The 275711-nt window shown below is 44.2% G+C and overlaps 24 protein-coding genes and 2 long non-coding RNA genes across 34 annotated transcripts; 16 read left to right on the top strand and 10 right to left on the bottom strand.

Moving 5' to 3' along the window:
• Positions 1 to 9876: 9876 nt before the first annotated feature.
• On the top strand, positions 9877 to 57895 carry LOC6612932 (5-hydroxytryptamine receptor 1). 2 transcript variants are annotated; one of them, XM_032721936.1, is made up of 3 exons: positions 9877 to 10508; positions 24744 to 24753; positions 54160 to 57895. In XM_032721936.1, exon 3 carries the CDS (start codon positions 54529 to 54531, stop codon positions 56203 to 56205), a length of 1677 nt encoding a protein of 558 aa, XP_032577827.1. In that variant the 5' UTR covers positions 9877 to 10508; positions 24744 to 24753; positions 54160 to 54528; the 3' UTR covers positions 56206 to 57895. The 2 variants fall into 2 exon arrangements, with proteins under 2 accessions (XP_032577827.1, XP_002037424.1); XM_002037388.2 differs by lacking the exon at positions 24744 to 24753.
• Positions 33705 to 34463, top strand: LOC6612935 (coiled-coil-helix-coiled-coil-helix domain-containing protein 2). The gene has a single exon (XM_002037391.2). The coding sequence runs from the start codon at positions 33790 to 33792 to the stop codon at positions 34318 to 34320; it is 531 nt and encodes a 176-aa protein (XP_002037427.2). The 5' UTR covers positions 33705 to 33789; the 3' UTR covers positions 34321 to 34463.
• On the top strand, positions 36206 to 36783 carry LOC6612934 (coiled-coil-helix-coiled-coil-helix domain-containing protein 10, mitochondrial). Its single transcript, XM_002037390.2, has one exon. It carries the CDS (start codon positions 36340 to 36342, stop codon positions 36682 to 36684), a length of 345 nt encoding a protein of 114 aa, XP_002037426.1. The 5' UTR covers positions 36206 to 36339; the 3' UTR covers positions 36685 to 36783.
• A 3896-nt stretch (positions 57896 to 61791) lies between the features above and the next one.
• Positions 61792 to 62766, top strand: LOC6612931 (high affinity copper uptake protein 1). Its single transcript, XM_032721925.1, has one exon. It carries the CDS (start codon positions 61844 to 61846, stop codon positions 62654 to 62656), a length of 813 nt encoding a protein of 270 aa, XP_032577816.1. The 5' UTR covers positions 61792 to 61843; the 3' UTR covers positions 62657 to 62766.
• A 1019-nt stretch (positions 62767 to 63785) lies between these two features.
• LOC6612930 lies at positions 63786 to 66383 on the bottom strand. Its single transcript, XM_032723046.1, has one exon. It carries the CDS (start codon positions 66299 to 66301, stop codon positions 63851 to 63853), a length of 2451 nt encoding a protein of 816 aa, XP_032578937.1. The 5' UTR covers positions 66302 to 66383; the 3' UTR covers positions 63786 to 63850.
• Positions 66384 to 88056: 21673 nt separating this feature from the next.
• Positions 88057 to 88495, top strand: LOC6612929. The gene has a single exon (XM_002037385.2). It carries the CDS (start codon positions 88057 to 88059, stop codon positions 88477 to 88479), a length of 423 nt encoding a protein of 140 aa, XP_002037421.1. The 3' UTR covers positions 88480 to 88495.
• Positions 88496 to 88597: 102 nt separating this feature from the next.
• LOC6612928 lies at positions 88598 to 89739 on the top strand. Its single transcript, XM_002037384.2, has one exon. It carries the CDS (start codon positions 88701 to 88703, stop codon positions 89112 to 89114), a length of 414 nt encoding a protein of 137 aa, XP_002037420.1. The 5' UTR covers positions 88598 to 88700; the 3' UTR covers positions 89115 to 89739.
• Positions 89740 to 94429: 4690 nt separating this feature from the next.
• On the bottom strand, positions 94430 to 112276 carry LOC6612927 (pituitary homeobox homolog Ptx1). 3 transcript variants are annotated; one of them, XM_032721847.1, is made up of 5 exons: positions 111469 to 112276; positions 108310 to 109091; positions 101570 to 101725; positions 100581 to 100834; positions 94430 to 95979 (listed from the first exon to the last, which is right to left on the bottom strand). In XM_032721847.1, exons 2-5 carry the CDS (start codon positions 108839 to 108841, stop codon positions 95377 to 95379), a joined length of 1545 nt encoding a protein of 514 aa, XP_032577738.1. In that variant the 5' UTR covers positions 108842 to 109091; positions 111469 to 112276; the 3' UTR covers positions 94430 to 95376. The 3 variants fall into 3 exon arrangements, with proteins under 3 accessions (XP_032577738.1, XP_032577739.1, XP_032577740.1); XM_032721848.1 differs by having other exon boundaries at positions 101570 to 101710; XM_032721849.1 differs by lacking the exon at positions 101570 to 101725.
• A 10622-nt stretch (positions 112277 to 122898) lies between these two features.
• LOC6612926 lies at positions 122899 to 123721 on the top strand. The gene is made up of 4 exons (XM_032722151.1): positions 122899 to 123054; positions 123104 to 123259; positions 123308 to 123475; positions 123539 to 123721. Exons 1-4 carry the CDS (start codon positions 123001 to 123003, stop codon positions 123692 to 123694), a joined length of 534 nt encoding a protein of 177 aa, XP_032578042.1. The 5' UTR covers positions 122899 to 123000; the 3' UTR covers positions 123695 to 123721.
• A 322-nt stretch (positions 123722 to 124043) lies between these two features.
• LOC6612925 lies at positions 124044 to 124810 on the top strand. The gene is made up of 4 exons (XM_002037381.2): positions 124044 to 124156; positions 124210 to 124362; positions 124424 to 124591; positions 124655 to 124810. Exons 1-4 carry the CDS (start codon positions 124097 to 124099, stop codon positions 124808 to 124810), a joined length of 537 nt encoding a protein of 178 aa, XP_002037417.1. The 5' UTR covers positions 124044 to 124096.
• LOC6612924 (cytochrome P450 4c3) lies at positions 124793 to 131379 on the bottom strand. Its single transcript, XM_002037380.2, has 8 exons — positions 131018 to 131379; positions 127847 to 127962; positions 127668 to 127784; positions 127442 to 127601; positions 127283 to 127352; positions 125719 to 126007; positions 125382 to 125661; positions 124793 to 125325 (listed from the first exon to the last, which is right to left on the bottom strand). Exons 1-8 carry the CDS (start codon positions 131250 to 131252, stop codon positions 124985 to 124987), a joined length of 1608 nt encoding a protein of 535 aa, XP_002037416.1. The 5' UTR covers positions 131253 to 131379; the 3' UTR covers positions 124793 to 124984.
• A 4945-nt stretch (positions 131380 to 136324) lies between these two features.
• Positions 136325 to 141985, top strand: LOC6612922 (prosaposin). Its single transcript, XM_002037378.2, has 7 exons — positions 136325 to 136530; positions 136666 to 136744; positions 138551 to 138833; positions 138903 to 140727; positions 140797 to 141269; positions 141327 to 141468; positions 141527 to 141985. The coding sequence occupies exons 1-7, from the start codon at positions 136482 to 136484 to the stop codon at positions 141529 to 141531; spliced, it is 2856 nt and encodes a 951-aa protein (XP_002037414.1). The 5' UTR covers positions 136325 to 136481; the 3' UTR covers positions 141532 to 141985.
• Positions 141953 to 143951, top strand: LOC6612921. Its single transcript, XM_002037377.2, has 3 exons — positions 141953 to 142320; positions 142376 to 142464; positions 142520 to 143951. Exons 1-3 carry the CDS (start codon positions 142049 to 142051, stop codon positions 143329 to 143331), a joined length of 1173 nt encoding a protein of 390 aa, XP_002037413.1. The 5' UTR covers positions 141953 to 142048; the 3' UTR covers positions 143332 to 143951.
• Positions 143952 to 144200: 249 nt separating this feature from the next.
• LOC6612920 (putative uncharacterized protein DDB_G0271606) lies at positions 144201 to 148351 on the top strand. 2 transcript variants are annotated; one of them, XM_032723553.1, is made up of 6 exons: positions 144218 to 144664; positions 145572 to 146115; positions 146225 to 146334; positions 146411 to 146773; positions 146893 to 147318; positions 147463 to 148351. In XM_032723553.1, exons 2-6 carry the CDS (start codon positions 145587 to 145589, stop codon positions 147760 to 147762), a joined length of 1728 nt encoding a protein of 575 aa, XP_032579444.1. In that variant the 5' UTR covers positions 144218 to 144664; positions 145572 to 145586; the 3' UTR covers positions 147763 to 148351. The 2 variants fall into 2 exon arrangements, with proteins under 2 accessions (XP_002037412.2, XP_032579444.1); XM_002037376.2 differs by lacking the exon at positions 147463 to 148351 and having other exon boundaries at positions 144201 to 144664; positions 146884 to 146917.
• An 811-nt stretch (positions 148352 to 149162) lies between these two features.
• Positions 149163 to 151150, top strand: LOC6612919. Its single transcript, XM_002037375.2, has 2 exons — positions 149163 to 150544; positions 150617 to 151150. The coding sequence occupies exon 1, from the start codon at positions 149234 to 149236 to the stop codon at positions 150449 to 150451; it is 1218 nt and encodes a 405-aa protein (XP_002037411.2). The 5' UTR covers positions 149163 to 149233; the 3' UTR covers positions 150452 to 150544; positions 150617 to 151150.
• A 1616-nt stretch (positions 151151 to 152766) lies between these two features.
• LOC6612918 lies at positions 152767 to 154352 on the top strand. The gene is made up of 3 exons (XM_002037374.2): positions 152767 to 153053; positions 153116 to 153361; positions 153419 to 154352. The coding sequence occupies exons 1-3, from the start codon at positions 153036 to 153038 to the stop codon at positions 154238 to 154240; spliced, it is 1086 nt and encodes a 361-aa protein (XP_002037410.1). The 5' UTR covers positions 152767 to 153035; the 3' UTR covers positions 154241 to 154352.
• Positions 154353 to 156184: 1832 nt separating this feature from the next.
• On the bottom strand, positions 156185 to 157784 carry LOC6612917 (DNA translocase FtsK). The gene is made up of 3 exons (XM_002037373.2): positions 157618 to 157784; positions 157128 to 157375; positions 156185 to 157061 (listed from the first exon to the last, which is right to left on the bottom strand). The coding sequence occupies exons 1-3, from the start codon at positions 157627 to 157629 to the stop codon at positions 156596 to 156598; spliced, it is 726 nt and encodes a 241-aa protein (XP_002037409.1). The 5' UTR covers positions 157630 to 157784; the 3' UTR covers positions 156185 to 156595.
• Positions 157785 to 160242: 2458 nt separating this feature from the next.
• LOC116801520 lies at positions 160243 to 160941 on the bottom strand. Its single transcript, XR_004362069.1, has 2 exons — positions 160899 to 160941; positions 160243 to 160567 (listed from the first exon to the last, which is right to left on the bottom strand). It is a non-coding gene; the product is annotated as an uncharacterized LOC116801520 (long non-coding RNA).
• Positions 160942 to 171132: 10191 nt separating this feature from the next.
• LOC6612916 (protein tailless) lies at positions 171133 to 173168 on the bottom strand. The gene is made up of 2 exons (XM_032722846.1): positions 172867 to 173168; positions 171133 to 172747 (listed from the first exon to the last, which is right to left on the bottom strand). Exons 1-2 carry the CDS (start codon positions 172940 to 172942, stop codon positions 171468 to 171470), a joined length of 1356 nt encoding a protein of 451 aa, XP_032578737.1. The 5' UTR covers positions 172943 to 173168; the 3' UTR covers positions 171133 to 171467.
• A 10125-nt stretch (positions 173169 to 183293) lies between these two features.
• Positions 183294 to 197433, bottom strand: LOC116801570 (nuclear pore complex protein DDB_G0274915). 3 transcript variants are annotated; one of them, XM_032722001.1, is made up of 5 exons: positions 197380 to 197416; positions 196769 to 197325; positions 191493 to 191714; positions 185264 to 187010; positions 183294 to 184879 (listed from the first exon to the last, which is right to left on the bottom strand). In XM_032722001.1, the coding sequence occupies exons 3-5, from the start codon at positions 191535 to 191537 to the stop codon at positions 184110 to 184112; spliced, it is 2562 nt and encodes an 853-aa protein (XP_032577892.1). In that variant the 5' UTR covers positions 191538 to 191714; positions 196769 to 197325; positions 197380 to 197416; the 3' UTR covers positions 183294 to 184109. The 3 variants fall into 3 exon arrangements, with proteins under 3 accessions (XP_032577892.1, XP_032577890.1, XP_032577891.1); XM_032721999.1 differs by having other exon boundaries at positions 196769 to 197433; XM_032722000.1 differs by having other exon boundaries at positions 196784 to 197433.
• Positions 197434 to 198722: 1289 nt separating this feature from the next.
• On the bottom strand, positions 198723 to 215707 carry LOC6612915 (E3 ubiquitin-protein ligase SH3RF2). Its single transcript, XM_032721007.1, has 6 exons — positions 215037 to 215707; positions 206642 to 206891; positions 206457 to 206568; positions 205566 to 206136; positions 200427 to 201035; positions 198723 to 200340 (listed from the first exon to the last, which is right to left on the bottom strand). Exons 1-6 carry the CDS (start codon positions 215047 to 215049, stop codon positions 199250 to 199252), a joined length of 2646 nt encoding a protein of 881 aa, XP_032576898.1. The 5' UTR covers positions 215050 to 215707; the 3' UTR covers positions 198723 to 199249.
• Positions 215708 to 216365: 658 nt separating this feature from the next.
• Positions 216366 to 217208, bottom strand: LOC6612914 (protein dj-1beta). Its single transcript, XM_002037370.2, has 3 exons — positions 217064 to 217208; positions 216681 to 217000; positions 216366 to 216613 (listed from the first exon to the last, which is right to left on the bottom strand). Exons 1-3 carry the CDS (start codon positions 217202 to 217204, stop codon positions 216457 to 216459), a joined length of 618 nt encoding a protein of 205 aa, XP_002037406.2. The 5' UTR covers positions 217205 to 217208; the 3' UTR covers positions 216366 to 216456.
• Positions 217209 to 217744: 536 nt separating this feature from the next.
• On the top strand, positions 217745 to 243102 carry LOC6612913 (serine/threonine-protein kinase Warts). The gene is made up of 8 exons (XM_002037369.2): positions 217745 to 218069; positions 223265 to 224168; positions 238283 to 240536; positions 240596 to 240716; positions 240786 to 240901; positions 240965 to 241043; positions 241105 to 241300; positions 241364 to 243102. The coding sequence occupies exons 2-8, from the start codon at positions 224046 to 224048 to the stop codon at positions 241763 to 241765; spliced, it is 3291 nt and encodes a 1096-aa protein (XP_002037405.1). The 5' UTR covers positions 217745 to 218069; positions 223265 to 224045; the 3' UTR covers positions 241766 to 243102.
• Positions 226685 to 233405, top strand: LOC116801683. Its single transcript, XM_032722741.1, has 2 exons — positions 226685 to 231624; positions 233063 to 233405. The coding sequence occupies exons 1-2, from the start codon at positions 226755 to 226757 to the stop codon at positions 233302 to 233304; spliced, it is 5112 nt and encodes a 1703-aa protein (XP_032578632.1). The 5' UTR covers positions 226685 to 226754; the 3' UTR covers positions 233305 to 233405.
• Positions 243103 to 243527: 425 nt separating the features above from the next.
• LOC6612910 (zinc finger protein 1) lies at positions 243528 to 266398 on the bottom strand. 2 transcript variants are annotated; one of them, XM_002037366.2, is made up of 5 exons: positions 265970 to 266398; positions 258867 to 259018; positions 257837 to 258571; positions 246638 to 248633; positions 243528 to 246569 (listed from the first exon to the last, which is right to left on the bottom strand). In XM_002037366.2, the coding sequence occupies exons 1-5, from the start codon at positions 266064 to 266066 to the stop codon at positions 246376 to 246378; spliced, it is 3174 nt and encodes a 1057-aa protein (XP_002037402.2). In that variant the 5' UTR covers positions 266067 to 266398; the 3' UTR covers positions 243528 to 246375. The 2 variants fall into 2 exon arrangements, with proteins under 2 accessions (XP_002037402.2, XP_032578633.1); XM_032722742.1 differs by lacking the exons at positions 257837 to 258571; positions 258867 to 259018; positions 265970 to 266398 and adding an exon at positions 248929 to 249119.
• LOC116801684 lies at positions 249338 to 251328 on the top strand. Of its 2 annotated transcripts, none has more exons than XR_004362166.1 (3): positions 249338 to 249420; positions 250835 to 251110; positions 251169 to 251328. It is a non-coding gene; the product is annotated as an uncharacterized LOC116801684 (long non-coding RNA). The 2 variants fall into 2 exon arrangements; XR_004362167.1 differs by lacking the exon at positions 249338 to 249420 and adding an exon at positions 250379 to 250495.
• Positions 266399 to 275711: the final 9313 nt, after the last annotated feature.

Genomic DNA, 275711 nt, shown 5'->3' with positions numbered 1-275711 from the left:
TAAAACTTTTCGCAGCCCACAAACCTCAAGTTACCTTCTCCGGAATGCCGACTCCCCCGCAGGAATTCCCGAAAGTAGGCAACAAAATTAATTGGAAATCACAATCATGGCAGACTGTTTCACACCTACACGTGTGCGTTTATGACATTGATTGCCCGCACGCACACTTAGGCGCACTCCAGCCGAAGCCGAAACCCAAGGATTAATTAAATAATTTATATGGGCTTTTGTTTGGCCGTAAGTTGATTAAGCCGTGCCGGTCCACTCAAAAGCGCATAAGGGACGTGTGTGCGTGTGACAGCTCCTATAGGGCCGAATTGCACAAATTGTCGAGCAGTTAATGATAGACAAACGTTTGGGCCACGTTCGACTTGACTCCAGTTGACTTGGCCAAATGTCAGTGACACCGCACAAAGGCAAACCTCGGGGATGGCGGGCCTTTGATTAGCCGTTGATATCCGAGGGGCGCAGACACGCGATAACACGTGCCAATTAGAGCTGCGAAACACCTGATCTAAACCCTGCTGAGACCTCATTGTCAGATAATTGCGCCAAATTCCATCATTCCCAAGTTGGCTAGCAGCTAAATTTAGACAAATCTTCGTGGACCTTTCAGCGCCGTCGCCATTTAAATTTAAATTAATAGCATTTAATTAACATGCTGGGCGATTGGCCTGATTGGAGTGCTGATTGTGTGCTAATGCTTTCGCATTTGCACCTAATTGTTGTCACCATCCGCCCAAGCAAGCATTTCGAATTAATAAGCAAATATTTGACCAATCAAATGGGAAACCGAACCATTTTATATTTATTAATATGACAGTGTAAACGCTGCGACCTTTGAGGAACGTGGCCTGCAGGATGGACTTTATTGAACTTTATTTCTACATTCTATTTAAATTAAATTCCGCGAGCGGCTCGCAACTGTTAATAAAGAGGATATAGCCCCAAAGTTTGAGTTGCCAAAGTGGCAGAACTTTCTATCACTACTGACGCATTAGTGAAATCTGGTGCCAATGAAATTTTAATCAACTCGAAGGGGCGGCTTCAAAGGCTCAATTAGGCCCGAAAAGAGTCCGAGTCAGTGGCACTTCCGCAGTCGGAGGACTTTCGGCGGCTTTTGGCGGCTGACTGTGTTTAAGTGCGACAAGCGGATATCCGGTCGCCGTTCAATGGAAACACCATTCAAGTGAGCGATAACAAGCAGGGCCAAACAAAACGGAATAAAACAAAACGAAACGAAACAGCCGCAGACAGCTGAATGGAAAATGACAAAACACGACTTGAAATTTGACGTGCACGGAAAGTCAGGGGTGCCTTTAGCTCGCCATTTTGCGGCTCTCCCCCGCTTTCACTTCCCCTTTCCCATCTCGCTCCCATTTATTCATTTTCCCAGCAGCAGCAGAAGCAGAAGGAAGCCCGCCGAGAGCAGCAACATTGTTTTTAATATCCGCTAAAATTGTTGTTTATACAATGTCGCTGCGAATGAGCCGCATAGTTGTCCCACGCCCTCGTTCTTCTGCGCTATTGTGGCAATGGTTGTTGCAAGTTTTTGTTGCTGCTGCTGCAAGTATTTGCGGTCGGCTTCGGGGCTTTTGGGGCAGCTCTGTTGGCGGCATCCGCGTGGAGCTGCAATAATGCAAATTGTAGTTGATTGCCCCGCCCGCAATGCCACACCAAATTGTAACTTAAGGCATTTGCATTTTGTCTTTTCCGGCGAATATTTCAGCTCAAAAAGTTCAGCGCGAAGCGAAGGAAGAAGCAAAATGGGATTTAAGTTCCAGGAAGGAAGAGGTCATAAGTTTGCCCATTTAACACCATTGTATTGTACAGGAAATCGTTTCCTTTTAAACAAAACTATACAAGCTTTGGGCTCCGAAGTATTAAAGTAACCGGTGGTTTTAGTAAAAATGTTTTACAAAACCACGTCTCTCTAACTCCCCAACCTTACTTCTTTGACCTCATTTTTCAAGCAGCCCTTCAAATTTGAACACAAAGCTAAAATAAAAATATCGTGGCCATGTCTGTAATGCAACTTTAATGTCCTACCAGCCGCAGCACGAGGGAATGCTTAAATGCTGACTGAGTTTAGTTTCCACTCGGTGACCCTTGACCCCTTCTCCCTTTCCAACCGGAAAAGTTGGCTCAACAGCTGCAACTTGTAAAACTTTTGACTTTCGGTTTCACTCCGTTGGGGATTTTGTATGCAGGTTTTTCAGTAATTGAGTATAATGGTGCATTAATTATTTACAATTGTTTCGAATTGGTGAAACAAAAGTTATAAATACTTTCAAGATTAATTAATACATTTGTTCGCTTTCTTGGCAACTTATAGAGATATTCGACTTTCTACTGCCAGATGGCTCCCCGAAATTGAAAAGTTTTTGTTCGTAACTCAAATGATTTTCATTTAAGTTGTGCGAAACCATTCATTCAATTTTGTGAGCTCCCTCATTTGTTATTCGGCTTATTTTGATTACTTATTACTTCATCTTAGTTTAATAGATAGATCTAGTAATGTATCCTCATAATAAGGAGTGGATCCCCTTTTTCTAAAGAACTACGTGTTTGTTTAGTAGAACTTTGTATTTAGATAACTTTACACATGCTTAAGTTAACAGAAATTCCAATTAAGTACAAAAAACAAGCACACAAACGAGGGTGGTGCATGCCTAAATAGCCAAACTTCAGGCATTCGACTGAGTACATACGAAAATTCTTTTAAATGTAATTTGCATGTGGAGCCGGAGCAAGTGTTTTGGCCGTATTTAACTTGAAATATTTACTGGACGACCTACCACCGGATAGCCAAAAAAGCGTCTGGCAAATTATGCAAAGTCAGCAGAAACTAAACGAATGCTAAATTGTGTAGGCCTCAGTGCGTATACTTAATTAACTACAAGCTGGACACGTGCCACAAAAAAGCTAGAGGAGAGCCGACCAATTTTTGGGAGGGAAAGGAAAACTAAGGTCTGGGGTTGGGACCTAAAGACTGATTTTTGTAAATATTTAGTTAGGCCAGAGAACTTTCATTGCGAAACTAATTAAATATGAAGTTTGATTTCGGGCGGAAGGTTCGGGTTTACAGTAAAGTTGTGCAAATATAGGCCTAGGTCCCATGAATGCAATTTTAAGGCAGGGCCTTTATTATTTGCGCAAAAGCGCAATGCACACAAAAGTGGGTGAATAGAAGGATTCACCAGGATTTCGGTTGAAAGTGGAAGCCCTAGTGCAAACATTGAGCTTCAGCCACAAAGTAATCAAATTTTACTGCTGGAATGGGAGGGGAGCTTCGATTTGTCACTTGGCAGCCAAGTTTGCTCTTCTGGTTTCTGGGCCAACACGTCGTATACGCAGCATTCCTATTTATATTTCCATTTCCATTTGCATGTTGCATTGGCAAGCAAATATAAACGACTATTTATTGCATTCGAATTGATTTGCCATGTAGCCTAGCAATTTCAATTTGTGTGTCAGTCTTATTTTCTATCCGTGTCCAAGTCCCTTTGGGTATCTTTTAATTAAGGCAAACGATTCGCTGGAAAGGTCACTTAATTAATATTGATTACAATGGTCTTTGAATAGACTTTTATCCCAGTTATGCATCCTGCATTCATCGCCCTTAATTGACTGGGGATTATCATCCTCTAACCGCTTTTCCACAGCTCATGCTCGTTCCACATTTCATTCATGGCTAATAAAGCTTGCTTCAGCATCTCGTAGCTGGAAAAACACCATTTAAAATGGAATTTTTTCGTTTGCATGAGCGGGAAATTCTTCCATCCCTTCGATGTCGAGGATTCCAGCGAAAATTCTAAACCCACAAAATCCTTACTCATGTTCGGCTTCCCTTGCAAATGCGTTTGTCATTTTCCATGATTTAGCTCTGCCTCTGAGCTGGGAAATTGAACCAAAAATTATGCTGCTGCTCGCAAATCATTTTGATTTTGATTTTTCCCCTTTTCAATTATGTGAACTTCCCTTGGTTTTTTCAGGCCCTGGCATTCGAATGTCTTGCCTGGAAATCTCTTTGATTCCAGTTCCAGCAATATGGGGGCTAATTAAGCTGTTGATTGGAGGCATAGTAAGATAACTTAATCCTGTAAGTAACTGGTTTTGAATAGCAAGAAAGTCGTCAATATTCTGCAGGAAAATGAAGCTGACTAAACCAAGCTTTGCATTTTATGTATGTATGCTACGACTTTAATTCCGTTGATGTGTGCATGCAAATTTAGGCACTAAAATATCATTTGGGCAACCGTGGGACTGGCTGAGTTAAGGCCTGTTTTGCCATCTAGCGCTGCCATAAATACCCTCAAATTATGTCAATTCGATTTGCCTGTAGCCCACGCACACTCGCACCCACGCTCACACACACATGCACACTAATGCCGCTGGCCATTTTGACGAGGCTATTATGGCCGCTACTTTTGTGCGACCGACTTTTCCGCCAATGCTATTGATGCGTGGAAATTCAATCTGTGCCGTGGTCGCTGCAATTTGTGTTTTTCTTTGCCCGTTTAGTTACAGCTTTTTATTGCCTCGATATTTGTTATGTACTGGGGGCGATAAAATTGTTGGTAGCAGGGCATTAGCCTTGGCAAAGTGTTTCATTGCCCGACGATTTTTCTTGCGGTTCAATAATATGAGTACTGAAACACTCATAAAAAGTAATGTGTGTTATGGTTCTACTAGTTTCATCAAGCTGAATTAAATTATTAACTTAAATTTGGAATCAATGAGCTTTTGTTTGTCGTTAACATAGTTTCTAAATTATTTTTAACTTTCCATATTGGTATATGCTAACGTATTTTGCATTATTCCACGTGTATCTGACGAACATTGTGATTAGTTGGATTTTCCTTCTTGTTGTATTTATATATTTTTATTAGATTCGCAATTTCGCAGGCCTGCGGCTATTCCTAGCACGCCCACGAAATGGTGGTGCTCGTGGGTGAATTCTGGGGAAACTAGACCCGCTGGATTTTACCACGTGCTGCTCGACTTCGGGCATACTTTCCCTGAGTGAAAGTTTTTTATGGCAGGAGGCGAAATTGCAAAAGGTAGCCAAATGAACGTTGAGCGCATAAAAAGCGTCATTCAAATTAAGGACGTTATTCCTCTAGCCACCCCGCAAACACTTTTCCTTTTACGCATTTAAATGGAAATGTCAGCGTTGCGGAAATTCGCGATGGTTTAGCTTTGAGTTACGCCCCTGCTGTCCCTTCTTATCCTGGGCTTTCTCCTATTTTCACTCGCCTTTGCCTTTCACCTGCTTTAATTGTCTACTGCATGTGTGCGCGTGTGTGGTGTCATAATACCTTTTTACATTTGGCACTTGCCTTTTTACGCTTCTTATTTATGCATTTCGTTCATTTATTTTTCATTTATTGTCTTTGTGTGCTTGACATTTGCATTTCGCTCTCGGTTTTTGCATACTTTTGAGCGGCGCGCCAAATGTTAATCATACGCCGCGTTGTCTGCCGCAGTGGAGCTCTAATTGAATTGCTTTGAAGGCGGGTCAACGGCAGGCTCAGTCGCAGCTTAAATCTTTAAGAGAAACACCTGCTTTGATCTCGGCCGCCCGATAATCAGCTGCCCCAGTGTTTTTCTTATCAATTTGTAGGGAATCTCAGGCCTTGCAGGCCTCTTCTGTGTCAGCAAATGTCAAAGATTTCACAGGCAATCCAAACAAAGCAAAACAAGTGTAACGAAAAATACATTTGAGATGACAGCAGTGGCGGCGTGAAATTTAATCAAATAAATTAGCAATAAAGTTTTATTTTCGCCGTCTCCTGCGCTACACGTTGCGTATACGCAATGTCGAAGTGTGCTTTTATTACGCGTCAGGTTTTTTCGTTTGGCACTCTGTTTATTTCGGGTTTTCAGATGTTTTCCGTTTTTTTACAGTTTTTACTTCCACAGTTTCCATTAACATTGTCAGTTTGGTGGAACCCCCAGCTTTAAGCCGAATTAAAACCGTCGGAACGGGATTACCCAATGGCCCCGAAACCTACGAGTACACACATGTCAAACTGTCGAAATGTCCATTTAATTAGGCCGAAATGAAGGAATTGATAAGGGTGGACATTAGGTGGACTTTAAGCTAGTGCCTAGCACCGATCCTATTTATAAGCCGTCTAAATCCTGAATTCTATATGCCGCTTTTCGGCGAGGCTCAGAGCCGGGAAGTTAATTGAATTTTGTTTCTGTTTTACTTTCGGCTTGCCGAGTGCGTGACTCTCTGATAGTTTGCAGAGTTGGGAAGCAGGCAAACATCAAATTCTTTGAACTGCGTGGGCCGGTACCATAAAGCATAAATACACTCATTAATTCCAGCAACTTTAGCTATTTAGAGGCGCCAAAGGTTTTGGCAGCGATTATCAACACAATTTGCCAACCTGCCAGCACATTTATCATTCAAAAATATGGCCCATACTTAGGCAAACTCGGTCGATTTACATATTTACTCGATTTCCCACGAACACGAAATGGGCGTCGAACAAGTTTACCTCCATATTTGTTTCGCACTCGCTTACAACTAAATAAATAAGCAACAAACAAACGACGAACCGCAAACTCGAATGCAAATATATACCAAAGCAAACACAAACCCGCAAAAGTATGCAACGAAATTTTAAACTCATGACGCAGCCAATTTATATGCACGAAAAAATAAAGCGAATCGAAACGAATCTACAATGAATTGAATACAAAGACCTCGGTTGCAGAGCTTGCAAATGTGGACGGATCGAACAATTGATACCCGTTAAATAGACAGAGCTTCCACCACATCTGGTAAATCTATTCAGATATCTGCGATGAACATATATTTTTGGAATTTTCTGTATATTTGTAAACGTTAATATGCTCCAGATGAGCATACCCATCAAATGCTGAGCATCTCGCATGAAAAGCCAAAAGAGTTTTAGCGAAATGAAAAATTGAAAAACGCTCAGCGAAATGCGATGATTTTGCGGTCGCCAGCTGAACTGATGCGTATCGACGGCTTAGGCTCTGGACAAAGGGCATAAATCATGGGGTATTTATTATAAATCAAATTGGATTCTCCTCAGCTTGTACCCTTGTATCCGCCGCCCCGAAATTCCGATTGGGACTCGATTGGGAGGGAGCTGCCTGATGTGTTTGCTTGGCGCGCATATTTTATTTATGATTCTTTTCCAGTTGAGTAGCGAATTTGTTTTGCCTCTATCTGTCGGCGTTTCCTTCTCGGCATCGATTCGTGAGCTTTCCTGATTTTCCCTGATTTTCTCCAGCGGATCAATCATTGTTTCATAATAATTGGCGAGTCGGGAAATTTAAAGCAGGTGAAGAGGGACTGTCAGCCCGACAGACAGCCCATCACCAGTAACTTAGACGATTGACGTGGCATTATCAACTCGTTCAAAAAAAATCGAAGAGGCCAGTAGTGATAAATGCGGTCTGCCACGGGAAATGGCCAGTTGCCCACTCTGCTCAAACACTTCGCCTTGACCATTTCCACAAATTACTCGACACTTTTCCTAGGGCACTCCGAATGCGAGTATATAGCAGTCATCATCTATTAGCTGAACAATAAATTCACTTCACCAATGCCAAGTCGGTTTCTTGCCGTTCTCCTTTGGAAGGGTCAATGATATGTAAAGGCCGGCGGTACAATTTGTAGGTATGGTTTTGTAATGGAAAGTCTGAAATGTTTAATATGATTTCATTCCGAATATTGTTGTTTTCGTTGAAAATTCATTTTGATGCAACTTAGGTATTATTAAATCCCTCAATGTCTCTTAATAAGGAATAGGCATTTAAAAATAATTATTAACTTTTAGTATCTATGAACATCTTGTAAATCAAATGCAAATCAAGTTCTGCTGCTGTTCGAAGCACTTTCATTCGTTTTGCATGATTCACTTTCCCGGCTTTCACTGGTCATTTCAGGGTAATAGAGGGTATATACTTTTCAGGACACCATTCATAGGGCATGAGTTTATACCGAAAAGGTATCGAATGCTCGAACCAGGACCAGGATGAATGTGTTTGTTCTGAACTTTCCTGCAGCAGCTTCTATTTGGATTTGTGGCACTTTTATTGAACACGGACCTGCATTAAAAAAACATATTTTATCGCACTGAGAGCTTGTTACCCCTGTGTTTTTGTCTTGTTGTTGTCGCTGCCTCTGTTCCGAAAGTAAACAACTATTTTTATTTTTATTTGTATTTTTTTCCCTTTTCCACCGGTCAGACCGCAGGCCACTTTGGATTGGACTGCAGCGGTAATATTTCTGATCGCTCGTCTGTTTAATGAATTTTTGTATTTAATGAATGAACAACATTTTTCTTGTTGCCTCCTCCGGTGTGTGTGCCTGGGTTTTTTGTCTGTTCTGTGTGTGAATTTTTATTCGTTTCTCTTTGCCAATTGATTGGAAATATTTCTTTTCATGTTTTTCAATTTGAACCCAAAAACAAGAGTGCGCAGCGTTGGAAACAAGGGCTGCTGAAGCCCCCCTTGTCCCCTCGGCCCCCTCACAATCTCAGTAGCAAAGTGCTTTTGAGCGATGGCATATGAGCTCCCCCCTTTTGTTTAGATAATAATAATTTCTGCCATTTTATTTCTGTTTGCTAGGGGCTCTCGTCTCGATTTATGTTCTCTGGCTGCCCGACAGCTAATGTTAGCTTATAAAGCTTTAATTTATTTTGTTTTGATTACTGATGATTATCGTGTCCATAAACATACTCGGGTTTTCTCTTATGATATTGCTCGAGTGGAACATTTCGGAATTATTCCCGATCCCATGTTATTGAATTCAATAGCTGCAGTTGAGATTAGTTTTGATTTGGTCAGCTGCGGAGTTTAGGAAAATTCTAGGCACCGTCTGCATTTTCTTTTACCACTTTGCAGGCAGATTGTAAGCCAGCCAAGCTGTTAATGTTAACTGAACGTGAATTCTCTGTTCAATTTTTGCAGATTTCCCCTGGCTGAGCTGAATTCAGTAACATTTCAGACTGGGCGCCAAATTTGAATTATAGCAGTTAACATTTCAACAACAGGTGAAAATATTTATTTTGTGAAATAACGACAATTTAAAAGTGAGTGAAAATTTGCTAAAGACTTCAACCAAATTGCATTTTGCAAACAGGATATAGAGTTTATATTTTACAATTATTCAGTCGGCTGCAACGTTTTATTTGTCAATGAATAATTCATGAAAGCAATGTGGCTTATTAGCCTAGCGCTTGCCATTTTCCCTAGAAGATTGTTAGACTCATCAGAGGTAATAAACCACAACCGAAAAGTTGGTCCTAATACAGACAGTCCTCTTTTACTTTTCTGTGATTCAAACAGACACTTTCCCCCTTTTAATAATTTCTAAAATACTGATATGTAAAATATTAATACGCTAACAGTAAGTTATTTGTCTTTGAAGATCTTAGTTATCTGACTCAGGCGTTGGAACGGAGTGAGTTAATTACACGTCTTTAAATGTAAATTTTTAGCAAACAGCATGCAAGCCGCCAGTTTGATATGGCAAATATTTAAACATTACTAGAGCCATGGTAAATATTTGGTTAGCAGTTGCCTTTCTTGATTTTCCCCGCCTGTTTTCGTTTCTTTTTCAAACGTTCTGCTGCGAAAGCAGTTTCTCGCATGCGACTTTTCATGCCTCCGAATTTTCCGCTCGCTCTCTCTCGCTCTCCGGCTGAGTTTCCCCGCCTGCGCAGACCCACTGACACAGTGATAAAGAATGGCCACTGATAACAGCGCGCCGCTGTGTTGGTGCGAGCAGAGAGAGCACTGTTATGGCGTATGCCGCCGCACAGGTACGAGGCTCTCTCCGTACCGCTCGGCAATCGCTGCTCGGAGGTCGGCGGTCGCGTTTCCAGTTAAACTTTTACCGAAAAGGCGGACGGACGGGTCTTGAAATCAATCGTCGGGCTCCGCAGTTTCTACGCGATTCGGCTCCTGGATTCCTGACAGCCTCCCGCGGAATTTAGATATTCGAGTAGTTGAAAGTCGTCAGAGATCTGAATAAATAAATACGAGTGAAAAAATACACGCAGGAATTATTCAATGGAAATGGCGAGCACAGAATTGCAAGAAAATTATTGAAACCACTGGGAATCAAAATAAATAAATAGTGAAAATATTTTCAGCAATTACTCAAATGAAAATACCCACAAAAATAAATCAATGAAAAATTCAATGCTATTAGTGTGTGCAAACCAAAAATAAATTGCGACCAGCATTCGCATGTGTCTACATAAGCATGAATGGAAAAGTGCTCAAGAGTAAATAGTTCGAAAGTCGAAAGAAATAATATATCTTGGACAAACTTGTGCAGTTCCATCTCGCATATTTTCCAACGCCAGTGCTATTATTAAAGTAATTTGTGCGACACTTGCCACCTGTTCGACGACTTTTGGAAGCACCCGCAATATATGCAAACGACTTCGAGAAGAAAGCCGATCCGATCCACGGCCAAAAGTGAGAGTGTCGCCAGTCGTTGACCCAGTGTAAGTCTCTGGTCAAAGTTGTTCTGGATTTGTGTGCCCCTTTGAATAGACCCGCCACTTTTGGCACCTTAACACCAATCTGCTGACGATCTGTTATCGCCGAGTGTTTGTCGGAGATTTAAATATAGATTTATGGCAGGCAAACATTAATTGGATTACGCGCTCCGTCTTGGTGGGGCATTTGAGATGATTGACCTAGACCAAGGGGAAATAAATAGGTACCACTTGCGCCGATTGATGTGGTAACTTCCCCGGCAAGCTTGTTCAGATACTGTTTTCGCACCGCCCTTTTGAGGGCCCTCGAAGTGAAAAGCAGCCACTGATATGCACAAACACTTCAGCCGGGGGCGTAGCTAATCAAATTACAAAGTCACAAACCGCTTGATTTGATAATTCAGTTAGGTTACGGCTGTATACCAAGGCATGTGCCTGTAGCTTGTCGCAGATGCTGTCGATTTGCCAGCGCTTCCGGGAATATGCAGCACTTTTATCTTTAAAGTTGGCAAATTACCTCCGCACAGGTGTGCACCCAGCGTGCGGGTGCGGCTTTGTGTATAAATTTACACTTAACTGCAAAACAACAAGCTTAATTGCCCGAAACCAAATAAAACTCATCATCCCAGTGGATCTGGCCGAGTGGTCCTGGGCCAAGTTCTTGAGAACAATTCGAGTGCCCAGCAGAAGGGTATATCGATCTGAAGAAAATTTCATTAATTCGATATAAATTACTTGTGTGGTTTTTGCTGTTACTATTTTGCAATTATACGAAAAGAAACTAAGAGTACTTTGATCACCTACATATATTTAAAGGCTAAATGACTTTGTAAACACTGAAAATTGCGTATGAAATTTTTTCAACCTCAGAGATATAGAATGGGTATCTTCCAGTTGCGACCAGCACTGGCGCTTGCTCAAAATTATTTCTTTGCAATTGCAACAACTGCTGTGCGCATCCTTGAACATGAAAAGTGAAACGAGAGTGCTGCCAAAAGATGTCGGGACAATTCGGGCGGCACTTACACTAATTACAGCAGCCGTCACTTAAAGTGAGTCACGGCCATACGAGCCACACGTGTTTTCCGTTTGCTTAAAGCATTTAGAGGAGATGTCGGAGTGACACAGTTTTCAACCGCCAGGGCTCCAGCCCTTCTTTCATCTATTGTAAATTGAGTCTCGAGAAAGAATGACCAGCACAATGGGGCGTATGCGTAATACGGTCGACAGTCCTCCTGCATTCACGCTGCATTGTCTGCGCTGAATGTTGCTCATACGCCAGGGTGGCTGCTACAAAGCAAACGGAACGCTCAAATCAAAGGCGACAACCCACAACAATGGAGCTCAAAATGCCAGCGGGCGTGGCGGAAATATAAAGTAAACTATTGTTTTGCACCATTGCGTCAGTGTTTTCTGCTCTGCGTGCTAGTGATTATTGCGCATACGCCGCGTGGCCCTCTTGCACCTTGGAGATATTGTTAATAAGCTTTTAATTATTTTGAGTTAATCATAAAGCAAAGTCAAGCTCATCATTTGTTGGCCAAACAAGCGGTCATTCCGACAGTGTCTGCGGGACTGCTGCCCACGCTTATCGTAATGGCCGAAAAGTTCTAATCGAGGCAATTAACGTGGCCAAATTTAATTTCCGTCCCCAAACGCTATCAGTCCCAAGAACAAAAAAGCGGCGAAAAGAAGACGGAGCGAGCGCTAGCTTTTTATTTACAAAATATTAGTTCATGCCAGCCATTGGGAAATCCATCATGTAAGCCCGGGATTTCTCAGTTGCATGTGTTTTTTTTTTATGTTTGTTTTGGGGTTCCCTGTTTTTGTTTGTTCTATTTGTTTGCCCTCCCCGCTGCTGTAGCCCTGATAAACGAACATAGCTCCCAGGTATTTTTACTGAGGGTTTGAGGAGTTCATAGGGAGTGCGACCGCCTTTGAGTGGCCATTAAGCAAATTACTTATGTTAATTAGTTGCCACGGCTAAGGAGAAATCTCAAGGATTTGCAGCCCGTGATAATTCAAATTTAAAGTGGGGCCGAGGAGAAAAGAGCCTTTTCCTGATTTCCACCTTCCGTCCCAATTTAGCCCTGTTGATTTATGATGCTAGACTTACCCAAGCGAAATCTCAACTTGAAAGTCAATTTCACAAAGCCCCGGGCCTTGCCATACAATGAGAATTCAATTTCCCCCTTTCTCCCGCTCCCTCTGGAAAACTGTGGAGTCGGATTGATTCATCAAATTGCATTTATTTGCCAGATGAGCGAGCTGCAATAAAGCAACAGTTTGTATTCGGAAAATTGCATAAATAAATAATACGGCACAATAATTGAGGAGCCGCCTGAGTTGGCAAATAGTCCAGCCTCACCATGCAGAAGGAAACCATTTCGATTTCAATATGCCATAAACTATAATCAACCCAAGTGAGCTAGGCAATAGCGTTATTTTAAATTCGAATAAGAGAGTGTCCACTAAAATATTATTCGAAACCATTGTTTTAAATTGATAGCAAAAATAGTTGCCTGTGCTATTTAATCCTTTAGCATTGCCGCTTATCTGTTTAACCGGCTATTGAATTATGTTTCCCATTTCATTTGTGCTTAATCATTGGCTTTTGTGAAAATCCCTTAACCTATTTAATGCAATGCAGATGTTTGCGTTAAAATTAAAACGCTGCAATGGATTTGTTAGCCTTAAGCCGTAAAATAATTAAAAACGTAATTAGCTTCGTGCAATTCGCAAGCATTAATGTATTCAAAATGCCGCCAGCTGAGATCGGATTGGAGCGAAAATTGGGAGAGGGAATCCCGAATGGCTTTCAGGTCAGTGCGTCAGTTGGGAATAATTTCATTAAAATCAACTTTGGTTGCCCAGCCTGCGGTCAGTTGAAAGGAGATTAATTACTGACTTTATTTTGGCTGGACAGCAGGCGACGGCCATCGCCTGCCGACTATATAATACAGTATTGACACATAATCGATGCTTGTGCAATTTATGAAAAACTAATTAAGCCGCATTAATGCAAAAAATTAATTCAAATTGCAACGCTTTGGTGAGAGTAATAATAAGCAACATTAACTCTAGTGCACAATGTATCTTAATTTCGGGCATAATTAATGCCTGCAATTAAGTTTTGTTCCCTGCCTTGGCACCTACATGTATATATAGGTATACATAGTGGCCACACACACAAGCACTGGGAGACGTAAACAATCCACTTAACATGCTGGGAAATACCATTTGATCCTGCCATCCATCTCCTGCCGCATTGCGTATACGCAGCATGGGCCTTTGGCAACATTGTGTCACGCACATTATTGATGGGCCGGCTCAATCGCTTCCCCTTGAGTTTCCTCCAGGGTCTCGGTTACAGCTTCTGGTTACGGTTTGTGAAGATGGAGCCGGAGTTCCTCTCCGGATTCTCTACGGCATCTGGGCAATTACGGCTCGTTGGTCCCTGTTTATTAAAACGACATAATTGCGAATTTAAGCCCGCAGCTCATCGCTGCCTTGACTGCCTCCAATCAAGTGGATCATCTGCGGCCTGCCGTTGGCAGACTTGCGATTTTCCCTGCCCAGTCAGCTTTCGAAAGTTTTCCCGGGAAATTGGCATACGCAGCGCTCTGAAACAGAGAACTTTGGCCTTGCCCACAGAAACAGAAACGCTGTCCGCACGCCTCTTTTTCAATTATGATTAATCATCAGTAATTAAAGCAATGAAAGCGACCTTTGGCGGATATACAAATTGATTAGAAACGGACACGTGAGTTGCGGACCTGACTGGCTGACTAGATGATTGGGTTGCAACAGCAGAATAATTAAATTATAATAAAATAATAAAAAATAGCTATCAGCGAATAAGACTATTTAATAAAAGATGTATAGGTGGCGAATATGTTGTGACAAATCTTTTGATCATAACCCAACCTCATTCGTTCCTGATCGTAGTTAACTATTCGTTTCAGGGACAGACCATCATAAGTCTGGCACATTGTCTTTTATTAGCCAAATTGTACACACTTGAACGAGGGCCAGTTTTCAAGACCCGGCGCCACAGAAGTCATTCAGCATAAATCAGGGCAGCGTCCTCCGGCCGAAATAGATTCTCAAGTGTTTTGGCTTTTCTTTAATTAAATTGCAGACCACCTTTCTGGGCCGGAATGTTTGTTTTGATTAGGCATTAGGCAGGGGGCACAGGGCACAGGACGCAGGGTAGAGAATCGAAAACATCTTTCTGCTAAGTGCAGGCCCTCGAGTCCTTCGAGTGGATCCTTGTTCTACTGTCTCGAGGGTGCATTATGGGCGGGTAATCAAGATTGGGGGCATGCCCCACAGACCCATTAATCACAGCCAAATGTCTGGCAAGACAGCCGCGAGTGTTGGCCCGCTACGCTTTTGATGGCTAATTGCATACAAGCCAGGCGATTGCGTTCCGTTCCGCCAGAACACGTAATTGTAGACATCTTGTACTACCTGATTGTGTGTTAGCCAGACAGCAGACAATTGCAAAGAGTTCGCAGCGTGTGCTAATTGAATTGTAATCGACTTGGCATGCAATTAGTGGCTGCACAGCGAATTAAAACGCCAGATGCAAAGTAACACGTGGTTGTGATAACAATGATAAAATAAACATATTAAATATTTGCTTAAGATTTTAATTTTTCTGGCAATATAACTTAATAGCTTAGGAGCTATTGTAAGAGAATTATAATTGGAAACATAATTTTATTCAACTCGAAATAATAACCTGATTCCGATTTAACTGTCGATTAGAATGTTTTTCCGTGTGCAGTCCACACAGTGCACCAACTGCTATTTACCCGCTCTTATATTGTTTAATAATATTATAAATTGCAAACTGCCAACTCTGGCCAGTAAACAAGAAGGTAATCAAGTGCGGCAGGCAATTAGAAGCTTTGCTCTTCCAACTCTGACCACTTGTGCACACACATTGCAGAGCAGCTCTCGTTATGGTTATGCCACAATCATCATCGGGTGGAGATGAGGAAAATGCAGCTGTGTTCCGGGAAAATAGCAGTGGCAGCAGTACTAATATCTGCGATGAGAATACGAGTGCCAGCTGCGAGATAGCCCAAAACAATGCGATTAAGCGCAGTTCCATTTCGCTCGGCGCACTTGGCGTATGCGTAATCCGCGCTAATGCAACGTTAAACTAATTGCCTCAGCTAATTAATAACTTGCGCAGGCAGAACTGTGTTTCTATCGATGGTCAGGCATCTAAACTTTCGCTGACGTTTCCATCAAAGAACAAGATATAATTGAGTTTAAAAGTCACTCCTTTGCCATTTCTTAACTAGCAAAACGCATAACAATTTGCTTGCTCGGCAAACTTGGTTTTTTTTTATCTCTTGATTTCTTTTATCTTTAATATCGTACGAAAACTGGGTCATTCAAGTCCAAGTAGCAAACTGAACTAAATAATCCAATTTAGCTAACTAGCTAATGAAGCGCAGATGAAGCGGCTGAGTTTTTAAAAGTAACATTTTAAAACTATACTGTATCTTAATTATTTGCTTAGTCGAAGCCATGGAAGTGCACCTCCATGTCATCATCCGATGGTGACTAACGCCTCTATCACCGCTGACCGTCCAGCCGAAAAAAAACACCCCCGCACACACATGGCTGTGTAAATAAATTAAATTCAAATCTAAATTGATATAAACTATGCTCATTGAGGCTAAACAGAGAAAAAAGAAGGCCCGTGCTTATCGCGCGTCCCACTCATCATTCCCCCAAAAAAAAAAAGAGAACAGAAATGGGGGAAAAGGGGCGACAGGGGCGTGGCGGCACTTTATCGCTGCTTAATTACGTTACTGATAAGCTCGCATTTTTCCTTTTGTGCTTCGCAGTCTTCGCTTTCGTGGGACTTCTTTTTCCTATCAAATGGTCTTCATGTGGTTCTTTTTTCCGCTGGACATATCTTGGCGCTTAGCTCTTGACTTTCGGAACTGCTCAGCCGAGATTTTGTTAATAAAAATTAATGTCTTCGTGATTTGTTTGGCCTTAAGCGCAAAATTTCCCTGTGTGCTTTTAATGCTGGTACCCACAGATTGCTGCATGTAATTCTGACCACAAACACTGAAGGCAAAGCTGACTGAATTCGAGTAAAATAAACATTCGGATCTGTTTCGCCATGCAGCGTCACTTTACCACATCATAATATTAAATAATCAGACGAGCTTCGTTTTCATATTCCATTGATTTATTTTGGTAAAATGCTATGTTTTATAGATGCAATTAAATTGGACTCTTTTCAAGGGTATCAGAAAATCTGTTTACCCCGATTAAACTGGGCCATATATTTGTTTTCGCTTTTTGATGCTGCTTTGGAATGAGGTTTAATGGGGATAATATTGCAGACTGGCTGCTGGTTTCGGTATGCAGACAACGCCCACTGCCAGCACTAATTTTGGCGTAATTATTTATTTAGGCGCTTTAATTACTTATTTATCGGTTGCAAACCAAGGCGGCGTATGCTTTATATCAGGAGTAGCGAACAATGGAAGCGGCGAGCGATTCGTTTTCGTTGCCAACGGATTGGATAAAAGTCAACGACACAATGCTAAAAATAAATGAATAACTATTTATACATATTCGATGCCGGCGATAATTGAAATTGGCTGACTATTTATGGCAGATGAAGAATGATTTATTCAAACACTATTGCCTGTCGGCGTTGATGTGGAAAACTTTTGGACCCCGGGCATTGTTTACAAGCGCTGCCAGGAAAGCGATTAACCCGTTCAATCATTTAATGGTTAAATCGCATAAATACGAAGTGCGAAAATATTTATTCGAGCTCATAAAACACTGATATTGTTGCCATTATTTGGCCATAACGAACTGTTTACACTCGCGTAGTGTTTTCCCATTTCCCAGATCATTTTCCACACCCATTTGTAGCTTGCATTTTTAAAAAGGTCTCGTGCACTTAGTCGGGTTAACAAGCTGCGTAATGAGTTCATATATATTCGGACCAATTTGTTTAGAAACTAAACAGGGCTAAAAACCACATAAATATCTGTTTGTGGTATCTTGCAGTCGAAAAGCTGGCTGGCTGGCATTTCGCTGTTCAATTTGTTCTCGCCCGCCAAGCTTATCAATCGAACATAATCTTTATGTACACTTTGGCCCAAATACGCGATATTTATTTCTTCAATTAATTTAAGCGCCGGCTCAATAAAAAAATATCCCCCGTTTCGGTGACGAGAGCCGCATTCGACTGGCAGAGATAAAGATAAAGGTTGGCATAACCATACAGTATCTGAAAATTGTCTATGCATATTAGAGTGTATCCGGGTGTGGCTGGTGCATGTGAAATGGCCAAAACATTCTGCATGATTGATGGGCCTCGTCGTATCCCAGAGATACGGATACAGGGAGCTTTTGCATATCCTGGCTTTGGGTATGCAAATTGGCTTTATTTATTAATCGAATGCATTTTGTGGTCAGTGCGAATGGCCGGAGTGCCGGAATGCCTCGTATCTGAATATGCAAACACGAGTAGCACTTTTTGCTGGGTAAATGTACAATTTTCTGCACAGGAATGGGTGTGATAAGTTTGCACCACTCGCCGCCCCCCGGAAGTGGTAAAACTTCCCATTTACTGCAGATTTAATTTTAAATTTTTTGTAATGTCCATATGAACTTTTTCGGCTAAATCCTCGCTTGTTTTTGCGGCTTTTCCCCGCCGCGTTGTGTACGTGTCACATAAATCTCCTGGCGAATTTAGTTTCCGATTTGCATTCGTGTGCGTCGTCAGGTTTCCTTGCACATAATTCATGCAGCTCGACAAGCTCCATGCCATAAATTTAATGTGTTTTCTGTCCTAAATTTTCAACACCATTTTTTACCATTTCCACCAAGACCTTGCACGCTGCTTCTGGCATCGATTTGGCAGCCAAACCGCGGCGTCGCCAATTATGCCATTGGATTCTATTTATAAATGGGGGCAGAACTCCATGGGTAACTTCAATCACGCAACCAGAAAGTACGGATCCCTCCTCAACCTTGCTGCTTGAACTTCACATTCCTTGGCGCCATCAGCCTTGGCTGCATTTTAATGGCTTTTATTGATTTTCAGCATTGTTTCAGCGGCACCCGCGCCAACATGCCAACTTGCCTGGAAGCACCATTCACCTGGTGCACTCGGAAAAATGGCCAAAATTCCTTATTAATCTAGGTCAAAGTAGCTCATAGTTCAAGCACTCGTCTAGGCATTGAACTTATGAAGAATTGTAATTTTGCTTATTAGCGTTGATTCATGTCTTAAAATTAGTTGCACTTTAAGGTTACGATTTTTCGCAGTGCATCACAGCTCGTTATGAGCATTCAACGCATCAATTGGCGCGTGCCGGGGTGGGATCCTAAAACCTGGTGGAGTAGGGAGGACACCTGACCGAAAGACTTGCTGCTCCGCCGAGGTCTGTTCCACTCGCACTTGCGACGACATTTAGCTTGCGGCTGCTGTCCTTGTTCCGAGCCTCCCATTGTGCACCACCTCCCTCAGATGCACCAGTTCCCTAATGTCCTCCCCACGAATGCCCCTCTGCTATTTAGGAATTCGCGCAGTTTTACGTGCGCCTTACTCGCAATGCCCTATACAAAATCGGGTCTAATTGCTCTGCGGTGCTGTTTGGATGGAACGTAGACACACAATGAAATTACCTGCCAAATTGGGCTTCGCTGGCCTCAATTCGAGTTTCAATGAATTGGGGGGTATAAGTCTAGGTGGGAAATAGATTGGCGAACATAAGGTTTTCTGTGACTTCTCCTCTTTAAAGATTTCCCCAATTATCAGCAGCTTTAAATATGGTTCTTGAATAAACAGCTCTTAAACAGCAATAGATGCCGATGTCTCGCAATAAATCTCTTGATTGGTATGTAAGGTTCGCCTTGGGTTGGATAAATCCTGGGATAATATTTCAAACTTTAAGTTATGCTAAGCACACTGAAAGTAGTCTGCACTCACAAGGTCCTTTTCTACATTTCGTTTCTAGATGGGGAGGGTATAAGCCTTGACGATGGGCACTTTACTCAATTTTTTTGTCAGTATGTCTGGGTATCTTTTACTCACTCACTGTTACGTTGGTCCTTGTTTTCGGTCGAATTTGCTTTTATTTCGCTTGTGCACAGAGGGAAAATCATATTTCCTCTGCTTTATTAGTAATAATATGATAACAGTGTTAAATGAAGTAGGTTGCAGAACTTTAAACACAATAAATAATTCTTCTCATTTAAGGACTTCTTCAATAACATGAATTTTTATTTCTGAACTGGTAAATGTTGGAAAAAAAGCGCAGTTAAATCGCATCCCATTTGATTTAAATTTGAATATGTCAAAAATACTAATTTGACAAACCAAATAAATTGCTGGGTTAGTCCGCTTGAAGATTCATAAAACTCCAAAAACTCTCGCAGTTTTAGTGACATTTTTTCTTCATACACCGCTGCTGCTTCCGGTGAGCACGCCTCGCTTCGCTTATCAGCGCATTTTCAGTTGTTCCCTGCTGGGTGGTGACTCCGACCAGCGTACATTTCCCAGCCACCCACCGCCCATCCACCCACGGTTTCCCCTCGAGCCTCGTTGCTTGTTTGCCTGTTTTGCATGTCATGCGCTTGTTTGTTTTTTGCTCCTGTTTTCTTCGTTTTGTGCTTCCTTCCGTTTTCAATTTCTTTCTACATGTTCACGTTGTCGGTGGCTCGTCCTGGCTTTTCTTATTTTATTTTTGCATATTTTGAGCTGCCATCCGAATGACATTTCTGCTGGCTCATGCCTTCGAACGTGAGGAGTCGCATAAACTGCATCTGTCTTTTGTGAAATCGTCCTTTCCTTCTTGTCTCTGTGTGCCAAGGATTTTGCAACGAATTAATTTCCTGGCCTGTGATCTGCCCGAATCGGGGTCACCCGCCTTTAACCTGCGACAGTATGCTGGGCTGGAAATATGCACCAACTAATTGTCTTCGGCATTTGATTGTGGGCAGCGTTTAATTGAAATCTAATTTAATTTATGGCCCCGAAACACAAACATCACAAATATTTGCACAGAAGGTGGACGGGCTTTAATTGGAATGCCTGTGCTGGGCGTCCAAGTCAACTTTAACGCATGACCTGTCAAATGGAAGTCGCTGGTCCGGCAGTAATTCATAATAATACGAGACGAGCCATGTATACATTAATACAATAATTTATCGATTTTTCATGCGAGCATAATTCCCGCACGCATCCGCAAAGTAATAATGGAATCGGGAAGGAAAGGGCAGGAGATCTGGATGTGGATGTGGATGGAGATTACTTCCGCTTTGTTTGCCTCCGTTGTCAATAAAAATATGTGGAACAGTCTGTCCCGGCAACTTCATAATCATTGACGACGAACCAAGAATGAGTGCGTTACCGAAGCAAAAGTTGTGATTCGAATTAGGAGGATTTACCCATGGCTCTACACAGGGAAAAATTGGGCAGTTCTTAGAATGGCGACGAAATCATCAGGATTTTGATATTCCTTCGATTTTCCAAATGTAAGCACCTGTTTAATTTGGAAGAAGTAGGTTCTGTGGCTGCCGTGAATATCCATAAGCAATATCAATGTAACAATTAAAGTAATCCTGTGCTCATTCCTGGTGTACCAAAGTCATAAAAATAATTTCCATCACGCTGCCATCTCTGAGGCTTACGGCTGAGTGATTGGCAAAACCGCAGGGGCGAGGACATCCAGGACATCGTCCTAATGGCCCATTGACAATTATGGCGCTACTAAATCTTGGCCAGCAGGGACACGGCTACTAAAGGCCAAGGAAGCCGAGAAAAGTGGGGGACAGCTGAGTCAGAGCCAAAGTAAACATGGCCCATGTCATATGCACGGTGCCCCGATGACTCCAACTGGTTGGGATCGTCGTTGTTTGTCTTCGGGGGCTGGGATTCAGGAAGGACTGCATGGATTCCATGGGGTTGGAGCACGGGGAACAGTGAGAATAGAGGTTGGGGTTCGGCTCAGGGGCTTGCATATTATTCAATTAAAATCGCACAGCCATTAAGCTTGTACGGACAACTGTCAGTAACACGCACGCAATCAATGTCAACACGCACACACTGCCCCACTCACACCCACACCCACACTCGTGCACCCGGTGAATGGCAAAGGAAACTTGCACACACACTTGCGCAGCTGAGACAGTTTGGTGGGAGTACGTTAATAGAACTCAGACTCGCATAAATGTCAGCTACAAGATTTGATAGCCCCGGGTTAAAACTAAGTCCATATGCGTGTCTGAAGAGCTGGCTGTTGAAGTGCGAGTGTATGGGTGAGTGGGTGAGTGGGTGTGGACTGGGGGTGTGGACTGGGGTGATAAGCACAGCTCTCCAGCGCTGTGTGTGTGCGTCCAAGAGCAGGCAGCAAAAATTGGACAAGTTGGGCATGCTTTAAATTTATGTGCTACAGTAAACAGTGCCTGGAGAGGACCCTGATTTTCGCAAAGCCCTGCGAATTGCTTATAAGACCAGAAACATCATGGTGATTTTCCATTCAGAAATGGCTAGAAAATGCACTTAGCACTTCTTTCGCTTTAATTTCGCACAAGATTAAGTCATTATAAATGGTCTCATTCCGTATCTCCAGGGGTGTTCTGTGTTTTCCTTAGCATATAGGGCAAATTAAGACGAAGCACCGAACACCTCCACACGTCACTTGTGAAAAGAGTTTTAGAGTACGGGTATTTCTGCCTCATCTGCCACATACAGGAAAACTTTTTCGTCTGCTCAGGGCCCGAAATGCCGTGCTTCTCGAAGGAAAACAACGTGGAAAAGCGAAGAAAAAGAAAACTGTTGGCCCCCAATGAACTTTTGCATGGGAGAGAAGACGGGGAAATGGGAACGAGACCTGCTGTCAGTGGCGTTAAGTGGCGCCCAACGAAGACGCAGCATCAGCAGTTGCCACGCCCCCTGAAAACCCCAGGCCTCCAAGGACGCCCACCTCGTGGTCTGCCTGCTGGGTAGTAGATAGCAAGCAGAGAATAAGGAAATATATAGAAGTGCAGGGAGGAGAGAGTTCAAGCGCTTCATTCGGAGAAAAAATTGAGTTTCGTTTCGAAATTTAAAATTTCCTCTATTCATCTGGAAGTCAGTTCTTAAATTTATCTTCAGAAGTCTAAGCTACAATTCACAAAATATATATATATATATATCTGCAAACGCTCTGCTTCCTTTAAATAATAAGGGGGTCAGCTTTATTTCCCTGTGTACGCCGCCAATGTAGCCTTATTTTTACGGCTATCGTTTCAATTTTTATGGCTTAAGTTGTTGTAAATTTAGTTAGAAGTAGAGTGGAGTTCAGCTTTATCATCTGGCAGTCGCGTCCCCTCAAGGAATCGAGTTCTGCGGGGCAATCGATTTTCTGCGGCAACAACTGGGGCTGCGTGTCCGTCCGCCATTCTATTAGCCGTCAAGCGGAAAATTTAATACTGTTTATTTACACAATTTTCCAGTTACCCAGCACCCAGCGCGGCGGTTGTACCTTTACTTTGGCCGTGTTTTTGGTTACGTAATGCTCTAGCAATGCGGTCTTCCCTTTAGTTTAGATCCTGTCTTTAAGTTGGACCTCCTTTTCAGCAGTTGTGGTGGCTGGGACCACACTAATACAGTAACTCACGCACACACGCTCGCTTCACCTGTTTCCATTCACACTTTGTGTGGAATATACGAGTTAACAGTACATTTGCTTTAGTATTTATGCGCCGATAAACTGGCAAGACAGCCCCCGACACGCCCACATCCAGGACCCTTAACCCCTCACTGCTCCTAGGGGTCTGTCCTGTGCGTTTAGGCGCCGTGTTTGTTATTCAATTTGGCTGGCCAACACCTGCAAATGTTGGCACAACACCTAGATAGCCTGCTTAACCCCCCTGATTAGCGTCCTAATTTCAGGCATTCGAAAGGTCAGAGGAGCGATCTTAAAAGGGGAGTGTGCACTAACTTTGGAAAATATAGAGCTCAATTTGAGCATCGATAAGAAATGGAAGGTCTATTAATATTGATGGTACCAAGCGAAGAATGCCCTGCGAATTCATTCATTAATTGTTAAAAGAATGATAAACTCTTTAAATAGCGTGAATTATTTAAACAAAGATAAGCGAAACTAAAATAAGATTTGCTGGCTGTCAGAGAGTGTTGATATCATATTTTGTACGCCTATGTATCTTTCTTTTAAGTTTTCATTAAAAAGTACAAAGCTCTTCAGGCAGGTTTCTTTTTATCAGAGCTGTCATTCAAATCCGTGGGGATTTCGGCATCTTTTAAATGATGAATATTCTGTAATTTTGTTTGATGACTTGCTTAAAGCAAGTTGTGGTTGCTACTCAATGTTTTCCTATAATTACAAATATTTCGGTATCAAGCCCGAAATCCTTTCAGAACTCATGGAGTAATAGCATTTAATGATAATGAGCTAGAGGCTCTTTAATTGCGATGCTCCGAAAGTATTGCTCAATCTTTATTGGACTTCCATTTATTTATTATCGCCTTTCGCTTTCGGTACATTTATTCCAGCAATTTTTGTCTGCTGTGGCAACCGACGCATAAATAATAAAAGAACTCCGGATCCGGGGCCCATGCGATGCCATGTGCACGGCGGAGAATGCAAATCCGGAGTGGAAAAGCACGGGGAATACTCGGAAAGGAATACGGAAGCTAAGCTGAGAGTGGTGTGCAGAGGGGGTGGGAATTTATGCAAAGTCACGTATGCCGGGGCATAAAAAATAAAGCACGAAAGACTATAAATAATGCAACAGCCGAAATGCAATGCAATTGGAGGGGCAGGTATGGAAGTTTGTTCGGGGCTAAAATAAACATGGTGCTCCACCAGGTGACTAGGCAAGCATAGGAAGCACACCCACCACCGATTCCGAATCCATGTCAAACACGACACTCCGACCCACTTTTCCAGCCCGGCGTTAATCTTTTTTATGTGCCCTGTGCTCCCGGGTCGCCGAGATTCAATATAAGATACTTCTCGAAAGGCCCCGGGCCCTTCAATTTTATTCAACATTTGGGCTGTCATTTTGGGCCTGAGTGGCACTTCGTGTTTGGCTTTATTGGGCTCATCAAATGGCCGACAGCAGACGTCAGCATATGTGTGATAGTTGGCATAGATACTCTGGTGCTTGCCACTTTCTAATAACCCCATGATTGAACCCCATCTTTCTTCCCTTCCTTTCCTTCCATTGCAGATTGAACGAGGTGAGTGCGTGAATTTGACTATGGAGCCATTTGGGATCAGGGATTTGGAATCCACTCGAGCGAGGAGCGCCAGAAAAATTTGACTCTAGATTAGGCCATAAAAATACGCATTAAGCTGTCTGGAAGAGATAACTTCATATGAATTTATTGACATTTCTGTTCGGTCGGCCAGTTGGACTGCCCACTTGTTTGCCCAAAAAGAACATTCACTCCGTTCGAGGCAAAAACCTCGCTCCTTTGTGCCCAACTGAGCATGAAAAGGCCAACATCCGTTGCGGCTAATGTGCCTGTGGCCAGGATATGGAAAAAGTGGCAGTTCGAGGGTCCTTTGTGTGAATGCGGCGACTAAGAAATACATAAATAAATTAGTTACGTGCCTACCAGAGGACCTTTTGCCGGGCAGTTGCCATCAACTGTCCGAATATGAGATTGAAATATGTTTACCTCCAGTATTTGTACACCTTGATGGACAAATTCGAGGATCTTTGGTGGTGCCTTGGGTGAGTGAGAAGCACTTTAATTTGTTTTCGTTGCCTTTTGAGGAGTCCATTCAATTGGCTTGCTAAAATGTATTTGTAAAGTGAACATTCACTGAAATTATTATTTTTGCTATAATTATTTTAAACAAAAAGTTTAAGATTCGAATGGCTTCTGATATGGTATGATGATATCCTAGTGCCCCATTTGCGGGTAAACCCATTTCACACAGGTTTGCTTTACAAATTTAATTTGGATTTCTCTGTTGAAGTTTATAAACATGTCAAAGAAAACCATATACGAGTACGATATTGAATTTTGGCAAAAGTTTTTTGTGGTCCGAAGGTGCTAACCAAGCTCCTGTTCCACCTTGCTGGACAAATTTAATGAGTCTAGATGGGACACACGGTTTGGGTACCGAATGTTTAGGATCCTCGTTATGCTCAACGGTGATATATGGATGGGGTTTTTGCCGTTGCTGACCAACTTTAAATCACGAGCTGGACAACGCTTAACTATGTGGTTGCGCTTCATAAATTTTGTTTATTCATTTGTTTCTTTTTTGCAGTCCTTGCCCGGCTTCGCTTTGCTGCGGTCCCGCTGTTTTCCTCCATTTTTCGTATATATTTTTGCTGGTTTTTTGTTGCAGCTTTTGTCTGTAGTTCAATTATTCAGACCGAAACGCTTGTGGTCAGCACAGTGTGTGCATAAAGGCAGCAGAATGGCTGGGGCAGTAGGGCATTTAAATGGCTTAAAGGGGTCTAAAATGGGAAAAGCGGGCTAAGCGGGGAAAGGCGGGAGAGGGAACCCAACGAGACGTGTGACTGTTGACGGGCTTGTGTAAATTGCATAAACTTGGTAAATGTGCAAAAAGTGTTGCTCGCTTTTGTGCGACAGGCCGGGAAGGACCTGTTCCATCAACAGGTGGGGTCTGCTGTGAGCAAGGGACAGGTGGGCCACCCGCCTTGGCAGTCAGTTCATTATGTGGCCGGCACTGGGTGTTTACCTAGGACCTCTTCGCAGCCCCTCGGCTGTTTACTGTGGTGTCAGTCATGGGTTGGTCACTCGACTGCAGCTCCAAGTCCTTGGGCACACTGCTCGCATCCTGTGACCACATCCTGTCGTCGGCACGCTGCCCGAATGTCCGTCCTGGCGAGTGACGAAGGAACGCCTTCCTCAGACTTATTGTTTGGCTATGTGCACTGAGCAGAAATGTTTTCCCTGTGAAGAAGCCATGCATCTACTTAGTGCGTGCTCGATAACATTTTCGCCTCAGTGCAGCACTCATATGACTTCGGCCAGGACCATGGCATTATAACGCCAGGACGCGGAAGCCGAAGAGTTGCTCCTTGCCAACGAAGGACGAACAAAGGGCTATTTTGCCGTTTGCTCGTCAAATGGGTGGCTGTGTGCATGTTGGGGCCCAAGAAATCAAGCGTAATGAAGCCCCACACGAAGGACAGACAAAGGCTTGCCCTGCTCTCGCCCAGGCCATTCAAAATTCAACGAAATGATAATAGATAAGCCGCTTGACACTAACACGCTTACGCACTCAAGGAGTGTGTTTTGATTTGGCCCAAAAGGTGTGCAAAAAGAGCAGTGCTTCCCGTTTCCCCTTTCTGCCTCCCATTTCCCTTTTTACCTACGAAAACACTGACCATTTGGAGCGGAAACATGCTACCGGATTAGCTGCGAATTAGTTATTGTAATTGAGCGCTACAAGACAGTTGTTAATGGACTGGCAGCTCGTTGTGTCCAGCGGAATGTACTGGAGCTAGGTACCAGGTGGGGCTGGAGGTTTTTAAACGGTATTATGCATTCCGAGAAACTTTTAAGTGGTCAAGTTTTAAGTGGGCCCGCCAAAAGTTTGCTGAATTCAGTGGAAGCGCCAGGAAAAGCAATCTGAGGAAACGACAGCTTAGGCAATACTTGCAGAACAACTTTTCGACGCTTCTCCCTTTTTGCCAGCTAGCCAGTCCATTACCCATTTAATGACAAGTTGTTTACTTTTTGTCCGCATAAATTACATACGTGTACCATTAAATAAACTAGGGGTGGCTGGCTTGTATCGGCCATAACAATGAAAATCATAAGCTAATTGCCATAAAAGAGGAGAATTTTAAGGGAACGTCAAAGGCAAGACACGAAAATCGCTGCAGGAAATGATGTGACGTGAGGCTTTTGTTTTGTTTGTTTGCTGGTTGGCCGGTTTGTTGGTTTTTTCCCCAGCTTGCCCTTTGCTGTCCAGAGCAGCAATAATAACAATATAACGAAACGTTTTCCAGGGTCAGGGGCCGGATCGAGTTAAGCTTTGTTGTTTTGGCCACAGCAACATCATTGAAATTGACTTCATTATTATTTTATAGTCTTGGCCTTAAGTTTTGCCAGCTCTGCTTTTTATGGCTTTTTATCAAATCTTACATTGTGGTGCTCGTGGCACGTTCTGCCCTGATGGCAGTCGTTGTGTTCATCTCCTCGTCATCTTGCTTATTAAAATCCGGCCCCAGGACCTGCTCTACATGCTCCATGGGCTCTATGTATGCACAGGATGTACAAGGATTTATAAGTCGGGCTGCGGGCCCCGGGCCAAACTGATGTAATGCATTTGCAACAGTCCCTGCCTTGAGCACAAAAGCCAAGGAACTAAGAGGAGGAACCATTAGCAGAACAGTGCAAAGTGGAGCCATTAGAGGCGACTTCGATTACAAACGGATTTTCTTGGCAGTCTCAGTTGCACTGGTTCTTAAATCACATGGAAAAGTCGAGCTAAATTGGATAGAAAGTACATGGATATATGTTTTATTGCTGAAGCTGTGACTGAATCTTGTATCTCAGTATCTCAGCAGCAAGTGTTGAGCTTAATGACAGATTTATATTCACCCCCTATAATTGCCAAAGGATCTTTAATTCTGCAGGACCCAGCAGGAGTTTTCTAGTTTATTAGATTCTAGACCTAACCCCTCTCCCCTCGATCTGCTCGGGTCACTCCATATTCCACATTACTCCGCTGGGTTTTCCATTTTCCGAGTGTCACTTTGCCAGTCACTTATGCGCTATCCTCATTTGCACGTTTGCCACTATTCGCTTTCATGTTTCCTTCAGCCATTATGTAAATTTTTATCGCCATTTTGGTGTGCAGCATTTTAGTTTTTGTGAGCGAGTAGACAGCTGAAGTCGAATGCTTTCCACATTTCCACTTCCGCGCCCGCAACACCCACTTTCCTTTGTCTTTGTTTGTTTATGAGCACACCCACTTGCACACAAGCACTCTTGGCGGGTTTTTGTTTTTTTGGGTCACTTTCAAAGCTCTTGACGTTTTTCAAGTGGTTTTAGCACACACTCGAAATAATTTCGTGGGTGGAATTTGCTGCTGGCGCGGCGCTATCAATGCGATTAAAAAACAATTACACTTGTGACACTAATGGCGCAGGCACACACATTCGCGGCTTCATGGGTAGGTAGCATACATGCGTATATTTTCCGCATGAATATTTGCCTTTTATATAGTTTTTATATTTATTTCGCGAGGCACACAAAAAGCAGAGCCTGTCTGTTCGTGGCATCTGCAAAAAAAGCGCTCGATTTGTTTACACGCCAGTGGCTGCTGGCCGGATAACCACATCAAAAATAAACAACAAATTCAAAATTGATTTCCAAAATCAAAATAAACAAAGTCCCATTCCCTGCAATTCATTTCTCTTGCTTTAAAGCTCTTTAAATTAATTGCCGTCAGAAGGGAAAGGGAAATAGAATGGGATGATGGAAAGGGGAGAGTGGAGGGCCTAATGGCGAAGGCTAATGGCTGGCCGACATCTTGCGGCATTATTAACATGATTGCCACGAGGACCGCATGCGGAGTCCTTTGAGGGCTTCGAGGGGAGGGCTTATCAATGAATCACCAAAGCATGTGATTGATGATTTGATGTGTATAGTGTCGCTCCATTTCCCGCCCAGCCAAATGTGGCTTCTCTGGCGAGGATTAGGTGCCCACGCAGAATCCGAGCAAATACCAGGAATCCCGGGGATCCGGTCTCTCTTCAAGGCAATGACAGCCCACATATGCATATATTCATTCGCCCAGGCGAATCGTGTGTGTATTGGTCGGGCTGATTCTAAGATTAAAAGTGAAGAGCCTGCGAAAAAGTTGTCACGTCAATTTCCACTTGGCTGTTTAATCTACTTGATTCCGGTTGACTAAAGCTGCTAAAATACTAAATTATTAAAAGTAATGAAAGACCTTTGTCCACTCGCGTGCCGGCAATTGTCCATTCAATTATTTAAAGTGCTTACCTGAAGAATGGGAGAGTACAGTAACTCAATTAGCAACCTTCAAATAACACTCGCTGGGCTTCAAAGTCGTCGAATTTATTTATTTAATCTTCGATGCTTGGTGACGAAGGGTATTAACCAGTCAGTGCTCCCTCAACGTTACCCACTCATTTCTTTCTGTTTACCGACAGCGACCGCCATCATCATCAGCAGCTGCTTGGGCTTCCGCCATTTGCTCGTAGGCGGCTTCAAAAGCTTCGCCAGACTTTTTCCCCCATGTCTGGTGGTAGTAGTAGGTGCTAGTACAGTTGATTTCCACACACACATTCATAAGGTTCCAGCCCCTCCGAGTTCTAGACCCGAATGTTTACACATACGCGCGATTTTCTTTTAACAATTCATCAAATGCGCTAAGCGCGCACAAAAACTTTGACACTCGACGTTTTCTGTGTTTGAAAAGGGGAATTGTCCCCCGGGAGCCGCCCGTCTCCCATTTCCCATTTCCCAAAAAGCCATATCAATCATCGCCCAAAGTGCGTGGCTGTTGGACACCTTTTGCAGGTGAGACGGCGCGAGGCTTTAAAATATTTATTCTACTTTGCCGGGAAATGTTGAAGGCTAAATACAATAACTCAAAGTGATTTGCAGGTAGAAAGAGCACGCCATTATTTGCATGTTCCCCCTGAATCCCCGTCGCCTTAACCATGCATTATTTATTTGACAGGCGCAATTTGTTTTCTGCAGACAATCGAGTGAGGAATTTGTAGCCGACGTTCGGCAATTAGTTGTGCTGTTGGCCAAAAAGCTGGGCTTTAAGGGTGGAGCTCCAAAATGGCTGAAGCTGAATCTGGCATTTGCATAATTATCTGGCTGGCTTACTTAATGCCAATAATCCGTGCAGGTTCATCGACAACATTGCGTATACGCCACGTATGCGCACCGCAACACAAATATGGGCTTAACTCTATTTATTTTCTCTGCAGCTCTGTCATTTAATTAGTGTAAACAGTTTTTAGGCCCGGCCTTGCTGCTGGGCCAATAAGCTTATTTAAACTTAATTACTTATTAAATGCAAGGGCAGTTAGGCGCGTGCATGTGTGTGAGTGCGTTTTGCAGCCAGCTGATTTATGTAAATTAATTAAATAAACACCTGTGGCCAGGGGCACTGCATGTGCGAGGATTTGTCTGCCGAAGGCCTTCAGGGGGCTGTTTTTCACCTACAGTCTGCAAAACGATAGTTCTGGGCCAACTGTCTCTCGTGATATGGCCCAATTTACCCGCCACCTAATTACAGCTCCCTGATTTATATCGAATGTCAACTGGAGCAAGTCCATAAATTCGCTGGGGCCGCCTTGCGTGGTAACTTAGCATTCGGGGAGCCCGACTTGACTTGGCTTACTCCCGGGCGATAGGTCCTGCTGCTGCTTCTGAAAGTCCTTCGAGGCAGTCGAGTGTGCGCATGATTTATTTTCATTAAAAACTTCTTTTTGCGGCTGCTTAAGCACTGAAACTTTTCGCGCCGCTCACTTCATAAAGCGGGAAAGTGGAAAACTCAGCAGAAAGAGCCGCGATAATTTTAATCTGCACATTATCAAGTTGCGGAGCCCACACAATGAAGACTTCTCTCAAGAGCGCAATCATTAATATCCAGCTTAATTTTTGGGGTCCCAGCTAATGTACTACAATCAACGACCCCCCTTCGTTAAGCTTAAAAAATGGGTGCAAAATGCTGCCCTCCGCCCACTTAAAAAAAATACAAAAAATAGCGCCAGCCCCACGAAATCTAAATTCATTTGTTTGCCTGTCCCCAGGGAAATACGTGCGTGAAGTTGCACTATTGTAATGGCAGATTGCCATTGCATTGGCACGCGATCATTAGTCAAGGAGCAGGAACTGCAACCTGACACTCGATGAAAGCGAAGTGGAGTAGAGTAGTTCTCCGGAAAAACACCCTTTGGTGGGCGAAAATCAAGATACTGCACCCTGTTCACAATTCAGCGCAGAAGTGTTGGGACCTACCAACGATTTGTCTTTCATTGCTCCTCAGCTGCATTCAATTTATTTATTTGATACATACAAAATCGGATCGGATCTATTTCAAATTGGATTTCGAATTTCAAGATAGAAGAGGCGAGCTTAAAGGTATCTTTTTTAATTAAGGATATAGTTGTCTCTCGTTTTAATAACCTCCTGTTTCGAACCGAATAAAAAGGACACCAATCCCCAACTACGAACTGATGGCCACAATGTTGGTAGATTGAAATTGCTTTCTTATCGCCTGCCGAGGACGATGCAATTAGTAACTGATTTAACTGAGGTAAAAGTCGGAGCAACTTTAGTTTTTTGTTTCGCACTCGTCGGTTTTCGCCCGGAATTTTCCGTGTTTCCATTGCGTGAGTTGTCAGGCCGTTGGCAAATTAAAAGTTCTCTTTCTATTATTTGATTGCCAAGCCAAAGCGAGTTTTTATATAAATTAGTTTGCTGGAACTGTTACTGTCGCTTGCTAATTAGACATGGAAAAGTTGGACTTGTCCAGGTGTGTAAAGCCACAACTTTCCGTTCAATTGCGAAACTTTGAAGCCCGATGCCCGAAGCCCCAAAGTCGCACTGATTTTCCCATTGTTGGCAGCAGGTCAAGCTGGCCTATTCGTATTCCCGCTTCATACTATATAAATTCCCCTCCACTGCGACATAATTATGTGGCGGCAATTTGCATTGCGCCCCCGACACAATAACCATAAAACGCCATAACAATCGGCCAAGAACGCAGCCAACGAAAGCCAAACAAAGGAGCCGGGTTGAGCGGTGCAGCAGTTATTTCAACACCTTTATGGCGGTGTTCCTACATTTGTTAACCGCAAATGCACACACTGCGAGAAAAAACATTCACCATGGTGTATATAGCAATGCAGAAAAATAGTGCAATGTTCTCTGACTTCAGAGAAGTAGAAGATAGTTAAGAACCTGAAGTAAGTGAAGTGCTGAGTGGCCTAAGGTTTTGGCCAAACAGAACTGCAGTTTTGATGTATCTAAGTTTATTAAGCTTTCGCTCAGTGTATGGTACTGGACACTATGGGCCAATGACCAGAGAAGGTGGCTTTGTGTAGTATTGTAGTACTATGTACGGATAGAATCCATCGGCCGACATGCAAAGCAAACGGTGTTCGGGGCAGCTACGTGGAAGTACATTTACAAACCGTAGATAGACATCTGAAGATAAAGCAAATTGCTGTGCTACAAAATCGTTAACTGTAATTTACCGCATTTGAAATGTTGGCCATTCGCCATTCACCATTCACCTTTCTCGATTCTCGATTCTAGATTCCCCGATTCTCCATGCAGTTATGAATGGTCGAGTTGGTGTGCAGGTGTTGACTTTAATTGTGTTTTTCAAACGGCCAGCCAGTTTTGGGGAAAACGGCGCAGGTAATTGATGCATACAAAGTCGGATATCGGAGGTGGTTGTAATGGGAAGCACTTGAGAGCCACTTGCGAGCCGAGAATTAGCCTCGGAGCGACAGCCAGAAATGCAAATGAGGGCCAGAAATGAGCCGCTTCCCCCACTTGCAGCCCCCATATTAATCATACGCACTGCGGCCGGCGTCGCCTAATTTACACAAAGTGCAATCAGCGCAGCTATGCAAACTCACGCCCATTGAGACACTCAAGTGCAGTTCCAAATTGAAAGCGTGCCAGTTTGGGCTGTCGCAGATCGGCAAACAGCAAATGGCTGTTTGCAAACAGCAAAAAATATGTGGGAAACAGCCCCCAGAATCGTCGTGAATGCAAATGAAATCCGCATATCTCCCACCCAATTCATCTAGATTCGCCAGTGTGCAATAAGTTTGCGCGAGAACTATAATATAGCTGCTGTCAAAAGTAATGAAAGGCCCGAGCAAAAGGCCTATATGAATACGATTCCAATGGAGCGGCGGATTTAATGTGGCACTCGAGGATAGACATTGTGTAAATATCTTTTTTATAACATAAATGCAATATCTAAAGTGGCACACTTAATCAAGATATAAGAATTGGAGACTAGTAAGTTATTTCCAGCACTCCAGATATAATGTAATATGTAACCATATGTCGTGCACAATGAAATTAGCGTCCGCGACTACCGTGTAATAAAAATTAGCGGACAAAGTTCGAGTGTTCCGTTGGGGAAACTTTATAATACAGTTGGCTGTGGTAGTCGAGTCTAGAAAGGTCAAAAGTCAGAGCATTTCATTCTAAATTCAGCTTTCAGCAAGTCAGCCTTCACATTGGTCTGCTCTTTTTCGAAAGGATATGCCCCGCCAACGTTCGGAAAGTCCGCGATCCACCGGATCAATGCGCCGCCAAAGCAGCCGAAGCAGCCATGTCTTCGCCACAAAGCCGTCGCGTGGTAGCAGCAAGGATCTGCCGGCGGTGCAGCAGCCCAAGAAGGAATCCCTACCAGCTGCAGGGCCTGCTGCCTCGTCAGCCACCTCCACAGAGACAAAAGGTCCTAGCACGGCAGATAAGTTCAAGGACATGGCCACCACGGCGGCTGGCGTGGCAGCAGGATCAGCTGTGGGCCACGCTGTGGGCGCAGGACTCACCGGAATGTTCCAGGGACGTGGTCAGGCAGCCCCGGCCAAGGAGCAGCCTCCGCAGGAGGGATCCTTGGGAGCTTCAGCTTCGCAATCAGTACCGAAACCTCAACTAGTGGAGGATGGTCCCTGTGCCTTCGAGCTGAGGCAGTTCCTCAAGTGCACCGAGGACAACAGCAGTGATCTCTCCGTTTGCAAGGAGTTCAACGAGGCAATGCAGCAGTGTCGGCGGCGCTACAATGTCTGAAATGCTATGCTGAGATGCTAAGATGATGACCTTATCCAGATCATAGAAGCAAATCAATGAGATTATTCTAAAGCATGCGTATATGTACATATGGTATTTAAGAATAGGCATTTTTTCGGAATAAAATGATAATGGAGTCCAAATCGAAAAATTGTCGCCTTCACACTCTCGTAGAAACATCCTTTTTGGTCGGCAATCGAATTTAAAAAAAATTTAAAAAAGTGAAAATTTGGCAAAAAAAAAATTTCTCGAAATTTGTAAAAAATGAATTGGGGTCGAAAGCTTAGGAAAACAAATGAAAAATTGGTGCGTTCCCCGACTTTTTGTGCTCGAGTTCGTGAAATTAAAACTCAAAATGTCTTCGGAAAATGGAAAATACACATGTTATTGTCATTCTTAACCAAATTATGATATTCCTCCTCGGTTTTTGTTCTCTCAATTGGTGCTATCTATCAATTTCGATTTACAATTTGAGCAATTGCCTTCCATTTTTTACGAGGACCGCTTCGACGTAGAAAAAGCCTTCGGAGAAGCAAATTAATTGGCGATATGCGGGCAGCCACCAACAAGAACGGGGATCCATCCAACGCATCCCAGAGCTCAAGGCCATCCATCTTGCTTGCCGAAACATTATTGATGTTGATTGATTTATAAACAGTGCTGGTAGCGAATCGTGAAGAGAGTTGGGCCGATTAAGTTGTAGCCAAAACAATAGACAAAATGAAATTAGCATCGCGTAGAGTTCTTTCCACTTTTTCGCAGCGGAAAGTGGCAGCAGCTGCTGTCACATTTATTCACATGGCGGCAAGTGGCACACAATTTCAGCGAGCAAATATAATTTGCTTAAATATTCATAACACAGGGAGTGGAAATTGTGTAGTGCTGATGAACACGTACCCAGCATTAAAGGGGGAATTCCCCTTCCACACTCCACACTCTGCGGCATTAAATACAGCATCAATCAAGCGGCATTTGCAGCGGGTCTGTTTTCGGCTTTCTGCGGTTGGCAATAATTTAATGAAATATTCCGTTTGCCACATGAACTCGCTGCTAAAATTCAGCATATGGGGCACTGCGTAATTCAAATTAGGCCCAAACTTTTGGCAGTTCGGCTAATTGCCGCTGTGTTTTCGCTTCTCCCCCAAAAGCAAAAATAGTCACAACTCTAGCATGCTGCCAGCCAATTAAAGAATTTCCGCTGCACTCGCTAAAAGCAAAGAGGTTTGACTTTGTGGAAAGTCGAAAGCGCTAGTTCTTGCTGTTTGAAATACTCTTCGGGTAAAGCAATTTCCTATGCGGTTCCACCGGCAACAAAAATCTAAAATCCATTTTGTTAATGTTTTTTGGGATGTTCATTAAGGCCCTTCGCTTGTTTAAGTCAAAAGGGTGCGAGCGTTGGGAAAAAAGGACACACACTCAAAAAAATCAATTTTAAGTTTATATGTACAGACCATTTAACAATAAATCAGTATAAATTATTCATTGTTGCTTTGCTGCATCTTAAGTTTAGGTCTCATATCAAGAGAGATTTAAGTAGTAGTTCTGAAGCTAACATTTTGTTCAGTGTATTTTGCGGGCCACATATCCCCACCAGATGAACCCCCTCCTTGGTGGAATTTTAAAAGGGAAGCCAGTTGGAGTTGTGTATTTGTATTGCTTTTATACCTCTCGCGTTTGCCGACAAATTCATTATGTGTTCGTAATTAGTGCGGGAAATGGGAAAAGCAAACGCAAAAAGTGAGAAGGGAAAACAAATTAGAATTCCTTTTTTCGTCCTCGCTGCAGGGTTCTGGCCACCAGGTGGCGCTGTTGCATCCACTTAGCAATTAGCTGACAGGGAATGCAATATAAATTAGCTGTCACAGCTGTAAAAAGGATTCCCGGAGCAGGCCAGGTGTCTATGAGCAAGCCATCAAAATGGCACATGTGTCATTCTAAATTCAAATCTACTTTTTAAAAGTCTAATTTTACTCGACACGAAATATACATAAATTTAAAGCCTGGAAAAGAGGAGAAAAGATGTCGCGCAAGCGGAGAAGTTTTTCGGTATCAGCAGGCCGCTCAAACTATATGCCTGTGTTGGTGCCCGCCGTCAAGAGTTCCGAAATGGTATTCAAGGAAGCGGCTGCCCATGCAGCGGGCGTGGCAGCAGGATCAGCTGTGGGTCACGCCATCGGATCAGGGATAACCGGGCTATTGAGGCGGGGAGACCAGCAGCCGCGCCACAGCGATTTGGTCGAGGAAGGTCCATGCGCCAAGGAAATGAAGCAGTTCTTGAAGTGCATCGAGGAAAATTACGATCTCAGTGTGTGCAAGGAGTTCAACGATGCTGTGCGACGATGCCACCGCCAGAACAATATTTAGGAATCTAGGAACGGGAAAGATTTTAATTTGTCAAATTATAAGAAGTTCATGCGCAGCCTTTTAAGTAACTCGCAATAAAATTTCAGTTATTAGACTTACCACTGCGGAATTTTCACATATACCAGGGATAATAGTAACCTCATTGCTTACCAGACATTTATTAGAGCTCCGCTGCCATGTCATTGTCACTATAATCTGCGCATTAGAGCCCGAAAACCCCTTTCCAATCATTAAATATTCCATTTTGTCCTTGGGTCCAATTTGAATAGACCTCAGCACTTCCAATCAAGTTCAGGCGATGTGGGTGCGCAATTAAAATGCTTTATGACAGGTTCTTCGTCCTTGAGCTTCCCCTTTTTTACCACTTTAAAGCTGCCCCATTGTCACATGCTCGCTGCTCCTTTGGAGCTGTTATTTTTCGTCATTCTCAGTTAATTGTGATTTGGTTTACTGTCATCCTTGTCTCTCTTGGCTCTCCTGGCTCCTGTCGCTCGACCCCTTGTCAGGATCTCGGCTTTGTTTGCCTTTCTACTTTGTCTGTGGATCCGGGCGCATATTTACTTTAATTTTGTTTTGTTATGTTACTTCGCCACCGTCCAAAAATGAAGGACCCCCCCCACCGATTTCATCGTTGAACGCGCTTTTCTCCTCGCTTTGAGCGCTTTTGTTTCGCGTTTTTGCGTTTTTCCCGCTTTTCCCAAACTTTTTCATTTCGCTTTTTTATCTGCTTGGCTTGCGCGCAATTAAGCCAGCGAAATGTTTTTGGCCACGTCAAGGCGACGACGCTGACATTGAGGACCCCAGAGAGAATACCCTTTTTAATTTCAAGCATATTTTCGCAGCACCCAACTCCTCGGAGGGATGCGTACGCATTATACAGTCAAGCCTGCCTAACCTGAAACACTTGGCGGTTATGACATGTTTTAATAATTTAAGAATGCCAATTCCGCTAAGAGGCAACGTAAAAATAATACATTCGTTGAAGCATTCCACAGCAATAAATGCAAATGGAACGTAGACTGTCTTCAAACTAAACTGTTAAATTCGTGTTTTCTATCTATAAAAATAGACACATTGCCATTAAAGTTTTTAAAGTTTTGAGCCAATTGGCTCTTCATTTTTACGAGTCTAACCAAATTGCACTCAAGGAAGCTGAACTGTATGTTTGCAGCTGTCTTAAGCGCTTTGCCCGGCTTAATGAAAACAAATTAAATTTTGGCCAGCAGCAGCGGGCCTAATAAATATTTATTATGTGCTCAAAACTTGCCCGGCTCACACGCTCTTAAAGAGGGCATCCTGCAGGCCCGGCCCCCGCTGATCTGGCACATCCAGGCCAAAAAGCTGGTCCTGGCAGCAAGGACCTCCCACTGCGGTCAGCGGAACTGGTCGGCACGTTAGTGTGAACTGGGGTCGAGTGCAGCTGGGATCTGACATGGCAGTCAGGTCAAGCCATAATTACGTCCAATTAAGAGTCCTTGAATTGGAAACTAGTGCTCCCATTTCAGTTACCACTGGCACGGGCTTCGTGTTCCCATTGAATTTTGCGGGTGCTTTTGCATATGAAGATGTCATCTATAATTAAAGTTTACTTATTTATTACATTTCTCAATAACGTTCTGTTGACGAGACACCCGAAATTGGGGTATCCTGTCATTTGCTGAATTGCTGACGATATCGTTATTTTGCTGTCATTACCAAGCGGGGAAGCACCCATATCTGATGTGAAATATGATGTACGGCAGGCAAAAAGCGGGAAACACATTAAGGATGAGATAGCAAAATCCAACACACAGATGGATTTGTAGTTGCAGTTGCATTGGCAGGTGACGGGTGCAACAGCAAAAGCGTTTCATTGATTGCCTCTTTTTGTTGCCACCGAATTTTCCTGTTTCCATTGTTTCTTTTCACGCTTTTCCCGCCCAAAGAAAGCACTGCGGGGGGAAACGCAGGGGGGAAAGTGTGAAATTCGATATGGCAAACACGCATTCAACTGCGACTCAGCCGTGTTTTAACTCTTTATTGTGGTGTATCGGGAACATTTTCCGACAATACTTTAAATACTTTCAACAATGCATTAATTTCAGTTTTATGCATAAGGGAATTTACTTTATGCCATACTAATTAGAGAACTAACAAAATTAGCTTAAATAGTTAATCACGACTTTGGTGTTTATAAAGATAGACCGATTACTGCGGATTTTTCAGTGTAATGGTCGCCGGCGTGTGTTTTTGTGTGCGCATGGGGGCGTGGCCACAGGAAGAAGGAAAAGCGAGGAAAACCGGCTGTGGGCAAACAATGAGAAATGGCTGGTCCACCTGGTTCACTGTTCCACTGGCCACACTAGGTCGGTGCGTGTGTGTGTGTGTGTGGAGAGCACTTTCTGCTGGCCGACCGAGCAGAACGTGTTTAATTTAATTCCCCGGGCAACTCGCTCCACGGACACGTGGGCAAATCGCATAAAATGCTAATAAAATCAAATCAATTTCACAAGTGGTCGGGCAGTGGGGCGTGCAATGCAATAAATTGTATCAAAATCGTGTAACCAAATTGGTTGAATGGCCAGTAAGTGCATTAGTTTTGAGCGCATCTGTCAAATTTCAAATTGATGTGCAGCAAACTGTGGCGAACGCTGCACTGCTGCAAGGCTGCGGAGCTGCAGAGCAACGGCCGGCGGAAGCGGAAATGCATTTCCGAAAACCGGAAATGCACTGCATTCGAATTGCAAATGGCGTCCAGAAACCCCATGAATATGGAGAGGACCAGCAGAATTGCTTTGGCTGCCCGAGGCCCCGAAAAGTTGGTAATTCCAGCATGTGGACCAAGTTGCCGTCCAATAAATATTTCAGAAACACAACTTTCCGGCGCTTCGGAGTTCATTAAAGATGGGAGAACTAAATTTAAATTGCTGCCCGGTCTGGCCAACTCCTTGCCTGCTCTTTGTCCATTTGCATATTAATTAAACCCTACAGCCGAAAGGTCAAAATACCAAAATGCCGGGCCAAAAACCATAAGCTGACCACCACACACACTCACCCAGTTGCCAGCTGCTTTATTAGATGGCGAGGCATATTTTTGGCCCGAAACGCCCACAAAAGTAAAACAGCTGAGCCCAGTTTAAGCCCATAAAAATTTAATTTCGCCTTAACAATGGGCGTATGGGGCAACAATTTGCCGTCAGCCGAAATTCATCCTGCTCACCCCGCCGCCGGAATGTGTCACTTAAATATCAATTTAATTTCCATAATAAAGCCAGCGCCTACAGGACATTTCCCCCGGGGGATTTTCCCTATGATTGACAGTTTGTTTAGCTCAGTAGAATGAGGAGGGTGGGGGCACACCCGAAAAGTAGTTGACAGAACATTGATTGAAATAAGTAGATCAAATATGTATTATTAGAACGGACGGAATTTCAGTAGCGAAACAATCGTGCAGCTATGGTTAATTGTATTTGCCCTGCTCTCATCGCCCGAAGGAAAAAAGGAGAAATGGGAGAAGGACCTTAGCCATTTGTGAGCGGAGTTTGTTTAGTTATGATTAAGGAAATTTAGCTGATTGCAATGCAAATACGTATTAACTTTATCACAGTTTACTCGGGTACGCCCAGTGGGCGGAAATCACTTATATAACGTCAATATTAGCATGCCAAAGGTATATAAATAACTCAATTTGGTGGTAAATTCACAAAGTTAATGAGTCACGGGGAAACAGTTTGAATTTCAAAGACGATTTTACGATGAATCAAACAAATAGAACTATTTTACATAAAATAGTTTAAAATGTTCGAGTTAAAACCTTTTTATCTTAGGACCACATTTTTCTACAGTAAAATGAATTCAATATTCCATTGCACATAAATGTATTCGCAAGTATACAGTGTATCAACATAAAGGCAGTGCAAATGAAACAATAAAGCAAACTTAAAAGTCCATTAAAAATGCTTAAGCGACTTTATAAAGTCGCCAGACCGCGTCAACTTGGTGACATTTGGGGGGAAATGGAAAGGGGATGTGGATGTGGATGTGGACTGAACTGAGCTGAACTGAACCCACAGAAATATAGCGTATACTTGATGAACTGCTGTCTATACAAAGAAACGAATGTGGAAAAATTATGTAGATCTGTGAATGGTTCCTACAAGTTATGGAATCTGCAGTAAAGCAGTCAAATGCAATCCATAAATATATAATTTTTATAGTAGCGCAAGTCTTTGCTCTTAAATTTACATGGGATAAAACTTTTTTGTCAGTGTTCTGTAGTCGCCGACAATAAATAGAAATCTCAATTTACGATGCGTTAGTTGAGCTGCCGTTCTGTATTTTTCCGAGAGGGCTTGGTGGTTACTAATGCCACTAGGACCTCGTTGTTCCTGCTGACTGGTGGGTGGTGGGAGCTGGGTGGAGGCGGCGCAGTGTCCTTGCTGGGATCCCAGTTGCCTCTCTAATGGCATTTGTGATGGCTGCGGTTATAGTCGCCGTCGCCGTTGACGATGATGTTGATTGGCGATTCGCCGGCGCATGCATGGATATGTCTCCATCTCCAGCTCCATCGTCCTAGTCCTGCGGCGATGTGCCGATGTCCTCTGAAAAGTGCACAAGGGGTGCTTATGCGTTGACATTAAAAACTTTGCTTCACTGGTGCGAAACCGAAACCAAAACTTAACCGACGCAGAGTTCAATTATGTCATAAAAGTTCTGGTCTCTCGCCAAAGTTTTTCACTCCGCTAATACGTGACATAATTTGTGGTAATACGATTGGATGGGTCAGAATTGAGTGGTGGCAGACAGTTCTCTGGGGTTCGACTGACATCCAGACAGATACAATGTTTGCAACTTGTCTACAACGACGAAGAAGAGCGCCTCAATTAGCGGCCACTTCCGTTTCGACCAGTCGAGCGAGTCCGAAGGGGAAATTGCTGGCTTTTCTTCGGCGAAAATTAGCGGAAAATCTCAACCGCAAATGCGCTTTCCAGCGCAGTAAGCCGGCTTTCTTCTGGTCAAGACAATTCCGGCCAGATGCTCAAGGACTTTCGCTGCAACGAAAAGCGGCAACCTCGGCTAATTGGTCCTTGAATGCAAAGTGGTAGTAACTCAATTGGATTGTGGTCGGGATAAGCACAAAAGGACCTTTCTTCGCTCCGTACTTGCCGAGCCTTTTAAATTGCAATTGTCAGACCTAACAAAAGAGGTTAGGTTGTTATGAAGTTAATGCTAGGATGAAATTAATTTGAATTATGCAAATGTTAGCTTCCGTTTTTTAAGCCTGCTGGCATAAATCATAATTTCATAAGTTGAACTCTAACGTGTATTATTTGATTTTCCAGTATTTTTTCTATTGCTACGGAATGTAGATATAAATGGTTTGAAATCGAAATAATTCGAAATATTTAAATAATTAAATTAGCTGAATGTATAAATTAATGCACGCATTTAATACATAAAGGCAGCATTGAATTAATTATTCCATTATGGCTCTGATAAATAATGATGAGTTTTGACATCGTTTAAACCATTTTTTTCTACTTTTGAAGTCGGGCTTTGTGGCCAACGGGGCTTAACATTTGATGGGGATACTACAGAATTTTATGTGCTTCAAATGTGCAACGATTTCGCTTTCGCCGAAACCATTTTCCCTCTGAAAGTGACAGCGCATAACTTTCCACAAATTGCTGCATCATTTCAGCTTCTTTGGGTAAACTATTTCAGCTCGGGCCTCGCATAAATATGAATTTGCAAATTTACATGCCACTAAAAAAGCAACAAACTTTTACTCTGTGTTTTTTAGTTGCAACTATGCGGCGAGCAAGGACATTTTTCGGAGGAGCGGCGGAAAACTGGGGAAAACCTCTCAGAAAATAGGCGCAAAAGTGTGCGCCGAGATAAAGCTTTGTTGTTGTTTGTCCCCTTGACAAACCCGCACTTTTGTTGCTGCGCCTCTTGTTCGCTGTTGTTGTTGCGGCTCTGGTGGAACGCATAAAAACTTTTTAATTAAATTCCCCTGCCAAGCCAGGAGCCACTTGTTGTGCTTGGTCGGAGCTCGGGGCGCGGGGCAAAGAGTTCACTTGGTGACAAGTTTGCATAAAGTAGTAAAAAAGCTATTTTTATACCGTTAAGGGGTTCGGTGCACTGAGAGAAAAACTAATCACACGTTTCTGTAGCTTGAACTTTAGATTTTATAAATAAATGCCTGTTATATGACAGTGTATAAAGCCAGGCTTAGGCAGTAGAAGTTTTCAACTGTACTGCAGTTGCATAGTCAGAAAAGTTTCGAATTCTTCTGCCGAGCAGCTGAGGAAACTCAAACTGAGGAAATTTCGCACTTGGCCTAGTGACTACCAGTTTTCTGGCAATTAACATAATCAAAATTTTTTTGCTTTCTCGAAACTTCTGGCACGATAAATCATTTTCATATATTTTCTGCAATTTTCCACTTCAATCAGCAGGGGGCAAATGGAATTGCAGCTGGCTGGCCCACGGAATCAATTTGGAAACGTTTAAATTGTATATTTCCTCCTTCCTCCATCTCCAGACTGTTTACCAAGGGCCTGGGGCACCTCATTGGGTTATCCTTGGAGTCCGGATGCTCGGAGCAGTTGCAACAGGCAGCCGGGTCCTCCTACATCCTTTTCCTTCTGCTGACGCATCCTTTGGCTCCGTCCTGCCGCAACAAGTGTCCGCTTGCCCGAGTTTTGGATGGACTCCTTGGGGTGGCAGCTGTTGCTCTCCGGCTGCTGTTTGCATTTTAATGCTACACTGCCTCGGGCGAGTCAATGTTGCTTTTTGGGCCACTCAATTAAGCGGGCTTTGCGGAAAATGCCGTGGAAAAGCCCATTAAGAGAGCTGCAATTATTTTATTAAAAATACATTAAAACGCTAGATTTAAATTGAGCTGCAGTCTTTGGAGGGTTGTATATTTAATTCCAGAAATGTGCTGCAATAAATACGAGAGATTTATCTTGTCTATTAGTTAATTGAACACAAAAATTGTGGTTAATTAACATTTATATAAAATGAGCAGTAATTGTTGATATTTTTTAGCTTGCCCGCTCACTCTGAAATTTAGCGGAAGGGTCAGCATGACAAGTGGTAAAAGTTTGCGGACCGCTGACAGCCGCTGAACTTTTCCGACAAATTACTCGACCCAGCAGCGACATTTGCACCTGTCGTTTTTGCCCGATGGAACTTTTCCCCTCGCCACGCCTTCAAAGATATATACGCACATCACTGTCAGCGGAAATATCTTGTATTTGGCTTTTTGTTTGGCTGCCTTTTCTAAATTTAGAATGTGCTCGGCAGAAAAGTTTGGACAAAGTCAGATGTGAAATAAACATGCTAGAATCGAAAATTCAATTTAAACGTCACAGCGCACTGTCATCAAATCATAACTCGGCGCAAGGGAACTGGGAAGGTGATATCGTATGCGAGAAACGTGTTTGTTGGCCTTCGGAAATCTGGCAAATGTCAGACAGATTGTCACAGAGGAAAAGCGGATGGCATCTGTGTGCGTTGGAGTGCCCCATGAATGGACCGCAAACGCAGCATTTTCCCCTCAATGAATGAGTCCGGAAACCGAAATGCACCGAGGTTGTCACTTGCCAATTTTCCCAGTTTTCGACAGAGGCAAAACGCCAAAAAAAAGTAGCTTTCATTGATTGCAAAGCCGTTCAATGGAAGCCATTCTCCTGAATGGGCCAAATTGCAGGCCGCCTATTAGAGCCAAGAGATTTGGTCGGATTTCAGCTACCCGGCATCGAATTAAGTTGGCACCACTTTCTTGGCGCCTTTCTCTTGAATATATGCTGAAAAACGAAATTCGGGTGACATATAAATGGATATTCTTGAATGAAAATCAATTGGTCGGAGAAGGACGAAAAAAGTAATGGTTAGTCACTAAGAGAAATAACACGATTGCTAAGAACTTAATTTCAAGTCAATATTAAGCAAATCAAATAATGAAATTGGTTTTGCTTAAGTTTAAAAATTTCGAGTCCAGCGATTTTCCATCAATTTTCAGCTGATCGAGTTACCAGCAGCTCTGTAAGTTCGATACTTGGATTTCAATCAAAGAAAAATATTTACATTTTTCACTTAGTCAGGCGGGCGAAATGAAATGAAATGAAATGCCAAACAAAGGACTCAAAATGCGCCAGGCAATAAAGTGTGGAAAAAGAAACCGAATAATTGTATAAAATAAGAAATAAGAAAACGAGCCACTAAAGAGGCTGAAGCGGCAGCCTTGAAGTTCCATCTCCTGCAAGGAATTAAACTAATATTTATCAAAGAGATGAGCGAGACGTGCTTCAAGCTAAACAAAAGAAGGCAGCGAAAGCCGGCGCCATCCTGGGAGCAATGAGGAATGGTCCCGCCAAGCCCGAGCGGGGAGAACAAGGAGCAGGATGAGCTGAAGGATCCCTCCGAGATGCTGCAGCGTCACGCAGACTAAGGCAAGTGACGCTGTCAAAAAGCGGAATGAATGGAGCATGGAGCCCCTCTCGTCTGCTGTTACACGGCATAAAATTGGGGATTCAACGTGGTATCACTTTGGAAATATAGTGGTTTCACTTTGGAAAAATCCATATATGGCTTTTGTATTGCCTCTTGAGGGTGTCTAAATGGATGCAGTGAAAGCATTAAAGCTAATATTATGGTAGTTACATATAGTAAGGCATTTCGTTGAAAGTTTGGGTGAAACTAGGCCGCACACTTTTCTGTCTCCACAGATTTTTCCAGATTGTTAAGGGCCTTTTTTCCCAGTGAATGTGTGCCAGAGTGGCGCGAAAGTTGAGCCAACTTTATGCTAATTAGCAGCTGCTAACCAGCGTTAAAACTTTGCACTTAACAGGCGCTGGAGGAGCAGGAGTGGAACACCCCGACATGTGTTCCAATGTCCTCCAACCTGGCGGCCACGCAATTTTCGGGCGGCCAGAATCTTGTGCATTGTGGCTCCTCAAATTGGATAATTGCCGCTTTTCGGACAGCTGGTCCCACAATGGACACTGAGATATATGCTTTCAGGGTATATATTCTTGGCTCAGCACTTTCCGCCGTCTCATGGAGCACTGAGCTCCCACCCTCCGCCCTATACCTTCAAAAATATCCATTTATAAGCATACATTTCGCTTGGTACGGCAGTCGGCTTGGGTAATTGCATTGAAATGGGAAAATAAAACGGCAATAAATATGCCCATTGTGTGCCAGTGCGACTTTAGAGCCAACAATGCGCGCCATAAATTAACTAAATTGAAAACCATTTTGGTGCAGCGCTCTCAGAAGCTCTGCACCTCCCAAAAACCCCGACCTTCGTCGTCGGCAACACTTTTATATTCATTACATTTCACAGCGAGCTCGAGTCTATTGTGGCCTGCGTTTGAAAGGGGAACTAAGCTCCATGAAAGAGTTGGTTATTAGATGACGCTATTTCATTGATAACTATGCTGTGGCTCATTTAAAAGTATTAAAAATCGGGCATGAAATGCTTGACCAAAGAAGACATATTCATTGCAATACCTTCCCAAATAATACGAAAAAGTCAGTTGGGAGTGTAATCAGCTTGTTTCACTTCCCAGTAAGAGCATTACAGAGCCAGCTCAGAATTTTGTGCAATATTTTCGCAGCTTTTTTCCCTCCTTGATGCGCTTTCCGCTCAGTGCGCACATAAATATGCAATAGAAACTTTTCTCACGTTTTTGATTGTATTTTTTGTGCAGCGTCATAAATATTTAATGTTTACTTTCGCCAGCAACCGGAAGTTTCGGAACTGAGCTTCATTTTTTATCCCCCCTCCAGCTTTCAAGATCAGCGCATTGCTATCCTTGCAGAGTAGCCGAGCATCCTTTATTGCTTTCCATGTGGCCGCCGGCGGTAAATAGATACAATGTGTTGAGTGTCGCAGATTTCCCCTAATGTCCTTATTAAAGGGGACTGGATAAGCACGGGAAACGCGACTCCTTGGCAATGTTCCTAAATGTGGCCAAAAACCACACGATGCACTTCATTAACTTAATTAAAAATCTTGGCAGACGCTCGGCAAATAGGGCATACGAGTGCATAAAGAACGGCAAGTGTATGTGCAAGAACCGCAAAGCGAGTCATTTCCAGCTGAGTGCAAATAATGCGCTTTCCCCCACACAAACACGGAGAAAAACCCTCCTTAACCATTTTTAACAAGGTATATAGGATATCCAATATTATGCTTTGCATCAGACCATATTTTTTTGTCTGTGTACCCACACACTCGCAACTGCAGTACACACACTTTCATAACGCAGCACACGAAGCGTAAACTCAATTAAAAACTGTCGAGCTGTTGCCGCCATGCCGCATTTCTCCTGATGACGGAAGTTGATTATCTTTATCCAGTGTCAGAAAAACACACACATGTCGCCTTCCCTGTCTCGCATTTCCCTGCTCACCGGGTTTTTCCTAGGCTTTTCCTAGATCCGCTGTGTTTTTTCCATTCGCACTTAACGGCGCATGTAAATGCATTGTGCGACTCTTTTTTGTGGGCCACTGGAATTTCTCCTATTATGGCTTGTAATTTGTATTTTCTTGTTACCTTGCTACCTCTGTTGCAGGCGTAGGTAATTTGATTTCAAATGCAACTGTATTCATAAATTAGCCATCTAACTGGTTCAGCTTGCACAATGTAAGGGCCACAACGCACCGCACAGGATGCAAGCGAATTCCCCTGCTGAATAGTCAGATCTCATAAATGTCATTCGGGAATCGTGCTTGTCTGGGAGTTGTGGGCAAATAAATTTGTCATTCACTGAGCCACCACAAATTTGCACTCAGAAAAATACCACACAGTTGCAGTTGGACAGAAGGTATTTTCTTATTTTCTCTTGAAACTAAGCCGAAACAAACAATCAAAAATGTAAATAAAAATATATATTTTTAATTTTATTGTAGACTGCATTCGTATTTGTTCAAGTTAACTTTCAGTTAACAATTCCTATATTCCGAATTGTTTCTTCTTATAGTGACAACTTTTCGTATTCTCTGCTATGTGCGAGTTCATCTAAATGCGGAATGGAGCAAACATAGTCACTGCGAATGGAGTGATTGGGGCTCCCAGTGGCTGCATGTTGGGAATTTTTATCGGCTGCGCCCTACGCCACCCACTTCAACCGACACTCGCCCCACTGCAATACCCCTCCCGCCTGCGATATCTGCTCCACTCTGCTGCACTCTGTTGCAAATGCAATGCCTACAATGTCTCGAATGCGACTAAGCATGACGTTGATGAAGCGCATGCAACAGCTCAACTTAGTTGAAGGTTCATGGAATGGCAGGTTGATGTTGCTGTGCTTTGCTGCTACTGTTGCTGTTGCTGCTGCTTTGCTGTTGCTGCTGCAGTGCGGCGATGTGTTGCTGCTGTGCAGTTGCCGTTGCCGGCTGAATTTGTTGCTGACAATTTCTTGTTAGCGCCCGCTGTTCATGTTGCGGTTTAGTGTGCGTGTGTTCTAGACGATAAATTTTCAATTTCGCAACTTGCGTGGTTATGTGTGAGTGAGCGCGCGCGTTTTAGCGTTTCCGCCTGTTTAGCCACCATTCAACGCAGCACAACATGGCGTATGATTGATGCCGTCTCTGCCAGACACTCGCACACGCAGACAGGCGCTTATTATATTTACATAAAACAAAATCTCGCATGGTTAAAGGGTGAGAATGGGGTCTGTCGTGGGGAATTCAATGGCGCAACTCACTCCTACGTCATGTCTCGCGATTTGATGGAGCACCTGACACTCACACATCCACATCACACGCCCTCAATAATCTGGTAACACCAACACCACTTCCAAACACACACTTAACTTCCATTATGCGTTAGGTTCTTTAATTACTTACACACACCTCATCACTTATCTCATTCATTGCAGAACCGCGCTAAGCCAAGAAAAAGACGGGCTTAAAGGCAGAAAAAGAGATAGCAAGTAGGTGAGCCTTTCATCGTAGGAAATTCCCAAAGAAATTAAGGCCCAAATATGTTTAATCTTTAAATTCAATCACGAAATAGGATAACAGGAGGCAAAAAAATATGATAATCAAGATTATCACATGTGTTATTGTGTGATTTCTTATAACATTAAATCAGATTAAAATTTTAACATTCTAAAGTATCATGAATTTGGATAGAAAACATGCTAGTTTAAAAAGTGTTGAGCTTTTGCCATTATTATTGGCAACTTATTCAGGAGCCAATTCGGATTTGAAGATGTCGCTGCTTCTTTACCCATGCTTTTTTATTTTTATGCTTAGTGCATCTACTTAAGCTTCCGAGGAATTTAATTTCGGCATTATACCGCACTGAATGCATTCTCCAGGGCTCTTGCAAAACAATTTAATTAGTGGCAGCTAAGAGACAAAGTTATCCGGCAGCCATATAAAAAGATTTTATGACTCACTCACAGGATCATGAGCAAAGGCATGCCGCGTTTGTCCGGCAGCCTCATAAAAGTCAGCACAAGTATATTGAGTGGAAAATTGTGAGCCAGCGACGCACTTTGTTGCGATGCAGCTGCTGCATTTTCCCCAGCCGGAGTAGATTGCATTAGATTAAAGCATCGGTATCAGATGTCCCTTGCTTTTGTATCTGAAACCGGGATTAAATGGGTTCTTCTGTGAGCAGGGCGAAAAATCAAATCGATTGCAATTGGCCCGACTGGTGGTGAGCCATTAAATTGATTGAAGCCCCTGACTAGTACGTGTTGCGAACGGAAGGCCAACAAGTTGGAAATTTGCCAACAATTAGCAGTTGTGATTACCGCCCACCCCACCACGTGCTGAAAGGGGCGGCAGGACAATGGACAGTGGACAATGCACAATGCACAAGGACAAAGGCGACACATCAACTGAAATATTTCCGTAAATAAATGCGAAATGGTATTTTTTATGATGATGTCACAGCGCGCCAGAGAAATAATTTTAAAACCAATAAATTGTGCGAAAATACAACCGACAACAACAGAATGAGCTATAAAAGGGCAACAACAAATGTTTGACTTGACAAAACGGGCATTTATGTAGGGGAGCATAAATTCCTTTGGCGGGAATCATCGATGTTTCTGTTTTCGGGGCTTCATATGGCGCCATAAATAATCAAATGAAAATAACAAAGGACTGTAAGACGCAGCCCCGAAATATGCAAATGCTGTGCGGAAATGTGGGAATGGGGAAAGCAAAACGTATTTCGTGTTGTTTTCCAACAGGAAACGGAAAAGAAGACGAAACGAGACAGGCCGTACCCGCAATTTATGTAAAATTCAATGCTTTATTACGTCGCACACGCTGACTAGCGCTCCCTCGTATGCAAATCATATCACTCATACGCCCACGTAAACTTTAAATGCAAAAACATTATCAAAAATGAAACACCAGTGAAAATGTCGGAACAAGAAGGATGCGAATTCCTAAAGATAAGCAAATGTTTTTGTTCTGCCTCTCGTTTCTACACATGTTTTGTGAACAAATTTTATTATGCACACAAATAAACAGGCCAGCACACACACACCCGAAATGCCTACATATGCCAGGAATTTTACACGAGCTGTTGTCAAACACTCTCAAACAAAATTAATGGTAAACAATGATCCGCTCACATTTTCCACTTATTTCTATGCTTTTTCCTCCCTGACCTTGACTTTGCGAGAGCGCGGCACAAAGGGTTGGCCACACACTATATCTGATTTTCCATTCATAAGGATATCCCAATCCTGACTGAAGGATTTTCGTCTGAAATTCGCCAACTGCTCTAAAAAAACTTTAAAAATTATTTTAAACAAAAATATAAAATATTTCACGAATAAAATAGCAATCAAGAGAATCTTTAAAGCTTGAACATTTTAAACTTAGCTCTCTGATTGATTCCCATATTTTGTTGGTGGGTGTAACTCACTGGCATAAATATATGATTCGAAATCAACGCATTCATTATTTATAACCACGCCAAACGCCGAGCGGAAAAAGTGTAAGGCAATGTAACCAGCAGCAGCTTGACACATAAACATCAAGTGCGGAGGAATTCACCCCTCGGAAGCCCATTGCGGGCCCCCTTTTCCCCGGCCAGACAAAGTACCCCAAAAAGGGGCGCCCATGTCGACAGCGGCAATTTAAAATTGCTGGCATTTTAACTCGCATCCATTTACAGCAATTTTGTGAGCTCTCGAGACGAGACGTGTCCCTCGTGTGATGTGTCAGGTTGAAATTACATCGGGCACTTGGCAAATGGCGAAAATGCTGCAAGGATAACGCTTGCGAGTGGGCCGTAAATAAGCAGAGTTGAGGCAAAAATTGAATGCGGAGCTTGAAAAATCAAATTTTATGACTTTGTAATTGAAAAGCGCTGGCAAAGCATAAGAAATGAGTGGGCGAACGTGGCGTATACGCGCACTCTCCGTGTTCAGAGCAGAGATTTTAATCTCCTGAGGCTTCCGTCCTGCAGTTTTCTGTCTTTTTGGGGATATATCATACATGCATACTTGTAAGCTATCTTAACTTACTGGTTGGCTAGGAATTTATATCTTGTAAGCATTTGAAAAGACGTAAAATGGCATGTTACATACGATTGCAGCTTAGGATCCTTTTACAAAAGCACGGTGCATATTTTCAGGCACCTTCTTAAAATGAACAAAAAGCGAAGAGATTTGTTCTACATTCTAAGATGGTTTTTGTCTGCTGCCTAAAAGAGGTCCTTGAGGAATTATGTTTACACAATATCATTCACTGAAATGATTGGCCGAACATTGCGCATACGACTAGTGGGCCGCACAGTTTAATCTTCCGTGGATTGCCGCCTGCACTTTCGCCATGTTTTTTTGCGGATTTATTACACTTTTTTCGCTGTCTCATTTCAGCAGTGAGTCACTTGCCTCGTGACTTTCGCTGCTCAGCCACAAATCTGCTTGGCTTTAAAAATGCTGTTTGTGTGTGGTAAAAAGCGAAAGAAAATCTTAATGCGCCAGAGTGGCGGCGCCAAGCCAAACCAAACCCCATAAAAAGCGAGGCTGGTGGACGGGTGGGCGGGGCAGCAGACCATAAACTGCAACCATCAACTGCATCGCATTCCCTTTCGAGTTTCGCAGTTCTTTAGCTTTTGAGTGGCTGCTGTGGGGGATACTCGAGCGGGCTGCTTGAAACAATTGCGGCGATATCTGCAAAAATTAAGTTTACGCTCGCTGATTTTAAAAAGCACTTTATGCGCATCCAGCTTTTATCTTTTGCCTGGATGAGCTTATTTGGGGCCGATGGTAACTTAAGGATTTGAAAGCGTCAGCGCGGCCATAAAATATATTTTGTGTTAACTGAAAGGCGAGCCAGTAAATCCGCACAGCACTTAATAACGCAGAAGGGGTGGCGGCATAAATCTAAATGGAAATATCCGCAGTAAACTATTTGCTGCCTTCCAACAAAGTGTAGCAGTTGGCCAACTAAAATTACACTTGTTTAGCAACTGGGTTTCCCCCGCATTTCGAATTGGATTCAGCTGCTGAAGAGGTCCTGTCAGCAAAGTCGAGCGGCTGCGGCAAACCTCAAGACGCTGCCGCAGAAGCCAGAGAAACTGCCAAATATTTGAAAAGTTCTGCGTCCGCAGGAGGAATGCCAGCTAAGGGGGCAAGAAGAAGCTGGCTGAGGGAAAGTTGCCCGTGCAGGACGAAGGACATAAATATTAAAACCTATGAATATTTACGCCCCTGTCAGCTTTGGCAATAATACAAATAAGGCCACTGCCAACAGAGGAGGCCTCTCTAAGCCTTAGCTGCCAAATCGCCCACCATGCGCCCCGAACGATTCATAATTAAATTACATTATTTATGTCCTGTTGCCAGGCGACCCGGACAGGAGTCGCAGCTCCGGACGGCGAGGCTTAAAGCGGCTTACGACTCGCTATTTGCTGACCAAATAATTGGGCCATCTTGTCCCCTTGATTAGCATAATTAACACCGAAAGTCACTCGAACGCAGCCACCCACCAAAAGCAAATAAATCCGAGTGCATTCGCACAAACTGGCAGCACAGCAATCACAAAATGAACTCGTGCGCATTTCGAAATTTCAATTGCCCGACAATTTCCCGCTGGAGATGAATTTTCTAAAAATTTCAAACCCAAACAAACACAGCAATGTTTTGCAATGCTATTTATCATTATGCCCGGCCGATTAGTTTGCTGGTTTTCGTGTACATGCCTCTTTGTTGTTCTACTTGTTTAGAATTTAGTGACACTCGGAATGTTTGTGCCATAAACTGTCAACTATTTTCAATGGTTAAATTAAGCAGGCTAATAATGAGCAGGAGAAATAGAACGTGTGAGTGTGAAAAACATTTTTAGAGTTGTTTTTAATAAAATATCCAACTTAAAAACGTATAAAAATTAGTATTAGAGTGGCAGGTTTCTGTCTTATGAACCAACTCACCTACTTGTAATTCTTGACCAGTTCGGCCACCAAGTTTTTGACCTCAGGGAATAGTTTTATAATGATGCTGGGCTCCAGCTTCGATTTGTTGCCCTCCAACTTGCTTCCAGTTTCACACAATTTTTGAGTGTGACACCTGGCGCACAGGTGTGGCAGTGTCTGGCCGTCTAGACGTCCTTGCCTCCCATTCCATTTTCCTGATTTTCGTGGCTCAATTGCCACTTGGTTGCCTTCAATTCAATAAATCGCGCAGGGAGACATGTAAGAACGGGACTCGCAAATGGCGTTTTAAAGCGCCTTCTCAATTGCGTGAGGTTCGACGACACCTTTCGAATGCCTAGCTATGGAATTCAATTAGGGAGAAATGTATAAATTGTATTTCTGTGCCCTTCCTTCCCCTTCCTCTAGGACTACTGACCACAAAGGCAGAAGGCCAGGGGGAGAAAGGCGATATAAATAAAAATGCCAAACGGAAGCTTACAACGAAAATGGCCGTAACAATGGCGGAGGCGCCACCGCCTTTTAGCTGCCCTTTGTTTATTTGTTTCGCATTTTGAAGAGCGTCAAGTGCTGGTGGGCGGAAGAGTAGGCGGTGGCGGGGGCGTGGTCTGCGGCTTGGTCAGGCGGGGAGCCAACAATTCAATAATCAAAAGAAGTATGAAAATTAATACAAAAGGACGAACGACAGGCTTTGATGATTCACCGCGTGACTGGGAAAATGGGAAAAACTCTTGGCGGGTACACAAACCATCTGCTGATAGCCGCCGGGCCATGAAAACGTGGTTCGCGGTTTCTTCTCTATTATTTTCCTTTTTCTCCCATTGTTTCATTGTTTAAAAATTTTCTGTGGAAAATGTAACAACTGTGACCATCATTAGGGCGACATGTGCGTGTGTTGAGGTCTTTGTGTGCTTGGAAAAGCGATGAAGGGAATGTAAAAGTGTAGGACGAATGACGGCCCCAGGCCCTTGAATTTTAAGAGAATTTAAATATAGTCTTTAAGACACTGCCATTTTCACTTTATAAATCCAGCTGAGTAATGAATTTCCTCCCCTTCTATTTTCCAGTCCCGACGACAATCACACAGTCTGCGAAACCGACTGCGGCAAGCCACAGAGATTTATTGAAAGAGATAACCGGAGTACAAGGCATAAACGTCAATGACCACATCAACTGGTAGCCTCAGGCAGCGTTTTTATTAAGTGAACGCCCCACATAAATTAGTAATCAAGCGACGCGGCTCGAGGCGAAACTAATAAGAGGGCTCTATTTTTATTGAAATTATGATTAATGACAAGAGTGTCTAAGTAAAGCGCGGCACGGTGGCGTATACGCAATGATTCTGAGGCTCGAAGAGGCGATTATGCTGGGCAGCAGGTCAGCACTGGGTTGCTCATATGCCGCGTTAGCCCGCTGCCACCATTGAAAGACTGCTGATGGCTTTATCTGGACAGGACTGGCGGCGCCATCAGAGCCACCGCCAGCACAGAAACCACAGAACCCAGGGAAACCACCAGAAACTGATCTCCACCGCCACGCTGACTCTGTTCGTGCTCTTCCTGAGCAGCTGGATAGCCTATGCGGCGGGCAAGGCCACCGTTCCCGCTCCGCTCGTGGAAGGCGAGACGGAGTCGGTCGCTTCGCAGGACTTTAATAGCAGTAGCGCCTTCCTGGGAGCCATAGCCTCGGCCTCATCGTCGGGATCGGGATCGGGATCGGGCTCGGGTTCAGGATCCTATGGCCTGACCTCGATGAACAGCAGCCCCATTGCCATAGTCTCGTATCAGGGCATCACCAGCAGCAATTTGGGCGACATCAATACGACTTTGGTGCCGCTATCGGACACTCCTTTGCTCCTGGAGGAATTTGCAGCCGGAGAGTTCGTACTGCCCCCGTTGACGTCCATATTCGTGAGCATCGTCCTTCTTATCGTGATCCTGGGCACTGTTGTGGGCAATGTCCTGGTCTGCATAGCCGTTTGCATGGTGCGGAAACTGAGGAGACCTTGCAATTACCTTTTGGTGTCCTTGGCTCTTTCGGATCTCTGCGTGGCTCTTCTGGTGATGCCCATGGCTTTGCTTTATGAAGTGCTGGAGAAGTGGAACTTTGGACCGCTGCTCTGCGACATCTGGGTGTCCTTCGATGTATTGTGCTGCACGGCCTCGATCCTGAATCTGTGTGCCATATCCGTGGATCGATACCTGGCCATCACGAAGCCTCTGGAGTACGGGGTGAAGAGGACTCCTCGGCGAATGATGCTGTGCGTGGGCATCGTCTGGCTGGCCGCCGCCTGCATCTCATTGCCTCCTCTGCTGATCCTGGGCAACGAGCACGAGGACGAGAAGGGCCAGCCCATCTGCACGGTGTGCCAGAACTTCGCATATCAGATCTACGCCACCCTGGGCTCATTTTACATACCACTCTCGGTGATGCTGTTTGTGTACTACCAGATCTTCAGGGCGGCGAGGCGGATTGTCCTGGAAGAGAAACGAGCACAGACGCATTTGCAGCAGGCTCTCAATGGCACGGGATCGCCGTCGGCTCCGCAGGCTCCGCCCTTGGGTCACACGGAGCTGGCCAGCTCGGGAAATGGCCAGAGGCACAGCAGCGTGGGCAACACTTCGCTCACCTACTCCACCTGTGGTGGTCTGAGCAGCGGAGGAGGCGCACTCGCAGGACACGGCAGTGGGGGTGGCGTCAGTGGTTCGACAGGACTCCTGGGCTCTCCGCACCACAAGAAGCTGCGGTTTCAGCTGGCCAAGGAGAAGAAGGCCTCCACCACACTGGGCATCATCATGTCGGCCTTTACCGTCTGCTGGCTGCCCTTCTTTATCCTGGCCCTAATTCGTCCTTTCGAGACAATGCACGTACCTGCATCGCTCTCGTCTCTATTCCTCTGGCTGGGCTATGCCAACTCCCTGCTGAACCCTATTATCTACGCCACTCTGAACAGGGATTTCCGCAAACCCTTTCAGGAGATCCTCTACTTCCGCTGCTCCAGTCTGAACACCATGATGCGGGAGAACTACTACCAGGATCAGTATGGAGAGCCTCCCTCGCAGCGGGTGATGCTGGGCGACGAGAGGCACGGGGCGAGGGAGAGCTTTCTCTAGGCCATCCACGAGGACCTCCATCCCGGAGAAAAGAGCGTACCCAAGCGAATCTGAGGTGCTCGAAGGGTCTTCCCCAGGTTTCCGGAAGAAGGCGACTCCTCTGCTCGACACACTCACACACTTAGGTATACACACTGGGGTGTACATCTTAAACAATTAGGAAATGTAAAGTTATAAGTGGGAAAAGTAGGCTCTGGGCTGTTTAAAGTACCGCGTCGGTATAGTTTATTTAGCAGAAATAATCATCTAATATTATTTGTAACTGAGAGTTTGATCATGTCCATTAATTGTCTATAAATTAATTTTCTATTTAATTTAAAGATGTGGTTTTAAGGGTTACATTGATTAGAGACCCCCATTGACTCAAAAGAAAACGTACCGAAAGCAGAGCAAATATTACCCTTCCCCGCATATTGCCACCCAGTACACACACATGGATATTTGTATGTAGTAGTGCTAGTAGTGCGTATCTCTGTATATGTGCACCCCCTGAAACTTGCAGCAAAGTGCGAATTGTAGACGACTCCTCTAAATGTAACTTGTTGTTGTAATTTTAAATGTAGAACTAAGCAATCGACGTGGTGCGAGCCACACACACAATCACACTCACCAACCAATCACACACACACACACACGGTTGTAACTGTGACAGGTTTCTACGGTTCCTTTTATGTTTCGAAAACAATCAGCACCGGATATGAGACACAATCGTTATCGAATGTATTGTTACCTCCCAAACCAAGAAAAAGATCCCACAGTCCCCATCCCAAAATTTGCCAGCGTAGTTAGTTGATTTGCGATACTCAAACTGAGCCAAAAATTAAATTTACAAACTGCAGATTGCAGCCAAATTAAGCCTACTGATTAACCTAGATATATTTACGTTTTGAGCAAGAAGCTATCCACTGTAAATACCCAGCCCCCTGCGGCTCTGTCTAAAAAGATATATATTATATAAACATATAGAAAAGGTAGCCTATATATATGTATACACTGTGCGGTTCAGGCTGCAGCTCAAGTGAGAACAACTAAATTGTATTTTGTAACTTTCTGCATTAGTCTTTCGTTGTATTTTGTATGAAAAGTCACGCCTCTCTGTGATACCAAACATTAAGCATTACTTTTATGTTTAGATCGAAGCTGCATCAGACGTAATACAGACATACCTATACATATAGATCTAGTCAACTAAGTGTGCATGTTTTTATTGTATGTGTATGTAGCACTGCGAGAAGTGCATTATGATATTCGCAACAAACAACCAACCAAAAACAATGGAAACTGAGCTATTCGTAACTTGATGAGATAAACTATCAAACTATTTACATAACCCACACGCATATACTCCCACACACCCACGAAACTAAAGTGAAATGGAAAATGGATAATGGAAAATTGAAAACGGCAATCGGATAATGAAAATGAAAAACAAACAAGGGCAAGCGAGCATGACAAACTAAGCGCAGCTAATTATACGCAACCGAACGAACTAAAGTTCATTACAAAAACAAACATCATATATTATAATTAAAAACAAAAACCAAATAATTGAGAACAACAAACAAATAAAACTAACATCACTTTCTGAGTGAAGCTTACAAAACTGCAAAACTGCATTTGAAAACTGTTTTCCCAACAAAAAACATGCGGAAATTAAAGCATCAAATAAAAGGCAACCGTATCAATGTAATTCACTTTCTCCCGAAGTTTTACTCGTGTTTTGGGGGTTGAACATTTATTGTTATTATAAAACTCTGGTGAAGGTATAGTATTTGTCAGAACATCTTGTTAATGAAGTTTAAAACATTTCATTTAGCATTACAGACTGTAAAAGCTCTTTAGTAACTACTCTCTTAGTTGCACTAATAAATTGAGCGACAGGTTTAACTTTCTAGGGTTCATAAATGCGAAATAAAATCAGAACTTAATTCAAATTCAACAAATGCGAATTGCAGCAGCTGCTGGCTGTTTTTGCAGCTGAATGTCAACTGAATGTGCAATTCAACGGACTGGCGGCCCAAAAAACATAGAAAGGCAGCTGCAATCCAGTCGCCCGCCGAGTGCATTCAGCTCATTGCGAATGACAAGTTGGGCAAACGTGCAAAACACACAGAAACGGAAACGGAAGTGAAGATCGAAAAATGGAAAGGGATAGCAAGTGGAAAAGCAAAAGCGACGCCAACATGGCTCTCGTACCAACAGCCAAACACCATCAAGCTAACAAACATCTGCGGCGGAAGCCCTCGAAATGTGCGAGGCTGTATGCAAATATCTGCACATTCCCCGGTTCTCAGTCCACTTTTTGTGAGGCATAAACAAGACAAGCGGTCCTAAGCAACCGAGATTCCAGGAAGCCGAGCTCCCAAAAAGGGTATGACAATGACAAAGTGAGGCGGATCTGACGGCGCCAGCACCAGAATCAGTTTCTCATTCGCAAAAAGCAGCACACCAATTTGACAGAGTTTCGGTATGTTTCTGGTAGTACACTGAAAAAAAAAAAAAACAACAAAAATAACGAATGGGATATGGGGTAAGCAGTTTTTAGGTAAGTTTATCTAAGCATACAAATTTTCGAATATGTAGAATCAAGTCCTCGAAATAGTAAAACGACTCATATTGTTTTACGCTCAGACATTGTTCATCGTGCATCTGGACCTCCTAGCTGCCTGCTGATAAATGATGATTTTGCACCCGCTCCTCCGCACTACAGGACACATGCTAGGATGCCACTTTATGAGCCAGTCGAAAAAAGGACTCTCGCCGAGCACAAAGCCACGCCTTCCGCCTCGGATGTGGACGGGGATATGTGTTTTCGGGGCGCTTTGCCGTTCAGTTCAGTTAAGCGGATTTCTGGATTCAAATAGCTGCGTTCGGCACGCGAAAAATTCGCGAAATGGAAAAATAGCTGACGAGTGCAGTGAAATTGTGCTGCAGCCGGGAAGCGTAGAATTTATCGTATCGCCAGCAGTAAAGTCTGCAGTTTTACGAGCACTTTTTCTGTTAGTATTTGTATGACACTAATGCGACGTTTATGAAACATCGGGAAACGACATGAGGGCCGCTCGATGTCCTCGAAAACTCTCCGACGCGTATTTCTTTATTTTTTTTTTTACAAAATACGCTTATGAAGATGCTTGCAATTGTCGGGCTCGTAGCTCGTAATCGTAGAGTGTTAACAAGCACTCGCCACATAAATCAACAGACAGGACCCTTTTTTGGCGATCCTGGGAAACAATAAAAGCCAAGGCGAAAGGAGAGGCACGTAGCAAAAACCCCAATTGAGCTCAATTTCCTGTGAGTGGCACTCTCCAGTTTTCCCATTCGGATGCCAGCGAAAAGGCCGCCAAAGTGGCTAGATTTGTTTCGATAACGCAATCGAAAATCGATGACCCTCCCCCGGCAGCCAAATGTCAAATGCGCTGCAAGGTAATACGACAAATTTCCAAATGTGTTTGCCCAAAAGAAATGGGCTCCAGTTTCAGCAATTGACTTTCGGATCGAGGGATGGCCGCCCTTGATGTTAAATTTAATAAATATCAAAGCAGCATCTCCACGAAATGGGAATTTAATATTTTCTGTGGGTATTAAATGGCTGAGAGCAGCGGAAATATAAAGTGTAATCAAATATTATTTACTTTTCGTACTTCTGTGACAATAATCTTAAGAGGACGTGTTGCCTGGACTCCTTCATTAAAACTTGCCATCATTGTCAAGTTAAATATTGCGTATCCGCCGGGTAAGCCGAGGGCAGCCTGAAAGTATGCAACACGCACACCTTCGGCTTTGTCAAAGTGTATTCAAAACAAGTTATGTAAATTATTTCGAGCGCTAACAACTCCATTTCAACGTTGAGCGATAGGAATCTGGGATCTTGAAGCTTTTCCCCTGCCTTGCTATAATTGTGGAAAATGTTTTATTAAATGCCGTCCTGCGGGGATTGCGTCACTTGCCCGAAATAAATGAAGGCACGGGAAAAAGTGAGCCCAAATGTCTGAGAATTTGTACTAAATTAAGTTGATTAAATGGACTTAGCAGCGCGATTACACGCAAGGCTGCCCCGGCGGGTCGCCAGGACTCCGTTTTTCCTTTGCGCTCCCAAGCGCCCACACATTTGGCCAACATTTTTCATTCGTTCTCGGAATTCATGGCTGTCGCTTTGTCGAACGCAGGGGGAAAAAAACTTTGACCATAGAAATCACAGTCTCCGGGGAGCAGTCGGCTTTAGTCTCGTTAAATGCCGCATGATTAACGCTTTGCTCTACAAGACAATTGATAAAGAATGGAACGGCGAGCCTCGAGGACCTCAAGGAGCTTTAAGCCGTGTCGGGCATCAAAAGGAATTACATTTCCGAGGAGCTAAGGACTGCAAACAATGGACACTGCAGCTTAAGTAAAGGGTAGCTGACAGGCTTTCCTCTGAACTGGGCAGCGTAAGGGGATTTCCTTAACTCGATTCTAGTTGCTTATGTCCAGGAAATGACAAATACCTGAGAATTCCTAAAAATGGGTAGGTACGCTATGGGCAGACTTGAGAACTTAAATACCTTACATCTTTCTTGTTCAACACAAATTCCATTCATTTATTATTGCTTTGTTTCGACAGGGTATTTGACATGCTTCCAATCCTAGTTTTACCATTCTCGCCTTTCTTCCGTCTCGACAATTAAGGTCTGTGATTCTGGGCGAAAACGGAAGTGCTCGAGCAGCCATAGAAAAGCAAAGCATTTAATGCAGGACTTACTTTGTTGCTGGGCTTCGTTGGATTCTTTGTTTTTTGTGGGCAAAAAACAAAACACAAAATAAAAGGTACCCGAAAAAAATTACACGAGCCATGCTGCGATGGCTGCTGCAGAATTCGCCATGATTAATGTGCTCCTGCACAAAGGAGCCGCATTAATGGGCGGTCAGCGAGGCGTTCCCAGCGACAGCTAGTGGCTTCATTTTAGCAGGGAAAAGGAAATCGGTACGGATTCCCTTGCCCGCCAAGTAGTACACTCCCAGAAAAGCGAAAGTGATTGCAGCACGTCTGGCTGAAAAATCCTGTTTCGGCAATCAGCGACTGGCCCATAAATTAACGCGGCGTATGATTAATATTCGGTGTTAGACCACCTAATGGCCAACTCGTGAGCAATTCAAAGTACTCGAGCCGGGCTCCCAGTGTACGATCTTAATTTCGCCGGCTGCTGACGCTTAAATCTTTATTAATATGCATGGTTGGGCCGGAGGATTTCGGTGCAGCTCGTCTCATCCGAGCGCCGGGTGAAAAATGGATTCCATTAGTGCCAGCAAATTTGCTCGCTTGTCCCGGGCAGAAAACAACGAGTCCTGGGCGGAAACTGCATTGATTTCGTGGCACGTGGCATGTTCTGCCCGCCTGTCATTTATGTTAATGATACAACCGAATTGGCATTGGGCTGCGGTCGAAACTCGTCGCTTTACAGATGGGTATAGAAAATCTCTGGTGATTGGAAGTAGTTGGGGGAGGCTCAATCCTGACGGTTTAAAGCCGAATGGTCAATAAATTAACTTCTTCAATGAATGTATTGGAATTTTTCAAATCTTTTTTAAAGCTGTCACTTGATTGTCGATCGAATATACACAAACTAACAATACCAATATTTTTCACCGATGTTCGACCATGGACCACCATGGAGTTGATGTTTCCGAGGGCCACGTCCACCATCACGCTTCTCATGGATCTCCGGCGCCTGCTCCACCGAGTTCCTCTCACGAAGGACACCATTCACCTGAAATGACTCATCATGGAAGCCATGGAGAGCACACTAAGCACGGCCATCACGAAGGTGGAGGCCACGACATGTCCATGGCGATGTTCTTTCATACTGGCGATGCGGAGACCATTCTCTTCAAGTTCTGGCGCACTGAATCCGCCATGGCGCTGACTCTTTCTTGCCTTCTAATTTTTGTGGTTGCGGTGCTCTATGAGGCCCTTAAATTCTTCAGAGAGTGGCTGTTCTCGTGGGACCGGAGGCGATTGGCGGGCGGAAGGGATCAGTATAATCGGCCAAGAAGATATAGAGAGGCCAACTACAATTACAACCAGCCAACGTATCCCCCAAGGACCAACCAACAATCGGGAACCCAGATCTACGCCTACCGCCCAAGGTCGCCATCGATGCCGCCTCTTCAGCCGCCAGGACGGAGCTCTCCTCAGGCGCAATCCTCGCTGATCCTGACCCAGCACACTCACCATCATGTTCAGGAAAATACCCCTCCCGCTGGCAAAACCACCAAGCTCAAGGTCTATTGCTCCGGGATGCACATCCTGCAGACCCTCCTGCACGTCCTGCAGGTGCTCATATCCTTTTTGCTAATGCTCGTCTTCATGACCTTCAATGTGTGGCTCTGTGTGGCCGTTCTGCTGGGCGCCGGTGTAGGGTACTACATATTCTGCGCCTTCAGGACCAACGTCCAGGAGCACTGCAACTAACACAGAAATGGACCGAGACGAGCTGTCTAGGAGCCCTGCTAATGTGTTTTTCTAATTAACGCAAGCTGTAAAAATCATAACGGCTTGGGTACCCGGCCTAATTGTTAATGTTTATGGCTCGTAAAACAATGAATGCAGCATCTTCCGCTGCCGAAATGAATGGGCATTTGCAGAATGCGGCATTTTGTGTGAGGTAACTGGGCGTATGCGCAATCTAGAGTTGCCAAAGTGAATTCAGGGCATTTTAACGCGTTATTCGGATATTTTTGTGTCGGCAGCTTTATGGTTTGCCCGCATTTACGAGGTCGCCCACATCCTGTGTGTTTTGGTTCTCATATGGCTGCCCAGGTGAGCCAAGCTCTAAGGAGCTAAGGATGCTGCCGCCGTTTATTTGACCGTGTCTGGCGCTTTCCTTACGCCGTAATTATGAGGGCGGTAAAGCAGCGCCGTGTTTACATTACGACACAGGGAAACACGGACACGGAACTGAGAAGGAAATGGCATGTAAATGGAAGGGCTGCCGCCATTGTTGTCGGTCAGTTATCGGCGCTTCCACTTCCAATTAATATTTTAATAAGCTGACTTTACGCCGTTTTCCGAGCGGATAACGCAATTCGCTCCGGTGCACACAGAAGCTCCCAGAATGAATTTCGCGCGGAGATTTCGACGAAAACCCATCGTCAGTAGGCCAAAAGGCAGATGTGGCTTTAATAATTCACCCACAAGCGTACAGGTTTACCTTAATGGGTATGTCCGCTCGGAACAGCCCATTTGCAAGTCCCTCGAGGAAAACGACTTGGCCAGAAGCATGTCCATCCACGGAAACGGAAATGCAACGATGCATAACAGGTGTACACCTGGCCGCTCAGGGACAAAGTGGTAAGCCAACTTTAATTGCGTTAGGTTACCTAAAGAAACGTGAGCAATAAGAAGCAAATAGCTCCACTCTCAATATGAAATCAATTAAAACCCTTTAAATTATTTATACAATGTTTAAATGAATGCGCCTTTTGTCGTACTTAAACTGTTCCAAGCTTAAAGGATCCAAAGTGGGCACAACCGCAATTAAATGCGATGATTTGCGGACAACAAGCAATTACCCAATTACCCAACTGGAGTTTAGTTAAACTACATTGTATGGAAAAAAGGCATATTTATGTACTAGTTGGCCAGTTCATTGGAAATTTCCATTACTCAGCTTACGGTATTAACAGTGAAGCCCAGGTCGTGGAAATGGGCGGGCAAGTAGGCCAAAAAGGTCTCTTCAGTTGCTAAATTGCAGAGATGGGGTTTCATGGCCGAATAAAAGACCCTCTCCACTTCCATGATGGCTTCAAGGAACTTATTGGTATAGCGTTCCCTGAGCTTCTTGGTCAACCCCCTCAGCTTGGCCAAGTCAGTAAAGTTGTCTCCAACCGGCAGGGTAGGAATCTTCTCGAGGTTGGTGTGCATCATCCATGTTATTTGATCCATTACCAGTTTATCTCTATTCAAAATCTGTTTCTTTTCCCCATAGGAATAGCGTTTTCCATAACGTAATCGTATCCATTCGATGAGGTAGGGCACAGAGTGGACATCGGGTAGGGTGGGCAATACATATCTCTTGTCCTGGGCCACCTTCTCTAGGCCCAACCTTAACATCTCCTTCATCAAGGGGATATTCTCGGGATCGTAAAACTCTTGGCCGAAATTCAAACGAGAATCGGGGTTATACTCTTTAGCAGCCTTTTGCTTATTCATTTTTTTTAGCTCCTCGTGAAAGGCCTTAACATCTTGCGCAAACACCCTCTTGGCTGCTCGGTCGACCAAAGCATCCAGAGAACGCTCTTCCTCGCCACTTAAGGCCGCACTGAGGTACTGAACATCATCGTCGATGGCTCTTACAAAGGCCTCCTTTAGACGCATCCGTTCGTCGTCCAATTGAGTCCTCTGCAGCGAGCCAAACAACTCACGATAGTTGAACCTCGCGCAATTCCTTCCTAAAAGTCCCAGATCGAAAAGCTTTGGTTCCTGAACGGAATGGGCGGAAGGATTAGCAGCCATTTCGTGGTGGGAATCCTCCTCCTCATTCCCTTCAGAGGCGCAATTTTGTAGGAACTGCATTAGACTACTAGGCCGGTGTTTTTTTGCTGGTTTTTGGTGTAAACCCTTTTGGGGGTCGAAAATTAGGCACTTGGCGCAGTGTTGAGGTTCCAATTGAAAGTCGGGACACCCTCGTAAAATGGGGTTTTCTCCTTTCAATAATCTGATCGTGATATCGCGAAAATCTTCCTTGGCCGTTCTGGGAGGGAGTAGAGGAGCCTCTGCCCCTACTTCAGGCTCTTTAGTGGATCGCGCTTTACTTTGAGGCTTCCTTGATCTCCTGCTTTTTGATCTAGATCTGGATCGAGATCTAGATTTGGTTTTCGTTTTGGCCTCTGCCCCGCTTGTTAGCCTAATATCACCACCACTTCCACTTTTGGGTCTATCACATAAATGATTTTCCTTTACCCGTTCCGCCCCAAATGTCTGACACCTTTCTTCATCGAAAGCATCACATCTGATCTCATTATCGGGACAGCCAAAATAAGTTGCCTTGACGGAACTGCCTCCAAACAGAGTCTTACTGGTGGAGGCCAATCTGGCTCTGGCCGCCATTTCCTGGAACCGCTTCAAGTAGCAGGCACTCATTTCTTCCAGCTCCTGAATCACCCGCTTCCGCTTTCTCTCCTCCAGTCTATTTTTCGCTTCGATGAGCTCCACGCACTTTCTCCGCTTCATCATCTCCAGCTTGTCCTTTAGGGACTTCTCCATCTCCCGAATGTACTGATGATGGGCACATAAGGATTCCACGTCGCGGGTTGGCAAAGAGGCTGCCTTGAAGGACTTGAAAATGCTGTTAATCTCCTCGAAGATTATGGATTTTCCCACGCGGTGAGCGTCGTTCAAGGTGTAGGTTCCGTACCAGCGTGACCAGAGGTAAGCTTCGAGGGGTTCCTCATCCATGTGAAATAGAGTGGCTGCAGTGTCTGGATAGTCCGACAGCAATTTTCGCTCGTTTCGAATCCTTCCGGGTATATAGGGTTCCTGAAAGTAAGGAGATAGAGGTCTCACGATCTTTGCCTTTCTGGCCAATTCCCTTTGGCGCTCATCCTCCTTTTCCTTCTTCAATCTCTGATTTCTCTGCCTTAGGGCGTCCGCTTTATCCCTATCCGATTGCGAGGAATGTGGTAGGGGCAGCCAGCGGTCCAGTTCCCTCAGAGTGGGAAAGAGGTCCAACCGGAATATAGCCGTCATGATGATCTGCTCGTTGACGCTGTAGGTCTCGCCGTGATTGGGTGTCTTGTAGCACATTTCCATGAGGAACCAGAGGAAGGCCAGATCATTACCCCGGCTCAGTTTGATCACCATATGCAGAGTTTTCCACGGCGGATAGGGATGGAGTCCCAGTTTCACCATTAGCTTCGCAACATTAGAGGTGGTATTCTTATCCATATTTTCCCTCAGGATATCGAACAATGCATTTGCTGCCGCCATCTGGGATTGGGACAGTCCTCGGTACCAGCTGACATTCCTCTCTGCCGCTTTGTATCCCTTCACCGGGGTCAGGTGCTCCAAGATACGGCGCCAGGTGCGCTGGGTGACCAGATCCTTTTGATTTTCCATTGCTGCTATAATTTGGTGATATAAATATAACCAATATCAAGTAAACGGATGAAATAGAACATTTAATTTCTATAAGCCCAGAGTTGTCAACGTAATGTGTAATGTGTCAAAACAAAAATTCCTTAAGGAATACCTTTTAAAGTAGAGAGAAATGAATTTTTAAGGCTGCAACTAACTAGCAGCCTAGGTTTCCCTAAATGGCCGTCCATTAATTGGTATCCCTCCCTTTCACAATAAATGGTTTCAGGCAATCGGCAGCTTGGTCTTATGATCCAGTGAAGTGTTTACATCTGCCAGTGTTGGCTAAGCACTTCCACAATGGCCGAAAGATAAATGATTTGGCCATCATTTTATGTGGGCCAGTCCAAGTGACGCCTCGTCCCGGCAAAGGACGCACACATCCTGAATTCGTCACACGGCTGCTGGTCCTTCCATTAGTGTCCTTCTCGGCTATAAATTGCCTCGCGTGCTCGTGTCGCCAAAGTGTTTGTCACAGGGAATCGTCCCCTATTCCTGCCGAGATTTTCGGAGGCGGCGCCCCGACGAGTATATCATTAATTTATTAGCAAGCCAAATAGGAATGTTTTTACTTTCACGCACGCCCGGTCACACACGTGTTTCCCCAGGACCTCCCCCTGTCTTTGTTTTTCCAAGTGGCACGGGGCATCCCCACAATTAGCCCAAATGCCGCAGGATACGCTTCCTGTTCGACGTCTTTGATACGACATATAATTTATGACTTTGCACTGTCAATTAAATTCTTTAGAAAATGACAGTTTTGCCATTTGCTGACATCGTGATCCCCTGTTTTCGCTTTCGTTTCTCGCATTCTCGGTTTCTATTTCGGATCCAGGCAGGTCGCCCATGATTTATGCATCTTTTCAGACACGGGTTCTTTGTTTTGGAGAGGTCCTGCTGCCTTCGCCCTTTTTCGGGATGTACGCTTCTTCGGGATCCACGCCTGCAGAGTTGTTTATGTTAATGACCCCAACTTAGGCCTAGAATCTGCTCCTTTTTGCGGCCACTGGCATGTGTTCCTGCTGATTGCGAACGGCTTTTTCAGATGCCAGATCTTAATAATAGATATGCTTGCATTGTCAGGTGGAACTTATCGGAACGGGCATATATCAAGGAAATTAAAGTGGTTCCTTGACAACTTTGCCGCCTCCTTCGGCTTTTCCGCATTGCGTGACCACATTTTGGGTTACACGGGGTTGCTGAAAGCGTAATAGTTACCGTGTTACCACTGAACCCGCACATAAACCGAAATGCCCATGGATTTATGGCAGCTCATCGGTTATTGATGTCCTCCCGAAAAAATATGTACACATAAATGTATTGGGGCGCTTTTTAATATCGCTCATACCAGAGCACTTTTTCGCCCTTTTTCGGTCTCCGGCGAAATTGATAAACTTTCTTTTTCGGGGACGCGATTAATACGAACGTTTGAGTTGCAACCGACTCGCTTATTTATAGAATGAAGTTAGCCTTGTCGAACTTGGGCAGCCAATCAATCATTTTGAAATGCTATATGGCTTGCGATTGGATTTTTGCCAAAGCAGCGTTATAAGCACATAAATTTACCATATTTTATTGACTGGTTACCACTTGAATTAAATTTGTTGCTACAAATTATTCAGATAATTGATTAAATTGAACAAATTAAAGTGCCTACTATTCAAGTAATCAAATTTAAATTAGGCTGTACTGTGAAGCTTTAGTAAGCTTTAAAATTTAAAATTAGTTCCCGGTTCCCTTTAGGGAGTTTAGAAGGTTAAAGGTCAAAGTGTTAATGTGTGCTCGGCACATATACATATCTTCTTTTGGTTTTAGTATTTGATATCCGTTCACAAATCATATTTTCGCGCCCTTTGCACCCAAATTTCGCTCCACTGAATCGGCAACTCGGCAGACCCTTCACCATATATATATATATATATATATATATATATACATATATTTATAAGCCCACGATATAGGAACCAAAGGTGGCGGAGATTTTCACCGACTGGGAAATGGTGGCTGGGAACTGGGAAATGCCGCAAGCCGGGCTTATGCTAAGTCGTCCAGCGTTCAACCGACTTTATGGCGTCACGTGCTCTGGGCCGACTTGAGTCGGGATTATAAAATATATATTTGGGAATAGCTGGCGGCGCACTTAGCTATCTTGAAATGGGTGAGCGGAACTAGGAAGGATATTGGCATCGCAGAAGGGGGATATGTCGCTCTTGACAACTCGCATTATTCAGATACACACAGCTGTAAAAGTGAAAGCATGTTCGCATATTTTTACCCCTTGGCGTAATTTAACGAGCTCCTAACTTTATGTTTGTTTGTCGTGTACACATTTTGTTTTTATTGGGGCTCGGGAGCAGCTTCCCTGCTTAAGTGAAACATTTTTAAAGGCGCACCACCCCACACATCCTTCTTTTCCCCCCTCAACAGTTTTCGGTTAATGCGAAAAAACCCCGAAACACGGAAAAAGAGGCAGTACGGCGGCGGGGGCAGGAATAATAACTGGCATTTGCTTGTTGCTCCTGTTCGAGTTCGTCCTTTAGATCCTGTGGTTGGTATACGAAACCCCGGGGCTTTCGCAAATGCACGATGCTTAACTTTTTCGCCAGAACAACTTCTGTTTGCTGTGCGCCATTTGTTTATAAATTTAATTTGTCTTAGCAAAAAACAGCGACGACTTGTTGACTTATCGAGGGTGAAGTTTCCATTTTCCTTTCGGTTTCCCGCCTTTAATTTTCCAGCTGGCAAATGTGTTTTGCATATTTGGCCAGGATTTAATGCAAAAGTAAATGGGAATTCATAACCGAGTTAGCAATGTCAGTTCTTGGTGCTCAAAAATTTACAAGGCTTCCAACGCGCTGATTCAACAATTTTGAAGCCAACTTATAAGGCAAGTATACACCGTAAAAAAAGTGTGGACTTAAGCGTAAAACCTAATAAGTTCTTTAAACATTTCAAGCTAAGTTATGGATTGGACAGCTCTTAAAAGTAGCGGTGTTGGTATTATTCGCTATTAAAATGTATTTTGCTTTCAGTGCAAGCACTTGAGCCAAACAATGATTTGTAATATGCAAAATATGCAAGTGAACTATCACCCGAAAACCCTCCACTTTCCCCTGAATATGTGAGTATGTGTGTCGGCTTCGAGTTTTTTGTGCCCTGGAATTTTATGCGTTATTGAATTTCACTTAAAGACAACTCATGCTTGCTTACGTATTTATACTGACTGGGGGCGTGAGAGGTTAGATGGCTGGGAAATGTCACTTGAGCCGGGACTTCAGACTTCGGACTTAGTTTGTGTCTCCGAGGACTCTGGGATATCCTTGGCATGTGCCTGGTCCGCTGGGAGAACCTGACGGAATAATATTCATATGCGAGTGGCTTAAAAAGTTTAAAAACTCTTTATCACCCGAAACTTTACGATGCGTAAAGTGTTTGCTAGTCATTAGAAGCTCGTAGAAGCACAGATATTTGAGGAGGTAAGGAGCCGAGGTGTCGGAAAGTCGGAGGCCAATTAGAGGAGTTTCCATTATATACATAGACATCTCCGTGGTTATTAGCCATTTGCCTTTGCCGGAGAGAATCACCAACGGCATGCAAAATGGCGGAGTATAGAGCATAGTTTCGGGCCAATTGACAGAAACGTCAAGCTGACACAACCATGGCAAATAGAGGTCCGTGTGTGGCGGTCTGTGTTGCCAAACACACACTCCAAACAATTGCCAAACAAAAACACTGGATTTCATAATGGGCTGGTGGCTAGTGGCTAATGGCAGGAGTTCCTGGAATCAGATTCACCAATTTAATTATGAAGCATTATCTTTGACTGCACAACTGGACAGCTTTCAAGCTTGGATGATCTCGTGTGTTAATTAAATGTACAAATTTTAATGTCTGTCAATAATCCCATAAGCTGGATTTCAACTAAATTTTGCCAGCTTTCATAATCATTAAATACGCATTGAAATTGTAGTTCGAGTATTGATCAGCACCGTAAAAATGAATTGTTCAGTATACATATAATTGACACTTAAAAACCTCAGATACATTTGAAATTGTAGATATTGTTGTGGCTCCTTGAAAGCGTATACATGTTGGACATTTTTCAGAACATCCAGCCGGTGGCACTTTGTTCGGCAACTGTGAGAAAGTGCAGTGGAAAGCATAAATGAAAGCCAGTGTGGGTCATTTGGCCGCAGAACATGCCCGTCCGCCATGCAAATTACAAGTGGCAGACTGCGGAGGAGCAGAAGATTGGCCGAAAAGTGCTCCCCGTTGGGCGGTGATGCGCTCATAATTGCCACCGAAATGCACATTAAAGCAAAGTGTTTTCTGTGGGGGAGGGCCACTATCTGAGGACCGGGCGCCCGACTGCTTTTTGTTCCATTTTTGCAGCACAATGTTGTATTTCATAATCCGGCGTCCTGGACGACCGGCTGGCTGCCATGTAATCAACTTGCTGAATTAGCATTATAAATGCGAAAATGTGGAAAGTTAGATAAACGCCGGGAGGTGTGGCCTGGGAAAAGTGGGGTAGGGGTCTGGAGGACTGTAGCTCATTAGCCGGCACAGCGTGAACTGCACTTAATGTGCTCCGTTTGCAATTGTTTTTTCGGCATTCCGCTCCTGCGGTTGCACTTCATTGTAATGAGCTGGCAATCCGGGGATTTGAACCGCAGATCCCCTCTGCTCCTTCTTTGCCACCCCACCACAAGCCGCAAACCAGACAATGGATACCCAGATACAAAACTAGGGACAAAGATACAAATGCATAAATAAGAAGCTGACAAAGAAGCCGCAACAGCTGCGGAGCGGCAGAATGTCAACGAACAGACATGCAAATTCCAGCTGGGACAACGGAAAGCAACTTAACTGGGCAAATGGCACATGGAGTAAACCAAGAACCCGCAACTTCGCTACTTTGCAAGAAAAAGCGTAAGACGGGCGCATTTCAGGGGGAAATTGGTATCGATGTCCAGGTCATAAACAACCCATCTGGCTTAAGGCCTCAGTCCGCTTGTCACTCACTTATGGGGTTCCACTCCGAGTCCCAATCACACTTCCATTCCACCCAACCGAGAAACCGAGTGACCAGCTCAAAGCGGGAATCCAGGGCACATGAGCAGCTGACGAGGAATAGGCGACGCCGTCGGATGCGAAAAGAATCGCTGTTTAGTTCGCATCAGAAACACAGAGATGTGCACTTAGAAAAATCAGGTGGAAATGCATTGTTTTGAAGTTATTAGTATATAAATTAAGGAAGAAATACTTGACTATATCCAATTACGTGCTAAACACATATTTATCTAAAATATCCATTTTGTTTTTGCAGTGTAACTTTTCGCTTCTGTTTCTTGCTGCACATCCAACATCCACAGGCCTTCGGGGCGTGTCACTAGCGGAGGTAAAAACATTTGCTCCTCGCCAGCAGTGCGTGGGCCAGGACATTCGGAGCATTGAGAGCATTCGGGACACCAGACAAACGCCCACGCCCACCCACCAACAAGGACATTGGCGAACGGAAGTGTTTGCTAAATTGCCGGCGAAGGCGGTGGCGCTGCTTTAAAAAGGTCACCAGTTCGCTGGCGCAGCAGGCCCAAGTTTTAGGATTCCCAACTACACGCCATACATATATATTACTGGCTCACACTAACGCACGCGCACACACACACACCCAACTCAAACACAGCTGAACTCGAACGCCTTGCTGGCGCACGTTGCGTATACGTGATGTTTGCGCTTTCATGCCTTGGAATCCGGAGGGACTGGAAACTAAGTCACCAAGTCAGTGGGGCTGTGCTCGCCAAGATATTCACACATAGAACTGCAGAATGGCAGGTGTTTACTTAGCCTTGACCACTGCGCAAAATGGAACCAAAATTATTTTAAATGCATTCCAAGTTATTTCAGTCCTTTGTTCGCCAGAAATAATACATTTCAAAAACTTTTGTGGCACGCAGCTGGCGAGTGTCCGGCCGGAGCTTGGGCTACGGCGCAGGAACAATAAAAGCAACATTGCCGCAATGAAATGTCCTGTCTTGTCACATGGAAGTGGCCAACTTTCGAGGATGTTGAACGCCTCTCTGCTGGCCGAACGAAAACAAGTTTGCCCGCACTTCCCCGCCCCGTTTGCACTTTTCCTCTGGCGACATACTTTCCTGCTTTTATTCGGTTTTAGCCAAAAGAAGCGGGCCGAGAAAAGGACGCATGCCCTTGGGCGGAATTTGTGCCGCTCCTAAAAGCATTTGTCTGGTCGAACGACAAAGGATACGAACTTGAGTTCCTCCCTGAGTCAATTTTAAAAAGTGCCGCAGCATATAATGTGTTCTCAGTCCTTTGGATTATAAGTCGGTTGTGGGTATGTGGTAGTGAAGGGGGCAGCAGAGGGATTATGTTATCGGGGGCGACTCGTACGAGGGAATAATTAGATTGGACCCATCAGCGGGCATTCAAAGCACGGCAAATTCAATTACAAGCATTGCACATCGCGAATCGCCAATGATGGGAGCGTAAGTGATCAGTTCGCTTGGATTAGGCAGATCCCAAACTAATTCTATCACCATTTGATATGATTTAATGAGTTTGCAAATCGCATTTCCAGAGTGCGAAGTAAAGTTATTTATTTCCCTTTACATAAATATGTATGATTGCCATTACACAAACACGTTCGTTTTTTCTTCGGGTAATTTATGTATCAAAGTTCATGCCTGATTAAATTAATTCAACAAAATCCATTAATGCGCATTTAAAATCCGATAATTTTGCAAGCGGAATGATTCGTACAAAGAGCCGTGTAAATGATTCCTCCCCCACAACATCATATCCTTTCAAATTACAACGTATTGAATCTCAATGCGCAGCATCCCCTGATGCAAAATGTATTAAAAATCTTTAATTGCTCTATCATGTCGTACGAGCAAAAAAAAGCAAAGCCGATACTCTCGGATAATGTATGCATTTGTTTATCAATTAAGCCTCATGCATTTTTCAATTGCACACTTTGTAATTATGCGCCAACAACAACTCCCGCTGCCTTAATTGCGCGGAATAATGTATTGATTATTGATTTAGTTGCCGTTGTGTCTGGTGTAATTGAAATGTAGGAGTACGTGACCGGGAAGTGGGATTCCAACGGAGTGTGGGATGGGGATGGGATTTCTGGCCCAGGAGTGCACTTGAGTGCAGAGTTATGCTTCCGACTAGAAAAACTGTGAGCAGAACAAACAGCAAAACGGGGGACAGACACTCGCGGAATTCCAAATGAGATACGGTGGGCGGATTCCAGCCAGGATGGGCGTCCTTAAGCCCCTGGTGCCCCTCCCCCTCTGACACCCCTCGCCCAACACTGCTGCTCCGTTTGCGGCTTAATGCATCGAGGACTCGGCAAAACAAAGTCCGGCAGTCTGAAATTCGCCATAAATGCGGAAGTGTGCCCCGCGCTGGAAACTTTTGCAGCAGAAGGATACAAAGGACGAGCCCACATGTTGGGAGTTTGCTGCTGGAAAGTTTTGGCTTTTAAATGGCTTTTACTTTTTGCCGTATGGCTCCCAGTGGCGTAATAAAACACAAAGGTAAATCGAAGTAGAGCCAGCCAGTACAGCCAGCTGCCAACCGACGTGGACGGTCACCTTTACGCCCGACATTAAATTCCGGCAGATGAAGACATGGCCCCGTAATCATCGGGCCTCAGCTGCAGCAGCCACCAACAATGAACCCAGATTGGACAAACTTTGCTCGCCAAATTGTTATTAATCGAGCTTTATAGTTTTTCGAAGCGAACTTCGTTAAACATTTACCATTTACCTACCCGTTGGCAGCGCCTGCCGTCGAGTGTTCGTAAATGTTAATAGAGTTTACTGAATAATGCATCCATCAGGGATGCTAATGACACCTCCGGGGGCGGGAAGGCGGATTGCTAACGAGGTAAGTGGACACTGTCGAAAAAGAACTATAATTTATTTAATGGGTTCATGAAAGGGCATTGAAACGCATAAAAAAGGATGGGGTGTGGTGAGATGTTTCCAAATTGTTGTTTCGCCACAATTTATATTTAAGATTTCAACGTCTTTCAAATAGACACACTACACTTTGAACATCATTAAAGGAAGATATAATTCCAAAGATAGTGAAATATAGCACACTTTCTTCGCTGTGTAAGTCCAAACAAAAACTCCTTGAAATAAACGATCCACTTGCGTCGTCTACTCCTTCCGATAGACAAGCTGCATTATCCTCCGCAAATTATCTCCTTCAGGAGCAGCTTCGTTTTCACAATGGCCAGGACATAATCTAATTTCGGTTTGACGTGCTGGCAATTTCAATTTGGAGAACTGCCACACACGCAGTGGGCGTGGCCGTAATCCGGGCGAGCGATCTCCGCCCACCAGGGGGCGCTGCCAATTTTTGGCGGCTGCATTAATCGAGTTCCTGGGCCGAGACTCGTTTCCTTTTGTGTCGGGGTCACAATGGCGGCGGTCACAAAGGTCTGCGGCTGGTATTAACCAGATGGAGGTTATTTCATTTGCTTTTAATTTAGTTTGGCAACAAAAACGGTCCAGGGTCCTGGGTCCGGGTCCTTTGTGGATTTCAATGGCTACCTGTTGCCAGCGGCTGTTTTGGTCTTAAATGGCAATGTAATCCTTTCTGATTTCTTAAGGCCAGGACAACACTAATTTTTTAATGCGCCACGGGGAAAAGGTGAAGTATGTGGCGGACAAAGGATTCCAAAGGCAAGGACACAGTTTGTTACATGTGAAAGAATTTTGTTTTGAGCTTGGGGATTGGGTTATCCTCCCCTTTTCCTTACTAGTGTGTGTGTGGAGTCGCAGTGTGCAACTAATTAGTCGAATTGCGTACACAATGGAGCTTTGCGGTGAGTGTGGAAACAATGGATAGCCAACTGGCTCATTAATCGGCTCTAATTAGGCGTGCCAAGGAAGCCGGACTTCCTGTTGACTGCATCCTGGCATCCTGGCATGTATCTAAATGGCCACTGAACTAGTGACCGCTATTGAAATCCCGGTCGGTGGACCACCACTATGCTCTTTTCCACCAGCAGTGCAAAGCAAAACGTTGGGCATTCGCCCGGTGTGACCGTTAATGCTGTTTTCGCCTAGTAATTGCTGCTGTCTTCCAAGTGTCCCAGCTCCGAGCAGCAGACTTCAATTTGAGAGCAGCCTTTGGGCAGGAACATTCAAGGAAGGACGGCAAGCACAACTCGGTGGCATTCTTTTTTTTAGCCAGTTTCCAACGAGCTCCTTTGGCGACCACGACAAATGGAAAGCGCATTGAACCGGTACTAAACCATCAAGTGGCCTTCCCATCAAAAGGCAAGCAGCATTCCTCCTACACTGAGAGTTTGAAAATATGTTACTCAGGCTTGAATTACAATTTATGGAAAACTTTCTTTCGAGGATGAGCAAATTCACGATATGTACTTCCTAAGTCTAAATTTTTCTTCCCAATTCACATATTTGCATATGTATATTTTCAGTGTAGTGCGATGAAGCAAATTGGCCACCAAATACAGAACCAGAAACTGAACAGGAGATGGCGGCTGGAGATGGAGACCGCTGGCGGATGGAGTCGAGATTGCATTCGACGAACCGTGGCATTTGCCGCCCACAAATGCTTTTGGCTGTTTAGCTGTTGCCAAAGCACCAAGTTGGGCAAGATGGGCAAGCTGAGGGCATCACTCAACGCTGGGCTTCGAGTGGCAAACTGTGTCGATAATCAATCAATGTGCATGTTCCTCCGCCCACTCAGAGCGCCATACATCAGCCGAATATTCATTTAAGCGGTTCGGGCCAACAACGTCTTTGCGCAGGTGTTTTGGCCCAAACGTCAAAGTTTGCTGGCAAATAAACAGCTGAGGAGATGAAGGGTTTGTTTTGAGGCGGAATAAGGAATTGATTTATTCTGTTGGCAAAGTTCCGCTTCTCTAGACGCAACGAGTCCTCGAGAGCACTTTCATTGTTCAAGGACTTAATGAGTGAAACTTTAAGCAGATTTCAGCCGGCCACTGGCATTATTCATTTGGCACTTCTCCGAAAGCTGAAAGCCTTCTTCTGAGGCTACGCAAATAAGTGGTGGCGTATCTGTTTGACTTCCTGCCAAGATGTTCACCTTCTCCTCGGATCCCTTAGTTCTTGAATCCTGGGCCCTTGTCCGATTTACCGACATCCCCTCGAACACAAAGTTGCTGTTGCAAAAGCAAACTGCAATGGTTTCCAAGCAGCACACCAAAGTTTTTCCAGCCCGACAGCCAAGATGAAAACTTTTGCACTGCAAAAATTCAATAAGAGCGAAACAAACTGAATTAAGGCATACACGAAAGTTCTTGTGATGGGTATTTTAGGCAAATGGAAGTAAGACATTTTCCCTCAGTGCACGGCAAAGTAACCGAAGTTGACCAGGCCAAAGCAAACAGTGTTGCATGCTACCAGGCTGAGCCGAAGGTAAAACATTTTAACCAAAAGTGCACACTGGCTAACGAAAAAATATTGCAGCCGATAAGGGTGGCCACTTTGCACCCCAATCAGCTCCCATTCCCCATTTCCCAGCTGCCGTAAAAGGCTGCAGCAATTTATTATGATCATTTTGAATAATTCATAAAATGCGGCCTGCTAGGTCCTTCCACTCCTTCGGCCCGCAACAGTGCTAGTGCTGTGAACTGGCCCGAATGCAAAAAGGTCCTGCTTCCTTTTCCTTGCCACATGACAAGTTAAGCCACCAGGGGACAATATCACTTTGCCGCTGCCACAAGGAGTGGCAGAAACAAACAAGCAAAATGTGTAACTAAATTTGTACCCCACATGGGCCACTGGTGAGATGTACGTCTGTATGGCAATGTATGTGAGTGGCATGCATCGTTTTTCATTTTACGGATTTATGATGAAGATGCTTTTAAAACGTTTCAGTAGCGCTGCGCTGCCAGAGTCCTGTCTTTGCCTTGCCTCGTCCTTTTGAGTGGCCCAATATGATTCGAAGGACACTTGAAAGGTCGAGGAACTTTGGCATACCGCCCAACAGATACTCCCTAAAATAATTAATACGGCCCGAAATCTCAGGAAATAAAAGCAAAAAAGGACCAAATTGGACTGCAATCCCCAATGATATACAAGAAAATAAGCCTAATAGTGTACCACACTGCCTAAGTGTGCATTAATCTGATATGCCCCGTAAGTTCCATCATACCCGGTGTAAAGCGGCAGCTGAGAAGACTGTAAGCTGCGTTGAAATCTAATTTGTAGACCTGCCCCTGACCGCATATACCACAGATACCCCCATGCCACGCCCCCGCCGCCTTCTCCGCCCCTTCAGGAGGCATTGAGTCAAGCCGAAATGGGTTTTAGCGTACGATTTGTGGTCGTGGCAAGAGCAGGTGGAGGTTCCCAGCAGCAAAACTACACACCTGACGAGGACGAGGATGAGGACGAGGACTCGAATGCGAATCCGAATTGGCAAGCGCCCCACTCAATGGCAGTTTCACGGAACGCTGGCCCCCAGTTGGAGTTGATTGTGCTGCCCCATTTTTTCGGCCAACGGATTATGACCCTGATCTGGTCATGTGTGCAGCTGCGTGAGCAGCATCGTGTGGCTTTAGTTTCACTTTGCCAACTGCAGCCCACCTCAACCCACTTTCCTCCTATTGAATCTCCACCCGCGCCACCTGTGTGCTTGCTAACTTTCTGGTTGCTCTTGGTTATTGGTTTATGGGTCCCATGTGGTTGTCCACTCGGTGTGTCATTAAGTTTGGTGTTTTTGCATTACTGCATTCGAGAAACATCAGCTCAACGAGCCCGTATCATGTGGATTAAGCTGCATTCCAAATCAGTTAAGCTTTGCATATTTGGCCAATTTCTCAAAGCTTTTCTGATTCGGTTATTAATGCCTCGGCAAATATGGAATAAAAAGAGCTAGGGTCCAGATCAATCGTTTTTTCAAAATAACTTTCCGATTGTTTTATGACCAATTTTAGATACATTGGGACCCCAATTAACAAAATAAATCATTTTTTGAATGAAATAGAAAATTTAAATTTTTTAAAAAATTTTGAATTATTGGTAATTTTTGCGAAAAATTGATAAAATTTACAATATCCAGTTTTGGACACACATGGATTGCAAATTTCTTCACGAGCAGAACGAAATATAACATTAAATATTTGGACGCTTATTTTAATTGTTATAGACAAAAATCTGATTGTTATCTAACAAAATCCAGGATAGGCACATAAGTCAAAAAAAAGTCATGAATTAAAAATTTAGAATAACATGCAAATAGATTAATATTTTCAGCGAGCTTTAATTATTTATTTTTTTAACAATTGGTTTTAATTATTACTGACACAATTTTGACAATTGTCTTACAAATTTATAAGAAAACCTTACCCACGAGGTTTGTGTATAGTCTTTCGTTAAGTTAGCTGGTACACGAACCGCTATCATTCTACTCATATCAGAGTTCTCATCCCGATTGTAATACACATCCTTAACTATAAGAATGGCAGCACTCAGAATCCTTATAAATTGGGGTGGCAGCGCCCGGAATCGAAATCACGATGCCAGCTGTGTAAATACTGTGAAAAATACTGGCGATTGCAGCGAAGGTGCGTTATTTTCAAATTGCGATTTGGGAAAATAAAAATTGCAGTTATAAAAAGAATAGCCAAACTAAAGTTTATTTCTTAAAAACGTTATATATATATGTAGTATCTGGAAAACATTTTGCTTTCTCTCTAGAAAAACAACACAGTCTTCCTTTTATATTATTGTAATTCGTAAAATTTTCTAAAAAAATACAATTTTGTATAGTAAAACAAATATTAAAATTTAAGACATATAACAAAGGGTTTTTTCTTTTTTTTTCGGCAGTTCACTTTCGGGGCGTTCAGCAGAGAAAACTGGAGTGACTCGTCGAAGAAAGCTGCGTCGCACAAATTACATTAAAAATGCAAAAATTCATAAATTCATGACGTGTCGCCGTGGCCCCCTTGCTCTCGCACTTTGGCACCCCTTTTCGCCCCTTCCACGACACCCACTCCCCATTTTCCGGCTCCTTTGTTGCTCCTTCTGTTGTTACATGGCATTCCTCTTGGCAAAACAAAATGGCGAATGGCAGGAGTCAGCAAATGGGGCTCTGGAGCCCCCTACCCGTACAGCCCACACCCCTGGAACGACTTCAGTTAATTATTCATGCAATGTCGCTGGCAGCCAGAGCAAAAGGGACAGGAAAGGACCCTTTTTAATATTTATGAACACAACCGATTCTCTAATTATAATTAGGAATTGAAAAGTTAGCACAAAGCAACAACAACAGCAGCAACAAGGGGAAAGTGGGCACGCAACAAAAGTTTGTGTGCACTGAATCATAATTAAAGGGGGGTCCTCCCCCTGCCCCTGCCCCTGCCCCCGCCCCTAGCAAAAGGGGGGTTGTTCGATGGGGGTGAACGCCGGCAAAATGGCGCGCACAATGGCATTTTAATGGTGGCACTCGAGTCTGCTAAACATACACTCATTCGGGAGTTTCTTTAACTGGAATTCAGGACTCTCGAGCTCCCAAGTTGGATTTTAGATATTCCGGGCATGCGACGTGATTCTCCGGCGGAACCACTCACGTTCCGTTCGACGGAGCGTGTCTCTAGCTTAGAATACGCACAAAATATTGACACGATTTAATTTCTTGTTTGTTTGTTATCCCAGCCAGCAGCTCAGAACGGCAAAGATGGAACGGAACCCATTTGAATATCCCTAATCCCCGAATCGCGTCCTGCTCTTCTAATTACCCAACAACTCAGAGACGTAATGAAGCAGCTCGTGGCGCGATTTGCTCCACGTCACGCTTCAATTTCACCCAAAAATTGAAAAATCCAGGAAGCCAAGCAATCCGGGGAAATTTAAATTTTCCCTCATCTATTTGTGGCAGCGCGATCGTATTTCAGATGAAACAATTGAGCGAGGGCAAGTGGGCTGGCGGGGCGTGAAATTGATGCCAATTATCGGAGGGGGGGAAATCTTCAGAATATCATCCTGCTCGCGGGTTTCACCAGGAAAGTGTAAGAGGAAGGCTCACTTCCATTTCTGATAACAGCTAGCTTGATTCTTTAAAATATAAATATGGATTCACTATGATGTATAGTGTTTATCTATTTATTCATGATATCAAATACGTTATGACAAATAGTTGGTATATAAATAACTAGACGTATCAAGCTCTACAATTTATATGAAAACTCTACTCCAGTGCCCTCTTGTCACTTTGCGGCGGAACCTGCCATCCCGGCGAAATCCACTCCACTTGATCAGCATCTCCTCCAGATGATGGGCAGATTACGAGGGCGCTTCTATTAATAGCGGACATCGGAGCGAACGAACCCATAAGTCAAATCGAACGGCTAGAGTCTGCCGTCCGCTTTCCCTGCGAGCTTCCCGCTTTCCCGATTTCCCGGCTGTCTCCGTCTTTGTCCGCTCTGTTTTTTAGGGCTTAAGTGGGCTTAGCCAGCTCGACAAATGTGCAGCGCCTCCGAGTTTTGTGTCCCGTGCCTGGAGCTGTTTTATGTTCTAGCTGCCACTGCTGCATGGTGAATGCTGCACGCAGCGTGCAGCAACCGACATGCAACATGCAACGTGGGCTTAAGTAGGCTTAACTCGCTGCAGCAGGCGCGTTTTATTTTTGGCCCGAATTTTCCCCGCTGCAGTTCATAATTTCCCGCCATCGAATGCAGTTCATTTCGCCTTAATTTGTCTCAAGTTCAGCGAGGGTTTCCTTCGCCTTCCCCGGCACTTTCGCTTTCCTTCATTCGCGCCATTATTTTAATGCCTCGAATGTCCTTGCCTTGGATTCCCCCCTCCTTCTGCTTGCCGAAATTAAAGTGTTTCCTCACGACATTTACATACGGCATTTAGCAAACATATGGCTGTGAGTAACTTCATTTATTTCGTGGCTGCCACCCCGTGGAATGAAAAAGCATTGGAAAGCGGGCCGGGCGCAATATCCATAAAATGCGAAGATAACCATAAGTCCTGTTTAAGTCGCCTGTTTTGTGGCCATTGGAAGGGGGACTCCTTTGGCAGAGGGAGCACTCGAAAAAATATCTAGTCAAAAATAGTACGTTGGAACTTACAGATTTAATTATGTATCTGATAATAGGTTTTAAAAGTAAAAAAAAATGGCTAGACAATGATGGTATTCATGGCTACAGATTTTTTCTCAGTGTACGTATGTGCTTGGGGTGCGTAGCGCAGCGTCCATCCTGCCGCAGGACCCCCTCATTGGCTTCCGTACTGTGCTGGTTCATCTACATAGCAATAAAATAAGAGACGCTCCTTTCGCTGCGGATGCTGCTGGCGAGGCATTAACCTAATTTTATATACATTTAATTTTATTTTATTTAATTTTAACACACACACATGCACGAGGGTGGTTTTTCCTGAGGCTGGCTTACTTAAAGGAGGAAAATCTCTATAAGAATGCTCACTATTCTGGATCATCGAATCATCCTGAACCAACTTGATTATCCTGCGACCAGTGTCAAGTGCATTCGCGGACAGTCGTAAAGCAAACGAGCAGCAGCAGATTTCAGCACGGTTTTCAAGGGGCTCTCCAGTGGGAAATTCCCGCCTGATAAACCCATTCTCCCGCTTCTCCTGCCCCCCAAGCCCCCCGACAATTTGTGCGAAGCTCGTGCGCATATTTCATAACTTTTTGCATAAGCTGCCCCAAGATAAATGTGCACAATCGAAAGCTGCATGGCCAAAACAACAAACAGAAAACAGCCAGAAAAACAGGCAGGACGATACAGATGGGGGTAACACAGGGCGGCCAATTTAGAAGCGATTTTTGAATAACTCGACTTGCGAGAATTGTTCGTGCGCCGTTTAGACTTTCTGAACAAGATTTATACAGCAAATGTGTTAACTTGTACATCATTTGATGGAGTTACTGCTGGCCCGGCAGAAGTTTTTTGGCCCGGCTTTTTATTTATGGCAATTGGATTTGTGAGTTATGTTTTTCGGGAGGAACAAGAAGCCGCAAGTGGGCGGGGATCATGGTGCTTTTGCGCTCGGGGAAAATCTAATTTAAACAGAGTCTGCCGAGTTTAACTGCTTTCGGCTTTGGTCAGTTTTATTGTTTTCTCGGTCCGGCTTTGTGATGAATTTGCATCTAAATCGAATGGTCGGCTCCATTAAAAGGAGTAAGGAGGAGTCTTGCTGGTTTTCAGATTTTTCAAGGCATGCGGTCGCATTGCATTAGCATAATCAGCCGGGCTCGAAGACGGACTCAAAGGATCAGCTTTTGGCTTAGCTGAGTATACTTTTTCCTTTCAATTTAATTTCAAATATTTTTCTGCATCCGAAAGCTGTTCCAAATGGAGATTCATAACTGGCAGGGCTTACTGCGAATGTCTCGCTTTTTGTGAATTTCGAATGGGTTAGGTATCCGTATTCCGCCAAGGTGCACTAGATCTCCACTTGACCGACTACATCCTCCCATTTTCCCACTGCCACATTTCCATTTTCCAGAGGCTGCAATCTACGAGTAACTTTTACATTTAAATTTTCATTAAGTATTCTGCATACGCATAAATAAACTTGAAACGTGCTCGAAAGCACACAGCTGAATGCAGCCCGCACCCACACACACACACAAAGGGGCTGAAAGGACGTGTGCATCCTTGCACATATATGCAAACTGACACAACAATCCCTTTGTTGTCCTGGTGGGGGGTGGGCGACGGGCCGTGTGGCGGTGGGTGTGGCATGCAGATTTTCCATTTTGGGTGGCCCAAACAAAAACATGTAAAGTTTGCAAAAATAAATTTATATTATGTTCATAAATTCATAGAGCCGCTGGCACAGCCAGAGCCTGCAAAAGGACATTACACACACACACTCATACATACGGAGGATGTCCTGCCCGTTTTTGATATGCAAATTTCAACAGTTGCCTCCTCCGGCTGCGTCAACACCCAAAATAGCAGCCAATCAACTGTGGCAGGACATGGCCATGTTGGAGACTGGGTGGCAGGACACTATGTAGGCCTCGTGGCGTAACTCGCAGCAATCCTTTCAACATGTTGGCCAGGCTCCGCTCGTGCCTCCTCCTGGAGGCCATTAAAATCATCGCACACCTTGGACAAAGGATTGAACGGCAGGAGGGAGTGAGGCCGAAGAGGAGCCGGAGTGGCTGGCAGGAACAGGACTGCGGCATGTTTGCTGTTTGCAACGTCCACAGCAGGATAAACTGGCCGCGAGTCCTGCAGTCGATGCCAAAGTGGAATACCTTAACTGCCCTTATGTTGAATACTTTCTTTTTAAAGTCAACTGATATTTGTTATCCCAATAAAACCAATAAAAATAATTAAATTTAATTAGACAAAAATGTAATAATAAATACATCGTGTTACTGATACATAACTATGCTTAATGAAAATACTTTTTCCAATGAATGATACACAAACTGCACTTGGTAGCTAGTATACCCTTAAGTTACAAAGGCGGCGAATGACAACGGCAATGCTGCCATCGATGTCCTCCTCCTGCCCCGCCCCGTTCTCCCGCCCCTACCATTTCTGCTGGATCCCCTTTTTCCGGAGTGTCGACAATGTTGCTTCAAAAATATTGCCACCGCAGCACATTTCATGTTTGTTGTAGCCGGCTCTGGTGTTTCTGCTCTTCCGGCGCTGCGTGCATTTATAAATTATGCTGAACATGTAAAGTGCCATTTTGAATATGAAATTTGATGCTTTTTTAAGCCCACCAGCCTGACCAGCCAGCCAGGACCGAAGGACGAAAAGGAGCATGCAGATGCGGCTTCGCATCCTTTGTTGACCCCGGAATATTTTATGGGTTGGCCGGTTGGCCGGAGCTGTTTTCTCATATTTTAATTACTTGCAGAATGCAGTGGACATTTTTCTCCATTGCGCCGCGTGTCTAATTTGGCCTCATCCATATTATTTTGCCGGATCCGCCCAGAGGCACCCCATTTGTACTCATTCCGTGGAACGAGTTATGAGGCTCGGGGGCCAACTGCAGCTAATGGTGAGTCATGTCAGCAATTGCTCAGCGAGCCAAATTGCAGCTGGCCTACTCAACCCACGGAGGAGATCCAGAAAAAAGCCGTAAAGGTCAGAAAATCAATCGGCCAGCCGGCCAAAGCAACTAATTCATTTAAATCTAGCAAAATCTGAGAAAATCCCCTGCAACGACCTTCGGGATTTTAAGAGATTTCACGAATGTCAACCGAACGTTTCAACGCCAAAAGCGAAAGCATTCCGCCGGAGATGGGAGCGGACAGCCGGATGGTTGGATGCCGGACACGGAAAGGAATACGGCGGGGCAGGACCCCGCCCCCCTGTTCCTGCCACCGCCCTAAAATTCCGGTCCACGTTAAGCTAAGCAAGCAAATCACCCGGCCGCGGCACCCGTGTGAGCTTTTGGCAAAAATAGTTGGCAACACCACATTAAACAATGTCGCCCACAGGCGGCGAGAAAGAGACGAAGCTTGTGCGGCCGAAAGAGAGGCAGCATGTAAGTAGAACGAGAGGGCGATTGCGCTGCTGTGCGTGAGCGAGAAAATGAGGCAACAGCAAAAGTCGCAGAACTTTAGCAATTTGAAGCTAATATGTTGACAATCTAGCCAAGGAAGGAGCGGGGCAGGACGAGAAAAGGACGAGGACCACTGGCACCATCTATGGTTATGTGTATTTAAGTCACTGCCAAAGCCGCGCTGAGAAAGGGGCTTCGAGGGGGTTGCGAGACGGAAAGAAAAGGACCTGCCAGTGATGATATCCACTCCCTGCGAATTTTGAATAATAACTATCCAGGATATCCTTATCCTCATAATACATACTTTTTAAGAGTTATCGCTATTGAAATGTAGTAATTTAAATCACCCATAAAAATATATAAGATTTCTATGACAATAAGATAACATTTTGCTTGGAATTTGGCCTTATATAGATAGACCTTTTTGACGCTCGTGATATTGTTTCGACTTTCACAATAAAAATAACATTATACTTGTCGCTTCGGTATAATAAACTAAATGTGAGGTATGGCATGGTTATCAAATTTCCTGACCGGAGACAACATAATTATTATAGAATAGATAGTGTCTAAAAGTCTAACGACGAAAATATATATTTCAGACTCCTGAGGCCCAACAGTATCTTAACGTTATAATTGAAAACAAATACCGGATCGATACCTTTATTAAATTAGATTTATTTGGGGTATAGTAATATACTTTTTTAGAGATACTTCCTATAAACATGTCGACTTCTTGCTCACCTCTATGCTGACACATATTATTGACAAATTTCAGCAACTGAATGCGTGCTCTTGGTTTTTCTTACGCTCGTATGAGTAACAACGCAAAGCTCCCAATAAGGGGGCGGAGTGGGAGTGGCCGGCGAAGCAATCCGGGGACAACTCGTAAAAAGTGGATTTTACTGCTTAACTGTGGCACATCAAATGAAACAAATGGAAAACGCACACAACACAGCCACTGGAGTCACGAGCGGAAAATGCGGAAAAATCGAAGGCAGAGGAGATCGCACGAGCTTTCCACATAAATTCGCCCGTCTTTTTTTGCATAAATAAAATAAAATGCAATATTTTCCGCTGCAGCTGCAGGCGGCCCAAATCCCTCGCACAAAAGTCAGCAATCAAAACAGATTAAAATATGATTTGACAGCTACGAAAACAAATATAAATGCAGACTGCCACACAGTCATATGGATATGGATATTCATGTCGCGTTCGCATTCACTTGCAAGTTTCAGCCGATTTCAGTTGGCATTTCGATATTGTTTCCATATTTAACTAGAGCCCCAGTCAGGAGGCTCTGGCTCCGGCTCCGGATCCGGATCTGGATATATCTTCCTGCGAAGAGGTAAGCCCGCGATTGCGCGATTGCAGCGTGCTGGCATTTTTATCAAAGCGCCGCCGCTGCCTGATGCCTATTAAAAATTTAAATCAATTTTCAATATGGATTTCGCATATCCAGCGATATCTTTGGCTGACACTTTTGTTTTATTATTACAATACCCCCGATGCCAGTTAAGTTCCTATCGCGCTGCTCAGCCGAACTGTCACTGTTTGCAGCTCGTATCTTGGCAACGGATGGCGATATTCGCGGATTTGGCCGCTTGATGTTTTATGCGCCCAACTCTGGCCGGCTCCCACCCACCTGGTGGCCAAAAGCCAGGTGATTGCAATTATCAGTTAATAAGGACGACTAACTGACCCAAAGCAAATTTGCTGCAATTAGCCAGGCCGCAGGATTCGCGTTCGCAGGAGTGCGTAAGTCGCCAAAGCCCGAAATGCCGGGCAATAATTAAATTATCATTAACGATGTCGGTTTAGCAGGGTCACATGAAACCCAGTTAAGCGGGCACTTTGAGGGGCGTTCTAGAGCCCACATGGAAACCAGAGGGGAAACTATCCAGTTTTGGGGATCTTTATCAGGGTAGGGTGACCCAATAATTATGACTTTCGTTGCAGTTGGGATATATCTGAACTGGGTGGGTTATCTACTTTGAAATATATATATATATATCTAATGACGATAATAGTATTGCATTGTGAATTCTTCGCCTAATATGGCTTTAAATATGTAACATCTCCACTCATATTTAAATAATCCTGAGCCCAACCGCAAATCACAGATTTGCGCAGTTTCGACCAACAAATTGGAAAATATACGAAAAGCAAACCGAAATGCCGCTAAATGGGTTCCGAATGTAATTGTATTTGCATTTGCATTGGGGCCGAGAGAGCACAACTGTACTTGGGGGCTGTGTGTGCTGTGCAAATCCACGCAAAATTCCCAAATTCCGGATGGGTTGGGTTCAAATCGGACCGAGAGGGTTGAAGTGTGCTTAAATTCTCATTAGACGCATTAGTGGCGTTGACCAGCTGCCACGCCCACGCCCGCCGCCGGCTCTTTGCACCTGACCATGCCCGAAATTCAATAACAATAATTGATTGCTTATTACAAACGCACTGCATATGTGTCTCAAATTTATGTGGATATTCAGGGGGGAGCGGGTGGAGTTTGCTAATATTTACGCATTAGTTATTTGCCGATGAGGAGGAGGTGAACCCCCTTCCAAATCCACCCTGTAAATGCCAAATGACCAATGCACCTGTACGGCCCAAAATCATCATTAAAGTTTAATGTTTTCATTTCGGTTTGTGCACGCAGCAATTTTAATTATTAACTTTATAATTATGCAAAATCACGAATTACATTAGAATCACTTTGTTATGCCGATTTGGTTTACGGTCTCTTTGAGCGTTGAATCGAGTGAATTGCGAGCTGATGTGGCACTTCTAATCAAGATTCGGATGGCATTCCCCATTCCCCTCCTCCCATCAACCCGGCCACAATAATTAAGCCCTGTGGAGCAATAAGCGAAAGCAATAATAACAGAAGTTTAAACTAAACGATTTTACAGACGACTATTATCTCACACTATTAATATCTAAGGCTGATTACTTTTGGTAAGTATGATATTTTAAAATGAAAGTTAAATAATGCATAATGTTTATTTTATATCCAAAGCATTGTTTTATTTAGGAATCATTAGGAACACTTTTTTAAGACTCTCATTGGAATAGTCCTCCTCCCAAGGGAATAGTTCTGGGAAAGGCCCGCGTCGCCTTTGCGATAAGTGGAGCCTATAAAGTCAGCTCCACGATTTCAAAAGCTCCAGTTTGAAGAAATTCCGCGCAATGTCCCACAAGATCGCCGTAAAGTGGTTCCCTATTTTCCTCGTGCAGGAGGTACTGGCAGCTCAACAGCCAGCGATATCCAGATCCAGGAGCTTTTCACTGGAATCCATCCCCACAAATGTGCTGATCATCTCCAGCGTAGTCCTGATCACTTGTACTTGGATTGGCTGCGCCTACTTCATGGCCAATCACCATCAGAAGGCGGTCCAGTATCTCCAGAGCCAACTTGACGAACTGTGGCTGCTGCAGGCCAAGCCCTCCGTTTGGCCACATGCTCCCTTCATCCCAAGTGCCCGGGAGCAGAATCCGTCGGAGTATATTCCGCCTAGGGATCCAGAGGAGCAGGAAAAGGAGGCGCGGGAGAGGGCTGAAAAAGCCATGGCATTTTTGGAGACCTTTAACAAACATAAAGATAAAGAGTGAGATAAAACAGATTTTAAGTGGAATTATAAATTGGAGGAATTTTAACTTTACATCCTTGCATATATACTAAAAAGTAAATTATACTTAAGTAACCACATTAGTTTCGAACTATTTGCTTTAGTTTTATTAAAATTCTTGTTGCAGTCAGCACTGACTTAGCCTTAAATTTATTTGAGTACCCTCAAAATTCATGCTATTCGACGTGTGGCAAAAAGTGCAGCATGATAGGCAATCTGTTGACCCTGGGCTGCCTTCTGGCCCAAGTTATCCCTCGGATTCGGGGGCAGTATGCGGCGGTGAACTGCTCGGATTCCCGGATGGAACTGACATCCTGTGGCCGCTTCAGTCCGAACGGGTGCTGTGCCAAGGGATGTGTGAGGAATGTGCGCGGAAGATGCGTCCAGGAGCAGTGCACCGCATCCTGGAGCGGCTGGCTCCAGAGGCCAGTGACCATGAGCTGCTACTTCCACTGGTTCCTGCTGATCTTTGCCGGGCTCATCACGGCCCTCATGCTGGGCCTGGTGGCCTGCAACGCGGCCTGTGAAATAAGGCGCTACTTTCGACAGCGGAGAGTCCAGCGGTTCAGTCGCTTCAGGGACCTGAGCGGAGTCTCCATTGGATCCACTCAGTGCTAGAGCACGTGTAAGCATGAGGTCCTTGGGCTGTGGGGCTGGGAATCAGGAAGGAAGAGCCGAGGGATTTACCATAATCTGCAATACATTAGCGGCAGCTTTGCTCTGGATTCCAATTCAATTCTTTGTGTATCTCCGGCCAAAGCCATGTAAATTACGATTCGCCACCTCGGAAATCCTATTAGTAGTTAAAACCTGATTAGGAAATACTTGCGGCGAGCCTCGGGCTCACATTTGCTGAAAGCAAATAATAATAAATGGCTCTCACATGCGAGATGCTTTGTGGATTGGATACATGCCCTCCAGGGTGACACCTCCTCCGGAGCAAGTCGAAGGTGGCGTGGAATTCAGATGGCTGTGGAGTCGAGTCAAAGGTGCAATAACCCAACCGAACGGGGCATATAAAACTAAATGGCTGCGGGTTGCGTTGCCAGTCCTCGAAGTCCTTCCCAGACCCCGGTCCCGGATCACCAGCTCCCTCCTCTGCGGATTCAGTAGCTATTGCGGTGGAGATAACAACCATAAGGGTACACCCGAGGACACTCAGAGAGGAACGGTGCAAATAGGATTGTGAAAGTGTATATTTTGTCACAGCTTCTTTCTGTTTTAAGTGAGTGAGACTATTAAAATCGGGAAACTAAATATTTTATTGAAATTTTGAGTCTTTAGTCTCTAGTCTATTTTATATTTAAAACCCCTCTGCTTCATGATAGTTCTTCGTTTTTTCATTTCCCCTGCTGTTCAGCTTATGTGTGCGGATATAAATGTATATATTTTTAGTATAACTGAAAGTCAGTCAGGCATGCAGCCAAAGCTAAACGCGCTGCCAGCCGCGCAGAAAATGAAATGGAAATTATTGGCGGGAAGGGGAGCTGGAAAAGCGGAAAATAAAAAGGATATAAACGAGCCAAAAAGGAAAAGCTTTGCGAAAAGGTTGCCCATGTGTGCGGGGGGAATGGGGGGTGGCATGGGGTCCCGGGTAGCAGATTTAGAGGTTGCTTATGTGTGATTTAGTACAGCATGCGCGAATATGGCGGCGATAATTCTTTAAAAATTGGAAATTGTTTTCCAATCGATTTCGCATTTAGCCAAAAAGCACTCAACACAAAGGGCCGCCAACGAGTGTCTTTTATAAACTTGTGTAGTTGTTCGCTTTCGGATTGGCTGGGCCGCACAAGCGACTGCACCCACACGCGAGTGTGTATTTATATTTGATAAAAATGTATGAAAAATACGATATTTCGTTATTTTTCACCTGGCTGCAGCTTTGAAAAGGATTTGGCAGCTGAAATCATGGATTTGGATTTGGCTTTGCCATTGGCTTTCCGTGTAGTTTGTTTATTTCCCTGGCTTGTCAAGTGAAAAGCGTTTGAATGAATTTGAAAGAGGGAGAAAAGGAGCTGCTCAAAAATGTAGGGCAATTAAGTTTGAACAATTAAATTACAATATCCAAGATAGTAGGGGATATCCACTTAAATATTTCATTGAAATTCATTTGACACCAAGTAAATGTCCATTAATTAATATAGGTAATTTCTGCCTGTGCACGGAGCAGAATCAAGGCTGGCCAACTGTTTTAACCACATCAACCGCCCATCCTCATTCAGCAAGTTTATATAAAAGCGATTCTCATTTCTTGATGCCAGTAAGCAACCAAAACATTTGCTCGCATTGTGTGACTCCTGTACAAAGGATACAATGGGCACAAAAGGTTAGATACACACACATAGCAGGGGGCGTGTTTCGTTTTTTTTTTTTTTTGGGGTGGACCCAAGGACCAAGGAGCAAAATGCGTGGAGTGGGCGATTCGTGACATATTTTATTTGCACAATGACAATACGAGTTACTCGACAGGGTCTAAAGGAGGCAGGGGTCGTGGCGGGGGCGGGGGAAGGACATCCGCAACCCGCCATTACACAAACACACCCTCTTCCGTTTCCTCTGCCCTTCCACCCACACCAGCCCACAATTACAGTTGGAGTTGGAAGGGAGGCGGAAAGTAGGTGGGGAGAACAGAAGCAGTGGCGCACAAAGTAGTAAAATAAGTGCAAAGGATAATGCGAATTGAAATGACAGAACCCGGAATAATCATTGGCTCCACACTCTCGGAGATAACGAATGGGTGGGGTTTTCGAAGTGGAGGAGGGAAGGGGAGTCCCCGAATGGGGAACGCTGATAAGGGGCAAACCTTTTAGCGTTTTGCCGACGGCTTTCGCGCTCAGCTGCTTAAACATTTCATCAGCACCTAGACTGCTCCATAAAAAGTTAGTACGCAGATAAAACAAAAGTAAAGATGGCAAGTGTACTAAATGGAATGGTCTACGGACTACTACAAATCAGAAGAGGCGTTTATTACCAAGTATTTGTAGGCGGAATATTGCCTTATTGTATTTTTTTGCTTTCATATAATTTTGATAACTTTGACTAACTTTGAATGCACTTTAAATTCAACCAAGATTGCATTTCTACAAAATGAGGCAAACTATCAATCAAGCTCCTTGGCCTTGATTTCTTCGGCTATACTTATGGCTCTTAGGGAAATTAAAATGTGCTCATTTTGTTGCCAAGTCCCAGGATTGCGAAAGCCCCACACACTGGCATGAAAATCAAATTGCGCGCATGACAATATTGTCAATTTTATTTGCCGCCATTTTTATTGCAATCTCGCTGCGATGTCCCCTTTTGCCGGGGACTATCCTATACTTTTCAGCTCCTTGTGCTCCGTCTATTCCTTCTATTCCCGGACGAGGAGGCCGGGCCTCGTAAAATATTTTTATGTATTTTTTATTTACCCGGGCTGCCTGCCATGCATGACCCCAATACGAGCTAGGGGGCCAAAGGTCGCGGCCCAGGATGCGGAAGCCACTGCAATTGGTGGAGCAGCTCCTTGGGCCGCTTTTAATGTGCGCCATTTTATTTGCCACAAAACCGACACACGGCACCATTAAAAAGGCATAAGCGTTGAGCCCGGCCTCTCTTTCTCACCCGGCTTTTCTTTTTGGCCGGACTCGCGTTTAGACGTTATTAGAAATCGCCACCACCTCACCACTCCCCCAGTCGGGAAACCACCCACGCTCCGTCGACCTTCTTCTTGTCGGCCATAAACCGGGCAAACATTTTGATTACAGTTTTTATGATTTTTAGGTCAAAATTTGGCATCATAAAATGGCCAGCGAGTAAATTTGAAATGAATAAATAAAGGCCAGTCAAATATGAGATGATTTTATGGCCATCATTTTGTATTTGGTCATAAATGGGGTCGACCTGCAGATGGGACATTCGAATATTATTATCATCGTGTCTGGGCTTTGTTTATAGAGAGAGAAGAAAACACTGGCGCAATTACTCAGCTTTCTCTAGTTAATATATCAGGCCCATCTTAACGAGGCCCAAAGCTGCGGCAGTAAAGGCGGCTCAGGAATTGAAATTTAAATTGTCGGCGACTCATTAAGCCGAAAACCCTTTGTTTAAGCAGGTGCCATAGGCACAGATCCTTGGCAAGTAGAAGCGAAGGACCTGACATATGGCCCAAGTGAAAGTCAGTTAATGGAGATGGCTGGGGCGTGGCGTGGGGCCAATCCGAACCAGAACTGTGTGCCTGGCAGATAACAGCGTCGAAGATTTATTGCCAACGCAATGAGTTAAGAAAGACAAGTACCTAAGGGAAAAATACAGCAGCCAAGATGGAGACCACGATGATGATGATGATGATGATGGGAATGATGATAATCATCTAGTGACGTGTTTGCACGCTGCAAACAAAGAAGCGGACCAGCAGCAATAGTAATGATGAAGCTGCCGCATACTGACAAAGTAAATGATGGGGAATCAGCCAAGGGTCGGGGTCCCAAGTAAGACAAGTAAAAATAACTCGCCCCGCTGCTCGACTGGTTCTCTGATTGCCTCTACATGGCATGGCATGGTGGGGGCACCAAGGATGGCACCAGATGGGGTGGGATCCAAGGGGGTATGGTATCCAACGGGGTGGGTTAGGCAAATAATGGCTGACAACATGCGTCGCTCCCTAAGACAGTTTCAAGATGGCGCTTCTTTCGCGGGAGCTATAGAACAGTTTCCAGAGATGCGAAATGATCTTCAAGTTGGATTGAATTGATGGAAAATATTGTTATTCAACATTTTGTTTGTGTAAGACAAAGGATACTCTGCTTTTTTACATGGCCTATGGTAAGTATTTATTACATTCCTTGCTAAAACTTACATTGGGAAATGTGTTTTTTATATCCTTTATTTTATAAATTTCGTTAAACAAGACTTTTCATCGTGAGTCACGCTGCTGTCGCCGCTGTGCTTCCCCCACCACCAACCCATGCAAATACATAAATAATCATGCATATATATATAGGAAGTTGATTTTAATTGCGGCTCATCCATTATGCGGCCTGTTGGGGCTGCTCTGCCCGGTTGACGGCCTGAGCTTGATTAACAATAATTAGGCTCGGCATTAATTACGCCGAAAAGTTAATTGCGAGAGTGAGTGTGTGCCGATAAAGTAATTCCAGTTAGGGGAAAAAAACTCCCCGAAACTCTCACATTCGCAAACCATCTTGCGATTTCCAGGCACGAGGAACACAGCCCAGCACAGAAATGGGGACAATAATAGAGTTGCTAAAACAGCTGGAGCGCAACTTATTAACCCTTTGACGCCCCAGCAGGCCAAATCCACCCACGCACAGAGGCGGCAATAAAATCAATCTTATTAAAACATTAACAGCGGGCAAAGGGGAATAAAATAAATCAAATGGTCGCCGGGTCGCAGTTTAGCCCCCCCTGCATCTCCCGCAATCGCCGAAATTGATGCTTAACGCAGCGGGAAATCCCATTTCCCCGATTTTCCCTTCTCTGGCCACTTTATTAGCCGCCTTCAATCAAGGCGGGCAGCATATGAAATTCAAATTTGATGCCCCGAACCAGGAAAACCAACCCCCCGACGCGGATGTCCTTTTATTATTATTTTTATTGTGCGGTGATTTTCCGGGGGGTTGTCACTTTGCGGGGTGCATATAAATGCGACATAATTTCGCCGTAATGAATAAATTGATGGATGGATCTTTTGGCACCAGGTCCACCTTGGAATTAAGCACTTGCTCGCTTTTGGGGGAGGAAAAGCTGCTTTAAATTAAGTCCCCATTCCTGTGCCCACCCCCCGGAAAAGGCGATTGGCATATATCGCCCCACCCCCTACGGCTGTAAATTACAATTTGATTTTTTAATGTTTCCATTCCCAGCGGGAAAAGCCATCCGTTATCCCAGCGGTTGACCGCAATTTGCCCTCGTAATTCATTATGCCGTCGCGTGGGTGCTTTTTTTCCATAATTTTTATTGTTCTTTTGATTCAATTTCTATAACTAGTAATGTTAAGTGTACAATTATTAAATAGTTTATATTTATACGGGGCTCTTTAGTGGGGATATACATGTACATGTACATATACATATACAGACAGTGTTGGTATATGCCATATGCGGATCTATACGACTAGACAACTCCTTAAAAACTGCTACTGCTTGATATATAGTTTAGCTTTAGTGTTCTTTTTTGGCCTTAGCTGTTTACAATCTTGATACGTTTCTGGTTTATATATACGATATATACGACTGGGAACTGAAGGTGGAACTAGGAGCGACTATATGATCTTTGGGCTGGCTATTTGGCTTGATTAGTTTTGGGTTTCGCTGCTTAACACTAGATATTTGCTTTTATTTACAAAAACACTTAATTGCTGATTTGGGGGCGCTCGAACAAAGGGGCATCTAATCTCAATGCAAATAAAACAGAGTTTGGGACTCTTTTCTGGTAAATTTAATTATTGTTCTTCAAAAAATTTTATCTTTTTGGTTAGGGGCTTCTTTTATGTTATTTATCTTTAGTTTGGGCAAACATCTAAAATTATTTATGAATGCTTAGGGCTAGGCTGCCTTTAGTTTGATTTAAGTTAGAGCGTTTTTCAATCGATCACGTCCTCGTCATCGTTGTCGTTGTTGTTGTTGCTGCTGTTGGCCAGAGGCGCCTCCATGGGGGATTTGTTGCTGCCCTCCAGACTGTGGTTGCCCTCGTCCTGGTGATTGGCCGGCCCTCCCCCCACCAAACCGAGATCGGAGTGGTTTAGGCCCAAGTTGCTGTGGTGCAGCATGTTGCCGGAGTGCTGTTGCATCCCATTCGGAACCCCGGATCCGCCCACCGATCCTCCCGAGAAGTGCTGCAAGTGGTGCTGGTGCTGGTTGAGCAGCGCACCCAGGGCGTTTTCTCAGACCACGTCCGTCACGCCCACTCCGGTGTACTGGCAGGCGGAGAGTCCGGCGGAGTTGGACCGCGACACGGGGGAGGGGGCGGAGTAGGGGCTGCCGAATCCGGCGGAGGCGTGCTGCTTGGCCTTCAGCCGCAGGGTGGCGATGCTCGAGCTCATGCTGCTGCTCATGCAGGGCTCGGCGGCGGAGCGGTACATATACGGATTGGCGGGGGTGGTGTACGGACAGGGGGCGCCCACGGCCCCCACGTTGCTGGTGTTGCTCAAGGACGAGCCCATCGAACCCGGCAGCATGGATGCATTGTTCATGCTGACCGCCACGCCACTGGCGCCCGTGTTGAAGCAGTTCACCGAGTTCTGGTGATGATTGCTGGCCACCATCGACCCGAGTGGGTTCACTGGCCACGGGAAGGGCTTGGTTCCCAGCGGCGAGGGCACCTTGGTCCAGTTGTTGTACGGATACGAGCTGTACAGCGAGTCATCCGCGAACGGCTGCATGAACTGCGTGCCGAATCCGGACTTGAAGTCCGCCGCCGCCACCGCCGCGTTCATCGCATTCCGCTCCCTCTTGCGCCACTTGGCCCGCCGGTTCTTGAACCACACCTGGAAATAAAAACAGGTAGGTTTTTGATTAGCTCACTGGGAGACTAAATTGAGAAACATTTAAAAAAAGGAGCTATGTTAAGAAGCTAGAGGTAGAGTTTCCTCCGAGTTTCCTCGGATAGCTGATGGTTTTTCAAAAAACTACACACAAATCTAAAAGTTTTATTCAAAGTTCCCAGCGCGACTTATTCGCAGCTTTTAAGCCGCACAGTCGGCCATTTTTCTTATAATTTATTACTTGAAAATGTATGTATCTGCCCTGGCAACGAGTGGCAAGGCAAAACTTCCCCCAAAAAGCGCTCCCACCGCAATACGCATGTGCAGTAATTATAAATATACAAATATATACATAAATACTCCCAGTCAGCCCGGGCTGCCGTTTTTAATGGAGAGCTTTATATAAATAAACTCGGCTTGCCACCCCAAAAAAGTCTGGGAGCGAGGGGCGTGGAGGAAAAAGTTGCGAGGGCGCAAAAATAAATCAAAATTATTTTGCACACAGAAAGTGCAGAGAAAGGCGGGCGAGTGCTCCCCAGAAGAAGATAAAAACAAAATGGCAACTTTGTAATTTATGGCTGAAGTTTGCACAGATACGGATGTTTGGGGGCGGACAAAGATACTCCTCCTCAGATACAGATACAAATGACAAAGAGCTGCGCAGACGTTGGCAGCATTTTGATGAGTTTCTTGCTCTCGAGCCACGAAACTTTAAGATACACTTAGAACAGAAACAGAAGCCAACTGGGAAAAGGTTCTCACCGATGGAGATACATTAGCCCGGGCAATTAAAGCTGCACATTCGAATTTCATGGCTTGTTGCCGCATTGCCACATTGTCCCTAAATCAACGCGTTGGTCGTCGGTTTCCACCACGTAGCGGCGTTGCAGATTTATGGCCAATGCTGGTCTGCACCCCTCTCTACGCACTATGCGTGTCCTTTATGTCCTTCGTGTAAACTTCCCATACCCCTAACTGGCATGACTAAAATCCGACACGCGCTGATCTATGCAAAAAGTGTTTGTTTTCGCCTGGGAAAACCCTGATTGAGACATTCCAAACGCGGCTAACAAGTGGAAAACTATGGCCGCGTGCCAGCAAGAGAATTTAGTGTGGTAATTGTCCTAATCTAATTAGTCGCGGCAGTTAATTGAAATCGCATGAGCTGGTTGCCGAGGCGAAAGCGAAAGTGAGAGTGAGAGTGAGAGTTTTCCATTTTCCCAGAACCTAAATCAAATCCCCTGCCTTCGCAATGTGTCAATTTGTCAAGGTACATCGCTCAGCCCCATCACCATCGCCATCATCATCATCATGGGCATCGGCATCAGCATCCGCATCAGGAGCTCAAGGATCTCGTGCATCATCAAGGATGCAAAACTAACGTCATCGATCTCGTCAGCTGTCATTTTCACGTATCATTTAGCAAGTTGCCAAAGTGGCAAAAAAAACACAAAAACCGGGGAGACGGAAAAACGGAAAATGCTGATGGCAAATTGATGGGCCGCCTGCTGAAAAAAAGGGAGCTATGCGCAAAAGTGAAAAAGTGAAATATGAGAGAGTGCAAAAAACAGCGCAATTTTCCACTCAACGGGCAGCGTCCTGTGGAAAATCCTAATTGGTTTTGATGAAAGCATCAACGACACTCGACGGCAACTCCTGCAACGCTTCATCAGGTAAATGGTGGACGTGGCAAAAAGATATGAGTGGCCAAAAGTGGCCATGTGGCAGAAGGGCCTCATTTTTTGTGCGGGCTGCCATGATTGATGGTCGCAAATTGCAGCTAAATACGTTTTTTATTTGCCCAATGTGAAATGTTAAATGTGAAATGGGTCGGGTTCTCATTTCCGGGGTTCTTCTATTCCAGTGATAGCCCTGCCCAAGTGAAAATCAGCAGATAACATCGATACGTGAACTACTCCACACAGCGCTGTCTCTTTGTGTGCTCAACTGTCTGGATGACTACACAGATACACTACTACCACTACAGTACGTACCGCCAGCGTATCGCCGGTATTAATTGTTCCGATGTTCGACTGCAGCTGCAGATATACGGACATATGTGAACAAAAAGTAGCCTAATCACGGCTATTACAGAAGTAAATACAGTCAAAGGGTCGGGAAGATACCACAGGCACAGTAGCCATTAGCTACATTTTAAATGGAATTATTAAAGCTCAAATATTTATGTTGGGTTCATTGTATAGCCCTTAAAAACATCACAATTGTTTGGCATAACCCAGTTTTCATTTTTTTGGGATTCCTCCTTCCCAACTTATCCACTACATTGAACCATTCGAACTGCAATCATGCCAGCATATTGCGGCTCCTTTGTGGCCACTTTCAATGGCTTTTTTATACACTTCCAGCGATTGGCAAATGCTGTTTCCATTTCCGGACCATTGGCGACACCTGACCATAAAAGAACGGGCAAAAAACACTCGATACAACCCCATGGATTCCAGTCGCATCCCAGTTCGATGCCACCTCCGATTGAGGGCAGCGACAAATGCTTTTATTTGGACCTTGTTTTTGCCAGTCCTTGGCTGGTAATTGAATTAAAAAGTGAGTTCTATTTGACACATTAAAAAGCGGAAGAGTGGAGAAAGAGCCCGGAGTACTGGGTACTGAGTACTGAGCACTGAGACAACGGGACAATGGGACAGACGGGGCGAACATATTGCCATAATTGCCGGCGCATGTAAATCCCCGGATTAGTAGCTATCAGGGCCCGAAGAAATGGAAACGGGGGCTGCTCTTTTTTGACAGTTTAAAGCCCGGCCAGATTTATACGGCCCATCCCGGAGCGGAGTTGCACCGCCAGTGGGCCGTAATCCTTTTGTATATTTGATAAATTTTATTGCCTCCGCTATTACAATGGGCAGCCGGAGTCGGAGTCAAAGTCAAATGTGAGCCACCCCTCAGACAGTCGCAAAGGCATGATCGCGATCATCATTAATTCGTGTGCGGTTTTCTAATTCATTAAACAACCCTTGGCTGGCGATGACAAATAGTCTGGGCATTGTTTTGCATCTTCCAAGGGGTGGAAGTGAGCAAAGTGAGCGAAGTGAGCAACCGAGCCAACCGTTTTGTCATCATCATATAATGGACCATAAAACAAACTGTATCAATATTTTATGCATTTAGCTGCTTTATGCGAGGAACACATGTTTAGATTGCCACCATTCCCGGCTCCGTCCCTTGTCATTCTGGGCCGCAGCTAATTTCTTTATAAATGTTGTCAAGTGCAAGGGGGTCGGTCGTCGGTCCGTCGATTTTTCTGGGCATATGCGAGAGTCCAGCGAAATTTGCATAGGAAAACCATGAAGCATTCGCCTTCCTCGCAGATGTTCTCCTTTTCCGCGGCAATTGCACTCGGATGGCTGTGATAGCAGCCACTTCTAACTGTACAATTAATGCCACGCTGATGTCGCCATACGTCCAATGACAATGATCACAAACCCGATCACCATCAGCAATCACCGGCAATCATCGATCATTTGTCTATCATATCTTCGCCTGTCTGCTGATTGTCTTTCCGTCCGTTTCGACGGCGAATGGAAATGGAAGTGGAAATGGAAATAGATATAGCCGCAGATATCTTCGATATGAGAGGAGTATTTGCCGCGCTGGCGCCACAACTCCAATTGTTTGCCCAACTAACTATCGTGTTTACAAACAATTACAACGCTTGTGTGGCCAAGATATCTTGTACAACTCGAGGCCCCTGTTATTAGTTTTTGCTCCCGATGAAGAGCCATTCCACACTGGGGTATAGCTTACTCCTCTCGTAAAAATGGTTAAAGAATGAAATATAGATCAAGAAATAGATTTAGCATTGCAACTTCAGTATAAACTATTGGAAAAGCGTTGGCGTTAGTAATGGAGTTCTATAGAACCCACATAATACCATCGTACTCCATTGTATCTCGGACATGGACAAATGCCCCGGCCCATGTCAATAGAACGGATATTGAGCAAACACTCCGATTCAGTTCACTTGAGGTCGGGCGTTCGATAAGCCCGCGGTTTACAAACAGCAAATGCTGCAAACGCTGCCAACTGCAGTTTTAGCTGCGGCAATTTATGGCAACACCCCGCCCCTTGGCCCGGCCTACCACGCCCCCCGGCCCACGCCCAAAAAGCTGCACATAAATCCCCGATGGCGCAGGGAAATCGGCTCTTCTTTCCGCGTCGAGTATTGGCCATATTGGCCGCGTTGGCCGTGTTGGCCGCATTGGGTTTAAGCCAACGCCAAACGAGGCGACATATTTACGAGTCTGTGCGGCTGCATTGCGGTCGCGACTCCTGCGGTCCGTAATATAATTGGGGTCCGGACTATACTGGCCGCATAATGTGGCAACCGAGCTGCCGGAATCCGGCGTTTGTTTGCCGTTTGCGGCTTGGTTGGCAATTAATTCGAGCATCAGCGCGGTTATGGTGGTGCAAAGTTTGTGGAAAGGGAGGGAGTCCCTTTAGCACTATGTGCTAAAGTGATTCGAACATGTCACTTAAGCTAACTCTATCTCATTTAGTTATACAAAATATAACTTAAAAATAAGTTAGGATGATCTAGTTGATCATGCGCTTTATCAAAGCCTACTCACCCTGACGCGCGCCTCCGTAAGATTGGTCCACATGGCGATCTCCTCGCGGGTGGACATGTCCGGATACCTGTTCCGGCTGAAGGTATGCTCCAGCTCCTGGAGCTGCTGCGAGGTGAAGTGCGTCCTCTGGCGCCGCTGCCTCTTGTTCTTCTTGTCGTTCTTCGGCTCCTCGCCACTGGTGGTCATCGGCTCATCGTGCCCGGAACTTGATATGTTTTCTGTCTTGATCGTGGTCTCGTTTACGCTGCGATTGCCTGTGGGAGAAGCATATAATTATATGTAGATATGGATATACAGATCGGCTGTCTAATGTGTTTGCCCATCGGTTGGAGTAGCTAAGCTGTTTTATGCCGTCCGTCTGGGTTTGCTCCGGTTACCAGTGGGGTAGATAAGCGCGAAGAGGAAAGGTCTTCTGAGCGCCCTCCGATTTCTGGCGTCATCGGAGCACCGTTACTAATTGCCATGCAACCTTCAGGCGTCACCAGCAAACACCAGCCATTCAGCACCCACCACCCCCGAATAAGTTCAAAGGCGACCGCCGGCAAACAGATTTATAACCAGTTAATGTATGTTCCCGAATGTCATCGATCATGCGGCGTGCTTTTTGTGTTTTTTCGTATTTATTCGTATGTTGTGGCCCAGAGAAGCCAGAAAGCGAGACCAAATCGAAATCGTAGCTGCCGAAAACCTAATCAAATAAACTAAATTACTGCCCCTGTGAAATATCATTTTCGGTCGGCTCCATTCTCACTTTTTTCTGTTCTGCTGTCGTCGTGAGGTCGCAAATCAAAGGCAGTCTAATCGAAAACTAAACGGACCCGGCCGAGTAAATTTCGCCGACAAAGGTGGAATCGTTGGCCACGCTTTCCGAAATTATTATAAATTATGTTCCTTATCGATGGGCCCCCGGAGATAGCGGATACGGTCTGGGAACAGCAATTTGCCGGGTGGTGCTGGGGGTTACGGATACGGCAGCTACTGCTACTCACCATCTTTGCGATCCCGACTCCGGTTCGATATCGAGGATGTCGACGACGTCTGAAAGTTGTTCAAGTGGGTGCTATCCAAACTATTTGCTACGGCGGTCATGGAGCTATGACTATCACGGAAATCGCCGGTTTCGGCCCAAACTGAAAAGAACAAGCCAGCGCAGGCAAGAGAAAATTACAAAAAAATTTATGCTTTAACCAAGGAGGTGCCAAAACATCTAAAACTGTCTAGCTTAGGGTAGTTAATCTTAAATACAGCTTGAATCTGCAGAATCTACAGAGCTTCCATTTCCTACCGTTAAAAGATATCTTCCTCTGCGGAAAACTCCAACCACCTTGCTATCCCACTATTCCTTTTTCCCTCAACAGAAAAGAGGAGCCCGTAAAAGAGCTCATAAAAGGATTTATGACACCGCAGCCTGAAATGGCCTCTTGGTTAACCCGATTAAAAACCGTATTGCTCCTGGAGGAGGACAACTTAATTGTTTCCTGGATTATAAAACTTCAGCCCGTGCTCAAAGTGTTGCCATGGAGAAACTTAATCGAGGGAATCGCCCGGGCCGCTTGGCCCCATAAATCTACCGGCGCCAAATGACTCAATTTGCTACGTAATAATTGCCGCAGTTAGTCACGTCTATTTTGGTATTAATTACTCTGCTATTGGCATGATTTCCCCAAAAAAAAAGGTATTTCGTCACAGATTTATGGCCGTGGCAATTGATTTCTTGGGGTTTTCCTGCGAAGTGGAAGGTGTGCACCCATATGGTCCGGGGTCCCGACTTTCTCCTAAATCTTCTGGACCACTTCCTTTGCATACAGCTGATTATTTATGGCCTTCTCACATGCTGTCACTTTAAAGTGGTTTTTAAAGTGAGCAAACACCCGGGGCGACATTCGAAACAATTAGCCTGCTCCTTTTTGGCGGGGGGAAGTGTGGGTTCCGGCACCCCTAGGAGTCACAAATGTCATCTCCTTGGAGGTGGCCCATGGCTCAATTAGTTTATTGCCAGTTGCATAATTTATGCCGCCGACAACAGCCTCACATGCCGTTGGAAAATTCAAATTTCTGCGTGAAAAGTATTTTTATGGCCTCTAATGAGTGCGTTTTGGGGTAATTAAAATTTCATTGCTTTATTATGAGCGTCTCGGATATTGGGAGGAAAATTTGAAAAACAAACATAGCAGCAGTGTTTAGCAGAGAATTAATTTTTGTGTAAATGTTTTGTCAAAATCGATTAAAATTGTAAAAAATCCATTCGCCTGGGAAACCCATTTCAGCTGTTAATTTGTTAATATGTCATAAGTTATTTGTCATGTGAGACTCAACTTCTCGCACCAATTCCACTGCATCCTCATTTCCACTTTCATTTTTTAGTGAACGCCTCGTTGCAACCTTTGAATTCGAAGACACAGCTGAATGAATCCGAAAAGATAGAATGCTCCCATTCTCGATCCCAAATCCGATTTCCGACCTGAGCTAAATTGGTCGTCATCGCCCATTTTTCGTATCGTAAAATATTTTCCTAACGACACGCTCTAAAAACAAAAACCGAGCAGACAAAAAATACGGAGAATTCGAAAAAACGCAGCGAAAATCACGTAGCACGGCGATTTTCATTTGTGTAAATATTTCCCCAGCATTTTGGCCAGCGACTAATTTGAGTTTGATTTTCCTGCTGCGCTGGTGCTTTGTTTTTTTGTTGTTCTGCTTTTCCGACTGACAGGTCGTCGGAAAAATTGTCGTCGTCTGTCAGCTGGCGGTGACATTTGTCGGCCAGTTGTCGCCCGAGTTTTACAATGTTTTCAAGGCTTTCGAGTGGGTATCGAATTTGGATGAGTGGCAAGTGTCAATAGAGGTGGGCGTTGCTTGTCGGGAGCATTTTGCACATGTCAGGCAAGAGTTCTGTGTTCTGTGACAACAAGTGTCGGCGTCACTTTCGCTTTTCTGATTTCCTGGCATTCCGGTTCTCTTATTGTCGGATTCTCCGATTCCCCGATTTTCCAATTTTCCGATTTCCCCGACAGCCATTTTGCAGTGGCATTAGCCGCTGAGCAAACAAATGAGCGATGGTAAATTTATTTGACTTGGCGACTATTGTGACGATCCTAAACAAAAGTCAAAGGCAAACACTCCCGAGGGGCGGGCACAATTAATCAAGCGAGGGTTGTCCGAATGAAACTGCACAAAAATTCGAAAATGATTCGGATTTTTTTCGCCTCCGAGGATGTGAGCATCTAGGCACCCTGCACCCATACGCGCCTCATTCATAGACAGATTTCCACATAAAAACTTTTGACACACGACACGGCAGCCGGAGCAATAAATTATCCGGGGCAGGAGACGCAGGAGACGGAGACTGTCAGAGGAGGAAAACCTCACCAGACCAAAACAAACAAAAATAAAAGGACGAGCCAACAAAGGACATGCCCCGGAAAAGGGAGGAAAACGGTTAAAGGAAAATGTCAAGCATAAGCAACGTTTAGTTGGTGACCAAAAACAAACGATTAATGTGACAGTTGAAAGGGGATCGGGATTGGCTTTGGTTGTGGGTCCTGGGATTGGGATTGGAATTGAGATTGAGATTGGAATTGGAAATGGGACCAGGACTTCGACCAAGAGTTGCTTTCGCTGTAAACCACTGGCTGGCCGACCAAAGGGTTAAACACTCCACCGCAAATGAAAATATTTTCCAATTTCATGCCACATTTGCCGCCGAGGTGTTGATGTCCGTGGAAATTGCTGGCCCATATGCCGCAAAAGAAAAACCCCTCCTGCATTCCTCGCTGCAAATTAGCCCAATTCGAAGTCATGAAAATTAGGCAACGACTTGTAGAGTTAATTTTTATGTCTCGCATAACTAGTCCTTTGGTCGAGACAATGGCCCCTGACCATATGTTATGGCCCTATAATGAGCTCCAGGCACTTGACCAACCGGAGCACAGTCGCATAAAAATCTCGGAAATCACATTGACATGTCCCAAGAACGGAGAACAACCCTTGGCCAAATGGCCCTGGCTATATGTACCAGAGGTCCTGGCCAAAAGCCCGGACTCATTAGTTGAGGCTGCAGATAAGACAAAAGGGAGAAGGACACCCAAAAAAGGGCAGATCTCTGTTTTTCTGTCCAGACTAGCTTTTCCCCTTCTTCTTGGCTTGTAGTTTTCCACTGCAATGACTTTGGCCAGTAATTTGCCCGACTGTCAGCTCGAATTCCTTTCCTGCCATTGGGTCAGCCAGCAAAAAGCCGGCCAACGGACCATACCAAGGACCTGCGAGTCCTGTCCGGCAGACAAGTTTGTTTCCTCAGATAATCTCTAATGCGACATTTTTACGAAATTGCACGATGCCCGGATAATGAGAAAAGAGGCGGAAAAGCGGACAGAGAATCAAGTTTTCCCGACTAACTTCTGCAACGAGGTAATTGCCTCAAGGAAAACGGGGAGCGACGTGGATTGGGGATGGTGATGGAGGGTTGTGGATTCTGTGTCTGGTTGCCATAATGACATTATAATTTATATAAACGAAATCAGTGCCAGCGAGGAGGAAACCTACAGATAGAGCTGTGCAGATGGATTGATAAATGGCAACTTCTGTGGTAGTTAGAGTGGTGCATCGAGTACAGTGGGTACAAGAAACAAAAAATACAAACACTAAAAAAACTATTGGCTTGCTAATACATTTTTTAAAAATTATATTACATTAAAATATAATGCTATGTTTGCCTTTTTGGCGAAACTTCTCCAACTTCGCCTTCTATATACCACTGTGCGGTCAGCAAGTGCAATTTATGTGGCATTCGGGGTGCTTGCATTGCCAATTGGAGTGTGATCCTTGGTTTTGCCAGTGCCCGATGACATATGTGAGCAATTTCGCAGAGATTTGCGGGCAATGCACTGTTCGCACACCGCAGGACGAAATCCTTTAAGGCTTTAAGCGGCGAAACAGGCGCCGAGCGGAAAATCGATAAAAGGTATTTATATTCATAAGGACCAGGCCTGACAAAACAGGCGTTGGTGCGGAATTTAAAGTAGCCCAGGTTCGGGTGTCCTGGAGGTGTCCCTCCCCATTGGAAAAGTGTGTATCTCCTGGATTTCTTAGTCTGGCGTTTTGTTTATGTGGTTCTGTTGTGTTCTGCTCTGTATTTTCGTGTTTTTTTTTTAGAGCCCGGCGAGCTGCACGTGCCATTAACACTTAGCGGGAAGATGGGCATTTACTTTCGTGTAGACACAACAGATAACAGCACGATTTCACCAGAAACCCGAAGTGAAACTCTGGTAATTTCATAATTTTATCAACGGCATCAGCCACAAACATTGTCATGGGCAAATAGTTCTCCATCTCGTCGTATCTGTGGTAACAACTTGGCAAACAAGCTAAGGACTAGCTGGCAATAAAAAATAGAAACAAAAAGAAATAGGAATAGGAATAGAACAACATTCTATTATTTGCCGAGCAACCAAAAAATAAATGTTAACTGCTCTGATTTGGATTTCGGCTTCGGTTTCGGTTTCGGTTTCAGTTTCGTTTCGGGTTCTGTTTGGTTTGCCTGGGGCAAATATGAACGCCAGTGGATATATGTTTATATAGTCACTGATACAGCGAGATAATTCCCTAATTGCCGCGGTGGTGAAATATGAAATACAGAGTCGGAGGGACAAGGTCGGTTCCTCGCAGCTGCTGACAACATAATTTAGGCGACAATCCCGATCTATTAAAGAGTTACATCTTTCGGCCATAAAAATCTTTACTCCTCGAACTAAATTAGTGTAGAACGTGAACTTGAAATCCTTTGAGCACCGCCAGCGAAATAAAAACACGCACCGAAGCCATAAAATGGTCTACCAAAAATAAAACGCAAGAATCGAGTCGAGTAGAGTCGAAACTAAAAGGTGGAACACGGCCCATAAAAAAGTGCAATCGTAAAAAATTATTACCTCTGCCGCACATATAAATACGCATAAATAAATGTGTATAAAAGCATGGGTTGTGGGTGTTTGTCTCTGTTTGTGTGCTGACCATTAAATTGGCCAATAATTGAAAATCCGATTGCAGCCATGCAATTCTGGAGTCTGATGAAAATCCTGCCAACCGGCAGCAGGAGCAGAATCACGTTGCGTGGCCATTATTTAAACAAGAGCGTAAACAATAACGACGACAAGGGGGAAAATCAGGGAAAGCGGGGGAAAAGCGGGAGCAAACAGGCGGACAGGAGTGGAAATTTGTGGCTCAGAGCTGTTAACGTGGCCCGCACCTGCAGCTACGAATATCTACGTGTTTGTACGGGTGTCAAAGGATAACTGCAGTCGTGCATATTTTAAATGCCAGCCATTTTTGTGCTAAATTGTTTTGGCACGCAAATAAATGGCAGGACATCTGCGGCCATGGGTTCACCCAGGCCCACCTCAGTTCGGTTCGGTTGGGTTCTTTTCGGGTGTTCCGGACATTTCGGGATGCAGACAAGTGCAAAGTTTGCCGGGCTGTTAACCCCGAAGGGGCAGAGTTGAGTTGACAGGGCGACAGCCAACAAATCTCTGGGCGAGGGCAGACAAATCTCTTGTGCAAATGGAAATTTCGTACCGAGGCACTCGACGGGCAGGACTTCCAAGTGCTGCTCCAGCGTTTCTAAATAAAGTTAGCATTAACAAAACTAGTTGCATTAAAGAGAGTTCCTCATAGTCATATATTTCCTACTAGTATTGATAAAATTGTGATCTTTGCTTTCGCCCAACAGGTTTCCTGCCCATCTGGAGTGCCCTGACTCCATCCGAAATCTTCCCCAGAACCAATTGAGTTGTCATATTGCCACTTGAAGCTGTGGCATTGCGCACTCGGCCGCCAATCCAGCATCCTCCGAAGAGTCCAAATTCCCATAACAATTAGAGCAATCGGAACAACAAACACTTGACTACAATGCACATATCGAATTTCAGAGGGACGAATCCAAGGGAAGAGGAAGTGAGCAGGGTAGAGTGTTGCTTTCGGCACTACGCCAGAAGGGTGCTCAATTAGCCGTGACATGCGCACAAAATTGAAATTTGTTTAGATGTATCGCAGCCCGACTCCTTTTTGGCCTGTTCCCTTTGTAACGCTTTGTGGAGATTATGCGCTAATGATTGCCCAATGATTATGAATATGCATGAGGGGAATGGAGATTCGAATGGAGCGACAAGTGGCCCAGGGAGTGAGCTTTTGGCACGGAGCGTGAAAGATGGCCAAAACGAATCGCATATTGAAATGACAACAGCTGCCACTGACAGAGGAAAATGTATAAAACACAAGCCCACCAAAGTGTCATGAATAGCAATGAGAATGTGGACACTTGTTGATGACTCGGATCGAAGGGAATATCTTCTGAGTAGCGCCCTAAAAATGTTTGTATCTTAGACTGAGTTATGAGCCCACTAATTAGCTGTCAATGCGCGAGGTGCCCCTCACAAATTTCACTACAAATTGCCCACGAAATGGTATCCCATTATGCCAAGGAAAAATAAACGTTTCTGATATATTTCGGGAAAAATCTCCTCAAAAGGGAACAGATCAAAAGAAAATCATGCCCAATAGTAACTTGAAATATTTCGAAGCAAATTTATGGATCTTTGATTTATCCTACTGACTATTATAATGCCTAATATGTGCCAATCTACAAACCTTCTTAGAAAAAACTTCCTATTATATCTTTTATATAGGATGCCCAGACATTATATGATATTTCCCCTGAACTGCTTGACCTGATACTTACTTCTGAGTTTCTCGAGCGGCTCGTGCTTGGGCGTGTGCGGCGGCACCACCGTGTGGTGCGGGTGCTGGGAGTAGCCACCCACCAGGTCCTGGCCCGCGGAGTGGTGCAAGTGGCTCAGGCTGCTGATGGGCATCAGGCTCGAGATGGCGGGTGAGATGCTGACCGACGAGCTGGAGTCGTGCAGGTTGTGGTGGCTGTGCAGGTGCTCCGTGCCGGAGGTGCTGCTGCCTCCTCCGTTGACCGTGGAGCTTCCGGTGCTGCCGCTGCTCAGTGCCGTGCTGGTGGTGGTGGCACTCTCCGCCGATCCTGCGGAGCCCGCTCCGTTGGCCGTCCCGGCACTCACCAGATCCTGCAGGCACAGGCCCGTGGACTCGGCAGACATGGCCTCCAATCCGTTAAGGGCGCCACTGACCACTCCGCCGCCCCCGTTGGTCAGGCCACCCGGTCCCAAGGCCGTGGCCGAGCTGGTGACCACGCCCACTCCCAGACCGCCGCCCCCGCCGCAACCGCCGACGGCGGAGGAGCGGTCCATGCCAAGATACGTGGGGAAAATGGTGGAGAAGCTCTGCTGCTGGTGGTGGTGGTGGTGCAGCGCCGACTGCTGGTGCGCCGGGTGGGCGGGGTGTGCGGGGTGCAGCGGCGGCAGGTGGTGGTCCCTCCCCGTGAACTTCGTCGTGACGACGTCCTTGAAGTGCTGCAGGAAAGTCGTCGTCTTGAGGCCGGTATCTTCCAACTGTGGTGAAAGCAAATCCAAGATGCAGCCGTTGCCAGAGCCCGAAAAGCTGGAAAGGAGTAGGCGGTATGTCATTAAAACACTGAGAAAAGCTGGGAAGTATTTCACTAATTTATCTAATTCGTTCCCCTAACTATAGATTTAGTTCAGAGATTTGTGCTCAGGTTAGTCATATCGAGTTCATTGCTACTCAGACTTAATTATCGCTTGGCTACCTGGTAGGCAAATCAACTGGTGGAACCTTTTATCGCCTCAACGGCGAAGGCAAACAGAGAGCTTAACCCAAACACCAGCCGAATGGCAAGTTAACACCAAACACGTCAAGGGGTTAATACCGCGGATGCTGGAGCCGGCGGCAAACGGAGTGGTAAACTGGGACTCTTTCAGTTGGCGTCGTAAATCGTATGGCTGGCGAAGCACCTGAGGGGATCTGGTGGGGCACATGGACTGACAACAGCACCGCCGCAGCACCGCACCACCGAGCCACCGAACCGCCTACACCGCTATCAGCAGACTGAAGGAGCAGAGAGGGCGGTGGCCAGGTGATAACAACAGCCTTATCGATGTAAAATATTTACATTTCTGCGAGCATTTCTCCGCTATTATTATTGTTATGATTGCACGTACACTGGGCGCCTTTGGATTTTGGCAATCGAAACTGGGGAAAGCTCGAAAAGTAGTAGAGCGCCGCACTGACAGTCACTAGTGCGATAAACTGTGCCATGGGCGTCCAATAAATTCGTTAAAAATAAAAACAGCCCACTGACAGTAGCACGAAAATAGCCATAAACGATCGTAAATCAATTAGCGAAAAGGGAGGGAACACCTCTCCAGGTTCCTAGGCCCCTTCGCCCGATATCGGCCGGGAACGGCATATATACATATACGTTATATATGCGGTCCGCTATCTGAGCAAACGAAACAAAACGAAACGAAACGTTGCAATAAATGGTTATCTAATCTCAATCACAACAAACTAAAGGCATTCAAAGGCATTCGAAACGAGAACGAATTTCATAAATCTAGCGGCAGCATAAATTCGCAGTGTGTGTTTAAGTGAATTTAATTAAATTTAATTGGAATGCCTTGGCTTGAGCTGTCACTTTCGATTTCGCTGATAATGCCGCTTGATCTCCACTTGATCCCCAGTGGATTAGTGCGGCTGTAATGTTAAATCCATTTGCGGTTGTTCAACAGCAATAATAATAGGCAGCCAGCCTTTCGTGATAAACATAATTTCACTTGAAGCCAATTTATAGGCCACACGATTGGATGGGTGGGGGGTCAGCCGTTGAAATGAAAAGTTCTGCATTTATTGCCGTGATGGGGATATTTATAATACTGTTATTTGCTCGGTCTTTGCCGCAGTTGTCTCAATTTCTGGCTAAATTATCTGCCGCAGCGTCTAATAAATAATTCGGTTGCCAGTTTGCCATTGTTTCCATTCCGCCAAAGAATATTCTCCGCTCCATTTCGTGTGTGTTTTTCAGCTTTCGGCTTTTCTCCCTCGTCATTTTATTTTAAAAGTGAGAATTTATTTACATAATGATTCCCTAAGACAAAGAATGCCAGAATTATTTTATGCCACTTTATGGCCGCGAGATCTCGTATGTTTACGGCCTCTTCGTCGCGAAGGTGGCAAGATTCCGATGTTGTGCCAAGGCTTTCCACATGCTTTCATTTCTATTTAATTTTATTATTTTATTCAAATTCGAGTTTAGCGGCTGCCCGGAGATCCGAGTCCGAGCATTGTGTACTTAGGTTTTTTCCACATCTTGTTTGCTAATTGTTCAGGTGACGTCAATGAGCCAGCGCCACTTGGCCGGGCTCTCCTCCAATTTTTTGGCAAAACCCACAGTACTGGCCCAGAAGCCCAGAGGCCCCCTTACGGGATGGCCGAGATCTCTGTTTATGGCGGCAATCCGGATCTCACTCCGCCGTGATTTATGCGCGGCGTGAGAGTCCGCCGTAAACTTAATTAGTTGTCCAACAAGCCGTTTATGGGCGGGCTCTGGGCCCTCAATGGGAACCTCTTCTGATCCTCGCTGGAAAGCTAGGCTGTTTCCCTAGCATCAGTTGAATTGACATTGCCCTTAGTGGGCGCTTAAGTTCCTAGCCAGGTGTTTACCGGGAAACTTCTGTTTGCTATGACCTAATACATCGTTGTTCCTGTTAATTGGGGCAGCTTTACTTTCGTTTTTAGAATATCCCTATATAATTCAATTTCTAAAATCTATTAATAATATCTGACAAATATGATTTATAAGGACGTCTTCGATATGCCTAAAGTTTTTCAGTGGCTTTCTTGCAATTGGTCCGCTAGCAACTCAAGAGGTCAGATCTTCTTTATTAGCCCTAATAACAAGTGTAACAAGTACTTAAACCCGATTTTAAGTCATGATTAACCTTATGCGATTGAGTCTCACCTCTGAATGATGGGAGAGGAATTCAAATTAATCCACTAGGTGGTGGGAACGAACTTCCGTCGGTTCGCTGGTTCCGTCGATCCGGAATATCAAAGGCGAACTTTGATGGAGCAAATGTCGTGGGCCCGTCAATAAATCAGATGGCCAGCATTTCAATCGCCGGAGATCTGGGAAAGTCTCCGAAAATCTTCCGGATATATCGCGTGGGCAGTGGGCTATAAATCTCGGGGAGATCGGTAGGTTTGTGCTGTGTTGTTGCAACAGATTGCTAATCAAATGCAGAGCGGCATTTAATAAAGCCCCAGCCGTTAAACAGTTTTCGCACACGCGGTGTTGACGTCGGCAGATCAAATAATAAAAATCACAGTGATTATGTTAGTGATTAATTTTAAGTAACTCGGGGATATGTTTTTAATCTCGCTGCCGCTTCACAGAAACACACACTCGCGCACACAGTCACTCGCGGCACTCTCAGTGATATGATTTGGATTCGATTTGATTTGATAGGCAAATCCTGGCGGATTTAAGTGTTTAATAGTTTAATCCGCGGCGTAATTAGGCTAAGTATCTGCTAGGGTACTCGAATCTCTGTATCTAAGTCTGTAGCTCTAGACCTGCAATTACATGTATCTGGTATCACAACGGAGGCGACGCGTCTGCATCCGTAACAGGACGTAGCTGGATTGAAAACGAATTCGGAAAAGTATCTGTTGGATGCGTGTACAGCGCATGCAGCGAGTATCTGGCTGGTGGGGTGTGCGGGGTGGTTGGGCCAGTGCTAACGGTAAACGTGGTGCTGGCGACGAGAACTCGCGGCTACTGAACGCAATACCCCGGAATTTCGCCTTTCGAACGCAAGAGCCCCGTGTATCGCCCGCTATCTTATCTCTCTTTTCTGCCCGTGCGTCGGCGAGAGGGTGTGAGGGAGATGGTCTGCTGGCCGACGAGTAGCGAGAGCTGCCTGTGCCGCGGCAGTGCGAAAGGGAGGTCCGATCATCCGAGTACATGGAAGACACACCCCCAAAGTCGCCACTCTCGCTCTCTCTCACTCAGACCCTGGTGTTTGCAGTGCGCCATTGCTGTGCTCTCCCTCTCTCGCCCACTCTCCCTCTCGCTCTTCATCCGTACATTATTTGGCCGCTCTCGAGGGTTTGATTTGTACTTTCGGGTTTGGCTCTGGTTTGGTCCTTTGTTCCGTTCCCCCCCTTTCAGGACCCCTGGCAGAGCCCTGCCCTCCGCCCCTGGACAATTGCTACGTGCTGTGTTCATAATAATAAGGCTACTTTGCCCACTTTTGAGGGCTGGCTGTCTTTTACTGGGTGTCAAGGGCGTTTTGTTATCCCATTATTCTGCGTTAGCCCGCCATTGTTGTGCCTGTGCCTGTGCCTGTTTAACCCCCCGACCGCCCCTCGCAAATAAATAAATAACTGCTCCTTTTGACGTATCCTTGCGTTTGTATTTGTATCTGTATCTCCTCCCTGGGACTTTCCCCTTTTTGATTTGTTCGCTCCGCCAGCACAGAAATACAGCCACAGAGACAGCGATACTTTCAAAGGAAGCTGAAACTGAAACAGAAACAAGCAGCAGGCAGAATTTATTAAAATTCACAACAGCTTTTGTGCAGTTCATAATTTTCGTTTTTATTTCGCATTTGCCTGCCTTTCCCTTAGGTTTTATCTTCCTCCTTGAGTGGAGGAATGGGTTTAACTGGGCCGAAAGGGGGAAGCTGGACGAAATGGCTGGGGAGACAGCCGACGGATGTAAATGATGCTGGCTTTATAGTCTCGTATTCCGCAACTGACATGCCAGGGAACTAATCAGACATAATTTTCAATGGCCATGCATGCGAGTCATAACTCATGACCTCTGGAGATCTCATGAAGTTTACTAGATCCCATGGTACAAAATAAATCAATTCGACAAGATGGAAGGGAGAAATCTAACCTACTTAGATATATTTATTAATTGTAAATATTTGTAGGATTCATTATATTTTGGCAACCCATGGTGTGCTGGTTTTGTTTATTACTGCCACCTCACAGAACGCACGACTCGCATAACCCAGATTGCAGATAGACTTGAAATGATAATCGCGCTGAGCGGAGGCCCTCGAAATGCTAAAGCCACTCGAGTTGCTCAGACCTTCTCGAGTGTACCGCCTTTGAACTCGCCGTCACACATTTGCCCAGTTACGTAAATGTGCCACAATGTTAGAAGGGCGGGCTGGTACTCCAGCGATCCACCCACTCAATTTCACCTGAGTGACGATGATGCAGTGCAATATCATGGTAAAGGGTTCTCCACCTGTGGTGCAAGGTCCGACTTTCACTGATTTCACCCATCAAAGGGTTTTCAGCACCCCGGGGAATTTATGTTTTACGATGGCGTAATTACACAATGTCCTTTGTGTCCCTTGGCCAAATGCCCGACTTTTATATTGATGACAGGCTGTCTATTTCTGGCCCAGCGCTGCGGGAATTTGCCAGGTCGTATTTCAATTAATAGGGCAACCGAAATTAGACTTTCGACTTTCCGATATCAAAGGGGGGGACCGTTTTCGCGGTATCTACTGTTATCTAGCAAACCCAAAAGAAAATGGCGTTCTTTTTTCCATCCAAATGGGGTCTACGTGCCGGGGAGTGTGTCTGCCATTTGGGGGGATCTCTTAAGTGTCCGGGGAAGAAAACTCATCATCCTTTGATGCTGGCAACAGAAAAACTTAATGCCGAACATTCGAGCAGTCGCACGCACCTCAAGAAATTGAAATGCCATGGCGCGCCAAAGTGTCAGATATCCAGGGAAATGGGGCTTCCCCCTTTCAGATTTACATCCACACACATTCGCGTCGTCACATTTTCTCGTTTTCCCCGCTTTCCTTTTTTAAGCAACTACCGAAAAGTTCACAGGCAGCGCAGTTGAAAAGTTCAGAGCATTCGGAGCCATTGCTCAGTCGCCAAAGTAATCCGGCCTAATCCCGAAACATGACGAAATGAAATACGATGGTGCGTAGGGAGATGCGACAACAACAGCAACAAAGACGCGGGCTCGCTTTCCCATTTCCCATCTCCACATCCACACAGCCCCACAACCCCACTCACCCCCGATCTCACTGCCCATTTCCCAGCTCACAAAATCCCCAGCCGACTGAACTAATTTTGTATGCCTTATGATGATGGTGAAAAACCACGCGGGTAGCGAGCGGATTCCCTGGCAACTCTTTCGCAAAATGGCGGCATTGATTTCCCTTTCCTGTTTGCCCCCCAAGAACGTCCTGCCCCACCAGCCCCCGCTGTCCTTGAGGACGAAGTCAATTTTCAGGATTTGCGGCCAGTCTTACATTCCTTAGCGAAAAATCTCTCCGTTTCTCTATGGAAAGCACTTCCCTTCAAGCAGTCAATAAACTATACAAACACACGTGCACTGCGAGAAATTTGGAGTGCCAAGGATGCAAGTTTGTGCAGAACTACGCACAGAAAGAGAATAATTAAGAAACATGTATTCCGTGGGAAAACTTGTATACATAAAATTTAATAACATATTTCAATTTTTCGTTCTTTTCTTTTTGTGTAAGCATGGCAAGGGTTTTCCCATCCTCCAAAAAAGTGCGTCAGTGTGTAGGTTTTGTGTATTAGTTTGCGTGGCATGTCCTTGTTGACATTGCCATTGGAAATGCGAGAGATGCGCGGAATATTCGCACAGCTGAGAGGTTTCAGCCACCTACAGTTCAATCAAACCGCCAAAGTAAATTACGATGCTAATTAATAAAGGCCAGGATGCCACACACAACCCACCCACCAGCTCCACCCCCTCCTCGTACACCCATGGCCACGTAGACAGCGCCACTCTGGCCGCATATCGATTTAAATTAATTTCTGTTAGAGGATGCTCAAGCGAAAATCCTCCATTACCGTAAAGTACTTGTAACCAAGTAGCAGGCACACGTCGGAAAAAAGGAAAACGAAGCTGGGTTTTCCGAGAAAAAGGAGGAAGGGGGAAAAAACAAATTAAGCGACGCCGAAGGAGCCGCATAATTTTGGAACCTGCAGAGAAATATGATGACATCTGTTCGGAACTCCTCCTGGGCACAAGTTACATCGATTGCTGTCCGATTTATGCAAGGCACGTGGAAAAAGGAGCGGAAAATGCCGAGAACGCAAGGCCAGGAGTGGAAAACAGGAGCGGAAAACTCACGCACATTTTGCTCCGCCGTCCGGATATTTATATTTCCCTCCCCGCGCGCTTATCTACAGCCACTCGTCGAAAACTCGCTGATTATTCACTCCCTTTCGATTGGTTTATTTCTTTTGGCACTCGCTGCTCACTGGCCACGCCCACCGATGGCGTGCTGTTTTAAGGGGCGTTGCCTCTATGTGTGCCATGTGTTACATGCGCACAGGGCGGCTACGCAATTTCCCCAGGACGACAGGAAAGAGAGCGAAGGACTTCCCCTCTCGACTGTTGCACTTCCTCGAGTTCTTGGGACGAGCATTTTGGAACTTTGCCTGGAAAATCAGCTGTTCGGATGGTAATTATATCGAGTTTGGAGATACTCGCAAGGGAAGATGCGGTGCGTAGCTGCTCAGACCACGAGAGATGGAAATTGGACTCGGACGCTAGACATAATCAATTAAGGGTGCAGATATCCTGGACAGACATCAATCGGATGATGGCAATAAATGTGATGGGAATGGTGAGCGATAGAAATGAGGTTGGCAGTTCCGCCACAAAGGATCAATATATTTGGGGATTAGAGGTTAAATAAAAATAGTCTTAGTAGGTTTATTCTTATGATCAGATTTAAAAGGGGTGTACACATTTGTTGTAGTTGCTCAAATAATCACTTACCAAACTTACGAAGCGCGGTCTTGTTTTTGGGAACCAGTTAACCTAATTCTTCTAATTTGGTTAGTACTCATTTCGACTCCTTTTGCATTTCCCAACCTTTTGCCGCAACGACTTCAAAGGCATCCGGGATCCTAGGCAGTGCAACCACGCACAAAAATAGACTACCAACCGCCGAAAATTCCACATCAAACATGGCAGACCCTGAGTGGTTCGGTGGGCGGTTGTGGGTGGTGGGTTCTTTCAACTTTTACCGCTGAGAAGCTTCAAAAAGGGCCGACGACAAACGATCTTGTGCCGCCGAATCGAAGTTATCGCTCCCTATTAGCCATTTTATCGACACTCCACGTAATGACGCACTTTCGGTCCGCACATAATTAATTAATAAATCACGGCGGCCAACGAAAGCAACAGTTGCCACATCATCATCGCCAGCAGGAAAAAAGCAACAAACAGAAGCTGAAGAATTCTTATCACCTGGTAACCAAGGTAATCCATCAATTTTTGGGCAAACGAGCGAAAAAAACACGAAACGAACGAGCGAGAAAAACTAACAAAGCAAATGCAGAAGGCACATCACAGACACCGCCGCCCATGTCGAAAAGTTTGATTTTTGGCTTTTTATGCGCACGGATTAAACTGGGGATTACAATATCAAAATGTTTGCTTATGATTTATAGCGCCCGAAAGACAGCAGCCGCACTCGCAGTGGGCGGGGGCGGTGGGTGGCGGTGGGTGTCAGTGGGAGTGGCTGACAGCAGGAGTGAGAGTGGGAGTATCGGTCGGCTGACTACACCACATATACGCATATATACCCATAGACTTCGATGCGACTGTCGCATGGTCTCAGCGATCCGCCAGTCTACACTGAAAGAATGGTCATCAGATAAGACCACATGATATCTTAACTTGGAATTTATTAAAGCGCTTTGATATATTAAAATATATTTGCATGGAGACAAAGTAAGTATTGCTCAAGTATTTCATGATTAGTGACGACACACGCTCACTGTATTTTCATAATACATACAGTTTTCAATTCATAGAAATATACTAGATTTTAACTCTATTTTTCTTAATGTAACTAACTTTTTTCCAGTGCGCCCCACAGCGCCGTCACTCGTATTCCTTGGCTATGTGGCCGCCGACTCATTGGCCCGCTGAGTGGGGAACCTGAAAATTATTGGACTGCCTTAGTCCGGTGGTTCAACTGCCTAAGCTAGCGGATCAAAACGGCGGCTTCCCCGACGACGAAGTTCCGACGTTGATGTAGCGGAGCGGTAAGAGTGTGTGATTACAGATTTATCCATCACACTCGGCCGGTATTTACCATATTGCATATACCATATTCCAAATTCCGTGTTCCCCGTTTTGGACAGGCAGGTGCCGCTTCCCTCCGGCATTCCCACGGCGGCACTGGGTGCCGAGATTTAGGTGTGTGTGCCCAAGGATTAAGAGATGATGTCTTGGGCTAACTACTGCATTTGTCGGGGCTTTTAGGGGAGGAAGTGGGCTCGCTATCCCACGATTCGAATCGGAACCCACCTCAATGTACGGCTATTCTCGATCAGCTGTTGCTTCGGATACGTGCTTATCTCGTTTACATAACTGGAGGTGATAATCCACTCTGAAAATAGATTTGCAGAGTTCCCAGGGCGCCAATGACCGCCAGACCTTGACCTCAAAGTGGTGTGAATAGTGCGAGTCCATAATGGGGTTTGTTTCATCAGAACCAACAGTTATTTCTCACACTTAATTGAACCAATATCTTATGGATACTTTATTATTGTTTCGCTTACAGTTGTAATATCAGTCAATGCAGCTGCTTCAGGTGAGATTTTAGAGATTTCCGCGAAGCCTCGAATGCAAATAAGGTTTTCCGGGGGGGAATGATGGGTGAAAAAGCGGATTCCGAGAGACTTTGACATTTAAATACGCGCGGGTGCGTTGTTATTTTTATATTTTCAAATTAAAAAAGCAAAGGCGTACGGTTCTTATTTTTCCCGCCCAGCGACTGGGGAAGGTGACGTCGAGGGGTGGCCAAATTGTACTGGTACTCAGTGCGAGGGGTTTGTCATCGTTTTGTCGGTTGACTGGTGCGCGTGAGAAATCCTTGACACGCGCGAACGCTTTCAAAATGCAAAAATAAATAATTTCAATTTAAATTCCTTGTTATTTTATTTTTGTTTTCTTTTTTAGAGCTTTGTTTTCTTTGACTGCGTGCGGATGGATGGGAGGTGCAATTGTAGACGGCAGCGGAACATAAGTTTTCCTTTTGTTTTCGTTTTGATTTCAGTCGCCAAATAAGGGTGCGATCTATTTAGCCACCCGTGTCGGGGGGCGAAATTAATTAGATTTTGCGGAGTTTGTTGGGAAGATAAGTCTGATATACTTCCAGCTGAAAGAAAAGATAATTTGTATATTAAACTTATATTATTAAAGAGAACATTTCCCAGAACTGACATGTAGCACCCAATTAGTCTTAACAATGAGACCCTCTACTTAACCGAGAGAAGCTTAGTCTATCTTAGATTTCGCAATTAAATGCTTAGAGTTTACGGCCCAAAGTGAGCCAACTACCAAACTGGCTACTGCATGATTCTGGCTGCAACGTGCTCTGCTTATTGTTTATTGTTAATGGTTAATAGTTTATTGTTTATTGGGCCGCGGCAGTGCTGTCCGTGAGTGGTCTACTCCAACGCCTTTGCCCTCCAGTTTTTCCCAACGGCCACTCCATCGAAAGTGGCTGGCTATCAGTAACTGCGGTTGCGGCTAAGCCAGCTTGTCAATTTTGTATAAAATTTATTGTTTTATTTGCGCCAGGTTCGCCTTTTTGTTTTGCCACCTTTCAGACGCTCAGAGTGGCCTGCTGTTTCTGTTTTCTGTTTCGGGTCGCAGTGAAATTATTTTGCATTGCCATTCGGCGGGAGGTTTGCCAGTCATAAAGCGAGCTGTTTGCCCTCGTCTCGTACTCGAAATTGCCCGAGTATACTCGTACATGCGAATGCGAAAATATCTATATGCGCATATATGTGTTATATGTGTATATAGTGGCCCCTGGAGAGTGCCATAAAACTTGCGATGCAATTGCACAGCCACAAATGTTTGCTCAATTTACGATCGCAGTCGCTGACGGAGGTGGCAATCAACAACTGTTGCATGTGGCTCCAAACTGGCCAGGGTCGTCGGTTTGCCAAAGATCGAACATAATCTGCACTCGCCCGAGAACTAATCACAATTGGCAGCTGATTGTCCGCTGACTCAGAGTCATATGATGATGTCGCAGGGCGATGACAGCCAACGGACACATCATTGACAGCACAAATAATATATGTAGGTGCAAAAAAACCAAACTAACTGAATATATATAGCAATATTGTGGGGAAGGAAGAGGGGCGCGCACACCGGGGGCAACCAACTTGGCAACGCTGCGTATGAGCAATGCAGGGGCACCGATTCCCAAATGGCTGGCAAAAACTCAACGACGACGGCAAATGAAGCAACAAAATTCAGCACAGCAGCCGCAGATTAAGAACCTTTTAAGGGGATTAATGATTTTAATTTTTTCCGTGCATTCTGTTTGCCTTGTTTCCGTTTTCCGGCAGTTCCCTTTCCTCGGGGTGTATCGACTTGCGGATTGACTTTGAATGGTGGTGAATTTTGAAAAAGAAATGATTTTAATCACACAACAAGTATTAAAAGGTACATTACGAAATCAAAATGAATTCTGTTGGTAATATATACGAAATGATTCAGTAATATTTGTACTAACAGATTAATACAAACATTTAATAATATATTTGCTATTAGCTTCCACTAATCCGGCAATATACACAACTTAAGAACGTAAAGTAGTTAGAGAATAAGTTCTAAACGAATAAATTAGCTTATTAGCCACACAGAAGGGTATTACTTATATCGACCTTTCGTGACCCTTGCCATTTTTTCTGACACTGTGTGGACTGCTACTGGTTCACGTTGCTGGGACGTTTGTTTGCTCTGCCATTGCCGTTGGCCTGGCTAAATGCCAGCAAGGACATGCACGCCAGCTCGCTTTTGAATGGCAACTCGGCCACTTCCGCTTCCGCTCCTCGCCACCCCGGCCTCTTCCGGTTTGTTTGTTGCGCGCATTAAGCTAATTATGGCCAAATAAAGTGAGACGAAACGAAAAGCGCGCTTCGAGCAAACAGAGGAATATATCCGAATCCTCTATCCCGCAGCCCGAATCCCGTATCAGACATCCTGTGTCCTCGGATGCATGCCGTCACTTAACTTTCACTGCCCTCCTCTCTTTGCGGCCGGGTTTTTTGATTGTTTTTCAATTTTCTGCATTGTTAAACTTTTGCTTCCCATGTTGCGCCTTGTTTAATTTGCCGCCTGTGGCACGTGACAGTGGCGTTGGCAAGTGCACCACCCAACCAGCAGCCATCCATCGCCATCCATCGCCGCCCGGCACGTGTCCTTGCTGGAAAATCAGGAGCCAGAACTTCCAAATTTCAGCAACAGCAGCAGCTGTTTAATGGCTGCCTGCCGTTGGCAAATATTTTGCTTGTGCTACAACCAAACCAATTTTGTATGCTCGCCCAAATGGAATACGAATACGAGTTGTCAGTGTCCTTGCACCACCGCCCATCCCACAACTACCCACCTCCGCCCAGGACTGGTGGTCACGTGTCGCTGCAGTCGCGCCTATTTCGTCTGCTAATCTATCAAAGGCGCTGGCAGCACACCAAATTGAGTTTGTTTGGATATCATTTCCATTGGCGAGGACACGGACTCGCAGGAGGAACAGTAACAGGATCCCGGACCGGACTCGGAAGCTACCTGCCACAGAAGCGGATTGGGTCTTCTTCCACTTGCGGTCCGTTGTGAAATCGTTTCTTGCCTTCACTGGGAAAAAAGCAAGGCAAAGTTTGATTTTAAAACGATTCACTTAAGTGGAACACTTCAGGTTCTATATATTTTTTTCAGTGCGTCCGCCTCCCTTTCCCACAGTTTCCGGGCGCGTTGACGTCAATCAAATTAGACCCATCCCAGAGCCGGAGCATCGTGGGTCGGCCAAAGTTCACACATCAAATTATGTCAGGGTGGGTTCGGACGGCCCCTTCCTGCGGACAGGATAACGTCGTTGCTAACTTGCGATTTGCGTTTGTAAATGTTTTTCTAATCAGATTTGTGTGCTATCCACGAGGGAGTGCAATTTGTTTTGATGTCGCAGGCGCAATCCGGTTAAGTGACATCCGGCAAGGAGTCGGGGAGCACGGAGAGTTCGCATAATTACCCCGGGACTAGCATATGCTGGGCGGAAGATTCCCCGGAAAGTTAGTTAGTTGGGATAGAGCTGTGGGCCAAGCTTCCGTTCACATGACACACATAGCTAGCTTGGTCACTGGCCCATTGTGATCGATTGGTTTTAAAGTCCGGCCGTAAAATAAAGCAAACAATAATCGCTGGCATTGTAAATGCATAAACCCATATATAAAGTGCGGTTGCAGTGGCAATCGATTTATTGCCGCTACTCGTAAGTGGGTGAGTTTTCCGCAGACGGGTCGATAGGGATCGTCATGATTTCAGGGCCACTTCTCCGCTCTCCTTCAGCCGGTGTTGGTGGTGATCACCCTTTCTCACCGACCACAATTTTCTAGCTCGGGAATTACTTTTTAAGCCCTTTGCGTTCCGTGGATTTTTATTGCATTTGCGAAGATTTTGCCATTCTAATTGATTGTTTGCCCATTCCGGCGCAGGAGTCGTCATTGGTCGCTTATCGTCGCCGGTTATCGATCTAGCTATCTATCTTTCTATCTATCTATCTGGCCAGCTATCTTTTCCTGCTCCGATTCCAGTTATCTAACGCCGACCCGGGAAATATGCGCATAATATCCATTCAGATATACACATACGACCAATGGCCGCACACCGCACCACCCATTTATTTGTCCGCCGCATTTATTTGTGCATTACAAACCATGAGCACACTTAAGTAGCCTTTAAGCTCTGGCGCCGCTCTATTTTGCAAAAAAAAAAAAAATAACGATGATAGATACAAGAAAAATGAAACTGAGGAAAAGGGCACAGACAGACAGATAGTGCCGTTTGTTGATATCCACATATTCCTTAACAGCCTTCAAAGACACAATTCCGAGATGTAAAATCGATTTTATTAGGCCATTGCACACTGATCGATTTGCATCCGAATGAAGACGTTTTTCACACGAAAGAATAATTTATAACAAATAATTTAAAGTCTGGATACATAAGTTATTTTTATAAATCCAGTTCCAGGAGGAGAATCCCAATCAAACTGGTCTTAACTCAACTAACACTGAAAAGCTACTACAAAACAATGCTCCCAATAAACGGATCCACATAAATGACTAAAATATAAATAATGACAAAGAAAAAAAAGAAAAAATTGGTAGCTTGTATTATTTTAAAAAGTTAGTCTGGAAATAGCTTTAATTGCTCCATATAAGTTATCTGATTAACCCCAACATCATAATATATAAATTATATATAAATTAGATTATCAGCTTCTTCCCATTTGAATGCATCCATTAATTTCTGTTTAGTATTGACTGATACTTGTGGAGCCCAGGCTTGCACAATTATAAACAACTAGTTTATTTGTAGGCACACATGGAGCTATATTGATGTAAAAAATTATATAAATAGATTCCGAATATTCTAACGATGTCCGTGAAATACAAGCTGTTAATCATTGTAATATTTCACTCTGTGAATATGGTAAGTACCAAAAGAAAAGAGAGTTCATTTTGTAAACATTTCTATTTAGAGCACTTCTGACTTCGAGTTCACGAATATCAAATGCACTTCTTTGGACAAAGAATTTGACGACTTTGAGTACTGCCATCTGAAGTCTGTGAACCGTACCTTCAAATACATATCACTTAAAGTAAGAATGTATAAGATTCCCGTTACCAGAGTAAAGGTAAGATTAAAAATTGTTAAATATCAACTATATGATACACCATTTTAGGTGAACTTTGCTCTCCTCAAAAAGTTTAATGGATACAAGCCGTTTCTATACAACATCACCACGGATGCCTGCAGAGTTCTGAAATATCCGAAGTCCAATCCGGTTTTTGGATTTTTTCACAGTCTTTTTGCGCATCACTCCAACATGAATCATTCATGTCCCTTTAATGTACGTAAACTATTAATATGAATATGAATATACGAGTAATTTATTTCTCGTACATACATACAGCACGATCTTATTTTGGACAAGCTGCCTGCCGATTTTGTAAATACGAAATTTACAAAAATTTTGCCTTTTCCCGTGGGAGATTATCTTTTCGATTCCAAATGGATAGTTAATGATATAAATAGAGCGGACGTTCAAGTTTATGGCACTCTATCCTGAAAAAATAGTTTCATTAAAGCTAGTAATATAATGCCTAACATACATAATTTAAAAAAGTGAGTAAAAAGAAAGGTTGTCTAACCAAAAAAAAATTATATTGTACAAAATTGTGAGCTACATATTTTTTGTAAATTTTATAAATCGCCTAAAATCTAGTTTCATTTAAGTTTTCATACGAAATGTCATCAGTGAACGTAAAAATATAGAAATGCTATTTGCTGGTCCAATAGACTGTGACAAATTAAAATAACATTATTACGAATTTAGACGGATGCAAATAGTTCAGGTTCATGCGTACTTAAATTGTGATTAATGTATTGTGATCTTTTTACTGCAAAGTTATGTTGGCTTGGGCAGTAATAAACCGAATCTCTTGAAGTCAGTATCATTGTGCTCTTCATTATGTGCAAACTCATAGGGCTGATGAGCAACATAATTATGCTCCTTGCTCTGATCACAGAAGTATGCATGCTATGCATTTATTAAAGTCTTACTAAGGCACATTTTTCTTTAAGATAGCCTCAATGGTGGAATTCACGAATGTCAAGTGCACCTCCTGGGATAACGCGTTCGATAATTTTGAGTATTGCCATCTGAAGTCGGTTAACCGGAGCTTTAAGTACTTGTCGCTCAAAGTAAACCTACACAAGCTTCCAAAGTTAAGGTTTGTCACGACTAAAATGAATACATTATTCAGTGTTAAATTAAAATTTATTGTTTCATTTTCAGGTAAACTTTTCTCTGCTCAAGCGTTACAATGGCTACAAACCATTTCTGTACAACATCACTGTCGATGCTTGTAAAGCCCTGAGACACCCGAAGTCCAATCCGATATTTAATTTCTTTCATGGGCTGTTTAAAAAACATTCCAACATGAACCACACCTGTCCATTCAATGTAAGTGTGCTGATGATTGGTGTTCGGTTGAGCATTTGAATACTTTCCTTTTTTATATTTCAGCATGATCTAATCGTTGAGAAACTGCCTACAAACTTTATGAATCAACAAGTGAGCGGGGACCTCAAGTTTCCCCACGGGGATTACCTCTTCCACTCCGACTGGTATGCATACGGAATTAATCGCGCAACCGTAGATTTCTTTTACTCACTTTCATGACTTTTAACAAATTATGCGATGAGGTTTATTCCTATGCTATAAAGAATTCCATCGGTTACAAAGTTTAACATAAACTAATCTCTAGACCTAACATATCCGGCTAACTCTAATTATTTACAACTGGGCTTTGGATAGAAGCGAACGGGGTAAGTTCCGAGGCAGGGAATCAGCTCCTTAATCCCTTGGAGTAATCTTAACCCGTAAGCCGTCCTTGGGCCGCAGAATGAGCTCGCCCAGCAGCGTGAGATCCTCCCGGCGATCCACAGCCTCGATTTTGTACTTCCTCAAAACCGTGGAAATCACGGCCTTCTCCTCCAGAATGGCAAACTTCTGGCCAATGCAGTTTCGCGGTCCGGCGCTGAAGGGTATGTAGGCGAAGGGATGGCGTCCGGCGCAGTTTTCCGGCAGGAAGTTGTCCGGATTGAACTGCTCCGGTTTGGGGAAGACACGCGGATTGCGGTGCAGGGCGTAGGTCATAATGATGGCCTGAGTTCCGGCGGGCACGATTTTTCCACCTATGGAAGGGAAGCCAATTAAAAGAGCCCTCGCAGGGAAAACTTTTAGATCTTACCAATGTTCACATCCTCGCCCACCATCCTAGCCATCATTGGGACACTGGGAAACAGGCGCAGCGAGTCCTTGATGCAGCACTCCAGGTATCGCATATCCAGAAGGTTCTTCATGGTGGCCGGCGTCTCCTTGTCGGCGCCGAAGATCGAGTCCAGTTCCTCCACCACGCGCTCCTGGTACTCGGGATGGCAACCCAGCAAAAATAGTGTCCAGGAAATGGCCGCAGAGGTGGTGTCGTGGCCCTCGAACATAAAGGTGTCCACCTCCTCTCGAATGTCCTCCTACAACAGAATTTCATATTTAATAAGAAAATCATTTTAGGAAACCTTTCTTTTTACGTTAGAAAGCACAGTTCCTTCCTTAGAGGCATCGATGAGGAGGTCCAGGAAGGCCAGGCGCTTCTTCTTTCCCAGGTCATCATAGGCATCGGGTTCGCTATTATTATTGTTGTTATTGTTCTCCTGGAGAATGGCCAACTCAGCCTTTCGCTCGCGGATCACCATGTTGGAAAATCCATGCAAGGTGTTTATGTAGCTCTGGTGGAGCTTGTAGTCCGCGGTCAGGCTGAAAATGAAGTCGCTCTGCAGCCAAATCTTCGACTGCCGACTCTGCACAATCGATCCAATGCTGAGAAGAAATATAACAATTGTAAACTCAAAGTTCTGTGGCAGTTTTCTTTGATTTCCAAATGAAAAGCTTTGCTGGTTTTTAAATAGATAAACAGTGCCATACACATTTTGTCCCGATTTACGGAGTTTCTCACAGGGAATGGGAAATGAGAAAGTGTTGCGTTAAATTGAAAGTTAGTCATCTGTGCACTGGGTGGGTGTGTGTTCTATGAGGCGTGGCTGGGAGGAGTGGAAGGATGGGTCCGATGCTGTCTGTTATCAGCTTGGAAGCACTTCAAACATCCCATTGACATCTTAATCTCGCATATTTTGCGCTTGGATGCACCACCACCCACTGGCGCACGCACGGGGCAGAAAGTGGGTGAAAGTGGGCGGATGGGGGCAGGTTGGGGAAATGGTTCGGGAGGTGGAAGGACATGTGTATCTAAAGGGTGTCTTCTTTCCTGACAGCTGTTCTGACAGCTCTCGATATTAAACTGCTGCCACAACGCTGATAACTCATCGCGAAATGAGGAAGAGTTGTGTTTGGTATTGATGATTTTATTCCCAGTGGTCGCCGGCTTTTGTGATATATTTTAATTATACGGACGGAAATATAATGTTCAGAGGGTCATAACTGGTTTTCATAACCGAAAGTATGCCGAGAAATAGTTTAATAACTGACTACGACTCCGAAGTAATGAATTGCATATTTTCAGGCTGGCAACAGATTTAATTGAACAATTTTCTTTTCTTTTTGTTATCCTAAATGAAGTATATTTGCTCATAACATCAATTTGTGTTGATAAAAAAGCTTATTGCATGCAACTACATATTTTGTATGATTTCAATTAATAGGTTATTATAAACGTTTAAATAAATTCGCGTGACGCGAAGTCAAATTTAAGACAAGCCATTTATGACACTAAAGTTTCTAATAAAAATCAAAAAGGAAACGACTTGTAATAGCCAATAACACTTTCAATCAACATCGGTCGAAATCTCAATGGTATAATATTATATACTTGATATACATTTTATGAATGCAATTTATGACTATAATTGAAACCAGATCAACAAATCTTTCACACTTAGCGGCAGCATGGATTAGATGAAAACCCGATTGCTTTAAATGATTATAGGTAATTTGGCACAATTTCGATCACAATGAAAATGTTTCTGTCGATTCGAAGACAGGATGTTTTATCAATTTAAACATTGATTGCAAAGCTGGCAAGAAAACTTCGACATGCAATCTGCCCATCTTAGTTTCGAGTTTTTAACAATATCTTACCCATAGACCGCCTTCACGTACTCCGATTCACTATTGCTCTGGGCGTAAATTCTGCGACCCATGGCGGTTTCTGTGAATTGAGTTACGTTTGCAATTAGCCACGAATAATGTCACCCGATCTGGAAAACGTATCCGATCCCCAGCGGCATTGACACTCACCACAAACAATGTCCAAGGTGCAGAGCGTGACGTAGGGGAACAGGTTGAACGCCTCGCTGCCCACCTCCACCGCCAATTTTCTGGCCAAGACTGCGCTCTGCTCATTGAAAACGTCGATGAAATCGTCCAAGATTTTGAAGTGGAAGGCAGGTGTGAGGATCTGTGGTGTAAATTAAATTGAAATAAGTACACAATACAGTTGTAAGAGCAGCTCAAAAGGACTCACCTTCCTGCGGGAGTGCCACTTGCGATCTGTGCTGGTGAGCAGACCCTCTCCCAACCAAGGATGCAGATAGTCGTAGTCGTGGCTCTTGTTCACAAACTTCTGGCTGTTCAGTATGGGCTGATATATATTTTAATTTAAATTAGTTATGTTTACAGGAATGCCTATGTATTCGAACTCACCTCCACGGTCTCAGGCTCGAAAAGGAGCACTCTTGGAGCTGTTCCCTGCCAAACGCGATTGATTCCGATTCGGGTGCCCCACAACTTTTGCATGCCGATGACGCGATTGAAGAGCTCTGCAAAATGATTGGAGTTGGTAAAGAAAACCAGTTTAGCTTGGTTGGCTCGAACAATATGGGTGGGAGGGTAATTTACGTCAGCATTTATGTTATCACTGTTGATTCATTAACTTATTTGTGGCCAAAATAGTTTGTTTTTTATGTATGTGCACATTTCCCAGATGTCAGAGTAATTATTTCGCGTTCGCTGCTGCCCCTTCGCCGACCCCATGAAGGTCGCCTCAATTGCTTTCTTTGTGGCCCAGTTAATAAGCCGGGCTCTTCTCGGCCGAAACTCTGGCCAAAACACGTTACTCATAGACAAGACCGTGTAAACATGTTTATGTGTCGCCGCAGCTCATGTGTGTTGCATTAATTAAAAGATGAAACACACAACGCAAACAGCGATACGCGGCCATTCAGCAATCTCTGTCTCTAATAATGATTTTATGTAACCCCACCGCCCGAAAAGCGAATCGCTATTTCGCGACCATCAGGTGGGGCATTTCTCAGGTGAGAAACGGAGGGACTCTGGGCCGCTCTTTCATCGGAAGTTGGAGCTTGGCCAGCGAATGTCGATCTGTCCAAAAGAAATCACTTTTCATGCAATCTCTTTTGACGCTCTAGAGGTCACTCCATTATCAACCAGGTCTACGAATGCGTGTAATTACTTAAGGTAATTTTAGACATGATTAGGTCCATAAAAAAGCATAATATGAATTTTTTTTAATGAATTTTTATATAAATGTGGCAGAACCTATATCATAGCGAATTGAATTTGAAGTGGTAATACGGGAATTACGTTACTAAGTGAAAGTGTTGTGGGATTTTGCCAAGAACAAAGATCGCTCTCGATTGCTAAAAGGGAAAAGTGTGTGATTAAAGCTTAGCCAAGTCTAAGTCGGCACACCTTCGCTGTTTCATTTGAAACTCAAGAGGTCGTATCACCTATGGAAACAAACCTATTTACAGTACGCTAGGGGAATTTGCTACCCTACCTCATGGATTTCCCTTCGCAACAGATTTTTGTAGATGTGTGTCATTTGGGTAGGCTGCGATTACGCAGGCAATTTGGTATAATTTGCGATTGTCACAATTTCTTGGCTGACATTGGTAGTGCAGATTAAAAAGCAGTTACCAGATCGCGCAAAGGCCAAAACGAACCCCCGAAACACCCACAGGCAATTGAAAAAAATCCGTGACCCCCGTTTTGTTGGCAGCAGAACTCTGAAAACTCAGAACTGGAAACCCGTTTGAGCCTTGGCAACACTCCACATCATTCCACTCCAAATGTTGCCGAGCTGCCTCTTCAACAGCCCGAGGTATCTTGGAAAATGTACGCGATCAAGAACCGCTTGACCTTCAGCCCGAGTTGCTGCAACATCATATTTCATTTTTCATTTTATTTTCAGTTTTTAGCACTTAACAAAAGCCTCGTAATTGCGCAGGCAAACAGACGGCGGCCATTTCGAGATTCGTTCTTAAATTAAATTATAAAAAATTAATAAAACTCACTGGCTGCTAATCGGTCCATAAATTATATGCAAGTTGCTCGCTTGCCTTGGCAGAAATATTCTTGAGCAAGTCTTTTGATTTTATCGCGACCTTAAAGTTTTGGATGTTGATGATGGCACGAATTAGCAAGGCATTTCTCTGCCTAATCAAACGGGTTTCTAAGGTTCTTTTCGAGACTATAAAAGCAGGTTGTAAATCTGTTAAATGTAAATGCTAATTGGACTAGACGAGGAGCATTGAGAGAACCCATAGAACCCCCAAATTAAGTATCCAAACTTGATTGGGGCTCCACAACCACGAAGACAAAGACAAAGAACTCGAAACGGAAACGAATTGAATCGAATCTATTGGGGCTTAGCACCCATCGAATGAGTAGCAATTTTTCATACGTTTATCAAATCCATTTCCTACACGAATCCACTGCAGTGGCCAAGAGCCGAATTCGAATTCGAACTTGTATCTTGTATCTTGTATCTGGCTCTTCCGCATTGAAATGTATGTTAATTCGCTTTGTCTTCGAAGGGGGGAGGGTGCAAAACGCCGGATCCGCGGAATGCGAATTAATCGATCGATCGATTGAGAATCCGCGCCAAGCCGGGTCCAATTACGATGGCTATATTATGCCATTCAGTGTCAAGATCAAGTCCGCTTTGGACCTTTTCTTCTTTATCTTTTTCTGGGCCTTAAGCTCCGAGCCCAGTCTGTTCACAGTTTATGGCTATTTTTATCACTGCGCCGAGTGTTTGGCGAGCTTGTTATGTGAGTGATTTATGAGCGGCTTCTGGCTGCTGTTTCGGCGTCGATTCTTCATATTCGGTAATTGTTTTTGGGATGAGAAAACCAATTCACGTAAATTGCGTGTGAAATAGCGGGTTAAATTGCCCTTTGTCCGGTGAAAGTCGGCGAATCCGGCCTTATATCGAGATCAGACGTAATTCGACTGCTTTATGTAGTAAAATTATTCAAAGGCTGGTACCTCTTCTCCACCGAAACTTTCCCGCAATTAAAATTCATTAGAATTATGCCAAAACTGCACGCTCAATTGCCCCTTGTCCCGGCGACTTTTTCACGTTTTATTTGCCTCCAATCGACGATGTGGCGTATCGCAAACAAATACAAAATTTGTTAATTAAATTATGTGCTCCGCCGGACGACTAAACAAAGAGGAACAGAAAATGCATAAATCACAGCTTATTGCAATCTAATTTTCAACAGGTTTTCGCATTTTGACATGTTTGCCCCTGCGGTTCTATAAATCAATTAGTTGGCTCTAAGGAGACCACGAACTTGACCAAAATCTTGGGCACGCCATCCTCCCCAACGAAAGTGAAGATCGCAAATTCAGAATTTCGAAAAGTAAAGTTCATTAACACTGGTCTTTAACAGATATTCGAATTATTTCGGGACGTGGATGACTGCCTCGTTGGGAGCTGATCACAGAAATTAGCACCTGTTCGTCGGCGATTGTTTGCCCTAGCAATCAGAGAATGACTCAGGGTCAATATCACTAACTGGAGCACCCACACGGCCGTAAGAATTTGTGACTCCGAGCACTCACCGTCGTGATCCACATTCATTTCGATGGCGTTGCCCAGGAAGGGCATAGCCGCAGGTCCCGGGATCTTTTCGATGTACTTCACCAGTCGGGAGCGGCGCTTGTTGTAGACCACGAGGAAAATTAGAATGGATCCCAGGAGGAAAACCGTGATCGGGGAGTAGCCGGATATCACTTGGCCCACTTTCGAGAGCAATATGCTCTCGGCCATTAACGAGGTTATCACTTTCGAGGACATCTTCGCGGAGTATCCACAGATCTACAGGCGTTCAGTTTCAGCGTTCACTTTCTATTCGCTATGTGTATGTATATCCTTATCGCACGGAGATTTGAACCCGGACCCGGCGATTCAAGCGCTGCGAACTCCAATAGACAACTAACCGAAAAACCGAGATTGCACAAAAATTTAAAAAGAAGTGCTAAAAATTTCGGGCCAAGCGTTTCGGGTTTCGAGCTCTCGTCTCGCGAACTCGGCTTTGAATAGCATTTGTATCTGAGGCTGAGTATCTGCGCCAGTATTGGTGAGTATCTCGATCTCTTAGCCGGGCTGGTAATAGCGCCAGTAGTGGTAACAGCGATAGACACACACATACAAAGAGGGGGCAAAAAAGGTGGCCAAAACAAGCGACTTGCAGTCGCATTGTTGCCTAGATGACTGGGCGTTTCCACTGTTTATGGGACCTACAATCGCTGCAGTTTGGATTACGATTTCATATGTGACGTTTGTGTACTTTTTAGCCTCTAGGGCATTTCAGTTCCAATTCGAAGTTTGTCAATGCTGAAGAAAGCTGTGCCAAAAGGGAAATGTATTATTTCATTATACCTGTTTTCGAATGCAGATGTTGGCTTAAACGTGTTTCTATGCAAATACGTGGTGGTCTCAAAAGCAATTTAAATTGAACTTGAACTAAATCTGTTCTTTTTATTAATCGATATAGCATCACTAGTGTGAAATGTTATAAAAATACCAGTAGAACCTCTTCTCGGTGTGGTAGTATTATGGCACACCATAAATTTTGGTTTTCGTATATCAGAAATTGAATTGGTAAGAGCAGTATATCTTCGTCTTACCCAACCTATTGATTCGCATAATTTCTTACTAAGCGCTTTTGTATCTCGCCCTTGTGCCTGAATGGCAAACTTCAAAGCTGAAAGATGTCATCATAGTCAATCGGCAAAGAGGGGCGTTTACTTGTCAACCCTTTTGAAGTCTATTGAAAGTTATAGGATTGGATCGGAGGTTGAGTTCCGCCCAGACATAGCCAGACAGCCTTGGCTAGCTTTTTGCAAGAAGGTTGGCACTGGGATAAAGCCGCTCGATTCTACGATCGCTCATTAACTGCAGGTTCGGATCTCATTATAAGAGTGCAATTAAAACAAGCTTAAACGCACTGTCATGTCCGCTAGTAGACACTTAATAATGGGAGCGTTTGATTCGAGGGTTTCAGTAACCGAAGTTATGGGTAGACACAACCTTCGTGAGTAAGAAGATTCTTGGACAATTAGCGATAGCTCGAGGTGGAGATCGGATTGAGATCGAGATTGAGTTCCGATTGACTGCCACATGTTAAATGTAACCCAAGGTTAGGAAGAAGTCTCCTAGTGTCCGTCATTCAAATTGTGCCCGTTCTTATTGATGAAGATCGAGTTGGAACCAGCGTAACTCGTTTTGGCTAACAAAATTAATATTATTTCGCCGTCTGCGTTTTGGGTTTCGTTTCTTTTTTCTAGTTTGTAAACCAAGGAACCTGTTCCAATGGAGCCCATAGAACCTTGTCTTACTGATGCATAACTAAAGACTTAGGAGGAGCTCCCGGCACATCCAGAGATTGTGACATAATCCCAGAAATAAAATACCTTTTTTTTAGGCACGGTAAATATATTATAGAACCGGACCTGAAGTCCCCAATCTAGAATTCTAAACACACTTTTGCATACCAAAATACAAAGCCTTTCGAAGAGTTCAATCGAAAGGTCAGACACCACATAGCAAAAGTCTTTTGTAACCAATTTCTATGAAATCGATGGCGCATTACAATCGACTTTATGGCTAGGAAGCCGAGTGATTACGAAACCCGGAGACTGAAAATATTGTCTAGGAAGTGGAAGAAGCCGGCGAGCGACTCGTTCTTTAATTAAAGAAGAATTAACAGCTTCGCGGGGAAAAAGCGCCAAGTCACTGCTCAAAACCACTTCTGTTTTCATTTAACCATTTTATCATCTAATTCTGCGTATTTCTGTTTACTTTATATAGTCATGCAATTCCACAGCAGATTAGAGCACAACACAGAGAACATCGCTCTTAAAGACTCAAGTATCTCGGGGGCTTCCCCTCCACAGCGGCTGTGTTGCGATGCTCTTTGTTTTGATGTGGCTTTCGGTTTTCTACTGGACCATGTCGATGATAATATGCCTACGTGCAGTCGATCCATGACTGATTTGCAGCGGATCCGAATCCGATATCCGAGCATCTCGCATGTCGGTGCTAATAGGCGGTGAGTATCTTAATGCGGAGGGCCGGCCGTCCTCTACTGTTTTCAAGATCAAGGGCACAACACGATACGAGTGGTATTCATTCATCTTCCTGCTTAGTCAAGTTTTCAACAGTGCAGAAAGACAAGAAAGAAGGCTGGAATTAGATGACCATAATTTCCATGGCACGTCTTTAGTGATAAGTTCTGATAAGTACCACCAATAGATTACAATATCAATATGTGCCTTAATTTATACACAGAACTGAAAAATAAATTAAGATAGTAATCTTATACAACTAAAAACCAAGTTAATATAAAAGTTCAACTTACCTAGAAGAATCCCAATTTTTGTTTTGATTTTTGAGTGAAATTCTTAATTACATGAAGTAATACACTTTCTTATCAGGATGCTTAATTTTTTAGATTTACATAATAATGACCGGTTAACGGTTGTTGACATTTCTACGTGAGTGTTTGGTTTATTCACTTTTTATCGATTCAAAATAAGCGTGGCAAACCTGTTTGGTTTGCCATAAACAAATCATGAGCGAAGTCTCACGCAAAGCAGTTCAATGGGTCAAAGTTTCCGAGGCTTGGTGCTTCTAACCCAGCTAGACTACTGCATCTGTATGGCCAAGTCCACATCTGAACTTGATGTGGATGCTGAACGGACTACGTGCGGAAGAAGAGCAGCAGTCGAGAAGCCTTCGCCGGAAGTCAGCTATAAAAGAGTTGTAGATCTTAACTATAACTTCAACTGTTTCTGCTTTGTTATTGGTGGGGGTTTCGTTCGTTTCTAGCCATTATAGACAGTATTTGAAGATTTGACTCACAAATTATTATGGCCAGCAGTTGTGGCTGAATTGATTAGCTGGCATTTGGCTGTGGCTAGCGGTCTTTTAGCCCCTCGATAAGGTCAAGTTCACTTCCGCATGGTGAGCCAGTAGTTACTGAGCTCCGTTCTCTGATCTCCAAACGACTACCCCGAAGTAACTGTTTCGGAGTTTCGGGCGGATTTCATGGGTAGGGAAAGGGAAATTGCCCAAGAGGTCAGCTCAAGTGGCCATAAAACAATTAGCCATTAGAGGGCCTTATGTGACGCACTTGGCAATCGCGGCAATCAGAGTTGTTACCAATCTCTCCGCGGGTCACGCAACACAATATGTATCTCGAGCCTCGATTTTATCTGCCAGCGTGTGAACTGCCGGAAATTTCACTCTTGTGGACGAATTTAATTCTTTCCGAAACTGATTTTTGACCAAGTTAGTTGGGGGGGAATAAAAGGCGTACTTTGTACTTTGTCCGGTTATAATTTGGCTTTAAATTCAAAGACCCAAGCGCAGTCGTTTCTAGAGTAAACAAATTTATGAAAGACATAAAAAGCGGATAAAAGCAGAAAATTATCTCGCTCTTGAAACTCCGAAATTAAATGTTAGTCCAATGATTTACTGCTTTACTTATAAGCGTGTTAATTGCATAAATTTCCTTCACTGTTGAACTTGATTACATGTTCTTTGGCGGTCCACTCAATTGCCATAATATCAATCTCGCAGCCAGACTTCAACAAGTGTCAAGTGCAGTGTCTGGCTGCAATTAACCCTCTACTGCCCCATAGTACCTTGCTTAAGGTCACATAAGCCTCAAATTCAATTCCAATTTAATCTAGTACAATTTAATATTTCCACAATATTTGGTTCTAAGTACCAAGTATTTCAGGCAGGTTTCAGCGGGTTAATCTCCGTCAAAGAACCGAAATGCACGGCAGGCGTTGCAATCCACGGTCAACACGACAGGTTTCAGGTTTCCTTCTAAGCCCCTGAACGGCCAAATCGTTGGTTTTGACACAGATATAGCCATGTTATGGCCGTATTGGCCGGATCGGCGCTTGCATTTGGCATTTCGTTGGCCAAACACCACCACCAGGTGACCTCGACTTTCAATCGCTGTGAGAATTTGTCTGGCATTCTTTGCGAATGTATCTTCAGACGATTCTCACACAGATCTTGATACGCACCTCGGAATCGAGAATTACACGCCGATAGGCATCGCGAGAAAAATCTACTGGCCGGCCATTACGAGTGAGATGCATTTTCCCCAACATTTATGCCTGCGAGCTTTACATCTGGGCAGGCTCACATCAATTAACCCGCAATTACAATAGAATTTAATCATGTGCCTCTGCTAGTTCACGTCGCACAGTTGGCCAAGGGGGGTTAAGCGATGGGGCTGGGCAAAAAGGGGCGTATTAATAACCGCGCTAAGTTCAAGAACATCGCTGATGGTTATTGTCATAGTTTTGCCGCGGCAATATGTAATTAAATCTGCGGATTGCAATCGATTATAAATACGCTGTGCTGCAATTGCGGGTGGCGAAGGCTTTGTTTGTTGAGTGAGTGAGTGATTTAATAAATTGTTCCGACTTTAAGAGCAATAAGTTCCTTCTACGATAATTGAAGTTATAATTTCAAAGACATTGTATTCAAGTACTCAAAGTACTTAACACCCTGCAGAAAGGTGGCCCAAATCTAAAATCTTTATTTCGGGTTACCTAATTATTTATTATAACATTTTAAGTTTAATGATTTGCTGACCCCATTTTATGCTGGCTTCCTCGTCGGTTTTTATGGCTTTTTGAAAGGCAAAAACAGCTCTCTGTTATTAACAACGCGCGGTTCAAGTCCATGCTCCGCCCTGATTGCTAAGTCTCCAGTGGGTTGGTTTTATGCTAAAAGCATTATCCAAGTCTTACTCCACAAGCTCTTCCCAAAACTATCGTTAAATTAATTTGACAATAATCCAATCGCTGACTGGTCGCACTATTATATCGCTACGGTATATATTTGAGGGAACAGACGGCGGCCACACTGCAGACAAATAAAAAATTTAACCAATCGTTGCAATTGCACTTCAGTCTTCGTTCAGAAATAAATACGTAGCTGCAAATAGAGGACTATCTCCACCGACATTTAAGAAGTACAGTTAAAACCGGGAAAATGGAGAGAGCAGGCCTCTTGGCCGTTTTGGCACTGTGCTGCGCCTTCGGTGAGTGCAGAAGAGAAGTGCGAAAAGCGACGTCGAAAGGGAACCACAATAATAGTTTAGTCATAGCTTATTGCGTATTCGCGCTGTGCACTCCGTTCCTCAACCGTTTCTCTTTGTTTGTTTGCTTTCTTGCAGGCGCCTTCGCCGCTGGCACGCCCCTTTTGGGCTCCAGCAAGTGCACCTGGGGACCCTCCTACTGGTGCGGAAATTTCAGGTGAGTGCGGAAAAGTGGGAGGCAAAATAAACGGTATATTCGGATAAATCGCTTGGTCATCGAACACTGCAAAGTTCTCGAAGGCGAAAAGCTAACCTCTCTTAACCCCGCTCCGCATAGCGATATTATTTCTCCGCCTCACTTGCCCATTGTTTGCAGCAAAGACTCGTCTGTTTTTGTTCTCTGCGCCGATAAGACTATCACTCGAATCGGAAATCGAATCACTTTGCTCTACATAGCTCTATTCGCCGATAACCCCTGTTATTGCAAACTTAACACTAGTGCCGCTCTAATTGCGTCCCCTTATTTTGCGTTGTATTGTTATACAGATTCCATGTTTTCTCTGAGTGCACTTTTCGCAATGCTCTCTGCCTCCATATCCCATATTTCTGGATTTCCTTTGTCCGCACATTCGCTTTAAATCAAATTAACAGTACCGCCAGTCGGAACATTTAGACGGCAAAGTTAAGCGCTCGTAGGGGGCACAACTTTATCGACACGATTATATGCATGAGTAATTCAGAGGAGCATATCGTTCTGAAACAGCTCCCTTTCCCTTTCCCCTGCACCGCCAAACAAACCACATGATTGCTTTGTTTATCATGTTCGCTGCAAGCGGCAACAGTTGTTCCTTATCAACGGATTCTGACTAATCCCTCAGGCGTATGATGAGTACAGGGGAACATCCGAAAGTGCAACTTCTAAGCACTGGACCCAGTCACAATGACCCCCACCTGAAACCCTTATCCAAGCCTTACTCATTGACAATGGTAAATTCCTCAATGGAGTGATATTTCATTGCGGCCATTGCAGAGGATCATCTTACAGAGGCTATACTGTACATATCATATGTAACACCACGATCAACTTCCAATCAAACTTTACATGGACTGCATCATTAATAGAGTAAAAGCGATCAATAGGCAACGGAAAACATTTGTTAAGCACCCATCCCTTATCGCTGGTCGTAATTCCTTTGTTTATTGATTGATTTATTTTTAAAGGGCCAGGAAAATCCGCCATTTCTGGCTCTTAACCGTTTCTTTGTTTCTCAATTAACTGCGAAAAATTGCAGAGTGTCAAAAATTAAAAACGTCGCCATTGCTGTTGAAAATTCAAAAAACAATATCTGTGAATGCGCAGCCAAGTGAATAATATATACGTGGATACGTCCAGATATATCATATATACATATGTACTGTTTATTTCCGTGCTTATCAGTGCTGATTTTTGCTTTTTAGACGCTTTGTTTGGTATTCCTGATGATTCAACCGCAGACGTCTCTTCGTGTTTATAGAAATTAGCACTTTCCGTTCGAATCAGTCAAATCGATTTATATTGAACAAATATAGGGGTTACTTTCCATCAAAGTGGGTAAAACGCTCTTAGTATCAGGGCTTTAAATGCTATTATATTTGCTTATATGGGATGATATAGGCTTTGATGTAGTCAGGATAAGCTTGGTGATTATTAAACAGAAGAGTGGTATCATTTCGTTCCGTCTCCGATGTTCAAAAATCGAAATATTACCACTCGTTGCTTCGTTGTATCCATTGAAGACCCAACATAATCATGTGAGCTGCGGGTGCATTCTTAAAGTGGATAGGGCTACTCCCTTTTTAGTGGACTCTGGTCTTTGCTGACTCGTCGATTCTGACTTGGCTACTCGATTACGAATGCGGGTCATTTGATCCGAACAGTGGCATTTCGCACAATCAGCTTACAATCCGACTGTGGGACTTACTCTGATGGGTTTATCTTAACACCACAGAGAGTTTGCTTACTTTATGTGTGTTTCCTTTCCAGCAACTCCAAGGAATGTCGTGCCACCCGCCATTGCATCCAAACCGTTTGGGAAACCCAAAAGGTGCCGGTGGACACGGACTCCATCTGCAAGATCTGCAAGGACATGGTTACTCAGGCCCGCGACCAGCTGAAGAGCAACGAGACAGAGGAGGAGCTGAAGGAGGTCTTCGAGGGCTCCTGCAAGCTGATTCCGATCAAGCCGATCCAGAAGGAGTGCATCAAGGTGGCAGATGACTTCCTGCCCGAGTTGGTCGAGGCCCTGGCCTCGCAGATGAATCCTGATGTGAGTTTTCACCTCCACAACATCCTCAACCTCTTATTGATATCTAAAATTCTTTCCTTCAATCCTCAGCAAGTTTGCTCTGTGGCCGGACTTTGCAACAGTGCTCGCATCGACGAAATGTTCAAGAATGGCATTCAGGCTGGTCTTGATGGAACCGTCCAGGATGAAGATGACAGCTCCGAGGAGACCGAGTTGGCCATGCAACCCAACCAACTTTCCTGCGGCAACTGCAACCTGCTTTCCCGTCTGATGCACTCGAAATTCGCGGCTACCGATCGCGATGACATGGTGGAAACGATGCTTCATATGTGCGGATCGCTATCCAGTTTCTCAGACGCCTGTGCCAACATTGTGCTCACCTATTTTAATGATATCTACGACCATGTGAGCAAGCACTTGACCACGGATGCCGTGTGCCATGTGTCCGGAGTGTGTGCCTCCAAATATCACCAGCATGAAGAGGAAAAGCAACCACAAGAAGCCCTGGTTGCCTTGGATGCCGGCGATGATATTCCCTGCGAACTATGCGAGCAACTGGTCAAGCACCTGCGCGACGTGTTGGTGGCCAACACCACTGAAACGGAGTTCAAGCAAGTTATGGAAGCATTCTGCAAGCAATCAAAGGGATTCAAGGACGAGTGCCTTAGCATTGTCGACCAATACTATCATGTGATCTACGAGACTCTGGTTAACAAGTTAGATGCCAATGGAGCCTGCTGCATGATTGGCATTTGCCAGAAGAACTCCGCCTCCTCAATGAAGGATATCCCAATCATGCCGCTGCTGCCTGTTATTGAGCCGGCTCAGGTGAAGATCACCATCGAGAAGTTGGAGAAGCACGATAAGAAGCAACTGGGAGCCAGTGAGCCGAAGTTCAGCCAGAAAGAGATCCTGGACATGCAGTTGCCCATTGATCACCTAATGGGTGCAGCGAATCCCGGAGCTTTGGTCGAGGGTGGAGAGCTGTGCACGCTCTGTGAGTACATGCTGCACTTCATTCAGGAGACTCTGGCTACCCCCTCCACGGATGACGAGATCAAGCACACCGTGGAGAACATTTGCGCCAAACTGCCCTCGGGAGTTGCCGGTCAATGCCGCAACTTCGTGGAGATGTATGGCGATGCTGTGATAGCTCTGCTCGTCCAAGGACTGAATCCCCGTGACGTGTGCCCCCTCATGCAGATGTGCCCGAAGAATCTGCCCAAGAAGGACGATGTCGAAGTGTTCATCCAGCCAGCCAGCGATGAGCAGGATCACCCAACTTGCCCTCTGTGCCTCTTTGCCGTTGAGCAGGCCCAGATGAAGATCCGCGACAACAAGTCCAAGGATAACATCAAAAAGGTTCTGAATGGCCTTTGCAGCCATCTGCCCAACGAGATAAAAGAAGAATGCGTAGACTTCGTGAACACCTATTCCAATGAGCTGATCGACATGCTGATCACAGATTTTAAGCCGCAGGAGATCTGCGTGCAACTGAAGCTCTGCCCAAAGACTACAAACGCTCTCAGCGACTTGGGCATTTCGCTGGAGGACGATGTCGATGGTGAGGACAAGTCCAGCAGTGAGGAAATCAGCTTCAATGACATTGAGTCCCTGGAGGAGCTGCCCCCTCAGCTGGCCTTCGACTCAGGATTCACCGCTGCTCCCAACTGCCTGATCTGCGAGGAGTTGGTTAAGACCTTGGAGAAGCGTATGGGCAAGCACCCCACTAGGGACAGCATCAAGCATATCCTGGAGGAGTCTTGCGACCGGATGAGGAAGCCAGTGAACGCTAAATGTCACAAGGTTATCGACAAGTACGGCGATAAGATCGCCGATCTGCTGTTAAAGGAAATGGATCCCAAGCTTATCTGCACGGAGTTGGGAATGTGCATTCTGGCTGATCTGTATGATCGTGAGTATTAAAATCTAGAGCTACGTTATGTATGCGCTAAAACTTATGAATTTCATTTTGGTGACACAGTCGAAGTTGATGAGGCTTTGAAGTACGACGTGATTGCTCTGCCGCACCAGGACAACAAGCTGTCTAGCATCAAGGAGCCGCCCACCTGCGTCCTTTGCGAGTTCATCATGACCAAGCTGGATGCCGATCTGAAGAACAAGACCGAACAGGACGACATTAAGCGAGCGATTGAAGCCGTATGCAATCGCCTCCCAGCCACGGTGCGCAAACAGTGCGACGCTTTCGTCGATGGATATGCCTCCGCGGTCCTGAAATTGCTGAGCGATGTGCCGCCCAAGCAGGTGTGCCAGAAACTGCAGCTCTGCTTCAGCGTGGCCGTCACCGATGAGGTTGTGGAGTGCGGTGTGTGCCATGGAGTCACCCAGGCTCTGTTGCCCTTCCTGCGCGAGAAGAAAGAAGACGAATCCGAAGTGACAGCCCTTCAGATGACATCGGTGGGATGCGAGAACTTGCCAGCCAAGTACTACAAGATTGTAAGTAACTTAAAATCCTAAATGTTATAAATATCTATAAGTTCCTTGGCGTTGCAGTGCTCTGAGATGATTTCCATCTATGGCAATAGCATTAAGAACTTGGCCAAGCGACCTTATATTGATCAGTCGCACATTTGCGCCGAGATTGGCAAGTGTTTCGATAGCGAGAAGTCTTCGCTGGCCTTTGCTAGAATTTCAGGTAAGCTATAGGTTGAAGGACTCAAATAATACATTGACTAATTTACTATTATCAACAGCCTAAGTGATGCGTTGTGATGTGCGAACCAGACGCGGAGGGAGGATTCGAAGGAGAAGGGACCCGATCCCACGCTTTATATATGCATATACCTTTACATATATCTGTTTACATTCTATAACGATTTACTGTAAATGAAACATAATTACTTACTTTTCGTTTTGTACCCCATTTTTTGGCTCTAAATTTGTTAGGTGAATTTGTGATGAAACTGATTTTATAAACGCACTCAAACGCCGGCTGAAAAAAGTTAAACTTAACTAAACTAACACTTACACTAAGCAGTACCCTAATCGTAATTTCAACCTAAAAATTAGCGAAATTCACGAGCCGCAAACTTTGTATCGATATCCCCATCTGTCCGAAGTCAGTTGAGCAGTGTGTGTAGTTTAAGATATCAAGCAAAACTGTGTAAAATACGAACATTGATCTTATAAATCATAAAGAAAACTTAAACCGACATAGTAGCACATTATTGAAAATTTCCAATTCCCCTTGGAACAGTATATATTTTCTAACCGACATGTTTGAGAACTCCCTGCTTATCATTAAGCCGGACTATCTGCACAAGCGGCGTCCGGTGCTCTTGAAGTTGCTGGCCGAGGGCTTCCAGATTCAGGGTAATCGACGGATTGCCTTTTCGCCAGAAACTGCCGCCGAGTTCTACGCCGATTATGCCGATGAAAAGGGTTTTATGCTGGAGGTCATTCTGCTTTCGAAGGGTGTTTCCGAGGCGTTCATAGTTACCAAGGAAAACGCGGTGCAGGAGCTGCTCAACATTATGATTTGTTATTTGTGAGTTTGCTTTTAAATTAAATAGTAAGTTCTCTAGGTAAAATTTGACATTAAGTGGTTCGGCATCGGATCTGGAACGCAATATACATGTCACCAAGAACAGTTACAGTGTGGCCCGTGAGATAAACTTTATTTTTCCCAACTGTAAGTAGCATTACAATGATTGGTAAAGTAGAAAATCAAATAAGTAAATTTTCAGATATTCATGAGCCCCATCAAATGTTTGACCACAACAACTTCTGCAACAGGCCTATGCTGAAGCCGCTGCTCGAGGAGATCTACGACATAATGCAGAACACCGACTGCAGCCAGGATAACTGGAAGGTGCGCTTGTCCGATTACCTGGTGCGCAGCAATCCAAAGATGCCGGAAATTAGCAACCAGTGCCAGCAGCGACCGGATGTTGCAATCCAGGACAAATCGCAGCAGACCACCATGACCTATGCTCCGAAGCCAAGTGCGAGGGCAGTGCAGCCGCGAGACAAGAAAACGCAGAGCAGCAGTGCACCCTTGTCCACCACATCGCCGCATTCCTCAATGCTGCTCTCATCGTCTTCCTGTGTCACCTGTGGAGGCTTCGAAAGATCTCAGCCCTGTATTTCGGAACTGGACCTCAATAAGCGCGTGGAACCTCATGACGAGGAGCCAGTTTGTGTGGACGATGAGATTTTGTGGAAGGAAGTTATTGTCTACGAGGAAATCCAACCGGAGGCAGAGGAGCAGGAGTCCAAGGAGGACCTGCACGACCTGGAGGAGGAAGGCGAAGGCGAGTCCGGGGGCTCAGATGCGGAGTCAGACCGAAGTGTTCATGAAGCTCCACCGCCACCAGCTCAAGATGAGGAGTCCGAGGAGGGTGACGCTGCTGCTGGGGAGCCAGGCGAAACTGCTCACGCTCCGGAAGTGGCTTATCCTGCCGAAGAGGCTACTCCTGCGCCTGAAGTCCCTCCAGTGGCTGAAGAACATCCTAACGCTCCAGAAGCTCCCGCAGAGGAAGCTCCACCAGCGGAATAAGTTCGTTTCTCTAGTACACCTGTTGCCCCATCATTTGTTTGGCGAAGCATAGAAAAAATGGACTAAAATGCGCGCAATTTTTGCATCACCAACCATTGCACCCGTTGAACCACCTTAAACTGGCAATTGCGCACTCGCAGAATTTTGGGAGGAGGGCTTAAAATGCTGTTCCTGCAGTTCTTTATTTGCCCCTAAAAAGTGCATCCCACACGGCAGGAAAATCAACAGGAGCAACAACTTTTTAGCCTCCAACTTGCCGCTGGTCAAATGCAAAGTTTTTTCGCCCCTTTCAAGTGTCCAATAAAAAAAACGTTGAAAATTAAAACAAACAATGAAATCAAATTATATTTATGGGCCAACTTTCGGTGCAAAAGTGTGCGTTGCATGTGGCACACTTTTTCGCTGGGCAAAGTGGCCTGCAGTGGCTGCAATTAACCCAATTAAAGAATAACAATAGGTTTCGCCTGGATTATTTGGATTCCAGCAACTTTAATAAAAGGAGTAATCTAGATTTGGGTATTGCTTTAATGTATACCTTTATATGTACTTTTGGTAGCCAAGCCAAGTAATATTTAAGCTGCATCGATCAGGCGAAAATAAAGTATCATTTTATATTTAAATGACTAAAGCATTGCATCACATTTATAGAATCCTTTAACACAGGATGCGACATCGAAACTGATACACCAAGACATCTCCATGCTTTGGAATCAATACAAAAATTATCTATAACTAAAAACAAAAGAGGAATAATTTTTAAATTTTAATTACTATTTTCCTTATGTGTTTTTAGATTTAGAAGCCTTACAAAGCAATTTTAGAAATTCCATAACCACTGTGCGTGACCAGCAGCTATCGCTGCGAATGTATGTGTGAGTTCGGAGAGAGGCGGAGAAAAGAGAGAGAGCAAAAGCTCTCCCCGCTTGGACGCCGTGAGGTATGCAACGCTTTTCGCCTTGCGTAGCGTACCGCTTCCGATTTTTGTGGAATAAGCAAAAGCAATTCGACAGTCGGTATCTGACTGCCTTCGCTCTGCTCGCATCCTACATCCGCGTTCGGCGTCCTGCGGCCTTCCAAAAATAACAAATAATTACTCAAAATAATAATAATTGCGGTGGTGTGGGGGCGCAGAGCTTTTGAGTCGACGTCGAGTCAAAAAAGTGGCAGAGAAGTGAATCGGTTTCGGTTTCGCAATATACATACACAAACAATAGGCACTGGGAAGTAGACGACGGAGAATCCTTGGCGGCTCAGCATTTCCACCGATTTCGCGTCGAGGAAAAGCGGAAAATCGGAAAAGCAGCGACCATTCTCGTATTGATTTTCAAGTGTGGTAAGCGGAAAACGCAAGCAAATACGGAAAAACATGAGAAAGTCCAGAGAAAAGCCCCACCAACTGGCAGTGAAAATGCATGTGGAAATGTCAATGGCCAGGCGGAACAAAAAGGGGCGGTGGTGGGTTAGGGAAGTGCTGAAAAGTGTCTAAAGCTGGCTCAGAATCCCCACAAAATGTCCAAAAATAGAAAAGTGATATAGTGCAGTGTCGGCGCAAAAAGGTGGGAAAACCCCAAACTCAAAAGTTGTGGCTAAATTATAGCGCGCTTGAAAATAAATCCGGGCAGACACGGAAAAGCCTCAAACCTCGGGCTCAAAAATGAAAAAAAGCTGAAGAAGCAGAAGAGGAAGCCCGAAAAAACGGAAGAGGAAGAAGCGGCCGGCATACACACACAACCACAAGGGGGTGGCAACAATCCAACAATCCGAAAGTTGGGCTGGGAAAAGCTCAAGTCACAAATTTTTGCGCAAGGGCAGGCCGAAGTGAATCGAGTCGAGTGCTTTTCCGCAAAGGGGGTGGCAGGCGCCTTCGTCGCTGCCGCAGTCGGCGTCTCGGTCGACGTCAGCGAAATTTCGCAACACTCGCACAAGCACCCCCACAATTTACAGTTAGGGGTGGCATTGACGATAAGACCTGTGAAAGGACTAGCTGGGATTCGAATACCCTCGCAGACTGGGAGATCCATAAAGTTCCATCAATGCTAACCCATTTGTTAGTGTATTAACAAAGGCTCTATCAAAAGTTAAAGAAGTTAAAGATAGTAAAGTTAAAAAAGATAGTAATACAATGCAGTATGTGCAATAAGTTGACAGTTTTTCGATGCATGGAATCTCTTAATTTATCTTTCCTAATTGGTATACCCATTAATTATTTATTTTACTAAATATTTCTCATTAATCGCCAGATCGGCGCCGTTAACATGGATAAGATGACGGTTGCCCAGAAGAACGCATATCTCGAGGCGCACATGGCGGTGCAGCAGCAGATGGCCCAGGCGGCCATTCAGTTCAAGCAGCAGCAGACGTCCCAGCAACAGAACTCCCCCACGGCCAACAACAACAACAACAGCCAGAATAACGGCAACATGCAGCAGCAACAGCAGCAGCAGCAGCAACAGCAGCAGCAGCAACAACAGCAGCAGCATTATGCAGCAACCATCAAGGTGCCGCAGATCAGTTCCTCCAATGTGGCAGCCGCGGCGGCGGGGGAGAGCACCTTTACAGTTCCGGACGACGGAATGGGATTCGAGGGAGGCGTGCGGGTCCTGCAGAGCCTGGGAACCTGGTCGGCGGCCGAGCAACTGACCTACAACATCCCCAAGCCGAACCTCATTCCCTTCACAGAGCCCTATGTCGAGGGGGGCTCCATGCATCCCGCCAGTCGACTCAAGGCCCTGCAACAGGTGCAACAGGCATCCTCCGGGGTGCGCAAGACAAATCCCTCAAAGTGTGAGTATTGTTAAAAGTTTCGCAAAGTTGGTAATAAGCACTAGTGTGGAAGTTCAACAATAACGTACTTTTACATGGATTTGAATCAATCAACCTTTCGCTTTTACAGCCACCAACAAGGCATTCGAGTGCACGGTCTGCGGCAAGGGACTCGCCCGCAAGGACAAGCTGACCATCCACATGCGCATCCACACCGGCGAGAAGCCCTATATTTGTGAAGTATAAGCTGCCCTCGAGCCCCGCACCTCTAGCCTCAATCAATATCTAACCCTCGCTCTCGAATCCTCCATTCCAGGTGTGCAATAAGGCGTTCGCAAGGCGGGACAAGCTGGTGATCCACATGAACAAGTTCAAGCACGTGACGCCCACGAACATTGCACCACTCGGAAAGCGGCTGAACAACATGGTGAAGAAGAAGGAGCAGCCGGATCCGCCGCCGGAGGACAACAAGCAGAGCCTGGAGCTCCAGCTGCAGCAGCAGGCGGTCCAGGTGGCCGCCCAGAACATAATAGTGCAATCCGCTCAAGGAGCGCCGACGTCGATTCCCGGTATCATCATACCGCACCATCAGCAGCAGTTGTCCTGGACGTGCGAGCTGTGCGGCAGGATGTTCTCGAGTCGGGACGAGTGGTCCATTCACGCCAAGAGTCATCTGGAGGTGAGAAGATGTCGGTAGACACTCCTGGTGAAAGTTGAGCCAAGGAGATATTTATGATATTGCTGGAGTGGATCTAACCCTTCACCCCTCTCTTTCCCATTGAACTGTAGTATTGACAGCCGGAACGGCTAGTCGCAGAGTCAACAAAACCAGCAGCAGCGGCGGCAGGAGTCATTGCTAAGACCACCAGCAGCAACAACAGTCGCAACTATCAAATGGATGCTAATCAAAACCAAATTCAAATGGAGGCCCAAGCACGAAAGCAGAAGATAATCATTCAAAACCAGATGATACTCAATGCCAGCCACCAGCAGCAGCAGCAGCCGCAGCAACATCCGCAACAGCAGCAGCACCAACAGCAGCAGCAGCAGCAACACGTGGCCCACGGAAAGAAGGCAGCCAGAAAACACCAGCAACATCTGCAGCAACAGCAACAGCAGCAACAACAGCAACAGCAGCAGCAACAGCAGCAGCAACAGACCAGTGCGCCTATGTACAATAACAATAGTAGTAGCAACCACAACGGCGACAACCAAAGCCAAGAAGTAACTACCTATTAATCAGACCAAATGAACTGAAACCACAGCAACACCAACAGCCAACAGCAACATTGAACACCAAAAAACACACCATTTCCGCATTCTGTATTCTGTTACCCTTCCGTTTACCCCTTTTCCCTGCAAATCCAGGTGTCGGTGCCGGTGTCGCACATCATTGCCAATTCGCCGACGGCCGCCACCTACATGCAGGCCCAGCTGAGCGAGCACGCCAGCAACATGCAGCACGGCATGCCCATTGTCACGTACAATGGGAACCAGTACTGCGTGATCACCCGGGCCCCGGATCTGGATGTGGAGGCGATGCAGAAGCCCCTGGACTATGGCCACGCAGCCGGAGGAGCCACCAACATAATAGTAATGTCGCCGATGCAACTGCTGCCCCCGCAGCAGCAGCAGCAGCCGCAACAGCAGCAGCAACAGCAGCAGTAAGCACCATCGAAGAGAAAGGCTTACTGCCTGGCCAACCAGCTATAAATACGAATTGTAAATAAAGTCTTAAGCAGCCGAGAGCAACCCTAAGTATATGTTTAACAACAATACCCAGCAAAACCAAAAACCAAAAAAAAACAAAGTTTGTAAATGTCAGGTTATGAAGCATAGATCCCCGTGTCAGCGAAGTCAACTCAAAATCAAACGTAGTCTAAGCAACCTAACATATCCCCCCGCAGAACGTATATAGTACCCATCTACATGAGCAGCCACCACACTGAGATATATAGATATGCCACAGACCCTCCAGAGTAGTATCCCCACATAGACCCGTATGCAAACCGAGCGTGTATGATATTGTATGTGTTTCTATGGCATTGTTTGTACATTAAGCTTATTACGTACTCCAATTACGTCTTCGACTAAAACGCAGCCTGGCAGGTAAACCAAATAAAATGAAATAATGGAAGCAAAACATTAGTAGCAGTAGTAGTGTCCATCAGCAAAGCTCCCCACACATCTCCCCACTCGATTCCAATGGCAAACCATGTAAAGATCAAGAGAAAATAAATTTAATTTAATTAAATAAGCACTATTATGTTTTACTGGGGGTTTGGTTTACTTTATATATATCAGTTTTTCTACAGACGCAGAGTATTAAGCTCCTCTCAAACTCAAGCCATGTAATGTTACGTATACGCAGTGTCGGCCATACTGAGCATCATTGAAGTGACACTTACTTGCGGCCAAAAGTACGAATTGAAGCCATTAAAGCACCCAATAATTATTATTCTTGGCCAAGATTGGCGGCATTCTGGCTTTTTTAGTCCGAACGGACTGGCCAAAAGCGAAGTAAAAACCAAAACATTTGGTCAACGCTGAGCTCACGAAAATCAACTTTTCGTTCCAAAAGTGAAAAATGCCGCGATTTGGTTTGACCTTAGATGGAAACTCGTCTCTGCCGCTGCGCAGTCGATTCCGCTGCCAGCGTCCACGCTGCACTGGCAGCAAATAAATTTTTGCCTCGAAATGCTGTTTGTGTTTGTTGTTAATAAGACAAGTCACTCGAAGAGTTTGCAAAAGGGTATAATGAATTTTTCAAACTGCCTGCAGTGAATGCAGCACATTGTTTTTTTGAGAACTCTAATATATAGAAATATCATTAAATGCTGTATATTTCCAATTGGTAGAGTATCCAAAAGTTTATAAACACAGAGACCCTCGTTTTTACTCACTTCTCGAGTTGTTTTTCGCAAGAATCGCAAATTAGTCTGGGGCCTGGTTGATCACCTGAGCAAACTCGAACTCGAAACTGAACGCCTACGACAAATGACAACGCCGATGGCGACGCCAACATCTCAGCCATTTTATTTGCTCTCGGCCTCCGCCGGATTCTTTTTGTGTCAGTCGGTTTGCGGATCAGTCTCTGATCAGTTGAGTGGACCACCAATCCGGCGAAGATTGGGCGACCATGCTGAACGGAAAATTCTACACGGGCCTGCCGCCCAAAATGGTGGAGCGCCAGGCGGTGAAGGTGTGCAATCGCCAGGAGTCGCACTTCTTCTGGCCAGACGATTCCCGCGCGGATTCCGCGGTGGAGACCCGAGCAAAGAGGAGAACCAGCCAGCAGCTGGAGAAGCCAGTGGAAAGGATTACTTCCAATCAGAATGCATCCGACGAAGTGGACACACGGCGAATGTTCCACAAGGAGTTTGCCAGTTCTTCCATACAGTTCTATGATAATCTGCAGTCTAATCCTGGAAACAAACCTTCATTGGCAAGGGGTCTACGCAGGGAAATAACCCCAAAACTAACCGAAGTGAGACCCCAGGAATCGGATAAGAAAGCCGAGGACACCAGCAGCCGTCGCCAGCAGGCTTACAGCTCCAAGATCCAGTTCTACGATTACGTAAACGAAGCAGATAACGCTACTCAAAATAACGCCAGGAGACCCCAAATGGACTTCAATGACAAGCGCGAAGTGGAACTGAATTCCAAGAACAGTCCCAAGCTGCAGGTCAAAAGAAATGTGCGCAGTTTCAGCGTGGAACTAGAGCCCAAGGTCACCAAGAAACCCCTGAACGACAGCCCCGAGTGGCGGCGACCACGCCCACTGCCCCTGCCCAAAAGGATACTGAAGCAAACGTCCCAGGATCAGGATCCCTACGACCACGTGGAAAGTCGAGTCCGAAGACTGCAACTAACCCGAAGTCCCGGCCTGCCCAAAAAGCATGTAACCTACAACGAGGAGGCTGCCGAGTACGCTTACTACGACGATCGGGTGGATCGGGAAGATCGCGAGGATCGCGAGGAGCTCACCTACGAGACTCGTCCACGTCAGCAGCCAAATATGCCGACAGGAAGTCGCCAGCAGCAGCAGCAACATCAACGCTCTTTTATGGAAACTAGTCGGAGCAAGCCATTAAATAATAATAATAATTATCAGGCCAGTGGTATTGGTAGTAAAATCTTGCCAAAAGTGCCACAGATCCAATCCGGAGTGGGTAACACACACACTACCGACGAGGATCCCCCCGTGCCCTCTGACCCACGCAAACACCTGCGCAGCAGCCTCTGCTTCAGCGGCGACGCTTTGATGGTGGGCGGTACGGCGTCGCAGTCGCCGCCCACTGCGCAGGCGCGCCGCAGCTCAGCGGGGCAGAGAGTGAGCGTGGGTCTGCCGGACTGAGAGCTCCAGTTCGCGTGTTTGGTGATTAGTGCAGCTACACAGCGAGAAATGCTGTCGATTGCGAAATCAAAAACAAATAACTGCAGCGATTGGGTCAGTAGAATAATGTAGCCATCGTACACGAATATCTGTTTGAAATAGTATTATAAATATTTCTCTGTGTAGTAAATCGACAGCAACAATCTGCATTGCTAATTGAAAGCCAACTGCGACTGCAACAGAAGCAGCAACAACATCTGCAGCACAACAGCCACATCAGCAGCAAAGTTGATGCGACAGCAGCTGCTTTTCTAGGCACGGCAGCAGCTCAAACTTTTTATTAGTTTTTACTTTTACGATCATCTACAATCTTTGCATTCACCCACATGTGAATGAATGAGTCGGCTTTTTTTGTTGTTTTCAAGCGTACAAATATACATAAACAAACCTTGATCTTGACTAATTTGTGAGCGATGCTGTTGTTGTGCACCACGATCATGTATTAATTTAGCTTTTAAAGCCAACGCAGAATAATCTATAATTATAATAATAGAGATATGCTAATAAACTGATACATATATAACCAAAAATGTTTCGAATCGGGAAACATTCAATTAAGCCTTAAACCTACTATAGACATAGAAAATTATACATGGGCACTTGATGAATTCGTTTGGTATTCAGTTTTTAAACTAATAAAGAAACTTATGGCCAACAGGAGAGTGAAGTTAAAGTGGCTATATCATTATATCGAGGTAATCGAAAGCAGGCGCACATTGAACTTGGAAAGACTTGGTGAACAGAAACTTATTGATCCCTCAATCTCACTGATGGGCCTGTAATCTGTTTGGAAATGTATGTTATTCATAGACCATAATGCCATTCGAGGCACCCTTTCGAGCGGCTTTTCTTTATCGACTCATTTAAATTCCCAACAATTTGCTAGTCTGGCAATCAAGTCCGTTGCTCTGGGCAGCTCACCTGGCCAGCCCATTTTGGGGCTGGGGCTGGGGCATTCGCAGGTCCCTGCCCCTAGCTCCTTTCACAAAACTTTCAGAAAGAAAGAGCCATTGAGGTGGCACTGTTAGGAGCCAGCGGAAATCCAACCAGCTCGCAGTCCAGTTGAAGTCCAACTGCCAGTTTAAATCGCGACTGGTCGGTTTCACAAGGAAGCGGGGCATTATGCGGAGTTGCAACCAATTGTCACGCGTGTTGAACTTGAGCTTGACCTTGTCTTGGAACGGGGTGTGGAATAACCACCCATTGTCCAGCCAGCAAATTGCAACAAGTGCGGCAATTATCCATCATATGCCACGGGGCTGCAATCAAGGCGGCATTAGCCGGGGATTTAATTAAGGCATCGCTTTAATTGCCGCCAATCTGCAGCTGCCATGGGAACCCAATTCAAAATCCAGAGACAGGATAAGCGTGCAAAATAATTGTGCAAATGAAGCGTGGTGAAATGTTACGCAACTCCCTGTCCATATCCACTGCCATTTCTCCAACCATTTCTTCGTACATTTCCATTTCCACATCCACTTCCACCAACTCCGGGACAAGACAAACTGCCTCCGCTCATGTACGTCCATACGGCATACATCTTCCGCATTACGATCGCGCATCCTGGCCGATAGAAAGTATTCCAAGCGTGCCGGCAAAAAAGGAGAAACGGGCCAAAAACCAGCTGGCTAACATTTCCTGGCTCGACTTGGCCCCGGCTGAACCTGAACTTCGGGCCAAATGAGAAGAGAAGAAAAGTGCAGCGTTTATTGGGTAATACTCGTGGAAACCCGTTTGCCGCGAGACTGATTTAAAAAAGTCGATAGGATAGGTGGTTCTCCTGCTTTTTAGTGGGTGGGTGGCTCGTGCCGGTCGACCTCATGCACATTAAAAAATTGCTGGCTTAAAGGGCGATGAATAGTTATTATATTATTATATTACCATTTTCGGTTGTTGAACCTTTATTACGAAAATATTTGTACACTTCTATGATGATTAATAAGCAATTGTAAGTTTGTTACTATCGAATAAAGGCATTTCTTTTACTTAGCTTTATATTAACAAGTTCGAGGTCAAATTACGCTACTCAAAAAAGCCATCAATCTTTGCCTATTAACTTTATTGTCGTACATTTTGCATATCTAATTTGCTTACTTTCCTATTAAGTCACAGACCACAACCTGAGCCCCCTCCGCAGTTACAACTTCGAAGAAGTAAATGGCCATCGTTATGTGTAATTACGGCCATAAAGAAACATTTTATTTATGCCCCCTGCCCCATCCGATAAGTTGGCGCTCTATTTCCTAGTGGAAATGCAAATGATGCCTCACTTTGCGCGCGGTAAGCTCTTTTTTACTCCATGTTGTGAGTAGTAAGTCCATGCGTGAAGCGGAGATTTCGATCTGCTACTGACTAGCTGCTCACCTGGCAGGTTTCAATTGCGATTGCCATTGCAAAACATGTTGCAGCAGGTTCGAGGAAGCTGGCATAAAACTGTTGCGTCCGTTGGCCGAACTTTCAGTTTCGTTGGGGCCACGCTGGTGGTTAATACCGTTGAAGAGAGTTTTCACAAGACGCAATACCCCCGAAAAAGCCGCCACCCAAAATGAAAGTGTGCTGGAATGTAAGCTGTTACACCCGAATCGTAGATTCACAATTAACCTGAAATGGATACTATCTCCTTAGTTCTTCGCTGCGGCGGTGCTGTTAGTGACGGTCACCTCGGGACTGAGACCTCCGCGATCCTACTATCGGAGGAGCTACTTCAGTGCAGTGGGTTCGGGATCTGGGCACGGACCCAGCTCCCTGCCAGGACCGGTGAGAATAGGACCTGCTGGTTACCTCCGCGCCGATCTGCAAACGAATGAGAGCAAGCACCGGCCACTGAGCAAAAAGTATCCCAAGAAGAGCCATTACAGACCCTACGGATCGGTGAGTTGGGCTAACAAAATAAGATATCAAATAATGAATTATTCCTCTTAAATATAGCAAGAGGAAGAGGACTACTCAGGCGAACAACGCTACAATTCCGCCGAATATTCAGGAGAGTCCTCCGTTCAGGACAGTCGGGAGTACACGATTGGCACCCAAATTCGCGTCCAGCATCCCATAACTGTGCCCAAGAAGTCCAGTTCCGGCTACCAGAAGCAGCCAAAATATGTGACGGCCATTCCCTACAAGGCATCTGGTTATGGATCCGATATCCACAAGCCCTCCGGTTATGGATCCGATGTTCATATTGGGTCTGGAGAGGATGTAGGACCTCCTCCGAAGAGATCGAAGTGGACCCCAGTGCAATACGAATCGGAGGCCGATCCCTTTCATCTAGTGCCACCTCCAAAGGCAACCGTCGCATCCAGCAGCAATTCATATAGTGTTTATGAGCCCGAGCACGATGACTACGAGGTGGTTCCAGTGCCCCGACCAAAGAACCACGATCGCTACAAAAGCGTCGCCTCCAAGAAACAAATAGAGGCCTACCTGGAGGATCAGCAGAAGCTGCTCGACGAGGCCATCAAGGTTCAGCTTTTGAACAATCCGAAGCTGCAAAAGTTCTTCAAGGCCCAGGCGCAGGAACAGGAGCGTGAATCGCGGCCAGACCTCGAGATCGAGGATTTTGAGGCCTATCCGCCCAACTTTTCGGGGCCCGGACACCTGCGCAACAAGTACATCGAACACCCACCATCTTCTCCGCCGAAGGGATCTCGATCACGCAGGCGTCCTCCAAGTGGAGATCTTAACCGACCACCCAAGACCATCATCAAGCCCAAAAGGAAATACCGATCCACAGCACTGGTCATCAATGTGTGAGAGGGATTACTAAGTCCTGACTTAATCGTTAATTTAAATATCGCTTATAAATACTTAGAGTAGTCTTGTTGTACAGAGTATTTTTAAGTAATAAAAGACCATTTATTTTAAATGCCTTTTTTTAATGACTTTATATGGGAAGTTGCGCATTGATATAAAAAAAATTATAGAAATATTTCAATGCATTTAATTTATAATTTACATATTTTAATATAAGAGTTATTTGGCACTTTAAACATAAATGTATGTATATTTTCATATCAAAAGAACGGTGGCGGTCTCTATCGGTTTTTTATAGAAGTATACAGTATCGGTTATTGTATCAGCTAAATGTTTGGTGTCCCGGCTATCTACCATTTCATGAGGAGAATTCGTCACCTAAGTGAATCCGATAAGGATTGCTTCTGGCTTATGTGCTTTTAAAAAAATAAGATTATATCACTTAACTCAATTGCAAATTACCTTTAAATTTAATGATGTTTTCAAGTTTATAATCCGCCACTTTAATTTAATATATTAATTACTCATCAATTTAATTGGATTCTGGATTCGTCACACCCACATACCCATAATTGGACTGAGCTCCAAATTTCACGACAAATTCTGGCGACGTTTGCCATTTTAAAAATAAACGCAGTCAATCATAAACGTGTGTTGTTTATAAAAATAGACGTATAAAGAACACACTGGAAGCAACACACCCATGAGACACCTGTTTCGGTCCCAGGCAAATTCTCGACTCTTACCTCTTTCGCAAATCCGAACGAAAATCCGCAATTGAGCAAGCCAATTCCATCGATTGCGATTGCCGCAAAAGTGGGTGCACAAAGGCACGCGGAGAAGAAATCATAAAAAACAATAAGCAGCAAAAAACAAAACCGAATTGATTTTCTTAATTGACTGAGCAGTTTCAACAGAAGCCAGACCCCAAAGCCAGCCAAAGCAAAAATCCAAACTCCAAGCCGGACCCTCGAGTCCACAACAAATCTGACCTTGAAAGCTAAGCTCTGAAAAGTGTTGCTAATATTGTTAATGTAATCGTTGTCGGTGGTGAAAAAGAATGCCAACCAATGGATGTGGAAAGTACAGAGGGAAAAATGATAAAAATAAAGTCCACAATAAAACGCTAGTCCTAAAAATGTTTATTATTTATATTTAAATATTTAATATTTATATTTTCTATATAAATAGAATATAGTTCTCATAATAATGAAGTCAAATTTGAATAGATTTTGAGAGATATGGAATGAAATCAATTATTCAACCATGTCCTGAATTAATTTATTATTTCCGAAGTAAATATATATGTAAAAGTGCAATCAAATAATAGAATAGCAATCGGAGCTCGAATTAAGTTGTAAATAATAACACACATATGCTGAGAACTCAACAGGTGAGAGGAAATAGCAAATTAGCTGTCATTCTTGCGTTCGATGGTGCATAAAATATGCAAAATATTTGGATGTAATTAAGTTGCACTAACGCAACTGGAGCCTGACGGATCGCAATACCATTGGGAATTGATTTAGAGCCCCAATCCCCTAATGAACCAGTGCCACCCCCACTTGCACATGGTTTTCCGGCTTAGCCAGAGCCAGCGCACCAGGCTGATTTCATTTTCATCGGAATTTTGCACAATTGGCCAAGATTACTGTCAAATGAGCGAAACCCGTTTGAGGTCTTTCCTTGTTGGCCGCATAGAATCGTAACAGAAACTCGAAACTTGTTTCGCACGTACGAAAGTCGGTTGTGTAATGCCGCTTTTAGTGGGCGTTCACCACCCGAGGTGTTTAGATAAATCTGCTGGAAATTAAATAAGCTGCCACTGGCCGAAAAATAAAAGACTGCAGGACACGAACTTGGTTTCCTTCATATATTGCTTTTACGCGTTTATAGTACAAATTGCTCAGACGTCCCAAGGCCCAAATTACCATAGTTTCTAAATTAATTTTGAACATTTTTCAACATCATCGAAGTTTATTGACTTCGCTTTTCTTGGGAAGACTTAAATGGAAAGTTTAATGGGAAAGTCACAGAGAAAAAGGTCGAAATTTCTTAAGTTTTTTCATATTTCAAAAATATGCAAATGATATTTTGAATATATATTTTGTAATTTAAATCAGCAATACCCCTTGGGCAGCAGCGATTAATTTTCTCTGTGTAGGATTATAAATTAATAACAAACAGTACGCATATAGGAAGTACGATACAATTGCTCTTAAACATATCACACGAGAGTTTGATGGAGTCAAGAAAAGAGTAGGGGTTTTAGTTGTGATAGGGAGAATTGGAAAAGAAAAGAGAGTCCCTAATAATGAAGACGATGCATAATGTCTGAGTGGGGGACAGTGGGGCTTAGACCTTGTTGAAGGAGTAGGTGAAGCCATCGGGCGTACGGTTCAGGGACAGTTTTCCGGGAGGCGAAAAGCGGTGTGGGTTGGGGGTGGTGGTGGTGTAAAACGCCTGCTGGGGCTGTGGTTGCTGATATTGCGGCTGGGGCTGCTGATACTGGGGCTGGTACTGCTGCTGCGGCTGCACGGGCTGTGGGTTGTACGCGGGCTGGGGAGCAGGACGGTACTGCGGCTGGGCAGCGGGCTGCTGGTAGCTCTGCTGGTTCTGCCCGAAGGAGGGATCGTTGTAGCGGGGATCGTAGGAACCATCATCTCCGTAGTCGTTGCTGCGGAAACTGGCCTGGGGCTGGGGAGCGGGAGCCTGGTACTGCTGTGGCTGGTACTGCTGCTGTGGCTGATATCCCGCTGTGGGCACAGGCTGTGGTGGAGCAGGTGGTGCCTGGGGCAAGTGATCTCCAGAAGCTTGGAAGCTATTTCGGAATAAACACCAATAAATTAATACGGGTTCGCGTATTGGTCCTATATAGTTTCCTTACCCATTTTTGCCAGCTGTGTACGAAATAGTACGCCTCTGGCCCGTGGGATCCAGATAGCTGTAGCTGCCATGACGTGTTCCATCCGCATCCGTCTCCTCCTTGAAGTTGATGCCATCCTCCTGCTCATAGGCGGCTCCGAACTTTCCATCTCCGGACAGATAACGCTGCTCACTAATGATGGCCGCCGTTTTGGGGTCCTGGTGGTAGTGCTGGCTGGAAGCCAGGGCCACCAAGGTGGTCAGTGCAAGCTGTCAAGAATTCAAAATTAATTGTACAATCTACAACTATTTAAGTGCTACTAATTCATTCATCTGAACCATGATCACTTAACGTAATATAAGGTAAGATTTTAATTGTCAGATGCTTTCACCATTTAATGTATACTCTAGAATATCCTGGTTGGAATTGACACTTTTGTCCGTAAGGTTGATTACTTTTCTCTTAATAGCTTTTAAATTGTTCGAACACCCTTGAATAAAACACAACTCACAAATCTGAACATTTTGGTGCGGGGAGTTTGGAATATCCTTGTCAAGCGTAAACTGCACACAATTTTCTCTTCTTCTCGAGGGGGATTCACTCGCGCCTTTACGCTTACAAGTCGGTTAATTGGGAAATGGGACCGACGGCAACGGATTTGTGGAGTTAACTGCCTTCCGCAACGGCGCCGCCCAAGCTTTTTATAGTCCGAGCGGGAACCTTGGATCGCTGGATCGCCGATCGGCTCCGCCTAGGCACTCCAAGCTATGTAATTGTGTTGGTACTATGAACGTTAACGGCAACAACAAGTCGGCCAAGTCGGCGTAACAATAACAAGAATCGAGCTAAGTGCTCCAATAAGTCAACTTTGGGCAAGTATTGGTATCGCGGTCGTGTTGCCAAGTCGTTTTACCAGTTTCGATCTCTTTCGCTTGGAGCGCCAACTTTTGCTTTCTATATATACGAATATATGCTATATGCACTTAGTTCCACCGTTTCTGGCTGCACCAGGCCCAAGCCCAAGACGAAACTATTTTTTAATTATTTCAAAAGTTTTTCAGCTGTAATCCAGCCTCAGCGCAGGTATCCTCATCTGGGAGGGGATCTATCGAAACCAGGAATTATCAATTGGTTCTGCAGAGCATGATGCAATTTTCATGGCAATAGTTTAATTTGGGCGTAGGCAAAAAATAAAATGTATGGAGCATACAAATAAAATGGGATATAAAATGGATTAAATAACATGCCTTTATATTACAATAATGTTCAACCTTTTGTTTTCTGCCATTAACGCGGCCTAAGCTAAAAACAGAAATAGAAAGTAACTGAAAACACCATGTGGAAGAAATTGGCACAAGCCTCGTTATTGTCTTTTTGATTTTTCCAGTGTGAAAAGCCCGTGGAAACTGTCGATTGTGATGGATAACTGGGCGGTCGCCCTCTGCTCAAAATCCGAACAGATCTTGGGAAATTCGCCAAATGAGCGTTGTTAACTTTTCACTCCCCTCTTCAAGTTGTAAAGTTGTAAAGCCGTTTGTTTGCCTTTTAGCTGGATTTGCATTCTGCATGTGCATGGCCAAGTTGATTTATATCTAGATCGGACTGAGAAGCTGGACTTTGTGGTGTGGCCAAAAGCGCTTGGCAACAATCGCCAGAGTTACCGCAATGTGTTTGACTTGTTGACTCTGCGCTGGCTTCAATTATTTATTGTGTTTGAAATGTCTGGCATTGTTTGGGCTTGTTTATGGCCAAAGCAGTTGGCCGCCCACCCACATGCCACATGCCACACGCCCACTCCCACGCCCCCACTTTGCGTAATGTTTGCAGAGAACTTTTGGCATTATTTATGATCTAACAATGCAAGCAGGTCTGCATCCCCAACTTAGGTGAAGTTTTATATCTAGAGTCAAATGAACATTAATTTATCTATATAGATATTCATTTTAATTGTAAACAATTTTTCTTAAGTCCTCAAATTCGACGCAAAGAGAATTAGAGCATTTAGGTATGCAAATCGGGTTTTCATATTTTAATGAGCGATTTCCACACAGCGACACACTCTCGCACACAAAGTAGCCGCATGGGGTCGAAGATTTCGAGTAGCAACACTCTCATTTACACCGTTATTTGCCCTTTTGCAAGTCGCCATCGTCTGAACATCGCCATCATCATTACCATCGTCATTATCCGGCGGGCTTGTTTGTGTGGCCAAAAGCGGAGAACGCCCTCTCGCAGCAGGAGGCGGTGATCAGAGCAGAAAGCGGTAAAAGGAGGAGGAAATTAAATCAGTTGACAAACAACAACAGGAACTGCAGCTATGGCATATAGCTCCGGAATATATACTTGTATGTGCGAACGCCATGGCAAGGAGGCGATGGCAAGAGCAGCGGATCCAAGGTGAGGCCGAGCAGTTGAGCATGGCCGGATTAGCTTGAGGGTGTGCCCATCGGAGGGTTGAAACGGTCCAGCTACAGTGATCACTCGGAAAACGGGAAGTTTTAGAATTTCTTATACTTAAAATATCCATAGAAATGGCAATACAGTTATAATTCAAAGTACTCCAAAACTATATCTTAATTCTCTTATGGAATAACATAAATTTTCAAATTTATTATTAATTAATTCAAAATATTTCATTAAATCCGTCATGTGCGAGCGTCCACTGTACTCCCGACACGTCCTTCTTCGCTGGCCTCTCTGCTGCTGCCTTTTTGATTTCCATTTCGATTTTGAGGCGTTTGCCTGATGCGACGATACTGCCACCCAGAATTTCGAGGGAGGGAGTTGTACCAGGAGGTTGATTTTGTTGTTATTTCTGTTGTGATTGCCCCGTCATCTGCAGCAGCCAGAAAGAGATGGCTGACGGGCCCATTCAGCGTTTTATTTGTCAGGCTTTCACTTTGGCCGAGTTAATCACAATCGGCGAAGAGATAATGAGGGTTGTGCCCTCAGGGAGGGGATGCATCATGCAAAGCAGAGCGTTTTCCTCATCCTCATCCACATCCATGCTGTCGTAATTCCGCGATGTCTCTCAATTATTTCAGCTGCTATTCCGAGCCCAGGAGCCCGGGTCAGAGCTGCGGATCAGGAAACTAGGAACTACCACCCGAACAAAGCGAAAACGAGCAGGCAGATATATGGGCAGACAATTGCGATTATTTGTAATTCAAGATGCAGTCGAGCGTTTTCTGAAATCGAGCGAGTCAACTCCGCGCGGAAGGCTAACAAAAATTTAATGCTAAACGCTTATCGGTTCCATCATCACCATCTACATCTCCATTTCCATTTCCATCAGAAGTCAAAACCAAACTCGCCAAACTCGTCGGGAAATACGATCCATTTATTCCTGGTGGAAAGGAGGCAAGTAGTTTGAGATGATGGGGAGATGGTGATTTGATAGCTGATTCACGGATGACCCTGCACACTCGTCAAAAGTCAGTCAGACAACTCTAGGTACACTGCTAAAAAATGCGCATATTACGCGGAATAAATATTAGGTACAGTTTATATGGATTTTTCAAAAAACTAAATGTTTTATGTTTTTTTGTAAACTTGAAAAGAATTAATATTAATCGCCATTATCATATAATTCCTATAATATTCATATACCTATAAATTTGTTCCTATGTATTTCCCTTAAATACTGCTTATCCAAATCCGACTTCAATCACTCATCCCTTATGAATGTGTAACTCGATATATACTCTTAACTCCCGTGTAAGTGCCCGCTAATTGCGCATCTGCTGAATTTTCACATCGCGTTTCCATTTTCCTGGCCACGGTTTCGCTTACCGTTTGACTTTTCCTCCGGCCTAGCAACTTTGCTTTAAGCCATAAACTGTCGCATAACTAACGTGGTTTATATGGCTTAAACCGTTTACAGCTCCACTGGACCAGTTTCCCCACACGCACACATACGCATTGGCCCGTTGGCAATATCAAGGTCATCTTACGTGGGATTATTGCGTGTTTTTCTAGTGGGGCGGGGGGGAGCGAAGAGGGCGGTGGAAAACGAGTTTTTCGCATGCGTAGCGGTTTTCGCAATGCATTCGCAGACTTCCGCATTTCGGGGGCCTGATTACTGGGTTCGGCTGTCTGCGCAGTGTGCGAATATGCAAATCGAACAAGGAGTGACGTCAAAATACCAGTGAGGTGGAAAAGGAAGCGGAAAAATAATAACTGAGAGAAATAAGTTGGATTAGAACCATAGTGCCAATAATTTTAATCGACTGCTGTTAACAAAAGGTCATCTTAATGGAGCAGATACACAATTTCTGATTCTGACAACATAAAAACAACATATTTTACTTCAGAGTTTTCCCTTTTAATTTGAATTGCCTATGTATGTATTTTTTAAGTTCTCCAATTTGTTTTATCTATGCCCTCAAAAAATTGAATCGTTTAAAATTGGTAAAAAACATTCAAGTCCATCATTTGGGTCTTCATCAGAAGTGGTTATCTGCATCCTGTGGCATTCGTGAATTGCCTTCTGCCCTTGTCCTTGAAATGTGGCATGCCACTGCCCAGTTGCAGTTGCTACACTTTTCGAAAGTTGTTTTGCAGCCACCCAAATTGTTGACCTTGTCGAAAAGCTGGTGCACTGAACCCTGATCATTTAGCTTGTGGGGCCCAGAACGTACGGCTCACTTTTTCGGGGGGAAGGAGTACTTTTCCACTTCCAAGCAACACTTATCCGAAGACCAAGAAAAATCTGAGATAATTTGAATATCATATCTGCAGCCAGAAGGTCAGCTCACAAATGAGACAATTAAGCCGATGTTGACATCTATTCATTGGCGAAAATGATTCATGATTCAACGCACATTACACATTAATTACCGCGCTATTAACCAACTTATGATTTCCATGCATAATCGCATTTTCAATGTCACATCGGATGGGGTTTATTTTCAGTGGTGTTACTTTTCGGTGTGACATGCAAACAAGTGAACGATTAATTGCGTTGGCAGCGCCGACATTTCGACAAATCGGAATCGCTCATTCACACAATCCCCTGAAAATGGGCATTAAATTCCGGTTGATTGTGCGCCGTTTGTGGGACAATGTCAAACGTCAAAGTGCAAGAATTTGACAGCCAATAAACAAACAGCCCACAGCCTCAAATAAAAAACAAATAAACCGGAGTGCCGGCGAGTTCCGCTCTCATGACACGGCACTAAATTATTATCGAAAAATATACCCCGTCCACTTGACGGGCTCACTTGTAATCGATTTGATATTTAGACCTCACCTCCACTCAACTCGCCTTCCGAGCCACTCAACTCGAGCGTTTCGGCTCCTTTTTCACAGGTGATTAGATGTTGGCCACGTCTGCGGCGGCGGCTCAAAGTGCTTAATTAGCCTACCGTTTCTTGCTGCCTTTTTTGTTATTACTCTGTTATGCTTGCCACTTTGTTGTGGCTACTTCAAGACAATCCAAAGCTGGGACACTGAGGAAATGGACTTTACTGAATTAAATTGAAATATAATTACGGATTACTAAGTTAAGTAGCCCATAGACAATTTACTTATTTTATTAATTTGGTCATTATATAAGTTAGTTGGCTTAATGGAACTCTTTGATATAAAAGGGTTTCTACAATGAACTTTGCTTATGATTTATTTTCGCTGAGTGTATAGAGCCGAATTAAAAACTGAAGTCGGCATGCGATAATGATATGCCAATCACAAAACTTAAGCAGCATGTAGAGCGGATCAGCTCATTGGGTTCGTTTAAAGTAGAATTAGCTGCGAATTTGGAAACCGAAACATTTCGAATAGTTGGCTAATTACAGCCAGGGAATTTGGCATTTTCATTAGCTCACCGATAGAATTTCCTGTACTATACCATACTATACGAATAGGAATAACAAATTACGGGCTTTTGTACAGGTAAATACCCCGGGCTCATCACTTCCTGATTACGTGAAACTGTCGCAATTCAGAGCCCGTAAATCTCCGATGTAAATTTGTTTATTTTAGCGCTGATCCTGATCCTTAGCCTGACTGACACAACAACGGGCCAATTAACTGCTGCCAAGAAATGCTGGGAATCAAAAAGTAAATAAATCAAGAAGAATGGACCCCCTTAATATTTCCTGGGCCTGTGCAATATTTTGCAACAATATTTCCAGCTACCCACACGAGTTTTGACAGCCATCGACAGTTGGCAAAAAAGAGAAGAGAGTTCCTGAAGACCAGGATTTCAGTTTCTTTCTTCGGCGCACAATGCCTGCGGTTGATTTTTTGTCTTCATGCTTTCCATTCTCCAGAGCCTTTGTCTTGCTTTTTTCCTGGCAATTATTTGGCAATTTCTTTAGACCGCTTTCGCTGGTAACATTCACTACAATATATGCTACGAACGGAGCAGGATTATTTTGGTCATTGCCATGTTCTCACATCCTCGCATTGTCCTGCGCCCATGAAAATATTTACTTAAGACCGGGCATTGAACACACAATTAAAAGGTTTTTCCAAGCTAATTGGTTTCAATTATTACGGGTCTCGGTCAGAGACCAAAGCGCAGAATCCGACCAGATGATCGGAGCTCTTCCAGATCCGAAGGATCTGGATTCAGGGATTCGGCATCTAGATCTCCGGCGGCGGCTTCTGCGTTGCGCGATTTCACAGATCATTGGCGTCGAGTTAATTGGCTCGGACGGTTACTCAAGATGTTTCGTCATCGATAGGGGCGAACTGTTATGAAAGATGCTCGAAGTCGGTTCATGAAATTCTTGGGAATCATTATGTTTTTGTTGAACATCTCAATTTTTCGTTTAATTGGATTAAGTTGGATGGTAAGGTGAAATCTTCAGCGATATATAATACATAGATTTAAATAGGGACTAGAAAGATATTTAGCCATCTGTCTATTTTGCGATTTAATAATCATATTCAAAGACCTCTAATCGCTAACCAGCCTATCTCAATATTCACCACTTTTGAGCCATATTTTAAGACCCAGTCGACCAGTAGCTGGAGTGTTTAGCAGCACTTTAGAGCATTATTGCTTATTGTCCATTCGGACTAATCTCCTACATACGCTCACGCCCTTCGGAGGTGAGTACGACAATTAACCACAACAAAGCACAAATTATGTCATAGGCGTTTTCCGCTGATGGCTTTTCCATTTCCCAGGGCTGAGAATTATGACAATAATGTGACAATTTACATAGCCGGCAAACAAATCGCGGGGTGCAAATGAGTTTTGCGTTCGGATGGGTTGGGGTAGGGGTTGGCAGAACCACCCCTTGGAGAACTAGTCCTATGGCCTAACCAGTTGAAACAGTTGCACTGCGGGCCAACAGTTCATTGCTCATCCTCGCTCATTCTCTCATTAAAATGGAACAGACCAGCGCACAAAAAGTGGTTCCAGCTCTGCGGAATCCAAAGCCCGTTTCATCATATATTAAGTATTTATATGCTGAAGGGATATATGCATGTGCCCTTCTAGCGTAGGACATCAGGATGTTGCCGCTGTTCACGTGACATTGTCACATTATAATTGCCAGCCCCCGCGCGCCTGTTTCCCCTGAAAATATGTCATGGACCGGCGCTTTCGGAACGCCGACTTAACCGTTTTGTCAACGGACCCGGCCCTCAAGTGTGATCCGCACGGCAAACAGTGTCCGTCCGACCAGCGTTTTTTAAGCTGCTCACGAGGAACACAGCACGCGCAGCCCAAAGACACCCCATGCACAGTGGGCAGAGTACTAATGAACTATATACAAAATACTAACTTAAGCTTATACCAAATTAAACAGTTTCATTAAGACATATATACAAACCACCCATTGCCTAACAATCAATGTGTTTCAATTACGACATCAGGCTCGAAGAACCAGTCAAAGTAATATGATTTCGTACAGACGTAGTTTGGTAAAAATTTGTTTATTGCTAGCTAACCATCACTTTTAACCACTGTCACCTAGCCACAGTGAAGCTGACAAGCCACGGCGAGTCAGTCACAGCTCGCGTATCCGTCAGATAGTTTTTTGGGTGCCACAGGGTTTCGGATTGGTTTTGACTGTCGCCATGTTTGCGTTAGTGCTAATCCCCGCAGCGGGTTGTCGCTGTCGCCAGCCGCTTGCCGCAGATGATGCAAATATTATATGAAGTGTTCGAGGGCACTTCAGAAATTAGTTCCCATGTAAGCGCTTTAATGTGGATGTGCCATCGTGCCTCTAGCTGGTCCTCCTCCCTAATCTCCTGAAGCAAATTGAAAGCGTTGCGCCGTCTCCCTCGCTCAGCAGCTGTTGTTCCTCTCGGTTGTCAATTGCGATGTCAGAAATCACGCGCCCTGATTCTCATTTCGGTTTTTTATATTTTTTATCGACACCAATTGGCAGCAGGCTCGTTAGGCAGCCGCAGATACATTCAATCGCCCTCTGCACCGTTTTCCTGGCCCGGACATGTCCCATTTTCGGATTAGTGGCTAAATCCCTTTTTTCTGACAAAATGGCTTCGATAAAAAGCGAAAATCACCAGACTAAAAACGAAATTGAAGTTGATTTTGTTGCTGTTCCCGTCGACAGCTGGCGATAAAACAAAATGTGGACAACCATTTGATATTTGGGCCACCACTCGATCACTTTTTAAAATGTGAAAAAATTATGGCAAAGTGTCTGAAAAGGTTCTTTTGTTTTCAATGAAATCTTGATAATTTATGAAAACATGTTTCAAGTGTATGTGCAATACCTTTTCAGGCTTACTATTCTAAATAACAATTTTTAATTTTGATTATTCATACAAGATTATATATTTTACAGAACATTATATGCAATAAATTCAACAAAATCTATGTGCAAGATGGTTTCCCTATCCAGCTTTTTTCCACTGTTTTTTTTTTCAAATATATTTGTATGACAAAGTAGTTTGCTTGCTGGAAAATTAATTTACAATCGCCGGGTCCAACACTCCAGACTCACTTGGAGTGCTTCAATTGCTGGTCCTACAAAATAATTCTCGAGCCTTGTTGATCCTTTGTGGCTTACTCGCGTCGTTCAGCGAAACAAAAGCCCTCGAAAATTGGTTTGCCAATATCCCGATTTCAGTTTCGAACTGCTGAACTTGCTTTTTTGTAGCGTTTCGCTGGCAAGTCCAACTCGCTAACTACCCCTTTTGTTTTAGGCGCTCCGCACATCCTGCACACATATCCTTGTATCCTGGGAGCGCAGCAAGCCCTAATGAGGTGATGGTGTGAGTGACGTGTAGCAAGCTCGTTCCCGATTTCGAGTGTTAAGTGGCCACTTCAAAACTTTCCAAGTGCCCAGAACCACCGACAACTCAACCCGAATCGAGAAACCGAAAGCGACAGTTTCTGTTTGGCGACTTCGCGATTTCCCAGGTCGAGGTTGAGTTTTTGAGGTTGAGGTCGAAGCTTTGTCAAAGTCGATTTGTTACATTTCTCAAGTGGCGAGTCCTTTCCCCTTCGTCCCCTTCGTCCCAGATCCTTTCTGGGAGCTCTTTCAATATTTGCCGAGCTCTCATCGAACTGTTGCGGAATGCGAGGGCAGGGTTGTTACACTGAAAGACGAACCTTGCATTCTGGAGGGGTGCTCTTGAAGAACACAAAGAGCAAAAAAGGGGTAAGAAATGTAACGATTTATTAAGCTAAAATCTAAAATTACATTCAGATACTAAGTTAATATCTATGGTACTTATATCTAGTATTTTAAACTACTTTATTCGCGGTGCATTCCTACTTCTATTGAGAGCTCAGTAGCTCAGGGTTGATCGGGTCTCGTTATGATGACATATGGCCTCCCATTGACGAGGGTGACGCGACGGCTTTTCACTTTTCACCGCTGCTGGTTAACACCGAACCCGAAGAGTTCCCAAGTTCCCAGGACCGTTGGCCGTTGGACATTGCGTGACCCGGTAGTAATGGCTTCATTCGGGGATGCACCTGATGACCGGCCACCTGCTTTCTTGACCGGAAGTTGAAAAGTTTCGAACTTTTCGAAACCAGGAAAATGGAAGTGGGAGAGCTTCGTGCGACGGCTTAATTAAATGATGTGCAACGCCTTTAAATGCCGGTTGGCCGCCATTTTTCCCGGAAAGGTACACATACAACCCCATCGAAAACTATCTACGCAATCGGTTTTCGAGGCCCGGAGGCCATCGGCGGTCCGCTTTGTTATGCAAAGAAAACATCAAATGAAAAGGCAACAAATTCAATTACCAGGCTGCGCAAAGATTCCGCCCGGAGGTACATTTCCATACGCAGATGCAGCTTCCACCACTTCCGATCAAAAAATATACGTGAGACAAATCCTCCATTAGTTTTGTAAAAGTTTCTCAACGGACAAGCCCCTATTCAATTCAAAATCTTCGAGGGAACACACAAGATGTTGCAGTCGCGGTGGTCCAGCTTTTGATTGCAAGTCCTTGAACCGAGGCCTCTTGTTTCGGAAAAAACTGTCGCAGATCGTATAACACTTGTTAGTCTGTCAATATATTTTCGCCGCAGCGGAGTTTCCATCAAACTGCATCCCTCGAACAAAGGACTCGTCGATCATCGAAATAATGCGGGCAATTGCTACTTTCTTGAGGTTAAACGCAAGTTGCTCTCAAGATTCTTCGAGGACATTGTTCGCCGGATCGGCGGCTCAGCGGATTTGCCCTTAATATTTTTCTCACCTCCAGGAGGTCCACTCGTCGCAAAACCACTACTATTGTCCCGTACTCAGATGGCAACAATCAAAAGGATGTGCACAGATTTTCGGAGCATCAAGTACTTAGGGGCATAAAAAAGGGGCAGATACAATGGAGGGACCAGTGCAAAAAGTACTTTGGATGAGGCCACGCTTCGATGATCCTGCAACGCGATGTCCTCGTCCTAATCGCCTTGGATAGCATTGATCAGAGCTGATGATCTAAGACAGCCTTGTTAGAAAGCAGCTGGTGTGCTTGAAGTGTTCTGTCTAATGAGGTCTAAAAGTCGCACAATTCGGTGGATAAATCGCTACGTTATTGTGGTCTCCTTTAAAAAAGGGTTTTTGTAAAGTACCTATGTAAAAAATGTCTTTTGCACTTTTAATTGACTTTATGCGATGAAGAGTCGAAAAATGCATACCATTTGCAAGTCGTTTTATGTGTACAACTCAGTTTTTAATTAGAATCAACTTTTTTCCTCAGTGCATTTCCCCCTCTAGTCCTATGACTGTTTTGTCTGGCAAATTATGCGACTAAGCGTCAAAGACAATGCCGCCACGGATGTGTATGCAAATACAAAGAACTTCGTAGAATTTTCCGCCGAAAATTTGCCATTTGCCCACTAAAGTAAGTTAAGCAGAACTTAAGGTACTAAGTAAGGCTCAGAGCAAGAAGCGAAACGGAAACCAGGACCAATACCAGGCTTAGTTGGCAGCGCATAAGCCACAGAAACAATTATATACCCGCTTATCTGGGCGGCAGATATAGAAAATTGATCTGGCGATAAATCGAGCTACTCAATTTACAAGAACAACGCCGCTTTGACTTTTGCTTGTCGCAGGACGAGAGAGAGACGTCCTGACTTCAGGTACAAACAACTAGGACAATCGGAAGCCGGATTTGCAGTATACGTATATACATAGACGATGTATGGTTGTGTTCTGGCCAGGCTCAAACGGATGTTTAATATTTTGGCTTAGAGACATTCTCATTACATTTGAAAACAAAGGAGCTGCGGTGCGCAGACCGCCCGGCCAGGATTTTGGTATTTAGCAAAAGGGTAATCCTGCCCATTAAAATCTATTTGCATACTCATATTTTTGTTTCGCTAGGTAATTGCGCCTGGATAAGGATCAGAGCCAGAAGGAGAGCCTCGAGGAGGGAGCGAGAGAGGCCCTGTGTGGGTTAAGCTTGCGAAACCCTTAACCTGTTAACCCACACCTGCCTTCGGTACAAACTCGGGCGGCAAACTCGTAAGCGGGATGTCGCTTACGCGAACTGCGCTAATCGGCCGACGGTCGCCTTCATTGAGCCCTTTGCGGGGATTACTTAATCAACGAAAATCTATGAATTAAACGCGTTACACAAAATCCCGCAGATTCCTACTTACTTGTTCCGAATTTCCCCAGAAATTTCGGATCGCCAGCCACTTGAGATTTCTGTCAGATGAGCCAGTTCCCACCCCCTTTCGACAGGTAAAGCTCGCGGATTTAATGCAGTTCAAGTGAGGCACAAGTTAGTCCGCGTAGATAGTCCGAGTCCTAGTCCAAGCCGCCTTCCACCTTTAAATGGATTAAATTGAGTCTAATCTAAGGGGAGAGAATCCGCAAACTGAGATTAATTTCTAAAGGACTCTAAGCTTTACCTACACCTAAACTAAGGACTTCGTATAACTCATTATTCAAATAATTATATATTTGAACTCTGTTCTGTTACTGTTATTAAAAATGAATTGTTAAGTTAATTGTTAACTTATATTTATAAGTAATATTTAAAATTTTTGTTTTTCAAAATGATAATTTTTCGCAGTTGATTTAGTTTTTGGTAGATCTTAATCCCATGAAGTAAGCCCCATGCTAGTATCACACCCGACGTTGAAGTCGTCTTAAAGATGGTCTCCTTCTTTAAGGGACATTATAGAAATCAAAAAGTGAAAAAATGTGAAAATCCTTTGCTCGCCGGCGAGAGTGCAAAACTACAAGAGAAAACTGCAAATTAAGACGCAAACAATGGCCAACCGACAATGTGCAGAAAAACGTCACTGATGACAGAATGATGAGGATTAGGCCAACACACACATCCACCAAAAGGACTCTCGGGTGCTGCTCTCGGTGTTTCTGCGTTGCTGTGTCCTGGTGCCTGAGTCTATTAAAAGTCTAAAGGCAGATAATAAAGGGCCATTAGGACTTAAAAGGGCTCAACAGCGCAGGGAAATAGAAATATCACAATTTGTTACCCCGGGTTCAACAGCATCCGAGTGAACCGCCTGAGCACCCAGGACACAGGGTCCTTTGGCGAAAGTCGAAATGGCAGCACCAACGAAGCATGCTTAATTCCCAATCCCAATCCCCGCAGGATGTTCTGGGTGCCGTGGTTGGATTGGAATCAGGCTTGGGCTCCGGACTCTCCGTTAGGGTAGGTTTTTGCACATCCTCATCGCTACTGCCATGGATGTGTGTCAGTGGAATACACTCATCTCTGTTTACTTTGGCCAACGCAATTCGAACAATTTGGCAACTGTTTGTTCAGCCTTCGCCAGCGAAAACTCATTTACCTCCGGCTGCACGTTGGTTGGCCATTGTGAAAGGATTCAATTGTCCTTCCGCCAGAGCGATCCCCGATCCCCGGACCCCGTACCCGGTCCCAGTCCTGCCAGCAATCCGACGATCCAACGCCGCTCGACAAAGTCACAAAAGTGAATTTTGCTTTTTAACTTTTCGAATTTCGGGGCGGGAGAGAAAGGATATCAAAACTGGGGCGGCCATTGCACTGTGTCCCTCAGGTTCCCAAATTAATGCCGACTTTGGTCTGCTCATGCAGAAAAACTATGCTAATTTTCCACGGTTCCTTCTGCGATCTAATATTTCTTTGTTCCAGTATTTGCATAATTCATTTGTGATTAACTGGGTTGTCCTGTGCGGTTGCTTTGTCGTCTCTAAGGATGCGAAAAGCCTCACGAAATGGCCATAAAAAGAATGATAATTCCGTGTGTAATCTCATGATTCCATGTTTGGCATAACACTTTCAGCTGCGAACGCATTAAAAAGTTGCGCAAAAATTTAGGACCTACTTCTTGTTTAGTTCAGATACATTTTTTCTAAGTTCAGCTCGGGATGCTATACTATTAAACGTTTAATTGATTTGTAAACCAAAAGACAGTTCAAATAAAATGAATCACTAGTTTTTTCTTTTTAATGAATAAATTATATTCTTTCAAGTGAACATATAAAAATATGTTTTAAACTTCTGATAGTTCAAATCGAAGTTCTGAAACCAATACCAATTCTTCCAAAATAGTATATCCACCCAAAAAAGTCCAATAAATTTTCATTTCGAAACCTTTAGGTTTATTTTGAATAAGTTTTTTCCAAATCCTAAAGCTAATAATATACGCTTAAAACTAAAGAGTTTAAAACTAAGCTACGATTGGCGTATTTAACAGGCAAAGTTGTAACTTTTGCGAATGCAATTTGAAACACATCTGGATGGTCTGAGAGACTTTAGCTAAGATTACTTCGAGTTCTGGTTAGGTAAGGTATTAAGGTGAGTGTTGTGTACGTATTTTAAGGCTCGACTTCTGGATGTGTGAAATCGTTGATTTCACTGATCGAGTATTGTCCAAAGCGCTTCTTCCGAGATTATCACAGTTCCCAGCACTTGGAAGGCACTTCGAGTGCGGCGATTAGTCTAGGCTCTATATACTGTTCAGATCTTGCGCTGACTGTACATGTCGGAGATGAGGCGCACAATGGTGATGTCGCCGATGGTCTTCCGGAAGAACAGCTCCTCGATGGTGAAGCTGGAGACCTTGTGCATCAGCTGCAACACGCCCAAGAGGGTCTGGAATCGCATGGGCTGCGAGGGATGGGTCCTCTGGATGTAGTTGTGCAGCGCACTCCGGGCATCGTTGTGCATGGCCGCCACTTTTCCCGACTCCAGGAGACCCCTGGATTCAGCAGAGGCCGAGGAGTTCGGGCTGCCGCTTCCTGTCAGGATTGAGCTGTTGGCCAAATCCTCGGTAGAACTTGCCGACGGCGGTGACTTACGGAAGAGCGAAATAGCCCTCAGACACTCGTACTCTGTGCTGTCAATGTTCAGATGGCACAGTTGGTTCAGCACCTCCTGGAAGGCGTGCACTTCGCGGGTTACCATGCCCATGATCTCCCGGCTGGCATTTTCGGACTCGTAGACGAACAGCAGCTGGGCGAAGTTCATGGGCATAAGGTACTGGGCCATGGCCAGGATGAAGAACTCCTTCCAGGACTCCTCCAGCAGGAGCAGCTGATCCGGCATTGGCAGTTCGGTGAAGGCCCGCACGCTCTTGATCCAGTTGACGTTCTTGAAAAGGTGTTCCGCCGCGGTTTCCTTGATGTGCTCAGCTGCCATCAGCGGAGGAGTGGGGGGCAGGGCCCGAGTGGCCAAGGCATTCATGTAGGCGGCGGTGGGCGAGAAGAAGCCGTGGTGTCCCTGATGCACCGGGTGGTGGGGCACTCGTGGCACGGACAAGTCCAAGACAGCGGCAGATGGTGGCGGTTGGAAGGCGGCTATGTGAGCAGGATGATGACCAGCTCTCTGGGGCAGGCCAGGCATGGGCATCGGCACTCCAGGAAAGCCGGTCAAGGCAGCCGTGTTCATCAGGATTTCAGCGGGTATTTGGGGCATCTCACCGGCGCCCATCATGGCATCCTTGTACATGGCCATGTGGCGACGCAGAGTGGAGTTCCGGGGTCCCCGCTCGTGCTGCACTGCATCCTTGTTCATTCCGACCTCAAAGCACTTCCTCAGCCGGCAGGCCCTACACTGGTTCCTGTGCGTCTTGTCCACCACACAGAGTCCCTGCTTCTGCGACTTGCACACATACTGCCGCGATCTCCGAATGCTCCTCTTGAAGAATCCGGCACAGCCATCACAGGCGTAGATGCCGTAGTGCTTGCCGGAGCTGTGATCTCTGCAGACTTTGCAGGGCACATGGTATAGAATGCGACCTGGAAATTCAAGAAGAGGGGAAAGTTTGTATAAGTAAAGGATTGTCTTGGATTTATATATTAGAAAGATTGATTTCATCTTTTTTTATCTATCTATCTGATTTCTTTGCTATACTTACTCGATGCCGCTGGCGAAAGGCGCACGCTGTTGTATTTCTGATCCATCATGTCTGGCGAACCCTCCGACGACTGCATACCGATGTGGGGCGTAATTTTGGCGATTTTTATAGAAACGGTTGCACAAATTGAATTTCACTTGGCACTTGGCACTGAAGTGTCTTTGAGTCGTTTTGGATTTTTATTTTAACGGTTTATGTGGACGGCTGTATTGCGGATTGTGATATATTCGATATATCCTTGGTTACTCCGATGTGGACTCGATGAGATCACGATGGGTTGTGTTGTCTGCTGTGAGGACCGCCGGCGTTTTAATAGTCCTGCAGACCAAATCCATTCATCGAGCAGTCGATCACCCTTAGGTAGACAAACTCCGCGTTCATTGGTCGAAACTCGGGCGAGGGTTGCTTCTAATGCCCTCTTTCGCATATCCTCTCTCACTCTCCCCTGGAGAATCCTTCGATCCTGCGGCAGGCTGCCATTGCGAAAAATTCATTGAGCAAGGAACGCAGCAGCCGTCGCTCATTCTCATTCTCAATACCTTGGGTTTTTATGGCCCTTTTCCGCAGGGTTCACTACCTGCTCTCTCGCGAACTCCTCGTCCGTCTGCTACCCTCTCTCGCAGCAGAGAATCTCTGCCCGTCCTGCGACAGTTGTTAATGAAGAGATATCCTTCCATATCCATGGCCGAGTATTTTATGGCGTTGCCATTATTGCCGCTTTGTGATTTGTGTGAAGTACCTGTGGGTTCGCTTCTAGTCCTGCGAGGCGAGTCCTTTTCGAGTGGCGATAGTAGCAGCAGGGGTTGAATACCACGCACTATTGATTGTTTTCCGTTCAGTAATTAGGTTTTTATGATGCAACCATATGAATGTTTAGGGGAATGATAAATCTAAAGACTTTGACAGATATCAGATTGTACAAAAAGATCAAAATTATAGACCCTAAACTGGAGTTTTGCTTGAGTTTATTAAATTTACATAAATCTAATATATAAGTTCAGTATGAATTTTTTAGCGTAATTTTTAAACAATCGATTCTCCCATTAAATGAATTTTGGAATACAACGAATTTACTATATGTATTATGTGCACTGATTTAAAATAAACAAATAGTTGCATTTCTGAACCAGCTTTAACAACTTATCAATAAATACTTTAAAAAAAATTATTGCGGAGCTCAGATTGCTTTTTTAAAGACCAGTACTTACAAAACTGCACCTATAATTTATAATTTTATAATAAATACAATTATTTTAAAGTAAAATCATAAGATGTGTAACAAGACATAGTTGGTATAAAAACCAAAGGTACGTGTATACTAAAATGGGAGCTAGCCATTTGAGATAGTTGCTCCCGCGGCTAAGCCAGATTAGGCGTTGCCTTTTGAGAGCCTTCAGGATTCAAGTGGACAGTGCCTCTAATCTCGCTTGGTCCTGCCAAGTCCCGAAGGACCCACCGGTTCCTCGACTTAAGCTCGCCGCTTAAGCAGATTACGGATTTTAGATCGCGGGAGTGGTACTGCCTGGAAAAGGCACTCTGGTCGGGAGGCAGCTAGATCAAGCTTTTCTGTCTTCGGGATCAGCGAATTCAAAAGAAAGACATTGTGCGAGGTCCCAGCATCGGGCGAGTACTTAATAATATTAAGCAAGATCCTGTAAGTCTGGTGCGATTACGCACCAACGCCTAAGGCCATGTGATCCTGATCCAGGACCCCGAACGTGGGAACAGCTCTCCGCTCGAACGGACTCGACTGCAGAAGGGCGGAGATGCAAATGCAATTCATTTGATATACGATAGACACTTGAAAAGAGCAATTATATTTCGATTCGTATTACGGATGCGTAACTTGATCAATAAAATGCTTGACATGATATCAACAACAGTCGGCAGGGGTTGCAATGTCCAGGGGTTCTAATTGGACTAGTCAACCCCTGGATGATGCTGCCCCGTAGGGGGTGGTTAATTGGAACTCAGGTGCGCTGCATGGGAATTCGCTTGCGTGTGCTGCTATTCCGATCATTAGCCGGACTTCCAAGAAGGAGGATGCTCTACTAAACCAGATGACGATGACATATCAATTTTTTGACATTCCCTTGACCGCTCATCGAGTTTGGAGTAATTATAATTGTGGGAACTCGTGAATATGCAGACGAGGAGGCTGCATCTGTTTGATCTTCCCACGTTGTACGAGTATGTTCATAACCAAACGAAAAGTTTGCCAAGCTATAACAACTATAGTTTTAGGAACAGTCTCCAAGCCCAATTTATTTAAGAACAGTTTTTAACTAATCGGGGTTTTTGGGATAATATTTCTTGATTGTGGCAATAAAGCAATTTGTCATTCATCAAGTTGTAGTTACGGAATATACGACTTTAGGAAGTTTGAGTTTGGTAGTGATTTCCCCTTTCCTTTCATTGAGACCAACTATCAGCTCCCTTGCTTAATGAACTCGGGACGCCGGCCAGTCGCTAATCCGGGGGATTAGCGCTAAATCCACCACAAGAATTGAAACAGCAGTCACCGGCAGGTCGGAATATTGCAGTCTATATGTCGCATACCTAAGCCAGGTAACCACCCACCGACAACATAACGGCCATTCAAGGTCGCCCATGAATAAAAGTGAATAAAAAATTCCCCGAATTTTTGCGACTTTTTTACAAAGTTCCTTGAGGACGAAAAGCGAAAGGATTTAGGTAGCGATTATTCGTCTTAATGACGAGTTACCACCTTTTGTCTTCGAAGAATGCAGGTAGCTACCGTTTGGGTTGGCTTCGATTTTTTTGCCACTTTCGCTGCGTTTTTATGAATTGCTCGACGGCTAGGAGAAAAGGGTTAAGACGAGGTTCGAGCGAAATGAAAGGGTTAAATAGCTGGGAAATTCACTTAATTTGCATGCTGGAGGTGGAAAATTCCCGCTCTTCGCTTTATGGCCCAAAAGTTGCCGCCGTCGCTCCGAATTCATTGAGCATTGAGCAAACTCTTCGAGGGAAGACCGACCCTATTTCCATGGTTATTTCCCCAGATATTCTACCGCTGACCCTGCGCTTTGGTCATTATGAATCGCGCCAGACTTTTGATGGGAAAGACCCGGAATGTCATTAGTTGAGTGTTTTGTTTCAGTTTTATGGCACGTCGCTATCTGGTGCCGCAGAAATATTGCAGTTCAGTGCACATGTCCTCACAAATTCATGCAAAATATGTAAATTGCTTAGGATTCATGACATAGAAATTGGGCATAATCTTTTTGAAGTCCCATACACCCACTGTCAAACCCTTCAAGTTCTAAAGGCCGCCGCTAGTCTCGACACAGTACTAATCTCTGAAGATGTCAAAATCCACGAATTAGATTTATTTTGGATCAGACAATGAATAAAATTTCAGAGCAATTCATTATCCAAATAAATCTACATTTTTGGCGGGCCTAACTCTTTCCCAAACTGTAACCAAATCCGATTGAGAATCCATCAATTATACCTTTTGGCGCCAAGAAGACAAAGAATCAGAAGTCCTTTGGCGCTCATAATATGCAAATGCACCCAGAAACTGCGGAAACGAAAACCTTTGACGACAACTTCCGCCGAAGCGAGGCAGCAAAGTTCACCAGTTCATAAGAGCAAAAAGCCTGTCAAATCCAAACTGAAAAGTGCAAACAGACAGGGGAGTGAAGGAGATAGCCCCGAATATCCTTTCGCGGGAACGAGATCCACAGGAAGCGACTCGCAAATCACGTCAAACTGAAGTGCAAATGGAACCCCAAGAGGCTTGGAAGGCAGGAAGTGGACTATTAGACCCTAAAGAGGACAAACAGCCTAGGAAAAGCGCAATAATTACACAGAGGGCAAATTGAATCAGGGGAACGGGGACACAGATAAGCAATCTGATCTTGAGAAATCAGGCGAACAATCCCAAACATGAAATTAAAGTGCTCGAATATCTTCGGAAAAATTGCGCAAGTCGGGAGGACACGCCGGCAGAAAGTTGAGCAACTTTTGTCGGGATTTGACAGCCAGGATCGGGTCCTTGGAGTGCCGAGGTTCCCAGACCTGCACGTGCAAAATCAAATCCAGATAGGTTTCATATTCGTTGCTGCCACGGAAACGCGGCCAGAACAATGGGACACACCTCCAAGATTTGGGCCACTACTACGACCCGATATCCGATGCGAGATTCCGAGTCTTCTCCGCCAACTTCTCCGATTTCAGGCTGTTGAATGCCCCCGAGATTATTTATGCAACAGGAGAGCCAGAGGAAACAAGTGATGAAGTCGCTGCTTCCATTTCCAATTCAGTTTTGATTGTTGTGTCCTGCACAAAGAGAAAAATTATACAAATGCTTGTTACTGATCTATTCAATTACGTAGATATTAGATATTTAATAGAAGGTTAATGTAAAGTTATAACATCTTAGAACTATATTTCGAATGGTGCCTTTTATTATTTTTTTTAAACGAGTGTTTTTAATTTTTCTTGGTGTATTAGTTGGACCTTGTATAAGTGCCATTACCTTAGTTTTGAGTCTGAATTTCAGGACCTTTTGTGGTCCTCGCAAAGAGGAGCCTCTTTGTTTCGCGCTCAACATTTGCCAGCCAACATAACTTAAGGACTTTTTGTTTGCCTTTTTTACAATTGAATACCAGCTCGCTGCTGTTAAGTAGGATGTCCTGTTTGCCGCTGGCCCTTTGTTTTTGAAAAGATTTAGAGGGCCAGAAACCAGGCCACGTCTCGTTTGCATCTTTAAGTCCTAAGATTATGTCATACGCAGATTATTGCAGATAGAGAGTAGTCTAATATCTGCGTTACATTTCTCACGCCCGAGACTGTTGGCACAAGTTTCCGATTTCATTCCCCGATATGCCGAGAAATTTTACACATTTCTTGCAACAATTTGCGAGTAAAATGTGTTTATGTTTTCGCTTTTTCCACAGGAGATAGAAAATCTACGAATTCTTACCGAATTTGTCCCGCTTTTCCGGCTAAATGTGTTCACAGATCTTGGCAGATAGTTGCGTTAGGAGCGGTAGATCTCTTTGATTTTATTAGACAGCCCAAAGGAGGCTTGCTTTCAAAATTATCTGAGTAAACAGGAAATGCAAACTATGATACAAACTCCCTTGTATCTTACCTCATTGGCTCTTCGAAAAATGTATCACCAATTTTGTGTTTTTAAACTGCAAATACGTTTGAGAATATACTCAATATTCTCAATACTGCTCCCAGGACCCCTTCATTCCTTTCAAATTTCCATTTATCCCCATCCTTTACATTCTATGCAATTAAGCGAGTTCGTTGCTCTGAAGGGATCATTAACCTTCAACCTTTCAACTAGCACTTGGCTCCACAGTCATAATAGAATTACAAACATCATCGTCTTTTTTCTGTTTCGTGGGAAGAGAGTTGTAAGCTCCCACTCAAGGATCCACGGCTGATTGAAATTGAACACAGAACGCTGGCAATTCGGGGTCTATTATTACGCACAATGCACCTCATGGCACCTGATGCCCTAAGATTTTACAACGAAACATAACAATCCATTCACCATTGATGCGGGAAATTTTAAACTCTACATTTTTCACAAAAAATATGGGCATTGAATAAATGGCGAATCTTGAGCAACTAACTTCCACGAACTGAGCAGAAAAGGGTTAGCCAAAATGAGTGGAAGAATGCACAAGAAAGGATTTCAATTTCCTTGGCCTTTTTTTAGATTGCAAACAAGTGGGCGATCAATCTAGCATGCGCAATATGCTCTTTGTTTCAGTCATGAAATTATTATCTATCCAGGAGCAGGGAAATCCATGGAAACCCTCATCAAATCGCTAACTGGAGGTAGCTGAAAAGGGGCCATTCTGGGCATAGCTTATCGATTGGATAGAATCTTTGGAAGGTGGAGTTGGAGCTGGAGAAATGTGGTCCACAATGGACTACCAGAGAAGCGGGTGAGTATTCAGCGAAGGGAGATTTCCATGGAAGATAGATGATTCTTTCTCCATGAATAAATGTGAAAGTTTCATAATAATACCCTGTAAGAACGAATGGGTTGCTTTGGCTATTCCAAATAAAGTGTAGAAATAAAGAGGAATAAAGTCAAGCTACGGTATTGGGTATCATCCAGTCGACAAACTACACTTTAAATTCACTTCTCGAACGATGTAGGATAATTTGTTTTGTGATTTGTCTACCAATTAATGCACGATCATGACTGGGCTACTGACTGACGGCATTTTGATTTTGCCTGCCAGCGAGTATCGAGTGTCAGCGACGTGGGAAGCACGCACAGGATTCCAGGATCGGAGCTCGAATAAAGAAGCCCAGTCCGTCAAGATGAAAGATATGCGAGATCAACATGTAATCTTTGGCATAAATACGAGAAACGCTTGAGTAAAACTGACAACAACGGCGGGACAAAGAGCGCATGTTGCATGCCCGATCGAATGTCCTTTGATATCAAACGTTAAAGGAGCACCGAGCGGTACTTGAATTTCATTATGCGAAAAGGTAGAGGCCGCTCCATCCTTTGTGCCTCGTTGACGAGACCTGTTGTCGTCTGAGTCTACATTCTTCCTTTTAAGTCTGAGTCAGTGCACTCAAAAAAAGGATGCTCATAAACAAACTACAAAAACCTCTCCATCACTTTTCAGAATTTTTTCACACTGAAACCCATTTAGTGATGGAAAGTACATGTTTAAAACGAATTCTTACACTTTTAATTTTTATCATTGAACAATAATTTTAATTTGCAGCCAGTCTGATGCCAAAATGAAGTGCAAATTTCAGGCCGCCTTTCTTGAGTGTGGCAAAAAAGCAACCCCAGCAGTTCGGAGGAATTTCGAGGTCGATGCTGCCAGTGCGGCTGCCTCGATCCTTTTTTACCCGGAACGCACACTTCAACCCTCCGGAACCCGCACCCGTGCCTGTAGTCCTGCACTCCTGCCCCGAATGTCCTGCCTGTCAACTCCTTTTGTCATCGCCATCATTTGCGGCCGCTTGACACTTGCAGATTAGTAAAGTGTTGAATGCGGAGGAATACTTTTCCTGCTAATTGCCGGCGGACAATTAGTTGTGCTCCAAATCGATTGCAGTCTGCAGGACTTGCAGGATTCACAGGACACGGCAGTGCAATGATTTGCATTCTTCATTGTCTGAACATCTGACCGTCCCTCTCGATTTTTTGTTGAATTAACTTCTCAGCTTGATTCATGACTTTTGGTAATTTTAATCTTCCTTTCCGGTGTTGCACTTTTTGTGGGCGTTTTGCTTGGCCTGGTTCTGTTTAAATACTTTCTTTGATTCAAAATATCTTCAAGTGGTTGGGAATTTATAAGAAAGGAACTACATTTCTTGCCTTTAAAACGAATATTTCATAAGGGATTACCTTAATTAATTGCTTTAAAACAATACTAAAAAGCAAAAAACTAATGTAAATTTCATTTAAATAAAATCATCCCCAATATGATGAATATCAACTGTAAGACATGTTAATTTAAAAACTAGTATGCTTTTAGGCATACTTGATTTCAATACAGCTACAAGTTTTGACACAAATCGTGTAAAATTAACGTATAAATCGACATGAGAAGTAAATACCATACAAGGAGATAAATATGTATTATTTTTACTTTTATGGTCTATATAGTCATACATATATGTATTATATATAATTATATATACAGATAAATGCATAGTTAGACCGGTCTTAATTACTAGTATTATAGAACGCAGAGATAGATGTACATCTTACTTATTTATTTAAATGATCAAGCTTTGAAAAGTAAACTGATACTTGATCTTTTTCATCTAGTTGTTTTATCTTTACTATTTTATCGTCCGCGCATTCTTCATTGAATGAATATTAATAGCTTGTAATAAAAAAGTGATTTACTGAAGTACATCTTCCGCTCGTTGCAACAATGTTTCGTGTTTTATCACCACGTTGTCCTCTCTGAAAATAATCCACCCAATATGCATAAATTAGGATCGCCGCTCTGCGCTGTCTGGGCTGTGTACACGCTAATTATAATGACAAATCGGTCAATTATAATGCCATGTCATAAATTTCCGAGCCGCGATCGATCAGCCATCCCCACTCGACTCGTATATTGAATAAAATGGTTCGTAAATTGTGAAAACATGCCTGTTCACCGAGCTCACCTGCATGGGGGCGACTTCATTAAGTGGCCGTGGTTCCATGGGACCGAAATAATTAACAGGACTCGCTGGCTAGGCGAAAAGTGCCGATTCTTGTAAGCCAGATCAATGGGCGAGCAATTTGCCAGCTGCTCAAGGCAAAAGTAAAAGGAAGCTGGTCATCTCGCGTGCACATGGATGCGGATGCAGCTCGAGATCGGGGGCTTAATGAAGCCGGTGGACAGCCTTCTCGAAAGCTGTCAGAATGCCCATTGCGGCGCCACGCCCTCCGCGTTAAAAAGCCACTAACCAGGACATGGGGGCGGGGGGCGTGGCACCGTTCAACCTGTCATTGCGATCGGCGCTCATGTAGTTTTCAAATTTATTGACGCCCCCTAAAGGCGAGAGTCTACACAAAAAACAATGCAGTAATGGAAAACACTCCTCATATAAATTTTAATTTTAATCTTTAACCCGTTGGTGCACTGCCTTAGTTTTCTTTAGCTGAAGTAAATAGTAATAATCTAAAGATGCTATCTCTAAAAATAGGTTTCTAATCAATCTTCATATAATGCTAAAAATATATGTGGTCTTTTAAAATCAAAAGGAATGATCGCTGTTTTCTGTGCACCGTTGGAACTGAAACGTGTTTTGCCGGCATTCATCATACTGCACTTCAGTTAAGTTCTTTCACTCCTGCAAAAGGCGCGGAGAACTGTATCGCCCGGTAATTGCCGCACTTAAGCGCAACGGTATAACCAGTTCCTGACCCATCTCGAATCTCGAAAGCCAGCTCCTCCTCCCGGGAGATGTCCATCAGGCAGCTGACCGCAGAAAGGGCACGGCCAGGTCCCCATCTACAGCTCCAAACTCATTCCATCCCATCCCATCCACATCCACATCCAAGCCCCATCCACAAACTTTTGTCTCTGCCTCTCTGGCATTTCGCATTAAATCTGCAACTGCCCAGGCACATTCTCTTTTTCCATACCCTTGAATAGGGGTATGGTAATTCTTTTAAAAAACGGAAACCAACGGAATAACATTAAGTACTTCATTAAATTATAATCATATATATCTATAATATAAAGAAGAGCTTAGATTACTTGTTGGTTGACCTGAGACTATACTAATCCGTACATAGCCGATTAGTTTATAAGTGTTAAGATTTCATTTGGTGTACCTGATTTCCAAGTGTATTCTAAGTCTCGGTGCCGGATGCTCACGTTCCCTTCGTGATTTTATGGTCATGTGCTGTATTTCTTCACGCAGATCGCGACGCCGATGCAGCCGGGTCAGAATCGCACTCAGGGGGACTCGAACTCGAGCTCGGGGTGATTGCCGGTTTGCGATAAGACAGCATACCAAAGCCCGAACTGCGATTGTCTTACATATCTAAAAATAGCAGGGACTGAAAATGAATCTGAGGCTGTAACTGCAACCTGGCACTGGCGCATGCAATCATTAGTGGAAATTTTACCGGCCACTCTGCAGTCCAATATCCAGTCCCCAAGGGGCAATAAAACCAGCCAAATGACGACACGCAAACGCCTAAGAAGCAGCTTCGTTCGAGGACGGAGGATGGAGGCATCCAAGGTGGAAAGAAGGCGACCGCAAGCAAGGTCGCTCAGCGACCTTCACATCCACTTGGATTCCGTCCACTTGGTTTCCCGTTGAGTGCCGCATGGGCTCGGTTTCTTGGGGCAGATCAGTAAACAACCGCTGGACATTTATGGAAATGCTGCTCTTAATTGGCCAAATGTGGCTCTATATGGACCCTAAACTGCCGCCTTGACTTTGTCACTGGCTCCTTGTCCCCGATCTCGGAGCTTCAGAGATGCCACTGCTTCTCTGTCTTTCTGCTTCCGCGTTTCACTCGGAAGACTGATAGCCCAGCAGGTTTTGGCTGTCAGGGCATTATCATTATCCCAAAACAGAACTGTTTATCTTCTTAATCCCTGAACTGGGAAAAATACTGTGAAGAATATGTAGTTCGGCTTAGTTGAACCGCACTCTCCTTTTCTCTCAGTGTAGTCATAAAAGCAAACTACCCCGTGAGCTGCGAATTCTTGGCGTCAGCTGTCCTGCTGCTGCTTTGTCACTTGTTCATATCAATTAAATTTTAATGATATTGTCCAGAAAAACGACTCCCTCCGCCGCGCCGCAGGCTGCATGTTTTTAATCAATTTTAAGGGGCTATTTACTTTGCGGATCGGAGGAGCTGCTGCCCCCAGGACAACCTGTTTCCCAATCACATCCGTTGCGATCCCCGCCCGCTGCGAGATTAATGGGTAATGCACAACTGCGGTTTAGTCTCAATGGAATTTAGTTTATTTCACTACACAAGTCACTTAATGCTCTAATTAGGATATTTTTCGCTCGTTCTTAATGCTGGTAGGTGCTCGGATTGTATGGCAAGTTGCTAGTTCTGCGCAATTTCGGGTGTGCTGGTCGGCTGAATAAATTAGGCTCGGATTTGAGATTACAATTACAATACCAACAACTACAATAAATTAATTAAAACATTAACTAAACATTAAACAAAATTCGTTTACTGACTAAACACACACACTGATCTCGTGGGAACTCAACTAGTGGCTAAGTTCTAGGGTACATCTATCTAGGTTTATCTATCTAGGTTTAGGTTGCCTAAGCTAACTACAATACGACTTGGATCACATGTGAATGCCTTTGCAGCTGTCTCTTCAGTGGGGAAGTGCGGGGTTCTTGTGTTTTGACACTCGGGAAATCATCGACATGAATTGGGAAAGTCGCCATATAACTGTGTTTTTGTTCTATAACTAAAATTTACGTTTACAACTTATAAAATGTGAAACTTAATCAGACAGATAGGTTTCTTAGCATATAATTGCTTGCTAGTTCTCGCTTAACTTAACAAGTTATTAATATTTCTAGTTATTCCAATATTTTTAACGATCTAGACCTTCTTGTAAATGAGTAATATACATTCATAATTAAAAATGTAAGTCCCAAAACGGTCTGTCTTTATTAGTAATTTCACAAGCATCCCTGTACTTTCCAAAGATTTCCCTGTATACTGGCGACTTTCCTCCCTCCACTTCGAGTGCTTTCCCGAGTGGAGCCTGACCATTTGGCCCCTACTTGAGCTTCAGAAACGTGAGCAACGCCTTCTGTATCAGACTGCGATTGATGGTGGAGTCGGCGGTGTAACGCACTCCCCACAGGTTTCCATCGTTGTGGTCCACCACTCCGTACTCGCCGACGATGAAGCCGTCGTCGGTCTTCTCCTCGACCCGGTACTTTCGGTAGTTGCGTCCCTCGACCACGTAGGCGACTTTGTCTTCGTCATCGGAGGCCGCGTCGGGGCCTCCCTGGCCCTCTGATCCCGCGTCCCCGTCCGCATCGCCATCGTCGTCGCCATCCGAGTAATCGTTGGCATTTGCATTGTAAACCACCGAGCCACGTCCTCTGTTGATGCCACGACTTGGGCTGGCGGTGGTGCTCGATTGGGACACTGGACTGGCTGGCGTTGTGATTTGCCCCACTGCCCCACCGCCGGCAGCAGCACTCCCTGCACCACCAACACCACCACCACCTGCACCGCCCTGCGGTCCATGGGCTCGTCCGTTTGTCATAACACTAACGGACTCCTCAATTTCGTAATTCTGCTCGGAGGTCGGAGTGTAGAGCTCGGGGCGCTCGGTGGTGAAGTGCTGCATCTGCTGGTGCTGCAGATGCGGCTGCTGCTTCGCGGACGAGGTGGCCGAGGATGAGGAGGACGAGGATGACGAGCTGGAGCTGTACGAATAGCCACCGCCTGACCCCGAAGATGATGGCGGCGATGGGTCCACCGCGGACGCCGCTGCTCCATGTTGGTGTGCGAATTTGGAAACACACTTGACTAGATCTGCGGGGCGAGATGCAACAAAAGATGATGTTTGATAAGTTCAAGATTAGTTGGCCGGGGTTCAAGTGGTTGCGTTGTCGCTGTCTGTCATAAGTACACTGGGCAACTGGTTGGAGTACTTCCTAAAAATTACTCCAGTAATGCTACACGAATGAATAATGAGTAATGATCTTTAATAGAACCCCAATCGATATCGGCTGTCTTTACTCTGCAAACGAATGGCTAGCTACTCCCTAAGTGAAACATAATCATCCAGCCAAGCAGGTCGTTATAAATGATATACGATTAAACCTGATGGGCCCAGAAAATTGATCTGTTTAATTTATGCATTGCAACACTCGCCCTGCTGCACAGTGTAATTTGTTTAACCAGATTCAGACTCACCTCTATTGGGCAATCCTTTGGCATTTTGATTAGAATGTTGATGCGGCGGTGATGAATGCTGACGTTGTTGCTCCCAGCATGGACTTGGCTGTTGCGGTTCGTGTTGCTGCAGATGTGGCTGCTTCTGCTGCGGCTGATATTGCTGGTGGTAGTGGTTCGGACTTGAGTGCTTCGATAAAATTGGCTCCAATGGATGCGGCTGCGGTGCATTCAATAAATCATAAGGCAATTTATCCAAATTGAAGAGTACTCTGCGAGTTGGATGGGCCGGCTGGGGCTGGTGGCTGTAGCTGTGATAATGGTGCTGCCAAGTGGTTGGCCTGATGCTGGATGAGGTGCTGCTTCTAGGAGGCTTCACTGTGGTGACCCTGCTGGCCACTGTTGCCGCCGTGCCGCTGGATGTTGCTGCCGTGCTGCTTGGTGTTGCTGCTGCCGTGCTGCTTGGTGTTGCTGCTGTCGCGGTGCTTGTGCTCTGGGCCTCGCCAAAAGCGATGCGCGAGACAATCGCGGGTCTTGGTCTGGATCGCAGTGGCACAAAGGTGGTGGCTGCCAGTGGTGGTTTCTCGGAGGTGCTGGTGGAAGATGGGGAGGACGAGGTGGTGCTACCCAGTGGTGTTGCGGCCGTTGTGGTCAATGTTTGTGGCCAGTATGTCTTGGCCGGTTCACCATAAACTTTCGAGGGTTGCGAGTACACTTTCGCTGGCTCCGAGTAAAACTTGGAGGGCTGTCCGTAGACTTTCGAGGGTTCTGAGTACACCTTCTCCGGCTGTCCATACATTTTAGCGGGTTCTGAATACACCCTAGCTGGTTCGGAGTAAAACTTACTAGGCACACTGTACATTTTCGATGGTACTGAGTAGAACTTGGCTGGTTCAGACGAGTGCGCGTGTTTCAAGCTCTCACTTACATTTCTCTGGGCCTCCGCCAAAATGCCACTTTTCGACTGCTGCCAGGTTTGCAGGTCCTCCACGTTTTGGGAGATGGAACTGTAGGATATTGACCTGGACTGAGGTCCTCTTCCCTGTTTGGTGTCATGGTAAATAACCGTTTGAAAGGGTAAACCTGCTCCAGCTGCGGTTCCCACGCCGGCTTCCTCTTCAGTCACTTCGCTTTGGTTTTTTAAAAAGGAATGCGTAGAGGAAGCCGCCAGCAAAGGAGCAGCCAGTACACTTTGTATATTGGAGGCACTGTTTAGGGAATCCACATCGCTGTCCATGGAATCCGCAGCCAATCTGGGCTCCGTTTCCTCAATCGAAAGTTCACTTTTATGAGAGCGGTTGACAAAGTCCGAACCCGTTCCTGTGACGCCAGAAACACTGCTCCTCGAAGGACCTCTCTTGCTGGAGGAACTCACACTAACGGCCACCACTTTGACCTCGCCGCTGGACTTTCCTTTCAATTTATTAGGGACATCTTCGAGGAACACTATTTTACTGCCTGAGGTTACCAACTTCACCACCTGCTTAGAGTCGGATGGCTCCTCGGTCTGGGAGTTTCCGGATGTCAGGGAGTTCCTATAGCGGTTCCTGCCGAGATCCAGGCTTCTTCCGGTGGCTGCTCTGTGGTGGGGATGCGGAGACGACGATGGTGACTCTGCCCTGCCCCCAAAATCCTGTTCACCGCTGTGGAGGCTTCGTTGCTGGTCATCATGATCGAGGAACAGCTTGAGGAACTCGTTGCCCGCGATGAGCTCACTCTGTCTGCCACCTGGAAAGGGGGCTGGGCGCGTCCGGCAGCCGGACAACATCTGAAATGTCAGAGATGAAGGAGTGTTAGTTATGCTCGACATTACTTAAGTGCAATCGGTGGTGAGAGCATCGACACTAGAAAACGGGTAATTCAAAAAGAAATCTTTAGCATATTTCATCCAATTGCAGTGGGGAATGACTACATATTGAGCTTATCTCAGCGATCTATTTATAAATTTGCGTAATTTAAATATCATTTGTATCGATCCACATAAGCTGAGTTATGTCTTCACGTCGCTAGCAAATATGCAAAAGTCATGCAATGGACGACCGAGATCTGGACTTTAGCTCAATGGCATTTGAATAATAATGCGGCTGGTCTATTAAGACATCAGAGGAATGCTGCGGTGCTCCGTTTGAAGTGGCGCATGTTACTGTGGAGTCCCTAGTCAAGTGGCGAATGTGGCATAATTAACCGCGTTGCAAGTGCTCAAGTGGGTGGCGTAAGGTAGCGAAAACACCCATCGAACCAGTAAACAGTTCGAGCAGTGGATTATTGATTGTCCAATGGGCAAATGGCAGCAGATCGCTCGAGTGGAAAATGGAAACACTAGTTAAACGATGCCGGTCAAAGTGTCACTCAGTGTCATTAAGATATTTATGTTCCTACCGATTTGCATGCATTTCATTGACTCATCTTGTGACTTATAAACTTGTTTGCTGCTGAGGAAGTCAATTTCATAACCTAACTGAGCGGCCAGTTTTTCTGGGAATCAGGTCGCATTTTGGTTTTATCCCTTTCGATGACTAACACTTACATTTTGGAAAAAAAAACACGGTCAGAGGCTAAAGTATGTTGTTAAAAATCCCTTACATTTTCTTCACCTTTCCCTGCCATTCAACACACCATCAATTTACATTTAATGCACCATTAAATTACTTTAGTAGCTTGGTTATCTACGTCCACATCTTTGGCATAACACTATTCAAAACACTCCAGTGCAAATTCATGGCCAGAGATCGGCCATAAATTGTTATCAGGACACACACCCACCGCATAAACAAAAGACTTAGGGCACGAACTCGCCCTGCCAAACGACCCGCCGATCGAAGCGAGCTAATAAAACATATTTATGGATATTTATCGATCGCCATAAGTATTAGCATTGCTAATTGCAACGAGACAGATCATTTACTAGCCAACACTTTTGATCCATTGAGGCGAATTCGAAAGGCGCAAATTGAAAACAATGAAAAATAACGAAAATTGAATCGAATATTAATGGAAATCGGTCGCAGTGGCGAACATAATAGCATAATTATTCAATCTGCTTATAGGTATATCCATTTTTTCCCCTAACGTGTGTATTTATTCCCCTGAGCAAGAACAATAACAACATCCGGCAGTGCAGTGGGCGCCTGTCGCCGAGCATTTTCTAGAGCAGATTTGAGCGAACACCTTCGCACATGTGCTAAAGTTACCCACCAACCAAGCAGCCTAACCAACCGACTGACTGACCAACCAGTTACTATAATACTATATCTCCAGATCGGTTAGTCATCCGGCGGGTCGCCTTGCCTTTTATGTCTAAAATTGCAGAAGTAACCGACCGCGGGCGTTGAATGGAAAATGGAAAAGCGACGGTTAGCATTGACACTAAATCAACGGTCTAGGGAGCGAATTATCCGAGTGACAATTACAAAAGGGCCAACTATTTGGTTTCGCCCGAAGACAAAGAAAAAAACGTTCTAAAAATACCAAGCCAACTGGAACAATGCGAATTCCTTTCCATTGTGGGGTTATTTAAAACGCCTGGTCAGTGACGTGCTCCAGTTTAATGAATGAATTGGGTAATGGGTTTGGGTTCCTTCAACCAGCGCAAAAGTGATAAGCAATTATTAATCTTGATTGATTTATCAGGTAGCTAATCCTGTTTCGACATTCTTTTGCACTTTGCCTGCCGAAGTGGACCATTTATCATTCGATTGTGGCGTTTTGGCGACAATTTTCACGGCTGTCAACTTAGCGGAAGTGTCAAAAAAAGTCAACTTTCAGAATATCACGTATCCGCCTTGTGTGCGCGTGAATAGCCAGCAAACAATTAAGCAATAATCACGCCTTAATGAGCGCTCTCTTTATTAGGATCATTTGGCCCACTCGATTGGCTTTCAAGTGCCGCTGATGCTGCCATTCGATACCCAATACTCGATACCCGATGCTTTAATTAGCCACAATCGTCGTGATTTCAGTTTTTACGCTTGACACTACACAAACGCCACGGGTTGACAGATTGAATTCATGTTTGCGTTATGCAAATTTCGGAAGTAATTTGATTGATATGGGCCCATATATACTTGGGTGCTATGTAAACAGGATTTGGAGAGGGGCCAGTGACTCAGGCCACGAACTACGGTATCGAATGCGGAAAAAGTCATGTAACCCCCCATTTCTGGCATTTCTGCCAGTTTCGAGTGGTGTCCGCGGGCATTTTGTGCTAGAAGTGGGCGGTTTTCAAAGGAGCAGCCACTGTTGCAATTTGCAGCCAAAACAGTCGGTGGCCAAGTGAATGTGTCAGCGGGTCTATTTTCCCCACAAGCCCAGCCTAAACTGGCCAGGCCAAAGTCTAATCTCTGGTAGCAGACATCAGACATTCGCCGGTCTTAGCCACCACCCGCTGTCGTCAGCTGGGGAACACATTGTGTGCACAATATTACAAGCTAATGCCAGCGGAGGTTTATGCACAAAGAAAACTGAGGGGACCACAAAACCTCCATTTAATCAAGATTTATTTTGCATTTCAATCATTATTTTCCTGAGTGTTCCCATTATCGGTCTATCGATCTCCCAGCCAAGTGCAGCCCACATTAGGGCCGCGCTCAATGCCACAAGTTGGGGCGGAATCAGAATCGGACTCCAGTTCGCATTCGAGTCGATCCAAATTGCAGCTATCAACTTGGGCTGTGGCACAATAACACACATTTATTAATTACACTGCAGAGACACAGACCAAAAACACATTTCGTGTGGGAAATTAACCCATGCTGGCCCCAGATCGTTTAGGAGTCACTCAGAGCCATAAACAAAACCGTTTATTTGATGAATACTCGTGTAACCCAAGACTCGGATGTGCCTCGGTGGGTTAATAATGGCTTATAATCGCCTAGAAAATCCGAGTTTAGAATGTAGTTGCACCACTGACAATGCTGCACCACTCCCTGCCCCGCTGAGCATAATTTGCAAATTGCCGTAGTCATCGCCTTTGAATGGCCAAAAGACAGAGCCTGGGTTTTAGCCGCAAACAGAGCAAAAGTTGGAGCCACAAAACAGAGGCACTCCAAACGTCAGTTGCAAGCAAACACTCGCAAAAAATGTGTAATTAATTTTATCGGGCAGTTCTCACTTCGCAAATGAAACAGTCAAGATGAAATTTAATTGCAAATATAATTTAAAAGTATTTCCAAGTAATAAACGTAAAGGTCGTTGTGTTAAGTCCCTAATTAGGTAATAACCGTTCATAACTGTTAACTAAAAAGGAATATATTATTATGCAATAAGTATTAGATAAACAACTCGAAATAAAATTTAAGCAAAAATAATTAAAATACCATTATCTTAAGTACACCTGCAATCGTTGTAGGAATTACACATATGCAGATCTACTTAATTATTTATCACATAAAATATATTTAATTGCCATCTTTTCTCTGAGTACAGTGGTTACCGACTGCAGTTAAATCGCGTGCAATTATTTAGTTTACTCGGCTTCAGTTTGGCTTACTCCGCTCCACATTACTCACAATCAACTTGGTCTGTCTAATGAGCAGTCAATAAAGAGCCGGCCAGACAGAAAAGCGAGTGTGTGGTAAAAATTAATTCCAAATGCATTTGCTGGCCAAGCAGCCAACAGAATTATGGATGATTTGGGCTAATAAAACCGACGTCGGCAAACAAATGTAGTGCGATCGCACCATTAAACCATTTTTCAAAACGCATTGGCCAAGCTAATGGTGCACCCCATGTGAGTGCATTTGGCAATTGCATTTTTGTGCATGGGAATTGCTGGCCATAAAGATGAGGTCTCAATTGGAGTTTAAAGTTTCCGAACGATGCCATTTGAATCAGTTTCGTTGGATTGTTAAATCGAAGTCGTGGGGATGGAGGACGAAACTTTCCAAGTTGAAGATCAGATAAATTGATTGATTGCTTTCGGCTGTGTTGAAATGAAAATCAGTTTATTGTTTGCTTTTGAAATGCTTTTTTCGATTTATCACAGCTTCTAGCAGCTAATGCCAGATATATTTAAGTGCGTTTTCTTTAACAGCACCCAAACTATTTCGGAATTACATACCATAAAGACAATTACTAACCACTTTTGGAAGTGCTTGGAATGGAGTGTAAACTAGTTTTGTTTGGTAGCTAAGATGGCCAAATCTTAGCCTTGAACTTAAGCGTTTCTTTGACCAAATCTGAGCAAGTTCCCTGGAATTCTGCGAGCACCTGGCCATAAAGAAGTGAATAACCAACTTAATGCGACACTTACCAGCAGCAAGAGACCGAATTTAAGAAGCCAGCAAAAGTGTGCCATTCCGCTTTAGGTTAGTCCACCTGTCCACCAGTTAATCAAGCGCTTAATGCTTCTTTTGTTCTCGGTGCTTAATGGGGATCGCTTTCCTGGGGCTCCTCAGTGAATCATGGGGCCTCTTTTGACCACCAGCTGCTCTGCGATCATTCTGGCCACTGTCTCTGGGGATTTGGTTAATGGCTGCAATTAGGGAGGACAAAAAGTGGTAATTAGCCAGAGAGGTAGTAAACAAGGCAACAAAATTATATCCCATTAAAAATACTTGGCAAACGTATAACAAATCGAGCGACGAGAACAAATTCATTGCGTTCAATCGATAAGCCATGGGAAAAATCCTAGCCAAATGTCAAGGTGCATTTCACACCAGAAATCGCCGAGAGTCGCAAGCACTTGCAGCTAATTCCAAGAGTCTCGGCGGATTCTGCAGTTAGTTCAATGCACTTAGCGATTACGATTTAAAATGCACGAAAATATATTTTTTTAAATTTTTTTAGTAACTATTAATAGACACTCACCTTACCCACCTTCTGCTTCTTTGTTTACTTACCAAGTTCAAAGACTTTTTAGGGCTTGAGTTTTTTTTTGGGTGTATAAGAATCATTGAACTTGTATTGGCAGCAGGCTGGCCACACAAACTAACAACTGGCAACTTCAAGAAGCGTCCAAAAAGTTGCAGAGTCTGGCCAGAAACAAAATAAGCGGAGTCGAGAGCCAAAAGCCAAGCCCAAAACCGAAAATCCATAGCCCAGACAGATGCTCAGTCGTCTGTTGCAGTTTCAACATATTTATAATTAATGGCAAGGTATTTTGATAGCTTTTTGTTGCCAGCAATTGGCATGCCATTGAAGTAGGTACCGAGATTTGGCTGGAGCTGCTGCAATCGATGGCTGAAATCCACGGCGATGAGTTTGATTTGGCCAGGCATAATTTAATTAACCGTTCTCAGGCATTTCCGCCACTCGGAGACCATGTAATTAAACGCCAGCCAAAGTCAAATTCATAAAAAATCATATTTCTTTTGGCAAAAAACTAAGGCTAGACAAATGCCGAAAGAAAGACAGAGAAAGACAGACACAGGCGAAAACCAGTTCTAATTCTTATCAAGCCTTCTTCGCAGGCCATATAATTACTCATTTAAAGTTAGTTTTTTTTACCAGACAGCATTTAATTACTGAGGAATTCTGCGGGGAAAACAAATATGTTTATGGCGTTCAGGCATCTCATTAAAAACGAAAGTTTCAAAGTTTCGTTCTTAGCCAAGTGAGGGGTCATTAATTAGCCAAAGTCATATGGAAATGCCAGAACATCCCATTTAAGCCGGCATCCATTATATTTCATTCTGTTCGGTTCGGTTCTGCTCTATTCGTTGCCTTCTGTCTGACGTCATCTTAATTTCTTTTATTGTCTGTCTTTTTTTTAGCTGCCCTGTTGGCAGATGTTCATCATTAGGTTACTCTGTAAGTTCCTTGGTCTTTCAAGTCAGTTGTAAAGCCCGTAGGAAAGTAAAAGTTCTGACGTCCGCCGTTTTGTTCACACATTCATTATCCGCAATTTAGCGTCTCTAAATTGCAACTAGTCTATAACTACTATAACTAAAGCTGCACCCACTTGTCATAGGAATCGGAATCGCTATATGTTCTAGTTCTGGCTTTTGCTGGGAGCATGTATCTCTGACGACCACTTGGGTTAAGGCCAAAAACCACTGCAGGGGAATATGGGAAATCAATGAACTTGGAATACTCTTTGCCTATAAAATATAACCGCAATTAAGTTTATTCTTGGTAATAATATATTTAGATAGGAACAAGTTTTTGGAACTAGTTGTTGGTCACTTGGAAGATCTTTAAAAAAATATATATATTACTGATAGATTCGCACTCATGGACTGCCTTGTGAAGATGATAGAGAAATGGAGTTATGTTCACACCATTATAAACTTTGCAGAACAATCAAACTGATGTCATTAGTTGTAAATCAAATGTGTCTAAGTAATCCTGCATCAATTTATTCTCTGCAATTATCGATCTGCCTTCTTTGGTAGTGCAGCAACCGCAGCTTGGTCTTGAAATCTTAATGGAATAATCGCACTCGTGAATGGCCATTGGCGTTATTAAATTTGTGCCACACTCGCACTCTCGGGCAGTTAGTATATAAATTAGAATGCTAATCGATAGTTATGGATACGCCCTGAAAACGAGAGCCCGGGGAAGTGGCAGATCGCAGAGCGGCGAGGTGAGGACGTTGGACAATGGGCGACTGACAGATTCCGGTTAATAAACTTGATTTAAAACCAGAAGTGAACACTGCGGGCAAAAGGTAATGGCAAATAAATTGCCACTAAGTACACACACAATACATAGTCGTACAAATGACACAAAACAAACAAAAGGCGAAATAAAATGAAAATGTGTAACAAATGGACAAACGTGGCCCGCACCCGCAATTCACTCCGATTCAGATTCAGATTCCGATTCAGATCCAGAAACAGATTGAGATTCAGACGGGGACGAGACAAGTGTTGGACCCTGTGACAAATTGTCAAACATTCGCAACCACGGTTGCAATTCATTAACAATCGAAGTGGAGTTGATTCGAGTTCAGTTCGGTTGGCTTGAGTTGTATTCCGTTGAGTTGAGGGACGGACAGGCTCAAAGCCGAAAGGCAAAAGAAGGGAGAGGCCACACGTCGTATGCGCAATATTATCAACAGCATTAATATATTTCCCCATTTGCAAGTCTGCAATTTGTCTGGAAAAAGATTGAGAAAAATGCGAAACTTTGGGAAAGAACATACCAAAGTCAGAACATTTAAATAAACTATTTAATTAAAAAAAAACCCATGGTGGCACGATTAAAACAACCCTCTTCAAGGCTATAAAAAACAATCACAAAGTCAATGCAAAGCCCAAAACTCTGCCAAAGTCACAAAAGACATTCGAGAGAGCTCTAATTGGAGCGTTTATGTTTGTGTTTATGTTTCCATGGAATTTCTAAGAGTTTATTGCACTCCACACGCCGCACTCCTTTTGGCCATTTGTCATCGCATTGTTGTGACCAAAACTGAAAATGTGGCCAAAACAGTGCAATCCCAACCTGTTTGTTTGACTTTGAGGCGTTTTGTCAGCGTTTTTGCCGCTGGTTTCGTTTTACTCAGCCGCAGCATATAATTTGTTAATTTAACTTATTGCAGCCTTTAATTGTTTTGGCCAAAGCTCAGCGACTACTGCAGGCAGTTTGCGGTGCAATTACGCTCTTAATAATAATTTTCTTGAAAAAATGTTGAACGGTTTGGCAACGCGTCCACTTTTGCAATCTGGCTCAGAATGTGGGGGCCATTAGATTATAGACATTATCGATATGACTATCTGATTGATTAAGGGTCGAGCTAAGGCTACGAAAACTTAGCGTAATGACATCAGTGTTTACTTAATGGCGACTGCAAGTACTTCGCTCGGTTATTACAAATAATAACACAAAAACTTGATGGAGTCATTAAATGATCGCCAGGAGTTTAGTTTTCTTTGAATTCATACAGGAAGCAAAAAGTATTCAAAGTTAAATATTACACAGCAGTAGCATTTTCTCCATTGATTTATTATCTAAATGAACTTTGCCAGTTGAAAACCAAGGCTTTGAATAAATAGTATGTATAAATTTGCTATAAAATTGATCGATTCATTACACGTATGGCCAATAAAATAAATCAAGATTTAGCTCTTATGTTTATGCGGTCATTTGGTTGAGTTATTAATCCAAACACCACGTTTGTCGAATGTGTTCTAATTTGAAGCAATTTGGCAGTTGGAATGGCTGGTTGGATTACAGCCGTGTTCTCCCTGTTATGACTCCATTAATTGAATACAAATTCAATCATAATCTCGATCGAATTGTATTGTTTCAGCGCTGGGTCCATTGAAAATAAGACCGTAAATTATGCCGCTAAATTGCTGCCATAAATTTTCCTTCAATCAATCCATTGCACACAATTACTGCCCTTGGATGGATATTCAAGCTTTTCCTTGGCATTCAGCTGGCAGCGTACTTTCAATCTGACAAATCTGAAATTAATTCACTCCACGGCGATTTATTTCTGTTTTTTTCGGACTTTGTATCTGAATGCCAGCTGGGACAGTGGGTCACTAAATCAACGCCCAATTACAAGCGAACCGTTAATTATTTCGGTAAGTTCGGAATAAGCAGGGCGTCTAAAATAATGAGCTACATACATACATACATATGTTGGGGACCATTAAAGTCTCGTTTGTGATATGAATCTGCCTGAGAAATAAATTAATGCCTTAATCCACGCCCGTCCATCAAAAATCGAGAATTCAAATTCGAGCCGGACAAAAGAAACAAATGCTCTTTCATTCGGTCTCTCAGTCGTTTTTTGGTGATTTCAAAACCCAAACACTAATGCACTTGCATGCCAATTGACTGACTCACACCGATAGACTTTCATCCGTGACCTTGAGGCGACTGGCCGACATATCTCCCAACCGGCACCGCCCACCGCCCTCCGCCTTTCCGCCAGATTTCCATGGCATGAAGACAAATCCACTTTGTGGCCAAACCGAAAACAAAAACAATAACAAAGCCGCTCGTTGAGCAAGGCAGCCGACCAAGCAAAAAAAAAATCTACCAAAATGCAGAAAAAACTGTAACAAAAATTAAAACTCAGCAACAAAAAATTTGAGTAACAAACCGAGTGCAAAACAAACGAAAACCAACCAAAAAAAAATTCGCAAAAAGCGGGAGGAAAATCCTAAAAACATAAAAAACGCGTTTGCGCATAAAAACTCTTTGGATTTGGCCAATTTTATCCATTTGGCAGTATAGCGATCTATATATACACTTTGCGATTTTGTTCCTGCACAGACAAAATTCTCGTAGCAGTAATAAAAAGATGTTATTTCAGATACCAACTGCTAAAATTTTAATTATTCTCTTAACAAACTATTAATAATATTACGAAAATTATATTCCAAAAATTGAAAAACAAAATCTACAGCAGTTTTCTTTTAGTTTTAGATATAATAAAACATTTTGATGTGCCTTAATAAATATTTTAAATGATTACAGTGTAAATATTATTTTGTCGTTGCTCCAAAAGTCACATTTTTGGTGGCGTAAAATCTAAATACACATTATTGCAAATCCGTAATGCTCGTCACTTTTTTTTTACCGTGTGGCATATTATTAACCGTTACTTTTTACCAAACCCGCCGAGCTTACCAATAATGCACCCACCACATTTATAGTTGTTAGTGACTTTAATCCCTCGTTGTCGTTGTTGTTGGATTTGATTGTTAAGCTTTCTATATTTACGGGTGGTTGTTGCTGTTTTAGGCTTCAGTTTTTGTGTTCGACTGTTCAATGCAATTGTTGCTAAGCCGTTTTCTCAAATTGGAGCAATATTGGCGCGAGCTTTGAACGGATTTCGCAGACTGCGATTTGTTTATGGCTCTTTCAAAAGTATTTGTATTTGCTCGTTTCGCGGACTTAATTTACTTTTTTGTTTTGATTCGGGCTTAATTACATTGAATGGATTAAGGCACACACTTGAAAGACACACACTGGAACACACGCACACAGACACACACTCTGAAAACTCTGTATTTAACTGACTTGGTCGAAAGAGGTCTTTGAAATGTATCCTTGGTTTTTGGAACGGTCCTTAAATAGGTTTTCAGCTGTGTTGCTCGCGTTTCTGTTTTGACTTGAAAAGGCTCCTTGTCGAGGCTGCAGAAATAGGGGAGAAGGGTGGGGCCACTGCAGAGTGCACTGCCTAACTGAAAAAGATACTTTCACGACCAGAAACACGTAGTGATTTTATTCAGGAAAACCTCGGAAAGTCTCTCGAGCGCCGCGAATGCGTCCGTTTGGCTACAGCGTCCACAATTAACTGAATTCCCACAGCGATCAGAAACTGATAAGTCGCCCAAGAAGCCAGGCTGAAAAGCTCCGAGAGCGGTCGCGTACGACTTGGCTCAAACACCAGGTTTAAGCCACATTCACAACAGAACTCAGCCAAGTGCCAAGGCAAAAACCAAAAACACGAAAGGCGAAGCAAAAAGCGCAAGTACAAACATAAATCCGGCAGCAAACAAATCGCGCCCCAAAGTCAGGCTCTCTCGATCAGTTTGTGCTCGCCAAGATTCGCACATTTGACGATGGCTTGAAGTCAAGTCGCGTGGACACTTGACCAAAGTTCAATTCTAAGCCTAGGAAGTGGTAAAATTATTTTATATCTATATTCCAAAAGAATAAACTATGGAAATATGGACCAAAAAATATTAATATTTTCGTATATTTTTATTTACCTCATTGAAATAATTACTTATTAATAATTTAAATTACTTCAACATGATCGAAGCTTAGAGTTTTACATGAAAAGTAAAATGTAAAAAGTGTCTATGATATGTTAGCAAAGACATAAACCAATGCGAAACAGATTTGGTCACCAATATTTATTTTAACAATTACAAAAGTAATACATGTTAAGCTATTTTGAATCAAAAAAAATATTTTTTTCTATAGCAAGCCAAGGTGAAAAGTCTGAAGTGAACTTTAGAAATGAAATACTCAGCATGTAGAAATTATAAAAATTATAGAATTATAGAACGTTTAAATGGAAATTGATAAGACAAAAAATAATAGTATACAAATCCCCATCTACCTTTGATAGTTGAACTAAATTTGGCATTTGTTTTACTAAATATGAAATGTTTATTTAATATCCCATATTAATTTACAATAATATTTACATGTTAAGCGGTACAAAATGCGATATTTCCAAGTAAACCACAACATATTTGCTAACAATCGGGAATGGCGGGTGGCTAGCTACGCTGATTGATTTGATTAGACTACAGATACAAAGCTGGTTATGCAGAGGCTTATCACAAAAAAAAAAGGAATATTCTGTACAGGCGGGTCTGGGTTATAAATCTCTAAGGGATTACAATATGTCTGGATCGATCGATCCGATCCGCTGATCATTTAAAACATCCAATTGTCGAATTTCCCGCGACGAGTTTGCTTGCTGTTGTGAAGAAGAGATTTTATCAAAAGGGTTAGTTTATTATCCGGGATTAGATATGTGGATTCTCTACAACGCTAACTATCTATATCAGTCATTTAGAAAAAATAAAAGCAGAATCACATCGAAATAAGAAAATGAAAAACATTCAGAAAACATTGAAGTATTTATTTGCATTATTTATTGGTATTGCTTAAGTTTTAGGCATCATCATCGACTCCATCGAACTTTGTATGTTTCTCTCTCGTTAGGTATATAGTTTATAGTACAGTTTACTCATAACTTTAATACATCTTTAAAAAATAATCATAAATCGAATAAACAAAACAAATCGCAATCGAAAGCAGCTAAAAGAAATCACACCCTTTTGCTCTTCGGAATGTACGAGTGTATAAAAAATACTTATCGAAATTATCAGATATACAGGGGAATACAAAGTATTGTTGCGAAAAACAAAACGGTTTTGGCATGCAAAAACGATTGATCGCTAGTGGTTTTGGATAGATCATTCTGGTATATAAGTACAGAACACAGAGTACAGATATTTGGGATTGTCTTGGGTTCGGTCTCTACTCTACTACGTTCTACGCTTTTAGGCCTGGGTATATTGTAGAGTTCAGCACACGCTAAAAATCAAGGATTCAAAAGCTAGCTAAAAGGCGATTCAACTAGGCTCAAACTTGCGTCACGCACTGCGCGTATTTGTCCAGTTCGCTCCTCAAAATCTTGACGCGTTCAGCTTCCGATTTCAGGGCATTCACCAGCTCCTCAATGGTTCGCTGTTGGTTTAGCACCAGCCCTTCCAGCTTATCCACCCGTTGCTCCAGCTGGGCCACCCTTGAGGAACTGGCGTCCTGGTGGTTGTTCAGCTGGTTGGAGTGCTTCTCCTCCTGGGAATGTGAACTGCTGGCATTGGAGCTCTTTACCAGAGGCGAAACACTTCGTTGATTCCGTATAGCTAGACTGTTTGGCCTTGTGGCTCTCGTCTCCTCGTCGCTGCTGGCGGTTTGGACTTTGGCAGCCGACAAGCTGCGCGACATGATGGCATCGTTGGTGGTGGTGTGGGAGCTACTGGTAATCACCGAGCTGCTGGTCGTTGAGTTCTCCACAAACATGGAGGAGGTCACCGCTGAAGATTGCACTTTCGTTGTGGTACTGCTGCTATTGCTGCTGACAGCTTGCTCGGCTGCAAAGAGTTTGGAGGTTCTTTCGGCCACCGAAGCTCCTCGTGGCTCCACACTGGGTGAGGTCTTTTTCCTGGTGACCTGCGAGGCCTTCAGCTCCTCCATCCAGGGTGCCTTTTTCTTCTCCCACTCACGTGGTTTCGGTTTGGCCAACTGTGGTTCCTCTCCGGTGGAATTGTCATCAGAAGTCTTTCCACCAGCACCGCCATCTTCACTCAGCTCACTGGCACTTCCTGCTCCACCGGATCCTGACATTCCACTGCCATTTACATATACGGAATTGTTATTGCTTTCGCCCAGCACATTGATAGCCGCCGATGGTGGACGTCTCTTTGGCGCCTTGACCCTTCCTTGCCGCATATCCGTAAGTATGGAAGCCCTCTCCACGCGATCGAAGTCTGTATCCTCCACTGCAATCGTGGCAGCTCTCCGGATCACCACATTGCCAGCTGCTCCAGATTCAGGCAGTTGATTAGCACCTGAAAGCATCTTGCTGGCCGCAAAACCATCCGCCAAATCATGGGACACGGCAGTGGTGAGTTTTCCATCGGTATTCTTTTTCTTGCCGCCCAAAAGGTTACCTGCGATAGAGAGATAAATATATGCATTGTTTTTAGAATCTCTGGCACCTCTGCTGCATTGTTGGAGTCTACTGTACAGTACTCACCAGTCACAGGAACTCCGCCGGTGGGAGTTTTCTTGAGCGGCACATTGGGCTTCTTGCTGAGCACCGGCGGTGGTGGCGACTTGACCTTGTCGTCCAGCATGTTCTCCATGGACTTGCTCACTGATGATGAGGTTAGTCCAGTGGCTACTGTGGTGGCTGAGGAGGTGGTGGCACTGGAGGTGCTGCTCCGCTGCTGTCCAATGGCCACTGATGCTCCCACTCCAGGTGGCTTGGTCAAGTCCAGGTTCTTGTTCTCCAGGGATTTCCTTTGGGCAGCCACATTGCCGGTGGGCAGACCCGTTTCACTCAGGATATCGTTCAGGGAGTCACGGGATCCAAAGCTCTCCTTGCGACCCGCCGAGGAGGAAGCTGTGGTGGTGGTGCTGGAGGTGCTGTTGCTGCTGCTCCCGGTCTTCTTGATGTACACCTTCGATGTGGTGGAGGAACTGCCTCCGATCTGCTCCTTCTGCTGCTGCGTGGTCACCGAGGTGGTGCTGGAATTGCTTGAGTTCGTTGTGGTCATGTGGGTGCTGGTGCTGGCGGTGTTGCTGACCTTCCTCTGATTCTGCGTAATCTGTGTGGCACTCGGTGGCTCGTTGATCGGTGCAACTGGAAAATTGGCAAACAACGTCGAAGATTAGTTACATTGAACACAATTAGCACCTACAAAATTACATGCAAACATTTAACTTTGTTTACCAACAGTAGAAATCGATTAAAATGCACAGCGGTCAAGGTTTTTCGTATTAGATTTAGAGCTGATAGATTTAAATTAACCAAATTTAGTGATATTTTGTTTGTAAATTATAACCACTATCATTCTTTTCGTATCTTTTAGCCGATATCCACTGCTATTCGGTATTCAGTATTCGAGTTCGGATGAGGTGGTCCATGACTAACCATCCCGCTTCAGAACAGCTGAGCACCGAAACAACTTGAAACTGGTTTCTGGCAACTTGTTGCTAAATGTCAATAAAACTAATGTGGAAACGCTCAGGGAAATACTCGTACAATAGAAAAACAAACGAAAGCCGAACCATAACTCAAGTTTGAAGCCGAATCAGAGGCGTAGGAGAGGATCAAAGCGGGCTAAAATAGCAAACGACATAAATAAACGCCAATAAATGGCTGTGATGACAAAAGCCAAATCAAACCAAACCAAACCGAACCAAAACCGAAAGGCAACGAAAACTATTGAGTAACAACTTAAAATGTGTAAAGGTCAGACCCAAAGAAATGGCAATAGCCAACCGGAAAGAGAAATCTAAAGATCAGGCAACGAACTGGAAATGCCCTTCGAAAAATAAACGAACTTCAAAACTAAATTAAACTGATAACTACTGGGTGATTTGATGCATATTTGCTTAACTAAATATGTAAGTTCAGCAGCTTATAAACAAAAGTGTAGTTAACAGGAATAACCAACTCATGCCAAATGATATTAGTCGTGTTCTGTTTTCTGTTCTTAAAGAAATGAGATTTATAATCGTATATCAATGCATGTATTTTTGTTATTTATGGCACGATCGCAATTTTACCCATTAATAAAAAATTTTAACGGTTCCTTGTCGAAGCCGAGATTGACTAAAGCAATCATCTCTAATTATAAAATCACTTGTTCTGCTGATGTCATATCTACTACACATCAGATTCTCCATGTTTATTAGCGTTTTTTACAAAATTCAACCTCAAGTGTGCCCAAATTTAGACACAGCCCATCAATCTTTTGATTCCCACGGACAAGCCAATGTACCCAAAATCCAAAGAGGCATAATGGTAACCGACCAAAGAATTGGCTTTGTCATGTTCGAATTTCTAAATAAAGGTGACCGAAAAGAAAAGCGCTCGGCCCAACGACTTTCACTGCTTTTAATGACAAAAACGGAGCGAAATAAAATTTGCCATAAAAAAAGAGCAGCGCGAATTTGATATTTTCTAGCATTGAGTAATTGAGCGTTGGGTGATTGTCATTATGATGACGGCTGTGCGGTTTTTGCTTTTTTTTATGTTTACGGGTTCGTAGCCAAAGGCAGTATATACACACGCATTAGCACGCACACCTCAACACTGGCAAATCGAATGACTTAAGCAACGAACGCGACTTAATGATGACTTTGAATCCGAGACACGCAGCAAATTATAATCATTAATTTACACCTGACGGACACACAAACCATAATTAGAAAAGCGCGCGCCCAAACAGTTTTTCCCCTTTCCCAAACCGAAGAAAACTTCTTGGCCATGTGGCAGAAAAACATGACGAATGCAATTGCACACCAACTGGCTAAAAGAAGCAATAAAGAAAGCCGCAAGAACTGTAACTGTAACCGTAGCACACGCACCACGGCGAGCCAAGAAAAATGATTACCGATTAATCCTCGCCGTTTTGCCGCGACGACGAAAATATTTCAATAACGTAAATGGTCAAGAAATCACAGCGTACTGACTTGGCCCGAAAGGTAAACAAAAACGCTGGCGAAGGTACCAAAATGTTGAGAGCGGCGTGATTTTTGTTTTGCCTGGTTTTCGTGCCTCTCGGCTCTCTGGCAACTTTGTTGATGAACTAAAACAAAGGGGCTGGGCCCCCAAAAGGCGGGAATCCCAGATAAACGCTGCTAATGAAGATGATCATAATGATCTGCAAAGAGACTTTCAGCTAAGAGAGCGCAGCACAAAAGAGCTGCCAACCGCAAAGAGACACGTTAAGCCGAAGAAACGTAGCACAAAAACCAGTTAAGGCCAACTGTTGTTTATTTTAATGATGTTGCTGCTGCTCAAGTGTCGAAGGTGGTTGGTGTTTGGTTGTTTGGTTAAAAAAGACAAAAGCAAAAACTGCGACGTTGACAAAAGCAAAAATTAAATGCCAAGCATAATTTTGCTAAGCTCCAAGCCAGCAGCTTGGAATTCCGCCGCCGACCGCAAAGTATGCTGCGAAATAATTTGTATTAATTAAGTATAATATTTCAACTTTTCCCAAACAACAAATTGCAAAGGGGAATGCGGGGAACCTCTTTTTTCGCGCAAACAAAGCGAGGAAAACTGCGCAAACAAAACAAACAAGTTTTTCGGTCGCCCATGCAAATGACAAAACAAACTCTTTGGCATTCAGCAAAACAAACATGCACCGCAAATTGAACAGAAAGACCGATCGAAAACAAAGCGCTTTGATTTGGTTTGGACCGCTTTCAGCGCCCCTGCCACGCCCTTCTCCGCGGTGCACCCCCTTCTTTTCCACGCCTTTGGCATCTCGAGTGCCACAGAAAGCCAAATAAATAAACCAATGCAGCGAAAGATGAGAGCAGCAGCCAAAATAATGTAGATTATATAGTAGTGAATAATGGATGGTCTCTTGACTTCAATGTTAAAAAGAAAAATAAAAGAAGTTACTAAATATTAAAGATGCACTTAGATTCTCTGCATAGATTACTGAATCAAAAATCTAAATAATCATCAAAGTTCTAACTATATATTTACACTAATATCTGCTTTCAAAATATTACTACATCGAAATTAAGTAAATACATTGCAAAAGTGAAAATGTAAATTTAATACTCCAATCCTCTTATCAACATACCCTCGATCAGTGAAATAGAGTAAGCAACTAAGCAAAGCATAAATCATAGAAATTATGAGCAGAAAAGGAAGAGGGGCGTTCAAAGCCGCACAATTTTCCATTTCACACAAAAAACGCCTCAAGGAGGCACCAACCGAGCCGGCAGAGAAAGGAAAATGAAAAGTGGCCGAAAAAAGTAAGGAAAAACAAGAAAAGCCAAGAGCCCGGAGGAAAATCGGGGAGGGGAGGGGAGGAGGTGTTCACTCTGCGGCTGCCTACTGGAAAAACTCGTTTACATACAAATCGTGGTGATAAAGCTAGCCATACGCGCGCCCAAGAACTCGAAAGAGCCGCCTCGCTGCGTCCGCCGTGGAGTACGGACCCCATCTATAATTCCGGACCCGGATCCGGCTCCCGTTCCGCCCCTGGGTCGGGTGCGTGGGCGTGGCCGTGGCAACGGCGGAGCTGCTGTTGCTTGTGCACCGGATTTCGTGTGTTTTGTGTTTACAGTGTTGCAGTTTCATTTATTAAAGACCCAAAATCGTAGAATCGTAGTGGAAAGATAAATAGGAGCAGAATAAATAGGGGAGTAGAGAAAGAGAAAAGTGTTGTGGAAAATTACAGAGAGAAAGACCAACGGGTTGGAGTCATAATATACAAAATATGCGAGTGGAGTGGATACATAAAACAAGAGATAGAGGTACAAGTAGATAGGAGAAAACGTAAACAAAATTTCCCATAACCAAGTCATAAAAACTGGGAAACCGAAGTTGAAGATGTGGTTAACCGAAACATTTTTAATGGTTTAATTGAATGTGGTGCGTGGTGCATGAGGTGCGTGTAATGAATATGATGTTTCCGATGTGCCAGCGACTCAATTGGGAAAACTAGCCATAAAATTAATCTAAACTTTATCCCATTAGCTACTGTCTTTTGATGTCACTGTAGCCAATGTTAGCTGGACTATATATATGTGAAACATTTCCTATTTACAAGGAAAGTTTTTTCCCCGACTTTAATGATTCCTGTGGCGCACTAGTAAATTGCATTGCTACATTGTTTACCATTAAAAAAAAAACTTGCATACTTTAAAACCAAGCATTAGCCAATCAATTTACGGCGCGCCTATCAAAAGCCTCGTACACAAATCCTTTGTTAAATATAATGCCATTACGCATCGGCAATAAAGTTTATCTGATTCATATGCGCCAGAGGCAATTAAGTCATCTACAAATTTTGCACAGACGATGAAAACCAACGATCCGAAAGATATGCAGCGAGTGGAGGAAGTCGGGGAGGGAGTGGCTGGCTGGTGTCTTTTCTTTTAATTAATTCAATTACCAAACGAACAACAAACGTTTATTGACTTTGATCCCCGCTACGTCACGACAACAATTTCGAAGTCTAACGACTTGCGCTTTACAGCCGATGCGTTGGGAAATTGCCGCCAATTAAGAGGGGGAAAATGCATTGATGAGAGGTGGAGACTCTTGATGACAACAAACTTGACAGACCGAAATCAAAAATGCGATGTGATTGAGAGAGAAAATCGGTGAAACGGTTGAAAATCCTTGGTGAAAACTCACCTTCCGAGGGTGCCAGCATTTTGACAAAGTTGTCGGGAAAGACGCCCACTTTGCCGCGGATTTCTCCTTTCCACCAGCCCTTATCGGGCAGTTCCGTGCTGATAACCGCAATTATGTCGTCCACCTTCAGCTCCAGTTCATCGTCGTTCTGCGGGGCGTAGGGGAACTCCACCCGGCAGAACTCCCGCTGCGGCTTGGGCGGCAACATGGGCACTGCTGCCGCTGCCGCCGCTGCTCCTCCTCCAGCTGCTGCTCCCGATCCCGAAACTATGGCCGCTGGCTCCGCTGGAGCAGATGCTGCTGCTGCAGTTGCCCTGCTCTTGGTTGCCTGCTTAGTTGTGGAGGTGGAGGTGCTGGTGGACGCAGGAGGCACTGCTCCGCCGGTTGGTACTGTGGATGTGGCTGCCACATTGGCCGCCTTGGACGTCAGCGCCGATGTGGTCACGGTGGCGCCAATTGTCGGTGGCCGTTTGGAGGCCAAAACGGGAGACGGCTCGATATGTTGCACAAAGTTCGATGGGAAGACGCCGACTTTGCTGCGCAGACGACCGCGCCACCAGCCTTCCTCGACCTAAATGAGAAAACAGAGTGAAGCAGAATTGAGTGAAATGAACAGACTGAAACCAAATGTACTACACTGCGAGAAAACACCGAATGTTCTTACAAGCGCCAAAGCTAAATTTGCATTTAATTCATATGTCAAAAACAAAAATATCAAACAATCAAGAGCTTTGAAACTTGTTAACATTTGCACATCGCGATGAAGATGTTGCTTAATAAGTGCGGTTATTTCTCTCAGTGCGCAACGAATTTCAATTTCTATTGGCCCAATAGGTTAAATGGGGGTAGCAAGCAACCCCCCATTCCCCCCGTTACCCTGCGTGTACGCACCTCCCCTAGGAATTCAATGACATCACCCACGGCCAACGTCAGTTCGTCGTCGTTGACTTGTGTGTAGCTATAGATGACTTTGCAGCGGCGATTCGATGTCGCGGATTTGTCCCTGAATTTGGAGAAGCGAAACAACATGTAAAATCAGCTATTGCGTGATTTGAAAGTGTTCTAAGTGGACGAACCTCAGCTGCACAGCGGCGCCTTCCTCGATGTGGTCGCCACTGCCAGTGGTTCCGTTGCCATTGCTGCTGACTCCAGACTCCAGCACGCGCACAAAGTTATCCGGAAACATACCCGTGACGCCGGAGGCCTTCAGGGTGCCCTGCCACCAGCCGCCGGGCATCTGCTTGATCCGATGGATGATGGCACCTTTCTGGAGATCCAGCTCGTCCGGCTCCTTGGCCGCATACTCGTATTCGACTATTGCACAGACTGGAAGGGGAAAGATGGGTAAATAAAAATGGTTTATTAAGACAAGTTCATACTTCTTATTTAGCTTTTTTATAACTAGTTGCGGCATACTAATAAAAATTAACAAAAATGTTAAAAGCAAGCTTGCTAATACTATTGTGGCCTAGAAATTTTAAACAGATATCAGGACACAGAGTAAACCGAGTCGCAAAATGAGTTACCCAATTATGGCATAAAACGCTGACATGTTTGCGCAGATATGCGAAATAGTATCGGGTTGCGCAACTTTTAACCTACTCTAATGCCCATCCATATACACAAATATACTCAACCCCCTTCTCAAACGTGACATTTGTCTTTTGCTTTTCCCGTTTTCGGCTGCTCGATGCCGCTGAAAAAGTAAAAGTTACATGACACTCCATCTACGGCACGGGAATAACAATTTCTGTCGTGGGCGATGACAAATCACGGATCGTGCTCTGGGACTCCATCCACATCCACATCCATCTATCAATCAAACAATCTGTCGTATATGGGTCACCGAGTACTTGGCACTGCGGCATTTTCCCGAACCATGATTTCAAATCTCAGCTTGAATGGAGTCATACAGTGGCACTGCAGGAGATTATCATAGGACTGTCTTAAGATTTATGTTAAATCAATTTAAGAACTAAGTGTCTGGCAAGCCTAGTAATAAGTATCATCACTGGAGATGTAACTTTAGTTTATTTCGGAGATAATCCATCTGCAACATCCCTATAAAATCTTCAAACATCATCGAGAAAAGCTACTTATTACGAAAGCGTTTTAATGCAAAGCTATTAGGTTTCAACTTTCAATGTCCATTAAACTAGTCGCATTAACAAACTTAATCATCAGCAAAGCGAACAGAACCCAATTTGTCATGACGCATGTCGAAAACAATGAGACCATGACTGACTGACACTTTATTAGAAACCAGTCTTATAAACTATATTTAGCACGAGTCGCAGAAGGCGACAGCTTGGAAATGTAAATTAAAAAAAAAACTTAAATAGCCGCAATGCTGAGCTTATTTGGCTTTTGGAGGTTGCTGCCCCCGCACGATTGACTCAGTTTTTATATGTTTCTTGTTTTTCTCGAGTGTTTGGATGCCGTGTCCAATTTTTGATGGGTTTTGTGAGTGATGGAAATACCCTCTAATGAAGAACGAAAGACTCAGCTATGTCAATAATTTGGTTTTTTGAATGGTAAGAGTATCGAAGCCCCTTCAGGGAACCTGAAATGCATTGGAAACACTTATTGGCTTAGAAGAGGAATGAAGAAACCGAAGAGGGCCACAAATAAACAAACATGATAATAAATTCCTGTGCTACGTGATGTCATTTGGATCAACACTTTATATATGGGACTTTATATAGGGACAGTTCATAGAGGGGAATTCGCCGTCTAGTTCCAGCCAACTCATCAGAACTCGATGAGTAATGTGCGAAGGAAAACTGAAAATTGTCATCGGTTGGCCAACGTTTAATGGGCGTAAAACCAGCAATTGGAGTTGATCGCTTGATGGCACTAAGGCGGCTCGAAGTGCTTTCCATTTTCCGCTCGTTTCAAATCAGCTCTTAACATTTCTTTCACTGACAGGCGTTTCGGGGGGATTTTGGGGGAGGGGTGCTTGGGATGGGGCCACCAGCATTGAAGTGGCTGCCAATCGTTATCCAAAGCAGTTTCGTCAACAGCGCACAGTAGTAATTTCACTCCAGTTAAAGTCGCCGAGCCCGTCTGAGATCGAGATCCGGTGATGAAGTGGCAAAAGTGCTGCAGCCACGCACCGCAATAACAACAAATGGACAGACAGACGGACAGTCGGACGGAAGCATCAAAGACTTTGGGGAAAAGCTTGAAAAGCAAAAGACAACTAACTGGGTATGGCACTTAGATTCTGATGCAATACCAGGTAAGCACTACATTTAAATGTGAGAGAGTTAGATGCTTAACAAGTAAATCAAACATTCTTGTGAAGCTGAATTTAAAACAGTATTAAAAATGTTTAGAACAAATGAATTGAGTATAATTACAAAAGTAGAAATCAATGCAATGACATATTTGATAAATGCAATGACATCGTGTCACGGATGCATCGCCACCAAGAGCCAATTTGTGTCTAGGCTGAGTATCTGAGTATCTGAATGGCCAAGTATTTGAGTATCTCAGATACTGTTTCTCCAGACCCACTGCTTACTTAACCTACGCGACTGTAAAAGGCAAACAAAGTGACAGCCAAATGAACCTTTAATGCGGTTTTTGTTTTTCAAACTTTTTCATCTTCCTCTCTGGCGATTTGCTGCCGCTTTCCTCTTTGTTTTCGCTCATACGCTCATATGTACGCTTGAATAACAATAATAAGCGACCGCAAAGCGCGCTGAATGAGTGGAAAGAATAAAGGAGAGTGTTGAAAGAGGGCCTAGAATGGGCGGTATGTAGCAGCGAAATGAGCCGCGTCTGGAAAAGCTACACGGCGAGGAAAAGAAATTAAAAGGGGATGCAATTTATTAATGTGAAAACAACTTATAAACTATGAAACTTAGGATGATCCTTAGCTATCCTTATGCTGGACCCAAATATGACGAGCTTTTATACTTGCATTAAATAGGCTTCAAATTGAGCAAAGGTTCATATGTTTATGATATATAATTAATCCAATTTCTTGCTGTGTAACAAAAATGGTGAAAATCGGGCGCCAAGTGGTGGAAAGCGAGGAAACGCGCAGCATAGTCGTGAGAAAAGCCTGATGAAAGAGCCGAGAGCCGAATGGGAAAACCCAATGTGTAAATGTGTCAAAAGCGGAGAAAATCGCATGACAGCTACAGCCGCCATCTGTCGCCGCCAGAGGGCGTGCTGGTCGTCACGGACATGTGGGTGTTTGGTGCATTCATTTGTTGCCTTGCAACTTGGACATATCTGCTATCATTACGATATCGGGCTCTGTTGTGAAGTCAGCTTCCCCCAATGTCAAACAGCACATCATGTCGGCCATAAAGATATGCAAATCGGTTACTGGATAGTTAAAAATATGGCTCGAAAACAGCTGAACGTACGAGGTGTTATTAAACAGCCGAACTACGACTTTATTATACCCTACAAGGTGGTACTTTTTGTACAATCTGGTATACCCACACACTTTACATTCAAATAAAAAATAAAGTAATTTTCAGCTGGCTTCCCCCCGCCCCTCATCTGCATTCTCCCCCTATATGCATAAAGTTCTACTGATGCATCCAAGAGATTACCGAAACGGTTGAGGTCCACATATAATATGTAAAATATAACCTGTAACCGGTTCAGATGAGCAGCTGCACTTATTTGTTGGCGGCCAGAGGTGCGGCCAGAGTCCCCAAAGTTCCGTTCAAAACAAACACCTTCAACAAACACCTCCCCCTCCAGTTGACACCACCCCCTCCGACCCACGACCCACCCACCCCGTTTGAGGTGAGCAAACAAGAACATGCTAATTGGTTTAACTATCGGTTTTGGTTGCCTTTGAAATTCGGTTTTGCTTGGCTTGTCTTTGGCACAGAGAAAAATCAATGAAAATCATATTATGCATTTTTTTATATTTATTGTATTTACTACTAAACTAACATTAAACAAGAATCTATATATAACATCTACAAACACGAAGCATAAATATGATGTACAGACATATATTTTAATTCTGAATTCTGAATTTTTCCCCAGTGCATTCCTTTCAAAGGTGAGATGTTGATGGTGGGGGAGAGATGCCATGAACCGTAAACGGTAAATTGCCTTTGCGTGAGTTCGACTTTTAAATATGCAAGTCCACGGGTTTCAGCGGTCTCAAGAGGGGAGAAGCCAAAAAAGGGGTTATCCCCATGCATAAGTGAGTGCAGATATAGTGAGTTAATGGAGCTGACCTGTCTGACTGCCTGTTTTCATCGGGGGGCGGGCTTCCAACTGGAAACTGGCATGACCCGGTTAAAAGTTTTATTCCTCCTATTTGGGCCAACGAGGGGGTTTAAGTGCTACGAGGCAGACACACAGGGCCTGGATATTGATTGGGAAGTATTTAATCAGCCTGGCACAGTAAAAACCAATAATTTTATACAATATTTAATAGTCGTATGTAGGTATACGATTTTTGAATCCAAGATCCAGCGAAAATCTCGGGGAATGAAATTCTCAGAATCATTGCTTTTGAAGCGTGCATGACTGAACATAAAGAAAAACACCCTTCTGTCTGAGCAGCAGCTGCCAATTTGTAAAGGTCTTAGGTCATTTGCCCACCCTTGTTATAATTACTTTGTATGCAAGTCAGGAACTTAGCTTCAATATCAATTCCAGAGCACACGAGAAAGCGACAAAAATGGCTGTCGGCCAGGAGCCCAAAGTCACTTTTCCATTGCCCTCCACTTTTGTAGTCCTCAAAGCAAACACACACACACGTCCTTGATGAGCCCAGCCCACCCAGGTGACCTTGACTTATGAGCTTTGCGAAAGCAATTGCTCAAGTTCAAGGCCGCACATTGCGTGTGAAAAGCAGAGGCAGCAATCTAGTTCGCTTGTCGCCAAATGCGAGTTGCATTTCAATTGGTTTTAATTGGGGGATGCACAGAAAGAGATCCCTGCTGCGGGCTAATTATGACCACTACATGCAGTAAACTCTCCGTAAACATTTATGAATCACTGCTATCAGAGTGCCAAAAACCAATGATAAGCCAGGGAAACGACCCTTATCGCTACAGTGAAAAACTGCAGAGCGATAAACAAAGTGGCATTAACATTCGGTTTCGATTAAGTCATGGCCGGAGGTGTCGTCATTGACACGCGTGGCCATTTGAAAATGGAACTGGAAATATGTCAAGATGGTGTCAAAAAGAAACCCAACCAAAATCGGAAAAAAATAATGGTAAATGTAACAAAATTTCTTGTTTGGAAAAACATCATGCAAAGTACTGAACCCCCTTTATTACATCACCTTCAAAGTGAAGGTTCTTCCAAAGGCTTCGCTCTTCAGAAATTCTCCTCCAGTGTAAACCCTCTTACCACTTGACCATCATTTGAATGCATTTCCATTTCAATTGAGCGCGGCAACCGAAGCATGGAAAAGCTGAACAGCGCAGGTTTCAATTGAAAAGTCGTGCCCCCGCCCCCCTTTTCCGGGTTTCCCCCACTGCCCATGTGATTTGTGTGGCAATATGTGGCGGCGATCGCCGCTTGATTCCGATGAGTTTACGATGGAAAGTGTTTAGGAGCAGAGCGACCATCCATCCATCCATCTATCGGCAATTGCAGCTGATGAGTTGTGCATTTGCCAAATGAAATGGGGAAAATAAGTGGAAACGAGCAGCTGGAGATCAAGAGAGTCTAGCTGATTGCAGCGGCTTTTCCGAGGAGTTTTGGGTTCAAACGACAGTGGAGATCATTGGTGGCTTAGTATTTACTCAAGAACTGCAAACAAAGCTAGATAGTCGGAATGTTTGGGGAGCCTCTGCACTTAATCCACTCGAAGGGCCATTAGAAACGGGGCCTTGGAGTTCATTGGGGTCTTATCAGTTCATTGATATGGAATGCTTTATAGTTTAAACGATGAGGGGAACCCGCATATTTTCGCACCAAACATAAAGATAAACGGAAAGAGGCCCAAGGCAATTCAAGTTGATTTCCAGATCGCAGAACAAACATTGCATGCACTTGGCTTACATTTTTTGATAGTTTCAATGGAATCCGATGTCAGGGACGGAAGCATATATTAGGAATTGAGCAAGAGCAAGAGAACTCATATCTCTGCTTCTCTATTACTCCCTTCCCCTCCCTTCCATACACCATTTTGATAAGCGAGGCCAGCAAAAGTCTGAGGAACGGCGATAAGATAGGCGAAAAATCCAGCTAAAACACAATTTTGCCATTCGAATTCGAGTCTGAGTCACCGCATTCACAACTGTTGAATGCACTCGACCAGCAAAAAGTGAAAAACACAAATACAAATAAAAATAAAAATAAAAATAAAAACAAAAACAAAATTAAGCGCAAAAAGTACATTATTTGCTTATCAATAAAGCGGCTCTGTTCACTGCAAACGAGAAATAATTGAAAACAAAAACATCATAATTGGACAAATGTTCGTATCATAAACCAAATGAGTCACTGAGTTGAGATAGAGTATTCCCTCCTCATGTCCTTGATTCGCGATATTGTCATGAGCAATTCTGCGAATCCCAAGTGACTCATGAGCGATCCATCAGGTCTGGCCAAGTGGTGAACATAAGGGATTAGTGGGCAGAGAAGGAGTTCTATCTATGCGAAGTGGCTGGTGAGGGCGTGGTCCCATTCCCATTTCCAGCCCACGCCAAAGTCAATTACGGAATATAAAATTGCAGGCGTGGCATGGGCAATTTATTAAATTGTCAGGAAAGCTTTGGCGCGAGGAGTGCTGGAACCCCTTAGACATGGATATGTTATGATGATGTGATAAGATAAAGGCCGAGCAAAATGTGGCAAATAAGAAATCTGATAAAATGTTTTCATTTGGCGATCCATTTGCTTTGACCATTGATTGCCATTGTTGCCCGTTTTCTGTTTTCTATCCTCTGTTTTCCGTGTTTTGAGTTTTGTGTTGGCGTTACATAAACGCCGCTCGGAATCACTTAAAGCAGCGTAAGAAAGCAGCTTTGTTTGGGATGCAAATGTAGTAGATGGGTACACAGAGAGATGGCCTTTCCATTGTCCGTCGTCCCATGGAAATTGTTCATCAAAAGAAATCAGAAATCATCAGTGAAACTGCTGCGGGTGCGGTGCATATTTCTTCTTTTTTTTTTTTTTGAGGAGCGGTCTTTCAATCAGCCTCCATTATCAGAAGGCAACATCACAGAGGCGAGAGCTCCTCAATCTTGGACTCCATCCACAAAGAAGCCACCACAAGGTTGAAACGCACATTAAGATTTATTAATATTGTCTGGACTGAGCAGCCCCTTAGTAAGAGTAGTGCCTATCGATCCCGGATTATCTCTCCACGGAACCCACTGAACAGTAGCCAAAGGGTCAGCAAAGGGTCGGAAAACCCATACACGAGTGGAAAACAACAGATAAGCTTGGAAAACACAAAGGAGGAGGCAAAGCATGATTACTATATTCCGATTTGATTTTGCTCGGTTTCAAGGGTAAACAAATCAATTTGCAAGTAGCTTCAAAATGTTTAAACAAGTAACCTTATACTTTATATACTTTATATCTATGTAACTCCCTTTTATATGAATAGTTGGCTGGCCAAAACACTTAATTAGCCCTCATTCAAAGGCCTTTACAAATGAGTTAATTAAAATGCTAAAAAACCGCCATATTTTCATCGGATTTCGACCTGAATCAGAGGCCTTTTTTAGCTGACCCGGGCGAGAAGGAAAATATCCACTAATTTGCATCGCAGAACATTTGTTCTTCAGTTCCCATTGTGAATTTGAAAAGTTTTCAGGGGGAAAATGAAATTGATGGCGGCATGAAGTCATCAAAACGCAGAGATTCTCATTTCAAATGCCTTTTCTTCGGCCGAAAACCGGTTCTCATACAAAGTGTTTTGTTTTAGCCGATGTTTTATTTGTTTGTTGGCCAACTTTTGGTTTATTGCTGTAAAAATCGTGTTAAAAACAACAGGGCTTTAACAACGCCGTTAGTCAGCCATCCGTGTTTCCAGGGTATTAGATTCGAGTCAAGATGAAAAAGGAAAACCAAGTGTCCTTGGGTTAAGATGACACACCCACCCCGAAAAGCAACAAAAACAAGAGAAGAGTTTTTCGGGCGCACAAAATGCGAATGTGGCGAGCAAAGGCAGACGGCAAAAACAGGCGGGACCCACCCCGAAAAATAGGAAAGAAAAAAACAACAAAGTGGAAAAGGAACTGCAGTTTTGGGTAGTTGAACGCGGGGTACCCTTCTTTAAAGGTGTGAAGAGAAGAAAGGTCTGGTGAAGTTCCAAGAATCTACGATAAAATCTAGCTGGCATATAAGCAGTTATCTCCCAAATCTTCACATTGTATCAGTTGTTTTTGAAATATATTTATTTTATTGCCTATCATAGTTTTTATTCTTAAGGATACTATCTACTACTAATAGATCTTGTTATGGCTCAAATACCCTACATTTCGGCGGGCATACTGTTTGCAGGAGTGAACTTACTGTTGTTTTCCATGACTGAAGCGATTCCTGGTGGCCAGCGCTTCCAGCAGGTTCAATGCACGCTGTGTTTTCTGTTTTTGGTTTCGTATCTTGAAGACGGGTTTATGAATCACGCGCGTTAACCGCGAAAAACGGAAGGTAGGAATTACCTAGAACTCTATATACACGAGTATTTCTCGACGTGTTTCTTTATTTTTTTTTTTTTATTTTTGTTTTTTTTTGACCCTGTTCTGCTCGCAGTTAAATTTCAACAAAGAGCGCGGGGGAAAGAGACGGGGCGCCCGTGCGAGCGAGAAGGAGCGAGCGCATTTAATTTCGCGTCACGTAGAATATTTTCCTTTTTTTGTTGATTTATTGCAGTTCCCTCTGCCGCTTTCGTTGCACTTTTCACTGCCCACCTTGCTTCGCTTCCTTTTCGGCTTCGCACTTCCTCTTATTCGCTGGCCCGCACTTGCACTTCGATTTGCTATCCACACCCATTCGCATGCACTCGATTCACTCCGCCTTTCCAGCGCGGAAGTGCGTCTCCCTTTTCGCCACTCACTACTCACTTCCTCCGAATTAAATGCGCTTTTGCCACAAATAAACTGGCAAGTAATCCCAGCAAATCGCCAAACGAGCGAGCGAAACGCAAACACGCCGACGAACTCCCACTACAACTACAACAACCACAACAACCGTTCGCTGCGGCTGCGAGAGTGGGACCAGCGACGGCTAGCGGCGAAATACTTAGCCCCTTTTGGCGCTAGCGGGGACGGCAACCTCGGTTCGAATCTCGGGTTGGGGTGTGCAGGTACTCCAACCCAGTAGGGGTATTCCCCCGTAGGCCATTACTTTTAGCTATTTTTTAACTTTTATGATTAATTGCAGCAGAATGTTTGTTAATATTATATATAACTAAATGTATTAATAATATGTAACTATTTTGCAAATATCTAGTCAGCATTACTTTCATCCCATTTTAATATCTGAATATTTTATTTTCATGGCAATAGTCCAGTCATGACCAAATGAAATAATAATAATTTTAATTCATTATTTATAAATGTTTTTTTCATGCTATAGCATACATATATCCATTTCAGGTATTCATTTATACTTCTTGATTAATTCTTCATGACAAATTAAATTAAATCCCTTTGAACATTGTATTTAAACTCAGTTCAGTTGATTCAATATGATATAATTATAAGTATATATAATTATAAGTCGAATTAAATTAAAACCGTTTGCAGTTCAAATTATTTAATTATTGGATATCTTTTTCAATATGCCATTTCCTAGCTGTCCAACTCCTTGAAAATAGCGAATATCAAATTAAATTACAACTTTTGCTTTAAAAAAATGACATTTTAATTCAGTTCTTGTTTGCATGAGTTGCTCTTGAAACAATCTGTTTTCATAAATAAATGTAAATTTGTTAGTTGTAGGCCACCAAAAGACCCTTGGCCACCTCCTGGACTTTCTCCTTGCCCGCCAGCTCCTCGGCGATTCTGAGGGCGAACTCGTAGGCGGTACCTGGACCTCGACTGGTGATCAGATTGCCATCCTTGACCACCGTCTTGTCATCCACGTAGCTAAAAGAAAACATCAAAAAGGAATAGGATGGAGATCATAAAAAAATTAACTTAAGAGCTGGCATACCTGTAGTTATCCACCAGCTGGGGCTTCATTGAGGGATACGAGGTGAGGGATTTGCCGGAGGCGACGCCGTGCTTGGCCAGAACTGTGGGCGCGGCGCAGATGGCGGCGATCAGTCCGCCGCCGGACTCCTGGCTGCGCAGCAAGTCCCCGACCAGCGAGGACTCCCCCATGGCGTTTGAGCCACCCAGTCCGCCGGGCAGCACCACCACATCGAACTTATCCGAGGCAACCTGGGCCAGCGAGGTGTCCGGCAGGATCTGCACATCCCGCGAGCACTTCACCGCTTCCCCGCCATTCAAGCCGGCTACGGTGACCTTGATCTATCATATAGTGGGTATAAGTATAGAACAGAGTGATTTAATGGAAAAGTAGGGAGCACTTACGCCCGCGCGTCTCAAAACATCGGCAGCTATGATGAACTCCATCTCCTCCGCCCCGGGAGCCAAAATCACCAGCGCGCTTTTCGACATTTTGGTAAACTTAGAAAAGTGCCTTGAAATTTGAGAAAATCCAAAGAATACCATGCAGATACGATAACTTATCGATAGCGCTATCTACGAACGCAGCTTTGAGTTTTCGTTATCGAGGTTTTTTCAAAAGCTTAGCGGCAAACTAAAAACTTGTATAATTGGTTTCAAATTGGAGTTAGGCGACTAATTTGCTGCGTTCAAAACTTCTGTTTTTCACAGGAACTCAATATTTTCAGATTCTTACTCAAAATAAAGATTTGCATTAGTATTAAGGTATTAAGACTTTGAAATCAGTTTATTTTATTTATATAAGAATAGGATTGCGTCTTTGCTACTTGCTAATCAGAATTGGTTTGAGACCTCGTTAACAATTCTAACAGGTCTTCTATAATTTCAAAGCGATAACATCTACTCGGTCTCTATATACTGTAATACTACTTAAATTTATATAAACTAATCAATCAGTCACTTGAAATATTTTTATATTGGTTTTCAATATTATATCGATGTTTATATGCCACAGTCATATCGATATCTGATGTGGTTGCCAGACCAAGTACAGCTGCTCCTCCCTAGAACCTCGTCTATCGATATCGGTCAATCGATATGTGAACATATCTAGCACGACGGCAGCAACAAAACCACGAATTAATTTTACTAAATTTAAGCCAAACGCGCATCGAAAATGCCTGGAAAATGCGATTGAATGAACGCGAAGAGTGATTGATTGCGAACGCGAGTGAATTAAGTGAAAATACGTCGGCGAATATCAGCAAATTGTCGTCAAAAGGCAAGGAAAAACGGAGAAAAAGAGGAAAAGCAATAAGTGCCGTGTGTGGGAAACGCGAAAAAGGCGAGAACAAAGAGGCGAAAAGCGAGGAAATTGCGTGGAAAACGTGGAAATCGCGAAGGAGTGAAGGTAATTGCGGAAAAGGCCTGGTGAAAATGCAACGTTTGCAGCTGGAATTTGCGTATCTTCCAGTCCAAAAAGAAAATGCAATATCTGTTGAATGTGTGCGAGTGTGTGTGTGTGAGCCAGTGCGTGTGTGGCTGCGCTGGTGTGCGCCCCATGTGTGTGTTGGTGTGCATTTCCAATTGCCTGTGTGGAAAAGCGAGGAAAACTGCACGGAAAACGCACGAAAAGCAATCAAAAATGTGCGGAAAAGTGCCTGAAAACGAAATGCGAACTACACACACAAATGCAACAGGCTGTATTTACATATTTCGCTCTCGCTCTCTCGTGGAATAAATCAGTACGTCTGCGTGCGAGTGTGTGTGTGTGGGGGAGAACGGAGGAGACAAAGAGAGCGAGCGAGAGGTTGCTACACAAATCGGATTAAATTCTTCTGTCTTGCCTCTCTTTCTGGCGGAGTGTACTGGTGTCCATGGAAAACTATCAATCTCGTAGAATTTTTAACTTTATTCCAGCGTAATTTGGAATGTCCCAACGACATTAGGCAAGGTCAATGTATGCACGCACTTTTCTCGGTTTTCCCGTTTCCTCTTACCATTTTCCAACTGAAACAACGGTTACTATTACGGGCTACGATATTCTTGTGTCGAAAGAATTACAAATTCGTGAAATCAACAAGAAAACAATAATTAACGAAAACTGAGAGTACGACAATTAGAGTAACAGTAATAACAATAATAATAGTAGTATTTGCGGGAATACAACGAAAACATGACGAAAACGTAGCAAGATTTGCATATAGTGAAGATCTACTAACAGAAACTGCGAGGATTGTTGTAGAATTGTGATATTTACTGTAACGGAAACGTTGGAATCATTAAAATTTCAAAGTATGAAAATATTTAAGTAAACAAATTGAATTTTCGTATTCAAATAATTAATTCATGTTCATATTCATATAACATATTCATATTCATAACAGTATGAGTCATGCACAAATATCGAATAATCACAAGGTGCTACTTTGATTTTGTAGAGCATTGTATAGCGTTACTAATCTATTTAATCATATCCCACATGTTGATATGAAATGGAAGAGCATATTCTTCATAGGCCACTGTAGTCCTAGCAGAGATCAATTTTGTGACAGTATGCGCGGTGTTGATGCAACCGTGGGCAGCAGCTGCCTCCGATTTGCATGTGACTAGAGCACACAATCGGCGGGATGGGGAAAATCCGCGGGAGCAGCGCAGTAAATGCTCAGACGCGAGATGCAAATGCGAAATGTGGCACAAGTAACTGCGGCCCATTGTAATTCGTAATTAGAGGCAGTGCCGCCACTTCAATGTCAGTGCGACAATAATTTCTCAGGCGGCCCGTTTGTGCTCGCGAAAAAGCAAAAGCACGAAACTCGAAGCACAAAGCAAGAAACGAAGGGGCGGGACAGCGAGACCTCCTCCTTGGTGGAGCCAGCCATCGATTCTCTATCGGAATTCCAAATATTATGTGTACACAGCTATGATATAAACAAGCCCACAAAACTTGCAACTGAAATCGAAGCTTTGTTGTTGCAGTCACTAGTGGGACGGACTACTACTATTACTACTACTACTACTACTACTACTGCTACTATTGTTGTTTTTGTGCTTGTTGGCGATGTTGCGATTGTTGTTTTTGCTTAAAACCAGCAAACAGCGGCGTCATCGTCAGCGACGCTGGAAAATCGCTGGGATTCCATTCACATTCCAGCATGCAATTCGCAGTGGATTATGTGAGTGTGTTGTTGTTTGTTGTTGCCTTTGTTGTAGTTGTAGCTGTTGTTGCTGCTGCTGGAACAGGTGAGGCTCCATTGGCGTCGATCGTGTGCATTCCACAGAGCACACAGATACACACACACACACGCAGATAGCCAACGAGCAGAGAGCAGGGCAATAAATACCAATACAGTGGGCTGTTTTTGCTGTTGTTGCTCGCCTTTAAAAGTAAATGAACGATAAAACAAGAAAAGGAAGACGAAGTTTGGCGCGGGGATAGTGACGACCAAAGGGATACCCCACAGAAAGTGGGGTGGTTCCACTGTAATCTTTAAATCAAAGTGTATAAACTCTTTGCCATGAAATGATTTTTGATTTTTACTGAGCATCCTAGTTCCTAAATCACATTGAAGAATATTAGGCTATTATCCCAAAGATCGTATATCTCATATAAAGAGTGGGCTTTGTGGGGGTGTTCGCTGATCTTGGGCTAATCCTAATGAAAATCCCCAACCCCCTGGAATTTTCCGCACCCCTTCTGCGCCCCTGCTTCGCTGCAATGCAAGTCGAGCGATGTGGACGACGAAAATGCAATTTAGCTCGTTTTTCTTGCTTGCTTCGATCCCCGCCTCCTTTTCGCCGACCCCCTCCACACACACATCTGCACTAGTGTGCGTGTGTTTGTGTGAGAGAGTGGATGAAAAAAGGGAAAACGAAAGGAAAACAGAGAGAGAGAGCGAGCGCGAGCGGGAGAAAGAGAGCAAGAGCACAGGCGACCAGCAGCCGCCGACCCGCCCCCTTTTTTCCGCCTGCTGCCTCCCCTTTTCCGCCCCTTGCTCTTCTTCTTCTCAGCCGCTGTGGAATGCGCATTTTTGCAATAATAATCAGCAACTAATACTATTTTTATCTTCTGCCCTGACGCGTCGCACACTTCTTCGCCTGCCTGTGCGTGTGTGTGTTGGGGTACTCTAGTGTTTGCCCCCTGCAGCGTGATTCTCTCTCCCTTTTCCACTCCCTCTCTCGCTCGCTCTCCTTCGGGGGCACGTAATTCCCATGGGATTTCGGGATCTGCGGTTCATTACTACGCTTTCGTAATCTATCGGTTGATAAGTTATCAAAGTTGAAGGTAGATTATGGGTCAAAATCACATTTCTGATAAATTAGTATAAACAACAGTCTATTTTCAGAGTGAAAAACACGTAGAAAAAGAACAAAGTTAAATATATTAGTTTCTGAAAAAGTAAACCCAAGTCAAAATACGGTTACAAAATGGCAATTAAGTTAATCCCAAAGATACATGCAGCTTTCAGCAAATCTGTGTACACAGTGTAGTTCTCAGGTGATTAAACACCTTACAGGTGTCAAAGTAAACGCAATCTGGACAACGCAAATATGCAGTCCCAGTTTGCGAAAGTGATTAGAGACTATTGCTCCAGAAAAGCGTTACACAGCTCGAAAAAGGGGGTAAATATGAGTTCAAGAGATTTGGAAGATGTGTAAAACTAACGAGCCATCAAGTGTCTCAATTAATGCTAAATGCGAAATTCTGCCTAAGCGAAAATAGGAAATAAAAGCCATTTAGATATGGCTTTAGATACGCAGCGGCACTCCCCCTTTCATGTGGAGGCACAGCTTTGGACGCAATTAAACAATTAAAGATTCCCATGGCGTAGCCGCTTAATAACGCATCTAAATCAAAATATTTCAGCAGTGCGATGTGGCGAGGGGAGGGGTGTCAGAGGGGCGTGGATTGCAAGTGAATTGAATGTTTGGATTGTTAATTAGTTATTGGATACTACGAGTCGTCTATTTGCGCAAAAATACTGTGCGGTATGCGTGGAATGCGAAAGTTTCCCAACTTGGCACCAAAACATATCTACATATATACATATAGCCACCATAGTTATATAGTCAGCCAGGGCCGATCTCTGTTGACACTCGGATTTGGCGCGTGGGGACGAGATGTTTACCCACCCGGGATCCATATGCTCCGCCGCTTGTTATCATCTATGTACATTTGTGCTCAACCCCGGCCAAATTCGCATTCCTGGGCAAGAGCTAATAGAGCGGAATTAAATAAAGAAGCGAAACAAGAAAACCACTTTTGTCAACAGAATAATTAAAACTCATGTTTCGCCGTGCCATTTCGTGGCTCCCAGCTTTTTATGTTCGACTGAATTTACAGGGCAATCAAAACGCTGTTTGCGGATCAAGGCACCGAGTCATTCGTGTTTGGATGTCGGCAGATGTCTATGGCTCATTATCTCCGGATATATGTACACACATTTGTGCACACGAGTGCTCCTCGAGGAATGTCAACTAACTTTGTGGAGCCATTAATGTGGGGGCAGTGCTAGTGCTTCTAGGCCAACAAATATTCGAGATACTTGCAGCAGGCATCTGTGAGTACAAGATTGTTTCTTGGGCTTCAAATTCATCAGAATGCAATCGAATAGGCAACATGTGGATAGTTGGATTTTATTCCTCGCTGCAGGGTATCATGCACTTCGATCTGCCGCTGCGTTTCCTTACTCATTTGCACTTGGCACAAATTCGGCGAAATTCCGTGTTTGTTTACACATCTATCTGTCGATGGCTATTTCATAGTCAGGTGCGCACGCCACTCCCTCCCCTCGAGCTCCACCCCCTCCCCCTACACACACACACACCTCCAAATATACATACATTCATATATACATACATGCATACATATGATATACGCATAGTGTGAACTTAATGGTTCGTCATAAAATTGGGTTTGTTTTTGCGTTGCCGGGGGATTTTTGTTTCGTTTACATTTCCCCAGAATTCGAAACATGACATAAGAGCATAATTTATGTGTGCACCCCACCTTTTCGCATTTTGCCCCCGATCTGCTGCAACTTGGTGGCAGTTAGGGCCCTAAAATCACTGGAAAAAAGCATGCAAAAGAAGCACTTCCTCCACGAGTCGCCATGGTCATTACGAACAATGAGTGGGGATTTTCCGGCAGCTCTTTAAGACCCTCGATAGTGGGTGACTCACGTTGCTGGCACTCAAATGGGCCGACAAACCCATCAACTGGGCAAGCTAGTGCTGCCAATTTGGACTCTTACCGGTTAAGTAGCTGGGGTTTCTGGAAGATATACCATGGAATTCCATATAAATAATGCTATTGAGAAGACTTGGGAAAGTAGTTACATATATAGTATAGAAGCACAGATATATAGAATCATATTATAATATTATATATATCTTTTTCTCATAATGGTTACTCGTAACCACTGTAATCAAGTTCAGTTTGTGTGAACCCAAGAGCCCTGTGTGGGTTCCCAATGAATGGGTCACTTTGGAGGCGACTGATTCGCATCATGTGGCTTTTGGCATTTAGTATTTAGCGTAGAGCGTGTGACAATTTTCGTTTGATCAATTTTCTCACCCGACTGCCCGTCTTCCGTCTATTTTCAGCTCCAATTTGCCGCCATCGATTCGTGCGTAGGATCAATTAAGATTCCGAGAGGCCGGGAATCGGCTCAAATCAAATTAAAATCAACTAATATTTTGGTATTCAGATATTCAAATGGAATTCATTCATCGCCTGCGACTCTTATTCGGATCTGCCAACTATTTTCGAATTTGAATTGTGTCTGCGGCGGGCGCAGAATCTCTGATAAAGCGGAGGAATAAAATCGGAGAACAACAAATACAAGTACAAATGAAATGCGGGGAGCAGTATTTACATGCCAAATGAATGCTGGGTAGGCGAGCGGGGAGTTTCTGTTATAATGCAAATGCGAATGTGAACGCGAATGCGAATGTGAGTGGAAGAATTCCCGGCACGAGTGATAAATAATCCGACGACAAACAAAGCAGAAGCCTACACCGCGAGAAAGAGCAGTGCAAACACATTTATCTTTATTGAGAGCAACAATATCAAGATCGAGATAATAAAGCATCCTAAACCCTCGCCTTAGTTCGTTGTAGCCTCGCCACAGATATTCAAAGGCGAAAAGGTGCTCGGCATCGCCAGACAAGCGAGTAATCCATCTATTTACGTGTATTTCATACAAAACAACCAATTAAATAATAATAAAAATATTAATAATCGTAGAGAGGCAGGCCAAATCCAATTCCCGGCCGCCGATGTGCCCCAGTGTGTGTGCGAGTGTGTGTGTGCTGTGCCAGTGTTAGTGTGTGGAGCATTTCTGTGATATGAGTGCTAAATGCCACAGGGCGAAGCAGCAGCATCATGCATCCAGCGGGCGAAAAAAGGGGCGGTCGCCCCAATGATAAATACACGGCGGAAGCCCTCGAGAGCATCAAGCAGGACCTAACCCGATTCGAAGTACAAAATAACCATAGGAATAATCAGGTAAATATATAAATATATACTATGCTCTAACACAGCTTAATAATACATGAGAAGTTTTCCCTGGGTAAATCAGTATCTCTCTTAGTATGCCAGAGATTCACCACACTGGATTCTACAACCAGTGTTGCATAAATTTGCATGCGTTCGCTAGTCTGTTCTGCGAATCAGATCGTAGATTTTATCAAGTGATGAATGGGTTGAACGCAGATCTTCATTCAGTTAACACAACAACCCAAAACTAGAAATGCGAACAGTTTATTCACACGTTCCTGAGACTTAATTCAAACAAGCATAGTATAGCTTGGCTTTTTAGTCATTTTCCAAAAGTATTTCCACATCTGACTCACCCGAATGAATGCTCGATTCGAGCTGCAGAACAGGCTCAAGGAATTTAAATAACCGTTTAGCTCCGTGCCACTCAGAGCTCATCTTGGTAGATCTCGGCTTAGCCCGGCTCCATGCTACTTAGGATCGGCTTGGCTCTCGCGTGGAAGTTATGCCATTAAACGCTTATCACGGTTTTTATGGTCGGTCGACAAATGATGCGACAACCAAGACGACACAAGGCAGAAAAGAAGACAACTATTAAAAACTAACAACCAGATAAATGCCAGCCACAAAGGAACAATATACATATATCTTTCGAATAGAGTGGGTGTTTTTCGTGGCCAGACGGGAAAAGTGTGGATACTTCATTTTATGGCTATTATACAGTTAAATTATTATATAGTTAAATCAATTAAGTGTGTCTGGGATCTAAAGAATCACCAACCCCAGCCTACAATCGAAATTCTCTTCTGTCAAGAATAGCGTAAGATTTATATTTAGAAACTGGCACGAGCCGCAGACTTTTCACCTGCGCGCGCGAGTTTGCACAAGGTCATCAGGTGGGCGGACTGGGAGGTGCGTTGGTCAGCTGTGGGAAACTCAGCCACGGGAGTTGGCCATTAGCCTGGCTGAAAAGCAAATAGCTAGACGAGCTATATACATGTGTATAAGCCAAATTAATGAACTGGCAGGCGAAGTGCAATTGGGTGGCGACGGGCGGGCAGACAAGTGACCAGCGGCAGAGGGACAAGAGACAAGCTACACGGAAAGAAAAACAGTTTGTTTGAGAAAATAATCACATATATGTCCTACTTTGGTTCTATAATGGAATATAGGATTTTGAAGTTAATATTAACGATTCATTGAATACTACCATTGTTAAATGCATTTTCTTTCCGTGTAGAAAGAGCGCAATCGAGAGCACACACACGAGACGATCTTCAGAGCTCCGAAGTGTGCGTGCACGCGATCGCCCTGGATTCTTGGTGTTCACACATGAACACGAATATATTTAAAGACTTACAATTTTGGGCTCCGTTCATATCTTATGTAAATGAATCGAGAGCGATAAATTATATTTAGGATTTTGTTATCTAAGGCGACATGGGTGCATTGCTCAAAAACATGTAATTTAAGTGCACACTACATGAGTCAGTCACTTGAGATCGTTCCCCGCCTCCTAAAATAGTCCCTTAGTGGGAGACCACAGATAAGGTCCTCGCCGCTCAAGATAGGCAGATGTGCCCGAGCGTGGGACCTCGATAAGACGGGGACTATTTACTTAGGCCTCTGCGTAGGCCATTTACTTTAAGATGCGATTCTCATGTCACCTATTTAAACCGAAGATATTTCCAAATAAAATCAGTTTCTTACAAAAACTCAACGAGTAAAGTCTTCTTATTTGGGATTTTACATTTGGTCAATCGAGCCTTTAATCGACTCTGCAGTTTCCCCCTACCAAAGGTAAGGAACTCAGAGAAAGGCCAGCTCCTTTAAGCATCTTACAGCTAAAGGTAGCAAAAATAAGTGACTCTTGTTTCCCCCTACCAAAGGTAAGGAACAGAGTATAAATATAAAAAGCAAAAAGATACAAAAGAATCTTTTATGTTTTAAAACAAGCACCTTATAGTCTATAGCTAAAGGTTGCTTTGTGTACCATTATAAATTGTGGTAAGGCGTGCTTGAGGCCATACATCAGCAATTGTGAAATTAAAAAGTGCATAACAAAAGTGCCTTATAAATGCTCTAATAGCATTAAATCAGCTCATAAATAGAGTGCAGTGTATATGCCATAAGAGCATAAATTAAATAAAAAGTGCCTGAAAACAGTGCCTTATAAATGCTCTAATAGCATTAAATCAGCTCATAAATAGAGTGCAGTGTATATGCCAAAAGAGCATAAATGCCGAAATAAATGGCTAAAAAACAAAAAATCTGACTGGACTACAAAAATAATAAAACGTGCCAAATAAAAAAAAAATCATCTTTAAACATCGACGGAGCCTTAAAGAAGAGAAGGAAGTCAAATTCAAAGGAGCCTCTACCAGCAGCAGAAGCAGCAACAACAGCAGCAGCAGAAGCAGCAACAGCAGTAGCAACAGCAGCAACAACAGCAGCAACAGCAGCAGCAACAACAACGACATCAGCTAAGTCAAAACAAGAATTTTCTGTTTATCCAAACACACATATATATATAAATACATATAAAATACATATACACGTACTATATATATTAAGAAATTACAAAAAATTTTCAAAATGATGTCAGAAAAGACTATTCAATTCCTTAAGAAGCAGTCCGAAATTATTTTGGAAATTAGAAAGTTGGAAGTAAAACCAACATTAACAGATGTAGAAATTCTAAAATTAAATGAGCTTCAAAAATGTTTCATTGCTAATCATAGCAATTTGTTAAAGATCGGCGTTGTCGATCATGAATATTTTAACGCGAAGCAGTATGATTTAATAATGATGGTGTTAGAAAAAATTAAAAATAAAAATGAAAAAATTAAGGGCGAGTCGGTAGAAAACACTTTCCCTAAATCAAACACTGTCCCTAAATCAAACCCTCCCCCTACATTAAACCTTGAAATGTGTGGTCACCCTGAAAAAGAGGGTATAGCACAAAACAACGCTTTAAAAGTAGAGCAGGCATTTCGAAATAATGTTGGCCAATTTCGAGTATATCTAGAAGATACGTCTAAACTAATAGACAGTAGTCCAGATTTCCTTAAAATAAGGAAAAATAAAATTGAATTTTTATGGCATAAAATAGATAACCTGATTGAACAGGTGAATAGTCATTTTGAGAGCTCGCTATTCGAAGAAGAAATTAGCGAACTTGAATTTGACAAACAAAATATTCTTACAGCCATTAATAGTCGACTCAGTGGCACAATAAATAAAGCTGAAATGTCGACGGTTGTTAAGGCGGAGGAGTTACCAACCCTGCCTAAAATACAGATTCCCACTTTCTTTGGTGATTCCAAAGAATGGGATCTTTTTAATGAACTCTTTACAGAGCTCATACATGTGAGAGAGGATCTCAGTCCTTCTCTCAAATTTAATTATCTAAAGTCAGCATTAAAAGGAGAAGCCAGAAATGTGGTTACTCATTTACTGCTCGGCTCTGGAGAAAATTATGAAGCCACTTGGGAGTTTTTGACCAAGCGATATGAGAATAAAAGAAACATATTCTCAGATCATATGAATAGGCTTATGGATATGCCAAATTTAAATTTAGAATCCAATAAGCAAATAAAGACATTTATTGACACGATTAACGAGTCAATTTATATTATAAAATTAAAGGCACAATTACCAGAAGATGTGGATGCAATTTTCGCTCACATAATTCTTCGGAAATTCAATAAAGAATCACTCAATTTATATGAAAGCCATGTTAAAAAGACAAAAGAAATACAGGCACTTTCTGATGTCATGGACTTTTTAGAGCAAAGGCTCAATTCTATATCATCATTCTCACAGGAAGTAAAACCTGTAAAGAAAATGATTAATAATAACAAGAATAAAAATTATAGTGACAATTGTGCATATTGCAAACTACCAGGGCATTATTTAATTCAATGCCATAAATTTAAAATAATGAACCCAGCAGAACGGTCTGACTGGGTAAGAAAAAATGGGATTTGCCTAAGATGTCTGAGGCATCCGTTTGGTAAAAAATGTATAAGCGAGCAGCTTTGTTCGACTTGTCGTAAACCTCACCACACGTTACTTCACTTTGCAGGTCATAATCCAGAAAAAGTGAATACGTGTAGAACAACAGGTCAAGCCTTGTTGGCCACGGCCTTGATTCAAGTAAAGTCGAGGTATGGAGGCTTTGAACAATTAAGAGCATTGATTGATAGTGGCTCTCAAAGCACAATTATTTCAGAAGAGTCTGCACAGATTCTAAAATTGAAAAAATTACGGTCTCATACTGAAATAAGTGGAGTATCTTCCACAGGAACGTGCATCTCCAAGCACAAAGCGGTTATTTCGATAAGAAATTCTCCGAAAAATTTAGAAATTGAAGCAATTATTCTCCCAAAACTTATGAAGGCACTTCCAGTCAACACGATTAATGTTGATCAGAAAAAATGGAAGAACTTTAAATTAGCCGACCCCGATTTTAATAAACCGGGTCGCATTGATCTAATCATTGGAGCAGACGTATATACTCACATTCTGCAAAATGGAGTTATAAAAATAGACGGTCTCCTTGGGCAAAAAACTGATTTCGGGTGGATAGTTTCTGGATGTAAAAAATCCAAAGGAAAAGAAACCATTGTAGCCACAACAATAGAAATAAAAGAGTTAGATCGCTACTGGGAAGTGGAAGAAGAAGAAAAAGATGATATCGAGTCTGAAATCTGTGAAAATAAATTTATCAAAACGACAAAAAAAGATTCAGATGGGCGATACATTGTGTCAATTCCATTCAAGGAGGATGTCACCTTAGGAGATTCAAAGAAACAAGCGATAGCTCGTTACATGAATCTGGAGAAAAAACTAAAAAGAAATGAAAAACTTAAGGTTGACTACACTAAATTCATGAATGAATACATGGATTTAGGACACATGATTGAAGTGAGTGATGAAGGCAAATATTTTTTACCGCACCAGGCAGTGATTAGAGATTCAAGCCTTACGACCAAATTGAGAGTAGTTTTTGATGCTTCAGCAAAAACTACGAATAACAAAAGTTTGAACGACATAATGTGGGTTGGGCCACGAGTTCAAAAAGATATTTTTGACATTATTATTAAATGGAGAAAATGGGAATTTGTTGTTTCGGCAGACATTGAAAAGATGTACCGACAAATTAAAATAGATAATAATGATCAAAAATATCAATATATTTTATGGAGAAATTCTCCAAAAGAAAAAATTAAAACATATAAATTAACCACAGTCACTTACGGAACTGCATCTGCACCATATTTGGCTACCAGGGTTCTGGTAGATATTGCAGATAAATGTAAAAACCAAGTTATTAGTGCAATAATTAGGAATGATTTCTATATGGATGACCTAATGACTGGAGCTGATTCGGTAGAAGAAGCTAATAAATTAATAACATTAATTCTCCATGAATTGCAGAAAGTTGGATTCAACTTAAGGAAATGGATTTCCAACAATTCCAAAATATTAACCACTGTGGAGGACACAGGGGACAATAAGGTTCTCAATATTATCGAAAATGAATGTGTTAAAACTTTAGGACTAAAATGGGAACCTCAAAATGATTTATTTAAGTTCAGCGTAAATTGTAATGATGAATCAAAAAATATAAATAAGCGCGTTGTGTTATCAACGCTAGCAAAAATATTTGATCCGTTAGGATGGTTGGCACCAGTCACGGTTTCAGGAAAACTTTTTATTCAAAAACTTTGGATAAATAAAAGTGAATGGGATCAGGAATTATCCATAGAAGATAAAAATTATTGGGAAAAATATAAAGAAAATTTATTATTGTTAGAGAATATTCGAATCCCAAGGTGGATTAATTCAAACAGTTCTTCAGTCATTCAGATTCACGGATTTGCGGACGCCTCCGAAAAAGCATATGCTGCAGTAGTCTATGCTAAAGTAGGACCTCATGTTAATATAATAGCTAGCAAAAGTAGAGTCAACCCTATAAAAAATAGGAAGACAATTCCCAAACTCGAGCTGTGTGCAGCTCACCTGCTTAGTGAATTAATCCAAAGACTAAAAGGATCAATTGACAATATAATGGAGATCTATGCTTGGAGTGATTCCACGATTACCTTAGCATGGATTAACAGTGGTCAAAGTAAGATCAAATTTATAAAAAGAAGAACGGATGACATTCGGAAATTAAAAAATACTGAATGGAATCATGTTAAGTCAGAGGATAATCCAGCAGATTTAGCATCCAGGGGAGTGGATTCTAACCAGTTGATCAACTGTGATTTTTGGTGGAAAGGTCCGAAATGGCTAGCAGACCCAAAAGAACTTTGGCCTCGGCAGCAGTCTGTAGAAGAACCTGTCTTAATAAATACGGTATTAAATGACAAAATAGATGATCCTATTTACGAATTAATAGAAAGGTATTCCAGTATAGAAAAACTTATACGTATAATAGCATACATAAATAGATTCGTGCAGATGAAAACAAGAAATAAAGCCTATTCATCAATTATTTCAGTAAAGGAGATAAGAATAGCGGAAACAGTTGTTATTAAGAAACAACAAGAATACCAGTTTAGGCAAGAGATAAAGTGCCTTAAAATCAAAAAGGAAATCAAGACAAATAATAAAATATTGTCATTGAATCCATTTTTGGACAAGGATGGGGTTCTAAGAGTTGGAGGAAGATTGCAAAATTCCAATGCAGAATTTAATGTTAAACATCCAATCATTTTAGAAAAATGCCACCTAACAAGCTTATTAATAAAAAATGCTCATAAGGAAACATTGCATGGAGGGATAAACCTAATGCGAAACTATATCCAAAGAAAGTATTGGATTTTCGGGTTGAAAAATTCGTTGAAAAAGTATTTAAGAGAATGTGTAACGTGTGCAAGGTATAAACAAAATACAGCTCAGCAAATAATGGGTAACTTGCCAAAATATAGAGTGACGATGACATTCCCGTTTCTTAATACTGGAATAGATTACGCAGGTCCTTATTATGTTAAATGTTCAAAAAATCGTGGCCAAAAAACATTTAAAGGATACGTTGCTGTATTCGTTTGCATGGCCACCAAAGCCATACACTTAGAAATGGTAAGCGATCTAACTTCAGACGCATTTTTAGCAGCACTCAGAAGATTTATTGCTAGACGGGGAAAATGTTCCAATATCTATTCAGACAACGGAACAAATTTTGTAGGAGCTGCAAGAAAATTAGATCAAGAGTTAGTTAATGCAATACAAGAAAATATAACGATTGCAGCGCAGCTTGAAAAGGACAGGATTGATTGGCATTTCATTCCCCCGGCAGGACCTCACTTCGGAGGTATTTGGGAAGCTGGAGTTAAGTCAATGAAATACCATTTAAAGCGTATAATCGGCGACACTATTTTGACTTACGAAGAAATGTCAACTCTTTTATGTCAAATAGAAGCATGCTTAAATTCAAGGCCATTATACACTATAGTTAGTGAGAAGGACCAACAAGAAGTTTTAACACCAGGTCATTTTTTAATTGGAAGACCACCTTTAGAAATAGTCGAACCAATGGAAGATGAAAAAATCGGAAATTTGGATAGGTGGAGACTTATCCAAAAAATGAAGAAAGATTTCTGGGTTAAGTGGAAAAGTGAATATTTGCATACGCTCCAGCAAAGGAATAAATGGAAAAAGGAAATTCCTAATATAGAAGAAGGGCAAATAGTTTTATTGAAGGATGAGAATTGTCATCCTGCAAGATGGCCTTTAGGAAAGGTGGAAAAGGTGCATAAGGGGAATGATGATAAGGTCCGAGTGGCTAAAGTAAAGATGCAGGAAGGATATATCACTAGACCCATTACTAAAATTTGTCCCTTGGAAGGAATAAAGTCTGTTGACAAAAATGAGGCTGACCAAGAGCCAAAAAGACGAACTAGAGCGACATCGGGAATGTCCAAGATCGGAATCATTATGGCAATGTTGTTGTTTGTGTTAAGTTGTCAAGTTTCTAGCGCATTACCTAAAGATATAGCACCAAGATATTCTATAGACAAAATAAATAAAACCTCAGCAATATATCTAGACCCGCTAGGAGATGTTGAGATTGTGAGTACTTCTTGGAATTTGGTTATCTATTATAAAATGGATCCATATTTTAAAATGTTAACAAAGGGTAATGCGCTTATACAAAGTATGAGGAAAGTTTGCGAAAGACTTCATAGCTTTGAAGAGCAATGTAGTCTAGTCTTAGATAATATGCAAAGTCAGTTATCGGAACTTGAAGAAAACAATAAATTGTTTATGATGCAGTCTAGATCTAGAAGCAAGCGTGCTCCTTTCGAATTTATGGGTTCCTTGTATCATATTTTATTTGGTATAATGGATGAAGATGATAGAGAGCAATTAGAAGAAAATATGAAGAATTTGTTAGATAACCAGAACAACCTTGATAAACTAATTCAAAAACAAACATCTGTGGTTGATTCAACTTCTAATCTATTAAAGAGAACAACAGAAGATGTTAACTCCAATTTTAGAAGTATGCAAATAAGAATTGAGAACATGACAGAAGTTCTTAAAGAAAATTATTATGTTTATAAGGAATCAATAAAATTCTTTATGATTACGAAACAGCTACACTCATTGATTGAAGAAGGCGAAAAAATTCAAGCAGGCATTATAAGCCTGTTGATTGATATTAATCACGGTAGGCTAAATACAAATATTCTCAGGTAAGGTTCCTGCGAATTCAAAAGTCCGTCTGCAATGTACTGGCTCTCAAATTGAATTGTTTGATTTGCCTCAGCAAGGAGTTTTAAGCATTGCGCCATATTGTACGGCAAGAACCGACGATAAAATTCTAGTTGCCCACCATAACATTCAGTCCGAAAGTGAAGAATTATTATCAACACCTTATATAGGAGAAGTTAGTGAAGTGCCGAAGATTATTTGGGATCCGCTGAAACTATCAATATTAAATCATACTGAGGAATTTGAACGATTGAATAATGAAATTAAATTTATGAAAGAGAACCATCAAAAATTGAAAGATTTACATTTCCATCATATTTCCGGACATGCTGGATTAATTATTGCCTTAATACTAATGATAGTATTAATAATATATTTCATACGGAATGTGCTGTGCAACAAAGAATGCAAGCAATAACCTTTGCAGGTCCGTTGCCAGTACTATAAATATCAATAGTAAATAAACAATAAAATAATATAACAAATAAAAATATACAGTCCACTATATCGTTGTTTAATAGAAAATGTACTTCTACATAGAAAAAGCAAAATGTTTAAAATAAGTTAATTGAGTACAAATTGTTGAATTAAAAATAATATAAACCATAATTGTAATCCAATAAAATTAAAAGCCAGAAAAACTAGGCCCATTGAAATCTTAGTTGCAAAATAAATGAACATATATCAAATAAATACAGTCCACTACTGTTATAAATGCAACTAATGTACATCTCAGCTTTGCTGGCCCTTTGGCAGAATGTTCACACATGAACACGAATATATTTAAAGACTTACAATTTTGGGCTCCGTTCATATCTTATGTAAATGAATCGAGAGCGATAAATTATATTTAGGATTTTGTTATCTAAGGCGACATGGGTGCATTGCTCAAAAACATGTAATTTAAGTGCACACTACCTGAGTCAGTCACTTGAGATCGTTCCCCGCCTCCTAAAATAGTCCCTTAGTGGGAGACCACAGATAAGGTCCTCGCCGCTCAAGATAGGCAGATGTGCCCGAGCGTGGGACCTCGATAAGGCGGGGACTATTTACTTAGGTCTCTGCGTAGGCCATTTACTTTAAGATGCGATTCTCATGTCACCTATTTAAACCGAAGATATTTCCAAATAAAAGCAGTTTCTTACAAAAACTCAACGAGTAAAGTCTTCTTATTTGGGATTTTACACTTGGCATTGACGTCACACTGTGAACTCAAACGATCCGATCGGAATATGTGTATATATGTACATATATTCCAAGCCAATTGATGAGTGGGTTGCTATTGATTTCAATGAATGCCCAAAATTCCCCAAAAGATTGCACAGCAGCGCCCGAATGACTAATGGTTTCAGCACCAAGTCTGCAATTAGCTCTAATCCCTCTTAACTGGTTATCATCTCCTCGATCCGAAGGATTCTTAGTTAATAGAGTGCATATACCTTCTGATTTCCAACTCATAATGCTACTTCTTTGAAGAAATGACTTGTTTATGGTTATTTAGATGTTTTTTGAGAGACTGAGTGTCTTTTCAATAATTCACGACTCCCATAGCCGGCGGTTTTGATGACTAACCCATTTCGATGAGTGCTCCTCTGTCAGCATTTCCTTTAAGCCACTATTAAAGATTTCAATCGCTGCAATGACCAAAGTTCCGAAACGGGCTTTAAGAAATGCCAAAGAGCTGCGCAGAAAGGAGTCGCGGGTTGAGGACATAAAAATTCTTAAATATTATCTGACGGGTCATCAATTTAAAGTTTTACGACCTCCACTTGCCAGCTACTGTTTGCTGCGCCTGTAAATTATGTTCCCGGCTCTTTGGATTCGCTCTCGAGGATCAGGCCAGCGAACGAAATTCCAGAGGCTCCGAGGCAGCAGGGAGGCGGAGTTTTCTCTTAATCCAGGCGATGGGCGTGCTCAGGTTTTGGCCATAAAATATAGCCTGCGAGGAGCTGGCTAATTGTTATGAGTGCGGCCAGTTCGGACAGGCCAATTTAGTGCTGCAATTGCGCTGCCATTGGCATTGGCTCCTGGGTTCGGGGGCTTCGGTTTTGGCCAACTTTCGCCCGGCTTTTCGGCCTACGCCTCCCCGAACGGCCAAGCACAATGGCCCGGCTAATTGGTCATGCTGAGCGCTAAATACCAGAAACCCATAATCTGCTCATATATGGCTCATATGTTCGGCATACTCTATCCGAGCGGGTTTCCTCCATATGTGGGCAGTCCATGTCGGGGCGATAAACGATAGACGAAATAAACATGAAATTTATGCACGACCCGATCAACACTTTCAGCGCGCTTGCTCGCGCCCACACAAACGATTGCCAATCGGACAGGCTGATAAGCTATTTGATACCCCTTAACATGTAGTCACTCACATACTTTTATCTTCTATTACCTTTTATCTGTTCATATTACTATCGAACTACTTTTACTCTATCTTTGCTTTTAATGCCAATGTAACTATTATCGTAATGGGTATCTTATAGTCCACTCTTCGGTGTAAGACGTCTCTTTTTGGCGGCGTTTTAGCCGGTTAGCTACCAGCGAACAACGCCTTGAAACTCATTCAGCTTCTGCTATAAATATCCATATCGAAAATGGTTGGGCCGCAAGTATGCAGAGAAATTAATTAAAATAACAAACGCCGATAATAAATAAAAAACCGAACGCAAAGCGAATAAACAAGCCGCCGAGTAGACGCGACGCCAACGCATTCAGCAGTGAGCCAAATGCCATTACAATAAAAATTAAAATAATCCATAAATAAATTAGTAAACAAAAAGAATCAGTCGACTGCTGGAAGCGGAGGTCCAAACTCTTACCAATCCAATCGGGTATATCCCATCCTCAAGATCTGTCGCATATTTGGTGCTACACATGTAATCCCCATTTAGATTTGGTGCGAACCCAGCTATTTATAATTAGTGTGGGCACAGTGGGTGCCAAAAGTAGGTCTACCCATCTGCCCATCAAAATTAGTGCACTACTGTACATAAAAGTGCACTTATAGATTGGAGATAGTACCTTTCTGTATCCCAGGGTATCGGAACACTTTTCGTAGGCACTGTTTCGCTGTCTGTGAACATTTTATGGGGGACACATTTCATTTCGAGCGAAATGGAATTCCTTGGGGTGCAATTTTCAACTAATTTGCGCGATTTTCGTGCGAAAAATTTGTTGAACCTGTCGGTGGGTCGCTTTCGCTCGATTTTCTTTATTCTCGCGCTCTGCTCCGTGCTTCAGCGATTTTTCTCAGGAATTTTCACCTAAATATATATCGCACATAGTACAGCCATATATCAGAAGCAGCGATCGCCGAAAAGAATGTGTGTTGCCTCTAATAATAACAAAAGACAACAGACACACGCACAGCCCCCAAGTACAAACACAAACAAAAGAATGTTTGGCCATATCCATATAGTGATTCTACGGAACGATCTCTTCCCTAAAACAACCCAGGCTAGCAAGAGTCTTTAGTTAAACTTGGAAGAATGGAAGCACTTGCATTTCCTATGCCAATCGTATCTAAACTAAGGCGACTCTCGTAGCTGGTCTTCCCTGTACCCACATTTTACACAACCATTATAGAGCTGCCAAGAATTTCGAATTTTGATATATTCAGTTGGTTATGCCCCATTGCGACTTTCGCCAAATGCCAAGGGAATCTCAGTTACATAGTATGCCATGTTCAAGGCTGCATACTTGGTGATCATCTGCATTGATCCGTGCAGAAAGGTGACCCCGACCTGCATTCCTGGTACCGTAACATAATGATAGCTTATATTGGAAAGATATTATCATACATCACTACTCATATTCTGTATATTGTATATATAATGTATATTATTAAGTAATCCCAAATTCCTTTGACCTTGCCACAGTCTAATCGCTGTGCAAAGTGCATTGGAGACCGCAGAGAAGAGGAGCTTAAGTGGATTAGCGAAAGTGTTTCGGCAATTCTACGGTTCGCGTTGCCGTCGCCCTAAAGTCCGCCGTAAATCCAATTTATTTTATTTGAAAATGTAGCAATGTAGCAATGCCAATTTGCGTGGGCGACACTTTCTTCGCGGTCTTCTTGTTGCACTTGCTGATTTAGTGAGCCCATTGGCTTTCGCTAATTTGCCGTAAATTGGCTTTCATGTAAGACTGCTAGGGGAAAAAAAGGGGGGGTGCGGGGGCTAAGAGACCCCCTCAAAGAGCGACGCACAGTCTGCTGGGGGTCTTTGTCGGGTTTCGCTTGGCTCGCGTCCTTGGATTTAATTTGATGCCCATTAAAATCGCGACATGTAGAGTGGGTGAAATTCCACATCATTCCCCAAAGAAAGAGGCCACTTTGACATAATTCAAAGTTCAAAGATTATTACCCACAGCGGCTTTGATCAATTTATGCATAACTTCTACCAAAAATCGTGTTTTAATACTTATAATCCTCAATTATTAATTTAAACATACTGAGAGGTTATTTTATTAAGTAAAATACGTAATTCCTTGACCAACCGGTCTACATTCATTCACTTTAAACGATTTGTTATCTTTTTAAGCGTGAATATATAATTTATAATTAAAATTGCATTAAAGTACCAGTTAAATGACTTACAGATTGTTTAGTTATTTAATGCTTTTATCACGCATAAATTAAATTGAAATTTAACGAAATCGTGAAGAATTCGAGCAATCAAAGTATCGCATGCGAATTCCCATCACGGTGCCATCTCTAGAAGGATGACAGAGAGGGGGCATCCAAAGTCATAAAATCGAGGATCAGTCACAAAATGGCAAGAGATGATCGGCGGGGGGAAAGGGTGGGCCGACGAAGGAGGAGAGGTATCAAAAGAACGCGTAAAACGGGTAGCTGCCGAGGAGCGAAAGAGAGGCACAAGGAGCAGTGCAGGACCAACAAACGAGTGGAAGCGAGATGGAGGCAAGGGCAACCTTCGCTGCAAGTGTATTTCTTCTTGTGTTTTGGAGCGCATCTGGCAGCCGGCTCTTCTTCCCCTTCTCTCTCCCTTCTTCTTCCTGCTCCCCATTCTCCGCCGCCCATCCGCTCGCTCCGTCTCGCTCGCTCACATGACCTGCGCCTGACTTTTAGGAATTTCACGACGACGGCAAGAATTTTATTTCGTTGCTTTGGTCGCCTGGTTTCTTGGGTCTTTTGTTTTAGCCTTCGATTCGCTTTTGTTGCTCTTTGTTTTTGTTTTCAGCATGCACGCCTTTTGTTTGGTTTTTGATAGAAGCGCTCTACTTCAAAAGAATGTGGGGTATTTCTTTCAGTGCAGGAATGTCGATGGCACAGGGGCGTAGTGGAAAGGATTTAAAAAGGGGATTTATGAAGTGGCATGCAAATACGATCGGCAATTTTCATGATTTAACTAATCCTTTGCAACCATCTCTTCCAGAATTACACACCTCTGCGATACACGGCGACCAACGGACGCAACGATGCACTTACTCCGGACTATCACCACGCCAAGCAGCCGATGGAGCCGCCACCCTCCGCCTCTCCTGCGCCGGACGTGGTCATCCCGCCGCCGCCCGCCATTGTAGGTCAGCCTGGAGCCGGCTCCATATCCGTATCCGGTGTGGGCGTTGGAGTTGTGGGCGTGGCGAACGGACGTGTGCCAAAGATGATGACGGCCCTGATGCCGAACAAGCTGATCCGGAAGCCGAGCATCGAGCGGGACACGGCGAGCAGTCACTACCTGCGCTGCAGTCCGGCTCTGGACTCCGGAGCCGGCAGCTCACGGTCGGACAGCCCCCATTCGCACCACACCCACCAGCCGAGCGCGAGGACGGTGGGGAATCCGGGCGGAAATGGTGGTTTTTCTCCGTCGCCAAGCGGTTTCAGTGAGGTGGCTCCACCGGCGCCGCCGCCACGCAATCCCACCGCCTCTAGCGCGGCCACGCCCCCACCGCCAGTGCCGCCCACCAGCCAGGCGTATGTGAAGCGGCGATCGCCGGCCCTGAACAACCGCCCGCCGGCGATAGCGCCACCCACTCAGCGGGGCAACTCACCTGTAATAACCCAGAACGGGCTAAAGAACCCGCAACAGCAGTTGACGCAGCAACTGAAATCGCTGAACCTGTACCCCGGTGGAGGCAGTGGAGCAGTGGTGGAGCCACCGCCGCCATACCTAATCCAAGCCGGAGCCGGAGGAGCAGCTCCACCGCCGCCACCACCCAGTTACACGGCCTCAATGCAGTCGCGGCAGTCGCCCACGCAATCCCAACAATCGGACTACAGGAAATCCCCGAGCAGTGGGATATACTCGGCCACCTCGGCGGGCTCGCCGAGTCCCATTACCGTGTCCCTGCCGCCGGCGCCGCTGGCGAAGCCACAACCACGAGTCTACCAGGCCAGGAGTCAGCAGCCGATCATCATGCAGAGTGTGAAGAGCACGCAGGTCCAAAAGCCCGTGCTGCAAACGGCAGTGGCGCCCCAATCGCCATCGAGTGCCTCGGCCAGCAGTTCACCAGTCCACGTGCTGGCCGCTCCACCCTCTTACCCTCAGAAGTCCGCGGCAGTGGTGCAGCAGCAGCAACAGGCAGCAGCGGCGGCCCACCAGCAGCAGCATCAGCACCAGCAATCCAAACCACCAACTCCCACAACACCGCCTTTGGTGGGTTTGAACAGCAAGCCCAACTGCCTGGAGCCACCGTCCTACGCCAAGAGCATGCAGGCCAAGGCGGCCACGGTGGTGCAGCAGCAGCAACAGCAGGTCCAGCAGCAGCAGGTGCAACAGCAGCAGCAGCAGCAACACCAGCAGCAGCAGCAGCAACTGCAGGCCTTGAGGGTGCTCCAGGCACAGGCACAGAGGGAGCGGGATCAACGGGAGCGGGAACGGGATCAGCAGAAGCTGGCCAACGGAAACCCCGGCCGACAGCTGCTTCCGCCGCCGCCTTATCAGAGCAACAACAACAGCGAGATCAAACCACCGAGCTGCAACAACAACAACATACAGATAAGCAACAGCAACCTGGCGACGACCCCGCCCATTCCGCCTGCCAAATACAATAACAACGCCTCCAACACGGGCGCGAACAGCTCGGGGGGCAGCAACGGATCCACCGGCACCACCGCCTCCTCGTCGACCACCTGCAAGAAGATTAAGCACGCCTCGCCCATCCCGGAGCGCAAGAAGATCTCCAAGGAGAAGGAGGAGGAGCGCAAGGAGTTCCGCATCAGGCAGTACTCGCCGCAAGCCTTCAAGTTTTTCATGGAGCAGCACATAGAGAACGTGATCAAGTCGTACCGCCAGCGCACGTATCGCAAAAATCAGCTGGAGAAGGAGATGCACAAAGTGGGACTGCCCGATCAGACCCAAATCGAGATGAGGAAAATGCTGAACCAAAAGGAGAGCAACTACATTCGATTGAAGCGCGCCAAGATGGACAAGAGCATGTTCGTCAAACTGAAGCCCATTGGAGTGGGTGCCTTTGGCGAGGTTACGCTGGTGAGCAAGATCGACACCTCCAACCATTTGTATGCGATGAAAACCCTGCGGAAAGCGGACGTTCTCAAGCGGAATCAGGTGGCCCACGTGAAGGCCGAGAGGGATATCCTCGCGGAAGCCGACAACAACTGGGTGGTGAAGTTGTACTACAGCTTCCAGGACAAGGATAATCTGTACTTTGTGATGGACTACATACCAGGTGAGTGGAAACTTAAGCAGTCCATCAGAGTGAAAATGCCAATGGTGAATAATCCACAGGTGGTGATCTGATGTCGCTGCTCATCAAACTGGGCATTTTCGAGGAGGAACTGGCCAGATTCTACATCGCCGAGGTCACCTGCGCCGTGGACAGTGTCCACAAAATGGGCTTCATTCACAGGTAATGGAGGGGTTAGCAGTTGCTTCAGTTATCACAGTCACATTCACATTGTTACGGATTCACCCACAGAGACATCAAGCCTGACAACATACTCATCGATAGGGATGGACACATAAAGCTCACCGACTTTGGCCTGTGCACGGGATTCCGATGGACGCACAACTCGAAGTACTACCAGGAGAACGGTGAGATGGAATTAACTATAGAAGTGTTTAACTGCTGCAATAATACCATTCTTACTTTGATAGGCAATCACTCGCGCCAGGACTCGATGGAGCCCTGGGAGGAATACTCCGAGAACGGACCCAAGCCCACCGTGCTGGAGAGGTGAGTTTCGTACACTTAATTAATAGGATCGGCCGTTAATAAAAGTTTGCCGAACTCGCAGGCGACGGATGCGCGATCACCAAAGAGTCCTGGCCCACTCGCTGGTGGGCACCCCGAACTACATAGCTCCCGAGGTGCTGGAGAGGAGTGGGTACACGCAGCTGTGCGACTACTGGAGCGTGGGCGTCATCCTCTACGAGATGCTGGTGGGTCAGCCGCCCTTCCTGGCCAACAGTCCGCTGGAAACGCAACAAAAGGTTCGCTCTTCGGATACCTTTCAAACCTTTCAATGTGCATAACCATGACTTGCTTCATTACAGGTCATCAACTGGGAGAAAACGCTGCATATTCCGCCGCAGGCCGAGTTATCCCGCGAGGCCACGGACTTGATAAGGAGGCTCTGTGCGTCGGCTGACAAGCGGCTGGGCAAGAGCGTGGACGAGGTCAAGGGCCACGACTTCTTCAAGGGCATCGACTTTGCCGACATGCGGAAGCAGAAGGCGCCCTACATACCGGAAATCAAGCACCCCACGGACACATCCAACTTTGATCCCGTGGATCCGGAGAAGCTGCGCTCGAATGACTCCACCATGAGCAGCGGCGACGACGTCGACCAGAACGACCGCACCTTCCACGGCTTTTTCGAATTTACCTTCCGTCGCTTCTTCGACGACAAGCAGCCGCCGGATATGACGGATGATCAGGCGCCGGTTTACGTCTGAAATGGATGCTCTCCATGTGCCCAACACCCCACACCACCCCACCCCACCCCCGAATCATTGTTAGTCAAATAGTCACAAAAGGGGATAGAGACCATCGAGTGGGCTTGCATTGTAAAGAAAGCGTGGCTATAGAATGAAACTATATACATAATATAATTTATAGGAGACAGTAGAGGCGGGAGCTACGTATATGCATACAAATAATATACATATATATATATACATATGCCCCAGGGCATGAACTGAATAAATATAAAACGGAGCCGAGTAGAGATGAAACGAGAGGAGCGAGTCAGGACCTTCGACCCTTAACTGAACATAGTATATCCTTCTGCTGCTCCACAACAAACGCTGTAACCATACATACATATATATTTAAATTGTTAGAATTCAAAGGGACCAACTGGAAATCGAACCTTTCTGGTGCTCAAAGCAACGCAAAACAAAACGCCTTAAACTACGAGACGAGACGAGATCGTGAATTTACCCAACCGAACCACTCCACTCCTCTCCCTTCTCCACCTTCGATCGGTGGCCGGATTCGAACTCAGCAGGCTGATTGAATCCGGCCATCCCACGACTTCCCATTCAGCATTGAGATTGCGAGGTGTGCGATGGAGAACGAACGGAGACCAGACGTCGCACGGCAGCGATATAAGCGGGTCTTATAAGCCTAATCTAAATCTAATCTGGGAGAACAGGACCCATGTGTAATCGGTGTCCTGCCCTCCAATTCGTCTACCACTGCTCTTCAACTGTGTCCTCCCCAAAAGAACAAGCTTAGGCGTAGCCTATGTGAAAAGCTAGCAAAGTTAGACCAACTTGTTGAATGCCAAATGAAATTGTTTAGCCCCACGAGGAAAACGCGGGGGAAATTCAACACTTATTCTCTGATAGCAAACGGAAAAAAACAGAAACAGCACGAGGAGATGTGAGGAAATTGTAATCTTCTTAATGTAATATTGTAAAGAACACGTTAATTGTAATCTATGCTAGAGTTGTGTAGCGCCCTAAGATGTTTTTTAGTTTATAGACCGCTAACCGTAATCTAGTTTAATTCCTAACACTAAGCGAGAGAACAGTACATCGGTTTTTTTGTTTGTCGTAGGTTCGTTGGAAAATGCCTAACGGGAAACGATTTGTTTTTCTCTTTAATTAGCTTCAGTTTGTATGTGCGTGTGTTTTTATTGTGAATTATACATAATCCATCTGAATATTCAGGGGTGGAGCCTATTTTAAATGTGAGATCGAGCTAATTGAAGGAAATACAAACAAACTCTGTGTGCCTTGGCCAATTAGTTTACTAAAGCAAATTAATAAATGGAAAAGAAAACGTACGCAAAGAGACGTTTGATTCTTCTGGGAAGGTGGGAAAAGTTTTAAATCGCTTATTATACAAAATATAATATTCAGGTTATTAATTCTCCAAGTTTAAACGAAAATTTCAGTTTATGTTAACATTACAGAAACATTAACAGGGGTACGTGGCGCCATCTAGTGGTAATTGTGTTCACTGGATATATTCGATATACAGCAAATTCTTTGATCGTTCGATTAATCGATTACAGACATGGTCACACTGATGTAAAAGGGCGCACTTTTTAAACTTGCTTAACTTCGCTTTTCTTGTTCAGAATTTAAATGCAATTTATTCAATATTTAGTCTCCCAAATTAACCCCGTATATAACAAAGAGCTGCGCTTAAATTTTAATAATTTTTTTTATTATTTTCACATTGTAAATTTAATAATTATAATAATTGTTTGTAAATTTATCAAGACAAAATTGTTTTATTCATTTATATGAATGCGCTTTTATCCACGTGGCTTAATTTGATTAAAATACATTTATGCGTAATATTTGAAATATAAGTTACTTGAATCGCTTTCATTCGTCTCTCAATATTCTCGGTTACTTTTTTTCGGATGTTTGGCGGTGTTTTTTTTTGGTTTTTGGTTTTTGGTGTTCTCTGACGAGCAATAAAATGAACATTTGATGCCGTTTCAACGAGGTGCTTAACTTAGGGATCGCTATTGTTGGACATAAAGTAAAACAAATAATACAAGTGTACTGGACTTCCTGCTCCGCATATTTACACATAGAGTGGGCGAACAACTTTAACAGAGAGCGGGGATTTGAAAAGTTGAGGACTTGGGGACTTGGGTGGTTGGGAACACATAAAACGATCCTCCTCCAGTTAAGTGTGTAGCGTATTTAAATAACTAACAATTGTTTATGTACGTGGGTGTTGTGTTGTGTAGCATAGTGTAGTGTGTATTTCATATAAGGCCCTAGAGTGCAAATATCCATCACAAACCACATAGTATTTGCGCTTAAAAATAAGTTCTTCTTTTAGTGTTTAAGTTAACATTTTGTTGTTGTTAAGGGGTTTCTTCAACTAGGCTAAGTATTTACGCGTGTAATAGTAATTATTGTTAAATTTATGCTAACGTGTGTGCGGCTGTATCCGAAATCTGAAGTATTCCAACTCGAGTTTAACAGTTTGCGCTTGTTTGCTTTTGCTTTTGGATTCTCTAGCTTTTGTTCTTGCGAAATAATTTACAAAAAATATATGTATGTACACATATATATACCGCCGATCGGCCTCCTCCTCGTTAAAATACAAGAATATAAAAACTAATTAAGTATTAAATGCATTTTTTTGTGAGTTTTTCTTCCTCTCGTTTTTTTTTTGCGTGTCTGGAAAAGCAAGAAAATCATGGGAGAAAATTCCTTGGACAAGTTAGACATCAAAAAGAAATGTTCGTTGTTCTGGAAACCTTGTTGTCTTCAACTAATTTTAGTCTGCGGCTAAGTAAGAAACGATTTTAATTGAACTTTGACCTGACTTCTCTTCCTCTTGGCTAGCACGGCAATCGAAAGCATTATCAATTATTAGTCATAAATTTATTGTCATGGCAAACATTACGATAGTTAATAGGGGCTTTGGTTGGTTTCGTTTTCGATTTTTCATTTTTGATTTTTGGTTTTTACATTTAGTACGCACATGGAATTTTGCTAATAGATTTCGCGAGACTTTTCCAAATGATTTCTTTTCGCTTTACATGCTAGTTTTATGTGAATATTGTGAAACGTTTTAATCGTTAAATAATCTGTAATAAGGCCAAATTAAGTTTTTCTTTTAAATATTAGCATTAGTTTAGTTTAGTTTAGCATTAGATTTAGATTTAGATTTATTGGGTTGTAGAGTGGCAAGCGGCAGCCGGAGGCCTTAAATGCATGACGTGCACCTTTGTGTGGGCGCGGCTCTGGCCAAATGGAATGATCTTGTAGGTGTTTGTGCTCATTTCGCGATTTAGGGGCAAGTTTAAATTTAAAGCGTAGTTCGAGAACGACTGGGGTTTTCTTAAGTAAGTGAGCTTGAAACGCGCGGCAAGCGGTGGGTTTTCCATTTAACATAAACTATATACGAAATGGGGGCGATTGGGGCGTGGACTTTACAATGGGGTGGCTTTAATACAGAGTCGCTGCTTAATACTTTTGTATCTGGGTGTGTAGCTTGTATTGTATTGTCTGCTTGTATTTTCTTCATTTCATTACTTTCTCTGCTTTCTTCTGTGTTGGTCCGGAGGTTGTGGGTGGAAATTCCTTTCGAGCGGTTGCGCAATGTCAACCCAGCCTGGCTTAACCGAAAACTAAAAGTTACAGCTTAAAAGAATACATAATCGTAGAAAATATACATTCACTCCATCAAGGAGTGGCTCTTTACTAACGATCGAGTTTTGAGTATTCTGCAGCACTTGGTACTGGTCTCTCCAGCTCCTCAAACTAAAAGCTAAAACATTAATGCGTAAAAAAATAGATAAAACGATATCTTAGGCGGGTGGGGGCCAAACAAAATGATTCAGCCCCCGCTCCAACTTAGGCGGTAAGCTAAGTTAAGGTAAACTAATAAAATACTAAGAACAAAGTGGTTGCAACATTGTGAAAATAATAAATTCGCTCAAACGAAAGGTTTTCAACTACGGCTTCTTACTTTTCCCCTGGCTATATGGCTATAAAAAATATTTCTCTCTTGCTTTTCTGACTCTGACTGGGTCTAAAGTGCATTTGGGGGTGTTTCTTTCAGTGTGTTCCTGCACATTTTGAGATTTTCTGTTCGTCGGTTTTTAAGTACAGCCTGTAAGTGCTGGCTTGGCTTGCTCGGCTCTCTCAGCTCAATTCTGAAACATCTTGGCGTTGAAGAAGTCGAAGGCGGGCGCGGACGTGGGCGTGGTCTGTGGCGGTGGCGGCGGCGGCAGCAGTCCCGCATGGTGGTGAAAGAACTGCGCCGCTGGGGGCTGGCCAAACCCGGAGCCAGAAAGCAATGGAGGCGGATGTGGAGCCGGCGGACGTTGCGCCTGCTGGCTGGTTGGCGGCGGCAGCATCACTCCACCTCCATTCCAGGAGAGCCTGTGATGCTGTTGCTGCTGCTGGAAGGCAGCCATGGCCGCCAGATGCGGATGGTGTGGGTGCTGATGATGCGGCGGGTACGGGGGGTTCCCCGCCGGAACCTGAACTCGACGACGGCCCCGGTTGCTGGCCGTCGCTGGCGGCGCTAGGGGATTGGCTCCTGGTTGGCAGGTGGGCGGCACTGAGGTGTCGCTTACCTATTCCCTGTAGGGCTTGCAGTAGGAATACCGGTGGTTCATGTGCTGGCTGTAGCTGCCCGAGTGCGAGAAGCGCTTCAGGCACTTGGAGCACTGGAAGGGCTTCTCGCCGCTGTGCAGACGCTTGTGCTCCGTGAGGTGGTGCTTGTGCTTGAAGGCCTTCGGGCAGTCCATGCACTGGTAGGGTCGTTGACCTGTTAGGGAAGATGCAAATCACGGAGTTAGTGGGGATTCTATGGTCATTGAAGTTCGTTCTACCCACCGGAATGCTCGTATTTGTGTCGCGCCAGCGAACTCTGCTTGGCGAAGGCCTTGTCGCACTGATCGCACACGTAGGGCAGATCGGGATCGCCAGCGTGTCCGTGGGTCTCCGCCTTGCCCCTCCGCGGTTTCGGTGGCATCAGGACGCCGGCGCCGAACTCGTCCTCGTGGGAGATGCGCGAGTCGTCGTCCCGCCACGAACGCTTCTCCGATCCACCGGGACTCAAGCTGGTGCCCCGGTAGTCGGGCAGCTTAATACTGTTCATCAAGGCATGGTTGGAAGCGAAGTCTCCGCCCGGGCGCATCTTAAACAGCGCCTCCATGGGCAGCGACATGGGCAGCATGTAGGGAGGTAGTCCCGGAAAGGCCTGGCCACTCCGAGGAGTGGACTCCAGCTGGCTATTTGGGGGCGAAGGCGGCGGGGCAGCTCCAAAGTAGAGGGCTGCCGCGGATGACGGTGAAATCGATGCCGGTGACATCGATGCGGATGTGGAGAACTTCCTGCTGAGATTGATTGCTTCGGGATTGAAGGCTTCTCCCGACGGTGGAGCTATGTACGGAGGCGAGCTCTCACTCTTCGGCGTGAGGGGATCTCTCTTCACAGACAAGTCCAGCGGTTGATCCTCCCGGGTTAGAGATGTCTGGGAGTCATTGGGCACTGACGGTGCTGCGCCTGTCGCCTGGTTGTTCTGGAAACTCAGCATTTTGCGCTCCCTGGAGCGGTTGTTCTGGAACCACACTTGAACCACCCGGGGATCCAGCTGCAGACGCGCTGCTATCATTCGGAACTCATCCCTACTGGGTCGAGCGTTCAGGGAGTAGTGCTGCTTCAACTGCTGCTGCTGCTCCTCGTTGATGGCCGTTCGCACGCGGACTTTCCGTTCGCCACTCTCCTGCCGGGGCTCCTCCTCCACATCCATCTCCTCGTCTTCCTCATCCTCTTCGCTAGCGGAGGCCAAGACGAAGGACGTGGCCTGTTGCTGTTGGAAGTGCTGCTCCAACTCCTCCTTGATCAGGCCACAAAGCACCTTCTCGTGCTGCACCAGCTCAGTGGGATGATTGAACTGCTTGGAGCAGCGACTGCAGCGCAGATCAGCGGCGTGCTCCACTGGGGCGTGTTCTTCCACTGGAGTTTGACGTTCCTCTGCTACGTTCAGGGGCTCCTGCTCCTGCTTGATTGCTTGTGAGGAGGAACGGTAGCTCTCTGGAGCGGGAGAGGCTTCCCTACTCTCCTCCCGCTTAATGGGAGTGGCTGCTTCGGTGGCCTCTGGCGTGGGTGCCCTCTCCTTGGTCTCCGGCTCCTCGATGTCCATCACCAGCTTGGGCTCATCGGGGGTCTCCTCCTCCTCATGCCGCTGCTTCTGCTGCTCCTCTCGCTCCTCCTCCCTCTGCTGCTGACCGGCGGCCGAAAGTTGCAGCAGCCTCTGGATGCTGTAGGGATGCACTCGAGGATCCAGGCCAGCTGCAGCCGCCATAAAGTTGTGGGGAAAGGCCAGCAGGGCCGCGTTCATGTAGTTCGGATGGAATGGCGGGAAGGGCGCGGGTGCCGCACTTCCACCTTGCACCTGCGCATCGCTGGCGAAGTAGCTCATCGGATGGGGTAGTCCCGGCAGCGACGGCTGCTCCGGCAGCTTGCCCTTTCCGTGCTCGGAGGGCGATCGCCGGGATCCGGAGGATGTGGAACCCGGGCTCTTCTCCAGGCGCTTCAGCAGAGCGCGGTTGTTGTTCAGCTTGAGGCCCATGCTGATGCACTTCTTGGAGGTCATGTGGGAGGAGAAGCTGCCCGAGTGCGAGAACCGCTTGCCGCAGTTGTCGCATCCGAAGGGCTTCTCGCCGGAATGGATCCTCACGTGCTCCTTGAGGTGGTGCTTGAACTTGAAGGCCTTGTCGCACTCCTTGCACTTGAACTTCCGCAGCAGCGCACTCTCGTCGTGGCTGATCATGTGCCTCTGCAGGCGGTACACGTTCGCGAAGGCCTTGTGGCAGATGCGGCATGTCTGCAAATAATAGGTAGAATGCGATTGTAGCGGGAACATGAGGAGGCTCTTAATGCTACGAGTAGTGGGAAAACTATATATGTATGTTATCCCTAGATACGCAGTACTAACTTCCTTCATTCGAAATTTATTGGAGGCATTTATTTCAATGAACTATTTAAATCTATTTGAAAAAGTTTTCGATGCCGATAGTTTGCTGTTAAAAAGTGCCACCTCTAGTTGGTAGCTTTCGCTGCCCACGCATCTTTCTCCCATTCCTCCCATTCTACGATCTTTTGTTTTTTCTCTCAGTTACCTTCTTGAGCGAAGAAGAGGAAGCCAGTAGGCAAGCGGCCGCCGACATTGTTGCTGGATTTTGAGGCCGTGCTACGGGGAATCAGGGGTAAAACGAAACACCAACGCACAGGTAATAAAAACTGTTTAAGACAACACGCGTATTTATTTGTTTTAAATTTAATGGCTTTCTAATTTGTTTCAAGGCGAGAGCTGCGACCACAAAAAAGCGGACCAAATCCAAAGCGACCGCGGAAAACAGGCCATTTTTTTGCTGTTCGTGTGTTTCTGAGTCGTAAAAATGGACGTTTTGTGATTTTGTGATATTTGGTGAATTGTGCAAACGTTTTCGAATGAAAATACGCCGAAACTCCAATTAAACGCGGCAATGAAAATGAAGAAAAAGCGAACGCGCACAGCACGAACGAAGGCAAAGAAATGAAAGACATGAAATGAAGAAGAGGACGAAAAAGAACGCGGAGTGCTAGACAGAGATGGCTATTTTCCAGCGAAGGTAGGTTGTCACTCCAAAAGAAAAGAAACCAAACAAAAACAAAGCAAAAGCTGCCCTCAGCTGTTGCTGCCTTCCACTAAAAATTCCACTTCAATTGGAAAATTGCGACACAATAAACAAAAGTGCAGCGGGGAGCATCAAAAAAACATCAATATGTTTCAGCAGCTGATGCTAATCAAATTTTCGGTTTTTCGGGGAGCGTTTTTGTTTGTGCTTTGATTTGTTTGGCAACAAATTGAACGCATCAAATAAAAAGGTGGAAATGGGAGTGGAAAGGAAAACGAAAGTGCAGCGCCGCTTTTTCCGCTTTCCCGACTTCCCGGCGTCTTCCACTTTTCCACTTATCGGCTGCGTTGAAAGATTTGCGGTACTTTGGCGGACAGATGGCAACACGTGTTGTTGTCCCCCTCCCACCTTCGGTCGTGTGTGCTCGCGTGTTTATGTGTGTTGTTTACCGTTCAGCCGTTGAACTTTCCAATAATTGCCGTTTCACCTTCGCTTCGATCGTTTTTCAGTTGTTATTCTTTCAAAATGCTTTATTTTCCAGATCGTAATCAGATCAAAAATCTAAATGCGATTCTAGGAATAAGTTAATATGATTAAATGATTCTCTTTTAATTCGTCGCCAGATAAAAATGGCTACTAAAGTCAAGTTCCACTGTGCTGTCTTGGACTTTGTCCCTGATTTGGGGTTACGGTTACTCATGAGCTTCAATTACGGCACATTGCGCATTAGTCATTAGCATCAACTCATAACCAATTTACCCACTCAGGATGAGATCACTCCGAAAAAACTATTAATACGTATTGTAATTAGTTTGTTCGTTAACGTGACACGGTGTTTATTGTTTTAGGCGTGTTGGGGAAAATAAAAATACATTTATAGCGCGGGCCTTCTAATTTGTTTGTGCTGCTGCTGATGGTAAAAAGTGAACGGAAAATGCTTTTCCTCATCTCGTTTCGACAGCACTAACAGTTTCCGTTTCCGCTTGTTGTTTTACCTGTGACGTCACCCCTCACCCCATTCTCATTCTGCAGGAAAAGTACCATTTTCGTGCGGCCATTTGTTTGTCAGGTGAGTGAGTGCGATAAATAGCTATAGTATAAAAATGGCCACCTGTTGGCTCACTCCCGCTCGCAAACGCACTCATACATGCACACTCACACAAGCGCAGTTCAGAACCCGTTATCTCTCCACATGAAGTCGGGCTGTCTGCATCTCTTTCGCACGCACTCACTTAATCAGGTTGCTCGGCTGTAAACAGCAATAACGCCTACCTAGAAATCGGAAACCATGGAACCACAGAGCCTAGAAACGTTACAGTGATAACTGACGAAAGATATTCATGACCAATAAATATAGAAGGGCATATTTTATATCAGTACATTAATATGTAACCTTTTCCCTTTCCAGATATTACCAACTCAAGCATAAATAGAAGTGTACGTGTGAAATCAACTATCCATCTTCCGAGTCTCTACTGTACACACCTCCCAGAGCGGACACTAAACCGCAAGAGCAGCTCACAATGGAAGCGCTTTGTTGTCGTCGGCGTTATCAATTAAATGTAAAGCGCGGTGCAGCGCAAACGAAATGAAAATGAAAATGGCAGCCGTGAGATACGCCACTCACACAGATACTATGTACAGATACTTGTTCGTTCGTATGTGCTGCACACGTTTACAAAAGGTAAGTTCCATTTGCGATGCGTCAGCCGGATTCTTCTTATGCGCTTTTGTTGTTACAGTTTGTTATTATTATATTTGCGATGAGCGGAAATGCCAATTGAAGCTACCTTTAACAAAGCCCCATGAAGATGCCAGCCACGGGGTTAACTGCTGATGGACGGACAGACGGACGGATGGACAGACTGTGTGCATGACTCAAGTGTTTTTCAGGGGAGCCACTCGAGCCGAAGCTGAAAATTGATTGATTCCACTAAGCGACTGGCCCGCGCACATGGAAATGGAAGCTAAATCCACTCGAGTGTTCAAGGTACAGTCTAACCTCCGTGGCATTAGTGTCGATAAGCCACGCACACGTGCGTACTACGTCCGCTTCGATCGCCCCTTCCTTTACACATGTTGCTAGCTGCTTAATTAATTAAATTTCATCTGAAGCGTTCGAAATGTGAGAGGGAAAGCGATTGGGCTGGGTACACACGGAAAAACGATGTAGATTATAGACACTTTGGATGAAAAAGATGTGGTTTTGGTCCTTCGACTCGGATCAAACCGATAGAAGCAGTTAAGATAAAAGTAATACCCAGAAGTGTAGCCTCTGGGTACTTTCACTGTTCACCTTAAGTAGACGCGGTTCAACTATGTACATATGTACATATGTATCAACCGAGTCTTTCGGAGCTGATAAGCGCACACTATCACTATCAATCGATTTCGAAAAGGAGTGTGTGCTCGTAAACAATCGAACCGCCGAGCGGATCAGGGCCGGGATGTCGAGTGGGATGCGGATTAGGTGACCAAAAAAATTACTAACCCCTCTCTATCTCTTCTCTTTGCAGATAACCTCGATCAGGTGAGTACAAAAATAAATATTACAAGTATTTGAAAGCAGCGGCAGGCTGACTACTTATCAGTAACTTATCAGTGTGAAATACCCAAATTCGAACGAAAACTAGCGACCACACGCAGTGGCAGCGTCTTCAAAGCGTTCGTCAAGTTTAATTGTACTGGGCGTAGTGTGCGGATGGTCCAGCAGTTGCATTTTAGCCTGGTTAATTGCGGGCGACAGGCCTTTTGGCTATAATTATAACGCATCGTAGGTGGGCGGCTGTCTTTGGACCGGGCCGAAAATGGTGCGCCCCACCAATAGACAAATCAAACGAACGAGACACGCTAAGATAATGTCTCGGCGCGGACAGAAAGCTAATTTGTGAACGTATTTCACGATTGCTGGCTGAAAAATGCCTTATGCACTGAGTGACATGGGAATTTGGCCATAATAGCGCGCATAATTGGCCGTAAAAGATGATCGTCCAAAGGGAGATCGTTCCGCTTTCAAAGTGTCAACCCCAAAGGCAAGCCAAACAATGTTGACAAAATACCGAACGATGTCGAAGTGGGGGAATACTATGTATGGGTACATTGGGGACCGAAAATCTATTGATTTTGGGATAGTAAAGAATGTTGGGTGGGATAACTTACATACACATGTTTATTTTGCTAATGAATTATCAAGCTAAACACATTGGTTTCTCTTGAAATGTAGCACTAGAGTTCTAAAGTTTTGGAACGCGCTGTATGCGGTTTGTCCGCATAGACTTGTCTATATTGTATCTGATAGATATAGAAGCGCACCTGTCGCCTGACGAAATGCGTAAACAAAAATAACAAAAAGCGACAAGCTCAAAGTTTCTGCTTCTGTTTTTGTTTTATGTGATTCTTTTGAGGTCAGGCAAATAGAAAAAAAGGCGGAATATTAACGACGCCACAAAGAAATGTTTAGCGCAAAAAGATGAATCGAGGGAGAGGAACTCGAGTGAAAAATACGACGAACATAATAGTGTCTGATCTCTAACTGCTTTATAGCGAAATACGCGACCCAATTTTTAGCTTATCGCCTGGCAGCTGCCGCCCCACAAGAAAATAGTACTAAGACATCAGTGGACTACGACTGATTAGGCTTTTCAAATGAATGAAACCCCAAGTCGGGCCTTTGACGTACCTTTCTGGGAAGGCAGAGAGAGGGAACTAATTGTAGTACCTCGTGGAATCGACGAGGTCGGGGGGTTATCGCGGGAAAACCTGATAATCCGGAGGTAGAGCTGCGGACTTCTGATCGGTTAATTTATTGTTTTTTGCCGAGGAACAATGAGGGATGCCATTACGTATTGCTGGGCGGGTTCATTAACTTTCCTCGGCGCGATCATCGCTGCATTAAGTCCATTGGAAAATTGATTAACACGCGCAGTTAACAGGGAAATACTTTTAGCCATCGCGGTCACTTCGCTGCCGCATTTCTCAATATTTTATGGCCGCTTTGTGCAGACGACAAACCCACACATACATATAGGGGATCTGCAGCAGCGCTGGGATTTAAAATTATTAATTTTCCATAAATCATCTCGAGTTCAGTCGGAGGCGCGGGTAAACATTTGCCCAAATTTCTGTTGCTGTTTCTGTTTCTGTCTGTGTTTCGTTTTCGATTTTCATTCGCTAACGCAGCGACAAATCAAATTTAATTGTTTATAAATAAAACGTTTTTCTCAATGATGAGGACGCCCTGATTTCGCTGCCATCGAGAGAGCTGCGAAATTAGTTGCGTATTAGGAAAACATAAATTAGGCGACGCCGCGGTATAAATTAAATTTATCACTCTTGATAAAAGCCACTGTCTTGGGAAATTATGGAAACGTGTCGCTGAAAAACATGATTTGCTGGCCCAGCAGATGCTGCGCTAAATTCGAAGTGTTGCGCTAACTTTTCCCAGTGTGGCTATCAGTTTTAGCTGGAAGTAGTTTTAATCAGCCGTTCCAATGAAACGCTCAAAGCTTTGCTAGTTTGGCTCATGCTAATCTAGGTTTATATGCACTTTCCAAAACCATTTTACAGTGTTCTAAAAGTCTGTTTAATGTACCAACCCTTTTAAGAACTTCAAGAACTGCAATTTGAAACTTGTGCTGTGACTTTCTCTGGAGTCGTCTTCAAGTGCAATCTCTTCTCACAATCAGACTGCCCAATGAAATGTCAAGTGCTCCAGTATCACATCGTTCCGTGTTCCTTTAGCCCCTCGACTTTTGAATTCCCACTCTGCCTGCGCATTTCTCATTAAACATATCAAGTAACAACCGCACAATAAACGTCACAAGTGAAAAAACCCACGGGACCCAGCGAGGAAAGCGGAAAAGTCGGGGGAAATAGTCTGAGGAATTTCCATGTGAGAAACTGCGCCACAAGCGGAGCCACATAATTTATGGCCCTCACGGTGAAAGTTGATATAAATCTCAGGAGTAACTTAAAAATAAGAGAAAGAAATGAGCAAGAAGTTTTAACTGCAGTCGAGCGCCTGACATGTGGAGTAGGCAGGTGGAAAACCTGGGGAAAACCAGGGGATATCCTCGAGGAAACAGGAACTCCCAATGATGATGATGATGTGTTTAGGGGAATGGGAACCATAAAAAATGATCCTAAGACAGGGGTTTTCATTTGAGAAACTGAAGTGGAAATGGAGATGCTCCAATTAGAGTCATTTAAAAAACTAAAATAAACTAAAATGATTTGTAAGCGTGTAGATCGACATTATGAGCCAATATAAATATCCTTTGCAACTAATTATAATATTTAAATGCCACTGACCATAAATAGTAGTCTCGCTGTGTTTAAAAGTTTTTTAATTTGTCTGCTTTAATTGCGAATAATTTTAAAACTTTTAACGGCAGCAAACGCCGGCTCCCCGTCACCTTTGAGCTTACGGAGTCCGAAAAAAAGCATAAAAATACATTTAAAAGTGGGTAGACGAGCAAATAAAGGGTTGAGCGAAATAAATTGCTATTAATTTTTCACTCGCTCCGTTCGTCAAGCGGCGCCCAAAAGACGACGACCCAATGTGGATATGTGGACTGGCAGCAGTGGCAGGACTCGCAGGATTCGCAGCACTCGCAGGACTACACCTAAAGTGCATATAATTTTTCAATTTGAATTGTCTGCGCCCTGCCCCAGTTTGTGGCGGCCAAAAAGGTGGCAAACCGGAAACGGAAGAGCGGAAGGCAGCAAGCCAACCCACCAAATGAGTTGTGGCCAAAAAGTTGCAGCCATGTGCGTTTGCAGTTAAGCAAATATTTAATTGCTGCACTTTTTCTGCTGAAAGTTGGCCAGGACCTCTGCTTTTTTCGCCCGTAATTTATGGCCTGCCATTTGCTCGGCCGTCTGCCCCTTTCGACCAGCCCGCCCCCCTACCCCTCCCCGGTTAATGATGTTGACCTTAAAAACAAATGTTGAAATGTTGCATCAACAATGTTGGATTGATACGCCGACCCCGCTGCCCCGCCGTCCAGTGTTGTCCAGCGCTTTAATGCCTTTTCAATACAATCGTTGCCTACTTTTGTGAGTCGACAGCCTGATTTCCATAATGAGCCATTTGTCTCGCTGGCCGAGGGGCGGCATTATTGTTATTTCTGGCACTGTTTTTGTTTGCCGCATAATTAATTGTTTTCACACATAATAATTTAATACGGCGAACACGTGTAAAAGCCAATGGCCAACAATATTAAATAAATGCAATGTGCCACATCAATTATAATTGGTTTGTTCGTATAGTTTGCACACTTGGCCATGTGTCAATGTGGCTGTTGCCATTTTGGCCTTTTCGCATGTGTTTAAATGTTTAAATGTCATTAACGAAGCCGTAAATTATATGCAACCAGCGTGGGCAACTGGTCGGGTGGCAAAGAGAGGCAACATACGCGGAGTTGCAACTCATAAACCTGCTCTTCAGCTCCAGAACTGGCCAACTTTATTAGCTTTTGGCCAGGCTGGCAATCATCGCGGCTTAGGTAAATATTAATAACGGCCAGCAGTCGTGAAAAGTGCAAAAAGGCAATAGAAGGGTTACTGTACAGTGGGCTAAGATAGGATTTTGGAGTATATTCAAGCAGAAAGATGTGATCAAAATTCTTGGAAAATCTACAACTAAAAGAAGAGAATACATTTGAGTATGCCTACTATTCTTTATTATCAAGATATGATTATTCAGGTTAGTCCCTTTGCAGCACTTTGCTCCACTGTTTGACGAAAAAACCTGAAATCTCATCTCGCATTTTTTCTGGGTGGTGTCAAACTTTTTCATTTCACTTGAGCTTTCTCCCCCCAAATGGGGAAGGTAAAAGATACAGCCCCCGAAAAAAGCATCATACACGAAAAACAACAACAAACTAGCCATATGAATTTATGACCAGCAGAGGTGGGGGAAAACTTTGGATGGAGACTGTATTCTGTATTGGGGGAGTGCAACAAAATTATAATTTATGTGGCTTTAATGGCCGCTGGGTAGCTCCAAGGTGAACCAGTGCCTGCTCCGCCTCTCCCTGTGACCCCTGACCCGTCTCCACTTTCTCCTTATCGCGTATGTGACGTACGAGGCAGGCCCGGGTATTTTCTTTTTACAACTCGTGTGCCGCAACATAAGGCCAAGATGGCGACGAAGGACAGGAAAAGCGGAGGCGAGTGGAAAACCAAGTGGGCGGGGTCGTGCGGTTAGGTGTTATCAGGTTCCACTTGCCTGAGGCAACATTCATTTCAATGCCTTATCACGCAGGCAGGCCTTAGAAAAAACAACAACTGCACAATTGGGAGTTATGAGCGTGTGACTGACAGTCTTCCCCCATATTTCTACATATTCCTACAAACACACACTTTTTATGCCCCATGTGATAACACCCCCAATTGTTTTTCCCCGTCGCCGCCATTGGGGAATTTCGTTTTTAATATTTTTCCTTCGGTCCGGTGAACGCCTACGTTTTATTTTTATGCCCCTTATCATAGTTTACTATTGTTTTGTTGTTGCCCCACGCCGATAAAACAAAAGTCGAATGGCGGTAGGCGGTAGGCGATAAGAGTGAGGCGCGTTTCTCGAACGCGTCTTTAAAAGTGCCAGTGCTTGGGGCACTTGCGTGCACGGAGAAAAAAACCTTGAGGTCATATGTGAAAAAACTAAGTTCCAAGTGAGTAGTTCACTCTTAGTCACTATCGGGTGTGCTGTTTGTTTTTCGAAATATGTATATCTTCGCTACTGGCGTTGCTGTTTTTTGACGATTTGTCAACAGGAAATGTGCATAAGGTTGGCTCGGGATCCGGATCGGATGGCCTGGGGTTTGATTGGATGCCGTACTTGGCACCGCACTGCCGTTATCGGTTGGCTCATTTCCCGTTAGCCGCGAACAAAGCCCACGCATTGTGCTACGTCCGCCGTGATGTGTTCAAAGATCAAGTGCCCCCAGAACCACCTCCTACCATCCCTGCCCGCCGGCATCCATCTCGGTGATTCTGACTCCGACTACGCATGAGCAGCGATCTCCAACACGTAAGCAGGCGAAGGGGATAAGAACAAGTAACTCCTCTTATCGGACGCTTCCAGGAATTTCGATCCTCGCACCGCATTCCGCTGGTTTAGTCACTGGGTTCCACGGCTCCTCGAGCTGATTGTCTAACCAGAAAACAATATTTTCGACATGTCGTGACTAACTCAAAGCTATTATTACTTCTCGGAAATATGCGTGTATATAAAATATTCCTAAATATTATTAGGTATACTATAAACTCTGCCTCATTCCCTACAGAACTTCAGCCTTGACATTCTTGCGATATCTCTACTCTTTAAATAGTTCTTTGGATATAACATTAGCACATTGATAAGCTCTGTAAATGGGTCCTACTTTTGGATGGTTGTGTTTGAACTCACCTGGGAGACATTGCTGACCGCCGCCGGACCGCAGGGCGAGTGGAGCTGCTCGTGCTGCTCGAGTTGCTCGCGGCTGGCGAAGGAGGCGGTGCACTGCATGCAGGGATAGGCGCCACTCAGGTCGCCGGTGGTGGAGCCCGGACTGGAGGTGGAGCGCGGGGCGCTGAGGTCCAGGTCGTAGGCGGAGTTGCTGCCCACGCTGCTGTTGCTGCCGGGCAGTTGCGGCGGCAGCAGTTGCTGCATGGCCATCTGATGCTGCTGCTGCTGCAGTTGCTGCTGCTGGTGGTGTTGCTGCTGCTGGTGGTGTTGCTGCTGCTGGTGCTGCTGCTGTTGGCTGGGCGAGCTGGCGGTGCGGGCGGACTGCATGGCCAGGGAGGCGGCGGCGGCCATGAACTGAGCGTGCAGGTGCGGCGGCAGCTGGGGCGGCGGGTGCTGGAGCTGGGCAAAGAGGTCGCCGGGGGTGAGGGAGCCAGGTGAGCACATGGGCGACATTTTGTTGGCGCTGTTGTGGTTCTTGGCCAGCTCGCTGTTGTTGTTCATGGACTGGCTGCTGGTGCTGTTGTTGTTGGCGTTGGCGGTGCTGCTGTTGTTGTTGCTGGCCAGCGGCGACTTGGCGTACCGCCTGCTGCTGCCGCTCATGTTGCTCTGCTCGTCCTCGGCATCGCTCTCCGGCTGGGCAGCTCCGCAGTTCAGCTTGTCGTGTGGATGCTCGCTGGCAATGTGCTCGCTGAGGGACTGTGTAAGTGAATAAAAAGGATTTAAATTTATTACTTGATTAAGATGGCGCTTATCTGGCGTTTAGCCCCATGAACTTAGCCCTATTATCTTTGAGTTCAAAACCATAATCACTTGATATTTCCCCCACTTTAATCTTACTGACGAAAGTTCTTTAATTGCGTAAGTTAAATAACTGTTAAATTACTGAAAACCAATTTCCAAGAATTAGTTTTAATTGTTTTGTGTTTTTTAATGAGTAATAATTATTTGTACTGCTTAGTAACTAGGCCTTTTATGGATATCCAAATCTTACCTGATACTCGGTGAATCGCTTGTGGCACTGGGTGCACTTGACCAGGAAGGCATCTGCAGCGGCACCTGGCTGGTTGGGGTGGGCATCCTGGATCCCACTGGATCCCTTCGGCGACTGGTTGTGGTGGAGCAAAGTGGAGGCCAGCGAGGGAACTGCGGAGAGATGGGGAGGAAAACAAATTAACTGCCAGATCGTTTAAGAACCATAAAATATGCAAAAGGGAACTCGAAAACCAAATGAGAAGTATGGAGTGTGAGTGGGGCGAACTGCTGGCTGAGGTGCTGCAGAATCCACAGAGAGAAATTCGGGGCTAACTTACATATCAAGATGAGAGAAGTATAAGTTATGACTTGTTTAGAAGGGAACTTTAGAGTAACAAAGAAAATGTATGGCTTTTAAACTGAATGGTTGATTGAATCTTATTTTCTCTGTGTTCCCAAGAACTGGTGGATCGACTTAATTTCGTGGCAAATCAACTTCGCAGGCCTTCACGCAAGACTGAAATCCGTAGAGGCGATGATCTCATGGTTTCTTTCGATCCGCCACAGAAACCAAAAAAAGCAAGAAAATAAAACAGAAACGGGCAAAAGAACCGAAGAAAAGAAGTGGAAGAATTGAAGAACGCACGCACACTTGAGAGAGAAGAGTTGACTTAATCAGTTGAAAAAAGCGTTCAGCCATGGCGAAGAGAGGAAAGAGACGGGCTGTGTGGGGCAGACAGAGAGGCAAGACGCGGTCCCAGAAGATTGCTGTTGCTTTGTTCCCCCGAGGGTCACTCAATTGCCCTCTCGCTCTCGCTCTGAAATTTTGTATCTGTATCTGAGAAGGTGGAATACTTCACAAAATGGAGTTTCTGTTCTTTGGGTCTTCTGTTTGTTTTTCCTATAGAGTGAGTAGAGGGCACAACAGAGCGAGTCTTTGTTCCCATTGCCATTTGATCGCTACCTTAATTTAAGCCAATTAACTGGCGGCAGACGAAGACAGATACTCAGATACTGGAATACTGGAATACTCAGATGCGCGATACTCACATACGGGCACTGAATGAATGAACCCTGTTTTATCGCCACCTTTCTGCCAGAAGTATCTGTATCTGAGGGCTGTCGGTTCAATCAAGCGCAATCTACGAAAGTTCATTGCACGTTTTCACTTTCAATAGTTGCAATCTTAATTGATTTCGATGCGGGCTCCGATCGAAAAGGAATTAAAACCGCTGATGATGCTTCATCGCTGGATGCCTCCCACCTTCTCACTTAAGAAGCCATTAAAAGTCATTATAGGACAACAGCTGACACACGTAGATCCCTATTTTTGTATTCCGTATCTTCGGACTATATGCTATGTATACAGAGAGATTATAATTTTGAGTCCAAGAATTTATATCGCCTGGTCCGCCTAATGACATTTTTATTGAAAGTTGTAAAACGACAACACTTTTTTATGGCCCTACATTTTGTTTCATCAGCATAATGTGCTCCAAAGGAAAATGCTAGTGGGGAAAACGTGGAGCTCAACAAGTGTGTCACCAGCTCATTTAGCCCAATCAATTCTTCATAACCGAGGAATTATTAACGCAATCGGTTTTACACTTTTATTTTTCCGCCCCGTAACGCTGCTGAAATATTGAAAGTGTCCCGCAAATTAATTTCAATTTGTGCGCCGCCGAAACGAAGTGAAAAGGAATTTCTTGTATTTGTTTCTGCTTTTTTTTCGGAACGGAACTCGAGCGTTTTTCGTGTATTTCTATAGGTTCGGTCTCATCTTTCGGTTTCAACTATTTTGCGGCCAACGCGGACCAATTGAAGTTGATTGATAGTGTTAGGTGTGGGGCGGAGAAATCGGAAGAGAGAGCGACGGGCATTTGAATTCTTCAAAGAAGAAAGAAGGTATTTGAAATCTTCCATTTCAACCTGAACTTTATGATAGATACTATAGTTAAGCATTTTGAAAATACATTCTAAAATTCAGAGATATGAAAATAAAAGCCACGAATCTCCTGCTTTGACAGTTGCCAAAATGTTGATTGGGGCATTATGTTTTTTATTTTTTAGGACGTTTGCGAGGGGGGACTTCTGGGGCAATTTATGTTCGGCCGCACGTTTGCCAAAAACAAAACCAAAACGCCAGCAATCAAAATCTAGCCGAGGGGAAATCTTCTGGAACGATGTCAAGTGTTTGCTGCCGATTCGGATTCTGTTTTTTTTGGTTCACCTGTGCAGTGGAAAACACGCGCAGCGAAAAATATTCGAAAATAGGGTAGATAAACGGATGTGGGGGAGGTCTGAATATTATAAATAATACGTAGATGGGCAGGCGGCGTAAATCAATGGCAAAATAAGCGAGAAAAGATACATTTGTATCTGCAGCATGGACGGACACCCACTAATTTTATGTGCTCGTTTTTATTGCCAACTTTTATTAGCCAGACATATTTCGACTAAGCCCGGCTAATGCAAATTTATTTATTTCTCCTGCGCCGTTCTACGCTTTTGAAAATTCAACATTTTCATGCGAATAATTTATTTGCTCCTCGAATTTTCCACCTGACTTTCCCCAGCTTTTCCGCGCTGCCAGTGGCCAAAGTGTTTTTTAATATTTCACTGACAGCCGATTGTCACGACAATTTTCGGCGCTCCGGCGTCGACAGGTGAGGGAAATTCTTTGGGGCCCGGAAAATTGTTTAGCGATTGCTGACGCAGTTGCAGACAAATGGACGACAGGTGGCGCCCGCTGGCGAAGCGGGGTTCGATGATATTTAATGCAAATAAACATAAATTCTAGCACTTAATTATAAACAGACCTCCGGGCCTGCGCTCATTTGCAGTCAATGAACGTGGTTAGCATATTTATGATATAAATTGCCTGCAAATGAGAGCGAGTGCAAAAACACTTAGTACAGAGCTAGCTAATTCCCAGTGGAAAAACAAACCATGAAAAAAGGGGAAAAAGCGAAAAACGACACTATCAGACGGTCGCAATTAATTTGTAAATGAAAACCTGTGGGAAGGTTTACGGCTCAGTTGTTTGCCTCGTCGAGTCGCAGACGTGCGAATATTTATGGGCGCAATCGAGTGGAGAACGAGCCCGTCTCGAATCGAATCGAATCGGAATTCCAGGAGGGTCCAAGTCCGATCTCAAGTGGCAATCGGCTTTGGGCACAGCACACATGTGAGCGGCATGTGGAGTTGTCCCGATAATCGCTCTAAATTTGGAATGCCCTTTCGAGGGCTTGCCTACCTAGAGATCCGTGCACTGGGAACAATTGCCAGCGAAAGATACGCATTATATGAAGGGGTTTCTGTTCGTTCACTGCAGGCTCACTCCTCACTCCTTCAAAAATGCGACTTTGAAGTACCAGTTTCTTGCAGTGTCGCACCTTTGCCCTGGTCTACTCTCCACTTTCGAATGGGCACAAAGGTGGCCACGTTGTGTGCCCCTTCAAGTGGCAAATGCAAAGGTGCAGATTCGGAGCCAGACGATCGCCTATAAATAGAGTTCTCCTTTCTGCCCTTTGCTTTATTTGTTTGTTCAGCAAGCTGATGCTGCATGCTGCTTGCTGCTTGCTGCCTGCTGCATGTTGCACGTTGCACGTTGCTAGTTGCTGCTGCCACGTTTATTTTATTTGTAGCATTTTGCTTTGCTGAGTGTGAAATTTTAATAGCCAAGCGAGCCGTGTCCGCGTTCGTGTCCCTGTCCTTTTTTCCCTGCATCTGCACATATGCACATATATAGTAGCTCTATCTGGAGGGTAGGGAAACATATGTGTCCCGGGGCGAACTATTTCTGCGATTTACCTTGAAAAAATATGCAGAAACGCGTGTGATGTCGTGGTGTGGGCGTTCTACGCTCTGAAATTGGAGTTGCAGTGCGTTGGCGAGCCGAAAGCAATTAGAGAAATATGCCACAGAGGTGTGTTCAAAGCAGGGAAAATCGTGGAGGAAATGCCCGGCCATCCATGAGATACTTTGGCATCCTGTTCCTCAAAGGCAGCGAAGTAGTTGCTTTGATTAGTTTGAATAATATGTAAAAAATCTTAATACTATGAAGCACTTTAACGATAGTGATGAGTTATTTGGAATTCCTTATTAATATACATGTATAAATACCGAACTGAATTCGAAAAACTGAAGCTTCAGCCAGCTGAAATGTACTTCATTAATTCAGCAAGTTACAACCAAAGTTGGGCTTAACTTGGCTAATTGATATTCACTTGGTCCTCTCGACTCGTGTATAAATTGTACGCCCTCGAATAAAAAAACTCCGAAATAGAGCCCATCGAGTGCAATTGAAACTTTTTCAGCTGGCGCTACCACAATAGAGCTGTTGACTATTTTTGTTTATTTAAAACTTTTAACAATTATTGTGCAATTGTGCGAAATTTATTGCAATTGAACGCCAATCAGAAGGGAAGTGAACCCTCTCCGCCCCACCATTTCATGGCTTTCCCCGGGTTTTCCACTCCGGTTTTTCCCAATGACAGCCACCGTTAACCAAAATCGTTTACATGTTAAATTGTGCCTGCTCACTCCTTTTTTTAGAGCCTCCTTTTTGGCGCTGCAATTTTGCCTGCCCTTTGGCAACACCTTTTTTCAGGGGGGTTGCAAGGGGGTGGCAATGGGGGCGGTGGGGCTGGGAGCACCCTTTTGTTTGCGCCGATTTTTTGGCACTTTTTTTCGGGGGGCAGCACGGGTAGCAATTGTTGTCTCGTGGAGCGCGGCGGGCATTAAATAAATAAGAAAAAATATATTCGCAAGGAGGCGGGCTGCATTCCGTGCAATTTTCACTTTACAACTGTTTCAAAGTTATCTTTGTTTCAATTGTGTGCACGACGGCGGCAAAAAGCGAGCAGCAAAAAATATTGGCAAACAATTTACTTTTTGGCCAAAATGAGAAATAAAAGTAAAATGTGGCAAATAATTTGCCCAAAGCTGCGGCAGGTTGAACACGGAATAAAGGGAATCTGCAGCAGGATATCAAAGAGGACTTTCCCCTCATTGATTTATTGTCCTTTTGTGTTTGTTGCAAATGGGGAGCTTCCCTTCTCTATATTTTTTTGCTCTGTAGCCTGGCTCAATTGCAATTTAAAGACACAGTCTGTTTATTTTGGGCAAAGTCGGGCCGAAGGCTCCAACTCCACTTGAGATAGGCATCGGCAAAATTAATCATCTTTGCATGCCAGTTGCCAGATAGTTTGTGGGGCCAAGTTTGTTTAATTTCGATTACCAGCTGGCGGGCAGAGTCCTGTGCTCGGCGAAAGATGCAGGATGAGCCGTCCAGGAGTTATAAATGGCAGCACCGACAGCACCAGCATATAAAACTGACATCCACTGACAGCAGCCAAAATGATTAATTAGACAGGAGGCAATCTTGGCGCTGGAACACACTAGGTATTCCCAATCGAAGATGCAAATGTCAGATAAATGTTTAATTTCTGCTCAGTGTGAAGATGGGTGAAAATGGGAATGGAAATCAGCGCTGATTTAGTGGCTAAATACATTGAGTATATTTAGCAAAGGGGCGTAGTCGAAGGTGATAACAGGCGACAGGTTTTCGCCAGGGCGAAATCTTTGATTTACGGCATTTTGGAGCCGTTTCGAAATGCGACACAACACACGCCGAGCAGCCGGAAAATTAGTACAACTTGACTAGCTGGCTGGCTGACTAGCTGGCGTTTTCCCCCGGCTTTTCCAAAAGCCCAGCGAACAGCATTTCGTATGTTGCCGGCGATTAATATCCATCGCAGTCGCAGCTGCCCAGCGCCATCAAGCGGCTCGGTTTGGCCAGGGAAGAGATGGAAAACAACCGGAAAGTATACGGATCGGAGATACGTATGTGGGCCAACCTGTGCGCAGCCATCTCTGATCGATTAGCCAAACTATCGTGTTCGCGGGCTTTTAGTTCCGCCCACAGAGAACGGAGCTGCTTAAATAGCCATAAATTATAATTTATGGCTGCGGTGTTGCCTCCGTTTCCACCGAACATGTGCAATTAATCCGTCTCCTTAGCTGGCTTATCAATTGTCAGAGGCGGAGTGGACCGGCACCGGCCGAATCGTGGGCGTTCCCCACATTGCGCCATCCCCAATGCTCCCCGCTAAGCGTTTTCAATTAATTTCGGCTCTTTCACACCTTCCATTTCAGCCGATGAGCTCTGCCCACTGACAGTTTTATGCTTTGTTTACACTCGATAAACAGAGTGGCAAGCGACCAGCAGTATGGCCATAAAACAGGTTCTTCAATGGAGGTGCGGCCTGCGTGGTAATGATGGTGTTGGCCAAGTTAGCTACCTGTCGTCTGCTTTCAACCTGCGCATGCGGTTTTCCTGCTCAGGGGTAGCTGCTACCTGGTTCTCGGTGGGTGGAGATTACTGGCAAGGCGGCGGTGCTGTTTCGGCGGTGCCAACAAATCAAATTGAGATGTGGCTGCAATTGGTCGGCGGCCACTGGGAGGAACTGAGAGGAGGCTATGCCCCGAGGGCAGGGAATAATGCCATTATTCAAGATCGACTGGCCGTCTCTCATGCGTGAAGAGCGTGATATGGCCAAGACATATAAGAAATCGAATGATCTGCCATGTTAACCCGTACTAAATTTAACTATATATAGTTATAGCTCATGGAAAAGGACTTTAATAGCTAAATCGAATGATTATAGTTCAACAACAATACGTTATTTAAGTGCTCAAAGCGCATAGAAGTCGCACAAAGTGACCCACTTTTCTTTCGGTGTGCTGATCGAGCAAACTTTTCGGGCTCGCTCTCCTTTTTGAGAACCGGAGCCCGTTCTCTGCGTAGGAGTAGGTAAGGGTAATTCGAGCCCTGCCTCGATCCTTACTCATCGTTTATGAGTTTGTTTTTCTATAGCTTCTCATTCTTACGATCCCCTGAGGTGGAGACCACACATACACCCAAGATGGCGGATGGTTTCTGGGAAACTGCTAAGCTTGCATGTGGCTCTTTATTGAATCTTCAAATCGAAGCTACCGAGACTTGGCGCGCGAATCACTCGAACACAAAGTTCCACGGCACGGCTGGCTGATAATGGAGGCGGGTTGGGTATGAATCACCCGAGATCTGTGCTCCAGATCCGCGTTCTGATCACTTACACTGCATGGCGAAGGGGGAGGTGGAGGGCATGCTCTGCTGAATGATGGTATCCTCTTGGCCGAAACGTGAAGACGACGGCGCCAGACAGGACAACATTTGGAATGCTTGTTGCAACACTTGCTCTACTTCGATGCGGATAGTTTGCTTGGCTAGTTGGCTAGTGGGTTCTTCTGGGCTGGGCGTTATTTCTTTCTTATAGAGCACACACGTGTGGCGGCCATTTGGGCAAGGGCCTTGGGTTTTTATCTTTCGAACATGGGAAACACTGGGATTTTTCTTCGCGATGCGCCGCTGCGAGTGTCGCGTTTGTTTTTATTTTGTGGGCGATTTCACAGATCTGCGTTCTATATCTGCGTGATTCTACTGTGTGCTGCTCAGAGTTTTCTCTGTGGGGGAGCGACGCGTGTGCTGCCGTCGCGACGTCTACGATGCAACTGAATTCAGAGTTCTAACTTTCGCAGCATCAAGCCAAATCCGAGACCGAAACAGAGACCGACGTCCTCTACCGAATCCGTCGGAGGCGAACTGAGCGTTTCGGGCGAGGGCGATACGGGGTTCTACGGGGTTTCCACGGAGAGCGAGTGAGAGAGGGCGGCGCTGCTTGTGTGTGTGCTCCGTGCCACCACCAGCATAATATAACGGTGTAACGGTTCACCGTTCCGATGTACGAGGTGATTCGGGCGGTGGTAGTGTGTTGGTGCTCTAATGCTCTGATGGGGGGTGTGTTGGTGGTGGTGCCAGAGCAGCGAGAGCGCTTTCTGCTTAACATAACAGCTCGCTGTTGTCGCATATCGTAAATGTTAAGCGCTGTTGGTGCCTCTCCTCTCGTAGTCCCGTGACGTAAGCACTACGTAAGGGTGGCCCCTTCTGTTCATCGCGCTGCTCGTAAACATATGGCCGTTATGCGGGATTTGACTAAATTAACATTTGCCCAAATTTCGTTTTTATTGATAAAGCGACTTATGAGTCTTTCCATTAACTTTTCCGCCAACCATCAAATTTATTTCGGTGTTATTTCGTTAATATTCTGTGCTGCTGGGTATCAATATTGAAGTGTAGAGCTTAAGTGATTTACATATTTAATTGTTCTGATTAGGAAATATTTTGAATAAACAGTTTAATACTCAGAAATAAATGCGAATCAACAGACATTCCCAGAATAGAACAGCAATAAACTTGTTTAATTAAATTAATTCCCCACTCAAGAAAGCTTTCGATCGTTTTTCTTTCGGGGAAATTTGGCGGTGCCAGATAAAGGGGATTTTTTCCAGGGAATCCCTTAACCCTTTCCTGGCCACATCGCTGCGTTAACGGACGAAACTCATTTGCACTTGCGATTGCAAAATTTCCTCTGCTGCGATTTCTGAGTAAGAAATACCGAAATCGTTCCGCGATTGCCACACATTAATGACATCGTTTGCTGATGGGCGAGTTCCTGAGAATGTCCATCAATGGACACGTCTACAAAATGACAGAAGAACAGAGATCCAAGAGATCCCGGAGAAGCGAAGAATTCTAACGAAGAGAGGAGAATGCGAGTGGCTTGATTCTTTGGCTCCATCAACAAGTTTCGGAGGCCCCTTGGGATATTGCTTTTTTTGTACTTTATAGTTTGCTGCTCAAAGAAAGATATAGATTTGAAAACTTAAAATATAAATGGATAAAAAGATATTTATGGTATAATTTCTGTTATCGAAAAAAAAACAAAAATTCTCTCTCTGATAAAAAGCAAAAACAAAAAAACAAAAGGCGGACTCGACAACATAATAAACAATTTGTACATTAATTTTTAATGCGGTTAACATGTGTTCCCCCTCTCCCTCGCACACCCATACGCTCCCAAACGCGGTCGCTACGTGTGTGTAAGTGTAAAATAGGTGGAGCTTCATAATTTTCTCACTTGAAACGTACTGCCATGAGCGGGAAAGAGAGCGCCGGCGGTGCAAGCGAGAGAGAGAGATAGCGAGGGAGAGGCCGCTTTTTTGTTGCCTCGCATTCATTTTGTATGTTGTGTATGTTAATTAGTTGCCGTTCACTCGCGTGCGCGTGTGTTGAGTATCTGTGTGAGGTGGCGTGGGTGTTTAATGAGAAGCGAGCAAGGTGCGCACATTGGTCGTCCATCGGTTGCACCTGTTGCGCTCGCTCGATTGGCGGAAAAGCCCCAGGGAAAATTGGAGACTGATGATGTGGGGAAATGACTCATAAAGATATATGCGAGAATGAACCAGAATAGATACTTATGTCTGGACTGCAAAATAATTCATCTCTTTCAATAAGGGCTTACTTAGCTCGTACCTCCCCGAGTTTTGTAGATCTTAATCCGCCTTCATATTTCATTTGTATATATTTTTAATCAGGATCAGGACGATTGCTGTTTCCCAGCACTTCCTGTTCCCCCAGGAGTTGCCCTCATTAACCACGTAATTGACACACATCCGAATCGAAATTCATCCGAGTTCAATGGCGAGTACCTTCAATTACCACGTCCCGCATTCGCACTCGAGGATTCGCTTCCCAGGCTCGCGAAGGCAACACCCACTGTAAGTTCTTCATTTAAATTGGATTTGTCGATCATTTTCCGATTGCTTCTCGCTTGGGCTTCTCACCCACCGCTGCTGGTACCCACATAAAATAGTGTTAGCTAAGTACTTTCGGTGGTTCCGCATTGACGTCATCGACGGAGGAATCAATTAATTTCACTTTACAATCGACGGATAGCCGAGAAGTGAGCAAAGGACTCTGGGAAAAGGCAATCCTTTTCGGGGTTTTGGCTGTAAATCTCAGATCTCCAGATGGGTCATCGCATTCCCACACTCCTTGGGATTGAATTGCATGCATGTTTCTCGTTTTTCCACAATTTTTAATTAGCAGTAAACTTTGCGCGGCCCCGAAAAACAAAAGAACCCGAAACCAATTCAATTCGAAACCGAACCGAAAAGTAATGACAGCATAAATACTTTTCAGAATGTGGTGGTTCTATATGGCATAGAAAGTGATGTGGTGTGGTGGTGGTGCTGGCCTCGGTGGTGCAGAGTGATGCACATTTTTGGGGTCGCCACAAACATCGGACTCTCGGCATCGGAATCGAAATCTCAAGTGTCCTCTGTTCTGCGGCCGCCTTTGCCTCATTTCGTTTAACACTTTATGTGACATTTAAGTGGCGGCGGGGAAATGTCAAATTTCCTCATCGTCCCCAAAATGCATGTACAGCGGTCTAAGCCCCATTTCCCCCCCTATTTTTCAAGGGTTAGAACTTGATTGGGGCGGTGGCTTTAGTCAAGTGTGTGGTTCTTGTGTGGGAAGATTTTCCCCCTCGTGAAAAGTGCTCGTCCCAGGCGCAAAGTGCGATTTCTGGTTTGATTTTCGTGTCTTGGAAATAATGAAATATCACAAGCGGAGAGGGTTACAGTTGCCACTAATTTGGGCTTATAATTATTAACATTTTCAGTGAACTATTAATTAAGACAATTTGATTGACTCACACTAGCGCCTTGCTTGCCTGCTGCTTTCTTTCTCCTCTAATCCTTTCAGTTGATCCTTGAAGTGTGCCAACAACAACTGTTATCCTTGACAACCCGAACAACATCATCATCATCCTAAACGTTGTCAGAGCGATCATCGTTATCTGTTTTCATAACTGTCAATTGTTGACTTTTGTTTCGAACTGCATTTGAATGTCGGCGCACAGCCTTAAACCCCGTGCCCATTTTCATTCACGAAAAGAAAAGCAGCTGGAAAAGGTCCTTGCGGGAAAGAGCACGTGTGCGTTGTATGGCATTGATTTTGTGGTTCGGCTTTTGTAGTCCTAAGCAGCCTAACGGTTTACCTGAACTATCGAGGGAAATCCTGTAAAATAAGGGCTTGAAAATGAAGAGGAGTGAGTTTTCCGAATGAGATAAGAAGTGAGAGAGAGCTAAAGAGAGATCGAAGTTTGCCCGCATATTTTGGAAAACTTTACCGTTTCCCCACTCGAATCCGGTAATTTAATATTTTCTAGACCGTGTTTATTTTACGCAAAAACTGTTTGCGTTGCGTTCGAGGGAAATTAACGAAAATTGAAACAGATACTAGGGCACACGTCACAGGACTCAGCTCAGCTGAGCAAATACTTGAGTCGGTTCTCGAAAAGGTTGCGGACACGTCCTTCAAATAGATGTAACATTAGCTGCTAAAAGGTTAAACACTCCGTTGGCCAGGAAATCTCGAAAAGCTAATAAAAAATGCAAAACGAAAGTGCAGCCATCTCCGCTGCTGTAGAAACAATATTCAAAGTATAAAAATAATAATAAATCCCATTTGGCCGCCGGCAGCCCGTTCAATGAAAACAATAACAAACAGGCAAAGGATCAGGACACGCTCGCCAACCGAAGTTTACCTTGATGCGGCCGCATCAGCGGACAAAGTGAACAAACAAATAAGCAAATGAACGCTCGCCGAAAAAGCACAATAATAAAAATACAAAAAAATTAAGCAAGCAGCAGTGGGAAGCGAGATTGCGGCACGCGTCTGACGACCTACCACAGGACAAAGGAAAAATCCAGGACTCGCGAGCGGAGAAATCGAGCAGCAAAATCGGAACGATTCAGACTCCCTACAGTGGGGCCAAACCGAAACATATAAGGTTATTCGATCAGATTTAAAACAAGAACCAAAAGTAGTATTTTTAATTAACCTTAGCATATGATAAAGGACATTCGACACTCTGAAATACAAGTTGTAAGATAGAATTAGGGAATTTTAAGTTCTGAACATTCTAATGTTTTCGTTGCACTTTTGCAACAACCTTTGACCACTGTACCCGACCAGCAACCAGCTAACGGGCGAATAAAACAAGTTTCAGTCACCTTTTTTCCGTGATTGGTGGTGGATTCTTTGGTTGGCAGTCAGACAGAAGACAAAAGTCAGTCACATGTGCACATGGACCATGGGACATGGGACACGGGGTTTAGAGGGATGAGGAGGCCAGGGCTTCCACCTTTCGGCTGCTGCTGTTGTTCTTTCACCTCAATTGCAGCAGGAACTGGAATCGAGATCGCATTGTTGACATCATCGCGAAAGGGACGAAATCAGAAGGCACTGTGGGGTAGTTTTCTGCCCAGGATCAGCCCTCATTTGGCCATTTGGCCTGCAGCTACCTCAGTTTGTTGTAAGTAATCGCCGTCATCATCATCATCAGCCTCATCGATGGGTGGAAAATGGCAGGGCGGGCGTCAAGGACAACTGGCGACAACATGTGCGTCATCGCAGTGGAAGCCGCCACGTTTACTCATTAGGTTTGGCCCAAAAGCGATTTTCCACTTTTTTTTTTTGGCCCGAAATGTATATATTTGCGAAATTGCGCAGGAGATTCGCCGTGGGTGCTTTCGTCATCGGCGGCGTGGGAAGTGGTCCTGTAACCAGTGAATCCATTCATCCATGCTTCCAGGGGTAGCTTTTTCACCTTGTTCCCCAGTAAGTAAATGTGGATGATTTTATTTTTCACCTTTATCGCTGCTGGGCCATGTGTGCGTGCCGAGATTTAATGATTAACGCTGGAGCAACTGCAGAGCTGTCCACTTAAGGGCTGCAAAAATAAAACAAAAGATAAATAGAGAGGAAAATGAGCAAATCGAGTGGCAGGGAATCGTTTGAAAAATACCCTGGAGACTGCCAGCGGTGACTGTGTTTATAAAATATAATCTATAAAATATATTTCAAAAGTGCTTTGCTTAGCTCTCCTTTTCCACAGCCAACGAATTTCAAATTCTCAGTAAACTAGAATTTTTTAGAACGTAAATGTGTCATTACATTGTAATTTAATACTTTTAAACCAGTTGACGGCATTTAATCTCAATTTATTATTTTATGAATTTAACCTACGCTGTTCAAGGTCAATAGGAAAATATCTTTAAAATTCTCACACGTTTTTGTGTCGTTCTTTCTTATTTGTTATAGGTTCCCCAGAGAATTTGATTGACGCAAAACCTCTTGAAGTCAAAACACCGAGAAATGTGTGGGATTTTAATTGGAATAGGATTATACGCGTACATAGGTAATCGGGGCACTCAGAAACTGGAAATTCCCTGGGGAATGAGAATTCTTTGATAAAAAGCAGATACCAGAGAAATAGAACGTTTATTTTCAATTATTATATCGATCAAAGCTAAACGTTTTATTCTTGAAGAGTATAAATATTTTTAGTGCACTTTTACAATCCAGCTAGTTGCTCACTTTTCTTCCAACGTTTCAGTGGATCCTTCATGGAGTTCCCGTCCAGGGTACAAAAGCAATAAAAATAATTTTCATATGCACTCCTGTCTGTCTGATATAAAAGGTAAATAAATATCCGCGTCTGCCGGACTGGACGCTCTCTATCTCGGTTTATCTGCGAGTGTTTGTTGGTTGTGTGGAGGGGGGTGGAGGGGGGTGGATGGTGTTTTCCGGGGGGAGGTGGGTAAGCCCCTGCAGCTGAGGCGACGCACGTTGGGAGCGGATGTTGGCCAAAGTGCCGGAAGTGCGCCAGTTGCCGCAAAGTATGCAATGAAACGCGGTGCACTTTCAAAAATGCTGTGCGAAGTTAAGAGTTTAAGATTTTGCTATATTGTAATGAAATCTTCCACCGGCTAAACTAGAAAAGCTTCTTTGGAACATTTGTGTTTTATAGCTAAATAATTTGATTTTATAGAGTATAGAGTTTTTTTCGAAGTGCAGAACCACACAGCAGGGGAACCAACCTGGTCTGGTCTGATGACTAGTTTGGCATTCAAGATTGCCCCGCATTTGGACAGCTTTCCATGGCTGTGAGCCGAACTCCGGTTTCCTTCGCCCGTATGTCAGCATTTTGCAATGCGCTAATCTGTCACGCTCGGTGTTCCCCCTGCGCACCCTCGTCCTTTGTTCCACCTTCGGTTGGATTTACCTGGCGCAGCACCACCACCTCCCCGCGCCCGAGCCGCTCATCAACCCTCTTCATTTACGGTTTAGCATAATGAAAAGTTGCCAATGATGAAGGCAACGGGGAATGGGTAGCGAATGCAATTTGGGGTTGCAAAGCGATGCGATATAGCGACACGGGGGTTTTCGAGGCGACACCTTTCCGAAAGGGAGGAACGTCTGAAATGGGATATAGTGAGGATAAGCGACGCATGCCCGACGCATGCAGCACGACCAGCATTAATCCTTCTCGTCGCCCTCGCCCCTTCGCAATTGTTCAATTGTTCAATTGTTCAGGCCCCAGATTGAGACTCTCGGGTCCCCAGGACTCCAGATTCTCTGCTGAGGGTAGTCTCGGATTCCCGCTCCCTGCACTAGAGCACATTTGTTGCCACATCGCGATTGTGCCGTATTCGGTGCCCCTCTGTTGCGGCCTTTGAGTTATGAGATATTCGTGGGCCAAGGTGTGGATATTGCACACGAGTGGAAAGTCAAGTGGGCAGGCTTTGGAAATTACGGTATATAGAAGTTAAGCCTGGAATACTCTTGTAACTGTTTTTCGAAGTATGATAAGTTTGAAATATTTATATTTTAAAGGGTACTCTGAGCAGATATTAGGGATTTATCATATAAAAAACATATTTCATAAAGCACCATCAGTAATGACATCAATATGAGGTTTTATGAATGTTTGAAGGGAATGAAGGGATGTATTTACCTCACTGAGGTAGATGTATCTTAATGCACCCATATTCCCTAATGATTATACAGAAAACAATTAAAAGTGAGGCAAACTACCCAAAGTAAGGGCACACGAATCAGTTTGAAATTCAAAGATACAATTGTATCTCGGGTGAGGTTTTGATGCGTTCCCCACCCCTCGAACATCCCGCACTCTATTCTTGCTTCTCCCATATTTTTCTGTGGCAGATTCAATCCTTTGACTTTGTTTTTGCTCTGCTGGCTTCTCAAATGCCGGCTGACAGATGGCATGTCCTGCAGCCGGCTCCTGTGGATGAATCCCTTGGATGCGGTTCTGCGAGTGGGAATGGGGAAGTGGCTGTGGATATGGATACGCATCGACTGCATCCTTGCTGCTGGCACACGTTACAGTTTTTGCAGATTTTTCACCTATTTTTTTGCTGGGGGCCGTGGGCGTGGCCGCTGTCAGTTGAACGAGTGGGCGTATAGCAGATTGGTTTCGTCTGCACTTTTTTAGAGAGCAGGTTCCCAGGTTCGCAACATCGGTTCGTTGGTATGTCTGTGGTTGTGCTCAACATTTATGGCCAAGTTTTTGCCGCCGAAAAGCAGGAAATGGCTCATTGCACTTTGGCTACACTGAAAAGGCATTTAATGCGCATTTCCTTGTGAGGTTTTTTATCCACGCGGCAGAAGGAACTGCTACTTCGGTGGCTTGGCATAACTCAATTGGATTTTTTCCTGGATTTCTTCTCTTTTTTGCGCCAGAGGTAAACCGATTGTCGAAATCCAGGAGCATACAACCCCCAGCCACTCGAATCCGCTAATGACACTCAACCTGGCAGAGCATGATAATGCAAAATTGAAAAAGGAACTCGCCCAATGGTGGTGGCTACGACGGGCGAACCGTAGAAAAATGCAAAAAAAAAGTGTACGCCACAAAAGGGGAAATTTAAATTAGATTAATTGATTGAAATGCGAACAGTCCTGGGGTGATTGTCGCAGTTGTTGCACGGCATGTTTCTACGCCTCCGTTGTTGCACGAACTAATGGTCTTAGACCCGGATCCCGGATCCCGGATCCGGGGTCCTTGTTGCCGGAGGTGTAAATAATACGGATTTTGTTAAACCAAGCGAAAGTCATCATCTGCCAGTTTTTCAGCGAGCTGCTCCTTGTCTGCCTTTATTTACAGTGGCTCAATCAGAATGGCATTGAAATGCACTCCGTATTGGATTATGGCACATGGGTGGCGGGTAATTTAATAGAAACTATGTGAAAGCCGTAGGAAGTGTGAAAATAAAATTAGTCCACGGCTGGGTTATTTACATTTACTTAAACTGAAGATTAAAACGAAAGAGCTTTGAATGCAGCCCTTTAAGTTTATGAGTTTATACACTGTAAACAGTTTTTGTAGAGGTATACATACAACCTTTTTAAACTGATCCAATCGCAACTTTCCGACTTAATATAGAAATGCCAGCCATGTGACTTATCGTCTCGCTTGATTTTTCCATTTCGCTTGGGCCCAATAAAGCGCTCAACGTCAATAAGCCGCCACATGCTTGTTTTACTTCCACTGGGGGCTTGGGGAATTCTTTTGGTTTATTTGCTGAAACTTTCTCTGCGCGGCAGTTCATAAAAATGACGCGTCAAAATTAATAAAATAAGAGCCGGGCGAGAACTTCATGTTTTAAAGGCGCAAACACACGCGTGTGCGTGCTTTTTGAAGCCTCTGAGCGGCGTTTTCGGATGCAGATCGTACGAGTATCTGTCGGATGCATTTTTCGGCTTTCCGACTTTTCGGCCTGCTGTGACACATGTGAAGCCCCGGCGGTGGCTGCAACCATTTTCCTCTTCACTTTTTTAGCCGTGCTGCCTCTGCAAAAGTTATTAATTTTAATTGACTGTTGTGTAATGTGTCGCTGTCGCTCCTCCAAACGCATCGCATTCCGCCCGACACTTCGCATTCGACAGTGGCCACTTCAGATGCCCTTTCCCCCTTCGAACCCCCAGTGCTCCGCTCCGCCGAGGAGCAGCTGCCGTCCAAGCGGACCAGAAGTCAATGTCCTGGCCTGGCAAAGCTGCAGCTCAGCCCACTGGATTGACTTTAATTAAGCACTTTAGCACTGC

Source organism: Drosophila sechellia, chromosome 3R (assembly GCF_004382195.2).
Source record: "Drosophila sechellia strain sech25 chromosome 3R, ASM438219v1, whole genome shotgun sequence".
Lineage (NCBI taxonomy): Eukaryota > Metazoa > Arthropoda > Insecta > Diptera > Drosophilidae > Drosophila > Drosophila sechellia.
Note: the sequence above shows the minus strand (reverse complement) of the source record. Positions and strands in the feature narration are given on the sequence as shown.

Bases quoted from the DNA above. Each gene is read 5' to 3' on its own strand.
- LOC6612935 (XM_002037391.2), top strand. From the start codon at position 33,790: ATGCCCCGCCAACGTTCGGAAAGTCCGCGATCCACCGGATCAATGCGC.
- LOC6612934 (XM_002037390.2), top strand. From the start codon at position 36,340: ATGTCGCGCAAGCGGAGAAGTTTTTCGGTATCAGCAGGCCGCTCAAAC.
- LOC6612932 (XM_002037388.2), top strand. From the start codon at position 54,529: ATGGCTTTATCTGGACAGGACTGGCGGCGCCATCAGAGCCACCGCCAG.
- LOC6612931 (XM_032721925.1), top strand. From the start codon at position 61,844: ATGGACCACCATGGAGTTGATGTTTCCGAGGGCCACGTCCACCATCAC.
- LOC6612930 (XM_032723046.1), bottom strand. From the start codon at position 66,301: ATGGAAAATCAAAAGGATCTGGTCACCCAGCGCACCTGGCGCCGTATC.
- LOC6612929 (XM_002037385.2), top strand. From the start codon at position 88,057: ATGTCCCACAAGATCGCCGTAAAGTGGTTCCCTATTTTCCTCGTGCAG.
- LOC6612928 (XM_002037384.2), top strand. From the start codon at position 88,701: ATGATAGGCAATCTGTTGACCCTGGGCTGCCTTCTGGCCCAAGTTATC.
- LOC6612927 (XM_032721847.1), bottom strand. From the start codon at position 108,841: ATGGACCGCTCCTCCGCCGTCGGCGGTTGCGGCGGGGGCGGCGGTCTG. The intron at 101,726-108,309 runs GTAAGTATCAGG...TTGCCTGCGCTG, and splicing joins GCCGCTCGAGAAACTCAGAA to GCTTGTTCTTTTCAGTTTGG. The intron at 95,980-100,580 runs GTGAGTAGGCTT...TTTTATTTCCAG, and splicing joins TTACGGAGGCGCGCGTCAGG to GTGTGGTTCAAGAACCGGCG.
- LOC6612926 (XM_032722151.1), top strand. From the start codon at position 123,001: ATGTCCGTGAAATACAAGCTGTTAATCATTGTAATATTTCACTCTGTG. The intron at 123,055-123,103 runs GTAAGTACCAAA...ATTTCTATTTAG, and splicing joins TATTTCACTCTGTGAATATG to AGCACTTCTGACTTCGAGTT. The intron at 123,260-123,307 runs GTAAGATTAAAA...ACACCATTTTAG, and splicing joins TTCCCGTTACCAGAGTAAAG to GTGAACTTTGCTCTCCTCAA.
- LOC6612925 (XM_002037381.2), top strand. From the start codon at position 124,097: ATGTGCAAACTCATAGGGCTGATGAGCAACATAATTATGCTCCTTGCT. The intron at 124,363-124,423 runs GTCACGACTAAA...TTTCATTTTCAG, and splicing joins AGCTTCCAAAGTTAAGGTTT to GTAAACTTTTCTCTGCTCAA. The intron at 124,592-124,654 runs GTAAGTGTGCTG...TTTATATTTCAG, and splicing joins ACCACACCTGTCCATTCAAT to CATGATCTAATCGTTGAGAA.
- LOC6612924 (XM_002037380.2), bottom strand. From the start codon at position 131,252: ATGTCCTCGAAAGTGATAACCTCGTTAATGGCCGAGAGCATATTGCTC. The intron at 127,963-131,017 runs GTGAGTGCTCGG...ATCATTTTGCAG, and splicing joins AATGAATGTGGATCACGACG to AGCTCTTCAATCGCGTCATC. The intron at 126,008-127,282 runs GTAAGATATTGT...ATTTCTTCTCAG, and splicing joins TACGTGAAGGCGGTCTATGG to CATTGGATCGATTGTGCAGA.
- LOC6612922 (XM_002037378.2), top strand. From the start codon at position 136,482: ATGGAGAGAGCAGGCCTCTTGGCCGTTTTGGCACTGTGCTGCGCCTTC. The intron at 140,728-140,796 runs GTGAGTATTAAA...TTGGTGACACAG, and splicing joins TCTGGCTGATCTGTATGATC to TCGAAGTTGATGAGGCTTTG. The intron at 141,270-141,326 runs GTAAGTAACTTA...TTGGCGTTGCAG, and splicing joins CAGCCAAGTACTACAAGATT to TGCTCTGAGATGATTTCCAT.
- LOC6612921 (XM_002037377.2), top strand. From the start codon at position 142,049: ATGTTTGAGAACTCCCTGCTTATCATTAAGCCGGACTATCTGCACAAG. The intron at 142,321-142,375 runs GTGAGTTTGCTT...TTTGACATTAAG, and splicing joins AACATTATGATTTGTTATTT to TGGTTCGGCATCGGATCTGG. The intron at 142,465-142,519 runs GTAAGTAGCATT...GTAAATTTTCAG, and splicing joins AAACTTTATTTTTCCCAACT to ATATTCATGAGCCCCATCAA.
- LOC6612920 (XM_032723553.1), top strand. From the start codon at position 145,587: ATGGATAAGATGACGGTTGCCCAGAAGAACGCATATCTCGAGGCGCAC. The intron at 146,774-146,892 runs GTGAGAAGATGT...TAGTATTGACAG, and splicing joins ACGCCAAGAGTCATCTGGAG to CCGGAACGGCTAGTCGCAGA. The intron at 147,319-147,462 runs GTAACTACCTAT...CTGCAAATCCAG, and splicing joins GCGACAACCAAAGCCAAGAA to GTGTCGGTGCCGGTGTCGCA.
- LOC6612919 (XM_002037375.2), top strand. From the start codon at position 149,234: ATGCTGAACGGAAAATTCTACACGGGCCTGCCGCCCAAAATGGTGGAG.
- LOC6612918 (XM_002037374.2), top strand. The intron at 153,362-153,418 runs GTGAGTTGGGCT...TCTTAAATATAG, and splicing joins ATTACAGACCCTACGGATCG to CAAGAGGAAGAGGACTACTC.
- LOC6612917 (XM_002037373.2), bottom strand. The intron at 157,062-157,127 runs GTAAGGAAACTA...ATTCCGAAATAG, and splicing joins TACACAGCTGGCAAAAATGG to CTTCCAAGCTTCTGGAGATC.
- LOC6612916 (XM_032722846.1), bottom strand. From the start codon at position 172,942: ATGCAGTCGTCGGAGGGTTCGCCAGACATGATGGATCAGAAATACAAC. The intron at 172,748-172,866 runs GTAAGTATAGCA...TTGAATTTCCAG, and splicing joins CCTTTCGCCAGCGGCATCGA to GTCGCATTCTATACCATGTG.
- LOC116801570 (XM_032721999.1), bottom strand. From the start codon at position 191,537: ATGGCACACTTTTGCTGGCTTCTTAAATTCGGTCTCTTGCTGCTG. The intron at 187,011-191,492 runs GTAAGTGTCGCA...CTGACATTTCAG, and splicing joins AATTCGGTCTCTTGCTGCTG to ATGTTGTCCGGCTGCCGGAC. The intron at 184,880-185,263 runs GTGAGTCTGAAT...CTCGCCCCGCAG, and splicing joins CAAAGGATTGCCCAATAGAG to ATCTAGTCAAGTGTGTTTCC.
- LOC6612915 (XM_032721007.1), bottom strand. The intron at 201,036-205,565 runs GTGAGTTTTCAC...CCAATTTTCCAG, and splicing joins AATGCTGGCACCCTCGGAAG to TTGCACCGATCAACGAGCCA. The intron at 200,341-200,426 runs GTGAGTACTGTA...TCTCTATCGCAG, and splicing joins CGGCGGAGTTCCTGTGACTG to GTAACCTTTTGGGCGGCAAG.
- LOC6612914 (XM_002037370.2), bottom strand. From the start codon at position 217,204: ATGGTATTCTTTGGATTTTCTCAAATTTCAAGGCACTTTTCTAAGTTT. The intron at 217,001-217,063 runs GTAAGTGCTCCC...ACTATATGATAG, and splicing joins ATGTTTTGAGACGCGCGGGC to ATCAAGGTCACCGTAGCCGG. The intron at 216,614-216,680 runs GTATGCCAGCTC...GTTTTCTTTTAG, and splicing joins CAGCTGGTGGATAACTACAG to CTACGTGGATGACAAGACGG.
- LOC6612913 (XM_002037369.2), top strand. From the start codon at position 224,046: ATGCATCCAGCGGGCGAAAAAAGGGGCGGTCGCCCCAATGATAAATAC. The intron at 240,717-240,785 runs GTAATGGAGGGG...ATTCACCCACAG, and splicing joins AAAATGGGCTTCATTCACAG to AGACATCAAGCCTGACAACA. The intron at 241,044-241,104 runs GTGAGTTTCGTA...CCGAACTCGCAG, and splicing joins AAGCCCACCGTGCTGGAGAG to GCGACGGATGCGCGATCACC.
- LOC116801683 (XM_032722741.1), top strand. From the start codon at position 226,755: ATGATGTCAGAAAAGACTATTCAATTCCTTAAGAAGCAGTCCGAAATT. The intron at 231,625-233,062 runs TTAGTGAGAAGG...ATATAGGAGAAG, and splicing joins AAGGCCATTATACACTATAG to TTAGTGAAGTGCCGAAGATT.
- LOC6612910 (XM_002037366.2), bottom strand. From the start codon at position 266,066: ATGTTGTCCTGTCTGGCGCCGTCGTCTTCACGTTTCGGCCAAGAGGAT. The intron at 259,019-265,969 runs GTAAGTGATCAG...ATCTCTCCGCAG, and splicing joins CTCCCCCTTCGCCATGCAGT to TTCCCTCGCTGGCCTCCACT. The intron at 258,572-258,866 runs GTAAGATTTGGA...TCACTTACACAG, and splicing joins AGCGATTCACCGAGTATCAG to TCCCTCAGCGAGCACATTGC.